The sequence below is a fragment of the Cygnus atratus genome, chromosome 8 (assembly GCF_013377495.2).
Source record: "Cygnus atratus isolate AKBS03 ecotype Queensland, Australia chromosome 8, CAtr_DNAZoo_HiC_assembly, whole genome shotgun sequence".
NCBI classification, from domain to species: Eukaryota; Metazoa; Chordata; class Aves; order Anseriformes; family Anatidae; genus Cygnus; species Cygnus atratus.
This window is the reverse complement of record NC_066369.1, coordinates 12,172,561-12,416,353: the sequence shown is the minus strand read 5'-3', so window position 1 is coordinate 12,416,353 and position 243,793 is coordinate 12,172,561. Positions and strand designations below refer to the sequence as shown.

Here is a 243,793-nt window from a genome sequence, read left to right as displayed (position 1 = left end):
ACGTTCGCGCTGCTCCAGCAGGCGGGTCGCAGCTGAAACCGCCGTATATAAAATGCTTATTACGAGCAGATAGCTTTCTGAAAACATCCAATAAAGCTGTGTTTATAGATCACAGGCAGCACACGAGAAACCAAATGGATTTTTCATTTTGCCTTTGAAGGAAACGACCCAGTGGTGCCGCTGACAGCACGGACACCTGTTGCTCTTTGGGAGAGGCAGCTCTGTAGGAAAAAGAATTTTAAAAAGAGAAAACAAAAAAAAAAGAAAAACAACAAAAAGGATCCAAAAGGGTTCCGGCTTTGGAGAAAAGCCAGCGGGTGGATCTGCGCTCCTGCTGCTTTCAGCACAGCTGCTTTGGCTTTGTGGGCATCTTGTCCCATCTCTGCCAATCTTGCCCCAGACTGGTGCAGCAATTGCGCAGCAGCAGTTGTTACCCTAGCAGGGGCTTCGCCAGGCTGCTCCCACCGCACAGCCTCCGAACGCTACGCATTTGGAAAGCAAATGGTGCTGGACCGAGCCCCAGTGTTGCACTTGGTCATCCTCTGCACTGGCAAAATACAACCCGGCCCCCCGGGCATGATGCTGCGGTGCGCAGCCACGGAGTCCGAGCTCGCCCTGGGGATGCAGCATTGGGAAATCCTGCGGCTTGCGGCGCAGAGCCGGGGCAGACAGAGCGGCTGCAGCAGGAAACAAGTCAGTGCCCAGCAGCAAAGCTCCCCTTGCTCCCGTGTTCAATGGCAGAGACCTGGCACCTTCTCCATGGCTTTTGGGGACGAGGTTGGTGGCATTTCTGCAGGGGCAGATCGAGGCCGTGCCTTCGGCCACCCATCCTCCTCTTTGGTCCTTGTCCCCTTCTGGCTTCCATGCTGTCCCAGGTAAGTGGCGCTGATGTTAACACCTCATCATCAAAACATCGTTGCACTATAAGCCCTCGTTTTCTCATTTGTCCATGCTGAGAGCATCTCCATCGCTGGAATAAATCACTCAAAAAGGAAGGCAAGAGGCTGAGCGATGATGTCCCCAGCCCTCGCGGAGAAGCATGTTTAACGTCGGGATCATTACTGGCTGAGCACCAGGTGGCACCGGGAAGACAACAGCAGCAAGCGTGACGCAGGGGCTCACAGGCACAGAGCTGTCCTTCTGCATGGGCATTTCAGTGCCTCTCTGACTTAAATGAGTCCAGGCAAGCAAGATTATTTATCCTGAAAGAGAATCTCTGGCCACAATGCTGGATGATGTAAAGCAAGGGCAGGCAAGTTTTTTAACCCATCATGTCCAGAAAACGGTATTTTTGGATAATTTCCTCTTTGCAACCTTCTTGTTTCACGGACTTTCCAAAACCTTCTTCCTGGAAAATCTCCTTTACCCAAACCAACCCCCTCCTGCCTGGGCGCCCACACTGCAGCCCCGCCAGCGCTGCAGAAACCGATAGCTTTGCATCAGCGTAACGAGAGGCTTCGCCGGCTTGCAGACAGACAAATAGCTCTGTAAACAGCTACAGGAAAAATAGGCACCCTGGGGACGTTGTTACAAGGACCACACTAAGCACAGGGATTTTAAACCATGATTTTTATGCCAAACAAGCCCGACACGCTCGCAGCGTGGGCGCTCGCACGCTGCATCCGGCTTGTTCGCCGCTGCTGCGCTTCTCCAAACCTCGGGGGCACTGGGTGAGGGCGGCTCGGTCCTTCTGGGCATGGGGACGGTTCGACAGGGTGGGCAGAGGGGTGGCATCAGCTCCAGGGTGGGGGGACCCTCGCCTTCTGCATCTCCATCCCCTTCTCAGCCGTGGGGCAGAGGGGAGCGCAGGGGGAATTTGCAGCAGTGCACAGCAGGCTCCTGGGGTTTTTTAAAATGCAAAATACCCTTCGGTGCTGCTCTTACCGAGACAATTCATTCCGATGTTACAGCACGTTAAGGAGGGTATTAAAGCAATTAGAGTCCACATTCAGGTTTAGTGTCTGGTACTGAAATGAGACTCCAGCAGCCCTGGGTGCCGTGGGGAGGAGGGCTCTGGCAGCAGCCTGTGGCTCTGGGGACAGAAGTGGCCAGAAGGGGACTCGCCCCACGGCTACAGCACCCGCTGCCATACAACAGCCCCTGCCTCCCCACAGCTGCCTGATGGACAAGAGGAAGGAGGGATCCTTGACCCCAGTCCTGTTCTGCTGGATAAGGAGATGCTTGGGCTTTGCATTGCAGTGAATTCATGCCCATTTTACAGCTGGGTAAAACTGAGCCCAGGCAGGGCCATCAGTTGGGATCGCCCAGCTCTGCTAGGTTCCAGCCCTATAACATCTTCACCAACAGACGGGGGCTGGGGGCTCGCCAGGTCCCACCAAGCCAGAGCACAGCATGGGACTTGTTCTGCAAGGACGCAGTACGCAGGTACCGGTGTTGGCATCATGGGGCTGCGCAGGGGTTATTAGGAAAGAAAGATGATAAATAAAGATAAATGGATGAAAGTGGAGCATGCTGGCAACCCTTCTCCATCATTCCTTTTCTTCCCTAAGTAGATCAAATTATGACCTGAAATCACTGAATACATATTTTATTATGTGGATAATTTAAAGGATGAGGGTGAGAGACAGAATTTGTAAGGCACAGTCATGTTAGAAGACAAAGAATTACCATTAATCTCCTATGGCAAAAAAAGAAGAGGAGAAAAGGAAACGTGGAGGGGGAGAGCACGTGGGATGTTGCCTGCTCCTGGGCACCCGAAAGCTCGCAGGTGACCAGTGTGCGTTGCTGTCCCACTCCTCCAAGAGCATCATTTTGTCACCCGTGCTATTCCCGAATAATTTCCGAGCCCCAGTGCTGCCCAGTCCCCAACTCGTCCTCGTGGTCTGCTGGGCTTTGGCTCAACGTCACCCATCCGTGACAGGAGCAGCGATGCTCTCGTGCCTTGGAGGGGTCACCCCGCTTTGCTCCCCCTCTGCCCTCGCTGCAGATCGATGGCAGTGCCTTCAGGATGTTTTTTGTTGAACAAACGCAAACCAGCAGGGCAGTAGTAGTCCCTGAAAGACAGAAAGAAGTAATTCTGTAAAAAAGTGATCCCCTAAACCCATTTACCCATGGGGATGCTCCTGAGCCTGGGGAGTGCTCCAGCAGGAGCATCCCCATGGGTAAATGGGTTTAGGGTCCAGCTCTGGACCCTACATAGGTTTAGCAGGTCCAGCCCTGCTGTGGCATTTGGCCAAAGGGGGTCCTGCAGCCCCAAGGAAGCACCAAAACCACTCCTTACCTGCACATGGACGTTCCTGCGCCCGTCTCCATCTACTGCGAAGGGCCCGGCCCCAAGGTACAAGGTGGGGCAGGGCCCTGTCACCTCGGGGCACCAGCTGGCAGTGTGGGGGGACACACAGGCAAGTGGCTGCCAGCCCCATTTTTGTAAAAGGTGCCACCCCTGCAGCAACACCAGGAAAAGGAGCTGGCGCCCAGCACAGAGCCCCTGGCTGCATGGGCACAGCCAGGGTGGGATTGGCGTTGAGCTTCCACTGCTGGCTTGGTTTCGGCTGTCACTTGCTATTATTCATGCCTCCTAAGGATGGCCTTTACGTTCTTCATATTTGAAAGCCTCCAAATTATTTTCCTTGACTGCCTAGGAGGATTTTGGAGACGAAGTGACAGCGTGCTCCCAGCCCTCTCATGCCATCCAACTCCCAGACCTGAGCGGGCAGGGGCAGAGGAGATTTTTCGGGGGATGCCGGGGCTGGTGCTGCTCATGCAAGTCCCCGAGGAGAGCCCACATCACTCCCTTTCCCAAGGGCTTTTTCCTGCTGCTTGATTTTATAGGGCAAATTTTGATCCTGCGATGGTGAATCATCACCCAGACCCAGATTTAAGGGGTCAAAGTCAAAATGGAAATACTGAAACCCAGTTTTTGAAAAGCCTACTGAAGTGGTTTGCTAAGGTGGAGTAGAGGAGGAAGCCATGCTTTAACCCACCCAACCACTTTATTTCATTAACAAAGACCCTGAAGACGTGGACCAAATACCCTCGTAATGCCCTCTTGAACAGAGAGGACGAGAAGACCCACAATCCAAGAACCCGCTCTGAAAGCGAACCTAAAGCAAAGTATTTGGTGACGATCACCAGAAGGCTGTGGGGATGTCTACAGCCGCTTCTCCGAAGGAAGAAGGGATGTGGGTTCTGGTCCCACATCACAGGTCCTGCTACACCAGGGCTTGCCTTCTTGCTTTCTTCAAGGCACGCATTGTGGTGCTGCTGCACCTCTGACCACTGCCTGTTGGCTATTGCTGGCCTCCGAAAAGGAGAAAGGAAAGAGGACTCATGAACAAGGAAGGAGCTGGATTTGCCTTTCCAATTATCTGCGGGTGTCTTTGCAACCTTCCGTGGTTAAACAGAATCACTCTAAACAAACAAGGATCCAGCACGTGGGTCGAACGCTGGCATTCGCAGCCCGCCTGCGCTCACTGCTGAAGAGCGCTGACATATTGATATTAATTTAAATTTCCCCTTGACCATCATTTTCGATTCCCTCCAGCAATGAACTCCTTTCTAGCACTGAAGCATGTTCCTCCTACTCTTCTATTGAATGCTTTAAAATTAATTAAAGAGAGTGGCTTGCAGTGCAGGATTTCCAATTCCCTTTCTCGAATAAAAGCCTTCCTCGCCCAGCACCTCTCCTAGGGACACAAACACTGGAGGCAAAACCAAAAACCATTCTGGACCAGCGTCCACCACCTGCAATCAACTTTTGCAGTGAGAGCAGTTCAGCACTGGACTGAGTTTCCCAGAGGGACTTACGAATCTCTGTCCTGGCTCGGTCACGCGTTTGAGCATCTCCAAGCCCTGGATGGCTTCTCAAGGCAGTAGACAAGACCTTTTGCAAGGCTGTGCAGTCAGCACATTGCCTTTTTCGCAGGCAGTGTGACTGGGAGGGTGCCCTGTCCTTCCACATTGGTCGCTTTTCTTTAGGGTAACACATAGCAAACCAAGGGCTCGGAGAGCAACAACGAAGTCGGAAGAAATTGAACCAAACGCTGCTAAAAGATTACAGTAAGTAATTATATGCAGCTTAATATACATCAACAGCAAAGAGTTACCTGAAGGAAGGAAAATTAAGGGGATTAAAATAAAGAGCGTATCACTTGTGACAAAAAGACAAAGACAAAAAATGCCATCAACTCGTGTTTATGAGCTGCTGTGTTTCTAATTAGGGCCAGGCACCAAATTTGCATTTTATCTTGATTGAAGCGGAATGAAAACCTAAAAAATAAAGGAGGCTGATGTTAAACTGTTTTCCCTGTTTAATTCAAGGAGTAACCTTGCAGCATTCAAAATAGCTGTTTTCCTTTCTGTTTTGAGCATCTCTGCTTCAGCAGAGCCATCTCGATTTAAAATACAGAGGCCGCTCAACGTGGGGGGCAGAGAAGGAAGGCAGGCGCTTGACAAAAAGTGGCAGCCTGTGGCACGGAGCTGGGGTACAAGGGGAAGCACCCACAGGCTCTCATCAAAACACCAGACGCAACAACAGCAGCTCACAGAATAAATCAATAGGCACCAATAAATGAGAGAGGCTAGGGGAAAGCCGTGATCGAAGCGAGGGAGAGCAGCAGGGGAAAGGGCCGCTGGCAGAGCTCGGGGCGCAGTCACCCACAAGCAGCCTCAGGAAATGGGGCGCTTGGCAGGGAGCATTTGCTGCCCCAACACTGACAGAACCAATTTCGATCCCTTCTGCCACAGTGGCTCTGGTGACTCACGTGGCTGAGACCTGCAGATAGTACCCCAGAGCAGGACAGACACCATCTTGTGATTGTTCTCATTCCCCTGGCATGCCAGCGACCATGGGCAAAGCCGCAAAGCCCAGCGCACACAGGGCACTGCCCACGCAGCTCCTGCAGCTCAGCACCCTCCGCTTCCTCCCCCCAGCCACAACTCTGCAGAAGCCAGCAGCGATGTTCGGGTCCTACACCCACCCTGCTGAGAGCCACGGGTGTTAGCTCAAGGAACACACAAACGGTGAGTCAGGACAGGATCTGTCCCCAGCTTTGCTACAAGGCTTCATCCCTTCTCCTTTGTTTCATACCAAGAGCATCTTTCTTTATTTATTTTCCTTGTGACCAAAGGAGGTCGCAAGACCCCACAACCCTTCTGGGAAGAGCAGCGTCAGGCGTTTAACACGTGGAGGACGTAAGACACCTTTCAGCAGCTCCAGCTGCTTGATGGGTGGCCTGAGTGGAGCAGGACCTCACTCTGCCCATGCAGAGCGCGCAACGCCTGTGCAGCAACCCCAGCCTCAGGGACACAAGGGAGACGGGCACGGCTGTGATTGAATCCCAAGAGTGCCTGGCTGTGAATAGAAACGCTTCCTCCAGGTAGTGCTGCACGCATCGCACCTTTGCCAGACACAACCAGAAAAAAGACACTACACCCACCAACTCCACTTCCCAACCTAACAAGTCCTGGCAGCTCCCCAGGACTGTTACTCCTGAAGTCTGTCTGCACCTTCTTACGCCCCCCCCATATTCTGCCAACAAAGCAACAACACCTCTTAGCTTCACGCTTTATTCCCCCTCTGTATGTACAATTTAAGTGTATGCATGACCATTAAAAATAAGGCTACTTATATCATGGCTCTGAAACACATTACAAACCAACTCCATCCCCTCTCTTATTACAACGTTCACAATGCTCAGCTCCCACGGATGGTTTGCAGAGGGGCAAACGTAATCAGACCACACGGGACAGTAGTGGTGCAGGGCTTTGGTAACTGGATCAAGAAACTTTCTACTCTAGCTGAGATAGTCAAACACAGCCAGATCAGTGGTGGTGAGGTCGTTACTCCATGACGTCTCCGTGAGGTCAGTCCAGGTGCCAGGTTCAGGTCACTTCAGCACAGTTGTTGGCAGGCAGCAGGAAGGGTCAGGCTCACATGGGTGAATGGACGACTTGCTCCTCTCCTTCGGAGCAGCCCCTTTGGGTTGAAGCACGGGCACAAAGAAGAGCAAGGAAGCTGCTCTTCTCTTCTTGATAACCAGAGGTCTTCAGTCTCCAGCAGCGTCAACCTGGGTGACAATTTCTCAACATTTAATGCATCTAAAATAAAAATAAAAAAGTCAAAGGAACAACTCAACCATATCTCAAAATGAATTGCTTGCGTGTCCAGGTACGGCTTGGAGACTTTTTTCCCCAATGGGGATGAACGGTCCAGGCAAAGGTAACTGGAGATGTGCAACTGACAGCAGCCCTGTGTGGTCCTGTAAGTTCCCTTCCCAAGAAAATCTGTTCCCATATGCAACAAGAGAGAATCTTCCAGCTTCAGCTTGTGGCTCAATAAATTTTATTATTCCTTTTTGTTTTTATTTAAAAGAATTTGTTTTCCTATCATAAAAATTAGACAACCATACCACCACCAGCAGCAGCAAAGTCTGTGGAGTTAATGTTGATGGCAGACAGTTCACTGGTGTTCCCAGTGTCTCAAAACGTCCTCGAAAGTCCATAAATGGAAAAAAAAACAAACGTGATGGTTTTGGGGAAGAACATCAAGGTGGTTTCGGTTTCTTGTCCCACTGAGGATCCCAGATGAACACTGTAGCATATCAGCAGGACCAAGTACCTCAAGCCTTGAGAGAAAACCCTTCATACCAGCTCCAGTACCTGATTAACAGGGAAGACAAGATGTTTAGAAAAGGAATTTATGACATTCATTATCTCCTACATCAGCATATAGATCACTAGGACAGGTCTGACCCTTCCTGTCTCCACCCTTTACCCTTTACTCACCAGCATGCAGTCATATCACGCAGATGAGACAAGCACTGTGAGGGGTGTCACCTGCTGAGTGATTTGTACAGCCAGTAATAACCCAGGCTGGTTTTAGCAGGGAGAGCTAAGGGCTTTAGCCTGCGAGTACGGGCTGGCACAGTTGAAGCAGGTTTGTGCCCATGGTGTAGCTGCAAATTCAGCCCTTTCCCAGGCACTGCCAGACCATCACACCGTCCCCCCTGCCTGCTGATAAATTCAAATGGAAATATCACAATTCAAATAACCTTGGCTGTTTACACATTCCTTCCTCCACCTTCTCTCATTAAGAAGCAAAGAGCATGAGCAAAACCTCTCCTGTTGCTGCTTAATTCACTTAAACATATCAAAAGGATCTGTATGCTTTGCCCATTTTACTAAGAAGGAAGTGACTGAAGTAACAAGCAAGCAGTTCCAAAGCCTGATAAATTAGTCACCTACAAACAAAAGGCTACAGCATCACACACTGCAATAACAGGAGTAACCACACCACTTGTGGCCTAAAAAAAGGAAGAAAAAAAATAAATTGTCACACACACGGAGAACACTTGGGTCTCCCCTCATTTCTGCCTTTTCAGTGATTTTTTCTGGATTTTTTTTTCTGATTTTTCCAGGATGGTTCAGACTATCGGCTCTGGTCTGGTTTCACAGAACTGCCAGCACAACAGGGGCACGAGGGAGAATCGGGAGGAACCTCTCAGCTTCACGAGGGTGGCAATCCAGCGTGCAGCTTTGCAGACAGCAAGTAAATTCCTTTATCAGCAGCTACAGAAAGTGTCAGAGCTCTGGGCCACATGCACGCAGCACTAACCACCAAGCCCCAAGAGCACGGTGAGGTGAATGCTGCTGAGCTCTGTTGGAGATGATAGTGGACTCGAGGCTCTCCAGAGTAGCCAGCACTAGGGCTTGGGCACTAATTTTGCCTGGCTATCCATTTGATACACAGACGAATGGGGACAAAGCCTTTTTCATATTACTCGACGCTTCATGGATAGGAATGCATCGAACAGATACTCTGGAAAGACTTTTATCCGAGTGCTGAAAACCTGGCAAAACATTCGCTTCTCTGTGCATGGGGAAGGCTGTTGCTTTCATAAAACCCTACGCTGGCAGCTGCTGTCTGTTAAAGTCAGTCCGTGCGCTTGGAGTAAGCAAGGCAAGGGAGCATCCCTGCTCATTTCAAGCACTGCTCTAGCTGGCTGCACATCAGGAGCTCAGCTTTCAGCTCTACTGCACCCCACATTGGCGGCAGCCAGAGAACGGGGTCTGGCTAATGCCAGCGAGCTAACGCAGAGCCTCCTCTGCTGTCACAAAAATCAACACGAGCGCATGGAGATGTTTGTGCCAGACAGCACTAATTTAAAACCTCCCCATTCAAAGCAACGCCACGCAGCTGCTTTTGAACCAATGCGAAAACCCAGCGGCTGCTGTGGCAACTGAGACATGGCACCTATTATCAGTCAAGAAAAATACTGCATACATAAAACCCAGCGCCGGGCCCAGGTTTAATCTAAGCAGCACATCACTGCCGAGCACCAAGCTCTCCCGATGCAGGCTGGTTTCCCTGTGCACCACCCAGAGCAGCAGAGGTGTGGTGGGTGCTGGGCAGCTGCCAGCAGCTTTTCTCCACCTCGCCTCTACCTCTGTTTCATTGCTCTTGTGCTGTCTGCTCATTCCTCCGTGTGCCAGAGGCAAATACATCATTTAAATTGCAAACTTCCATAGCTGGGATGACCTCCTCTAATGGTTTCTCCTGGCTGTACCATGTCTGTGACCTTGCTCTTCGCTAACAATGGATTCAAGTGCTTAAAGAGAAGATGCATGAAATAACTTACCTTAATTGTACCCTGACTGTTAGCAGCAATCAGCACATTGGACTCCTGCAAAAAAAAAGAAAAAAAAGAGGCACTGTCACAATTCACTATTGTGGTTTTTTTTCCTCCTTTTTCTTTTTGAAGCAGCAGCAGTAGCGAAGTAGTTTGCTTTTTCCTTTAAATATTAGGGGTACATCTAATTGCAAGAGAACTTCCCCATTTCCAGGGTGCTTTGGAAGCTAAAAGTCTTTATAAAAGTTATGTTGCCTTAAAGAATTAGAAAGCAATAATCCTTACTGCTTGTACAGAGCTTTAAATCTCAAAAGCAATTTACAAACATGAATTAATCCTTACAGCCTCCCTGTGAAGTGGGCAAATAACAACAATCATTTTCATCTTTTGGCAGCATATGGACAAAGGTCTCTGGTGCCCTTCCTAACTGAACTGACTCATCAATGTGACAAAACCTCTCCAGCTCTGAGGCCACCCAACCTCCTGCCCAGCCAAGAGGTTTCAGACCAGTAAAACAAAGAAGAGCAGCTTTGTCTTAACCACCATTAGAAAGCAATAGCAAATACACAAAATTTGGAGGAGAAGAAAGGGCTTCAGCCCTGCTATTACTCAGAAAGACAGCATCGATTTACCTCCTGCGAATTGATGGAATTTCCTTTGGAGATATCCTGGTTGTCTGCAAATTAATGCTCTCCCACACCAGCTGGGCAACCCCAGGCTAACAGCAGGTGCCAGCCACAGGAGAGCCTCTGCCCTTCAGACTGAACTCCTGACATGACCAGCAAGTGCAAACACACCCTCCCGAACCAAAACCATTTGGGGAAGGGAAGCCCCAAAGGAACCAGGTGCCAAAAACCCTAACAGAAGCGAGCACTGGGGCAATGGCACCAGTGGTCATAGGAGATGCTGCCAAACCGCCTAGCACAAGCTGCTTTGTCTGAGGGTAGCTGGTATTTTTTTCTCAGGCACATCTTTCAATTTCTCATGCTGCTGCTATCCATCCTCAGACAAACTTGCTGTAATTATCCCGTCACTTAACACCTGCATTTTTAAAGGAAGCTGGTGACTGGAACAGACCCGCTGGCATTTGGGGCTGGAGGTGGAGAGACAGCCCCGGGGGCAGCTGGCACAGAGCTGCCGAGGGCACAAGGGGACAGACAGACTTGCACACTGCCTCGCCACGAGGTTTGGGAGCCTGCACAGCCACCAGCTCTCAAGCAGGGGGAGAGAAATCCTTTCTGACGTGAAAACCCACTGATCAGGTAAGAGCAGCCTTCTGATGGCCCGCTGGGCTAATTGTTATAAATAGATTCGTTCATCCCCAGTACTACCCATTAGGGGATTAGTTACGACTCCTGGTATTATCTCAGCAATGATCCTCCAAAGTCAAAGCTCCCAAGAAGAAAATACATCCTCAAAGGAAGCATATACTCCAATTTCCATTAATTTGGTGGCTAGCAGAGTCTAATCCCATGAACTCCCCAGCTTCTGGTTAACAATTACAATCAGAAAACACCAGGAGGAACGCAGATCTAAGTGTGCTTTGGGAACCAGAGCAGGTACCAGATTGCTCTGGGATGCCTGATAGGATTTTGGAAGAGAGGCATGGGTACCAATCTGTCAAGAAGTGCCAGAGACTTGAATTCCTGGGTACAGACAATCCAGGGTCTGAATGATTCCCGTTTGCACTGCAAGTGATTGGTAATTCATCCTGTGGCTGAAGTCTGCTGGGGTACCACTGTAAACGAACTCTGGCTCAATGAACAGTTTTACCTTCCTAAATAAAATAAAAATGCCAGAGTAATACACTCTCACTCTCTTGTTCTTCAGAGGCACAGTTTTTTTCAGCAGGGTCTGAGCTAATCACTGCTCTGCTGCTTTCATCCACAACCAGGAGACACAAACAGGATCAGACAGCAGCAAAATTAGCACCAAATCTGTCATGGAACAAACAGTGACTCGTGTGTTAAGGTGCTCTAACATTGCTTCTCTGGGAACACAGCTAAGTAAGTTTTTTAATCCTCTGGAGGAACAACTCTGTTCCTTCTGTGTTGCCTGTAAAACAGCCAATACATTAAACGCGTTAAAACCTAAGCAAGTCATGAAAACGCTTAGATAGTAGAAAGAGACCTGCAGGTTTGTAACTTGCAACAGCCATGCGCTGAACCAACCTTTTTGGACAGGACACACGTGAATGGAGTTACCTTAAAAGACAGCCACCACAGCCACCTAGCTGGTGGAATACCTATTTCCCCTGTGGCACCACTACAAGCATCTACAGATCTCAGGCTATCACTGTCAGCTTCAGTTGCATGTCCTGCTTTATCACTACCACTTTGACTCTGTGCAGGGCAGGAAGGACAGAAGGCTGGCCTTCTCCATCTCTCCCTACTGGCTGCAGGAGCCAAAAGCTCCCAAAACAGAGGCAGGGGAATGTGGAAGATCCACCACAACTGAGTACTCCTGCTCTAGAGAAATGGGGTTCTGAAATGACTCTAAGCATGCACCTGCACGGGGTCCTGCTGTAGGTGGTCAGCAGCTGTAGCCCTTCATGGCAGCAGAGGCAGCAGGTGCCAGCTGCCTTTGCTAAAACAAGATTGAAGGGGCAAACAGAAAAGGAACAAGCACAATCAAAATTGAGGGAAGGGTTTACTGCGTGGCAAACAGCAGCATTTTGTTCCATACGGTTGCCAATCTCAAGTATTATTTCATCCCTGTGGAAAGCCATAGTCTGTGCAACCTGATGAGATGTGGCAACCTCTCCTATGCGCATCACGGCAGATAAGGAGTGACGGGTGGAGACGTGACGCAATGTGCTCGGGTCCCCTGCACTGAGATAGCGTGGCATTTCAATAAGCCAGGGACAGCCATAACATTGACAGGAGACTGTTTAAGAGTTTCGGTCCTGTTAAATCAACAGAAAAAAGCAAGGCTCTGGGGAAGTCAGCAGAATGCACTACTGCTCACCTCTTGGAGTCGCAGAGGAATTTAAGAGGATTAACTGCCAAATGTAGGTGCACCTCAAGACTCATCAGGGAGATAAGATATCATTATCAGATATTATGAGAAGTCTAAAGGACAGTTCCCTGACACTGGGAAGGATGAGCCCACCACAACTGTTTTACTTCCTAGAGACTGGATGTATATCCACACAGAGGTAGGCATTATGCAAAATGAAGCTGTAAATCAGTCTTGGGAACAAAGACAGACCAGATGTAAGCACCTCTGTCCTCAGCCTGACATCCCCATCACCTGGAACTAGCACTGGAAGAACGTGATTCATCCACCCACAGCAACTTCAGAGCGTTTACCCTTGGGATTCGAAGGGACTTTCACTGATTGCGCCAAAAGAAGAAATTGCCACGGCACACTCTTGAGAGAAAAAGAAAAACAAAATCAAATTTGGGACCTTCCTGAGTAGATGAGATACCTGCTACATTCATCATTCAAAGGAATTATTCACCTGGTGACAGCTGGGTTTTGAAGTACTCTGATTTGCTCCCCTCCTAGATGAGCCCTGTATGTGGATGGCCCTGGGGAAGCAATTTGTACAGGGAAGGAAGGGTGGGGAAGGAGGGCCTGGCTGACTGCTAGCATTCATGCAACAGTAGTCAGCACTAGGAGAATCATAAATGCTCTGAAAGTTTCATGAAACTTGAGGAAAACTCAGCCAAAAAAACGGAAGCCCTGAAAATTGTCAGAGCTGCTTCAGTGTGGTAGGGAATAAGAGACTCTGCGCAAGAAAACATTGGGTGGGGGGACCTAGATAAAGTCACCCAGACAGACAGTTGTTAAAACTGCAATGAGGGCACATACGTCTACTTGGAACGCACGCTGATATTCAAGCAGACAACTCCACAGAGCAACTGCAAGGGTCATCTCCAGCCATCTCCCTTCATTACCAAAGAGGTGAGCAAGGGATCACTCCATACAACCCACCTGCAGCCTCGGTGCTCCACAAGCCATGCATCCCTCTTACCAGAGGGCTCGTGTGGAATTACAGGCAAGTGTCTTACTGTCTTCCATTCCTGACACAAAATAGAGTCTGTCCCAAAGGGGCTCAAAATAGGCAAGATGAACACAAATGACTCGCATCCTTTTTCCTTTAATATAGTCCTCTTTGTGGGACCATTCACCTGTTGTAGTCCTGCATATATCAATCCTTAAATTCAGATGTTCTCACTCTGATGCAAGTTTCGTAGAATCATTAAGGTTGGAAAAGACCTCCAAGATCATCTGGTCCAACCAGCACTCTATTACCAATGTCACCCACTAAACCATGTCCCTAAGCACCATGTCTGACCTCTCCTTAAACACCCCAGGGACGGTAACTCCACCACCTCCCTGGGCAACCTGTCCCAATGCCTGACTGCTCTGAGAAGAAATGCCTCCTCATTTCCAACCTGAACCTCCACTGCTGCAACTTGAGGCCATTCCCTCTAGTCCTATCACTAGTTACCTGTGAGAAGAGGCCGACCCTCACCTCCCCACACCTTCCTTTCAGGGAGTTGTAGAGAGCAATAAGGTCTCCCCTGAGCCTCCTCTTCTCCAGACCAAACAACCCCGGTTGCCTCAGCCGCCCCTCACAGGACTTGTGTTCCAGGCCCTTCACCAGCTTCATAGCCCTTGTCTGGACATGCTCCAGGGCCTCCATGTCCTTCTTGTAGTGAGGGGCCCAAAGCTGAACACAGCACTCGAGGTGCGGCCTCACCAGAGCAGAGTACAGGGGGATGATCACCTCCCCGGTCCTGCTGGCCACACTATTCCTGATACAAGCCAGGATGCTGTTGGCCTTCTTGGCCACCTGGGCACACTGCTGGCTCATGTTGAGGCAAGCATCCACTGACAAGCCCAGATCTTTTTCCTCTGCACAGCTTTCGAGCCACTCTGCCCCAAGCCTGTAGCACTGCATGGGGTTGTTGTGGCCAAAGTGCAGGACCCAGCACTTAGCCATGTTGAACCTCAACCCATTGGCCTCTGCCCATCCACCCATCCTGTCCAGGTCCCCCTGCAGGGCCTTCCTACCATCCGGTAGATCAACACTTCCCCCCAGCTTGATGTCACTGCACACTTACTGAGGGTGCACTCAATTCCCTTGTCTAAATCATCAATAAAGATATTAAGGAGGATGGGCCCCAACACCGACCCCTGGGGAACATCACTGGTGACAGGTCACCAGCTGGATTTCACTCCATTCACCACCACTCTCTGGGCCTGGCTGTCCAGCCAGTTTTTAACCTGTCCAAGCCATGGGCTACCAGCTTCTCCAGGAGAATGCCATGGGAGACCGTGTCAAAGGCCTTGCTGAAGTCTAGGTAGACTATGTCAACAGGCTTTCCCTCATCCACCAGGCAGGTCACCCAGTCATAGTTGGTCAGGAATGACTTGCTTTTCATGAGCCCATGCTGACTGGGCCTGATGCCCCAGTTGTACTGCATATGCTGCGTAATTGCAGTCAAGATGACCTGTTCCATCACCTTTCCTGGCACCAAGGTCAGGCTGACAGGCCTGTAGTTCCCCAGGTCCTCCTTATGACCCTTCTTATAGATGGATGTCACATTAGCAACTCTCCAGTCATCTGGGAACTCTCTGGATGACTATGGCTGCCAATAGATGATGGAAAGCAGCTCAGCAATCACAACCGCCAACTCCCTCAGCACCCTCAGGTGGATCCCATCTGGGCCCATGGACTTGTGACAGTCCAGGTGGAGCAGCAGATCTCTTTTTCCGCCTGAACTGTGGGGGTTTTCTTCTGCTCCTCATCCCAGACTTCCAGGTCATGCAGCTGAATAACCTGAGAATAAGTGGTCTGGCCAGTAAAGACAGATGTAAAGAGGGCATTAAGAACCTCAGCCTTTTCCTTATCCTCAGAAATCATGTTCCCTCCTACATCCAGTAAAGGAATGAGATTCTCCTTGGCCCTCCTCTTGCTGTTAATATAGTTATAAAAACATTTTTTGTTATCCTTAACCACAGTGGCCAGGTTGAGCTCATACTGGGCTTTGGCGTTCTTGAGTTTTTCTCTGCATATCCTGGCAACTTCCTTGTACTCTCCCCACATTGCCTACCCCTTCTTCCACCGGACATAAACTCTTTTTCTCCCGGACACTCACCAAAAGTTCCCTGTTCAGCCATGCTGGTCTTCTTCCCTGTTGGCCCATCTTATGGCACACAGGGACAGCCTGCTCCTACACCTTGAAGACTTCTGGAGGAGCATCCAGCCTTCCTGGACCCCTCTGCCTTTCAGGACTGACTCCCAAGGGACCCTCCCTAACAGTGTCCTGAGCAATTCAAAGTCTGCCCTCCAGAAGTACAAGGTAGCAGTTTTACTGACCCCCACTCTCCTGACTTCAAGAACAGAGAACTCTACCATTTCACGGCCACTCTGCCCAAGACAGCTCCCTACCACCACATCTCCCACCAGTCCTTCTCTGTTCAGGAACAGCAGGTCTAGTGGGGCACCCCCTCCAGTAGGCTCCCTAACCAGCTGAGTCAGGAAGCTGTCTTCCACGCACTCCAGAAACCTTCTAGACTGCTTCCTCAGGGCTGTATTGTATTTCCAGCATATGTCCCGGATGTTGAAGTCTCCCAGGAGAACAAGCGCTGGCGATTGAGCCACTTCCACCAGCTGCTTATAGAATGCCTCATCTGTCTCTTCATCCTGGTTTGGCGGTCTGTAACAGACCCCCACCAGGATGTCCACCTTGTTGGCCATCCCCCTGATCCTTACCCACAGGGATATTGGGATATTTTTATTCCCAGCCCCGAGCTCAACAGCATCAAAACACTCCCTAATATAGAGCGCCATGCCACGAACCCTCCTGAGTTGCCTGTCCCTTCTGGAGAGCTTGTAGCCATCCATTGCAGCACTCCAGTCGTGGGAGTGGTCCCACCACATTTCAGTGATGGCAACTAGGTCATAGCTTGCCTGACACACCATTGCTTCCAGCTCCTCCTGTCTGCTGCCCATGCTGTGTGCATTGGTGTAGATGCACTTCAGTTGTGTCATTGCCCTCACCCCTAACCCAGAGACTGCTTCTCCAGGCTCACCTCTATGGAGCCTCGTTTCCCCCCCATCCCCTTTCATACCTAGTTTAAAGCCCTCTCGATGAGCCCTGAAAACCTGGAGCATTGTCTACAAAAGAGGAGGAGCATGGATGCAGACTTTAAAACATCTTGGTCCCTCTGCTGGGAGGGAAACTGTAAATCAGAGCATGTGTGTGAACATAACCTACCCTTTTACAGTTTACAAATGGGGCAGTTTTATGAAAGCTGGTCTTACCAGGAACAGAGTCAGAGCTCTTGAAGGGCTGGGAAATACACTGGGTAGCTAACAGCTCTGACCGCGTACGCAAATACATAAAGATGCAGAAGCACTCTTCAGTGCCGTTAGCCAGACAAAGCTATGCTTCAGACTTCTCCAACTGCTTCCCACCAGGACCTCACCGAGGAAGAAGGAAAGCTTGGTTAAAGGAAAAATGATACAATCTGCACTTATTTCCTACATTTGTACTCCCCCCTGCCTTCTACAAACAGCAGCAACAATGCAATGGGATGAAGCAGCTGTTCGTTAGGAGGATTAAGGTACTGATAGTGGAGCAAGATGTTCCTCCAAGTTATATGCGCACACGTTCATGCAATAGACTGAAAATCTTATTTTGGACTTTCACTGTGTCATAAATAATAACAGGCCAAGAAGTTTGTGCCTCTCCCATTCCCACATTTCTGCACAAATAAAGCGCATTCCCTCCAACCTTCCAGCCCCATAGCCATTGAGGTAAGCGTGAATTTTCTGGATTTTCAGCAAGATTTGTTCTATAGATTCACAGCTAGGACTCTTAAAGATCTTATTTTAAATTAGCAACTTCTCACCTTCCCGCCCCAGCAGACGTTTTTGCTAACAAATGCCTGGTTTGTCAGCAATTCCCTTTCAAGCAGACAGACTCACTGCCGACTAACCCCGAACATGCACTCAAAGGAGCTAGAGCCCTAATTAAGTAAAGCTGTTGGAACAATGGGAAAATATAGTGGGTGAGAAAGCTTGCACTCCAATGGCCATTGTTTTATGTTATTTATAGATGGAATAAGAGCACACAGTTGAACTAAATCTAGTGCTGTTTGCACAAAAAGCCATTTCTTCAGCAGTAAAGCTGCTCGGTCCGTACTGAAGATGGCTATTAGTCAGTGCTGGCTTTTAGGACTAAAGCTGCTGACCATCTTCAAGACATTTCACTGTACACTTTCACATCGACATCACACACAGCCTTTTCATATATCAAGATGTGTGAAAGAAGCTCCCCAACAGAACACTGATGCTTGACTGCTCTCCACCTTGTAATTAGCAGATTATAATGGCCCTTCACTCTAAATCCCCCAAGATCCAGTTATTTTCTTGTTGCATGACTCAAGTCAGCTTTCACTTTTGAAAGAAAATTACAAATTCTAACCTGTGAAACAAGATGAACTTCCAACATATGAGTTTTGCTGTGGTTTTTTTTTTGAAGAGTCAAACTAGTAAATGACAATTCCTCCCATCAGGGTAATACGTTGCACACAGAACTATCTTTTTTTCATTGTTGTGATACAATCGTTAATCGATGAACGGGTGCATGGTACAATTGTTGAAGAGCAACGCACAATCCATTATCTCCCTGCGTTCCAGAATTTACTGTATGTGCCATCACAACTGCCTAACATTAATCCCTTCTGAATAAATTTAACAGAATACTATCTCCACTAGGAACATCAGGCCCAAGAAGAATTAATTGCTTCTTTAAACTGAGAAGTTCTTTAAAGAAAGAGGTCTTACGCGCAAACTATGCCATACCAAGACTTTTCAGTAGCAGCAACATCCAGCTCTTCAGGTTTTAAATCTGGAACAGAACACACATGCCTAAATGGTGTTTTTTTTAATCCTTGGAAACTGTATTTTTATCTTTCTGAAGGTAATTCCTTTGTACACAGAGATAAAACCTCCTTAGGCTTATCTGGGGAAAAAAATGTGATGACTAAATAAATCTAAAAAAGGTCTCATCTGTGCTTCTTTCTAGCTCCAGCTGTAGATACTGAGTTTTTTTCCCCCCTGAGTTTATAAATGCTACACAATCACACCTGCATACCAAAATAAAGATACTTTAACACATTAACCTACAGATTTACAGATGACAACACTCCTTCGGCTTGCTTTCTTTGGAAAGAGTTGCCCACAACCATACACACACACATGAAGCTTCTTCTCATGTAGGAATTCATAGGTATTCTATAAAGGGGAAAAAGCATTCAACCAAATTAGTTTTCATCATCCTGCCTCATGCAGAGCTTGAAGCTTCTTCACGAGACAAATCTAGCCTCGCTACGAAGTGAGAATAGGTAGAAATTCAGCATCTCATTGAATCCCTGCCCTCATTTTTCTGCAATTCCATACTTTAACCTCCTTACCATGGACACTTTTATTAAGTTTTCTGACACTTCCACATCTGGTATTTTCCAGCTGCAACTCTCAATACATGAACATATCCTTCTTTCCTGCCCTAAGAAAGCCTCCCCGAAGAAGCAGCCTGCTCATTTTTGGATTTTACACTTAATGTATTTTTCTACTTCTATTCAGACCAAACTCAGCACAAGAAGATACCACACAACTGGAAGCTTATTCGCTACTATATATACCCAGGTTTCTGTATTCACAGCACACGGGTGCTCAGAGGAAAGCAGTCCAAGGCTTGCTCCAATGACACACTCAAATAAGTAGTAAGCTATCTCTCAGCCAAGTGAGAAATCACTTTTTCATAGCATGACCCTTTTTTTCAGTGTGCAGCTCTCAAGAAAACAAGCTCAACGAGGCAACTAAAGACCAGGCTAGAAGAAAACAGACACATGTGGATGGAGCTGCACGCAGCTGGGCACCGATTCGCTCCCTTTTGAATTCAAGATGGAAACAGGGCTAATGAAACTGCTTGGAAGAAGGCAAAGAAATCTGTGCAAAGGCGAGAGCCAACCAGCAAAGCCCACCCCAGGAACTGCTGGCACATTACAGGCAGCCACCTCTGTAATTTAGGCGTTTTGGAACCAAACTGCTTTTGATGAGCACCTTATTTATTTAGAATTCAAGATGAGAATAACTTGTCAGAGGTTTATTACTCTGCATCTACTGCTTGCTGAACTACACAGCTTAAACAGCTGTTGCACATTCGTTGTCAGAGCAGGTAGAGAGACATATGTTAAAACCAAATTATGTTGCTAGTAACATACACACCCAACCCCTCTTCCACCCCAACGGGCAAGTTTTCTCCTCTTCTACATGTGCAAATACTGAGCACCGCTGCGCATCTATCTGTGACAAGATCTCTAAAGCTGCTCGTTTCTATCACCAGCTATTGTGGGATTTCAGCCACTCCCCACAAACAATCAGCTCAAGGCCTCGAACAAAGTGCCAGCAGTATATAAATATAGCTTGCAATAAGCCCACAAAAAACATATACATAAACATGCAACACATTAGCATCAATTCTGCAAAACCACAGGAAATAGTTAGGCATTAGTTTTGTGAAAACAGCTTTTAGCATCTATTCTATTAGTACTAAAGCCCCCAAACATTCATTTGGCAATTCTACATAATGCGATGCAGCGCGGCGCTCGACAACTGCATCGTCCAAGAAGTGCATTCTTACGCCCATACATTTTTCTCCTTCCCTCCCTCCCTCCTTCCTCTTCTGTTTGTTGCACTCAGTCATTACCTCATGCTGGAGGTGATGAATTTAATCTCTTCCCAACCAAGGTCATGCCGCTCTGCCCATCAGTGCTGCATGTGGCAAAAGGAAGCCCTGGGGTGCTGGTATTACTACTGTTATCACTGCTGTGTATGCCTCCCTCCTAAACGCTCATTTTTTAATCAGAGAAAATGTGTGATCCGAGAAATCACCACCAACTCTGCACACAAGTACTCAGAAGTGTGACCTAAATCTGGTGGTTTAGATTTTCATTTTGTGCAGACCAACTGCAAACCATCAGGGATCAAGGGCTGTAAACAGAAGTCACTAGAACGTGAAAAGCCTCTTCAGATCTAGCTACCCTGAATTACACAAGCGGTTTACTCTACAAACACAGCCTACTGTGAGTGCTGCACAGCCCAGTCCCCAAGCACTGCAAGGACCACTGTTCCCAACTGCTGCCCTGGGCTGCTGAGGGGGAAGGAACAGAGAGATGCTGCTGGGAAACCCCTGAGAGATGCCAGAGACATCCTTTGCTATGCTTCCCAGCTCCTTGCTCCTCCGGAACTTGGAGCACTCTCCTTGCCCCACTGCGAAGGGCAGATTCCAATTTGTTTAAGCCCTTCATGTTTAGATAGCTCTCCTACGCATCTCTCTTTCACTCTCAAGATGTGTTTCCCCGTCTCTCTTACCTTCTCATTTTCAAGAAGTCAGTGCTTTCTCTCCCAGCTACACTACATCCAACACTTCTCAGCTGCTCAGTTCGCTCTTTCAAACCTTCACACAGGAAGTGACAATTCCCTGGTTTGTGCAAAAACACTTCCATCTTTCCCAGATCATCTGCCCATATCCTTTGGGGACTTCGTATTTTTGGGACCAGTCCCTCACATGGGCTCTCTCACCACAACCCTACTTTCAGTGCTCTGTTCTCCAGTTTCAGGTGCCCAATCTACAGCACCATGGCACATCTTTGCATCTCCGCTCTCCCTGCCCTTGTGAATCCAGCTTTGTAAATCCTGCTTCCCTTTCTTTCCAACCCTTTTGCCTCCAAGACACTAACACCAGCGTGCGCATTTTGCTTGGGTTCAGAAAGGGAATGGACGAGGGCTGACCCTCCGCTCCAGCCCCAGCATCCAGCTACTTGACCAACCGCATCTACTCCCGCATGCCTTCTCTCCTCCGCTCTGTACTTCCAGACCCCTGACCTCCTTAGCGCACGAGGACGACATACCTCTTTTCCTCTGGTGCCTGCCTTGGCTGTCAGCTACAGCTTATTCCCACATTCACCTCAAACATCTGCCTGGTTAGAGTACAGAAGAACATAAGGAGGCAGAAGCCTCAAGGTTAGAGGCTGAAGCTCCACGTGACTTTGCCGGGTAGATAACCATTGCTGGGCCAGGAGCCATATGCAGGTGATCCATGTCAGCAGCCTGGCACGCGCGTTCCCTCAGACATCCTTTCTTTGGTGCTTTTTTCCTGGAACACAAAGCTAATTTTGCATATCATCTGCTATGTCGAACTGGAGCATGCTCTTCTGAACGCTGACAAATGGTTTCTAAGTTGGTCCAAAAGGAATGGTTCAATGACACCTCCCGTGCCCTCCAAAGCTCAGCGCACCGCTGATACTGCCAATGGTTTCCTCAGGCCAGGCACTGGAGGTGGGGTCCTGAATTAAAATAGTCTCCATATAGAGACACCACAAAATAACTCATTAAAGTGGTCAAGCTCCTGCTTACCTTTCTCTCCCAATGCCATTTACATCCTCTAAATTTCCAGTACCAGTTTAATCCTCTAAATAGGAGGAGTACTGTGGGCTTAAAATTGACCTAACCACCTTGATGTTAATATTTTAAATTATTAAGTCTTAGTTCTCTAATGCCAATAAATCATTTATATGTGCACATTTAATTAACAATCCAATCAGTAAAAACAACTTAGCATTCACATAGCATACTTTACCAGAGGAACCAAAGACACATTACAACATTAATTAAGTGTAACAAATGTCCTGGTGAGGCAGCTAAAGTATTATCCTACTTTGACACGTGGGAAAACCGAGGCAACACCCCCAGTGGATTTGCTCAAGGTTAATCCAGATGTTCACAACGAGACACTGAAGACAAGAAGCAGCAAGTAATACCCCTGAGATTTCACTCTAATAAGCATTCCTTTTCTGAGCTGTGCTATTTACTGATGAGAAACCTGTTCCAGCTGCATTCCTCTCCCAGACAGACTAGGGGCACAAACCCGATCAGGCACACTAAAACACCCCCCCAGCCCACATCAGCCTGCCAGGTGAGGCTGAAGGCACTGGGTCCAACATGCTACCTAGCCAAGGGGTTTGGACAACATGCAATGGCCCTTCAATATTGGGAAATACCAGGAGCCCCACTACCCTCACTCCTCTACAAAGCTGTGTCTTCACCTGTGCATCAGGCCCCGCAGAGCCCATCCTGCCACTGCCCCTTCCCTTCTCACACCCATGCCAGCTGTTTGAGGACACGCTCCTCTGTGTCCTCAGCCTAAACAGTTCTAGATCCAGCACTTTTGTTTGAATCCCCCGTTTGGTACAGAAAAAGCACTGGTTCCTGGGACTGACGCTATAGCTGACAGCCAAATTGATTTGCCCACAGTGCTGTCAGTGATGGCTTTTTTTTTTTGCTAGCGCCTGGCAGCCACCTGGAATTCAGCACAGCAGCCCATCCCAGGCAAGTCCAGCCTTGTGCTTGCTGAAGCTCATTAATTCTGCTCTGTATGTAGTTACTTGCTGTTGTAACGCTTTAGACTTTCCAATTATCACATGGTGAAACATTTCAGACCCAGATGATGCCTACTGTCAGTCCCTTTAATCCAACTGCATGCCTGTAAGCAAAAACTGCTGCATTTTCACAAGTTTTCACTGAAATGCAGAGGAGCTCATCTCCTCAACCTCTTTGGCAACTGGATCTCTGAAATCAAGGGACCTGAGTACTGATGCGAAGCCTTATGATGGCAGGATGCAGAGCCTTCCTTCTCCGAGCACAGTGACGCACAAAGCCTTGCTTAGCCACATGGGACTAAACCCATCACATGGCACCATCCCCTCAAAGCAAAAGTGGAAGAACAATTAATGCATTATTGGCACAGATGGTAAAAATCAACACAGGAGAACAGGTTAATCCTAAAAGATGTCAGGAATGGCAGAGAGCCAAGCTGAGTCAGGCTGGCTGGGTCAGCAAGAGGGGAACATTTGGCAAAAAACCTCACAAAATGGCTGATGGACTTAGGAAATGAATTTATTTAAAACTGATAACAGATTCATACTCCGCTACTGTTCATTTTATATGGCTTGGCTGTCAAGCCTTCAGGGGCAATAAACTGTCACTTGCTGTCTGCTTGGACAATACCTAGCAAATTGGATCTTATACCGATTGCAGCTCCTCCGCACTGCACTAATGAAAGTCACCTCCACCTGCCACACATGCAAAAAAGCTCATGTTCAGACAAGCTGAACCCAGACAGTTCATTTGTAAGCTTTAACTGTAATAATGTCCCCTGAACGTCCCCATCCGTTCTGACGTCAAATCCCGCCGTCAAGCCAAAACAGAACCCTGATAGCACAGCAACGAGGGAGCCGCGGCGGATGCTGCGCGGTGCCTGCAGCAGGCTGCTGGCTGGAGACCACGATCCGTAACCTCTGACTGCTGCTAGGCGAAAGGGCTGAGGCAACAGTGGTTCAGACTGCACAGGTTAATGTCTCCCTCTGCAAGCAAGCCAACTTTGAAGGCTCGGGACATACGTTAAAATCCTGACCAGTTTGTTAATGGGTCTTGGAATGACGCTGCACAGGGACTTGAGCGCTCTGATACCTGCAGAACACACATTAACTATTCTGCATGTTTTGCTCATGCCAGCTGGAAAAGAAACACGATGGTTTCACTGCATCTGCAAGGCTTCTAATTGTGTTTCTGGATGGGCCAGAAGTTTGGCAGCCGTAGAAATCAAAGCCTTCATTTCTCTTTAAGCCAGGGCTGGTATTTCTAACAGCAACTGGAACAAAATCAAGGGTCTAAGTACCAATGCTGAGGATGCTGTTTGTGGGGGGAAAAACGACAGCACACCTAAGATGCTATACCTCCACCACTCACGGCTGCAAACAGGGAAGGTGGGGGTTTAGGTGCCTGCGTGGCCAGCAGAGCTACAGCAAGGGCAGGGGAAGTGAGGCACAGCAGGAGAATCAAAATATCTGACCCCCATCAGGCTGCTTCTACCCTAAGGGCTGCAGCTGCATGGTGGTAAGAACAGAAGAGGAAAGGATACCTGCCTGCAAGACAGCCCAGCTTGTAGCTCTATAAACCACTACAGGAAATGTAGAAATAAATATACACAGAAATATATATCCACACCCACTTTTTTTAAAGCAGGAGAAAATACACAAGCTGCAACTCTGAACACAAGTGTTTTCACAGAACAGTTTTCATCGGACTGGAAGGAGATGTGTCAGGAAAAAAAGCTAGAGGAGATTTCAGGGGGAAGGCACAAGGACAAAGATCCATGACACAGCTTAGAACATGGCATGGCTTGTGTATCACGAGTGAAACCACCAGCACCTGGTGAGAGAAAAGGGACAAATTGTTTCTTGCAGAGGAAGTGTTAATCTTAGTATGTATATAAGCTTCATGAAGTTATCCCTATACTAATGTTATTTATACCATACACCTGTTTTGGAAAGAGGACATTGATTTAATGAATAAAAGTTTAAGGTAAAACAATAGTTTCCATTAATCTTGAAACAATTCACAACCTGCTGCTCTCCTTTAACTTTCAATCCAGCTAATGGTATAAACAGGCTCAACTGCAGCACTACATACCTGAAACCTCCTGCAATGCAGACAAAGCAGTGCTTTACCTAGAAACAGGAAGCCTTCTCTCCCAAAAATAGCATTTCAAAGTGCTCCAAACACAGCAAGCAAATATTTTCACTGGCCAGGGCATCATATGAACACACAGGAAAATTACACAGTAGATAATCTGTTGATAAACTAGAGGTTGCCACTGAAAACCAGCTACAGCCTCTAGTCATTTTCTTCCTCTGCCTGCTATTCTGGTGCAACAGGGTAAGCACGGATAAGGATGGGGCAGCAGAGGCGGGCATCCTTCCCCAGCCAGCAGAGCCATCCCCCTGCTCACCCACAGATGAGAACGAGGTTGGAGGCAGGCTTGCTCGAGTTCAGCATGGTCTCCGTAAATCCTTATCGTCATGAGCACATGCACAAGGGAGCTGAACTGGACCTTGAGCTGGGTCGTGCTTGCAAAGCTGTCAGGCAGGGTGCTGCCTTTCACTTGTAACCTGAAAGAAAGCTTGGCATTGCTGAGGACGCTATGTTGCGGCCCGCCTGACATTTTTGCGAGTCAGCTCTCAAAGGAAGGCCACGCTGCAAAATATCAGCATTGATTACCAAATGGTACTGCTGGTGTTGAAAGACATACAGTAAATTGAATTTTAATAAAGGTATGACTGTACATAAAAGGTGAAGAACTTCATTAAACATAACCGTGCGGCGTACAGATGATACATATGAGGTTGTTTCTCTAATATCCTACTTCTGATGCTTTCTCTACTGCATTTACCTGGGGGAGAAGGGAGCAGGAAGAGACAATGGCTATGCCTTAGCTACTGAGATTGATGAGAGCACAGCTTTATAGCTTTAGTGCAGTAAGTGCCAAGCATGACATCTTCCCTACTTAGTTCTGCAGAATGAACTATTCAAAAGGTAATAATGAACTTCACATCATCTGAAGGACTCAATTGTGCTCTGCTGCCTGCTTCCCTGATCCCATCCATCTAAAACAGCCCAGGATCCAGAAGGACAAGTAAAACCAGCAACAGAAATGCACCTGAGAAATCAGAAATCACTGGGTCATTCAACTGTTGAAAAGCATTTTAGATTTAAAAACTATGAGAATGCAGAAATAATTGCAATCCTTGGTGGGTTGTTAAGTCAGAAGAAAAATGTAGGATGTCTTCAGATAAGTTCACTGATTGTGAGAAGAAAAAAACCAGCCACCCTAACTTGACACACAACCCTTACAGAGAGAGAGAAATTTCCCTATTCTTTCACCTCACCTCCCTGCAACTCTCTCCTCTTGGAGGGATACCAGGAGATGGCCTCCGCATTCTAATTGCATTTGCTACTCTACTGATCGCATCAGTGGGACTCACGTATCAGGTATTCTCCACAATACTGGATGAGAAGTCAACTGAAGCTCTAGATGGGCGTTTTTGTCTACAGCCTTTAAATAATTCAGGGAGAGGAGCTGTCAAGCTGAATCTGCAAAGCCCCCTTGACTTTGTACTTACGCTATTAGCCCGACTGCCTATTGTTTACAAAGACAAAGGGGAAAACATCACAGGTTTATATGTCCGCAGAGGAAGGGAGTCAAGGACTAGAACAACAAGGGCTATCAGTACAGAAGCCAAAAAATGGATGGGAAAGCAAAAGATTCAATAAGTACAGTTGCACCAGCAAAACAGCATAAGAAAGTTCCTGGTTCAGTCGTGCTATAAACGAACAATACCAGTGGTTGCACGCATGTCTTTCTTTAAAGAGGAAAGCCTCAAATGCAAATGGTAACTTCAATTAATTAGCAATTAAAAGCACTACTTTTCAGATACACAGCTGCAGCCACCTCTTCCAGATCTGTCTCACTTCTGCAAAACAGTGACAGGAACCAGGCAGCAGGCCAGTGCTCATCCAAAAAACCTCAGAGAGCAATTCCATCCTCCCTGCTTTTCCTTTCAGTACCTGGGCTTTCTGGGCAGACAAACACGGTGAGGTCTGTTGAAGATTCACTGGATCCTGTCTGAGGACACCAACAGATGACTGCGATGGCCCTTGGCATGCCAGAGAGCTCTCACACTCTGAGGTGCCTTTTAGATACAAATATATGGATATATTTAAATGACTCTGGGACATGAACAGCTTTGATGGGGTTTTGCACAGTCATTTTCAACCAAAACTGTAAAGCTGGCTCACAGCAAATTACTGCCTCTTGAAGCAGCAGGACGAATTGAGAAGGAAGGGGAACCCCAGGACATGCAGACCTGCTCCATCCCATGCACCTCTCCAGCAGAATTTAATCACCTCTCCAGCCAGCTTGCTAAAAACCTAACGAAGACTTGAAAAAATGACATTTTTATACAAAGCACAACAGCTCTGATTATAGTCTTGCTTTACTATGGGGCTGGGCTACCCCTAAGCAATTATGCTTAGCTTTGGGTTGCCAATGCCCCCCTCCGGACCTTCACAGCTGGCAGCAGAACAAGCTGTCGAAGTAGCTGCAGGAGCTGTCTAGGCCCATTTTTGGCTTAAAACATGTATGGAGGGGAACGATCCAGTTTAGTTGGCTCTCCTAAAGCAGACAGAGACCTCCACTTTACTCTAGGAAGACTGCAACAGTGGACAAAACACTCTTCGTTTGCCCACAACTGGGCCCAACTGGTCCCACAGCTTCCAGCCCTCGACAACTTCTTGATTAAAACAGTCTTTGGTACAGTCCTTTATCCACAGCTTCTGCCTGCATCAAATCCTAAATGAAACATGATTTAGTGTATGCAAGTAAACTGAAGAAAAAAGGATTCAAATAACAGAAAAATCATCATTAAGTGGGCAAGTTTAACTCAGAAGGTCAGAGTCACTCTGGCCACAAGAAAGAGGCTGCACAGGACACAGGCACAACAGTGCTCGAGAAGGCACGAAAGGCTCCTTTCTTATTCACCTGGTGACTGCTAGCTAGCAGCAGCGCCTGAAGCTGCAGTGCCTTTAATAAGCCCCTAAATCTCCTGGCCTTGACTACCCTCCTAAACCATAGGGACCAGCGTGCCAGCAGTGTGCTGGCTGCCAGTGTCCTTACAGCAAGGCCATTAAACAACACATACGCTTCTTTTTTTTTGGATCTGGTACATGCATCTATTACCAGCTCCCGAGTGTTACTGATCAAACTGTTTTCTTGTGGGAGTCCTGAAATTATGTGATGGACTATCAAGCTCGCAGGTCACAGCCTGTTAGTCCTCAAATTAGACGCTCCCCTCCACCCCATGCTCTCAACTTGCTCCTCCGAAAGGCAAAAAAAAAGATGAAATCATTATTCTGTGCTGTAACTGGAGATTTAGGACAACCTGCATGCTCTACATGCTTCCTGCTGAAAAACAGGAGATTAAAGAGGCATTAATTCTTAAAAGTTATGTTTTTGTTGTTAGCATCACTGCAGCATAAGCACAAAGTCAGGGCTGGCAGCAGCACTGGGAGCGAGTGGAGGCTGCAGCTCTGCCCTGCAATGCCTGCTGCAGGGTCCTGGAGCTCAACTGGACACACTGCAGGGCTGTCAAAGGGTCTGGGCAGCTGGAGCCTCCATTTGTCTTTCCTTGCTATTTTTTTGTTTTGACAGAATCTGAAACCAGGTTCACAGTCTGGAAATACAGCTGCACTAAGGTACTTGAATTTCTGTCCTGGCAACTGCACAAAATCAGCAGTGGCTCAGTTAGTGGCAGACCTTTAAGCTGTCGGGAGGCTTTTGCAGGTGGAAGGAAACCTTTCTTCTTATTGCAAGACAAAATTCCTAATATGCTACACAGATTTAGCCCACTCCACACAACAGCTTATGACAACTTTAGCTTATGACAACTTCAAAAAAAATCAAAAATATTTCCTTTCTAAAGAGCCAGCAAATAAAGAAAAAGCATCTTTGCGTGGTGCACATTACAAGCAGTTCATATGCTCGTGATTTCTCAGTATTGCAGGACTGAAAAAGGATTTTGATAAAGTGAGATCTGGGTAATGTTCTACATCACTGTTTAAGGACAATTCAATCATCTTCTGGATTAAGTCTTGCTCCCGATTAATCTTAAGAGAGTGATGAATAGAAAATCCACGTCCCCGGAATGAGGAAGATTTTATCTGTAAACCCAATTCACAAGTAAAATCATCTCTTACAATGGATAATTCTAGTACTGTTCAAGTTATTTTCACACAGTGGGTATAAAAATTATCTCTAGATATCTCGAATTGAAATGACTGTTTTTAACCCTCATTCTGAACACATGCACAGATTAACAATACTGTATCAAAAAAGGAGCTCAACAATCAAGAAATCCATTAAGCTACCAATGACACTAACAGCCAAGGGGATGTTTAAAAAGATTCAAGCCCATAATGAAAAAAATCGTGCCATTTACTACTGAAATTACAGGAATGAACAAGCCCCTTGTTTAGAGACACAGTACCTCTGATTTCATATCCTTCAGCTACACAAATATGAGAATACAAACCTGAGCTCTGCTGATGAGGGAAGACAACAAACAATTCCAGCATTTGATTACTTTTTTATTATTAATTTCCAGCTAATCTGCTTCCTCCTTCCTTTTTACTACCATTTAAATGCTCTTTCTGAAGAGATGCTGCTGCTGACTTACTCCTTAATAGACATCATGGCTCTGGAGCTGGAGAACACGGCAGGTACCTGCTGTTTCCTCGCAGGCTCTCAAAGCCTGAGAATATAGGACAAAGCACAGTGAATCTGAGAAGGTAAAAACAACTGGACTAAACAAGACTTATTTCTTGTCGCAGCAAACCTATATACACTGCTACATCAGCGGCAGGAAGACAGCTCCTGTGAGAAGTTCACAATCAACTACCCTAGCTACAGCTTCCAGGCAAGAACTAAATGATGCAATAAGAAAGGGACCCTAAAAAACCACAAAGCACATACACAGTATGTGTTCCTCTCGGTAAGGAGAGGCAGAGACAGCGTGGCTTAGCGTGCATCAGATTCGTTACTTCATTAACTCTTATTTATAGGGAGATGGAGTCAAATTCCTCATTCGTGTGTTACCATTCCAGACGAAGAATACAGAAGCCCCATCCTGGCTGAGAACACATTTGTCTGCATCATAAAACCACCTTAAACCTGCTCAGAAAGGAAAACGGAAACTTTAAAGTCTATATAAAAATGAATTCTCACCCGTTCTGGCGTGGGGAGGGAGCTGTAATTCCCAGGTTCAAAACGGGGATCAAAAGCTAAAGATTTTGAGACTGTAGTTGGCTTACAAGGAGACGGTCCTTGTCCCCACCTGCACGTTCAGACAGCTCTGCTCCTGGGGAAAGCAGGGAGCATTCTTACGGGAACCACAGGGATGACTGCAGAAAGCATCCAAGGGACTTGGAGAGGGTTTGAGTTTGCAATCGAGGGCGCCCTGGGAAGGGTGCTGCCAGTGAAGTGAGCCTCCCTGCCCTGGAATCATACTACTATCCAAACATTTATCTAAAAGAAATCTTTAAAGCAGTATTTTTCTTATACAAACATCTGAGCACCAGCAGAGTGATTTCCAGTGTGACTCTCTGCTTATTCTTCGTAAGGTAAATATATACGCTAACATTTTGGAACAAGGAAAACTTGCGTGTTATGAGCACAGGCTGCTGCTTGCTGCAACACCAGAACCCAAATTTCACAAGCTGCTAACTCCTGTTTTACCTCGCGTTCTCAAACGTTGCCCAACTTCTTCTTTTGCACTGTCAAGTCAAGTGAGAACCTAACGAAAACAGAAAGCCTACAGCAAGATGAATCCTTTTGTACTAAATAAGGACATTTGTATTTCACTTCCAGCTCATTTCTCTTTTTTTTAAACTGCTGCTGGCTCAAATTTATCCTTGCTAATGCTGGAGCTAACATGCAAGCTCTAAACCAAGACACATACAGAAGCACTATTAACCTCCTATTTTAATCAAGGATATTTTGTGCTAAACGAGTCAGGACTTTCCATGAGCACACACTTCCCAGACTAGACAGGCTTTCCATTAGTGGGTGGTCTGGAGAACAAACTTGTCCCGATCAGCCTGCTTTGTAGAAAAGCCTGTCTTGGAAGAGAAAGGCAACAATGGCTCAATTGAATTGATCAACTAAGAAACTAGGAAGAAAAGAAAAATTCATGTATGCTTGCTTTGGAGGCTTGACCAAGGATAAGGATGCTGAGTCTCTGCCAGTGAGGAGGGATGTGGTTGCTCCTGCTGCAATTAATTTATAACACTATCTACAGACTACAGGTAAAAGGAACTTTTTTTTTATGGATCTGAACCAATCTTTCCTCCCAGTATATGTAATACTACTTATCTTCCCTCCAGTACTTCTCATTATTATAAATAAGTGGAAAACAATGCAGTTGTCTCATCTGCCCGCTCCCCTGGCTGCGCCTCTCTGCTCAGCTTAATATTCACTTCAGACATACAAAGTAAATCTAGAAAATCCACTACTGCATCGCACAGCTTACTTTCCTACAGCTTTAGCAACCAGATAAAAGTTCAGGAAGCGATTCTGATATACAACAGCATGAAAGAGGTGTCGCTGTTTGAGGCACTGCTTCCCTCGCAGAGCCTTGTGCAAGGGCAAACCCCACTGTGCAGCTGCACGACCGACACCACCAGCACCACTCCTGACCAGAAGGTACTCATTAAATCGTAAAACATTATTTTTGAGCCGTACCTGATTCCCTTCCTTAGACAGGGCTGCTTGTTATAATTGTAGGTATTCTATAGAAAATAATTACATATCCTAATTACATACCCAGGTAGTTTCGATTCCAGCTGACTGCGTGCAGGTTGCTAGCTCATCTGGCCTTGGTTAGGAGGTTGTGACAACACTGAGAAACCTGGTGGAGTTTAACTAGGTTAGAAAGACAAATCCTTTTTGCTGCTACAAAAGCAGTGTCACAAAAGCTGAACTTCTTGCCTTACTAACAAGCAATGCAATTGGCATTAAACTGGTTACAAGTTATGGGGTTTCAAGATGCTCTGGGGTTTTGCTATTGATAATGGAAGTGCAGAAAGCATAAGGAAGCCTTCAGAAGGATTACTCCAAAGCCAAGAACTGTTAATGTAGAGACCTACATAAAGCAAAGCTTTTGCAGACATGTGCATAAATGCTTCTACTTCCATTTCACCCCAGGTTAAATTATCTGATCAAAATCTTGTGCTGGAAAGAAAAAAATCAGTTCATATTTTTTCCACTTCATTTAGACTCTGTAAAACATTAAATCCTTGCCAGTAAAACTGCTTAATTAGGAGCACCAGAGCACAAGGCTGATGCAGCTCATGAACCGCAACTCCTGAATGGTGGTGGCCTCACAGAACTCGCCGTCAGGAGGTGCACCAGAGAATGAGAAAAAAATATTGAGAGGTTGCTTTGACAGTAATTGAAGCAATCTTTTTTTTTTTTTTAAAGGGGATGAGGTTATAAAACCACCTCCAAGCAGCAGTGACAGCAGAACATCAGCAGTGAGGGTTCCAAATATCCTCGGTGTGGGAATTGTGCTGCTCCACTGAAGATGACTTTTGGGTGATGGTGAGCCTGATGGCAATGGCTTCTCGAAACCTGCATCGCTCTTACTGCTCTGAAACCAGGCTCCTCCTTTAGCACAACATGGTGAGATATATTTTTACCCTTGCAGTTCCATCTTAAATGGCCCCTTTGTCCACTTCATAAACCACGAGCCAAGTACTGCCCAGCTCCCTAAGTAGCTTCACATAGCCAGAGCTCATCTCACTGGCTCCTCTGTTCCAACCAGAGATGTCAGCAGATAGATGGCACTTCAAAAAACCCAAACCACGAACAAACAAAGCCAGATGAACTTAACAGTGGAAGGGATAGCAAAGGCTGCTCATGTAGTCTTCGTGATTAACGCAGAGGAGACAACCTTTTGTTGGAGCTTGAGATCAGGCAACAGAAGCTGGCTCCAGTACCTGCAAACCTTGTCTGTTTCTTGTAAGGACTTACTACTTGCAGTGTCTTGGAGCAAATCCCCCTGTGCAGGGACAAGAAGGGGGCAGCAGCAATATTTGGGGAGGGGGGTGGAAGAAATATTAGAGATAGGCCTTCCTATCCAAGGGCTATGAGTTCTGGGGGAAGAGAGCACAAGCCCGCCCCCTCTAAAGCCTTGTACTACAGAGGATGAAAAAACCACGAGGCTGAGCTCTCACAAAGACACCAAGAACAAACATGGGAAAAGAGGAGCTGACAACTCACAGTAAGCAGGTTTCTAGGCATTATCTGAAAAAAAATCTAAGCCTTATAACAACCTAATCAATTGTTTGATTCAGCATCTTTACAGCCTGGCAGGACATGTATCAGAGTTCAGTCCAAGGGTCCAACAGCAGCGCTGCAGAGGTTTGGTGGGGAAGGAAAAAATCATACCAAAGTTTAATTTGATAAGCAAATGCTCCCTGAATATGAATCTGCTTTTATTTGCCCTCCACAGAATACAGAAGGGTGTCCCTGAGCATTACCATAATACAAGCAATTTTCTATTAACTGGTCCTGTTGGGGATACAAGCTTATGTGAAGGGCCCCACAATACATACTGCTGCTCCTCAGCTTGTACGGTACAACCGGGAACTAAGGATGGAGCTGGGAACAAAGTCGAAGTTCCAGGTGCATTCCTGACTTGGTTTCATCCATTATACAACTCAGACCTTCACAACGAATTGATGCTTACTAAAGCAGCAGAGTCCCAACAGGGGAGAAACACAGCCACTTACAAGTTTAATGACAGCTGCAGAGACTTTGCGCCCCCAGCTCACAGCATGTACCATACCAACACAATTTCTGATTGCGTGGGGGGTGCTGCTATTTTCTTAAAACCTAGGAAACAAGAACCTGTGTGGACCTCTGCTTACACTGGAGTGAACTGCAATCCATTATCCATACAGCTGCACCGCTGGGATCAGCTACTGAACTGTAGTGTCAACAGTACCCAGAGTTATGCTGACCACTGTGTCATTCACTTGCTCTAGGAAGGAGATGACTCCAAGAAGGAAGACGTCAGTCCCATCTGCATCATGCTTCTCCTGGTGCTAGGAGAGATGCATTGTTAAGCAAATATCAGCTACGGAAGTCTGAATGTAAGTACTGCCTTCATTCAAGAGGTACGAGCAACTTTGATCTGTCTGTACTTCAAAAAAACATCACCCCCGTGGCAATTTTGTGATTTATGCAGGAAAAGATACACGCCTCACCTTGCAGGAGGAGAGAGGAATTGAGTTTGTAAATGTAAACTTACAACTAACAAATGAAGAAAAAAAGAGCCACCTACACTTCTTGGAGAGGCTATTTTTAAAATAGAAGCTAGAATGATATCAGACTGCTGCAGTACCACAGGGGACCTGAAGTTCCAGGGCTGAACAAAGGCGACAGCCTCATCCCTTCTGCTTGCACAGCCTGCTCTGCATCTAGAAAAGGAGTTAACGTATGCATTATGTACCAGCTACCTGCTGGCATGCCGTGTCGAGCCCTGAAACAGCAAAACAGGGGAGGCGAGGCATCTTTTTCTGTCCCCAAATGCCCCTCAGCAGACATGAGGAGCATGCAGAAGCCAGTGCTAGGGGCAGTGCCTGACACCCTTCAGCCCTGCCCCTGGTGCTCGCTCCCTGTGCTGGGAGGGAGCTCAGAGGGCACCCTGCAACCGGGGAGAGGTGGTAATGAAAGAGCATTTACCAATATTTGTCTTCTTGTACGAAGGAGTCCAACTTAAACACTTTCTCCTAAAGCCTATAATTTGCATAATCACATTACTAAGATGGTCTTTCACACGGACCAAAGTGTCAAAACGTTGACGTTTCAATATAATGCATGAAACATTAATAATAGAGGATGTTTTTCCCCAAGAAATTCTCTGCAGTTGGACTTCAAGGGTTGTGATGAGGAATAAAACACTGTTAGAGTAACATTTTTTTTTAAAAATTAATTCTCTTTGGCCAAACAAAACAAAGCCCCAAAGTGAGTGTTTGAAGAGATGTGGGTATGAAAGAATGCGGGCACGTTCAAAACCAAGGAGCACGCGTACTGAACTGGTGACTTTTTTAACGTCTAAGGTAGAAATTACTCTGCACACAACAATAGTTTTCAAGCAGCATACAAAACAAAATATACTGTGTATATTGGTGTGCATAAGTAATAAGCTAAGATTTGGAAAAAAAACTCAGGCATGCCTGATGTTATCTTGCAATATTCTAGCTGCCACTGAAGATCTGAGATTCCCAAGCAAAGAAAGGAGGAGAAGACATGAAAAAGATAGATTGTAAATATATTTTATTTCCCTTCTAAGACTGGAAAGTGTGAAGCGGCTAAGTAAAAAAAGTCAAAAACGTCTTGTTTAAAGCACAGCCAAAGGCCAGAGAGAAAAGGGCATTTAGAGAGGAGCAGGAAGCTATCACACAGCTTCCAGCTTCACAGCATGCACGCTATGGGGCTTAGACAAGTTCCACCAGAGGAAGAAAATCTTTGAAGATTTTTAGGAGGCAGAGAGAAAAAAAAAGAATAAATCTGATCAAAGCTACGTCTCCTAGCTTTCTTAAAAGCCAATCATTCTCAGCTTGCCATAAACTGCTGCGTGTATCAGTCACAAGGGGAAACTACTGCATTTCCAGGACACTGCAATGCCACACCAGAGAATAACCTGCAAGAACACCACTTTGGGAGATGCTGCTCAGGAATGCCAGGGGCCAGCTTCCAAGGAACCTAAGCCCAGCCCTGCTTCAGGCAAGAAAGGATGAAGCAGAAAACATCAGGTCCCCTCCACAGACACGCTCCCACCGCTGCCTGCTCCCATGCTACCTGGACCAGAGGGAGGCAAAGGACGGTCTGGGTCTGACCACTTCAGGCAGGCTTTTTTCTCTCCCCACAACACACTTCAGTAATCTGAAGCTTAACTGTCATCTGAACAACTAGCTGAGGGTGCTGTGAAAATAAGCAAACCTGAGCCGAAGTTGTAAGTCAAAATTCTTTGCAGTTTTGAGACTTTAAACTCTTCAGCAGCAAAGAAGCACAAAAATATGAAGTGTTCCTCCTGCTCCCCCCCCCAATCCCATTGAAATCAACATTTCAAGTTACAAGGGATGTAGCTGCACTCAATACAAGTTACTCAGGAATGTCACTGAATAAGCAATTTGGTTATTTGGGAACGACAAAGGAGGTTTCATTTCTAATGTTCATAAGTCATCCAAATTAATTAGTGCTTTAAAATGGCAATGAATCACTTCCTAAAATAATTTGTATTGGCTAAATTAAATCCAGTGAAGGGAGCCAATTTGCTGATTGTAAATTATCAGAATCCACACTAGCTCATGTGTATGCTGCGTACCATTTATTAGGCTACTGGGAAACAAAGGATGGCTACTTTTCACCACTGAACAAGATTACAGCCCTATTAAATGACCAGCTTATTGTGAAATAATTACAGGTTTCTATTTAAAGAATTCAAGCCAGACATCATTAAGAAACAAAGCTGAGTGTTAAGGGGAGTTAAAAAAAAAAAAAACACGGAGGAAAAGCTTGCTTTCCAAAGAGCTGCACCAAAAACCTACCTGAAGGGAGTATTTCCATCTTCAGAGATTAACGAAGATTAGTTTGGAGATGTAAGACTAGTTATGAAGATCTCTGTCACACAAGTGCCTAAAGGCAGCCTAATGCCCCAAAGTCCCACAGCCCGCTTCTCTCACTTGTGGCTGGGCAGTTGTTTCCAGACTCCTCTAAATTGAGCTGACTGTTGTGGAGTGCCAACAAGGTGAGGAAATACGCACCAGCACCTCCCATGTCATGCAAAGGAGATGGCTGCACAGCGCTGCCGTGCCCCTGCTCTTCCTCCTGCCGCAGCCCTCCCGACATGCAGCCCCCGACCCTCTCATTAGAGCCAGGTGCCTTGGATACAGTCTGCAGCACTGCTCTCAATGCATTCCCTTCCTTACCCCTCCAAAAGACAGAATATATGTATATTTTATATATACACACACATAAATAAGGCTTTACCTAAGCTAATTTACACAGCATTTTCCTGCTCTTATCTTTATCTCCTTACTCATATCAAAACCTTGACATTTCATCTTGAGAAATCTTTCCCCAGCTAACCTGCTTATCAGCAGTAATGAATACTCATGCAAACAGGTACAAAATTAAATGGAGTCTTTACAGTGATTATGATAGATTGAGCCATGCTTAATCTACATAATCAAATTGCTTCTTTGTTCACCAGTAATACCTTTTTGCTGTCCTGGGAGCAGGTTCAGCATTGGTTTCTCTTCTGACAGCTTCTTTCTGAAAAATGCTAACCGTGACAGGGAAAGGGGCTACTTGAACTGCAACAATTTAAGAGACGTGCGATTCACATCTTGGACTCTGGAATATGGCAAACCATGTCCAAACAAAAGGTGTCCCCTTTATGGAAGGGGAAAACATCATGTCTTTAGCCTGCTTAGATGCTAACAAAACAGAAGAATGTATGCAGCCATCTCAAGACCAGATTTGGGTTTCAAATCAAGTTAGATAAATCCTGCTGAGGTGCCAGAAATAAGGGATGACAGGTATATTAAAAAAACTTGACTTGTGGAACAGAAAGATTTAGTTCTGGGAGGATTCTGAAATGCGTCTCTGATCCTGCTTCTAACTTACCAACTCATAATATCAGGTCACTTCGGCCAACAATTTCCTGAAGCCTTCTCTACTTTTCAAAGTTGATTGGTTTTTAGAGGAAAACGAAGTGACAAATGGCATTACCCACAAAATACAAATAACTGCCTTAAAAAAAATATAGCCCGTTTACCTTTGTTCAAAATGCAGCATCAAAAGCAGCACAAAGGCTTGCTCCCTGAAGTACATGCTGAAACGTTTCTCTTTGACTAGTCTAACAAATATTACCCTACAAGCTAGTGCTCATTTCTAAAAATTACTTAACTGTAAGAGCTGAAAAATAAATAAGCCTTATGCAAAAAGCTAATAAGCACTTACAGAGAACAGTTTCTCTAACTCAATACAGCTTCAACATGTGGAAAAAACACACTGCCTGGACCTCCGCAGCTGGAGAAGCGACAGCTAGAGTAGAAAGGTCTCTGCATCATCCTAAGCAGGGGAAGACCAAGAGAGGGGGGAACAACAGTGGATTCTGGCAAGGACTGCTGGCACAGCTTGACTTTGGCTCAGGAGAAAGGAAAAGCTTGAATTATACAAAAATAGATTTAAGAAAGAATCAATGACATTTCATCTGAAAGTTCTGGTTTAAGTTTTAATTAGGACCCAAGATTTTGCACTTAAGTGCGTGAAATGGAGCACATGTATTTCTGCTTCCCAAGATAACTGACAGATCTGAAACTTACTCATCTCATCTCAAAAGGTTAATTAAAGAACAGTCCTTGAGAGCAACACCACAGGGAAACAGAAGAGTCTGCTCTGCTGGGGTGTCCTGGGGAAAAGCTGGCACACAGCGCCCGCAGCCCCCCACCTGAAACACTCCCATTTGCGAACCGAAGTTACCGCACAGTGACCACTGCCATGGAGATGAGCAAGATGGTGTTGAACTGGCCCAACAAGGCACAGAGACCAGCACAAAGCTTACCCACAGCATTTGCTACGGCTCTTTGGCAGGTTTCCTAGCCTGTGCTGAGCTCTGCGTTTCGACATAGGTATCCTCCAGCAGAACCAGCACGACCACCCCCAGCAGTAAGAGGTAGGTGTGGTAGCTCTTGTAATGAGGAAACTAAGGCCGGGTGACTCACTCAGGATCAAAGTCTGTAATTAAGCTAGAAATAGGCTGTAAATTCGCCAATTCCCAGACATACTGACAGCACTGCAAGGCGAAGGACTTCTCTCATCCGAGCATCATTAAAAAACACGCCATCTTTTAAGGAGCCTGTACATATGCAGCTCATTTGAGAATCTTGTCAATTTAAGAGACATTATCAAAAAGAATAAAAGTTCCATCATTTGAGCAAGACTTTGCGGATGTAAGTGACCTTTGGCTGTGCGGTAATTTAATTTCCAAAGAACATGAGCAAAGTCTCAATTAGACCTGAGAGGACCACTGCACCCTTACAAGAGGGAGAACAAGTGTGCGGGTGCGTCGCTGAAGAGCACTTCACGTCTTGGGGAGGCTGGAGGGACGGTACAAGGAAACATGAAGGCTTCTTGGCAAAAGCAAGCGTGACTGCTTGCTCAGGATGTAAAGCAGGATGGCACGCGCTGCAGACAGGTAAAACAAAATGCTCAGCCAGTGGTTCTCAGATCACAGGCAGCTTTTTGCTGTTTTCGTTACAAACGGAAGGCAGGTACTGAGTCTGCCATGGGAGAAACACTAATTTGAAAGTAGCCCAGGGAAAAGCAGAGGAGTGATAGGAAAAGAATCAGAGTGGTGATGGATTCTGAATGCCGCTTAACAAGGGAAAGCTTAAACATTATTTGGTGCAATCTTTATGGGCCTGATTTAACTGTTCCTGAATTGTTATGGTTGTAAATCCTTACGTTTTCATTGCACAGATATTTTAGTTCTAGTTATGAAGAATTGTTTGACAGCCCTTGGTCACTGCTCAGAAGTTTCCCAGCAGTTTGAACAGCAGGTTTGTAAAGGACAGTAAGCCTGGTAAGGAGCGGGCAACAACAGAAATAATGCAAGGGGTGAGACCACAATTATCGTGTGGTCTGTAGGAAAGCTGCACAGGAGATCAGCAGGACAACCCAACAGAAAAACACTGTAGTAAAAAAGTTAGAGAAAGAGCATATATGGACCCAGGTTCCCACAGCACATTTTTATCCAGCAGAAACAAAATTACAGAACTTCCAATAGTCACTCTTCATCTGAGATGTGCCATCTGTATATATGAAATCCCCCTAAATCCCCAGCCAGAAAAACATCAGTGACCCTACATCATTTACCCTTGTGCCCACTGCTCAAACTGAAACACCCCACTTTTCAATTTTCAATTGAAAGTGCAATCTATTATTTCAGATGCTTGATCTTTGTTTATTTTTATTTTTTCTCCACTCAGAAGCATTCATCTGACATTCATGACAGTTACAACTGAATCACAGTTGTGGGGGCAGTTTCTTCATACTGAAACAGATTGGTAGATGCTACCCTTCCAAAATGTTATCTTTGTGAATGCAAAGTCTCAGGACATCAATTAGGCAACATTCCATTTTAGCTGCTTGATAAAGCCGTGTTTAGGATGAGCTCCTCTCCTCGTCCTCCCAGCAAACCAGTTAAATATCTGATCTCCAAACACTTACATAGGAGAGAGTCACTTGCTCACAAGGTTTTTTTTTTTTTTTTTACAAAAGGTTTTCAAAGAGACTCAGAATTTACAAGCAGCATTCTCAGCCTCCAAAGCAGCCCCACGCCTAAAGAACACTCTCAAAAGTGGATTCAGGTTTGCTTGCAGCATCAGTACATGCTTTACATATATGAATTGCCTGTCACTGAAGTAACTGCAGCCTGGGCTCACCTTTTACATCTTTACTTATCTAAACACATGGCATGTATTTCAATGAGCAAGCCCATGTGGACAGTGTAACATTTAAATAAAGGTGCACAGTATCTGTAAATGCCTTTGTTAAAGCAACGAAACTGCTGTACAATACACAAACAACTTGCATGTCAGAGAAACAGTTCTCCTTTGGGGATTTCGGATGCAAAAGAAAAGAAATTCAGACACAGCTGGAAGAATTTAGACCACAGCAGTCCCTTGTCCCCCAACCTCCCCCTCCCACGGTCCACAGTGCTTCAGTTACCCTGCAGCTCTTCACTTTCTTACACTGGTCTGTACTATCCACGACCAGGAAAACACCAAATGCAGTCAAACCCTCAGCGGTGTCATTCCCTAAGCGAGCAGGAGGCATCCCTTTAGCACCCAGCCAGCTGACCGAGCAGGAAGCTTACCCCATCTGGAAGCGCCCTCCAGCAGACAGCACTCACAAACTCATTTGTGTCATCTTCCTTCCTGTCCTTGTCCAGGACGCTCTTGACCGTATCAAACTTGAACGTCAGCAGTGTCTTTGAGAGGCCCTTATAGTATAGGTAAAGGGAATTATTTTCGCTTCCTGGAAATAAAAAGTAAGTATGCAAGATTACATTCTGCAAAGAGACACAAAAATAAACAACAAAAGAGCTAAGAAGCCTTAAAGACATGACACTTCCTCCTAGCAGTTATCATTGTGCTCATGGTGCCTTAGCAACTGGGCATGCTCCACAGCAAACTTTCACAATGCTTAAAACAGAGCCAGGCTTTATTACAAGACAACTGTAAAATATCCAGGACCCCAACCTTACTCCAGAACTTCCTTAGGGCCCAGCAATCCAAGCAGTGCATCTACACTAGCACGCGGAACGCCTGCTCGGCGTTACAGCCATGAGGCAGGTAGCACTGTCACAGTTTTGCTTGCAGTAATCAGATATGACAGCTTGGTCTATGGAGGTTTAAGTAAGAGAAACTAGACAGTGTGCAGACTTTGTTTAGAAATCCATCCCAGTTTCTGCCTTGCAAGCCGTGGAGAGATCAGAGAACACACAAGCTAAGGTTCTCCTCCCCGCAGCACTGGAGCAGCCATCCCACAGGGATCAGCATGCCATTGCTCTTCCACCAAGACTTGATTTGCAGGGGTTCAACAGTCCGACGTAAGTGGCAAAGAGACAAGCTACCAAAGGAGTAACTGCTTAAGGGTGATTTAGTTTTCTGAAAGCTGTTCACACGGAGGGAGTCATTGCTTCGCCATGCAGAATGCTGTACTAAGTGACAAGAATGTGATCGCTCGTGTGGTCCAGGCTACTGACCTTTCTTAGAAAGATACAGGAGGATGTGTCAGTTGATAAACTTTAAAGACATACACCGCATCAACAGCAACTACATTAGCAATCAGCTTTTGGTGACAGCAAGCCCAAATCATCATATATAAAGACCTCATCTCTAATGAGAGGAAACTAAGTTCACAACTCCTTAGATCAGGCTCCTTACACCATTCCCTGTGAAGGGAGAGGAGGGTGGAAGCTCAGACCAATCCTCTAATTAAGAGGTCCACACAGTTATTTGGTACCTTGCTGGTATGCTTTGCAAATGGAGAGGCAGGAGCTCCAAGGAGTCACCCTAACACGTATCAGGATGGCTGCTCTACTTACCACAGGCAATGTAGTCTCCGTTGGACGCCAGCCCTACAAAATTCTTCTCGTTGATGTGACCCTTGAAGGAGCGCAAACAGTGAGGTTTCCCTACATTCCAGAGCTTCAGCTGACTGTCTGTTGACCTGAAAACAACACTTAAAGTTACACTGCTGCCATATGGAAGGTAATCCTCACTTGAAACACTGCTCCTTAACACTCTACTTGCAACGGAAGTGTGGGAAGTCTCGGTGCACTCCGTGAGATTTATTTCACTTTCAGTCACATGCAACCCAGCTTGAGCTTGGAAAAGGATCACATCATCTTAAAAGACCATCAAAATGCATTACATGTTTGAATAAAATAATTCCTATTACTCTCCCTTTCTCCAATCAATTGCAGAATCCTCCACTGAATTGTACACAGCCTGTGGTCCTTCACTGCCTCCTCCAAATCCTTGCATATCCAGGACACTTTTTTTTTTTTTTTTTAACATTTATTTAACCTCTACAGAATAGACAAAGGCCGTTCCTTTCTGCCTGCTTGCTCCAACTCTCATTCATGCCTTTACAGGACTCAAGGTAGGAAGCAGTCTCCTCCCCTCCAGCTGCCCTGAAAGCAGGGTGTTCTCCTCCTGCCCAGCATCAGGGGACTGCCTGGATACAAATCTCAAACTCCATTTTCACCTTGACAGCAAAGCTAAATATTACTTTTAAAAATACACAACTCTGTTGGGATAAAAATCAAAATCGATGTTTTACATTGTTCCCCCACATGCACGCATACCTGCCTTCAAAATGTTTTCCTGCTTACCATTAGCAAACACTTCCCTTTTGGCAAAGGAAGAGAGGTGTGGGTAGTCTTCTATGCCTGGCAGAGCTCAACTGAACTAGGAAGACCGCAGGTCTCTGGGATATAGGATTAATTTGTCTCCCCAAATCCAAGGGAACTTGAGTCTCTCACCTCCCAGGAGGTAATTCTCCAGCAAACACCAGCTTTGGATATTCTTGCACTCCCTGACTTAGGGCGATGCAATCCGCAGTACATCAAGAAGTGCTGATGTGGTGGGGACTAGAGCCCAGCTAACCCACCCTTGAGAAAAAGAGAGCTGTTCTAATCTGAAATTTGAAAGGGATTGGGAGTAGGACCTGTCATCCTGCTGAGGTGAAGAGAGGGGAGGCAGGTACAGGTTGTGTTACCCAACCTTTCTGCTTTCCAAATATTAGAAGCTGAAAAAAAAACAACAATATCCATCAAATATTCCTGACATTAGTCCTGCACCAATGTCACATTTGCCTAAAAATATAGCACAAGAGAGATGCACCTTGTGCTCTACTGCAAAAACCTTATCTCAGCCCTCAATGACAGCTGGAATGACAAAGGAGTGATAAGGGAGCTGCAGCAAGATTTGTTAGTCATTTGTAATAATAGCACGAGGTCAGATCACAACAAAGGTATGAACTTTATCTCTAATACTGTGACTCGAGCAGAAGTGCAATCCTGGTCCCAGGTCTTGACTGGGGGCGCCCTAAAACAGAGTATTTGTTTTCTCTGTCTGACTGTTCCACATCCATTGCTGCGCTATGCTGCAGCTCCCTCCCTTCCCTGCTCTTGTACTTACCACCACGGCAAAACATTGAAAGGGAAAAAAGATATATACCACCTTTTTTTTTTTTGCCCAGAGGTAGAGGGACAAGCTTTCTTTGCTATTAGGGTAGCAATATTATTTTTAAAGCGCTGCTTTTTAAAGCTTCAGAGTTGCTTGGAAACTAAACACTTCTGAAAACAGAGTGAAGCAGCGAAAGAAAATCCCTGGTCTACAAGCTGTCAGGTTCCTGTGACAGCTCGTGCTCTCAGCTAACCCATCAAGAAGACCTTATGTATACAGGCACTTAACCTCCATGTTATATTCTAGATCTCCCCGTTAAAATAGAAACACTTAGCCTATTAACTAATGGAATGCTTTTCCTGTTAACAATTTCTCATGAAGCTCTAGCCACGTTTTCATTGCTTAGGACAAGTGCGCCATGTAAGATGACGGTTACCTGCCACTACACCACAAGTACAGGAAAAGGCCGTTGATCCCTCTGCTATTACACTGCTCTTCTGGTTTCATATCCTCTCCAAAAAAACATCATGGATGCGTTGCTCTGTTAAAACTGCCTCTCTGTAAATCAGCACTGCAATCAGCGCGTTGTGCTAAATACCAGGCAGTTCTGAACATTCCTGAGGTCAAAACCTAACTCTACAAAGCACACTAAATCAATGCAATCTATAAAACAGCTTTAGTTAAAAAATCTGGAGAATATGAACATACTTTTTTTCCCCCCCTTAAAAGGGATTAGTGTTTTGTTTTTGTGAGTCACTACTGCCGACTGCCCAGTTTACACAATTAAGACATGAAAAATAATCTACTCTCCCCACCATTTCTTTCTGTTCACACACAAAGATAGGTGAGCCCTGCAGTTAGTTCCCTTGCCCTGGTGTTGCCTGTCCAGGTCTGACAGCCCTTTTTCTATTCCTCCCAGGACTCTGGGATAGCTGTTCTCAAGTGGCCAGCTCAAGCAGGACAGCACTATTCTGTCCTGAAGCATCACACATATGATGCTCCACTTGATCATGGCTGTAAAACGTTCCCAACTTCCTTATGTCTCTATTTAAATGCGTTCTTCTTAGTCAGATTTGGTTCAAAGCATTCAATTTAATTTGCTCTGTGTTCCAGGTATGAATTAACACCCTTACAAAGAGCTATAATGCTAATGGAATTAAGAAGAGAGGAACTGGTAAGCAGCACTAGAAGTCACCAGGGAACCTTCCATCACACCGCTCACATCAGCATAATTTACCAGCAGTCTGAATGCTCACATGAACACCTTAAAAAAAGCTCTGCTTTGGCTCCAGCCTGCTAGAGCAAGCTATGTGCAAACCGAGGACAGAACTGGGGTGGATAACCATCCCCTCAGCACAAGGCAGCAAGCCTACTTTCTGGGACTAGACCTAACCCTGTGATTCAGCCCTGCTGCCCTCTGATGACAATACATTTGTGTGTAACACTTAAGATACATACCCGCTGGCAGCCTACAGACCCCAAAGGTTTCTTGCATTTTCCCCATCATTTAACAGTTATTTTAAACACACATGTAATTTCCCCACATGACCCGACAGACACTCATTCCTACACACAGGAAAACATATCTAGAACTGAGGCAGCCCCGTGGTTTTGGGGCAGTTGTAACCGAGTTGCTTTATGGCCATGGCTAAACACCCTCTTGGGATGTAGCAATACTATTTGATCATTTCTGTCACTCACCAGCTGCCCTGTTACTGCACATCGGTAACATCCCCGGGGCTGCCAGCAGCCTCCTGTACAGCAGAGCTGTGCTCAGGAGCACCCCCAGCACACGAGCTCTTCAGAAGGGGACCATCCACTTGCACCTTCCCAAACTCAGGGCTTGTGGTCAGAAGCTGAATCTGTTTGCCTCAGCGTTCCTCTTAAGCTTTTTAGCTCCACAAGACAGAGCAGAGCCAAGTGACACCAGGAACAAATTTCTATTTTTGTCTTCGAAAAAGCAACAATCTGCTTCCGAAAAGCACAGCAGCTACTGTGCGCACCCACCCACACGGGGGAACTCGCACAAGGGCCCCGACGACTGCCAGAAACCAAGGGCTACAGTTTTTAGCCTACCTAATAGGAAATACTTACGCGGAGACAATTTCTTCCCCACTCACAAATTTTGCATAGGAGACTGCCTTGCGATGCCCTTTGAACACCATGATGGGCTGCTTAGTGTTGCGGAGGTCGTAGTAGTGGACACAGTGATCTGAGGATGAGAAAGAAGAGGTCAAATTCATCCGCTGGGGGAGGACGCATGGGACCTCTCGGAGGGAATCAGCTCACGCTGGAAGCCCTGACAATGGTTTCCACATCTCAGTTCAACCCTCATCTAGGGTAAATAGTCTACACTATCGGAAAGTAGTGTTTAAAAGCAGACTGCTTAAAATGGCCCCAAAATTTAGTTCTGCAAACCCCACTTAGCCCACGTGCAAGGCAGCAGCTAAGAGAACCCTTGCTGCTCCTGCCTCCCTTCTTGGCGCTGTGCCTGGGCAGGCTAATTGCCAGTTCTCATTCCCTGCTCCCCCCCCTTTCCTTCCTCAATCTGTCCCCTCTTGGAAAACTGTTCAAGAACCTTAGGCTACACACTCAGTCTGTCCACCACTTCACAGGAGAGTGGAAAACAGGGCCTAAATTTCTCATGGGTAACCCCTATACTTTTGTTTTTGGCTTTATTACCAAGAGAGAATTAGCATTTCTGCTAATGAGAGAGCAGAGACTAGATTCCAATTCTTCTCAAGATTTAATTCGCAGATGTGCTGCAGTGCCACAGCCACATAAAAGGGATTGCAACAGAATCAGTGGTACACTTTATTTTCTGCACAACTGTGTCAATTCCCAGGAAAACAAAAACAAAGCAAGAATAGCAGCCCCCGTGAGATCCAAGCCCCAAAGACACACAGTACTCCTTCCAGCTCAGCAAGGTTAATAAGCTTCTCCCTCCCTGACTTGCCATCATTAATGTTGGGCTTCATTTAATTATCCCCTGCTGTTCTGGACATTCAGGAAGGGGAGGCCACATGCATGCATGGAGACAGAGCAGGAAGCCTCCCTTCTCAGCAGGCAACTCACAGCACCCAGACATCAGCTGAAAACTGCTCTGACCCTCCTCCCACTGAAACAGCACACCCCCAGTGGCAGATTATCACAGAGATTGCATGGAAATGCATTTAAATGCCAGTAGCTACAGCTATTTTCGTATTTGCACGGAGTTTCAAAGCAGGGCTCTCAGCCATACAAACAGCACCCGGCTGTCTCAAAATCCCATGTGGTTCGAGAGATAACTGGATTCCTATTGATCAGGCTACAGCTACAGAAGCTGCCTTCGGAGCAAGTGTAGCTTTCCACCTGCATTACCGGGCTAATTGCCAGCCACGGCAGGACAGGGGACTACAGGAGGAACCTGCAGTGAAACGTGGCGAGCAGGCAAGTCGTCCTCTTTGCTTTGGGCATCCGCATATCAATCCAGCACCAGTGAGGTCTCCAGCAAGAGCTTCCCAGCTGTCCCCCCTCAAGACTCTTCTCTACATGCCTCAGGCTTCCTCCACAGGGTGCAGCGGAGTTTGGGCAGTGATGGGCTGGAGCTCAGCAGCTCTCAAGCTCGCTCCTATGAGCGCCGAAACACCTGCACATGCCGCACCCCAAGCGTTCCTTCGCATGATGCTCTCATTTCTTCTTCCCCCGAAATGAAAACCCTCAGAACCGCTGCTACTATCGACCAAAATCCCCAGAGCGTCCCTACTATTTGGGCATTTTAATCGTCTTTAGAACAAAATGATGCTATAAAGGGCTTATTCACCAGAGGGGATAATTTTCAAGGGGACTTGAGATTAATCGCTGACATCCCTTCAGTAAGAGCCGGGTATCTCGCTCCCTTCCACCTCTTGGAAAACTCAGCCAAAAGCAGATCCATTTCCTAGCCTGGCCAGCACACCCGATCCTGGAGCTAGAAAACAGTTAAGTGGTGATCGTTATTTTAATGAGCAGAAATGATTCCAGCAGGGCTTTCTATTAGGAGCCAGGTAGCAGATAAGCCTCTCAAGCCTCTTTTTGCTCCCAGTTTCAGCCTCCCCTCCAGCTGGCCTGTCATTAGGAAACCTTCTGAGCACCAGATTTTATCCTTCAGAGGGTGACAAGGAACAGAGGTACCTGCGGAGGGCCTGAACAAGAGCACCTGTCAGCAGCTGGAGCAATGCTGAGCAGGAGAGCTGGAGCAGGAAAAGCCAAGGCCATTTGCTGCGAAGGGCCATGAAGTTGCATTTGCCTTCTGAACATCACCATGAACAGCTGTAAGGCCGCTGGCAGCTGGCCCCAGCACAACGTGCCTCCCCATGCCAGCAGGGCCATCAATCACTGCCTGCTCTCAGCACAGCAAGCACAAGGGAATGGCAAGGCCAGGGGGTTCTAAAATTAGCCACTTAATTATTAATTGATTATTTCAGCAGCCAAAGCACTGGCTCACAATCAGCACTTTTTTTTTTTTAATTCAACCGAAGCAGCTATTTTTAAGTAGACATATGAAGACTTATGCCTGCTGCATTCATTAAAACCCAAACAGGTGGTCGTGTTTTACAGTTAAAGAGATACTCTCTCTTTTAGGCCATATGGGCTTTCCGAAAACAAGATAAAAATGCCATCTGCTGAGGAAGCAGAGCCTGAAAACGAAGCTAATGAGAAAAATACAACTCCCAGGTAGACTGGCAGGAGCCTCGTGGGGCACATTCGGATGAACTGAGGCTGACCACGAGGACAGCATCAGGGGCACAGCGCTCAACATGGCTCCGAGAAGGGGCAGTCCTGCTCCCAGCTGGTAGTCAGCAAAAGAGGGGGGCACCGAGGGGACACAAACAGTTCCCAAACTCTGCAGTAGCTCCTAAACTCCTTAAACGCCATTTGCTCCTGCCCTCAGCGTTTCTAGAAGCCACAAAGTGCATGCGTTTCATTGCTAGCCAGCATGCACAGGCTCATTTGCTTCTCATTCCCCTCCTCAACCACTCAACCATCAGCATTATAATCAACTTTCAGTGTTTTTTTTCAGCTCTACAGTTTCTATCCCTGGCCAGAAAACTCACTTAAAATAATTTCAGCTTGAAAACAATGCTCCCACAGTTAAAAGTCTCACTCCTAACCTTAGGCAGCAACAACTCACTGCTTTACTTTTTCTTTTGTGTTCTGGCTTAATTGAAATATACATAATGGGAAAGAACATGTATACATACCGGAACAAATTAAACACTCCAAAGCAATTCTCATCCAGTTCAATGTCACTGCATAAGCTGAGCAGGACAGAGTCCTGCTGCTGCTCCTCCTGAATCCCAATTCTCTCTGGCAGGCCATATTATGTCTTTTTTTTTTTTAATGGTCTCAAAAGGCAAAAAGAGCAGCTCAACTCTGCTGCTGCTGCTGAGAGGTCACAGACCATGAGTCCGAGTTTTTAAATAGTGCTTTGCCAGATCTGCTTGCTTCCCTGAAGGAGGCTACGCTCTCACCTTCGAGCTGCCTAGTGACGACTAATCACAAATTCGGACTTTTTACCGCAAGTGCTGACAAGTCCAACAAAACTTCCGAAAGATCTCGCAGCCTCTTCAGAAAATATAGCCCATGTCAGCAGAGGCTGGCATCACTCACTGCTTATCAGCTCATAAATTCCCAAGACTCCAGCTGGCAGGAGCAGGGCAGGCAGGAAGGCCACTTCTGCAGCGTGCAAGGCGAGGAGAGGAGCGTCTCCATCTCTGCTTGGTTGCAGGGGAGGGGGTCCAGTGAACAAACCGATGATGTGGTTCCACAATCTTAGGAAATCAGGTTAAAAACTTCTGAAAAGAGCTGGGAATTGCTAATGGAGCCAGCAGCATCTTAGATAATTTTAGGACTGTTCAAAAAAGATGTAATTGCTCTTGGATTTTTCGCTGTTTAAACAAAAGAGGCAAAGTCCATGTTTTGCCAAAAGTGATTTCCCCTTACTCTTCAGGAGATTTGTTACTAAAATTCACAAAGCAGCTGTTACTAGAAGGCTCGAGGCTCACATCACCTAGTGCAAAACTCTTAAAATGTACTGAGGAGCAGCAACTCCAAAGCAAGCTCTCTGCAGGAAGGGCTAGGAGGGAACACCACACAGCAGCACCTTGCTGGGTTGCACCGAGCACCAGTCCCGCAGGGGTGGCGATGCACGCGAACTGTAGCAGAGCAACTCAACTCCACAGGTACCCAGCAATTCTGAGCCACCTTCATCTTCCATGCCATGTACTTCGCTCCCCTTCACCACCACCATTTACCACCCTAGAGCTACTTACAGGCCCTCCAAGGCTTTTTTTTTTTTTTTTTTGCCCAAGAGCCACTTACTAGAAGGAATATCATCAACAATGGGGCAGCAAAACACCAATTTACCTGCAATGCAACAGTTTTATATTCAAGGGATGTAAGACTAGAAAGCCCCAAGAGACGCACGCAAAGGTCCTGTAGCTCTCCTCTGGAAAACGGGATTGCAGAAGAACTAATGACCATTTTTCTTATTTCATACAGAAATGCATATTTCTCAACCGTTCAATATTTCTCTTATTGATCTACTCAAAAAGTAAGTAATTTACATTGCCCCCATTTTTCAAGTGCTTATATGCCTGAGAATGCAAGTGGTGCTCGCTGCTATGTCGCAGATGAACGTTACAGCCAAGAAATGCCCATATCCATAAAAATAAGTCGGAGCAGAGCAAACCAGGTGTTACTAAGGTCTGTTAGAGGTTTTCTGTTACCAAAGCACATTCTGAACTTTTGTTTTCTTTTAAATAATCAAGATCTTCAATAGCAAACTTATGGATCAAATTCATTTTCTATATAAATGTTCCAGCTGCTGCCTGTAGTCCTGCTCGCCTCGTGCTGCCTCTGTTCTACTGCAACAGAAGCCCAGGGTAGGGCACAGCCCTATGTGTTTCCCTCATACTTCTTTGATAGCAGCGACCCTGTTTATCTAGCATCTTGTGTCAGTGGTTGATTATCCCCTCAGTTTTGTCTGTTCGTTTTTCTCCCTGGTATTCAAGTCTCAATCCAAGGCTGCCTGTTTTCACCGTAACGAAAGCCTGCATGTAGGCAGTAAGAAGCAGAGACACCAATACAAGTCTGAGCAAGGGGTGGAGGAGGGTTATTAAATGACTTGTCCAGCAGCATTAAAACTGAAGCCAGGCAAAGTTGGTGCAAGAAGCCTGTGCTCTCCCACAGTTAGGTTATGAAGAAACAAAAGAAAAAATAACCCTTAATAAAATGGTACCAAAAAGCCCACACGGTATCTTCAGAATGAAAGATGAGAGGCATAATTTCGTGGAGTTTGATTCTATTTCTACATTTGATGGTTAAAAAATGGTTTTAGAAATCCTGAAGGAAGCGTCCACTGCTCAATACATATTGAAGGAATTCACTGAAATCCGATTATTTATATTTAAACATCTAACTATAGGAATTGAGCTTCCCTTTCACTTATTTCTCTGTATATGAAGTGTACAAGAATACTTAGCGCACAGAAAGGACAGACTGAAGGCTTTAAGGCTACCCAGAATCATTTCTTGCTGCTGAATAAATTGTCTAGATGAGTTAAACAGAAACACATCCCAAAGCCTTCAAGTGTTCTAAGCCCAGTGGCTCAAACAAAAGCTTGTGTTTCAAGTGTGTGGGTGAAAAGAAAGAGCACACATTATCACTCCCATGAGTGCTACTCCAGAAAGGGAAGGACAAGACACTTTAATGAATTTTTGTTCAATGGACACAAGCAACCGATAGAACAACTGATTTTTAACATCAAGACAAGTTAAACAGAAGTCTTTCTGCTAGGCTGAATGTGATTTCTCCTTACAAAAAGCAAGCTTGCATCCTCAGAGGTAAAGTCTTTGGCTAGACTAAAAAAGGAAACAATCAGGAAGCTTACGTACAACCTCAGTTTTCACTGCTGAAAACTCTTCTGTTAGTACAGAGCAAAAGGAAGGAGATAAAAAGGGACTACATCCCAATTTTAAATCCTGATTTCAAAATAAACTCAAATCAACAGCAGCACACTGAAGTACAACGTGCTGTATTGCAGTACTCGAGAGATAGCTTTGCATATTGGATGCCTTGGTCCTTACAGAAACCTGAACAATGGCCAAATAAACAAGCACTGCTCTTCCTCAAACATCTGAGGAAAGACAGAGCTGCTATCAGAGCTCAAACCTTGAAGCTGAAAACTTAAGAGATCTTTGAGAGGAGACTTACAAAAGCCTCAGTGCTACTCTTGACCTCAAAGCCATCTAACAAGCTGCATACTTAGAGTAACTTGAAAACTATTAAGAAGAAAGTGGAACCTCCCCAGTGGACTTTCTACCTACCTCCACACCAGGAAACAGAGCCTCCCCAACGGCAGTGATTTCCTCAGAGGCTGGTCAAAAAACAACTCAGGATTTAATTATGAAAAAGTCAAAACAAACTTAATCAGAAATTGCACTCTGCATAAGGATTAAAACCCACCTTTGCTCAAGGGCCCTTAAAGTCATAGAACAATGTGAGATGGATTCCAGAGGTCTCTTCCAACCAGATCATCTTCTTGCTCAGAGGAGGGTCACGTGCAAAGTTAGGTTCAACTCAAGTTCAGTAACTGTGCTCAAGTCCTAGTCAGTCAAGCTCTGAGCATCTCCAAAGATGGAGATTCTGCAAACTGTTCCCTGGTCCTGGCTGCCCTGAAGACCGCTCTTATGTCAAAGGATTAGGAAGAATACGTTTTTAATCCGAATTTGCTTAAGCTATTTGTTATTGACATAAGAAAGATAAGGCATTTGTCTTCTCAGATCTTTCGGGTTTTGTCTATCTACTCCCACATGCCGGAGGAAGCATGAAGTACTGCCATGCAACCTTTGTTCTCCTGTAATTAAGTTTATTCTTACTAGTTAAAAAAAAGGAACATGAAGAACTACTGAATTTAAACTTTTGCAGAGTCTGTAATACCAAACAACAGCACTTAAAGACATGCATTCATGTGACTGAGGTGGCTTTGGTCAAAAAAAAGTCATGAATGAAGTGAAGTTTCCCCTACAGCAGAAAGGTAGGAGTGGAGTTTGACCATCCATGTGTTGGTCTTGCTCTGGAGAGAAGACTGTGGACAGAATTGAACACTCCCGCTTTGGGAATAATACAACTCACCAAGACATGTAAAAACAGGTGTTCTCCAGAGCGGAAGAGAGAGTATGGGAAAAAGTGGGTCTTTACTACAGCAACAGAAAGGCAAGATGTTATTTGGGCATTCACGAAAGAACGGCAAGAAAGCCTTCCAGCCAAGGAAGCACTATAAAGAGAGATTTATTTCACTCAGAGTAATACCAGAATGGGCTAGGATCAGTACAGGCTTTGGTTTATCACAAGCATTTTCAGGGAGAGAAGACAACGTGACAGTTTCCACTACATAAAGGACATGGATGCTCTAGGAAAATGAATGAAGACAATGCATTAAACATGGGAAACAATGTGGACTTGAATTCAAGAGAACAAAGCCCTGCAATGAAAATTAATGCAAGAATTTTCTGAAGAAGAAATGAGATAAATATCGACAGTGAGTTGACATCAGTGTCCTCTTTACAAACCATTTCCCTTACTGTAAGTAAAGAGATTAAAAATGGGTTTGATGCAGCTTGATGCAAAGAATCTCTGGCAGACCAAACTGTGCAAAGCATTTTGCTGAAGAACGCACCGTGCTGTTTTCCACTTGCAGCACGACAAATCACATGAGGAGAAAACAAAGAAAACCATCTCACCCTAACATCTCCCTGTTGGAAGATCATCACAGCACGGGCAAAGCCAATTGATATTTATTTTTCCTGCTCACACCTTCCCTTCAAGAGATCCCTTCAAGAGATCCAACAAAAAAAGAAAAATCTACCCCAATACAGTCATTGTTACAGGCACAATTAAAATGTTTCCTGGATATAGCTTTGTATTTATAGTTTTCTGTTACAGAACCAAAGTACTTGTAATTTCTGTAACTAAGTCAAAATTATCCATTTGACGCATTTACTTTACCTCTTATTTTTATCTGAGTTCCCTTAGCAGTAAAAGAACATTTTTTCTCTGAATAGCCATCTTCTTTTGCCCCAGGGGAATCTTGGCAATCTATTCAAGGAGCAACGCTCTGGTCTGCAGCAGTGAACTGGAACAATGTCCTTATTTTGTATTTTGTGTGTGTGCTCAACGTAATTTGGGATGCAGTACTTCATTCATGTTTGCTATCAGAGTTCTGTCTAGACAAGTGGTCTCAAACACACCATTGTTCGAGACTCCCAGGGAGCTCCCACATACCCTGTCTTCATAGGTGTTACAAGTGTTCAACAGCCACACAAAAATGGACCAGAGGTTGGAAAAGCATTCAAGAGATTTTTCCCTGTAAGTCAGAACTCCTCCACGTGCTTTTCCCTTATATCATGCTCTGAGAAGTATACAACATTAAGCAAGGTCTGTATGATTTATTTTGCTGGTGGCGAAATCTGAAAATATATCTTCAGTAAAGAAGCTACAGAACCAGTGATGTTAGCAAGGAGACGAAAGATTTCAAAAGCAAAGGAAGGCACGCAGGTGTTTGGGGATGACTGCATTCTGACAACTCAATCTCATTTTCCCACACTGAGATACAGATGATTTTTGAAGGCAATTGCCCATCATATTTAGGGAACCCAACACAAATCCATCTCAGCTTTCCATGTAAATGAAGGCAAAGCACAGCTTTGAGAAGGAAATGCCTGATGGTGTTCTGTATGACTGATTGGATGATAAAAAAGCAGCATGGGAAACGCTCACCTCCATGAAAGCTGAATTCAAGAGAGCTGCAGTTGTATTCAACACATCTGCTAGCCTCAGCTTCATCCCTGGCAAAACCAACAGCACAATAACCACTCTACCAAGGAAAGGCTCAGGGATGTGATGGCAGGGGGCTACAGGTTAGCATTTGTTATATTTTGCCAGAGCTCTACAGTAAAGACAATGCTTCAGCCAGTGATTTTAATCTCTTACTAACACCAACTGCACTTTTTTTTTTTTAAATGTATATCAACACTAGCATTTCACTGAAGATCTATATCTCCCTCTACTGAACATAAGAAGGGAACAGCAGCCTTGATGGGAACTGCCAACTGGGTTTTTAACCTTCGTATTCAACAGATTCCCTATGGCTTGAAGTTACAGATGACATTTGCAGGGGTATGGATAATGGTCTTTATGCACTGGGGACATTTTTTATTGACTTGTCAAAACCTTTTGACACAGCAGCCCATAAAGCCTCCACTAAGTAACTTGCCTCATATTAAGGAGAGGAGGAGGAGACAAAGCATTAGAGATCTTAATCAGTTGAGAAAAAGGGCTCAGATGGGAAGGGAAGCAAAACAGATTTCTCTAGAACTCCTTTGAAACTTTGACCTTTATGGTTTTGAAGAACTATAGAGACTTCTCACAGGAATAAGGGATAGCTGGTTTGTGTGCAATTCAAAGATTGCTTTCTACCAGATTGCTGGGAAAAAAATCAGTACAGATAAGGCAGAAGTACCATTGTTACAAAACTAATTTAGACAACAGCAATAACAACCTACAGCTTTTAGAAGAATTCATTCTTTAAGACTGATGGAGAAAAAGTGACTATTCAGACTCGTAATCCTACTGTTCTCCTTGACTATGAACATGTTTGACTGTATCCGCTAATGCATGCGTATCAATGGCCAAAAATGAGTTTTATGACACCTAGAATATGTGAAGAGCAGTCATTTTATAGTAAAAGGTACCCCAACCCATGCTGTCTATGCAGACTACCTCTCCAAAGATCTGAAACATCTCACATGAGCACCAGCAGTCTTACTAGTACAGTGACTGCTGGATAGATCCAAAGCCAGCAGCTCCACCTTCTTTGCAGAGCAGCTCTAGATCCTGATTCTAGATACTTCCTGCACGCAATGTTTAGTCTCACTGCAAACCAGAGCTCTGGCTATTGACTGACTCCAAGCACTGCAGGTCATGGAACTGTGATGGAGGGAAGAGACAGCAGTCAGACTCCAAGACCACATGCTTCAAGATGAGTTCATGCAGGTAAGGTAACCTATAATGTTAAAGATAGATATGAAAATAAACGTCCTCCCTAAGATTTTAGGAGTATGTCTATGAAGCAACAGCTTTAGGGTTTTTGTTGTATCATTGAACATCATACAATAACCACTCAACAAGCTTCAGAGCAATCAAACTGGCTCTAGGGAACATGCAGACTGCTGCCATGTGCCTTACAACAAGCAGCTGAGGACACAAGTTGGCCAAACTCTCCAAGCTGATGTTGGCCCAGTACTATATTGTGCTTAACTAGCCTGAGGAGACATAAGCCTCCTGCTACCACGTTCTGGAGATGGCCATTGATTCATCACCTAAACTACTCTCAAAGCAGATTCCACTACTGTTGGAATAACGGATATAACAGATACTGTCCTGACCAGTAACATTGAAGCTTCAGATGAGAATGCTTCAACCAAAGCTCCGCTAAAGATATGGTGGGGTATGCAGATGATGAAATAAGCATGGGAAGACTACATGAGGATACACAGGTATCCAATGTGGGAGAGAGGCAATCTATGATCTAGCCAGTCAATGAAGTAAGCCACGTGAAGGGGTGCTGGGTTTGTACGTGCATCTACAGCCTTACTTTTTGTCATCAGCTTCAGTTACAAACAGCTAACAGTTCCTCTCTAGGGGAACTCTCAACCTAGTCCAAGCATTTAAAAATTCTCTTCTTAAAAACCACGTGTAAGCTTAGATGCTCAGATACTACGAAATGAAGCCTTCTAGATGACAGACCATGCTGCATTTGCAGGTTACATGTTCTCCTATGCAGTGCGACAATTTTCACCAGTTTGTACAGAAAAAGAAGCATATGTTGTAAAGTAATCCTGCACTGTACCCAAATAAAAGACGGAATAGTTCATCTATGCAGCAGCTTGAAAAGGAGGCACCACAGAAGTGTGCTACAGAAGATGCCATTCCAACAAAATTCCTTTCAATTGAGCTACCAGAAAAACTTCACAAACTCCAAGTGTGAAATGGGTTAAACTCCTAGGAACACAGCAACAACTAGTAGCAAGAACAATTTAGCAGTTGGAGGAAAATACAAATCTCAGATTTGCCTATTCTGTTCCTAAATTTCAAAGCTCATTTCAATTTTAATTTGGATTTTGTAATGTTGACTAAATGACTTCTGCACCAGTCATAAGACAAAATGTCAGGAAAAGAATATTTAAGCAAACAATTAGCACGCTCATTTCTGCCACTGATAGATTTATCCTTTTCTCCAGAGAATCAAATGGAGCTTTGAGTTCATTTTATTTGTTCACTTGTTACTGAAGTGTGACAACCTCTAGGATAAAGTTTGGTAACTCCCGGTAGGTCTCTATAATGTGACTCACTCATTATTGCAAGCGCCTTATCCAACAAATCAGAGACAATGTTTTCTGTGTACATAAAGTTATATAAGCTTTTAAATTCTGAAGTTTGCGTGAAATTCATGCACATATCTCCTGGATGCCTGCAAGCAGTTTCAAGTCCCCTCCTGACCTGCTGGGAAGCAGCCTCAGCACTAAGGCACGCTGCGGCATGGCCTGAAGACACAGACTCACCTGGCCTCAGACGGGCACGAACAGGCAAGCTGGTTTCACTGCAAACATCATCGGTTTCGGTAACACCGTGTGGCTGCAGTTCTGTTCTTTGTCATGAAAGAAGCAGCAGCAGACTGATCTACCAAGCAAGTCTGATCCGAGTCACAAAGAGTCTTCAGACATGCATCAGGACAGCAGAAGGCAGGTTGATACTTCACTTTATATTGCATCCCAGCATCATTTTCAAGAGGGATCATTTTAAAATCAAACCTTCATGACCATGTTCTAAACTGAACAATGTCACTAAGCTCAGCACTTCCCCCAACACATGCACTGTCAGTACAGATATGTGATTGCTACCGCTGAAGGAATCTGTGGTTTGGACCAAAGGACCCTCAGCAGATTGAAGAGGTGGCGTAGGTGCTTTCAAAGGCTGCAGTAAATGAAGCACTTGCCATGGTTTCCGGAATGAGTTTAGCCCCCAAGATGTCCAGTGTGCACTTCTGAATCACAGACCTTGTCCCCTTCTTTCTTTGCCAACAACCTCAGAAATCACGGACTAGAGGACACTTGCGGAACACCCACAAAAAAGGTAAGACACCATGCATGTCAAGCCCAGCAGACCTAACAGGAAAGTCCTGGACTGCTGCGTGCTGTGCCAATTTCAGAAAGGCTCAATTTGGAGGCGTTGCTGTGAACTTCAAGCACATGCTTCGAGGAAATGCCTGACCCTTGCTTGTGCATTTGAATACTGAACTCAATTCATGTGCTAAAGATAATCTAGTAGCTTAAGCTCATAGAAGCTGCCCAGCTCCACCCTAAACAGGTCATATATTCACACAAATGGACTCTTTCTGAGTCACTGCAGGTTTTCGATAGAGCAGAGCACTTACCCAGGAGAATCTATTAAGGTAGGACCTTGCTTTCAGCTGAAAAACATTAATTCACCAAAAAGGCATACTGCCTTCTTGGTCATTAATATCACATCATTCTCCTGAGCTGAGTGACAAGGCAGGCAAGTCACCCAGATCTGAGGAAGCATGAAAGGCTCCCAAATATCTCTCTGTAGAAGTAAAGAGAAATCACTGCTCCAGTTACTGCAGAAAAAAAAAAATATATTTCACTGGACAAGGATGGTCTCCAAAGCAGTCCTGCTTAGACACCAAGTATATTAGCAAAATTGAATGATGCTGATAAAGAAGCCACATGTGACCCTAAACTGTAAGTGCATCAGGGCTGTGCAGAGATTTTATTTTGTGAGGGAACAGTTGAAAATCAAAACAAAGCTGTTGACATAGCAACAGGAGCCCTTTTCACGTTGTATGCTGTGAAGCAGAATCATTAGTTTTGTGGCCTTTCAACAACAAATGGAAGGCTACAGCGTTCAAAGCCAGAGTACGAAGCCGTTCTGTAATGCTGTAGATGGTGCAAGATTTTTAAATAGCATGCAAAACCTTCTAGGCAAGGGCAAAACCATCTTGGAAGGCCAACCACATTCTTGGGAAGCGTTCTGGTGCAGCAGCATTGTACAAGTAGGGAAGGGAATGAGGAAGAGACAGAACAGGCAAGAAATGCACGAACAGGAGAAGGGTAAAAGCCTCAGCACTAGGGAGAGACTTCCCCAGCGCAAAGGGTCTTGAACTCTGAGGCTGTAATTTTAGGTAAGCATTAAAGTCAACATAAATCAGCACTGTCCTGTGTTTTCCCAGGTCAGTTCACCTGAACCCACGCTGTCAGTTTATGACAATGCAGTGAGACCTGACCGCGGTTAAAACTCACTCAACAAAACCATTAATCTCTGAGTATGTCATAGCTGTTCTGCTGCACCTCTCTATCTGCCTGTACTGCTTCCACTTGTTTGTGAGAACTTTTGGAGAGCAGGCGGTCTTTGTCTCACATCTGCGCAGCACTGAGGAGCCCCTCTCACCCCCAAACCAACCTACCAGATTTGTGGGTCCTACAGGGAAAAAATAGCATTCAATAAGATACATCTAGTGTAAGAACTTGGGAATCTGAAGTTTTGATGATCTGATCTCTGCATAATATATGGGAAATAAAAGGTCAGTAGTAGCTGCTGACAGTATCACAGCACACCGGGATAAAGCATTGCTACTACCAAGAGCTATGCTTAGCTCATCGAGTTCGCAGACAGTCTGATCTCACCCAGGCTGCACAACTTGGCCATTCAAGCTGCAAACTGCATGTATTTGCAGCCCGCCCCCCCCCCCCCTTTTTTTTTTTAAAAGGAGGGAAACAGTACTGCTAGAAAATATATAGGTTGAGGGCATCAGTGCTGCTGCTGAGGCAGAACAATAACAACTTCAGTCATGATTTATATAGCTAATTTCAGGATAAAGCCCTATCTATTTTTAAAAAGAAAAGACCACAAAATTACCTGATTTTGTATTCGGCAGTGATTACAGTTTATACTGCACAATGTTTCAACTCAGTAAGCATGCAAATAGAATATTTTATTGAAGTAACAGACAAAAAGGATCTTTTCTTCTTTATATGCCCTCTCCACTGCAACAGATTTTATCAAGTTGCAGTCAGATGTGATAGCTTTCTTCTAACCTGAAGTGCCTGTCAAATTTTAGGAGAATTATTTCCTAAACCAAATATTCATTTCTCTCCTTTTTAGGCTCCACTTCCAGTTTATTGCTCATTTGTTCTGTTTTAAGCCACAAAAATGATCTTTTGGTCATCTAAAAGCTTTCAGAGCAAAGAGCCCAAAGAAGAAACATCTATCACCGATATTAGATGGTAATCCTGGGATTTGCTTCTATAGTAGTAACTAAAGCAGCATTTTCCATGCATCGAACTTGAAGCCCAGCCAGTACTTCATGCTAAAGGAGCATTCCCGACATGGCAGCATAGTGTTAACACTTTTGACCGCAGCTGTATCTAAACCAGAGCCCCACAGCAACTAAAGCAGAGGCTTCCACCACGAAACCCACAGTTACAAGATATTTCAGTTCCAACCCACATCAAGCCCTTCTCAGGAGATTTTAAAACTGGCACTTCATCTTCTCCTGCTGCTGCTAATAAAGGGCAGGGACCTGTCCAGGAACTCAGCATGGGGAAATGGATGACCATTTCAACAAGCTGCTGCATCAGCTCACTTAATTGGTACCACATGTTGGTAGACCTTCAGAAATTTTGGGGAAATATGAAGATACTTAAAGGGAATTCTTCCAAAATTGGAAGAAGTCTGGAAGTACAAAGCTACCTCTCTGCATATTTTACCCAAGCACAACAGTATAGCAACACTGGCAGAAGTCAGCCAAGAGTCAGCATTTTACTAACAAATGAGAAGGGATCATCCATAAACTGAGACAAGATAGAAAGGATCTTAAGATAATCATCCTGTTTTTATGGAGAACACAAGAGGGGAACCAGCACAGAGATTCAAGGAGAAAGCTGGTCTAGTTGAAGCATCTGATTACGAAAACTGACTTCAAAGAGGCATCCTGAATAGATGGACACAAGTGGGCATGATGCTTTTGTCAAGGGCAGAGCAGAAAATTTCATTAATCAAGATGTAGAAGAACAAGGCCTTACAAAAAGGGATTGCAGCTGTAGGGAAAGTTGAAGAAAGACCCTCCAAGAAGATAAAAGCAGGAAATGAAAATTGAGAAAAAAAAATCAGGGGCATAGTATGTAAAGATTGATTAACATTGAAAAATTCTAGACTTGCAGTCAAAATCACATTGCTAAAACAAGGTATGCTAACTTGCAACCTATCCTGCATACAGAGAAAGGGGTACTGACGTATGTCCATTTAGTAATTTAATAATGGTGTATTAAGACAAATTTACTTCCCCCTCCTATCTCTGAAATACTAAGTACCAATAATTCCCCACACCAACCATTTCATCAATTGTTTCTCTCAAGTCTTAAGCTACAAGAATTCATACACACAAAGACATAGTGCATACACACACAAATATAGCAGTAAGTTCCATCAAGTCAACAAATAGAACAAGACATATACACAGGAGCAGTATTGCTGCTTAAAGACTGCACAAAACTCTGCTGTGAGTGCAGTGTTAGGAAATCTCGGCTCCTTTATCGCTGGATAAAGCACTGAGAAAGTAGTTGACATTCTCAGAGCTGGAACTTCAATAAGCAAGCCCAGGCAAAGACAAGCCGACTTTCTAAAACTGCCAATTATTGTGGTCAATGAATTAGTGTTTAGTACTGCTCATCTTTATTCCTATAGATGCTAACAGGAACCTCCAAATTCATGTGCCCAAAGTATCTTTTTTTTAATACTGCTTAAAGAAACCAGCTTTTACCCTTCCTTTATGAATGTTAGACCTCACATAACAAATCACACTATTTACAAGTTATATCACTTCTTTCCATAGACTGAACGAAGTTAGTAAACAAGATCATTTGAAACTGATGGAGGAGAAAAAACCTGTCTCTACCATAACACATTAAACAGGACAGTGCCTACTTTCATACTCTACACAGAGCAAAAACTTTTTTGCCCTGAATTTTTTAGTTCAGAAATAAAACCAACTTTTAAGACCCCAGGATTTTTAATTTCACATGCTATTTTTTCACGTGTTTATGGCTGAAAGATCAATTACAATTCCTTTGTGGGAAATCATTCCCATCAGTTCAATTACTTCATGTAATTGTTTCAGCAATCACAGTTAAATATCCATTTTAATTTTTATTTAAGAACTTAATTACCAAGCATCAAGCAGATGTAAACACTTTTTAAAAATTTTATCTGCTGTCTCCCTCCTACATGTTCTTCCCCAGTGCAAGTACCGTTTTTACCATCAGCACTCTCTAAACCTCAAAAACGCACATGTAGTCATCTAAAACTTCCCGCTAACCCGTGGCACTCACTGACGCCTCTTTCCCAAATAACTTGTTGAAGACAAGACCATCGAGGTTCCTCACGCACAAGCATGGCCTGATGGATACAGGCACTCCGCTTTCATCTTATGTGCCCTACAGCTCTGAAAACCTTCACAAATTTATCTGTGCCTTGTCTCCCCCCTCTGCCTTTCAGGTGGGAAGGAATCCCAGTTACTGATTTATCAGGAAGAATTCTGTTGTGTGATGCTATTACATATCTATTTTAATCAGCAGCTGATTCATTTGGAGCTGGTGCTCTCATCTTTCCCTAGAGCCTCTCACAGATAGTCCCTTTCATTCAAATGCTGCTAGTAGCTATTGTAATTCAATTCTATTCTTGCATGTAATTCACTAACCTTCAGCGAGATGCCCGTCAAGCAAGTCAATATTTTACACTCCAACTTGAATCCATTTTTGCAGTGTATCAAAATGCAAATTTATTTTTTCTCTCCTAAAAGTCAAAATTTAAGTAGAACCAGACTGGAAATTGGAACATCTAAATGAAATGGCAAACCAGTGGTTGCAAGAATGTGATCAACATATCTCCCAAGGTCCAGAGATAGCTAGTGCCATCAGAGCATCTAGTTACAAGCACATTAAAACTCCCTGAGGGGAAAGGAAATGCAGAGTTGGTTAAACATTTATAATAGGTACCTCTGAGTTTCGGTTGCTGCATGCATAGCACGACAGTTTCCTCCCAAAGTGATATCTGCTCTGCTTTCAAGTCTTTGTATTATCACCAAAACCTATTTAACCTAAGTGAATAAAAGTCTCATCATGCCTTTCCCATTGACTACTTTAAAAAAAACATTAACAGAGATGCTTTGCCCAACTTAGAAAACATCAGCCCATCCACAGGGACTACAGTTGCAGCTATGGGAAACAAGCACAGCCAATCTTTTACAGTATGCCTCAGGTAAAACCAGTCAAAATTCTCAGTATGGTTTTGTAGCTTTCATAAGCAATGCTATAAATCAGAAAGATCAACTACCACCATGATAACACGTTAACCTAGCTTTAAGACTCACAAAGCTGAGATTTGCCTGGTCACCTTAGTTATCTCAATAAACACACTGACTTGCTTTTGTGAGCTTTTATCTGTGATAGACACCCAAATTAAGAAGTCAGACTGCAGAACAGAGTTGACACTTGAGTATCATCGATGTCTTCCGGGTGACTGCACACTTGAAGTCCTACTCAGAGGCATTTTAACTGCAAAGGCACCTCAGTTCTGCTGGGTACAGCAGCCAACCTCAAGTCTCCCGAAGAAGTAAGAAGCTTAAAGCAAGGAAGAAACGGCATTTCTTTCTCAAAAGACCCTTTTACCTACCTGCACAGCCAAAAGCTAGGTGATACCTAGAAGAGGGGCTGAATTTGACACAGCACACATTCGCCTTGGCCTCGATGCTTGCTACTGAATTGTCCAAGTTGGTAGACCACAGCTTCACTAGAGAAACAAAAAGAGAGAAATGAATAAACAAAAACCAAACTTCATCTGAAAGGTATAAAACCTAGTTTCTTCATATGTAAGATTCTGAACAACCTCAGTTACCAAGATGCTAATGATCAGAAAAGGTCAGATTGTAACCAATGGCTGGAGAGCCTTAGAACACTCAGGTACATACACATCGGCATCTCCTGTGAGTATGGAGAAGGTCCACATCCCACGCAGCTGAGGGCTTCTTCGGAGCAGGTGACTCAATGCATGTTATAATCTTAACATTTAAGACTACAAGACTGCAGATTCATATAACCGAGAGCAGGAAGACTTATGCCCTTTTTGTTCCTTGTTTCCTAGCCTGGATGTACAGAACTCCATGCTCCAAAGCAGAATTGCTTTGCACAGAATAAATACACCTAATTGTATGCTTAAGCACAGCAAGTAAGAACAACTTGTTTTATTCTCAAGGTACTGGCACAGACAGAAAAGAAATCAGTATGCTAGCTTCCTATGATGATATATTTCCTTAGTACAAAGGACTCTACTGTTTTGTGAGACTGCTGTGTGAACATTAATTTAACCACGTTGTACGGAATGAGCTCTTCCCCCACATACTGGCCTCATGGCTTCCCAGGAAGACCAACAGAAAATACTAGAGGCTTTTCAAAATTTAGCTTTCCCCACCCTCTACAAAAATTTTGAGCATCATTTAACCTTAAAGATTAAGACTGTTAGGTGCTCCCCAGATAATGCACCTTATTTTTAAAAGGTGCAGGTGAAACGCTGCCCTCAGTCTGGGCAAAGGGACAGCACACTGGCATCAACAGGGTCTGCTACAAAGCAGACTTCAATCAGACAAACGTTATCCCTTCCCCCTCTTCTTGATGAGGGGGTTGTGTAGCACTTGAGCATCATGAACAGCATGCTGCAGAGTAGGCAGAGCAAGCTAGAGCCAAGGACTGAACATGCAGGAGCTACCCAAAGGCTTAATCTTTTAAACAGCTCCAAGAACTGCTTGGGCTTCTGCAGATCTGTAGCCAACAGGTCCTCTGTCACCTTTTGAGAGAAAGCTCACTTTGGAGGTGAAGGAGTGAGCAAAACCAGCAAAAAAGAGCAGGAATAGTTTCCCCAGTGTTTATAACCTCAATAAATGAATGAGGTAAGTAGCCTGACGGCATGTCCTCCCACCCTCAGAGTGCTCCTCCATGCCTCCTCCTGGCCATTCATTCCCTGGAGCTTTGAAGGAGAAGCAAGGCTTCCACGTGGATTACTCAATCATGTTTTAGACAAGGAAAAGGAGGAACATTGACAGGTTCATTCTAAGGCACCTATTTTTTTTTTTAAAATAGTATTTCCAGCAACAAAACGCAACAAGATTGCGTTATTTCTGACCATACGTAGGAGAATGGCTTCAAGAATGAAGGAAATACACAACTGCTCAGAGTGCACCACTGAATCTTTTTAAAATACAGCCCTGTTGGCATCTGACAGCTGCCTGGAACCATTATAAAGCTGCACACAGATACGAGAAATACAAACACTGATGCATGCTGTATTTGCATATAACTATTACATAAAATTCAATGAAAACAGCCCCCACCCTGTTGTTGAATTTTCAGAAATAAATCCATCCTTATTTACCTGAGCTATAATAATCCACCTCTAGCTACGTTTCTAAATGAAACAAACAGCCTTGCAAGCATGGCTTAAGATGATCTCTTCTCCTACGCGAGATTGGACGATATACCTCCCCAGTGTGTTTTGCGCTGGGGGCGCAACAGAGAAGCACAGAGCCAGGAAAAAGATAATTTGGCACAGTAGTACAATTTTAGTATTTTGCTTTAATGAACAGCTACCAAGAGATGTCCAGTTTAAGTTGCAGTGGCAGTAGAGGACATCACACTTATGAAAGTGACAGTATAGGGAGCAAATAAGGTTGTGATTAAAGGAGGAGGGTGCTGGCAGACAACACTGCCTAAACCTGAGGTGTGCAGGGAGGTTAAACATTCTCACCATTCAGAGCAATGTTCTGCCCAAACCTAGGACTGAAAACACACACTTGCCTTAGAGCCTTCCAACTACTTATCGATATTTAAAGCTCTGTCCAAAATGGCCAAGTCTCTTCTTGACACCACCTCTCCTCTACTAAACGAATAGCCGTTTGGTCTCAGTTTTGTGGCAGAAGCTAATTGAGGGCTACGCTGCAACTTGGCTCATTTTTTGGTTCAAGTCTTCAGGTCATAAGCTCAGCCATTTACCCCGGTGAAGGGACGACCTGTGTGTTCAAAGCCATCATAATATTCGTTACCACTGACAGACACAGATTAGAGTCTGCAGCAATTTCTGTGATCTAACTGCTGTGGGATACGCTAAGCTCCAATTATATCTTAGTCAGTGCCATAAAAAAGGATATATGCGACATCTAACAACACATAATGAAACTTGTCAAGTTTTACCTGGAACTGTCCATTATTTTTTCAAAAAGAACTGACAGGTTAATAAAGCATAATTCATAAGGGTAGAGTTTATTTGCTGTAGCTTTTAGCAATTTCGCTGAGGTCGAGGCAGTAATTATACAACACACAGATGTCTTTAACACTTAGAATTGTGCAGATGAGGCAAACAACCATCTGAGACCGACTATCTCTAAAACGCATGTTCCCAAAGCGTATGTCTCCTAGTACTGCTGTTACTGACAGATACACCTCTGTGGCCAAGTGTCCTCCCCTCACCAAAAAAATAAGATGCTGCCTCTTAAAAAAAAAAAAAACCTCCCCCCCTGCTTTAAAAAGCGATCAATCTTTTCAATGTTCTTTTTTTTGGGTTGGAGCTTTACACCAAACATGTCAGTTTATAAATTCATCTTCCATAGCTCAGTTCTGCGCCCCAACACCAACAGAGAGGTGGAAGCCTGCACTGCAATAGCTGAAGGGGTCAATGTACCCAGCTGGCACACTGATGGTAAGGGCAGGAGCACAGTGTAAACTCAGGACTGTTAACAGGCGATGACTTCGCAGCACCCCTCCTCGTCCACACAAAGCAGAAGACAGTCAGTCAGGTATCTTGGTTGCCACTTTAACTATCAGCATCGTCTTGACCTTTTGAGGCATTCCCTGTTGAATACAACGACCCTCAAATGTCCAGGAAATTATTGAACTGCTATTAGCCAGGAAAACGAACAGAAAGTTCAGCCTGATATTTTAAGAGCAGTTAAAGCAGCAGAAGCTGAAGGAGCTAACTATCTTTGAAAATGAAGCACCAAACCTCTGAACGTCCTCAAAGCTGGGGAGCAGACCCTGACCTACAGCTCTCAGCAATGCTGCACTCTTTCACGAAGCCAGCTCAGCGACCATATTCATGGGTAAATGTGAAAAATAGCTGCAGGACTGGCACCTGTGGTCTCGTTTACCAAGGCTGCACTGAAATAACGTTCTCCTTTTTGCAATGCAATAGATACCTGCGTTCCTCCTTGCCACGAGTCAAGGAAAAGTAACCTCTCACTGCGGCTCTGAGCCCTCGGGTGCTCCTGTTCTGCTCCACCTCTCCATTTTGCCCTGGTAAGAGTGAAGAGACCACAGCTAACAAGTGACATAAAACCAAGACTCTTCCTTCAGTTTCTCAATGTTGCCTGCATTTCCATATGTTTCAGAGAGCTTCAAAGACATCAGAAGAGGGAATAGGTGCTTGATTGCTCCAGAATTGGTCACTACCCTAGGGGGAGAATGAAATTCTACCCACAAGGCATTAGGTAACATCTTGCTCTCACTATCTCGTGTCCTAACTTCACCCTGGCCATCAAGCTGCATTCCTGGTCTGGAATAGAGAGCAGCACTGGATTAAGAAACAGCTGCAAGTCTGCACTAGCTCCAGCACTACCCCAGCCCTTTGATACCGATTGCATGCCTTCACAGAACTAAACCTTCCCTGCTGAAATAGCACAACTTCATCCTTTCCTCCTTATGGGAGGAAATCATAGCTCCTGCCATTACCAGTTACATAAAGGAACTGAAATTAAGGCCACGCACTTTCCCCAAACTGCTCATAGCACAAGTAAACCTTTTAATTTTGCTCACTGCTGTCTAGTGGGCATACGCTTTCGATCTCCAGGGACATACTCGACTACCTTTGCCCCTTTAAAAGGGAAGGGGGTGACAACCATAGATAAGTGAGGTTTTCATACACGCAGTTATTTCAAATACAATAATGCTTCTATGCTCTCATTATCTGCTATTAAAGTAGAAAGATCTTTAACAAATAAACATCCAGGATTATCTTCAACTAATGAGCATGATGCAGGACCCAAGAAGACCCAAGGATGTTGTTTCCAACTATATCAGAAACATTTTATCCCTCATGACACTCCATTCATTAGCACCCCCTTTGCTGTGTATGAGCCCTGACAGAGACTGTTCTGAAGCCCTGATAGAATTATTAATCTAAAAGCTCCTTTCCCAATACATGCCTACTGAGCACACTGAGTGCTTTAAAAATTAGCCTCTAACTTGAAAAGACTGAGAAGAGACAGGCAGATACACAGGCATGCAGGAAGAACTGGCAAGGCTGTCACTTTTTTGCTGGCTTGTCCTGATCACTTGACAAGAAAATTTTATGCCCATGCTTTCCAGGGAAGCGTGGAGAGATCAGCTCCAATTGCTCTGGTCACACCAATATCTATCAACATTGAAATTTCTTGTTAGAAAGCCCAGTGCAGCCTCATACAAGCAGAGAAGTGAAAGAACAGGAAGGGTACACAGCTCTTATACTTCCCACCAGACACTGTACCTGGCCAAACACGTCCTTAATGCATATTCAGAGCTGGCCAGAACAAAATTAAGCACTCATTAAGGTAAGCAAAAAGATAAAAAAAATATAAGTTAGGCAGACTTATAAGTTAAGACAACTTATAAATGTGAGGAAGTAGCAGCACCTAACTCTTTCAGTGTGATGACTGAGATGGAAGTTGGACTCCAGAGTCAGTTTGATTTGGGTGTTTGCTGCTATTGCTCTGTACCTTAAAGACTTAAAAGCTGTGCTTATTTCAAACACTCACAGAACTCCACTCGTCTCCAGTGCGCTTATTATGTATGCAAATCACAGGCAAACCGTGGTAGAAGCAAAGGATAAAATGTTCTAGGCCAAATTCTACTCACCAAAACCCCGGTGTACCTTCAAAAGACCTTCATGGATTGAAACGTGAGTTATGTCGATTTGCAAATGTTACTTCAGTCATTTCTAAGTAAATGCTACACTTTTAGAAACTATTACTGAAAAAGTGAACTGTTAAACTGGAGACAAGAGCTCTGCTTGTAGCTGGCTTTGCGGGACAACTTGTTAACATGCTAATAAGAGTGTGTCTACCTGGAAGATAAGCTTTTTCAAATGCATAGCATGGGGGGGAGCAAAGCAATGGAAAGGCTGATAATTTACAAGGTGAATGTTCACTCACTGCATTTAAGCACAGAGAAAACTCTCCACTTCAACCAGAAGGAAGCAAGTGTATCAAAAACATCTAAAAAAGCACCTTAAATATAAAATAATCATTAAAGCAACATTGTAAATGAAATTACCGATGACATGAAGAATGTCAAATGTATTTGAAGAATACTAATGCAGTTTTCTTTTGAAACAGAATTTAAAAGCGTTCTGCACAGGAAAGGTTTTCAAGGTTTAATGGTTATATAAAATTTATCATTTCAAAGCAGACCATGAACAGCTCTGTCCAGAGCTGTATTAGCCCACCTAGGAGAGCTCATCCCCAAGGACTATGAAAGGGACTCTACAGCTCTTGCTGCTCAATAACTAAATTTGATCTTGTAAACACATTACAGATGAAATCTTGTTCATTAGAGATGAAGAAGATTACATATTCTTCAGTGCTGTCTTCTTTATTAGTTTCCTAGCAGTTTCTTAGGAAAGGAAGATTTTCCTACCACTATGTTGGGAAAGGGCTGCCTTAAAGGCTCTCCAAAAGCCCTTTGACAAATGGGCCCTGGAGCACAGAAGTTGAGAGCCGGTCCCAGCACTCCCATTCAGTCCACAGCCCAGGTCCATTAAACTCAGAAACACCCCACACATCGTGAAAGCAAGAGGCTTCCTATCGTGCACAACCCGTTAACATTGAGAACTACAGGTAAAAAATATGCCTTCTGCTGTTTAACTTCTGATTTTTCACTGAAAACTGAATTTTTGAAATACAAATACACGCTGCTCTTTTGAAAGGCCCCAAGGCTTTAACTCAACAAGCTTAACTAATGTTAAAACACATTTTGCTTTGTTTAGTGATTTGGAAAATGCTAGAGAGCATACAACCTGAAAATTGTGAACATCACACCAAGAAATCTTAATCCAAACAAAGCCTCCCTTTCTCTAAGTTCTGAACAGTTGGGGAATACTTTGACACGTTACCACATCAACTACAATACTGAAGGCAGCTGAGGAATCAGCTACTTGAAATATCACTTTTTATTCCTCAAAGGGAATACACAAAGCATAAGCCTTCTGCACAGAGATGGGAAAAATATACCTTTTGCATCATCAGAGCCTGAAGCCAATAGTTTTGGGTCCATCAAGTTAAAGTCAACACTCCAGCACCTTTTCTCATGTTCCTATTTAGAGAAAAAAAATATTGCAAGGTAGTGAGTTGTAATCTGATAAAATAGTAAAAGAAAAATGCACGTTGTTTGGTATAAATCGTCAGGAGATTCCTGGCCAGAAAACTTTAGTATATTTAGCAGTTTCTCAATAAAAGCCTTTTCTCCCAGACAGACCAATACTTGTATGGCATGCTACACATACCATGAAAGATACCCCCAAAACACAGAAGAGCTGTACTTGCTATGCTGGCATATCCCACGTGGAAGCAAACCACTGCATTGAATAAGCCTTCGTACAGGCCAGCAAGGCAGTAACACGAAAAGCTCACCAGGACAAAGTCACTAAAGGATTTCTAATAGATGTGAAGCAGATGTCACTGCGTATGCCTTTAACTATGTAAATCCAAATACAAAAAATTCCAGTGATCTGATAGGAAGCAAAATTAGTTTGTTTTAACACAAGCAACAGCTGGTCCTATCTAGGCTCATTATTCAGTCTTAAAGAAATGCAAAATGCATTTGTGAGGAAAACAGACAAGATTTTGTCCAGTATAATTTGTTTTTAATTGAGATATGCAGAGGATTAATGAAAACAAGCATTATAAAAGGCTAAAACACAATGAAAAAGTAAACAAAGCCTTAAGTAGGAATTAAAACTTAATTGAACTGTCAAGAAAGGAGAACTGAAGGCTAGCCTGCAGTTCATTGCCACTGACCAGTTTCAATGCAGTATTCTACCTACAGGAGACCCTGCAGCACTTCCAACCTCTCCCTGAATGGGCTATCTTTTCTTCCAGCAGCCTCCTTGGTCTGATCACAAGGCTCTCAGATGCCATTAAAACAGAAACACAGGGTTCAAACCACATGAAAAGAAAATGCCAGGAAGTTCTCATTAAACAGGTCTCACTGCTGAGCTCAGTCCACTTGTGTGCACACTGCTCTGCTGAGCACAGAACTGTATCAGGAAGTCTTCTGCCTACTGGTCCCTTCTGCCAGACTTACCAGTTACACCTGCATCTTGCTCTTCTGCTTTACAAGCGCCTGCAACAGCAAATCACTGCAGGATTTTACAAAAGGCTTTTGACAAAGACATGGAACAGGTATGGAGAGAGAAAAAGAGAGGTTTCTAAAGAAAGGCAAGACAAAAGTTCAAGAAACTCATTTCGCCCTGTACAGATACCCTACCTAGGAGCAGCAGCAAAAAAACATCAACTGCCTCATGCCTGTAACAAGAAGATATAGGTGACTCCCTCAGAGGACTACAGCTCCATAAAGCTGTATGGATGAGCTATTTGCCAAACAGAAACAATCTATTTTGCCTTGTGAAGCTTATAAGCCTACTGCTGAACAAAAAGCTGCGTCTCAGCCCTAACACTGCTCCCCTGACATGGTCTATAGCATGGAAAAGTGTTGCTCACTGGCTGTACATTACCTGGTAGACCTTTGATCTTTGTCCTGTGAACCCATCCCACAGGATGACGGTGCCTTCATAGTCGCTGCTGGCTAGCAGGTTCTTGTGGTAACTACTCCAGCTGATACAGCTAAAAAAAGAGACACAGTCAGTCTTACCTTAAATCATACCTTACAACACAAATCATGCTTGCAATATGTCAGTCAGTCTCTTTGCACAATGTGCAACAGGGGATGATCTTGAAGGTCTTTTCCAGCTTAGATGATTCTATGATCTGGTCAGTCACATCACCGAAACATTTGAGAAGTGCCAAAACCAAAACCCATCGGAAACATAGCAAACCTTCCACCATGAGCTAAAAGAAAAGCTTTACTTGCTTGAGTGATGTCACTTGCTCCAATAGGAAATACTAGGATTTGTGTTTTTTGTTTTTTTTTTTTTTTAAGATATATCCATCTCTAATACTGCTATTGTTCTGCTGCTTGAATTCCACAAAAACTCACAGAGAGCTCAGGGTTTGATGACTTGTCTCTTGCCAAGAGCTACTACTTTTATTATTACCACAAAGATAACTACTTGCCTAACAGAAGCTATATATGCAAAACATACAGCTGCATGGAGGACAAACCAACCCTTCTCCCTGAAACACACTCAATAGTGAACACATACCTACACAGACAATGAAAGCCCGTGACTTCTGACAAAGTACTTCCAGCTACCTGCACACGAGGGGAAGCCCCCTCCCAATCCAGAAAGAAACAGCAGTTTAGGAGATGTTTCTTACCAGGAAGGATATTGCATGGCTTATATTTTAAACTGAATTAAGTGGCTATGTAAAACTAAGTGATAATTCCACTGACAAACTAACTGCTAGCAGACAAAACAAGCGCAACAATACTGCCAAGTCACATTCATACTGTTCTGGCACTATGCCTCCACTCTGCCTCCTGAAAATGTGACAGAGGTAAGCAAATTTGTAACACTTGTTCACCAATTTTTGGACCATCTGGCACAAAAGCACGCCAGTTGGTATCAACTGTGATGCATGTAGCAGAAACTGAACTGACAGAGCCAATTCACGCAGGTCATCAAACAGCTCTGACACAGTTAACTAGATTATGGCAGCCTTAAGGCCAAGTTTTAACCAACAATAAAGCTAGAAGTCCGTGTTCCTGTAACTTTTTAGTAATCCTTCGATTAGTGCAGCCACGCTTTGAAGTGCGATGTAGATACATGGAATCACTAAGGCGCATTTTCACCTTGGCAAATTCTTGGTTCCACTAAACACTTGCATCCTGTTTTCCTTAGGAATCCCTTAGGAACCAGGCACTTGGAGAGGGGAAAGTCCTTTTCCTTTGTTAAAGCAGTTTAAAAATATAAGCACTATTGTTCTTTGATTAGCTGAATAACTACAAGCAGCTCTGGTGTCCTGTTCCTGATCATGCTCTAGCTTACTGGGGCATGAATATAACTTTATAACTACAGGGGGACTATGAATACCAACTGCAGTCACAGCTGATCACTACATTGCTGTGGCACAAACAAGTTTCTTTGATTTTCTGGAGCAGCCAAGTAATGGGAGGCAAGAAACCCAGCTGGTTTCTAAGAGAAATTTGAAGAGATATTTGAAGAGATATGTGAAAAAAACACGCTGTTGGTGCTTGTATCAACAGGAAACTTCACCGAGTAATCCAAAAGACTTCCAGCTCTGACATGCTCTGTCTGTAAACGTTACTCCAACTTAAAACACAAAACCAAGTCATCCGACAGTCCCATTTTTCCACAAATCTCTCGCACCACTGCGTGATGCTTGGAAAATGGTTTCAGGACCTTGCTTCCCCAGTGCATCCCTGGGAGCTTCCTTTATGGAACATGGCCACACTTCTCCCTGTGCCCACACCTCCCTATAGCTCACATACTTGCACACTGCTTTCTCTTAACAGCCTCTGTTTTTCCTAACAGCCTCTATTGCTTTTAAAGCTTTGCTTTCAAAAGTTTGAAAGTTTTACTTACCCAATACAAATCTTTACCTTGTACCACCAGCTGAAGAGAGCTGAGGTGATACAGTTCAGGCAGTGCTTTTCCTGGTTTCACATCTTCCAGAATAAGTCATTAATTAGAAAGCGTTAATGTCATCTCACCTTGCAAGTTCAAGGTTGTCCCCATAGTTATCACTAGGAACCTATCATTATGTTGATGCTACTACCTTTAAGTGCCCACAGAAAAGCAGGTCTTGAGTCTGTGATTTACTGGAAGCCTCGCTCAGATGCTCAGGGGGCTCCCTGAGGACAGGTGCAGCTGGCAGGCACTGCTCGCCAGGACTGGGAGATGAAGGCTGCAGCAGTCCAGAGATAACCACATCTGACATCTGCAGCCTCCGTCCCAGGTGGGACAGCTGACCACCGATGGAAGGAGAAGTGGTTCAGAGCCCTACAGCTACAGCACAAGGCCCTGGGCTGGGAGCAGCCTCCAGGTAATAGCAGGGGGTAGACAATGCACTAGACATTTATCTGCTTAAACCTGTTCCCCTGCCACCTCACCTCCACTCAAGTCGGGTCTTCAAGCAGACAGCTGAAGAAAGAAATACCTAAGTTCAGCCACAGACGAGCAGAAAGAATACAGCACAGGGCCAAATCCCAGAAAATGCACTCCTCTGTCCAGACAGCAGTGAGAGCACGTCAGACAGGCAGCACCAGCAGGTGGAGAGAAGGGCAGATGTGCTGAGGCCTGGCTGGTTAGGGGATCTGTGCTAGGGGAGCATGAGAGCCCCATCTGACCTGCAAAAGAGAGCTAGGAAACGCAAAATAAACTACGCAGAGGGTAATAGTATCGCCGGATCTTGCAAAACAAAAAGTCAGCCCTAATGATGAAAATTCAGAACTACTAAGTGTGCAAAAAAAACCTACAGTGTAACAGTGCTGTTTGAGACATGCTAGATCTAAGGATGTAAGTAATGTCAGGTTTATAGGGAGAAGTAATACGTTATCAGATCAATCGATACCGATGGAGAAAAATGAAGGCTTTCTGTGCCCAAAAGCACATTTATTAGATGTAGCACAGCAAGACCAAGCTGTGCGTTCTGCACCACCTAAGCCTGGTGGTGTTAACAAGGGGTTAATGCTCACTTGGAAAGCATTTGTAGGTAGAGTGAGACAGGGAAAACGGGAACTGACAGGTGAAAAATGTTTGGGGATTTGCAGCAACTAAGTGGTTCAATTAACACCTTTTAAGTCACACACACCATAAATCTTTCATTTTTAAGGAATATGATTAAAGGATCATAATAAGACAAAACCCATCCTGTTCCACCTCTCTGCTTTAATTCTCCCCTCATCACCTGACTCTCTGCAAAGTCTGAAATTAGGAATGTTCTCCCTGACACTGCAGTACTTGAGCTTCTTTATAATTAAAGCCTCAAAAGTAACTTTTTGTAGAGCACAATTCAGGGTTGGATCAGACAGAGGGGGGCTCCCTCTCCAGGTAAAGGGCACTTTTTACCTGATCATTCACTCTATTAAAATAAAGAACACGCTGTTCTGCACACACCTACCCTGACTGCCCTGTGGTTGTATTCTCTGGCATCTGTGATGGTATAGAGCTGAATAAAAGACCCAGCTGTCCTGTGGTTGGGACATTGCAGTGTCTCTCTTTAATGGGGCTTCTCTGGGATGTACAGAGGGCTGGATGGTACTGCAGCGTTCCCATCTGTGGGGGCACAGATCTCACTTCCATGCCCAACGCAGGGGATTTTGGTGAAACTTGCAAAGCCTTTACCTTTTTGGGTTCTAGTAAGATGTTATCACAGGTAACAAATTGGGTAAAACTCAAAAGCGTATAGGTGAGCAGGATGGAGACAGGGAAAGGAAATGGTGAAGGGAGATGGACCACAAATGCAGCTTCCTCAGTCCTCAGATGAGTTAAGCACCAAAACCCCAGAGCATGTAAAAACCACCTTTTGCAGACAACCTTTGGATGGCCTGCAGCCACACACAGGGTTAAAAAATTAAATATGGATGGCGTGAGGTATGATACAAGGGATAGTTACCTAAGGTTGAGACAACGCATAATAAAAAGGGGTTGTTGCATAATAAAAAGGGATTGTGCAAGGTCAGCTTTTATTTTAAACACTAGTAACCATCCTTTTCAGTTTTTGCTTTGTTCTTTAATCCAGAAACAGTGCAACAGCTGCAACCCAGCCATCTACCTTGCTCTAATTTATGACAGCTTTCTTTCCTAGGAGATTAGCTGGGGAAAACACTACAAGCAGGTCTCACTGTTTCAGCAGTGGGTGATTAGCTTTCATTCTCCTAACCTCATCATCGGATCTGGACACACGGAAATGCTGACCCCGGGAAGATTTCTGTTCATCTCGTTCAGTGACACGAGGGGGCTGGCTCAGTGCTGTCAGTCATGCTGCTGTTCCTTCCATGAACCAGTGCTTTTATGGCTGAAAGGTCTCAAATCCAGGATCAAGTTAGCAGGTGTCAACAGCCCCTCTGGCAAGTGAACTAAACAGAGTTAAAGCTTTTAATAAGGCACAAACTGCTGTGGTCTGACGTGCTTCTGGGTGCCAAAGGCTTGGGATCCAGTCTATTACCATGAGTCAACTGATGCCCAGTCATTTTACAACAGAAATGCTTTTAAGGGAATGATCCATTACTGGCAAGGACCATCCATGTAACAATGCTAACCAAGTACTTCAGAGACGTACAGAATTACACCATCACAACAAGTGTTTAAAGACACTTTTTTCCTAATCAATCCAAAGAAAGTCTTCTGTAGGGTTAAGAGAAATAGTTCTACAGAAAGCCTACTTCATTTCACTCCAAAAATGAGGCAGCTACTCTGGAAACTGGAATTAACAGAAGTTGAGAGCAGATTTTTTATAGCCTGTTTAGTGTTATGTTTTCTGCAGTGGAAATTCAGATGTCCAACAACTATTTGTGAAGTTTTTCAGCATAAAGTTCATACCTCTCCAAACAGCAGACCAAGCTGAAAAGCGCCATGCTGAGTTTTTGACTAATTTAAAACTTAATGTTGGGAAGCGGGTGACATTTTAAAAACTTACAGCAATGTGCCCATGAACTGCTATTAGGCTAGAGCAATCACACATTTGATTTACTGACACCAAAAAACGAGAACAATAAAATACTAGCAGCCTGCTAAAAGAGAGACCTTCTGATGCTTTGCTTTTACTGCAGTCGACTAAACAGATGCAGCTGATTTGGGAGGTTTGTGGTAACATCTATCACTGAAGTACAGGTACTGCAAACACACACAGCAGTGAACATGCAGAATATTAAACACTTATTTCAAAGGCGTGTTTACCTAACCGCACTTGCACACCACCTATTGTAGATTAACAAGGCCTAAAGCTTATTTCTTTTACCTGAATGCTAGCTTTCCTGTTTTTTTTTTTTCCCCCTCCTGCAACCTATGGCAAAGCAACAATTCTGCTTCTTGAATAAATCCCAGGAGAGCAGCCGCTCGCTGTTCACCCTGTCCCTCTTTTCTCCTACCACCCCCTACTCTGGGGGGAGCTGCAGATTATCGTCTGCCACAGCCAGGGACGCCACAAATCACAATTAGCTCACAGGGTGCTGTTTATAGCTCCTACACAATGCCAGGATTTGCTTCTTGCGCCGACGCTATGAATCTGTAAAGGGGATTTTTATGAGGATTTGTGTGTCAGCTTGTGTTTTTCCTGGAAGCTTCTGCCTCTGTCATCCCCGGGGGATGCGGCGCGCATTTACCAGAACACTGACACACCAACTTCCTCCCCATTCTTAAAAATGAAGATCAGAAAGCTCAGCAGATGATGAAAAAGGAAGGTATTTAAGAAGCTGGTGGGTGTAGAGAGGGGGCTAGAAAAGAGGAAGAAAGGCTCGGATACAGCTCCAGGCAAGCCTGCAGCCCAGCACCACCCGTGCAAAAACAGAGCCTGCAGCAGGCTCCGTGCTGGGCTGGTGCCAGCAGTGGCCAGGCATGGGCTTCCCCGCAGCTGCGTCAGGACAGCAGGCTCGCTCCCAGCCCTCCAGTGCTCTCACAGACACCCATCAGCGCTGCTGCTCCCTCGAAAAGCAGAGCCACCGACATAAGCGCTAGCGCTTTGTGCTCCAGCATCACCGCCTCAAACGAGGTCAACCAGGATCCACACAGGGTGAGCTTTCCGATGCCTGTCAGGAAAGCAAAGCCACCTGCAGAGAGGGAAGGGACCCTACAAGCCGTGCCAGTGTCACGTGCCAGCTATGATAGAGCATGTCACCAGATCCCAGATGTGCGCTGTCCCCACGTCTCCGCCGCAGCTTGGTCCCACCGGAGCAGGACATGCCTGGGACAGGTTGAGCATCCTCGGCTGTCTATAAAGCACCACACTAGTGGCTAACACTGTCTTGAGCAAGCCCATTTTATTTGTTTTTTAAATGTCCTCCTAAAAAAGAGCCAAAACATGCAGCTTTCCACAAGGCAATCCTACAACAAATGGGTTTTTATATGGCAGCATGCTGGGGCCCCAAAAATCCAACCGAGATCTTTAGCAGAATCCCCAAGAGATAGCGGGCAAGAGATGTACCACCCATGTACCACTGCAAAAATACACCTGTCCCTGGCATCAGAAAGGGCATTAGCAAGTAGTCAGAATAAGCCTTTGGAAGATCCTGTACCACCCAAATTAAGATCAAACAGCTTTAAGCCAAGGCTTTCTATAAGCAGGCTCCACTTGTCCAGTTTTTACTACAACCCAGGCACATTTTCAGCATACTGCAATATTCTCTAACACAATTACTGTCTTCCTATATAACTTTTCCCTCAAGCTACACCACCGCAGAATAGCAAATTATTACACTGTTTTACACTGTCACAGCGAGCCACAGGACCACTGACTGGCAGCACAGCTAATGGATATAGCAAGGATGCATTTGAGTGACAGCCTCACTTTATTTGTCAAAACCAAAAGCACCCACATGCAGAAGGAAGGTTGATATAATGTGAAGGTGCCAATGGAAAAAAAAAAAAGCATTTCCTGGGAGGAATGAGAGAAACTAGAGCAAGGAAACAAAGAGGACCTTGTCCACCTCCGCTGAGGCAGACTGTCAGAGGACAATACCTGTAGCATCATATATATGCATGAAATTTGAGAAAGAAGAAGCATTGAACGCAAGCAGTGTCTTGTCTGGAGTGCAAAGCTGACAGGAGTAACATCACTGGATGTGGTGATGCAGCTCTGCACACCAGCGGCTGCTGGAGAAGGCAGAACAAACAATTACCTAACGCCTGGCAGGGCTGTCGGGGCAGATTCCTATCAAATGCAAAGCAGCAAGTTCGGAAGTAGACTCGGACGGAAATACGAAGTTCACGTTATTTTCCCTTTTTAATTAAGGCCAGAGGTATTAATCGACTGCTAGATTGTTCTATTATTCTGCTCTTCTCTTCAGAAGAATGAAGCTGAACAGCATGAACTCTGACTATATTTGCTCAAAAAAAAGTAGAGTGTTTCACGAGTCCAGCAAAACACAAGCTCCATCAGCAGCATGGCTTATCAATACAAGTTCCTCTCATAGTGTTTATGTCCATCTCCTTACAGGCAACAAGTCAGAGTGGGAAATGACAGTTCAAAGAGACTGGCATAAATACCAACATCGTGAGAAGAGAGCAGGTAAGAATGAAGAAATCCAGTAGTTGATTAGAAAAGGCTCATTCTAAGCAAAAGGGTGCATTTAAATAAACAAACAGTATACAAACATGCAGGTGCACAGGGAGAGAGCCTATTACATTTGTATGCTGCCTAATCCATAACAAACACCTTCACTCAAAAGAAGAAATCTGGAAAGCTAGTCCCCAGGTAGTTGCATTTACATCTTTTCCTCCATAAAATATACACGTATACAATAATCAACATAACCAACACAAGCGTGACTGATCTATCGTACGGAATGTATCAACTACAAAACTGTTCTTTTATGCTATAAAGCACACTTGCAAACATTATTCTTGTTGTACACCATTTTATTTTAGTAGAAGCTGGACTTACATAAATCTGTTGCCTACACTTTTGCAGGTGCTTTACTGTTTTAAAAATGTGGAGCACTGAGTAAAAAAAAAACAACTTCAGGAGTGCTGAAAACTTCTATTATAGCAGCGAATTGGTTTGATTGCCTATATTATTCAGCTTTGAACTTCAATTGAATTTTTGAATTAGAATTTTTTTTAAGTTACATTAGTTGGATTCTTTCAATGGAAGTTCTGAGATGTCTATGATTTCTTTGACTTAAGTCATCTGAAAAGATTAGAAAACTGGTTGATAATAACGATAGGAGCATAAAGCCAAAAATCAAGCAAGGTCTCTTCCCAAAAGCTCAATATGATGAGGTTCAAACAGTACTTCAAGCAGATATAAATTCATAGGCAGAAGATACACATGAAGCACATTTCTTGAGGACTAGCAGCTTCTTGGCACAATGGAAAGGATCCGGTCAACAAAGAACAGAGCATGAAAGAACTGGTGGCTCTTACAAAGAACTGGGGACAAAAGCTACCTTTAGATAAGCTCAGTCATTACCTGTAGCAGATCCACTACTCCAGTTTTACTCTGCTTTTAACCAAGTGGGTATCCAAAAGCATTTACAAGGAACATGAAGACAGTTCACTACCATATGCCCCTTTTACTGCCTGAACACCTAGGCCCGCTGTTCCCTTGGATGAACCTGGCATACCCAAGTAACAATCCTTTGTGCCACTGCCACCTTGTCCCACTCAGAACTCAAAGCAAGTTCTCTACAGGCTCCTGCTTTCCACCCTTCCCTTCCAAACATGACTGCAGTGGATGAAGAAAGCAAAACAGCCACTAGACAAAATAGAAAAGGCAATTTGAGTGTAAATGTGAATTCAACACATACCTGATTTTGGAATTACAGGTCATTTCATTCTCAGGGTAGTGAATATCCACTGCATCCTGAATGACTGTACCATACTCATAGACTTTAATCTTCTTTGTTACCCCAGCGATGGCAAAGTAGTCACAGTCCCGGTCAAACTCAATACTAGGAAAAAAAAGCACAGATTGAGAACCATGCCACACAAGACATGCACTTACCAGCAGGGTATTTTACCATCTGAACCCTCGGTTTGGCAGAATTGACGATCACGACCCTTCTGAAGAGTGCAGTTAGCAAAGACCCCATTCAGAGCACCTTGGAAAGGTCTGGCAAGCACATCCACCAGAGTTCTTGCTCTCAGGCACCATCTTCTAATCCCCTCGAAGTGCACGTACATTTTGATTTACAAAATTAACTTTTGTTCAGGTGCTCTATAAGTTTTTAGAGTTAACTACATCAGCTACATTATACAGCACCTGAACATCAAAGCTGACAGCTCACCCTGGAACCATGCTTAAAATTCAGCTGTATGGTCTTTGAAAACAAGATGCTATGGGATAACTGCCAATTAATTTCTTCTGGTTGCATTGCTCCATCCCTTAGCTCTTGTATACAGCAGCTTAGTGAACTGTAAGTGTCAATGCAGAGTAAATCAGTAGTTGTAGAAAAAGGCACTCTAAATTCCCTAAGCAACAACAAAGTGCTAAAATGCATATCACCGATACTGTAAAACACATGCACACTATGACTTCCACTTAGGGTTGCTCTTGGAAACAGAGGCACTTACTTTCTTGAACTGCAGGGCAAGTTTGTAATAGGTATCAATGAAGTTGCAAGTAAAAGCAGTCACCTTATAACAAAGTTAAGCTGCAAATGAGAAAAGCCTGAGGTTGTACATGACACATCTGAGAGAGACGCAGGCAGCAGGTTATACAGAGAGCTTGCCTCATTGCTACTTTCACAGTTTGCAAGGGCTCAAGAGAAATCCATTAAACATCCAGTAGCCAGAGAAGTAAACCTGTTTTCTAGAAGTAGCTCCTTATTCTGAAGGAGCCTGCCCGTAGCCCATGTAACCTGAGGTTCAGCAGGAGGGATGCCTGCAGGCACCTATCAAAAATTTGGTGCTACTCCTAGAAAGTGTTTGGGTGTAGCACTTGCCCTCAGTCCCCAGGTTGCTATGATGGGGTGCCAGATCTCAAGTCTCTTGACTAAGCATTCTTCTTCCACAGGTCTCTTTTGGGCCTCACCCACTCAGTAATTAAAATTTCAATCTCACCGGTCCCTATCACAACTTTTTCAAGAAGCCATGGCATTTGCACACCAGACAGCAAATTCTGAATGACAGCGGAGAACGCCTAGCTCTGGCTGATCAGATTTCATGTTCATACAGCTTGTAAATCCTGAGTTGAGACATTTAAGGTAACTTCCTACAGTCAGGAAGCAACAGACCAGTTAAAAGAGAGGGATCTTTAGGCTGCCCTCACAGCTTCAACAGCTCACATTCTCCCACCCCTCACGATAGCTGAGAAGCTGAAGGCACTGCAATGCTTTCAAGGGAAGATAAATTCAAATGCCAGAGTTCTCAAATCCTTATAAAGGATCAAGTTATCAAGTTATTTTTAAACCATGGAGAAGGAGGACTGTTGATATGCAGTCTGATGATATAAAATAATTCAATGAAGCAGCTTGCAATTTGACCTTTCAACTTCAGAGCCTAAGATTCACCAGAGCAGCAGCAGGAGACAGTCCCACCATGACTGGGTTTGCTGGAGAAGTGAGTTAGGCAGGCCAAGCCTGCCAAATCACAAGCCCAGAAAAGGGTAAAGAAAATGAACATGCTTATGGCTGGGGATTAAAGTAGGCAAGAATGCATCTGTTTATATAAAACGGGAGAGGCAAAGCAAGCAGTAAAGCAGCAAGTTCCTTTCACCCCTCCCCAGATCTCTGTCAGCCCCATCACTTTTTATACAGGCAGGACAAAAGCACCTTTCAGGCCTGTCTTGTCTTGCCAGCTCACTCTGCTCTATGGAAGAATTCTATGGAAGAATTTTATAATCGAAAGCCCATATACCAAAAGAATGGATTTACTTGTACCACAATCTTAATTGAACTGCTGTCTCGGCTCCTGTTTGCTGCCCCGTAGATTCAGGTAGAGCACAACTGAACCGATAGCGGCGATTCATCTACTTGGATTCAATTTATACCTTCAGCCTTCTGCTGCTGAAGAAAAATAATATATTACCATGTCTTGCAAAAAGCCAAGTTATTAGAACAGAACACTGTCTCACCTGGGGTAGGTTTGCTTCTCTAAATAAGAAATTTGAATTAATGCTAAAGACATACTGTAGACATAACAAATGAGTATTTCAATATGTCAGTAAAGTTAGCATACCATTAAAAAATTAATAAAAAGAGTCAGCCAATGAAACTGATTGCCAGACCTGCGACCTTCAAACAGTATCAAAGACACTGCAGGGAGAAAACCGATGCACAAATAAACCACCACCTGCTCAGATGTTCGTCGGCCATGAGAAAGGCAGGCAAACCCAGCACAGCAACCTAACACAGCATTGCACCCTGCCCTCTGCAAATGATGCGTAGTACACAGGACTCATACAAAACATTTCTACTTCTCTGCCAGTCAGCCTTTAGGAAGTGGTTTACAAAGAGAAATAGGAACAATTTAAACAACTAATGGAGCGGATTATTTACCATACAAAACCACTCCTAATATCTGCAAAGCTCTGCTTCCCCCTGGACTAGGCTGGATTAGGACAAACAGCCCACTTGCATAGTAACAGTTATTTCCATGCTTTTTCCTAAAAGTCTTCTAAATGCGTTTAGTATTAAGCAATGCTCATTTGCATTTAACTAGCTTGATGGAATTCCTGTCACTTACTGTCTGAAGTCTTTTTGTTTCAATATGAACACTTGCTTACGCGCAGGTTTATCTGTATGAAAATTCAGAAGAGAACTTGGTTTTATTTGTTGCCAAAAGACACAATGGGGCTAACTCTCAAGACCTGGTTTTCAGGTGACACATTTATATAGTCAAAGCATACAAGGGAGCAGGTGGACTATAAACCCACCTCAACCCCAGCCTGAAGCAACCACCTCTAGAGACTGGACGTTGTCCTCTGCACCGAGGGCTAAGACGGCTCATCACCAGAAATACCCAAACTGGCCAAGAACATGGCTGCTTCCTGCAGCTCATGAACTGGCTTACCCTGAGAAAAAAGTACAACTGCCTGACAGAAAAGGAAGGAAGCACAAGATGCCACAGCAGGGCAGTGAAACATGGGCCACAGGTAGAAGAGAAGACAGGGCACGTCACTGTCACAAGCTAGTCATCAACGGCTGCAACAACATTTGTTTAATGAACTTGATCGTTTCTTCATTTGTCCTTCCTAAGAAGGAAAATCCCATAGTTTGATTTTTTTTAAATGAGCTAGGGGGATACTTCAAAAAAAACTTCAAAAACTATTAGAAGGAAGGCACAAAGAACACGAAAAACTAAGACGACTAAGAAACTGCCATAGTATTTTCTGTTATTTCCAACATTTAAGGAAGCGCTGGAGGTAAGCCGTACTTCAAGCGTTTGAACATCCACTGAAGTTCCCTTTCAGACTAGCAGTGACCCTTGCTCCTCAAATCTGTGTGCATTAGAAGCAATTAACAATTGGGTTTTCCTCCTCCCACGTTTTTAAAGCCAACACTTTTAAATTCAATTTCTGACAAACTATCTGAACTTTTATAAGGAATCTTTTTGGGACACAAGAACTGCTGAGCTTTTCAAAAAGATTTATCAATGCGCTACAGAATTTACCTGTAGAGATCAAATTGAAAGGAACCAATTGTCCTGTTTTAGGGAAAACAGGAGAGACACCTCCAATTCCCAAGCCTCTGCTTTATTTTTCCTAAGAAGTCAAGCGACCAGCCTCATATGGAAAGCAAAGGCACTCTCAAGAGTTCTGGTTTCTCTGCTGCTTTTCCTTATTCTCAATCTGAGATTATAAATCAACTTTTTCATTTTAATTCTAAAACCCATGACCTTGGAGAGCACTTGTAGCTAACAAATGGAATTAGGAAATAAATTGCTTCTGAAACATGTCTGGAAGCTCAGCTTGGCATTGAGGGCAGACCTGTGGGGAACCAGTGAAGAACGAGTATTTCCCATTTTTAACCACAGTATAAAGCCTTGCTACATTTGCATCCCGATGGTGCACACAGTTGTGTTTGCCACGTGCCCAGAGGACACACTGGAGCTGGAGAACGCATACAGATGGGCGACCAGAATAATTAAAGGAATGGAGCAGCTGCCTTCCAAGGCGAGCACCAGAAAGGCTGAACTCTTGGCTTTGGCTAACAGAAGGCTGAGGGGGGCGATAAGCAAGGCTGACAAAGCCGTAGTGTTTACAAACAAGGTGACAGCACAACTGGTGTTGAACCACTTCATACTAGAAGTGGAAAGCAGTCACCAGAAGACTCACTTGGCACAGACAAAGGTTTGTTTTGTCCCACCACCATCACCCAATCCTTGCTGCTGCACAGCACTATGGTGGTGGCAGAGAGAACCTGACAGTGGTAATCCCTGAACACTGTTTCCGCTATACACACACACTACAATCACTACTAGTCATAAATCCTGACTTGATAACAAAACCAGGGGCAGCAGAAGGTGCCATTTCCACAGAGTATACAATTCAGTCCCTCCCATAGGACTATATATGATTTCTGACTGAATACACCAAATCCTGTCAATTCTACTTCTAGCTAATACCGGGCTGCTTTTATTTCTACGTCTCCAGTCCCATTTGCCATCTTACCTTGGCCCCATATTCAATGGCAATGTGGACAGATTGCTCTCTTTAAATTGGGGGAAACATTAACTGGTGGGAGAAAGGTGGGGTGACAGCAGCAGTGCTTGTTCTTTGCTTACATTTCCTGAAAGTCTCTCACTGCATGCTCCCACTCCTCAGCCTCTCAGGGATGTTCTGTCACTTCAACAATCCCCAATCCTATTTCTTGGAGCCTGTTCGCCTGCTTCCAACATCCGTTTAGAAACATCGAAGTCAAAAGATTAGAAATACAGGTAACAGTCCAACATCGTGACCACCACTGCAGACTGTTCGGCACCTGGGACCAATACAGAAATTCGTATTAACATCACATGCCTGAGAGACTGTTTTTACAGCAGCCTTTTATTTTAAGGCAATGCAATTAGTGTCACTAAGTGTGCACTAGCATACTAATTTGTGGTTTTAAAAACAAAGCTATGTTCAGGCATAGGAAGCTGCTCTAACAATACTCATTTTGTGCTTCATCACCTCAAAGACAAAATTTTGTCACATATAAAGCAAAGGTTACCGAGACAAAGCATATGAAGTTTCAGTACCAAAAGACTTATGCTAAAGCTGTACATGGCTAAAATACTGTTTTTCTTTTTAAATTATAAAGCAACAGTTGCATCAGTTCCTCCTTACTGCAGAACACCATCTAAATGAAGTCTGTCGCTGGGCTAAGTCCTGAGCCAGTGTCACAACACGTGTAGAGCGCCGTCAGTCGATGTCCCATCCCATTCCAACTGCTGTGCTGCGCGGCAGGTTTTCTAAAACATCAGCTGTGCCAGCACACCACAACCCCAGCCAGGCTGCTGTAGTCCCTAAATCTGAGGAAGTCCCCCTTAAAGAAAAACCCTTCAGATCTGCAGAGGGCTGTGCGGGCAGACAAGTTAGCTATCCAAACAAGACGCCACTTACTGGATTCCCTCACAGAGCAAACATTTTCATCCTTACAAACTGCACCAACCTGGGTTAGACACGACCCCAGATCATCAGAAAATTAGCTTGATTAGAGGACAAATCTGACAGAGATGTCTCAGCTACCATAATTATGGCCTCTTAATGGATCAGATTCAAGACTAATTTAGGTCTGATGAAGAACTTATTTTGGTGGATGAGACATCCCAGAAGACGACCTGTGGAGCACAAAGCACTCGAAACACAGTAACAGCGCAGGACTATTTCACCAGTTGCAGAGCTTAGATTTACTGTCTGTACATTCGTTTGCTTCAAGCGGTGATTTGGATGCATCCTCTTCACCTAACCCCATGTTTGGCCAGGGGATTCTGCAGGCTGCCCGGTGTGTTCCTTACCAGGCCATAGAGAAACCTGTGCAGAAGACATTGCAGGAACCTCCACCTCCCAACAGGCAACAGGACACAAAGATGCCTGAACACGGGGAAGAGCTATCAAGTATAAAATGAGGTCATCTTTCACAAACATCTGCCACTTTTTGTGAAATAGGAAATCCCCACATCCCCTATGCCACAGGTCAAGACAATTTTTTAAATCAAAGTAGCTGGGAGATGGAATCAGTTTTGAGCTTTCACCATTTCTACTGCTTTCATTTTGATCTCTTTTCGAAAAGGAACACAAGTTCTGTGCAAAGTTCAAGTGAAAAAGACAAATTCAGTAATATCAGCTGCGTAACTGACCCAGCAGAAACAAAACTGGGGTGGGAAGAGGAGAGACGGGAAGGAGAACATACAACTGAGCTAACTGAACACAAGTCTGTCAGCCCCAAATGGCCGCTGGTCCTAACAGCCCAAAGGGAGAAACTTCCTGCCACTTGTAAAGAGACACATAAAAGTGAACAACCCAGTCACTTGGGAAGGACTTCCTATTCCCTGAGCACACCTGCAGTTCCCACTTACTTCCCACCCCCAAGAGCTCCCTCACCCCCAGCAGTGCTGAAGCTCACTCAGTACCTGCAGTTATTTCTGTTCTGCCCACAGCAAGCCTGCAAGGAGAACTGGCAGAAATACCCGACTTCTGGGTCCCTTTGATACTGTGCACCCTGCTTTTCAAGAAAAAAAGCTGAACATCCCTTTGAACTGTTGTTCAGAGATCTCAGTCTTAACCTAGGTCTCCTCTAGCAAAGGAAAATTGCTTTAGGAAGTAAGCATTCCTGCCCAAAATTAAGTATATCACTTTCCATGATGAAATACAATTAGATGTTTCCCTCTGACCAAAGCAAGGGTCTCTGTCCATGAATTGGAGTAGCACCAAGGGGGGGGGGGGGGGCGGGGAAGTGCTTGGGAGCTCCAGGACAGCAGGCAGACAGCCAGGGGAAGTCTCATGCAGTGCAGAACATGAGGGCTGTGAGCTGCACGCCTGAGAGCTCCCAATTTTTTTTTTCCCCGTTAAGCACTCACCATTAACTTACCACACAGAGTATGAAGTAGGTCTGGATCTGAACCAGGGCAGTAGATGGAGTATACACCCAAGCTTCGGTTTTACCTCTGCTGGAGCCAAGAGAATCTCTTCCCATCCATCCGCAGCAAGGAACAGAGTGCAAGATCATGGGAAAAAGTCTGCTGACACCCCAGGAGCAGAACCGGGCAAGCCAGTAGCCCTCCCACAGTGGTATCACTCTTCACCATCCCACAACAAGGTATGGTGCTGGCCAACAGCCCAGACTCCTGTGTTGCTGATTACAGCACATCTACCCATCAACAGCCCAGAGGATCCTGAGTTATTTTAGTTTGATCCCATTTCTTGGAGCTGTTTAGGATACTCTAGCTGTAGGTTCAGCAGCACCAGCTGCTCTTTGAATGGACCTCAGGTACCCACACCTGCCACTGCACCTCCTCCAGGCTTCAAGCAGCTGATGGAAACAGAGGCTTGCTTAGCAGCAGCCTCTTTGTAGCATGAAAATAAGCCAGCAGAACATCAGCTGTGTGTGTGTTGATTATAACCTTTTACTCATAACCGCTCCTATCAGCTGGGAAACAAATAAGGAAAGACTTCACTGTTTATTGAAGTCTGCACTGCACAGAGAAGGTGAGTCCTCAGCTCTGGGCTCTTGTGAAGACATTATTGCACCAATCATGCTGCAGTCACACTTCCAGCATCTTTCTCACAGCCACCGTAGCCTAGAGTTTTATTCTGCTCTGTTTGAAGAAAGGTATAAAAAGGTACCAAGTTGACTAAGTAATGTCATTAGACTAGTTCTAAGCCCATTTCATGCTTACAAAAACCCTTTTGTGTGTAATGAAATGCCATCGGTTCTAACAGAGACAACTTCACAATACTTCCAATCCACTCAGAGTATATTTAAAGGAGAATATTAAACTGAAACTGAGGTTTGGTAGGTTTAGTTCCATCTCTCAGTTCTGAAGTCAAAACCAACATAGCTACTTCCATGCTTTTTCAATCACTAGATTTTTCAATCACTAGATAAAACACAATCATTCCTTTTTTAAACCCAATGAGAGAGTGAATGCACTATGCTATGAAAAAGACTGTTTCCAGCAATAGCTCAGCTTTCAAAACCAAGATCCCCTCTGTTTTGGGGGGAAGCAACCCTGAAACTAATCTCCTCTTAATCTCCTCTAAATACAACCCCAAAACCTCTTCTAACTTTATGAGACTATGTAGCTAGGGACATTCTATTCTACTAGATAAGTTTTATTCATATAAGTATTCAGGGGAACCTAGCTTAATTAGCACTAATGATGAAAAAACCTATAGGGAACTACTGAGTTTTGCAAGCAACTGAACATAAAGCGTATTGATAAAAAGCCACTTTACTGCCAGGCGATGCTCTTCTGCATGCTGAAGAGATGATGACGATAGTCCCAGGGTTTATGCGCCAGATACACAGAAGTACAGTAAGGCAAAGTCACTGCAGACAACTACCGTGCAAGTTAATGAGGATTAGATTCAGTTGTTTCAAAAACACCATTTTTAAATAAGCTAGAGTAGACAAATGTTAACTAAAAATTGCCAACAGTTAAATGCAGAATGTTTCTTATGATGTCATTTTTTCTTATGATGCCATTTAACATTTGAGCCAAATTGTCAGTCTGCCTGCTGTAATATTTCAGGTAACCTATTCCTATTTGAAGAACAGGATCCTCCATTTCCCCCAGCTTTGCTGATATTAACAGCTTATTAACAGCTCTGACAGTAGCACAAGCACAGCTTGAACATCATAAAATATTAAGGTGGAAGAGGTTTTAGGTCTCCAAACATACTCACCTGTTCTGAAAGTTTCTCAAGCTTGAAAGCAGAAAGGAAGCTGGCAGCCTCTTCCCATGCTGCGTACGAAGCAGGTTTGAGGGAGTAAAACTTATTCCACACCAAAGCCTAACACAGACCAGTTGAAAGGTTGTCTGTACAGCAGTACCATCCTAGCAGGATCGTGCCATTAAGTGGGCATAAACTCAATCACTTCTGATAGATATTCAAGTTCCCTCTAAGTATATAGCCACTCAAAAGCTTGCAAGCTTGTTTCCAAGCCACCACATTTATTACGCTGCCAACAAAGGTTTTGTTTCTCCAAACCAGAGCACCGCAGCTGCAAACAGAGCCGAAGAGGCAGTAGAACAAACGTATCCAAAATAGAGCTCAGCATACGAAACATCCATCAGCCCTGGGACTGTAAAACACAGTCCCTCCACAGGCCCCAATGTCCTTCGTTTCTGTTTCATGCAGAGAAACTCAACCTGACTTCCACCATCATTTACACAAATACGTACATACATGCCTGTTTGTATGATTACAAGATCATATCCATCAGTATCACTTCATAACTTACTCTACAACACACTTAGGCAACACATGAATCCAAAGCATCTTTGTCTCACCCTGTATTTATTACTAGAGCCAACATTAATAACCATTTAACATTAATAATCATTTCAAATTACCATTTGCTCAAGCCTCTTCTCCAGGCTGAGCTGCTGGTAGGGTTTTTCTCTGAGCTGTTTAAGACCACCCCACACATCTCCGCGTGCCAAGCTGTCATTTAACAAACTAACTCCCCTAATCAAGGAAGGAAAATAAAAAAATCTAAAGGTGCGTTAATTATTTCAGGTAATGACCTGCTACCAAAGCAAGCCATTTCCAACAGATACAGCTAGAAATTAAAGAGACCCCAATAAACTACCTGCACTGTTAACAATGGGCTTTGTTTCCTCGAGCAGCCAGCCATGAGACTCTCTGCATCCAACTCAACAATTACAGGAAGCTGTAAAATTCAGAAGGGGGTAGGCAAGTTTGTGGAATTCAGGAGAATCTGTCCTTGACTTTATCAAGGCCGTTTTCCACACAGAAGATGCTGCAAAACCACCGCTTCCACGGCTGCAAGTCCCATTTCTGAGGTCAGATCACAGCCATCGCCTGCCAGCAGTGCTGCCTGTTAGACAGGAGCAGGAGGGCAGCTGCCTGCAGCCTCGCAGAAAAGCCTGTTGGACCAAGCACTCAGGAAGGGGGGATACAGCGATGCGACATGCCTTCCACGTGCTAGCAGCCTCCATCCCGGATATCCACCTCTCAGGGGACGTTTCTGCACTACAGCATCCGCTGTCAATCCCTGCGCTTTTACAGAGCCAGTCCCTGAAGAGCCCGGTCTCATTCGAATAAATGGTCCTCTGCCAGTTAACACCCTTTCTCAAGCGGGGCATCCCAAAGTACAAAGAAGCAAACCTCACTTTGCATGGTGGCAGAGCCACAGGAGGACACTGCTTCGCCTTCAAAGAGAAGGCCTCCAGAGGAAGATGCTCAGCAGGAAGCCACAAACACAACAAGCTGACCACGTGCCTTTAGCGCAAGCCCACAGTCCACGGGCTTGGAATTGATTTATAAGCCTTGACAAATGGCATTTAGCTACAAGTTGCTTTACCTAATGACACAACAGAAGATATCCAGGCTGGAAGGGACCCTGGAAGGTCTGCAGTCCTACGCCACCTCTTCAGGAGGTTTGCTCCAGTGCTCAGCAGCGCAGGGCTGCAGCCAGGGGGCACCACACAGCATTTCCCAGGAACCGCTCGCATCAGCTGCAGGAAATTGCTCCACATTATAGAAAAGATCATGAGGAACAATCATTCTGTTTAATACATTTGGTTTAAAAGTTGATTCCCACATTGATCAAGGACTCTTCAATACTTTTTCAGACTATTCATAAAAATTCATAAAATTTGATTTAAATTAAAAACCCGTCTAATTATCTGCAGATGGAGACAGCTTTGAAGCACTAAAAGCTTAATGGGAAAAAGATCATCTTACTACCAGATAGTCTGAAATTACTAGAGAAAAAAAATAACATCCCACTGGTGGCTATGAAACTTTCATTCATTAGCTTCCCAATTTAAAATTATGTAAATTTTATCCCTAAAAGTAAATGCAAATGTAGATGTAAGAACAGACTTCTGACTCTCTGCAATGTCAACACAAGCACCAGAAAGTTTATTTTTTCCATTAAGGACTGGAGATATGAGCTGACAAGTTCACTTTGAGTTTCACAGTCCCTTCTGGGATACAGGCCTGTCCTCAGGACTAGGAGGGTTACATTGCTGAGCTGAGATTGCCCCAAAGTCAGAGCTGGGAGCTGACACCTGTGTAACCCTCCTGCTGGTTACACATTGCATTCAGCTTCTGCTCATGGGATCCAGACCGTAGCTCTGTACTAGGAAATGTATGAGTTCTGTGCTCAAGAGAAAGAGGAGAGAAAGTAATAGAAAGGCTGTTTTTGTTTTTCCCAGCTCAAATTAAACACAATTCCACTTCAACCCCAGACAACCTCTGGTCTTGAAGCCAAAACTTCATGTGAGTCAAAGTAACAGAGCCACAGGAAGGGCACAAACACTGAAGAGGTTCAGGTATTACACTGCACATATCCTCTGCCACTCTGCAGTTAAAGTTGCTTTATCTGAGCATTTCTCTTCTCTCCAGTTCAGAAGAACAAGCCAAGACAGATCCATCCACAGTTTAGAACTGCCACCTTTAAATAAGGGTCCATTTCAAAAAATGATTGACTTACAAAAGGCCGCAAGAAAAATTCAGCCCTCCTCATTTCTCACCTTCTCAGCATCTATTGCACTCAGACATGATCCTGTGAAGGATAAACCCACTTGCACATTTCTTTCATTCATCTTTAGCACCAAGATAGAGGCATCACTGGTCACAAACTTTAAAAAAGCACTCATCTAATCCCAGCCAGCCGGGCGCATTAAAAGAAAGAGGCAAAAAAGACTTGTTATGGTTGACACAGAACTAAAAGGCACCTTATTAAGTACAGATCTCAGAATTTGTATGGACAAGCAAGTAAGCTGAAGTAAAAAGGGGAACGAAAGAATAGAGTGGTTCAGTGAATAGATGGAAAACGTCCTCCTAATGGGTTTTTTTCTTTTAATCTCACCTTTGAAGAAAGGACTTCAGGTCATGTTACTGAAAGGGTCACCACAAACAAAAGTACAACCTTGAAACTGTGGCTTAATTGTACTGTTTGAATGCTCAGAAAGGTCTCTTCAGATCTGCTACACTGCTTACAGGCAACAGAGTAAGTAATAAAACAATAAATCAAAAAAACAGCAGACCCCAAAGGTAAAAGCCGTATCTTGAGTGAAATTTCAGCAGCCACATATTTTATTTTTTCTTTAATGAGGTAAATAACTAACTAAGTCTCTAGGCAAATATAGCTTTGGCTGTACTTTGACTGTATCCAAAGAGCTTTGTATACAAAGCCCTTTGGATGTCATTTTAAGACCTTCTGGAGAAGTGGTAAACTAGCCCAGAAGCATTTGAAGTATAAGCAATTATAAAAACTCACATAACATTTGCCCCAAAATCTTCAGGGCTTCTGGGACAGAAGCACCCCCATTTCCACCAGATGTGGGGACTCCCAGTAGGGACAACCCCCAGCAGGGACAACCAGCTTGCTGATAACCAGATTTCAGACAGACATCTTGCTGTAGCCTTTCTGGTATTTTTCTGTTCAGTTTTTTTTGAAATATGAAAGACTGCCACATTATTCTCTGAAGGCCTCTGACAGCGCTAAAGCAATTTTCTACATAAATCATTGTAATGCTAACGCTGCAGTTTACAGTCTCATCTTTAAAAGAAAGCCTTCTACTATTTACTGCCTCAGTAAGTGGAAAGAAGAAAAGTTAAGCTCTGACAACTGTTCTGTCTGGGGGCATAATAAATGCAAAATTTATTCCTTGGCCCAATTCTAGCAAAACTTCACATATTCAGGAAAGCCATGTAAACACTTTGTGCTTGGAGAACTGGGTGTAGAAAAGACATTTAGCATATTGAGCTATACACACACACATTCGTACTGCAAAGCATGCTTAAAGTCACCCTAATGTTAATAAAAGCAAAACCAAACAACTAGCCACTGCAAATCTCCCCACCTATTTCCACTGCTCATCCTCCTCTCTTGGTCTCTCCTGAAGCGAATAAGGGTTAAAGAGGAGGGTTACAATTTTCATCCATGTGCCCTGCTTCTAAGCAAAGCAAGAACGCCTGGCCAGGCTTCCCATCTTGCAGCACGCACCTTATTAAATAAAATGGCAAATCCCAGATGGAAGATGCAGCTTAGGGACCGGCCGCTGCCCACCTCCCGCACCACAACCGGAGGCTGCCACCGTGTGGATGCTGCCCGGGGAGCGCCAGCACTGGAGCCCTGGCTCCCAGTCAGCCTGAAAGGCACCAGCAGCTTTCCTCGTACTTCACCGGGATGTTTCCAGGTAACACAACGTGCAGGGGGGTTGTTGATCATCTTTTATTAGTCCTCAGGAAGTCCAGGCATTCATAAATATGCTTGTGGCAAGTGGCTCGGGAGAGTACTCCTGCTGCTCAGCTTGGGGGCTTTTTCAGCCTGCTTATATACAGTCTTTAATTACACTTTTCATCCCTTTCCCATAAATCCAGTTTTATTTCCCTTATAAATAAACAAACCAGGTTTTGCAGATAAGGAACATGTTTCCATCAACTTCCTTCACACACAGAGCTAATATCTTAAAAACTTCAAGCCAGCGGAGTTTTCAGAGTCTGGTACATGAACTTCATGTAGGGGTAAAGCAATGCAAACCATGCACCCTTGTATTCTGTCAGTTTATAACATCCATTTATTTGATATATTAAAAAATAGCTAAATCACATACAAGGAAGTTTAACTTCAGGTAAATTCCACTTGGACTCCTAAATATAGTTAAAACATCCCCTTAAAGTACAGGTGATTGGTTTTTGGTTGTGTTTTTGTTGTTGTTGTATTTTTTAATCGATGATGATTCCTTATTTATAAGTCTTCTTTGCTATGTATAGATGGATTTTTGTCAACAGCAACAGCTAACCAGTAAGACTCATCTTTTTGAGATTTATTTCAAGGTTCCTATAGCATGCCCAGAAGCACATTTAGGAATCAGTGTATATATTATTGTTTATCTGCTCCCCTAAACAATAAAACTTTTCACAACATTTCACTCAGTGAGAAATCTTTTTAAAGCACCCTGGTAATTAATTCACCACATCCTTGGCTACCTGTGAGTTATTATCCTAAGCTGCCCTCACCAAGACACACAAACACCTCATTTATTACTTTCAGAGTTTCTTTGAACTTGAGCCTACTAATTAGGACGAAGAACAATGGTGAACAGCAGAACGTGTTGGACAGCACACATTATATACAAATTCTTGATTAACAAATTCAAACTTTAAAGGAACTGTTTGGCTAGCCAGAAGCTAACTAGAGTTACAGCAGCAGAACATTCGGCAGCATTTCTTTACCAAAGCACTTAAGGACACACTCAAATGTGAACTCTTACTCAGCCCACATACTAAGAAAACTAAAAAATTATAAAATGCTTCTAATAAAAAGCACAAGCCGGGGAGGAACATTAAGTTGGAATCCAAGCTTTTTGGAGTTAAATGCACTGAACATTAAATAACTACTGATTCTAGCACTGGCTTGGAGAGAGGCCCTGCAGTATCTTCATTTTTAACAACAATAAAACACATACTTTTCAAACCTATATTTCACCCAAGAATTATAATACCTTCAAAACCAGAGTAAGATTTACTGCCCTTCCAGCATTTTCTAACCAAATACCACAAAAATGCTGTTCTTGCAGAATGTCAAGGAGAAGAAAGGGCAAAGGAGCAAAATCCAATCCACGCTCAAGTTGGTAGCTAAGGAAGTTTGTCTACATTGCAGTGAGATTCCCACCTGCATTTCATTGCAGCTAGCGTGAACCCAATCAGTGTGGGCTAAATATACGTCAGATCAGTGATTATTGTGTTCTGACCTCTGTGAGCAAGTCGGACATTATACATTCCTGCTACATATTGCAGTAGTTAAGGGATCAATGCTGCTTTAAAAAATATATATATTTTATGCTACACATGCTTCAATTTTTTCATGTAATGCATATTTCTTGTAGTCTTTCAAGAAATATTCAAGCTGTTCTGTCACTGTCTGAATGGCCCTGGTGAAAGGTATTAGATCAAGACTCAGAAAGCCCAAGCTCAATTCATCATATTATTGTAATGTTTCTTTCAAGACCTCAGGTATGGCCACTCCAGATCCCATGCTCCCTAACTATAAAATACGGATGATACTACTACTCCTCATAAGGTTGCTGCGAACAAATGCGTTTCATTTTGTGAAATGTGCCTGGGAAAAGCTAATGGGTCCTGAATATGCGCTATATAGAAAAAAATCCCAATTAATATGTTGCATCATCTTTTCTGACACTACCAACAGCTCTAAACAGGCTACCACAGACTAATTAAATCCCCCAGGGTATGCTTCCACAGCTGCTGAAACCAGTTGAAGGTAAGGGCTGCTGGCAGGTCCCAGCCTCTCCCCATCCCATGTGCTCTCTCAGGCTTGATCCTTAAGGGAGCTGGTTCATGGTGTTAAACTAGAAGAAACTAACCCCGTTAAAAAACATTTCACCAGCTTGGTGTCTCAACAGGTCCACTGCAGGCTCAGATGAACCTGAGTGGTGCACAGGACGTCACCATCCCACATGGCAGAGGGTGCAGAGTTGTTGTTGGCAAGAGCAGTTATCAAGTTGGCTTTACCACAACCACCCCCTCACTAGTTTGAGCATGGTAAACAGCTTTCAACACTTAGCAGAGGTCAAGCAATCACAGCTACAAACAACTCAGCTATTTACTACCTGCCATTACGACTGGCTCCACCAACACCATTTAACACCACCACGGATTCTTAAAGTTACCAATACCAAGAAGAAAGGGTGTTTCTTAAAATCCTAGACTTGTATCACTTATAATGCAACCGCACTAACATGAAGAGCACTGAGCCCACAATAGGCTTCATGTCTTACCAAAGAGGCTGCAGATGCTCATGAGCATCTTAAAGGTTCTGCACTTGGTCTTGAATACAAACTGGAAGAAAATAGTACTGTGGTACTTGAGTGCCTTCACAGATCAGTGATAACTATACATCTTCAAAACTATTTCAGGGAAGCCACAGTCAAGTGTTGTACGTGTACAGACCATAACTTGTTTAATACAAGTTATTAACTCGGCCTCAGCAGCCTGTATCACCATGAAACGCACTGTTAGAGGCACAGTATTTCTTACCTGGAGACTATGCTGGAGCCATTGTAGAGGTCACTAGCGTAGGACAGTGTTGCCAGGGGGCGGACAGAATTGTAGCGTGTGAACTTGGATAGACACTCCTGAAACTCATCCAGCTGGCTTGTGGTTCTGCTGTCATCTAGGGAGGGGTACCAGAGTTGGGGGAGGATGAAGAATAAGAAGGTGAATAAACACAGCAGTAAGCAGACACAGACAGATTTCTAGGTTGGAAGAGACCTCAAGATCATCGAGTCCAACCTCCGACCTAACACTAAGTACTCCACTAAACCATATCGCTAAGCTCTACATCTAAACGTCTTTTAAAGACCTCCAGGGATGGTGACTCCACCACCTCCCTGGGCAGCCTGTTCCAATGCTTAATAACCCTTTCGGTAAAGAAGTACTTCCTAACATCCAACCTAAAACTCCCCTGTCGCAACTTTCACCCATTCCCCCTCGTCCTGTCACCAGGCACGTGGGAGAACAGACCAACCCCCACCTCGCTACAGCCTCCTTTAAGGTAACTGTAGGGAGCGATAAGGTCGCCCCTGAGCCTCCTCTTCTCCAGGCTGAACAAGCCCAGCTCCCTCAGCCGCTCCTCGTAAGACTTGTTCTCCAGACCCCTCACCAGCTTGGTCGCCCTTCTCTGGACTCGCTCGAGCACGTCCATGTCCTTCCTGTAGCGAGGGGCCCAAAACTGAACACAGTACTCGAGGTGCGGCCTCACCAGAGCCGAGTACAGGGGCACAATCACTTCCCTAGACCTGCTGGCCACACTGCTTCTTATACAGGCCAGGATGCTGTTGGCCTTCTTGGCCACCTGAGCACACTGCTGGCTCATATTCAGCCGACTATCAACCAATACTCCCAGGTCCTTCTCGGCCAGGCAGCTTTCCAACCACTCATCTCCCAGCCTGTAGCTCTGCTTGGGGTTGTTGCGCCCCAGGTGCAGGACCTGGCACTTGGCCTTGTTGAACTTCATACAGTTGACCTCAGCCCATCGCTCCAGCCTATCCAGATCCTCCTGCAGAGCCTTCCTGCCCTCGAGCAGATCGACACACGCACTTAGCTTGGTGTCATCTGCAAACTTACTGAGGGTGCACTGGACGCCCTCATCCAGATCATCGATAAAGATATTAAAGAGGACCGGCCCCAGTACCGAGCCCTGGGGGACACCACTTGTGACCAGCCTCCAACCAGATTTGACTCCATTCACCACAACTCTCTGGGCCCGGCTATCCAGCCAGTTTCTAACCCAGCGAAGCGTACGCCAGTCCAAGCCCCGAGCAGCCAGTTTCTTGAGGAGAATGTTGTGGGGAACGGTGTCAAAAGCCTTACTGAGGTCAAGGTAAACCACATCCACAGCCCTTCCCTCATCCACCAAGCGCGTCACTTTGTCATAGAAGGAGATCAGGTTCGTCAAGCAGGACCTGCCTTTCATAAACCCATGCTGACTGGGCCTGATCGCCTGCTTGCCCTGCAAGTGCCGCGTGACGACCCTCAAGATAATCTGCTCCATGAGCTTCCCTGGCACTGAGGTCAAACTGACAGGCCTATAGTTCCCCGAAGCAAAATCATCAAAATGCATATCTTCATGTGACACCACATCTGCCCATTATTTGGGAAGGATTCTTGGTCAAAAACAGGTTTTATCTCCCACCTCTAGCATTCCCTGAAGGCAGCAGGATTTTCAGAGCGTAAATTAAGTCTTTCCAGTGAACCTGCTGCATTGAGAATCTGCCTGTGATCACAAATACAGCTTTCATGGTAGATGAGCTCACTTATTTTAGTCAAATTCAAAGCCCATAGGCCACAAAGATTATTAACAGAAAATCCTTAAGCACATCAACATGCAGTGTAAAGAATATGTCTAGCATTCAATGGAAGTGAAAATATATTCCCTTTCCCCTGAATTGTACTTCAGTTACAATATGCCTACATTTGGTGTCAATTACATTCCAAATACTTCTAGCAGAAAATATTTCTCTTGTTACTCCAAAAGCAACAGAGCTAGGGGAGAGCTGTTTCATGGCTGGAGAAGGGAGACAAGCATGAAACCAGAAGACTCCCTGAGCTGTAAGTTTTGTGAAATTATGACCTTCAGCAGACAAGGTGAAATTGAGCCAGCTTGAATAATGATGATAAACATTCTGTGGAAAATGGAAGTTTGCTACAAAAGTTAGAGCTAAATTGCAGTATAGATAACTAAAAATTATTCCCTGCAACCTCAAGTCCTAACTTTCCTCAGTACAAATGGAATTTTGTTTAAACCATTTTAAAATTTAGAATTTCCTAAATAAGGAAAAATTCCTAGCTTACAGCAATGCCCCGTGGACAAGCCAGCTTTCCTAAAAGTGATCATGCATCTGCAGTCAAACACCAGACAGAGCCCTCAGGCTTTGTAACTACCCCCAGAATTTGCAGCAGTTCCCCCTTTCTTCCTCTAACACTACATATGCTTTGTCTTTTTGCACGATACAGTGTAAGAGACCAAGCTGAGAGCAGGGACTGCTCTAACACACAGCACCTCAGTTTACAGGCAGTCCAGCATGCAAGTCACATCACTGCACACCTCGCCTTCTGTTAGGCCACTGCAGCAGCAGCACAATGCACACTGCTCACTTGTGCCTCTGAAGTCATGAATTCATGCTCTAGTTATCCTTATCAGTTCCCTTATCAATAGCATAAGGAAGTGACAAAGCTCAACTCGCTAGAAGTCTTTGGAAATAGCGGGGTGAAAAAAAAGCAAGGTTTCAACAGTAAAATTCAGCTATGATTTCTGGTGGGAAAACAAAGAACAATCACTTTCTGCACCTTGGTAATTCCCTGTCATCAGAAATAATTATACTGCTCCACAGTCATAAGGCATTTTGAAGCCTCCCTTACACAGTTTAATGTTTGACTGTATAAAGGAACAGGGGAGGCCAGTAATTAGCATGTTTAAGGGTACTACCCATAGGTACGTTACCCATATCAGACGGATCAAAATAGGCAAAATGAACAAAGTACTGCTCTTAATTTAATCATCTGCACCTGACCGCTACAGGAAACTGCTTGAGAAGAAGTATGTAAACATCAGTCAGTATTTTTCAAAGACTCCTTCCTCCTCTTTTGACACTTTAATAGAAGCAAATAGCTGCTACTCTTCCATTTCCCATATTTTGAGATCAAGCACACAGTCCTCCTATAATTTATTCTGTATCTATGCCTGGAAAACAGAGTGTTATTTCTCAAGACATTTTCCCTGTCAAAGTGCAAGGCCATTTCATAATTACAGTTATATTACTTCTCCACTCCTTACTAGAAGGCTCTCAGGCATCTCTTGCAAAAACATATATCTTGCAAAAAGCATATAGCCACATTAAATCCTATTTAAAATGTGTCAAAAAGCAGGAATGACTCCAAATAGAAGAAAACCTAATTAAGTATTACAGGTTATCCCTTATTTAGGAAAAAACTCGCACTTGCAAATCCTCCACTCTTGGTGTAGCTGACACACACAAATAAAACAGTTTCATTGCATTCATATTTATAGCCCCAATTATGGAGAAGGATGTCTTCCACAAGGGAATGCCGGGAAAAGTCCAATTTGTTATCCTCGGTTAATAAAGGTATTATTTTAACATGAACACAGTTATGCATCACCCAGATAACACTGCATGAAAGCATCTCAGTGTGATCTGTGAAGTACTGTAGTCTGCAAAGCATTGCTAGCACTTCACAACAGACAGGCTGGTCATACACAAGCAGCTTCTCCAATCTTCCAGCTCCTGAAGCACTCTCCCAACCTGTCACATACTGTTAAAGTTATGCTGCTTTGCACAACAAGACCTGAGTCAGGCACCACCCTGAAATAGATATGCCCAGGTCTTTCGCCCAAGCATGAGCTCCCGTAAAATGCCTGGCAGCCTTTAAAAATAAAAGCTATTTTTTTAAAAAATTGAAAAAAGAGCTTGATGATTTTTAAGTGGATAAAACTCAAACTAAATCCACAGAGGAGAAAAGCAGGGATTTCTACCCCAGCTTGCTTGCTGATCTGTGTCCTCTGGAGGTTGATCCTTGCCTTCCAAGGCTATAAAGGAAGATATTCTGCCACAGCAACCTCTGCCTGGTTCCCTCTTATGCCTCTGAGGTTTCTCTCATCCCTGGTGGCTCCCCACTTGTCCCTGCACTCTGTCACTCTTTGTATAAGCTGCAGCTCAGAGCCTGGTGCTGCAGATCTCTTGCCTGCCACAGCTCATTGCACACGACTTCCCCCCAAAGCTTGCTTCTTCCCCAGGGGAGCCAGAGAACAACCCTCCTCTCCCTCGAGAGGCATTCATTTGACCCATTCGTTTCTGGGGAGAATCTTCTTATGTAATTAAGAACCATCCATCCACTATGTAACAATTACTCTAGCTGCTGGCACACTGTTACTCAATTATGAATGAAGCAATGTAGGCAACTGTGAAAACAGCTAATTCTACAAAACAAGTATTAAATCTAAGGTGTGCCCCATGGGATAATGACACTACTGCACACTCAGCTTGTATACTTCAAGCCATTTGTTAACCAAGACTCACGATCTAGACAACATAAAGGATAACAAAGGATAACATGCAAGTGTCATATTGCCCATTAAACATGCAAGCATTTATCAGTTCGTTTTTACTTCTGCAGTATTTTGATAATAGCATTTTAACCACGCCTAGTAGAAAGGCTACCCAGCCACTGCTTTCAAGCATTCACATCTTCAGGACAAGCATCAGTGAAGTTGTTTATTATGCATTATGCCCTTCACAGTACAGCATTACAGCACAATATATACCTCCGTTCCCCTCCTAAATGATGAGATCATTTCATAACCTTAAAAACCTCGAAGATCAGTCAAAAAAACCTAGGTGGGATGATTTGAGTTATACACAAATACGTAGAGCAACATTCCCAGACAGGGAAAAGGTAAAGGCTGCTCTCTCTTTTCTGCAGAGTAGGACTGTAGAAGTTAACTAATGTCAGGAGCTGAACACTGAGCAAGAACTCACCTGAGACACGTGTCATCCTTGTGGAAAAATAGCACTGCTCTAGGTCCTCAAAGTGAGCCGTGAGCCGCTTCCGTCGTGAGGCTAGCGTGCTGTTATACCAGGGCTGCTTTTTGGTCTGAATGGAGGAGAGAACATTCTTCTTCAGAAAGGTAAAGCCAGGCCTGGTTGCTATTTCAATAGATTTTAATAAATTGCAAACAGTTTATAGATTTTATCTGGCTAGTTAAAAAGTTTACAGTGACAATAAAGATCTTATTACTATCAACAGTTATGCTTAGGGTCTCATATTGCCAAGTTACAGGGTGCAGACGAGCAGCTGCTTTTAGACAGTTCTTGTTTTCTGAATCTTTGCAAATTCAGCTTCATACACAGAACAGCAGCAACCCCTGGGGCTTCCAGTTCTCACACCACATGGACTGTGCAAGAAATACTTGCTAGAGCTCTGACAAACTGCCTGAAAAGAGGGGTTGTTTATTTTAAGGAGGTAGTTACTAAATTATTTCTTTTAAAGTAACTCAGTAACTATAAAAGTAAGCACATAAAGAAGCCGGAGTACACTAAGACACCATCAAGTTCAAACGTTAGTTGAAAAGAAGTCCTTGGAAATATTACAAAAATCATTTCCCGACCTACACAAGCAGCAGTAGTGAGAGACACAAGCAAGGGATTGAAACTGCATCAACAACCTCTCCCCCAAAAGGAACCAGAAAACAAAGTACTTGCTTTAATCACTAGCGAAAGGAACAAATTCCTCTATTACAGAAGAGGCATGAAGAGCACCTTGCTTTTAAGTTACATTTAAAGTCTACACATCACACTTGCTCAGAGCTAATGAGGAAACACTAAGAGATCCAAGAACCAACAAGCTCCATAAAGACTTCCCAGTGAGCACCCCTGAACACGCACAAGGTCTGTAGTGCCACTCCCCAGCACTAACAAAACCCATCCAGCACGCACCAGGAAGGACTTAACTCCCCCTCAGTCCATGCAGGAGGGCAGGCTGCGTGCATTACAACCATCCAGAAAGCTACCAAGAATTAACTAAGTTTAGAACCTAGTCTGAAGTTCTTACAGCTGTATGAACAGTATCCTAACTTTTAAGGAGGAAAGCAAACCCCAAGCCACAAAATCTCCAAGTGCCAGCTCCTGTGCGAGGCCCCTGGCTATGTGCTGGCATCGTGACTCACAACCAAACGCTGACTGCGCCTCTGCTCGACAGCTTCTTTCTTCTTGAAAATAGCTCCAATCTCAAAACACATCTCCAACGCTGGAAAGTACTCCTACCTCAACACCTTTTAACTGCAATTTTCTAAAGCTTCAACAGCTTTAAGAGAGATTTAATGGAACACTTTTACGGCCTCTCTCTTAATTTAGAGCACCAGCCTGCGAGGGCTCCAGCCTCTCTCAGCACACCAGAAGCGAGAAGGGCTCAAGACAACTCCAAGTACTGACGAGCAAGCACTTCAGTCTCGTTAAGACAAACTGCCTGCGACATGATGAGCGATATAACCCAAGCCTAAATCTGATCTGCTAGATGGGTCCGGTACACACCGAGGTGGCCCCCATGCTTTGGAGCAGCTTGCCTGCCATTTCACACACCTGCTTGGTCTCCAGAGGAAAATCCCCCTGGAGCAGGTCTCCAGTGATCCAGCTGTGCTGGGAACCCATCTGCATTAAGCCATCTTGACATGATGCTCAGCAGCTAAGGATTTTAAGCGACTCCTTTTTACCAAACCACGTGATGAGCTTCTAAGCAAAGAAGTCTGTTTCACAGCTACTTGTTAAGCAATGCCAGGAAACAGGAGTGAAGAAATAAGGGGAAATGAGTGAAAACTGCTCACTGTGTTATGGAAACTAAGAAACCTGTTATGGTTGTTCCAGCTGAGAACATTAGTTAAGATTACTCTTATCAAGAGTTATTCTTCTGCCTGAACTTCAGTAGGCACCCTAAAGAGTCCTCTTAAACAACAGGAAGAGCTTCACAGCTGTATACAAGCTCCTTATTGACAGCAAAAACAAGAGGTACTGCAACTAACTATTACCTGCAGGATTCCCCAGGACCTATGCGACTCATCCACTGTTTACTTCCAAAACTCAGCCTCTGGAAGAAAATTGTCCTGTAGCTCAGCGATATATAAATTCTTCTTTAAGAACACATTTGCAAGCAATGCCAAGAGTCATCATATCAGGAAAGCAAGTTATGCTGTCCATTCCAGCACAGCTCTGTACTGCAGCTGTGCTGAATCTAAGATTTTTGGCATGACTGACAGTTTAAAGTACACAACTGAATTTACATTCTTAGAACTGTTTTTACTGTAAATAACTTTTTGCTGTAAACTCTTGTTGAAATGAGACTACCTTTGAATGAAAGGCTTAACAGTTCTCTCTCAACTCCCCATCCAAACATACATTAAAGTTTGATTAGCAAATTTGCACTAGAGAATACAGGCTTTGCACTGTCAAGGACAAAAAAAATTGCATTTGAGGACAAAAAATTACTCTCACAAATAAGACTGTCACAGGAATAACTAGAAAAATCTAGGTTGTTTGTTCTGTGCAGTACAGCTATGCCATTCCTTTCCACTTCAAAGGAAAAATTAAAGCACCGAGGCAAGCAGTGTCAGCTATATCATATCACACACTATACCGTATCAGTCCTGAACATAAAACCCCCACCGAGAATTTACATGCCCTTTAGAGCATGGTGGAGCTGCAATCTTTCATTCAAGCAAAAACCTCACAGACCACAGTATCAGGAACTACGAACTTTCTTCCACAGGCTAATAGAAGAAAGTTTCTCATGACCAATTAGTTACACAGCTGCAAACAAAAACCTGCACACACACACGCGCGTGCGCCCTAAATTCAGGTCTATCAGTTACAGTTAAACAGGATCCAGCAGCACTTCCACCTGTTAATTTGCCAGTTGCTTCATATTTGTGTGCCCACCAACAGAGCACCAGAGACATGAGTTAGCATATAACCAACAACCGGCCTAAGAAAGAACTCCTCTCTATAATCAAACCCCTTTTGAAGCAGTGATCTGGATACCAGTGTGATCTTCACAGCCCAGCTGATCCGCTCCCAAGTGACAGCACTGCCATGGTTTTGGAGCTAAGCCACGCAGGTCGGACTGAGTTTGGAGGCCGCCTGCCAAACTGCTTCATTATGTACTCAACTTTTTGCCCTTTGCAATATGAAGTCTTAGTACAGTTTGTAAGGCCCTAACAATGACAAACTACAGGGCAACTGTATGTTTGGAGAACAACTGTTGCTGTTTTAGAAGTCAGAGTTGATCCAAAATTATTTAAGTCAATGCAAAGGGTGAGGAATTTACATCCCTTCTAAAATACTGCTGACTTGAAGAGATGGAGAGCAAAACATGTCCCCTCTGCCTCGGTAGAGTCAGCTTTGGGAATTAAGTCACATGTCTAAATAAACCACATTAATTTTCTTTGTCTGCATTATTATGAACATAACCATGAACAGTCATTTCTGAGGCTATAATCACAGAATGTCTTGGGTTGGAAGGGACCTCAAGGATCATCCAGTTCCAACCCCCTGCCATAGACAGGGACACCACCCACTAGATCAGGTTGCCCAGGGCCTCATCCAACCTGGTCTTGAATACCTCCAGGAATAGGACAGCCACAACTTCTCCGGGCAACCTGTTCTAGTGTCTCACCACCCTCTGAGTGAAGAATTTCCTCCTAACCTCAAATCTAAATCTCCCCTCTTTTAGTTTATAAACCATTCCCCCTTGTCATTATCTGATGGAGTAAAGAGTCGCTTTTTTTTTTTTAAATAAGTCCCCTTCAAGTACTGAAAAGTTGCAGTAAGGTCTCCCTGTAGCCTTCTCTTCTGTAGCATGAACAGCCCCAGATCTCTCAGCCTCTCTTTGTGGAGAGGTGCTCCAGCCCCTTGAGCATCTTTGTGCCCTCCTCTGGACCCGCTCTAACAACCCCACATCCTTCTGGTGCTGGGGGCCCCAGACCTGGGGACGCAGCACTGCAGGTGGGGCCTCACCAGGGCAGAGCAGAGGGGGATAATCCCCTCCAGTTTGCCCACATAACCAGTTAAAGCAAGAGGCCAGCTGACTGGCACCCTGAAACGTGTTATGTTTTTCTTAATCTTTCCCCAACCTCCACATCTGCTTTTCCTTTCCCCCTGTGCGCAGACACATGTATTACCTTACCTGAGAACTGCCACTGAAGCCTGGAGGCTGGCTGTACTCCGTGGAGTCAATAATACTACTGCAAAACCAAAAGAAATAGTCTGCTTAAATCACTGTACAATCATCCTTTATCATTTCCAACCCATTCTGCTCTCCCCCATCCCCTTACATCCTGTAGCACCACTTGCCTTTGAAATCCATCTTACAGACAGGGAACACAAGGTTGTTTTTTGTTTGGGGGGCTGGGAGGGGGAGGGTGGGTTGTTTTTTTTTTTTTTTTTAAACACAGGATGTCTACAACAGAATGTTGATCATCTCTGTATATACAAGAAATTTGTTTACTGTCACACACAATTAAGTGTAGCGCAATCTAATAATTTTTAATTAGAATGCGAAGTCATATCTTCTGTACAAAATATGCAGGATAAGGCATTCTGAAAACAACATGCCACCACTGGTTTTCACTTCCTTTGAAAAAAGAGAAGTTTAATGCTGTGACATTTGAAACAGCACCATGAACAAGAAGATAGAGGAACCAACTTCAGACAAGTGTTCCAGGCATTTCAGAATCAATACAGGATACCAGCAACGAAACAGAATTAAACCCAATACCGACAGCCAGGATTATTACTAGAAACCACTACCATGAATAATCAGTATTTATGACAGCATACCTTAAATCACTGTTTTCAAATACATATGCTAACTCCAGAAATTTAACTTCCAAAGAATGCAAAAGCATCTGATACAGTCAGAAAACAGGTGGTTCAGTATTCTTATACGTATGGGCAAAATATTTAGCCACCAAAATGCAACACCAGAGCCAGTTTAAAACTCTTATTCAAAAATTTAAAATGCAGGTTAACATAAAAGAACACCATTTTAATAGTTACAGAGAACACATTGCAAGTAATTACCATGGCTTGTTTCTGAAAATCTTTATTCTGTAACTCACTTCTGCTATGTCATTTGGTTTGGGCAGAAAAGACGCTATGGTCATTATTCTCAGTTTTACTTATAAGGTAACCCTGGGTTTAAGCACTGCTTGAGAAAGTTGAAGGTTTCTTTAAAAAGCTGCCAGAACATTCATATGTCCTGGTTTTGTAAGAGACAGTTGTACCTCTTGATGTTTATGTAATGGCTGCCAGAACTGATGCGTACACTTGATATCCTTGGTCATAAAAAAAGTGGTCTGGCTGAAATGCCAGTCAGGGTACTTGCAAGTCTAGAAGGATGAAATAGTGGTACCAGTGCTTAAATATTTCTCTGAATGTTTTAAAGCTCCCCTGGATGTAGAAGGAAGTAGAAACAGATGATGAGAGATGATTTTAAAGTATCGCTAGCGGCTAACTAGCAAGATGAGATTGATTGGAGTTCTGTTACAAGCAAGACAAAAGCTACAAACAAAGAAAATCTACGGGATAAAAATCATTATCTGCTGCTAGCTATTGCAGGGGAGAAAACAGCAAAGCTTTTTCAAGCACGGTCAGGGACAATGAACTTTAAATTAGAATGTGGCCACAAGAAATAATGAAACACGTACAGCAGATCCTGCCAGGAACAGCATGAGTAAGACACTTGGCTGGAAAGCAATGAAAAAGTACTCCACTCCGAGACAGGTATAGTGGCAATTAACAGCAAAACACAGAGACTTAGAGCGTCTAGTCTCGTTCTGCTGCAGGTTGTCTGGTGATGTAGAGCCTTCAAGAGTGCAGACGTCATTTCCCTAACCAGAATACAAATTCAAAGTCATTTCTGTGCAGTGCCTGTAGCGGAGTTAGCTGACATAAGCTTGTATGTTTTCCTTTTAAAAAACAGGAAGCAAATAATCAGAAAAATGCAAGTTTCCTCTAAACTCTTAAGAAGCTGCAGCAGCAGGCTCAGTTAAAAGATCCAGCTACACTAAAATGACACATTTTAAAACCTGGAACAAGAAGAACAGCAACACAGCAACCTGCGGTCTATAAACCACATTTGTTGGAGTCTTACGGGTACGAAGAGTAATTAGAACAAATGGAGAGGAAGGAGATCAGGATTTTGATAACTGAACCTGAGTTACCAGGCAACTAATTTTTAGATCAGAATCTTTCCTGAGAAATGCCTATTACAGTGATAGTTTGTTACTGCTATTACTGCCTGAATAGCTAGTCACAGAAGTTGCTTACTTGTGTATCTTGTTTGCACCATTTACTGATAGCAAAAATAGCACATGCGCCTGTTCAGAAAAACCCTACCCAGAACTATTTGTTCTTTTCCCTATTCTTCCCATCTTGTTCTCTATTAGTATACAAACCCAGCAATCTGCAATCCTGTAAACAAGTGCCATGCTATTACCCAATTGAGTATTTCATCATACCTGGAACAAGCATAAAGGGGAAAATGTTTGTTTCTTGAAGCAGAGAGTGTATTGAACGTGATAGCATTTGTTTTTTTGCTAAAGGACTTAAAAAGGAAGATGGGGGGAGGCACTGTAATTTCACATTTTCAAGATGTTTGGGATAGGAAAAAAGCTATTAAGGATGAAAAGAAACAGAATTAATGGAGCAAGCTTGTAATTCAGAGGAAGCAGATGAATAAGGGCAAGTCACCAGAGACCAGATAAAACTTTGAATTCCAGAGAACTATATTCTTGAGCTTTAAATTCAAAGGCTAAAGAGACTTTTTTTAAATCTCATCTTGGATCCAGAATGGCCTTGCGCTATTTATGACACAAAATAGTAAGTTTATACGGCTATTTAATTTCAGTGTGTTAAGCATGTTAACAAGTTATATTCTTTATTAAATACACATACTATTTTAATTCTGTTAGAAGTTTAAGGAGTCTCTGCAAGTTTAGTATTTTAACTGAAGTTAAATGAAAGAAATGAAGCTATCTCAAAAACATTTGTATTTCATTCTTACTGGTTCACAGCATCAAAATGCACTTTGAAGATTAAATACATCAGTTAACATAGAACTGGAAAAAACAGCAGATTAAAGCTCCGATCAGTTGTTCTGCACTATTCTTTCCAATGAGGAATAACAGTTAATTCATGAAATACTCTCCAGAACTTAAATTTAATGATGACTTAAATTTAATGATGAAAAGAAAATGAATTTCAAGGGGTAGAAATTTCTGGAATCAGAGGTTGGGTAATTTAAGCCAATTCAATTACTTGAAATATATAAAAAATACAACTTCTGAATAGAACAGGGATAGAAGCTGCAACAGCCAGGCAAAAAGTGATACCTGTTCAAACACCACCTTGACCTACTATTTTCTTTGACCACTCACAATTATGTCTTAATGCAGCAGTGTCATTAAGAAATAGAAAAGCAGGTCTTACACAGAGAGAAGGCAACCCCAAACACTACAGAAAAACCCTAAACACTTTGTTTTACCACACTCTTGGTACTGTTTTACAACAGAGGGGAAAACAACCCATAAAGGTTCAAGACCCAGCCAAGATGGAACTGGACAAGCGTAAGAAGATCTGGCAAGAAGACAAACCCATGGTCTCTGTACCTGCCATGGTCTGATCCACACCACCATCTCCCAGCAGACCTTAGCTGAAACTCCCTGAAATATTTGAGACATTATCTTACATCTTCAAAAGCAAGAACCGAGAATGACTGACCCTAGCACACAAAATAAGCAGGCATAAAGAAATGGTAAGAGCTCTCAGTAGACTGAAACCAGTGTAGGTCATACACAGCAGATTTGTAAACCCTTTCACAAAAACTCCTGGGCTTAAAATATTTTCTCAGGTGTCAACAGGTTTCAACAGAAAGTTCTTTGGGAGCTTGTTTGTTAACTTGCCCCAAGTAACACACGTCTACTCAAACACAATCTTCCTAGAAAAAAGGTTTCTAGGCCTGAAGCCATTCAACATACAAGTAACAAGTTCAGCCCAACCCATGCTGAAGTTTTCCCCAAGTAGCAGTAACATGAAACAAACCACAAGCAAAACTGTTTAATAGCCAATAACCAGAGAACTGGTAGAACCTGACAAGAATCTCATCAGCTTCACAAAACTGCTCCTTAGCAGAGCAGCAGTAACCCACATGAAGATGCACCTGCATCCAAAAACTGGGCAAGCAGCAAAGGGCAGAGTAACAAACACTGCTCCCATCCATCTTGGCCATATTCCTGTCCTTTCCCTCAGGGCCAACTAGAATTTCCTAGAAATGAGAGATAATTGTCTCTATGTCCAGAAACAGCATCTCAGTAAAAGCCCCAGCTACTACTGCGATGCTCCATAACAAAGCACTATATCGAAATGTCTCCAGGAGAGGAAACCTGATCGTTTTTCTCACTTCTGTACTACCAGGTTTAAAACTCCTAATTGCAGAAAAGGTACTGATAAAGTTTTATAAAAGTCAACCACAAAGAACTCTACTATTAGGAAAATACACTTGGGACAGGTAGGAGAGATGTTCATTTAATAACATAACTTGGCCCTGTAAAACCTGAACTTTCCTACAGCCAAAAAAATGGGGCTATAAAGAAGTAGAACACTACAAACCCTAGCACGTGCAACTTGGACATAAGAAGCATCTGCAATTTTGTCATCAAGAAACCAGACTATGCAATATTTCAGACAAAAATCCACATTGGAAGTATGTTATTAGAAATATATTTCATTAAATCAAATCAGACAGATTAAAATATGCATGCTCTTGATTCTGTTTAAATCTGATTCTGTGAGCCTACACCTTTAGCCACTCATGCTGAGTGGAAAAGCTATAGGACAACGTTATCATACAAGATTTAGACTTTTAATATGCGAAGCAAAACTGCATAATGTTCAGGAAAGGTAGCATGTATGTACGTTTCATACCATAGCAAACGGCTACAATTCAAGTTAACTAACCCATTCTACATTTAAAACCATCAGCTTTCCACAGTATCTGGGTAAGAGATGCTGTTTTTCATCCAACCGCAGTCTCAGATGGTGTTTGCTTTCTTTGCTTTCACTACTTTCTTCTACAAAAGTTTGTATCAATCAAAAACAGAACAGGTAAATACTGTACGGTACTCAAAGTCTAGTTTTACTTGTGTTTTGTGCATCGCATGGAAAAGACTAACAAGTAGAGTGCAATATGTACAGTCTCAAATCCGAGTTCTGAGTTGCAAGCTCCATACCTGTGCGAAGGTGAAGGAGCTTCGAACTGCGGCACTGTACTGTCCTCACTGACTGGGGAATACAAGCCACTCATTTCCTGAAACAGAAAGCCATGTTACAGCAAAACTGACAATACATGAATAGAAAGCATATTTCGATATATGGTATTTACAGAGGTGTCCCCCCCCCCCCCCCCAAGCAAATAACCAACTGTATCTGCATTTCTTCAGCTTCCACCTAGAAGTCCTTACACTTTTTTTTTTCCCCTTTCAGTTTTGCTCCAACTGTGTTTATGAAACTCCACAGCCAGTGATTCCTCCCCCCAAAAGAGCAGTTATGAAGCTTATACTCAAACAAAAAGAAAAAAATGATTCAGTTAACATCCAATGGCCTCTAACCCAGTACCTCCCTTAAATGTAGCAGAACAAGCAAGCTCTAACCACACTTTTGACATAGATGCAAGCTTTTATCTATAGCCTTCACAGCTATAAAGTCATGTTGGATGTGGGTCAGGGCAAGAACAGCCAAAAGAAGGCAAAGCAAAGGTGGTATTGTGCCCTAGACTTGAAAGAGGATATATCAACCTTCTGCAGGACAGGTACACAACAGAAACTTTGCACATGAACTTGGCTTTGTCACTTGAAGACTAAATCACTGCAGTGCACCCAGTAGGAGATTCTATCTTTAACCCCTTTGAGAAATGGAAGCTATGAAGGATGCTGCAGCTCATTAGTTATGGGGGCAAGGTGGTCCAGGACAACATTACTGGAGCTTTTTAAATTCCCGCTAGATGCCCATTAGTTGTTAGGTAGAAAGTAAGATATTTGTGACAAAAGACATCCCAGACTTTAGAGGTCAGTCCCAAGGTCACTGTCACGCACTGGATGCATACTCCAGCTGCAGTCCAGTGAAGGGCTTGATTAAAGAGCAGAAAAGCAGGTAGCTAGATATTCTTCAAGGGATCCAACAGCTTTGGGAATAGCTTCTCCTAAATCTAAAGGCCTATTTTACCGGTCTAACAAGCAAACGTATATTTATTTCCCAAGAATGGGAAGATTCAGGAAAGCCAGCTTGTTACCTACCAAGCTATAATTTGTGTAGCTATCATCTGAAGGGAAGTTCCTGCAGTTGTCACTTATTTATATTTTGATTATTCATCAGCATTTGTATGAATTGGAAATAAATGAAGAAATCTAATAGGCTTTTGGGCAGTGCATGGAAGCTGGCACTGAAGCAGCAGACATGCAAATTGATTTCCAAGAAGCTCTAAGGGAACTCTGTTCTTGAAAGGTGGCAGAATTTGATGCATTCCTGAAAGTTTCCTACTTCAAAAAACACTAAAATGATTAGAGGGAAGGACCAAACAGAAACCTAAACAACTAAATAAGTACAGAAAGATTAAGCTGATAGGTTTACAAATACTTAAAGAATAATTCTTAAAGTCTAAAGAGATCCCTACCAAAATTAGAATTACATCAGGAAGTAGCAGATTCTTTCTCCTTTGAAATGAGAGGAGCTGGTTGTGTTCCTACCCTGCCTCTGCATTACAGCTCTCTTGTGCACCCCAGTACATCTCCATTCTAAGACTGGCACACTTAAGATTTAAACATCCTGTGCAAACAGCCAGAATAGGGCAACAAACAAAAATCATAAGTTACGATCAATAAACCAGCTGTTGATTTCTGGCAATTATTCTAAAATACTTACTACTCGTACAAAGAAATTGAAAGATATGATTATATAAGAGCTAGGTTTCCATAAAGCATCCTCTTACCAACCTGCAGCTTGCACACATCAACTATATGAGCAAATTAAAGAAAGAGCATCATCTGTTCGTTTTCTCATTACTGAACCCAATACCATAAATTTAACACAGCAGCCCCACAGCAAGGCAGACAGCTTGAAGGAAATGAAAAATTGCCAGAGTTGGAACATTGGGGCACCTCACCTCTACTCGTTTAATATCTTCTTCCAGAACACTTAGCTCCTTCTGGATCTGCTCCAATTGCTGTGGATAAGAGAATGAGAGAAATCTAAATCAATCTGCACTGCATCACCACCATGATAAATAAAGATCTCTTTAGAGAGAAACCTTAACTATTTTAATTAACATACTACATGATTCAAAAGTCAATAGGCAGAAGTTCATATGCACAGATTAACATAAGCAAGCATGCAGACTACATTCAAGACAAAGTTTCTATCATGTAACAGTAAAAAAGAAACAAGAGCATGAGGTCCTTTGATTTTAATCACAAGGAGACCCACATTATGCAAAGTAACACTTCTGCAGTCCTCTGTGCAAGATATTTACCTTCCATGCAAGGTATTTACAACTAGTTTACAAGCACTGAACATGATCTGGGAAAACCACCATGAACAAGACAGCAATCATTTTACCCTTCAATATGAAATACTTTACTAGAAGTATTAAGAGTGTTTCTCTCGCTGGCAGTTAACCTGCCAATCAACAATTTAACATTACTGGCAAGATTTTCAGATAGGCAAAAAATACCTGTTATGACCAGGGAAAAATTTGCTCCTGGCACCAACCGTCACACGGTGTTTCTTTCAAGGTGAAGTACTTACCTCAGTTACATCACAGACAGTGGTCAACCTAACCAAGGGCCGTCTTTGAAAGGGTCAGACAGGAACTTCTTACACACACAGTCACCGTTCTCTTTCCCTTCTATGGATCACACTGGTTTGGGGGAATACTTTTCAGTCAATATCCTGGCTTCGTTCGTTTCTCATAACTGAGAGGCCACGGACTTGAAGATTACTGTTTATTCCGAGGCAAGAGCATCCTCTGCTTACCAGCTCAAATCCCCACCCTCCTTCAGCAAACCTCTCTCATCCAAACACCCGCACAGGCTATGCCCAGCCTTGCAAGACTCTAACAGATGCACTTCTCTAGGCGGGAGCTCCAAGTCCAGGCCTACCCAGACCAATCCCAGCTCCAGTGTAAGCCTGGTTCACCAAGACACACAGCCCTAATGAAGAAATTGAGAACTGGAAGCCCAGCTGACTTGCCTCAACTCACAATAAAAAGCTGCAGACAGCTAGCACTGTGGCATTTGACCAGAAGCTATTACTAAGTTGGCAAGTCCACTGAAAGCGCACTGAGCACAACACATTTTTTGAAGGCTTGACAAATTTTTTGCTTTCAGAATTTATAAGGCAACATCAAATAGTCCAAACCCAAAATTATTAGTATTGCATTACATAGTACTCTTAGTATGACATATTCCCAAGAACATTTGGCAGACTACTTCCAAAGACTTACTCCCTCAAGTGCTAAGGCCTGATTTTAAAATGACAGCCTTTTGTTTTTCAGCAAACAAACCCCATCGCTAACATTCCCACTGTTGATCAGCATTGTTAATACTCATGTGTAACCCACTACTCATGATACCCCACTATTTTAATTTACCTTTTCAACATTAAGAATGCTTCTGTCCTTGAAGACAGGAGAGGACTGCTGGGTCTATGTCTGTTTCTAAGATGGCCGATTTCTCCTTGGAACAACATGACATTGTACCTGTATCCTAGTCTTTCTACTCTGAAGTTTTCAGTTCATACTTAATTTTAGTCACAGACAGCACAAGTTTAATGGTTTAAACCTAGACTGCCACAGATAATTTACAAACCACTACACCATAACAGATAATTCCATTTTCACTTGCAAAACCTACAGCAAGAATAGCAGGTGGTGCTATAGCTCCAAGATTAGTGGTAAAGCTAAGTGACACTCGCACAGCATGGGTCCTGCCTGTACTCAGCTCTAGCAGTCAAATACCATTAGTCCCCCACTTTCATAAACTTCATTTAAAAATGAAGTTACAAAAACACACTGAGAAGTTCCAAAATTACAGCAAGGAAATCAGCTATTCTACAATGCACTGGCTCACAGCCAAACGAGAAGACTGAAAAATAACTGATGGTGGTTGTCACCACGTAAACAGGAGAACTTTTTATAGGCACCAGAGCAGAGGCATTTTATCAGCCAGCTTTTATTAAATATTGCAGAGAACCAAAAGTACCAGATTTAGAATTTACTGTTGCTAAAGCTTCCTTCTAGTTACACTGGGGCAATTTGAACCTATCAAGCTTCGCAGATAGCAGCAAGCCTAAAAATAAGGCAAGTGCATTGCATGGTTACCATAGGAAGAGACTTCTCACCCCCATCAGCAAATGAGTTACTAATGCCCACACTGAGACCTTTCTTCTGGTAGGTCACCTCAAGTGTTTCATGGTTTTGCTTTAGTCTGTCAAAGCCCTTAAATCTTAATCATTCCAATTAAACTCTGAAAAATGAGACTGATTTATAAATTGCCAGTCATTGAGGAACATTTAGGGAAAGCTAAATGAATTATAGTCCTTGTAATATATCCAGACTTATAGGCCCTTAATTTGATTTTCAATCTTGTTGGGCACAAAAAAAATCAAGGCAAGTCCTGTCCCAGTGACAAACAGAATCATGCCTGTCAAGCTCTAGATTAAGTCAGCATAACACCTAGAATGAATGCTTAAATAAATGCTAAAATAGAAGCACATAGTATAAACTCTCCCCAGACACAGATGCTTTCCCAGAACTGAAAGGGCCAATGTGGACAAGCAGAAGGCTTCACTTCAGTACTTATAACACACCTAGTTGTTTCCACATCACTGTGAATAAACTACAAGAAGTAGGTATATAATGTTCTGGTCCCAAATTACACAAATGCATGTGTACAAAAGGAAAAGGATGATCTCAAAATAGGTTGTTCTTATAACCTCTGGAAAACAAGTTTCAGAACATGCAAGTCATGAACTAATGGCCTGGAAAAATAGGATGTCAAAGAGCTGCATGTCAGTTACAAAAAACAAGCTAAAGGCACAACTCAGAGCTAGTCTCAGCTGAGCATAACTACAAGGACAGACAAGCTCACACAGTGAACTAGCTGCACAGTTCTACAGTGTGAGTACACAACTTGACTCCCACCCCACAACCACCAGTCATAAATGCTTCCAGTACAGGCAGAATACAGCCCCCTTCCAAGTGCAGACTCTTCAAAGGTTGCTGAAGAGTTAAAGAATAAAAGCATGACTACTGGCAACCTGCTTGCTCAAATAACCTAGCAGTAATAGGCAAAAAAAAGTGAAAGCAATGGCCAACGAAAGAAACTTAGGCTCAGCAGTTAGAAAAAAGGAGCTACCATAGTAGGGAACATAGGCTCTCGTAGCTTTCTTATTAGATAACCTTTCAGATCCAAACCGTTCAGACCACTAAGCAGTCCCCAAGAACCCTCTGGTTTGAGTCCGAAACGGTCTAGATACACATACAGAGATCCCTAAAGACAACTCTCAGCCCAGGACTACATGCAGTGACATCGTCTCAGCGCAGTTATGCGCAGATACAGCTCTCACCACCAAAACACTCGACTTTGTGTACAAGAATCTAGGTTGGGAATACTAACTTGGGTTTACACAGCACTAAAGGCCAGGACATGGTCAGAACAGGATTTCAGTCAGCTATCTGCCAACAAGCATAGCTGGGCACAGAGCTGTTTTCCATCCTCGTGCTTCCTGTTTTTCCTGGATTGAAGGCCCACGAGGCAGTGACTTCATTTGTTGTGTTTGTACAGCACAGACAAAAAAGGAGTCCTGATTGGGTCTCCTGGTCCAGTTTTAAGTACTTACTAAAAAAAAGCTGTCATTACATCGGAGTTGTTCACAGTAAACCTGGCATTTTTCTTAACTTTGTTCATTCACTGATGAATTCAGGATGCTACCATCTAGACCAGGGCTCAGCAGAATTTCCCAGTGCCAAGGAGATGGCCTGTAAAGAAACAGCCTAGAAAAATGCATGAGGGAAAGAGCCATACACCCTTCAGCAACTCTGTTTCAAACTCTAGAAAAGGCACAAAAGAATAGCAGAATTTATTTTCGATGGAAATACTGTGAAATCACTAATGCAACTCCCACCGAGCAGCTTTAATAGGATTTCTGGATTCATGTTTTTAGAAAAAAGTCACATTATATTCTGCCACACACCCTCGATGCTCTGATCTAAAAGTTTCACCATCCTATGTACAATAGATCAAGACAAAAAGAAACTTCATCCAACATTATCTCTTTCTACTTCTTGTCTTTCCATCAACTCATCTTCTAACAAAGTCAAGTATAAACTTCAGTATATTAACAGCTGAACCTCAGTTCAGACCCCCAGTTAGATCACTTTCTTACCATAAAACTCAATACCTCAACTGCAGCTCTTCAATGAATTAGATCAATTTCTCTGGAAACCAGCTGGAAGTCTCATCTGTCTCAGGGTTTTCCTTCCATTATTACTTCTAACAGAGCCTGTTATAACATACAGGGCAAGTACAGCAAGGAAGTAATCTTCAGAGTTGAAAGAGATTTTAGCCTTTTAAATTAACTGCAAATTTTGACATCAAATTCCATTTGCTGAAAGCTTAGATGTTATGAAGTCTTTGCACAAATGGAAAATGATGCAATGTCTTTTGGTATGAAGACATGAAGAATGCACGAGTCTCTGAATGTTGTTTTCGTTGGTCAAATGTGGAATCCAAGCCTTCTAGGCATATAGGCAGGCCATCCATAGCAGACTTGCCTGCAGGGAATATTTCTTCTGTGGTCAATACTTCCTCCAAATGGCACACGTTTCCTCTTGACTGGGGAAGAGAACAGAAGTCTGAAGACTGCATCCTTGTTGGATTAACGCACAAAATTCCTGCAAGCAGGAGGGTGGAGATGCATGGCTGACAAAAAGCATTTCATACTTTTAATTTCTGCCCAGCTCCCCACTATAAATCCTCCAGTTTGGGTTGCGGGAGCAAGGCTTTGAATGCTTACTAATACCGTCTGATGGAAGGGTATCACAAGAGAAGGACTGCTAGGGCAAGAAACAAAGCTATCTAAACATGTAGATTAATTCAGAATTTAATACATCCCAGCACAATGCCAGTTAGCTCTTAAGGTTAAGATGCCCCCCTCTTTCTTTGGAAAGACCTCTCCACTGAAGAAAGGACAATCAGCTAATATATACACTGATATTTTTATGGTAATCCATAGCCTGCTGCTCATACATTAACTGCATCCTTGGCTTATCACTGCAGTCAGAACTCATGCCTCTAATTGAGCAGCTTAGAAATGCAAATAGATTTAAAATCCCAGTTATTTAAGTGCAACCCATAGGAAAGAGTACTATAGCTATAAATTCACCTCAGGAGTCCTGGAATGTAATCAAGACTATATGACAACATAAGAGCATAACAGATTTCTTGTTCTGTCACCTCCTCTTGCTTATTCATTAGTTCATCCATGTGTGTATGCACAGAACAATAAGATCTGACAGGTGAGGTGATTAACAAGCTAATGACATCCCTGGAGAATTCATGCTTGTAACTCCCTGCAATTATACCACAAAAACTAATAACTCCTCTTATTTTTAGTATTTAACATGCTCACAATATGGAGTAAGTGGAGATGCTTGGGTAGATGTGTATCTGAGGCTGAAAAGGGTGATGATTCTGAAATGCTGAGCAGGCATTCAGCACAGAAAGCCTGAGAACACAGCAGGATTACTCTTCTGCCCCACGATACTTAAGAGCTGCAAACAGACCCCTTGCATTAGCACATACGAAAGAGGTCTTGTTTGTTAGACATGAGAGATGTAATGTGACATTATTAGAAACAAAAGGCCCATGAAACGTAAAGATGAAGTGACGGCCATCAAAAGAAGGATGAATGCATCTAGGGAATATCACCTGCACATTGCAGAACTTGATTTGTGATACCGATCATTAAGCTAAATATCCTCCTTCAGTAAGCAAGTGTTCTACTTCACGGAAATGCATAACAGACTCTCCATCAAGTAGCTGTGCTAAAAATGTTTTAGGACAAATTATACGTAACATATATGCATACATATGCATAGATATGCATGTGTGGTGGTATCTAGCTTTATGTGGTAAGATTAAAATCATGACAAGGCAATTAGTAAAGTCTCCTTAATGATGAATATAAAACTGAGCAGAATTCTGTATTACCTAGTATTATCAGCTCTTACAAAGCATTCAAGATGAAAACATGATCATTTAGAAGTATTTCAAGTTTAACTTTCATTAAGTATTTATGCAACACAACCAAGCTAACAGCATTAAAATTCTGGCATTAAAATACAAATTTAAAAACGTCACAGGTTGTTGCATTTGGTTTCCCTTCAAAATAATAAGAAACAAAGTCAAGTATTTTGTTATTAAACTTGACCTTCTAGAGTCCTTGGATCTTTGATTTCAACAGAAGAGAATGCTGGATGAAAGAAAATGGAAAGTGTGCATTCAATTAACTTTGCACACATATGGAAAGGCATGCAGCCACGCTATGTTTGCCTTTAAGACAACCAACTATTGTGGATGATCAATACATTCCTCCCCTCTAAAACGTATTTTGTTGAAAAAGTATTTAAGCTTTAGCCGTTTGTTTTCAATCTTTTACAAAGTCAGATTTTTTTTCCTATTAGTATTGCCAAGAATTTGTTTTTTACCACATTGCCATAGGTCAGAAAGAAAACAAAATATAAACTTAAAAGAAAAAGGACTTGCAAATACCTTTGTGCAAAATGCATGCAGTAAATTTCAACTTGAAAGATCAATGTTTTGGAAAGGTATGAACACATCAAAACAGGATTTCTAATGGAAACTTCTGCAGGTGCTGAACCTCACATTTATCTTCTAGAAAAATGATGAAAGCGTAAGGAAGAGGCATTTGTCAAAAGACTTTACTACAGCAATATTCTGAATTCTTAAGTATAAGTCCATAGAGTTTTCTTCTAGATATAAACACCCCTCCAATATGCTCAGAAGTCACCATTTCTGGAAGACAGGAGGGAAAAAACTTCTTAGTGAAGTAAGCAAGGAGGGTTACAGGTGGTTAATTTTATGCTCTGAACATGTTATGAAATAGTATGCAAGTACACTAACCCTAGAGTAATATCTGTATTAGCAAACACTGTACCTAGTCTCTACATAAGAAACTAGAGTCTGATAAGTAAAACCTGTTAATAAAATCATGCAATAAATAATATTCAAAGAAGCACACCAGAAAACAAAGTTAACAAGGATATTGTACATTTCTTTAAACATTTAAGACAGATTTGAAACAGGCACTCTCAACCTACACAAAAGCAACTTTCCTTTTTAAAAAATAAAACCAGAAAACCCATGGTACAGCTATAGCTTACTGAGTGAAATTGCAATTGCTCTGTGGTCTTTACTAGAACCAGGATTGAATCGGTAAAAAAACAAGTAGTGTTCCTTCACATTGCCTCCACAAAATAAAGCCTGCTGACATGACTCTTACCTATGGTGAACACATTGCAGAAGCACTCCAAGGTCCTTGCATGCTGAGTTCCATCTTTACTTCTTAAGAAGTCACCTTCTACAGCATCAAAAGAATACGTACATGTCCCCCATAACCTTCCTCTGCTTTACTTCATTAAGATCATCTAAAGCCCTCTTCTGAACTAGCACCTCAGGTTTCCACGGACATTTCCATGCAGGTTACACCCAGATATACCTTCACCACAGGCATAAGTCATGTCCTTCCCCAAACAGTAGTTCTTCTGTTATCCAAATAAAAAAAGTTTTTTTCCAGAAAGTAGTATGTGTAACAAACTCTGCTGCCTACAGGGAGGAGCTTAGGATTTACTATAGCAGAAGTACCAGCTGGATTGATTTAGTCTAGGGGTACAGCTGGAGTCTTGATCACTGAAGACAGGTTTTGATATCTTCCTAAAACCATCTTATTGACTGCTTCGTATTTTCCATGCTTCTGTCCATTGTTTCTTATCAAGCAAAGAGAAAGATTGCCAGTGCAAGTCTGACAAGGCTTCATTTCCTTTAAGATGAATGGCAAGGCTAGATGCTAACACTACGGCAAACTCTGAAGTGACAGGCCCACACAGAGGTCTTTTGAGATGTGACAGTCTGCATTTCATGTTGGGATACAAAGGGCAGGGGGGAGAGGAGGGTAAAAGAAATTACACCAGAAGAAGTCTTGACAACAGAGGGAACACAAGCAGGGACAAAGGATCTGAAATAGATCCTGTCCCAGTAGGCTTTAGGATGTTCCCAAGGCCACATTCTTAGCCTTAAAAATGATGGGGTCCCTGTCCATTACTACTAAAGCCAAGGGCACACACAGATGATAGAAAAGGTACCCCAGGTGCCGAACATCATAGTCAGTGGAAGAACACCACACATGTTAAATGTTAAAAAAAGTGAAGCTATGCCATTTCCCTTCATCCATCCCACTCAACACGTGACCTAAAGCAGGCATCAACAGCACTTCCTTCTGCAAGACTTGTTGCAACTCAGTTTCAGCTGCAGGAAAGCTAAGCCAAGCCATCATTGTTTTTTATTCTTGGTATTGCCCCAAACACCTTGCACTTGAACCATTACTAAAAAAAGAATGCCCCGGCTAAGCTGTGTATGAGCCTCCTGCTGCACCAGCTTCACAGTTCACCTCCCAGACAAACACGGTTCCTGTGAAACTTGGGAAATCTCCCAACAGTCCTTCAAGCTGCACCAAGTCTTCAGAGAAGGTATTTAATGAGTACACGTGGACAATGGCCAGAGTCTGCATTAGTTCTGCTACAAAGATGAGTCAAGTTTCTTAAATTCACTGGATAATCCTAAACATTACAAATAGGAGAAAAATGAAAGTAGATATTCTGAAGATTGAGGGGTGCCATAAAGTAACTTCCTACCACTTTAAAAAAAAATAGAAGCTGAGATGCCTCGGTGGTTTCAAACAGTGCTCCTGCTTTTGCTGTTTAAGCAAAACCAACAGCAGTATAGACTTTCTTTTTAACCTTGAAGGCTTAAACAAATAGTCTGCTTCATGCTTTGGGATGACTCTGCAACCAGACCCTCAAACCATTCTGAAGGTCTCTCACGCGCGCTGCCTTTACATGGTTCAAGTTTGCAGCACTTTGCATTCACACTGTTGGGTCTTATGTTCCACATATCTTTCATCCAAAAAGTGCCTCCTGAAAGCTTTTCCTCTTACGGTTTTCATCATCATTTCTGTAGGTTTCTGGGATATTTCTGGTACCAGGGTTTATGCCATTTGCATGACAGTTATAAATGAGAAGTCCCAAACCATGAAAGACAATATATTTGATTATGGAACCCTCTCTCATTCCTTGGGAGGCTCACTTTGAGACAAATAAGAGCGCAGACTACTCATTCTTTTGTGACACAGCATTAGTCATGGCATTTGATACGCTAAAAAGAAAAAAAAGAGACAGACCAGTTTCACTCCTTCTCAGGCTTTCAACTTTTCTATCACAGAAAATATCTTGTTTCAAGAATTTGGTAAAGCATGTGGGAAGAAGAGAACTAGAGGACAGATTCCAAATTGAATTTACATCAGTGTGAGACAAAAAGGCAAGAGATTAAAAACTGAAGGTGTCACTCGTAAACAGATTAATTTCCCTTGAATCCCATATGTCCTCTGCATGAGACTTCCCCAAACAGGCCTTGCCTTTCTCTTTGCAGAGGTAACACTAGGCTAACAGATCACTTAAATAGAAACAAAATGACAGAAGGCCACAGACAACACCTCACCAGCTGAAAACCAAAGCAAGTTACCTCTCGTTTATTTCTTCTGGCAACTTTGAGAAACTCCATGAGGATCTGCAATTGGGCAGCATGGGACTCCTGTAACACAGTAAATAAGAGTGTTTCTCTTAATATCTATGGAATGGTTACACAAACATTCATTTTCTACACAGAAACAGCTTTCAGAGATGAGGAGAAAATAGCTTAATGCGGTTTTAAGAACAGTAGTTTTCCTTTGCCTTACAGGTGTTAAAGTTTTGTTTGGATCACAAGTTTTCACATGAAGGCAGAAATCCTTGTAGCAGTTCTTGTTTGTGTATTTCTGAAGACTTACTAATAATAGGAAATGCTTTTCTTTATTGTCTACTGCACCTGAAATTGCTTTTGGAATACAGATTCTTTGAAGACTAATCTTCTGTCCTGGAAGATCATTAGTGTCCACTTCTATGCTTTTCATACTTTAGTATGCTTTTATATAAAAGACACCTCCTGCCAAAATTAACATTTCAGATTATGTAAAGAGATGACTGCTGACGGCTTTTCCTGAATGGAAGACAAAAATCACTGGTGAAACTGAGAACATCCATTTGCAATCTTTCCCTAATAGGTTGTTTGCCTCAACAATTGGTTTAATATTTTCACCTAAATCAGCCAAAAACTTAATGGAGCAATTTTAGCACAACAAGAAAGAAAAATTGAATTTCAGCATTAATATAGCCCTAATCCTATCCCAGCATTCTAAAGCTTGTTTTCACAACCTACAGAAATATTTACCATTAAAGGACTGTGAATATACACTCAAAAAGGTTCAAGACATTATCACATACAAGCCATTAAAGGCAGAGGGGACAGGAAAAGTAGAGAGATCAGGAGGCAAGAAAACTATTTTTCACAAGATGTTCTTATTCTTCCTCCCCACCCCTGTGACTATAATTAAAAAGTGAAACAAGTAGAAATAAAAATGTTTAGTGTTCTTTGAGTGTCAGGTGGGGTTTTTTGTGTTTTTTTTTGTTGTTTTGTTTTTTTAAGACTTAGTATCCTTAAAAGATATGCCTGCTGAGAAGCACCTATACATTAAATTCTGTTTCTTTGTTTTACATGTCACAAGTGTGAAACAGCCTTGAGTACGATGTGGTTTTACATTGAAGTTAGAAGCTTTACTCCCACTTCATTTTCACTGAACCACACTGAAAGAGCTATATACAAGCCCCCATGCAAGACAGTAACAATTTTGCTCAAAGTGAGTAAAAGTTTTTGGGTTAGCCTGTGGTTCTGATAGAAGGAGAGTAAGTAAATATTAATTCTGCAAGAGCGAATAAGATAAGCAGTTTCTAATACAACTTTTCCTCACCTGTTTTAAAGTATCATCGACATTCTACTCAAACTTCACTTGACCAAAATTATAATTCAGTTGAATTTAGAAGGTCTGGTTCTTTTAACTGGAAAATGGTCATCTGAGACTAATAGCATGGAACGACCAAATACATAACTATCCCAACCCAGCCACATTGCAGTTAAATCATAGAAATAGTTTGTTTCACATTGCCTAAGTCTTCAAACTGACTTAATATGAGACATCTGAACTTTTATTACAGTTTTTCTTTAAGAGGACAGTGATGTAAAAAGAAAAAGCTACTAACTAAAAGTGTTCATTTAAAAAGGACACAAGAAATTTCTTACTGCTTCCAACTGCTTCTTTTTTTGCACCAGCAGCTCCAGCATCAGGTTGACATTAGCCAAGTCAAGATTGTCTTGATCAGTTCCCAACAAATCTTGAATTATCTGCCACCTATGGCCATTCTAGAAACATGAGGAGAGACATTAAATTCAAGACACCCAGGGCTATATCCAGCAATAGATATTAAAGGCAAAAATGCAATATTTCATCCCTTTGTAAAAACCTCAAAGCATTTTTCAGGAATCACAACTCCCAACCCTCCCACATGTACAGGACATAGCTCTTCTGTCCTACTGCTCTGTGTAACTGCTTATCTTGTTCGGAAGATATTTTGAGAAGCTGTACTTTATGAGAGCACAGCTACTGCTAGGAAGAGATTATTACACAGCCACAATTTTATCCGATTTGTGCCCTAGTTTCTAAGAACATATTTCTATGGGGAGAAAAATGGTGTTGTTTATTGAAGCTCAGTTGAGTTACATCCATCTGAAATATTGTTAAATGGCAATACCTTTTAATCTTTTAACCAAGTAATAGGTAAAGCCTTCATACTAAATTCAAATGGAAGAAAGTAGTATTGGTCTGTTTCTTCAATTCCCACCTCCCACACTATTCCTCTTAAGAGTATTTTCATAGGAAATGCAAGAGCAAGAAAGACGACAAAGCTCATCAGGGTGATCTTTTCATTCAACCTGTTAGAACTGAAAAGTACTCCTTGGAGAACAAGCACATTACCATGAAGCCCATTCTCCCTTCTCTACAGGTTGTTTGCCCTTCTCATCATCAGTAAAGTTCACAAAAAAAGTATCTTTTAGAAAAGGAAACGCTGAATAATACATTAACACTAGGCATAACTTTGCATTAGGAAACCTCAGGATGCAGCTGAAAGGTCTTAAGGCCTTCTAAAAAAATGAGAAAAAACAAAGCTGAAACAAAACACCCTGTCCTCTAAAGCTATGACACTAAATCAAGATATTTAAGTTTGCAAGCAACTAGAAATGCCACCCAATCTAAAGCAGACAATTTCTAAGAGGTTATAACCTATTTGTATTGGCTAGATTAAGACAAAGAATGTAACATTCATACAGAACATTATTATTTTTTTTACACAACACTTGGAACCTGTGGAAACCACAGACAAAAAAACCAGCTCAATTTCAACCTGGAACAACTAGAAAAAAATAGGTAACTTTAAATCAAGTCAACATGCGATTTAAGACAAAATTTTAAATAGCACAACTTAACTTTCAGGGCATACTTTCATTTTCATAAGAATGAAATGAGAGAATAAGCATCAGATTTATGAAAAAGGAACATTTCTCTTTTGATTTGGGAGATGGACTGCTCCACAAGGAGTTTGTTTTGGACATAAATACAGAATTAAAAGCTAAACTTGTTGAACATCATTTTAAAAGGAAAATAAGAGGCAAAATATTAACCTTGAAAAAAATTCTTCCAGAAATGGAAAGCAATTGGAATACTGTTTACATGTTTGTCAGGCTCAATAGACAAGGTTGAAGAGAAAAATGTCTGAATAAATTGAGAAGTGTATAGAAAAAGACTCAAATATCTGTAACAGCTCAGATTCTATAATGACACTTGCAGTACAGACAAGACTACTATACATTTGTTTGATATACAGTGTGAATCTTGCCCTTGCCATCACTGAAGAGACCAAAAAACAATCTTTACTGACTAGCACTATTATTTTATTAATCTACTGCACTATTCAGAAAGCTTCAGAGATGCCTTAACGTGATTTCTTAATTAACGAGACATATCCTTTGCCAAGAAATGGTGCTTAACACAGGATTCATTTGCTGTAACATGTCTTTAATAATTTCACTTAACATCAGAAGTAGTACAAGAGGAAAGCATGCATATTAAGGAGCTCGTACAGCAGCAAAGCTGCTCTTTTTAGAAGATGTTGGTATTTTTATTTCTTGCCAAGAGATGGCCCAAGTTTTTGGAATAAGGTCACAGTAGATTTCCATTTGCTTGCAGTTATCTAACTTCGATGCATCTACAGGCACAGTTTTTAAAGGTGCACTCTGAGGAAGTGGAACCAAATTCCAAAAAGTTATTGTACATGCCTTCAGGTTAGCTGCATGCATTTTAAATGAGATACTAAATCCTTTACATTTTATCTTGAATATAGAACTGACTGCAAGTAAACGAATGAATCTTTAAAGAGTGCTCTTTTCTAAAGCATACAACTACTGAAAGCATAGTTTTCTGCAATGCAGTCCTTAAATTAATAACACTTCAATAGAGCTATATTTTTTAAACTGAGAAAAACAGGCGCTCTGTGATTTTCAGTATTACCTTGCATCCTTATTTATGACTTACATAGAAGCCCAGGAAGGAAACCAGACATAGGAAGACAATTATTATGCAAGTTTCCTGGTTAATGTCATATACTCCTTTTGATCTTAATGTACAGGAGCATCCACTGCTGCAGTACAGGGTTCTCCTCAACCAGGAATGCAGCTCAGGCTAATTCGCACTCTGATTCCGTGACACAAAGTTTAGAAGAGAACCAGGCAGTTTTATCTGGGATCAGAGCCAGAACACCGGTACTCCAAACACATCCTTCTCCCTCTTGTGGTTGGTATTATCCTTCCATTTCTCTGTAGAACGTAACTTCTCACACATGATCAGACAAGCGTGTAGCACTTACGATCATTTATTAGACTTATTGTAGCTGTAATTTCCAACACTGAATGAAGATTATTACCTTTAAACAAGTGTGCTTCTAAGGGTAGTTTCCCAGGTTATATTCAATATATTGCATGACATTTAGTTAAACTAACACAACTTGCCTTTACCTGTAAAACGGCTGGCAGGAAGAAGTGGAATTAACGAGGTTGAATGGATACAGTGCCACCGATATTGGTATTATTCCCCCGTAAAGCAAATTCATGCAACAGCTCAATGATACAATTTCTAAATTAAGCCACATAATAACAATCGCTGTATAAAACCATTAAATAAATATAAAGTAAGAAAGTTGGAACATACGGTGCTACTCACTGAATGGTCCAGTTTGAATCTTTTCTCCTCAGATCTCTGTTTTTGTTTAAGAATCAGTTCATTGACTGAAAAAAAACAGATGTAAAAAGAGACTGAATTAGAGCTCTCAAAATAAGTATGAGAAATCCACCCCTATTTTTAATTTTTATTACAAATTCCACAGTAAGTTTACTAGCAGTTAAAACAGTAGGAAGTTTTGTCCATTCTTCTCTAACCAATTTCTTCTTTGGCCAATTTGTGAAGGATAGAGATTTAAAAAAAACAGTAAATATAATGCCTACACATTCCCAAAATTGCTTCAGTTCATTTATTTATTTTTAAGTACCACGGTTTTCTAGCTCTAAGGCAGATGTACATCACAGAGGAGTATGAAGGAGATGAAACATTAACAGACTTACTACAGGCTGAGAACAAGTGCAGCCAAATAGAACAACTTGCTCCTTTAAATCACTACATTCATTGCTTAAGTTATTTTTGCTACAGTTATTTCACACCAGTTTAACAAACTGTAAAGAGACCGGGATAAGCTCACCCCTTCATATGTATTCCTCTTTTTTTTTTTTAATACATCCTCCAAGACTTGCCTCAGCACCATCTTCTGCACAACATGCTTGGGTCTAAATCAGGATGACTGTTTCTGAAGCATTCATTGGCTACCATAGCTTTTAATCTATTATTAAATGGATATCCCAGCACATGAAATCAAGATTAATTTTGGTATTTCACATTCCAATGCATTTTCTTTGATGTTTTCTCCCCATAACCCAGTATTTAACTATTTCCAGTGAAGATCATTTCCCTTCTTTGCTTATGCAGCAATTAATTAGGATAGCATATGTGTATGAATATTTTATGTAATTTACACACATACATCACTTGGACCACACTGTAGTCACCAAAGCAGTACCGTAAGTAATTCAGCCTCCCCCTTTCAGTGTTCATACTTTGAAAACAGTACAAGTTCCTGATTATTAAACAGACAATGCAGGGGAAAAAAAATGTAAACAGATTCAAATCTCAAGCCGCCATAAAACATCTTCATTTTGCTTTTTATAGCATGCATAAAGCAGCAAGTCAGTCTCACTACTGTAACTCAGCATATATAAAACTGCTAGAGACAATGGAGTGTAACAACCTATACTACTATCCACTTTCTTTTTTGAAAACAGTTGACCAAAGGGATGATGCTTGGACTTTATCTTCAATATCCACAAGCAGGTTATTTATAGGATGAATTTACAAATACATGCCTTCCATCACAACAAAGATGTTTCTTATGAAAACACGCCTAAAGCTCACCTAAGAAGTTGGGATAAAGATGATCTATGTTGTCCACAACATAGTTACATTTGGGACATCTGTTATTGTCTTCCAAGCTCTGGTGAATACATTTATAGCTGTTTAAAAAACACAAGATAAAGTACATAAACATGAAGAAAAAAACATAAGGACAAAGGAAATAGCATCAACCTTAGATAATGTGTACTTGACTTGCACTGCTAGCTAACAGCTGTGTTGTCGAGATCTTAGTGGAGTCAAAGCATTCCAATATTGACTAGGAGCATGCTACAGCAAAAAACTGAAGCTTCTTGGCAAGGATTACAAAAAGGTATTTAAGTACTTTACTCATTTATTTCACTGAGGATTATGGCAACTTGGATACTTCAGTCATGCTTGAATCTTGAATTCGTGCCCCGCTTCCACACGCAGAGCTACCAGACAGACTGTTATTCAGAAGCAACTTTTCCAGGTTAGCCAAATACTTTGCAAGTGACATTAAAAACTACCGTGCGCTTCAGGTAATCGAGCACTGCCAAAGTATCTTCACCAGCATCTCATGTTTCCCCCCTGCCTCTCAGCAGCTATTAATACGAGTCACTCCGGAGTCAATGTTAAGCTGTTGGTTATTTGAGGGACAGAGTAACTCCAAGATGCACTTTAGCATTAAGTTTAAGCACCTTGCTCCCTAAGAGCCCAGTTTGATGTCAATTTCTAAAAGATATGACAACATTGCTCTGCTCTTCCTAAATAAAGTTATTTGAATGCTTCTTATCTTGGACTTTTTAAAAAGTGTTACAGATCAACAGCATAAAATGTTACACATAGGGCATAAAATCGGATGTTATCTTACCTGTATACATATAGAGGTCAAAACATTCTGAAAGTTAACTGAATCTGTTGCTCAAGGTGTTTTATGCTACTAAAATATTACTTCTTGAAAAAGTTGGGAGATTTGTTTTTGCTTAACAGACACCATAAGAGTATGGTATACACCAAACATTAAAGCCTCACGGTTCAACATTTATTCCAACCCCTAGCTGAGATCAAGAGGAGCAGATAACTGTACACCTGCCCCAGAGGGTTCTTGTATGTTTCCATGAAACATTTTTGCTCCTTGTGACAACCAGAGATAACATACTGAAAAAATGTGAACCTTGAGCCAATTTGATACAACAGCTGCCTAGTAAACATTTTGCAAAGAGAAAAATATCAAGGGGGAGAAGAAGGAAACAAGCCTAAAGCATATCCTCTCTGAAGTTTAATAGAATCGCCCTAGACAACGTACAAGCCACTTCAAACCGTATGGTCTTGCACGAAGGAAGAGAAGACCTCCCAACAGCAGCACTGGCTCCCATGACCTCTGTAACAGCAGGACCCACTGCTTCAGGTGGTAACAGAAAGCTTCCATTTCCCAGAGAAATAAGCTGGCAAACTGCTCTGACTCTGAGCACAGAATGCTACCAACAGTTTATGACCATTTTATTGCTTTACAGACGAAATAATATGGTGGCACAAAGTTTTGGTTTTAACACTTCATAGACTTTTAGTCTAACTCGTAACCACCTTTTAAATTTTGATTTCAATTTCTTCAGTGCAGGGACAGAAAACAGAAGTAGCAGAAAACTCAAGGAAAGGGTTTCACAATGATGTCAGGTCACCAGCACTGTGTGATACAAAGATCTTACCAGAAGCTGTGTCCACATTTCGTCATGTAGGCTTCTTCAATCATATCAAAACAGATGGGGCTGAAAACAAAATCAAAGACATCTTTTTAAGTTAAAAAAAAGTATTAATTCAAAACAGCTACCCAATCACTCATAGGTAATCTTTTCTGTTTGTAAAGCAGAAGAGGACAAAAGAAGTGCAACAGCAGCTAGGCAGGATAAAGATCAAAAGGGCAATCAAGGGCACTTTGGCCTCGGAACGATACTGCAGTTTGCTACAACTGGAAACCAGGTGAGCCTTCACTGGTGAAGCTTTCAACAGCTGCAAACCACCCAAAGCCAGAGCACCTCTGACAAGCAAAGGACCTCCTATCTATCTGTACTATGTCTCAAACTGACCATAAAAATTTGTTTTTATTGTGAACAGACACAAGGTGTTTATAAGTGATGCCAAAATCAGTTTATTCTCCCATTTTTCAGCCAATAGCCATTCATAACCAACTGCCTTCATAACTGCCAAGGACCAGGCAGGGAGCTGATGGGAGAAGGACGTGCAGCTGTTACAGGACTGCTAACAGCTTTTGCAAAGCATCCATCTTCTCCAAAGTTAAGTTCAAGACACCTGACCTCGGACCACATCACTGGCTGGGCAGGTGCGATTTCACCTCAGTTTCTCCCCTACAGACTGAGAGGCCCATCACCAACACTCCTGAGAAGTCACTCCCACATCTCATCGCTCTTTTGAGAGAATACTAATATTTGTGAGACCCCATTAGGCATTTAGACATAGGAAGGAGGAGGAGACACCTCTACAGGCTTAAAAAAAAAAGTATTTGGAGATGAAGCTGCGGCCTCTCCTGACTCAATCCCCATCATAGTGACCAAACTGGGAAACATGGATGCCGCAAAGAGTTTGCCCACCCCGACACACAAATCAGGTTGTCTTCGACATCCCAGCACAACTACATAAACACGGCTTAGAAGCAAACAAATCAAACCGGAACATTATTCTTTGAACCAACCAAGCTACCGCACACCAATTGCTCCCCAAAAGAAGGCACAAAAATAATTAACGACCACCTGCCCCTCTCTTCCCCAGCAGGTCCTTTTCTGCAAATCCTTTGTCTTGAGTAGCCCCAACATAAGGGGTTCAAGTCACTGTTTCTGAAATGAAATTCTATTTCAAGGCACTTTTTCATTAGAATAAGTTCTCAACAGCTTGGCCCACAAGGACACATCAGTAAGAGGAAGACTTGTGGTTGTGAACATCTGAGGCTGGTTTCTCCCCCACTGGTGACAAAGAGCTAAACTTCTCTGCCTTCTTCTAATCATGCCACATAACACAGCCCCACTCCCTGGAGATGCTAAAAACTGCTGCTTCCTATGGGGTCAGGTGTGTTTTTTCCAGTACACTTCTGCATTTCTTGCAGGCAGTGCACTAAGGACCAACAAGACTGTAATGCTGTTCTGGCTGCAGTCGAACGTGGCACATCAGAGCTAAACAAGGAAGATGTCCTCCTGACACCACAGCTACCCAAGACCCGTTTCCAAACTTATTCTTCTCCATACCAGCTTGACTGGAGAAGTGACAGAGTCGAAACAGCTGAGAAAAAGCAATCAGAGCCCACAAAAATAGCCACTCAGCACCAGGGTCATTCAACAGAGCCTGAAGTTTCCATTAAGAACAGTTTCACCTCAAAACGCTGACTGATTTACAAACGGAAACAAGACTGATGTCTCAATACCTATCAAAGCCAAGCTGGCTATTACACGAGTTGCTGTGTGCCATTTGTTTTGAGTCTAGCAGAGGGAAGGTTAAGAACAGATGAGAGGCCAGAGGCAGGAACTTGAGCCATACTGCAGCCTGCAGCATGTGCCGAAGCTGAGCAGCACAGCTATGGTGACATCAAGGCTCCTATGCACGAGGTAGCTCTTATTCTCTACCTGAGAGCCTTAAGCAGCAGAGCCGTGTAAAAAGATGCAAAGTACTTCAGCAAGCCATAGATTTCACTGTGCCTTACCAGATACCAATACCTTATTTACTCAACAGTTACTTGTCCATCACTCTCTAAACTGCTAAGGCTTATCAGGTATTTTCTTTCTCCATGGTTGAGACGTCAGGGCAGATATCATACATTTTTGTTTTAACCAATTACTTGCCTCTCCATTTTGCCAGCTGTTCTCAGAGTACTTCGAGAGTGCTTTTGTCAACCTCAGCTACCTGAACATCTGGTGGAAGTGGTCACTATGAAATTCAAGCAATTTCATACTTCCTTCTGTTCCACACCAAACAGGACCTGCTTACAGCTTCTCCCTCCTGTTCTGTTCTTCTTGGGTCTAAGAAGAGAGCAGGACTGACTCCAAGCTCTGTCATTTCCTCAGAGTGTGACCAGTTAAAAGAGCACTGCCACTGCCATCTGATCAGTACGAAGCTCTAACACAACAATAGATTATGGAGTTATCATTGTTTCAGATTATAAAACTGTCATGAACAGCTGTTTAGGATAACATTGTTTTAGTTTGTGACCTCCACAGTCAGTTTGAAGCAGTCCTTATTAAAGGAACTTACCAGATCACAAACATACAAACCGTACTCTGTCCATGTCTGGCATCACCATTAACAAGTAAGCACCTAAAAAAAGACCTGGTTTTAAAGACTCACGAGTCTACCTTTAAGTATAGCAAACAGTGCTTCCCACACCCAGGTAAGTTGGCTGTACCTCTCCAGGTCTGTATGCCACATACTCTTTCCCACATGTTCTTATTTATGAAAGAGCTCAGAAACAAGCACTGATACGAAACAGCCTCTGACAAGTCAGCCTGCAGTATGATCCCCTCCATCTGGGAAGCAAAGCAGATCGTAACTGGTTTTAGAAAGGTTTAGTGAACCATTAATTGGGAGGGTTAAGGTAAGGCTTGGGAAAACCGTAGGCAATTACACTGCTGGAGAGGAGGAAATCCTCCAATTAGAGGATTCCCTTTCAGACAGGCACTCTCCAGGCAACTGCCTGGCTGCAGAAGCAGCACAAAGTCTACCTTCAACCTCCACAGCCTACATGAAGGGGCACAAAAAGTTTCCCTTACCACCATGCAGTTGCCAAGTAAGTCAGACACACACTTTCCTGGTCGGGCATGCCACGCTTCCAGGCAGATGCTGAAACGTACTACAAACAGCACCCGTGTACAAACTCCTGAGCGTACACTTGCTAAACATTTCACAACCCAGCCTAGCAAGGTATGCCAACGTTTGGGTTAAAGCCTCAGCCTCACAGTGCTGAGAGGGCATTTTCGGATGACAGGCAGGCAGGTTGCGCACACTATTTACAGTATTTCCACATGCCCCTTCGCACACACAACTCACCCAAACTTCTCTTTTCTTTCCCAACTTCAGCCTGGTACAGGCAGGATCTGCCGCTGACTTTACAGCTGCAGCTAGCAGTAACTCACAGCCCGTGTGCAGAAAAATCATCAAACGCTCCCCTCCCTGCAGCTGGCAGTGGCTTGACAGCATCCTTATGGAAAAATGGCACACAGAAAGCTTCTGCCTCTCAGACCGAGACAGCCAAAGCTTGTTTAAATCAATTATTTAAACCCTCACACATGCACCCATCTTACTGGACATTGCTCAGAACTCCACAGTTGCCAGCTGAGCTTTTATTTCTGTACTACGTAACTGTATTGCTACCTGAAAAAAAGATAAGTACTATAATTTGAATCTACTGTTAATATAAACAAGAACAAGCCCTACAGCCCACAGAAACACACGGCAGTGAGGAACCCAGGTAAGTTAACTATAATTATCACTTGCTCTTAAAGGTTCTGACCTGCACTTAAGTACACCCAGCATGGCTCTCCTATAAATACCAAGAGGGGGACAGGAAAAGACATTTTGCCTTGATTACTACTCAACTGATTTTTCCTTCTCACTTAGTTCAGCCAGCAGTACTCCTGGATGAGGAGAAAACAACTCATTACACACTCTCATTGAAGCATTTACCTGTACAAAAAACAGTAAGAAACTCTGCTTTTTGAACCAATGCAAAATATTTCAACTGTCCAACAAGCTTACTGACATGGACTTGACTTCACTTCCCTTCCCTTCAAACACGTTCACGTCTACAACAGACAACAAAGAGCAAAAGCTAACTAGAAAGGGACAGGGAGTGATGGCTGCAGACCGGCCCTGCTGGAGCATTACAGCAGCGGGAACGAAGGAGCAAGAACACAACCAGAAAATCCATGAGCAACAGCAACACAGCCATCTCCCATAACAAGTGCCTTTTAACACACCCAACACGGCCTGGCACTCAGAGCAGGACCCCAGCTGATCAGGGACATGCACTCACCCCAACTCTGCTACAGAGCAAACCACTACCCATAGTGAGAAGTATGGATCAGAAATTACTCCTTATTACTAGCCAGTAGTTGCTGGTTTTCCTGCCACTAACTTTTCAGCAGCTTCAGGTTCTCACTTTAGTAACAGCGATATTTCCTATCTACCTTGCCAGATCGCTTACAAAGCCATAGGATTATGTCTGCAGGATTTTGCTACAATGCCTGTCCTGCAGAGATGCCAAACATCTGACCCTCACCTGGAAGTCAGCACATCCAGAGAAGGCCACCCTGCCAGCTGTGGTCCGTTTCTTTTCCTCTTGTTTTACGGGTTCCTTCAGATGCACGACTTTCCTCTAACCCACGCTTGTCTCCAGTATCTCATCATCACGGTTCACCTCTCAGCTGTGAACACTTACCCCAACTTTCTGTTCTCACATTTTAGTACATCCAGCCAGCTATAAAAGCCAAACCTACTCCTTATGTAGGAAGATTTGAAAGCCATTAGCAATAGGCCCTCTTTAAAACCCAGCATTACCAACTAGTTCTCAAAGCAGAGCCTGCGGCAAGCCTCGCTCCCCCACACCTGCCAAAGGGGCATTTCCAATTAAGACCTGCAGCTTGGGCCAAACGTTAGAAGGACAACACATGAAGGGATGCGAGACAAACCTGTATCTCATCATTGCAGAACTTTCCTACCCATCTGGTTTTAGGTGCGAGGCTGACACAAACACTACTGTTATGTCACGCCAGCCGACCTTTCCCAGCAAAGCCCATGCAGGTTTTGCTGGCTCTGTCAGGATCAACAGCCATGAACTTCACATCCCACCTGGATGGGCACAACCCCTAAACGGGGCAGCAGGAGCCCTGTGCTTACCTCCAGAAGGGCCACCTCGCCTCGGGGAGGTGACAGCTGCTCTTACCCCCATGCTACCTTGGAAAAGAAGGCACCTGACGGGACAGCAGTGAGCATGGCGGGGCCCTGCTGGGGCACCCCACGAGCTGTGCAGCCACGGGGCCCTTCTGGGGGCGGCCTGGCTTTGTTCCTAGGCAGGGAGAGCCTTTTCTGGGGGCACAGCCGAGCCGGGGAGCAACCCTTGCCCCTCAGCGAGCCGGGTGCCAGCGGGGCTCCCCCTACTACCGCCGCGCGCCCCGCGCTGTCGCGATATCCCCCCCCCCCCCCCCAACCCGCTCACCACACGAAATCGTTGCTCTTGTCCTCGTAGGAGTTGATGAGCCCGTTGCAGAGCGGGGTGAGCAGCGGCCTCTTCCTGCTGCCGCCGCTCGCCGAGGAGCCTCCTCCTCCTCCTCCTCCGGGCCGCGCCGCCGCCGCCAGCCGGGCCAGCCCCGCGCCCGCCGCCACCGCCGCGCCCGAGCCCGACACGGCAGCCGCCACCAGCACAGGCCGCGGCGCCGAGCCGCCCGAGGAGGACGAGCCGGGCGCCATGGCCGCGGAGGAAGAGGAGGAGGAGGAGGAGGAGGCGGCGGCGGCGGGCGGCGCGGCGGGGTGCGGCGGCTGGCGGCTGCCCGACATGCCGAGGCCGGGCCGGGCGGAGCGGGGCCGAGCGCGGCGGCGGCCTCAGCGCATCGCCGGGCGAGCGGGCGGCGCCAGCGGAACGATAAAGTTCGTTCAAAAAAAAAAAAAAATAAAAAAAATAAAGGAGGAAAAAAAAATAACCCCCCCGACAAAACACGCCCGCCCGAGCGCCCCTGGCCCGGCGCTTGTTCAAGCTTTATTGACAGGCGGACACACGGCGCCGCGCATGCGCCGCCCGCGGCGGGGCGGGCTCCGGCTGCCCTCAGGGCGGAGCGGGCCCGGGGCTGGCGGCGGAGTCTCCCCGCGGAGCCGCCCCGCGCTCGGCGCTGCCCCCGGGCGGTGTCTGCGGAGCCCTCCCCCCCCACCCCTGCCGAGCCGCGGCTCTGCCGGGACGGGCAGCGGGGTTCAGAGTCCCCCCTCCGCCGTGGAGGCGGGCGGGGGTCTCCTGCCCTCCGCCATTTCGGCTCGTGCTCCGTTGCTTGTCCTCAGCCCGTGGTGGTCGATGCTTGACACCCACACCACTCGGGGCAGTCCATAGAACCATAGAATCATTAAGGTTGGAAAAGACCTCCAAGGTCACCAGCTCCAACCACCATGCTACCAGCAATGTCACCCACTAAACCATGTCCCTAAGCACCACGTCCAACCTCTCCTTAATCATTCCCAGTGATGGTGACTCCACCACCTCCCTGGGGAACCTGTCCCAATGCCTGACTGCTCTTTCCGAGAAGAAATGTCTCGTCATTTCCAACCTGAACCTCCACTGCTGCAACTTGAGGGCATTCCCTCTAGTCCTATCCCTGGTTACCTGTGAGAAGAGGCTGACCCCCAGCTCCCCACACCTTTCTTTCAGGTAGGTGCAGAGAGCAATAAGGTCTCCCCTGAGCCTCTTCTTCTCCAGACCAAACAACCCCAGTTCCCTCAGCCGCTCCTCACAGGACTCATGTTCGAGGCCCTTCACCAGCTTTGTAGCCCTTCTCTGGACATGCTCCAGGGCCTAAAATGTCCTTCTTATAGTAAGGGGCCCAAAACTGAACACAGCACTCAAGGTGCGGTGTCACCTACTTCTCTCTATCTGTTACACCATCAAAAAAGATCGCAGTACGCAAAGCTCTCCGAGCCATGTGATTTATTTTTTGCCTCACAAAATGCTACCTTTCTGGATTATTCATTGCCTCTCTGATAACCATTTAAGAATGACCTTTAAATTTGCAGACCATATCCTGTGGGTGGGTTCCCCCAGTTCGCGAGTGGCCCCCCACGGCCTGGGTCCATCCCGTTGTCCCCCTCCCTGGGTGCAGCGAAAGCCCCATGGGGCAGGAGGCTGGCCCTGGCTGTGGGGAAGGGGACACATCATGGAGGTGCAGCTGGGAAACAGGGAGCGCTGGCAAGGAAAGTGTGGGGTGAAAGCAGCCGCCCCTCTGGCTTTTTGTGGGGGAGAGGTTGGAAAGCGCAGAGGATGGCTGAAAAAAGCAATGAGGTGTTCCCAGCTACCATGTCTTTGTTACAGTGCTGAGGAGCAAGGTTGTCATGTTGTCCCTTGAGGACGCTCCCTGTCCACCCCAAGCATCCATCACTGGAGAAGCTTCAAGGACGAGGAAGGAGCCACCTGTATCTCATGGGATGCTATCACTCACAGTTCTCTGCTCTGCTGAGGTTTTCTACAACAACTGAATGTTGTCCAGCCCCACAGAAAGGCATTGTGCCTGGTAATGAGTTAGCAGTTTATGCTGGGCTTGAGCCTACTTTCTGCCCAGGAGATTGATAATCCCACTGACCAGGCCCAGGGGATGTGCCAGTTTCCCTACGAGAAGCTGGTAGCCCCTGGTTTTACGGAAGCAAGGGCAGACCGCTTCCATAAAGTTCCAGAAAGTTAATGCATAAAGCAATAATGAATGATGCCCCAAAGACGCTTTGTGTGTCAAGGGAAACGTCTCCTTCAGACCCAGGATTCCATGAGACAAACAGAAGGCAGAGGGCTTCATGAAACAGCACTTGCCTGCTTCTCAGCTTGGCCAGACGTACTGCAGAAAGATACCAGTTGTTTCATTTCTCTTCAAACGACCTGTAGAGGTGTATTGCCTGCTTTGCATTGAGTAACTGTATTGTCTGCCATCAGCTTTCCCTGTCCAGGGTTAAAGAGATTTTGAGGCAGCTGGAGAAACTCAAGGGCATTCCCCGAGGATGGTAATCCTAAACCCAGGTATGGGAAAACGCCCAGAGAGATCAGCTCTGCAGCACTCCTCCCAGTGCAGGCAGCAGAGTGCACCTTCAGTTGTCTGCAAAACCAGTATGAGAGCTGGTAAAACTGGTCTGAGAGAAAAAGGTGGCTTCAGGTAGGCAGTGTTGGTCAGATGTCTCTGGTGTGTGTGGCAGGGCTGGCCAGATTCTGCATCTCCCAAAGGGAGTGCAGTGAAACCCAGCTCTTGTTTTGCCAGGGGAGTGCTGATGTGCAGGGACAGCTGTGGAGTGCAATCGCTGATCTCCCCAAATGCAGCTGGGCATTTGCTTTTGTGTTTACTGCTAATGTTGAGGGAAGAAAAAAAAAAAAAAAAGAGTCTGGGAAGTCAGAGCAACTTTTCTTTAAGATCTGGGTCAGCAGTCTCACCTTTACAAGATGACATCTGCCATTACAGTCACTCCCATGATTTTTAACCCTTTGTTGCTACTATTGAAGTTTCCTTTTTATAGTTATTGTGGGTTTTGTTTGTTTGTTTTTGGGTGGGTGAGCCAAAGATTGTCCCCTTGTTTCTATAAATAGCCTTCTGACTGGCAAGTCTCAGGACTAATCCCACAAAGACACTGAAACACATCAATTCCCACTGATTTCAGTGGAGGCTAAAGACAAGTGCCAAAATATCTTTCTTTGAGCCTGACTAGACATCTGTGTGCATCACATTTCCTTTTGCTAAAAGAAAGGAAAGCAACAATTCCTTGTCTTCCAGAGTGACCAGAAGCTTTATGGATGAGTATCTGCAGTGGACTATTAAATTTTCCAGGGAAAAACAAAGTTTTAGTAAGCACTAGGATAGGCAATAGTTTGTCTACGCGCTTCATGCATACTGAAATACTGGCTGGTCCTTTAAAAGCCATGCAATTTTTTGATACTTAATATTATTGGCTGTGCTCCAGGGAGGAAAAAGCGGCCCAGGTAAAAGCTTTTAAGGGTCAGATATTTCCCCTCCGAGGCCTCTGTATAACTGGCCTTCCCTGCACCACCTCCACCTGCAGGCCTAGTGGTGAGTGTGGCACTCAGCACCTTCGGCATCGAAAGACCAACTCCCTAATACCTGAGCTTCAGGATATCATTATGAACTCCCAGAGGCCCCTGAAGCAAAGACCTTTTCTGCACTGCCCAGATGAATACTGAACAGCCTCTGGCTTCTGCTAACCACCAGAGACCTTTCCTTCCCAGGGTTACCTTGCATTACCAGTTTCAAGCTCAATGTATGCAGCCTAAGGGAAGATTACATGCTACTTCTTAGAGATACCTGTGCGTTGTAGCAGGATAAAGGACACAGTTTTAATGTTCACAGCTTTAAAGCTCACCACAGCTGGAACAGTGGCATGCCAGCTATCCTCAAGTCCCTGTTAGCACAAAATGAGCACTAAATTAATTTGCTACAGTCCAAATATTGACAACAGTTATTAGGCTCAGTGGCAGGGGTACAGGAGTGAACAATAGATCAGCTGTAAGAGATTTTTCTGTTCCCTGCAGCAAGCTGCATGCCCATTGCTTACATTGCCCAGTGGCTGGGATCCCATTTGGGAGCAAAACTTGTGCTGGGTTCAGTGCAGAGGAGAGTGGGGATCTCTGCACCCCGTGTACTACGTTCTTCCTGGGGTCCTGTTCAAACCTGTCCCAAAGAATCACTCTGTTTCCTCACTTAACCTGGGTGTTACGTTTGTATCTCCTCTTAAAGGAGATAAACGTGTCTGTACCTTCAAAGGTGTGTGAAGCACAGCAAGGCAAGTGCCTCGTACCCAGCCCATCACTCAGTGCCCTGAAACCTAGACTGAAAACAGCTCGGTTACCCCAGGATAAGCTGCCTCTATCTGCCTTAGTGATTACTTTGCACAACAAAACTGGTGTTTCTAATGGGCGTACATTTTGGAAAACTGGCTGTAGGAACATGCTCTTATTTTACCACATTGTCCACCCTCCAAAGGCGATCACTGACCATGTCCTGAACAGCAACGTTCTGGTTCTTATCCTGCGCGGGCAGGGGTGACGCACTAGCCCTGACATAGGAAGGAGCAGAAAAGTTGTGTCTATAGGTGAGTGAACCTTAATAGCAATGTAGGTTCTGCTCTTCTGGGTACATAAATCCCGCTCATTATAAGCCCCACTTTGTGACTTTTATATCTGCAGATCTATTTCCCTGTGCAACAGGCTGCTGCAGCCATGATACCCACTGCTGGCACGGCTGCAGGAATCATGAAGGACACCAGGGAGCCTGCAACTCCTTCCGTGCAGAGCAACGCTGGCCAGGTGTTTGGGGAAGCAACGTTCAAGTCCCCGGCTCTGCTCCTGACTGCCGGTGACTCATTAGGAAAATTACTTCTGCTCCCGTTGCAGAGCCTGTGACTGCCGCCTAATTTCCACCAGGGCCGTTACCCTGTTCAGGTGCACTGCAGCCCCTGCTAGGAGCTGCCATCAGGCTTGGGAATTGCTGCTCCAGAGGTCATTAGAGAGCCTTATTAATAATCATTGCATTAACCTCCCAGCTAGCCAGTGACAGAAATGCCATTTCTCTCATTTTCTGGCTGAAAAAAATGAAGCATGGACAGATTCATCACCTGGTTACAGAGTCAATGGCAACCCTTACTGCTCCATAAATCTGAAAATTAGGCTGTCAGCAACTTCTCCTAAAGCAAACCTGCAGCACGGCTGTCCAAGAGACCCAGTTCCTACCCGTTAGGCACACTCCCTCCTCTGCTTACCGGGAGAAACCAGGACACACATCTCCAAACTTTAATTCCTGAAGCCAGCCACAGAGGAGTAGGGATCTGGAGGGCACGGTGGACGGGCAGTATTGGCTTTTTTCTTTTAAATTTCCTTTCTGTTTTAAAAGTGCAGAATCAAATATTGCTGGGAGGGAGGGTGCTTAGTGACGTCTGTTATAGTTAGGATTATACAGTGTTATTTAAAAATAGGGTTTTTTCAATGCTTTATAACAACACCTTTGCCACTCCCAGGAGAAATTTGTGCATTAGCCTCAACCTAACTCCAAGCTAGTGCAGACATTTTGAGCAAAAGCGGTTTAAGCATCATTTTCAGAAATAAAGAACCAGCAAAGTAAAATATTAACATTTACTGCTGCATTTGAACAGCTCTGATTGTTTAAAGAAAATAAAAGTGGTTATCTGGGAAAGGTGTCATCTCTTGGCTGCCAGCTGGACTGTTCAGGTCTTCTGAAGTGGGGTTTGATTTGGCTGAGCTAAAATGAGGTTAAAAACACTTGGTGGTTCTCCTGTGATACTGAAATGCTGTCTCCAAGGTTCCTGGGCGCTGCGGAGACCTGACCAGCAATGCACGTGCGACTCTGCTTCCACGTGTGCGGGCTGAGGCGAAGCTGCAGGGGAGCCTGACTTCATTTCTGACCTACCCGAGCAGAAACACTCAATTCACTGCTCAGAATTTTGAAATCTCTTTTACGAGGGGAAAAACAAACAGATAGTATCTTATTACTAAACACCGCGTTAAAATGCGCGTGCCCAGGGGTAGGGTGAAGGTTGCCTTATGGGACGTACCTTTGCTGAGAGTCTTTGACCTTGCATTCAACGAGTGGGCTTTCCAGGAAACATTAACTAAGCCTCTGCCCACCGCTCAGTGTAAGCAGGGCTGCTGCAGGTTTCTCTCTCACACAGGCTTGGCCCGTCCTCGAGTTGAGCAGCCCTGGGTCTGTCTTGGGATGGTGCAGCCCTGCCGGAGCGTGCTGGTCCTCGAGCAGCGTGAGGATTCCTTATCCATCGTGCCTGCTCCCAACTGAGCCCCCCGAATCTGGCCCAGTGCAGCCCCTGCTATCGCTCCAACTCTCAGCTAGCACACCGTGCCTAAATACATCCATGACCAAATGCATTCCCTCTGTAACTGTACTAATTGTTTTAATAAAAACGAATTTGACATCTCTGCCCAGGTTGATTTCTTTCCCACAAAATATAATCGACAATGATGTAGTTTGTATGCCCTTATGATGTAGAACAGGTCAATTTAGTGGCTTGCAATTGTTTTTTGAGCATTACTGTGTGCTGCTATCTCCTGTGAACCTTCTCCGTTATGTTATGGACAGCAAAATCATCTGCCTTTCCTGTTACCTCCTGTGAGGACTTACTTCATGGTTTGAAGTTGACATCTCCGCGTGGTCCCAGCTGCCAAGGTCTGGTGCTTGCCTAAGCCACGGGGCTCAGTGGTGTTTTTAAAGAATTGTGTGCGTGGCTTAAGTTGCTGTAAGTTTTCAAAAAATCAGGAACTGAAACTCATATGCAGAAATCTATTTCAAAACTTGGCATTTTGGAGCCTGTCGAATGACCGTGCCAGGGCTGACCGGGCTGAATATGTTCCAGTCCACTGTCATTCACCAGGATCGATCCTCCTGGTACAGACCAACAGGTTACGAAAAGTTTCCCCTTCTACGGAAGGCAGCTGCCACCAAGGGCATGTCAGGGGGTGACGCACCGACCTGCTGAAGGTTTCCAGCCTGGGAAATTTCACGCTGCCCAGTTGCCAAACTGAGCTTTTCCCTCTGTCAGTGTGCTATTCTTCATCACCCAAAGCCAGTGATGGGCGCAAGGCAATCCCTGGCGCATCTCCTCCTTGAAGTAGGAAGCAAAGTGATGTATGTGGTGAGAAAAATTGTCCTAAGAGCTCTGCAGTTTTCACCACCCTAGCACTTTTCTTCTCTGACCCCGGAGTGCCCAGGCACATGCACATGGCACTTCATTCTGAAAAGGGGGGAGAAAGATGGGCAGCAGTGAGTCCCCTACATCTCTTCCCAAGTATGTGCATGGAGGGGAGCTCTACCCTTGTGCAGTGCCTGCTTTACAAGTGGATTTCCTTGAAGCTGGAGCATCCCAGAGCTTTGTCATTGCGGGGGTGCATCCCTGGGGGCTGACATTCAGCAGAGAAATAGGGGGGAGGTTCAGCTCTGCCTCTTGTGTCATGCTAGGAACCCGAGGGCACCAAAAAGCCTCAATTGCCCTGAACAGCCCCACCTAGAACCTGCACCCATGCACCCACGCACCCACTGGCTGGGGATGTATTTAGGGTCGGGTCTGGGCCTCTCCTCCTGCTCTGAGCTGTGCTTGCGTCCACCACTTCTCCTGTCTTCTGGCTGGGTGTGGGGTCTGCTCCCCAGCCCTGCCTCCATCTTCTGCTGCTCCCGGGTGGGCTGGGGGCCTGACCCATGGCTGGGGTGCCCGATGGACCCTCCTAGCAGCACCCAGTGCAGCCGGGGCAATGGCAGAGCTCGTGTGAGCCAGCAGCTGCTGGCTTTGGGCAGGCTGGCAGGTGGCTGGTGAAAACTGCTGCCTTCCCCCTGCTCCCTGGGTGAGCTCCGACACCGAGGATGCCCGCGCAGCAGCAGCACTGGGGGGGCTCCTTGGCGATGGGAAGGCTCCCCCCGAGCCTAGGGGTGCGGGTGGGTGCCGAAGGACCGGCTTGCTCTCACTACCGGGCTTTGCCATCAGAGGGCAAGCTCAGCCCGGGCAAAAGAGCTGCCAGGGCTCCTGCCTCGGGTACCAGCACAGCCAGCAAGCCCTTCCCTGCCCGGGACTGGAGACCCAGCAGAAATTGCATCCATGCAACGGACGTGGAGCTGGAAAAAAAGGCAGTGCTGTTTGGTGTTTGCTTCCTATCCAGCATCCTGCTGCTCCCCAGAGTGGCTGCGCAGCCCCAGCGAAAACGGTGGTGTGAAAAAATCACCCCAAGGGGGGCAGGAGGCTGAGCAGCTCCGGGTGCTGGAGCTGTGCTCCCCTGGTGCTGAGCTGGCCGCGACGTGGAGCACAGCACTCCCCGGGGTGGGCTTGCTGCTGCCCACCACGCTCAGTTGGGATTATTTCCCAGCAGGGGAAATGCTCCCTGCACCCAGGGTCCGATCGGCTCACACAAAGGCAGCCTCTGTGGGAGCGGTTCCCCCAAAGCCTTCATGCTGTAGAGGAAGGCAAAAGGCCTTTTTCTGGGACTTTTTTGAGCCGCCCGCACTGGCACGCGGTCACCGCTGCCAGCCCCTGTCTGAGACTCTCCCGGGGCATTTGGCGAGGGTCCGCATCTCGCCAGCCCCACCGCCACACGCTTCCCCCCTCTCCTTGCCTCTTCCAATGAGTTTCAGCCCTAATCCACACCCCCCTCCTTGCCCAGAGTCTTCCTTCAAAAAGCCTGACGCTGGAGAGCTTTTCAGAGAGGAATAATGAACCAGACGCTTTCCCGGTGTCTCTCTTTGTTTTTTTCCAGCCGTGGGTCTCCCCTGAGGACAGAGGGCCCTTTGTGCTCCATGGGGTCCCCTTACAAAAGGGGGCTTGTGAACAGAGCATCCTCCCCTCGGGTACCACATCAAACCGAGTTTTTTCCACCTGCCCTCCTAGGCACGGCCAGGGTAAAAGCCCTTTCTGTGAGCCGATAGCTTTAGCCTCGGCACCACACCATGCGAACGTGCAGGATCGCTCGGTGCCATCCCGCTGCCCACCCTCTTCCAGCCAGAGGGAAAACGAAGGGTTAACCTGGCTGTCATCTTCTCCCCTGCCCGTTCGGTATTTGGACTGAAGCCACGTTTCGTTCTCTAGATGGCTGATAATTGAATAAACTCTGCATTTCGAGCGAATTTAAAACCAGAGAGCTCTCCCCACCAGAAGTCGATGCGTTCCCCTTGCAGGGATTTCTGTCTGGAGCGAACTCCTCAGCTGGAGCAGCAGCCACCTCTTTCGGGGGACAAGGGCATGCCCACGAGCGGTCGGTTCTGCCTCATGGGGCTTTAAATTTAGTTCTGTACGTGCATAAAGGAGATCTCTGTCTGTTCCCTGCTGAAATATAAGGCTGCAGCCTCAAAAATGGCCTTAAAGCTGCTTAGCCATAAGTAACTCGCCTGTGGCTTGGTGATGTCCAGGATCCTTGCCCCATAGCACAGGGAGAGAAAGACAGAGGCTTCACATGCTACTGAAGTGGGTCTTGGTGTGGCTGGAGGAAGGGGATTATGATGTAGCTGATTAACATCACGCTAATTAAATATTGGGTACTTCTTATATACCCTCGCCATAAATCACCCTTAGTTTCAGGTGGCAAATTCCCACTGTAACTTAATGTGTGGGCGCACGGTGAACCTTAGGAAAGCTGTCTCCTGCAAAACCAAGACCAATGATTTATTGAGCTATTTAAAATATATTAGCTTCGGTCCTTCTTTGTATTCCCTTTTCACAGATATTCACACAAATGCCTTTGAGTCTGGGAACCAGCAGCTTTTTGGCACGTGTTCACTTTGCAAACAGGGGCATTCACACCAGAAATGCAGTTCTAGGCTTCCGTATCCACGCGGCCGGCAGGCAGAGATGCTCCGTGCAATCTGTGCCCCAGCAGAAATACCTGGCACGGCTCATGTTTCCAACCTCACCCAGCAAAATAATTGCACAGAGCTGCTTACTGTCAATCTGCTGACTGCGTGTTATTAATAGGAGAGACGGATTGAATAATTAGGACTAATGATTAAATTAGAGAAAGTTGCCATCTACTCACGAATAGTTTGGGGAGAGAGGCAGCATTCAACAATTAAACGGATAGGCAAAAATGATTTGTTCCTCGTTGCAAGCATGCTCCTCTCCCACCGTCTGGCTTTCATCCCTCCTCGAGCAGCCACCCCGAGACTGGGGTGTTCGGGCGGCGTGAGAGATTCGTGAAGTTGCAGGATGCCCTTTAACTAGCTTTGACCATCCCAAAACTAGTTGTGGCAGCAAAAGCTGTCATCTGAGAGATCCCTCAATTGCCAAAGGGATGATCAAGCAGATGTCTGAGAGTGATTCGTGCTGTCTTAGCCAGTTTCCTCAAATACCTGGGATAAATTAACCTCTGAACTCCTTCTCATCTCTTCACTGACCAAAGACAGAGCCTGGATGTTTTGCTCGGTTTAGACAACCAACCTGCCAGATACCTCGTGTGAGGTGAGATGAATTCATCCCGGGTGTTGTAGAGATTTTCCATAGAGTAGTCCAGGGAAGATCGGATACCCAAGGGTCTGGTGAATGTGTAAAAGTCTTCCCTAGACCACCCTGGGCTCACTGCTGTCCACAGACAGCCCTCGTAAACACTTTCTGCTCAGCCACCCCCTGCCCATGAGCACATTTTGGTTGAGACTGGTTTTCAGCAAAGGTGGGGAAGCTCTGAAAAAGGTCATCCCATAAAAGTTCACTTCAAGTGTTGAAATCCCTTTGTTCCCAAGCGGGAACAGTTCTCGGGGTGGTTGCTCTCCCAAGAACTGTTGAGCCAACTCATTTTCTGGTAGGAAAGGTGCCAGCGTGTTGAAAGCTGAGGGAATTCTGTGGAACACGTTCAGAAAGCAAATGATTGATTCACGATCATCTGTGGTGGAAAACTGATTCCAGGAATTGCGTGCGTGCCAAGCTGAAGCCCATCAAAGCCAGGGAAAAGGCATCTCTGAATTCAGGTCATCAGTCAGCGATGGGAAATGTCCCGAGGCCCCGATACAGGAAAGCTGAAACATCTAGCGTGCGCTTAAGTTTAACCAACCTCCGTTAACGTCAACGGTGATAAAATTAAACATGAGGTCAAGATTTTGGATAAGGATGCTTTATGGCCCGGAGGCTTACGTGGCCAAGAAGGTCAGGCCGAAGAGCCGGGGCGTTCAATATTGAGGAATCTAATCAAGGAGCTCCTGCGTAAGCTGCCGCGTGAATCAGTGAATAATTTGGAATAACAGACACATCTGAGTAATTCTTGACCTACTGGCAGACAATTCACGCAGACAGGCAACATCCATCAGCAGTGTTATCCCTCACAGAGGTCCTCTTTGGAGGCTCACTGGCCTCCACCCAGATGATGGAAGGAGAAGCTGGGGGCAGCTGGGGGACGAGGGGGAGCAGAGCCGGCCCTCCACCAGCTGCTGTCCCAGGCACCACTGGAACAACAGGAATTTAGGGCAAAGGGAGACCCCCAGGTGTTTCAGGCTGTCCTTGAGAAGGATGGGGTCAAGGCAAAGTGTAGGGCACTGTGATGGAGACACAATGCCCCGTCCTTGCTCAGCCTCCCCCGTGGCCCCGTTTAGCCATGGCTTATAACCCGTTCTCCAAAGTGAAGCTTCGGTACACGTCTCTGCCCTCAGCCCCCAGCATGCTCAGTGGGACCCAGCTGCTGTCAAAGACACCCTGATGTATGTGTGAAACGGGAAACACCACAGGTATGGAAAAAGCCTAGCCTGGAGCTCTGACCGAAACAGGGAAGCGGAGATTCGAAATCTGGAGAAATCCAAACTCAGTCCTGTTCACCCCAAAGCAACTTTTTTTCTGATGGATAAAGAGCCGCCTCCGGAGAGAGGCAGGGTAAAACCCCTGCCTTACCCCCCAGCCCCGACACGCATAGTGCTGTGGCATGGCGTGTTTATTTATATTCACGGTGGGGCTGTGGTCTGCTGTTCCTTGTGGTTCGCCGTGCTGTATCTGAGACACGGGGCTCTCCGGAAGAATGCTGCTGTAAAGAGCAAATCTAAGGGGATTTGTAAATTGTAGTAGGAGCTAAACAGAGCTGCTCAGGAGAAGCAGCCAAACAGCACAGCCTGCTGTGAGCTTCCCCGGGGGTCCCCATGGACCAGGGGGCTCCAGGCTGTACCGGGCATTTTGGGAGCAGGAGGACCCCATGTCCTGTGGGGACATGGCCCAGCCATCGGCCTGGCTCCCAGCCGCGGAGAGGAGAGGGGTGCTGGGGTGGGAAGGGGGCATCGCAGCACGATGGGACTGGGAGCACCCAGAGCACCCAGCAGGGATGGGGAGAGCTCCCTGGGACCCCACGCGGAGATCTGCACCTGCTCCAAGCAGACAGGGAGATCTGCTCCAAGCCGTCATCTGTGGGACTGACAATTTGCCAGAAAGTCTTAAAAAAATAGAATAAAACCCAAACACAGCCAGAACAAGAGTCTATAAAATATCAACAGGGGGAAAGAGCATCTTCAATGCGTTTGCTTGATCAAGGTCAGGCCTGGAGATGCCAGAGTAAGGGACAAAAAAGATTTTATTTATTTTATTTTATTTTTCAATATATTCTTTCCAGTGGAAAGTGAAGCAGCTTGTACATCTCTTGTTTTCCCAGAGTGCTCCCACCGTGTCTCAGGGGTGGGCAGCACCTCGGAGCCGTGCTCAGCCCCCTACCCTCCCATTTCTCCCCCGGTTTCTGTGCACCCTTTGTATCGGTGGTGCTGTGCCAGTCTTCAGTGGGGGGACAAGGCGCTGCCCCCGCCAGCTGGCATCTGCGTGCGTGGCAGATAGCCATCGAGCTGCTGCTGCTGAGCTTTGAGAGCGACTATAAAAAGAGGTTGACAAGATCAAATGCTAATAGCGAGGTTTTCTGAAGGTCGAAATCGATCTTCTCGAGGGCATTCGTGACAGGGAGATGCCAGAAGAAACCAAATAACCAGTGCATCGTGGAGTAAATCATTTAATTTTAAATGCTCTCTGGGAAGGACCCTATGAGGGAAAAAAAAAAAAAAAAAAAAAAAAGAAAGAACTTAAAAACCCAGCCCTAAGTGCTTGGAAAGCTGCTGCTCTTCTATACCTCCCCTTCACTGCAACACCTATAGGGCATCACAGTCCTGAGCTAGAGGTGACAAGCTGGTTGCTGCTCCATGCTGCCCTGCAGGTGGTCAGTCCCTGCTTGTCTTCTCATTTCAGCTCACAGATCCACCTCTGTCCCCGTGGGCAGCAGGACAGGGCCCGTGGTTAGCCCTGCCTACCAAGGACATGTTCCCAGCCTTCAAAAACGCACGGCTCAGGGCACCCCGAGCGCCCCACTGGTGTGTTAACAGCCCCTGGAGGACTTTCCTGGCTCAGCCCTGAGCACAGGTTTGGGTCCGGCCCCAAAGCCAACGCAGACATGCTTTTAGGGAGGGCTGGCCCAGGCCATCCAGCAAAGCACCATGAGGCAGCTCGGAGACCCAGAGGTCCTGCGTGCAGTCCCCATCCTTGCCTTTCCCCTCCTTCTCCCCCCATTCCTCCTCTCCGCTGCTCTCTGCTAATGGATCCAGCGTGCAGAAGGGAGGTTTCTGAAAAGATCTCTGAACCCAAAGAGACAGCCGGGAGATGGAGAGAGAAAGAGGCTTTCTGAATATTGAATTAAGGCTGTCTCCAGTATTATTGAATTCCCATAAGAAGGCAGCCAGTGAGCCCACTGCTTTAGTGTCCTATGAATATTTCATTGCTTGACTCCAGCTCTGTGCAAACAGTTCCACTGCACAAAAGCACCTTTTTGGCTGGTGGGCTCCTTTCCGAGCAAGCGGCGAGTGCCACCAGGCTTGCACCAGCTACCAAGTCACCACGGCTTGCAGATGCAGCCGTCTGACACCAAACCAAGCTAAATTTGTCAAAGCTGGGAGATCCTCTTGCACAACCCAGCCAGCACTTTCCAGAAGACAGCAGGTCGGGGCTCAAAATGAGTCGAGAAGGGGAAAGAAAAGGGGAGCAGAAGCGATAAAGAGCTGGGATGTGGCAACTGCTCTGCTGGCAGCCCTGTGCCTGGTGCTGATGGCAGTGGGGCTCGGTGCCTCCGTCTCCATTAAAATTTTGTTTGCTCCTGCTTTCAGATGGGCAGTAAACCCTATTCACCAATGCTACAGAGGATTCTGGTGCAAGAGCATCGCTTGCCTACATTGCAAAAATGAAAAGGGGGCCTCGGGTGCTGCAAGAAGAGGTTTTCTTTTCCCCCAGCATTGTTTCTGCCTGTCTCTTGCCTGAATTCAAAGCCACACAGGGGGAAAGACAGAAAAAGAAAAATCAATCAAACCACTCCAAAACTTGTAAATGGCCGAGTGTGATTTGGGACTGAAGCTCTTCCTGGGTCTGCTGTTGACTGGCTCACCTCAACCTTGTTTTCTTCCCCCTCTCAGGACGGTGTTTTTCAGTAGGGTCAGTGCCCTCCTTGTGCCACCCTCTGCTTCTCCTCTGGGAGCTTCCCCTGAAATCACTCTGCCATCGGTGATCCCGTGCGGAGGCGGCCGTGGCCAAAACCCCTCTCTGTTTGTCGGTGAGCTTGGAGCTCTCCCAGGCTCGGCACTTCACACCTCCCCATGCTCTGCCAGATGCTGCTGTGCAGATCTGGAGTGATCCAAGTCCGGAGGGGGCTGGCTAATTCCATTGCTTTCTTCTTGTCTTGTTTTTTTTTTTTTTCTTTCAGTCTGGAAGCGCTCTTCAAAGGGCAACTTAATGAGAATTAATTATTTTATTGTAGGCAGGGCAGATGATGCTGCTTGTTGCTGAGGTTACCCAATACTTCCCATTATAGGGCTGTGTTTCCCATTGCTTAGAACAGCGCCCAAGGCACAACCGTTTAGGCAGAAATCATCTGCCAGAGGTTTGCCTCAGCCTGAACTCTGGAAAATTTCAGCCACATTGGGTCAGCTATTTCCAAGAAAGGCCGAAGGGATGACATTTGCTTTGCCTGTGCCCAAACAGCCTTCCTGAACCTCTTTGGAAAGCTGTAACGCCCTGCGCTTCATCAGGGGATGGGGAATTTTGGCAACAGCCCTTAATGAGCCCTTGAAGAGTGCCCTTAATGCCACCCCAAGCAGAAGCCCCATGAAAAGGCTCCTGATGGGACCATGCTTGCAACCTCCTCCAGGTGTGCACCGCTCCCTGGTTCCTGGGGGGAGCACGATGCCCTTGCAGCTTGTTTGAGCTGGTGGAGGTGACTCTCTTGGCTGGACCTGCCCACCAGAGTGCTGTAAGCGTACCTGTCCTCCCTGCGCCCTGTCCCTGGGTCTGGGCACCCTCCATGCCCCCACAGGACCGAGCATAGGGGTGGTCCCATCCACGGCTGCATCCCTCACCAGCCCATCAAGCCCAGGATGGGGAAGGGGCACAGGGACCCCATTTCTCCTGCTGGGCATCTGCCTGGTGCAAGCAGGGGGCCTCCAGGCACCTTCAGCCTGTCTCAGCCACTTGCCCCCAGCAGAAGGTGACAAGAGAGGTGGCACAGTACTTTCTGAGCATCCCACCTTCCTCTCCTCTGGGGCGAGAGGGAGCAAGGAGCTGCCTCTCCTGTGTGCCAGTGTGGCCCCGGAGCAGCCTGTTCTTTCAATAATGAATGAGAACACGCCGCTCCGGCACCGCGCCGCTTTTGCAATTCAATGAGGAGAAAGAAGCCTGGGTTAAACGGGGCGGCGCGGCTCCGCCATGCACATGCGCTCCTCACGCATGCGTGGGGTCCGCACGGGTGGGCTCCTCCGAGGCACCCATCGCATGCCACCGTGAGCTCCTGGCCCGGTTATGGCTGCAGACGGCTTAAAGCCCAGCCTCGGATCCCGAATCCTAATCCTCCGGGAGGGTGATGGTGGGCATCCAGCTCGGGCCGGCGTCATCGCAGCTGGGTTTGTGCCGTGGGGAGCCGTGCCCGCACCGTCTGCCCCGGCGGAGCCCGCGCGGTGCAGAGTCGTTTGGCGTGCATTAGGGCGGGCAAGATGGATTGCTCGGCTCCTAACTAGGACAGGGAGATAAGCATAATGGATGGACGGTCAAAGAGCAACCGTGCTTTAGACAGATGAATAAATCACTTTGATTGTTCATACGTAAACAGGAGATGCCAGTGGGACTTAGCTCTCCAAGCGGGGCGCATCTAAATTAAGCCCTATGATTGCTTTTGAGGATCTAAAAGATGTCTGAAATGCCCCTTGTTAATTGAGGAACCCCCCTGGCCACATACCTGCAGCACAACCAGTGTCGCTCAGCACTCGGCTACGAACCTGCATCCCTCCGGCCCCTTGGGGACCGCTACGCCACGTCCCCCTGCCATCATTTCTGGAGAAGAAGAAGGCAAGGGAGAAGGGCAGCGTCCTTTGCCAAGGGAGGTGACTGCACAACCTTGCCTTCCAGCACCCCTCCGACCGGCACAGGCCATGGCCACCAGCCCAGGACATTGGCCACCCCTGGCAGCAGGATAGGTCTTTGGCAGGCTTTGCAGCAGGCGCGGTGCCCTTAAGTCCAGAAGAAGCTCTGCTCCAGCATCTCCGGCACCTAGAGATGGGGCGATGGGGTTGGGCAAAGCCAGCACTGGGACACGTCCCTGGTCTCCTCTTGCTCCCAGCAGCCCACGTGCTCTGCACGACAGTGCCCACCACGCTCCCGGCCCGGAGCACAGGGATGTATTTCTCACCCCAAGTGTTGGAGAGCGCATGCCTGGTTTCAGCCCAAAACAGGGCTGGAACAGGGATGCTGGCCTGCAGCTGCCGGGCAGAGGGGCACGCTCCCGGTGCCCACCCGGAGCAAGGGGACTGCATGGTCTGCGTCTCCACGACGAGCCCCAGGAGCCAGCAAGGCAGAGCTACCTCCATTAAGTCTCCCTCACACCACCAGCTGCTGGTCTGTCCTCTGCACCCTGGCTCCAGAGATGCTTCTCACCTTCCCCCAGGGCTGAGCAAGCCCTGTGGTACCCCAGGGGTCTGTCTCCCATCGTTTCCCCCAGCTCCAGCCACGATGGGCCCTTGGGTGCCATCCTGCTCCCTTACCCAGCCCTCGTCCTGCCAGCCTCCCCCTCCTTCCCTGCCTGCTCGTTGCCTTAATCACCCTGTGATCAGTCTCAGGGGGAACCAGCAATGCGGGAATGGCAGATGGGGAACAGAGCATGAATATTAATTAGCACCGAATTCCAAACAGAGGACTTTAATTACATTAAAAGCGCAGGCTCGGAGGCAGTGACTTACTTCCTGCCGTAAATCTGTTAACAGGCCATTTGCCTCCGTGGTGTCAGTGCTCCCTAACGAACGAATATATACATTTAGAGGGCTCGTGCATGTGGGGAAATCGGTTCTTGTTTCCTAAAATGCAAAAGCAAGCCGGCGCGCCGGCGAGAGGGCTTCGCTCTCCGGGAGGATTCGGGGAAATAATTATTAGTATAATTACCTGGTAACAATACGCCTGTTCTGGGAGCTCTGCTCCTCGGGCTGGAAAACTCCAGCGCACGGGTAAGACCTGCTGCTTTGTTATTTGTGGTCTGGTCACTGGGGGGAGACCAAGAACCGCAGCGTCCTCACCGGGGTCTGGGTGATGTGGTCCCCACCGAGACGCCACGCACCCGGGAGTCTCACCGTCCGTCCTCTGTCCTCCTTGGGGGGCTTCGCTGGGGTGGCCCTGCCAAAGCTCAGGGGGGGTGAACGGGAGCCAACGGGGTCACACCTGAGCCTAGGGGCAGGAGGGGGCATGAGCACACGGTTGGGTGGCTGGTGATGAGCTTCTGCCACCGCAGCTGCTGGCTGCAGGGGATGGATGCCTCTGGAGATGCCTCCAGAGCAGCCTCCCCCCGAGCCACACCGGGGCAGCTTGCCATGCACAAAAAGCGAACCCCACAGGCACGTTGCCCACATTTGCCCTTTTTCTGCATGGATCTGAAGCTGGAGCCTCCAAGCCATGATGGGCATGGAGGGTGCCCAACGAGCTCGCCACCCCTCTGCCCCTCCTGCCCCCACGCGCAAAGGTGGAGGTGCCAAGGTGCAAGGCGAGGTGTGAGCTTTATATTCCTCCAGCCCAGCCACTTCTCCTCCATGAAGCGCCACGTTTCCCAGCGGAGGTATGGGTGCATCCAGCGAGGTGATCGCTGGGTGATGGGGTTGTGCTGGGTGATGCTCCAAGGCCTGCTGAATCCTTGGAGCTCCCCCAGCTTGGCTTGGGGTCCCCAGCTTCATGGAGGCCTCACGGGAAGGACCTGCCAGCAGACAGCTTCTTGCCTCCCTAAAAAGAGGAACAACGCTGTGCGGTGGGCACCCACCTCCAAGTAACCCCCAGCACCCCGGGGACCATTTGTGCAGCTCCAAAAGAAGCCGCAAAAAAAGAAGTTGAGGGGAGAGAAAGGGAAAATCCTGACCTAGGAAGGTTAGAGGAGACTCAAGGGCTTATGTGGGCTTTGCCAACCAACAGAGAAACCATGACACGGCACAGCGTTTCCTTGCCATGGTGCACTCAACTAGAAGAAGCCAGGATGGCAGCGTGTTTTGGAGCAGCAGTCAGGACGCACCTCTGAGTGCCAGATGTAAATGCATAGAGAAATGCAGGGGGCAGAGCAAAAGCTGTCTGGAGACGGCGAGGCTTGTTTGCACAAGGGATTGCTCTGACACATGGGGAGAGCCGCCCCAACTCAAGGCAGAGATGCTATCATGCAAGCAGCACATCCAAGGGGCACCAGCAAGCAGATGTTGGTGCTGGCACGGGGAGGTTGGAGATGCAGCAAGGACATGTCCCTGTCCCACCTGGACCCGCCTGCTGCGAGCGTGGTGCTCTCCTGGAGCTCCTGCCAGCAGACAGGGGCTCTGCGGGGAGGGATTTTGGAAGCAAACTCTGCTCCGTGCCGTCTGTATCAAGATGCTCCTCCTGCAGGTGGCTGTGAGCTGGTGTCCTCCAGGAGCACGCCTCTGCTGCTGGCACGGGGACCACAGCATCCTGCCTCTTCCATCTCCTCCCCTAAGCAGATGCCAGGGACACAGAAATACGCTTACAAAACCCTGACTTAATGGGGCTGAAACTCCTGACCGACAGCGGCCCGCAGAGCCGCGGGACAGCCCCAGCCTTGCTCCTCGCTTTTTCATGCACGCTGGAGGAGCTGTGTGATGTAAAGGCAGCTACGTCCCTGCCCTGTGGGAGTCACTGGAATAATTTTCAATATCTGAGACACCCCATCTGGCAAAGGTCGTGCTCTGTTCTCTAGACGGTCTTAATTTAGCGCCCGCAAGTTCTTGGTGATGTGCAAAATGCCGGGGCACAGACATTCCCTGCAGAGATGTGAACGTCTGCAGCATCCTCACGTCCTGGCTGGGAGCAAGTGGTCTGTACTGGGGGCTCGTCGAGGCTCACTGGGTTCACCCAGGGCTCCCACTACCCCTGCCGCAGACCCAGGGATGTGGGAGTAGACGGATCCTGCTGGGCTGCTCCTCGCTGTTATTTAAAGCTCGTTCTGCAGCTCTGTATCCAAAGGAGCTGAGGTCATGTACATCGCTTTTCAAATGCTTGAGCTGGTTTTAGACAAATCCAGCTTGGAGAAAGTATTGTCACATGGGAGTGAGTGGCATGGAGAGGGCTGCGGGAGCTGAGCCTTCCTATCAGACCTTGGAGAATCCCATCCAGAGAGCCCGCGGGAGGGCTCTGGCAGAGACATAGAGCAGTTACCCCTGGCCCCGTTATGAGAGATGTGAGCTCGGCCATGAGGCACACAGGAGAGGGGGCTCGGGGTGTTTCACAGCTGGATTTTTGGTGCTGCTGGCACTGGCACCGGCCATGCACGGGGACTTCTCTGCAGTGCAGCCCGAGGCAGGAACTCAGCGAGTTCCCAAGCAAACCTCCAGCATGCGAGGCCAGAGCCTGACCTCAGGAGTCCTGGCCGTCTGAACGGGCTCCTAATCTGCTTGGGAAAAGATGCGGCGGCCGGGGGTAGGCCGGGCTGTGCCCCCAGCCGCTTTGATTGCTCAGGCTTGCTGCCTTGGCCCGCAGGGTTTGGCTGCCCTGTGGTGAACAAAAAAGCCAGATTCTCCCCGTGTCTTTATTCCTACGTCGGGCTCTTCGGTGGTTTCCTACAGAGGAGCAGAGGGTGAGGAAGGCTTTTGCTGATGGCTCTTGACAGGCGTGGGGAAAGGCAGGGCTCGGCCCTGGCTCCTGCTGAAATGCTGCTGCTCGCCTCCCCCCAGCACGGGCAGCGTCAGGTCAGGCACAGCCCTGCCCCTGCCCCAGCTGTGCCACTTCGGGGGGCACCTGGGGCCCAGAGGGAGCGGGGGGCACCCGGCAGGGACCTGCAGCCTCTTCTCCTCCCTCCCCTCCTGCACTGGGCTCCCCAGTGCAAGCATCTCCCTCCCGGTGCTGCGTGCAGGGCTGGCACCCAGATGGGACCTCCAGCAGATGTCCTCCCCTCGGACATCCCCGAGGGAGCCCACGGGGCTGCATCGCCCCATGGCACCGCCGGGCTGGGGCAGGTGGAGGCCGGGGGCTGGAGCATCTTCTGCCACCTGCAAGCAGCAGGGGAACAAGGCTTGGCAACAGCTCGCGGTGGCAAAGAGTAACAGGGGTGGCTCTGCTCTGTACTCCCGTCAACCCGGGGAGATTTCACCCAGAGATTTTGCCCCGATGCTCCTGCCCGCCTTGTCCTCCTGCGGAGCCTGCACGGGTGCATTTCTGCATTTCGGGTTTTGTTTCTGCGGTGCTGGATCCACCCAGACAGGCCATCTCTTGGGTGCGGGCACACACATTTGGGGCTCTCCTGGCTCCTTGGGGTGCAGGCTCCTGGTCTGGTGGCCGGGTAGCACAGTGGGGTGTGTGGCAAGATGACGAACAACTGCTTAACATCAGGTCACCACCATTCAAAACGGGCCGTCCTGTGGGATCCGCCGTTATCAGGCCCTGGTAGACGGGGCTATCGGGAGCTCGGCTCATTCCTGAATGAGTACGCACTGTAAGCAACGCCTGCTGGCGTTTGCCCCAGGACAACACGCCGCCGGGGCCGCCCCAGCCGTGCCAAGCGCTGGGTTATCTTGCTCAGTGCTCCCGCGCTGCCCGGGGAGCCCCAAACCTCCCCGCATCCCTGGGTGCTGGACCCCGCTCACGCCCTGGGGCAGGCAGCTCCTTCCCTCCCCTCCTCCTGGGAGGGCTCTCCTGGGACTCCTGCTCTGGCTCTGATGTCCTCGCGTGCCCTACGTGTGTCCTCTCCCCTCCACGCGTGTCCTCCCCGTGCCCTTACCTCTCCCCGTGCTCGCACCTCCCTCCCCGCTTCCCAGGGGCTCGGCGGTTCTCCGTGCCACCCCTCTTGGCCCTCCGTTTTTCCCAGCCCTACTGTTTTTTGTGCCCCCTCCCAGCTCCCTGGGAAGAAAACAAGCCCCCCGCGGCCAGCTCCTGCTGCTTGTTATTAAATCCCTTCCCTCCTGCCTCGCTGCTTCGAAAGCCGGTACCCTGGAAGGGGCCTCCCAGCTCTCGCTGGCAACCCTGCTTCGGACTGACCGCCACAGATAGTGTTTTGGAGAGAAATAAAAAAAAAAGAAAAATAAAATAAGAAGAAAAAGAAAAGCCTTGCTGAGGTTTGCGGGTGTACCTGCCTTGCCGAGCTTGTCTGAGGGTTTTGGGGGGGGGAGCTCTGGGAGCTGCCGTGCCCACCCGTGGGCTCGGGGCACCCCTTGTGGGGTGGGTGCCCCCCCGACCGGGTGGGGGCCACGCAAGGTGGGTCTGGGGGGCTTTGCTCTTTCCCTCTCGCCTGGCCGAGGTGCCTCCAGCCCACCTTGCTGCACGTGGCCAACAGATGGGATCATTGTTCGGGGAAGGGAGATGGAAAGAAAAAAAAACACCAAAAAACAAGAAGGAGGGAAAAAAGAAGGGCAGGCCAGCCGGGGGGCACCCCGGGGCTCTCTCCGGGCAGATTTCCCGCACGGAGCCCCCCGGCTCAGCCCTCGGGGGGGGGCTGGGGGTGCCCCCTCCTCTCGCCCACCCCCAGGCGAGGAGCGGGATGGAGGCGACGGCACGGCCGGAGCCAGAACCGGAGCGCAGCGCGGGCTTGGTTCAACTTGGGAAGGAAATAATAATAATAATGGTCATAATAAATAAATAGAAAGAAAAGCAGAGGAGCCCCGCGCCGGACTGCCAGGCTGGAGAGCGGTGAGCGGAGGAAGAGGCGAGGACGGGGAAGGCTGCGGGGAGCGTGGGAGCAGCGGGGGCAGCCGGGGCTGTGTCCGCAGGTGCTGCCCCTGCTCCTGCTGCGGCCCCGGCTCCGCTCCGCATCCCGTCCCCGGGCCGTGCCGAGCCGGGGAGCAGGTCCCGGCGGGGTGCAGCGGCCGGGAGGGCGGAGGGAGGGAGGGGAGGGCGATGCGTCGCTCGGGGTTTATTAGATTGGACATAATCATCTTTAAATAAGGCAGCCCCCCCCCTCCAACCCCTCCCCGGCGGGGGGAGCGGAGCGCCTCGGGGCTTTCTAGATAAGGGCGCCCGGCGCATCCCTCCCGGTGCCGGCGGGCAGCGGCGGCGCGGCGAGAGCGGGAGCCCCGGCCCCGCCGCAGGCACAGGGGGTCCCCGCGGCGGTGCCCTCGCCCTCCCCCTCCTCCTCCTCCTCCTTCTCCTCCTCCTCCTCCTCCTCCCGGGCCCGCAGGAGCGGACAGAGGAGAGCGGCGCCGGGGAAAAGTTGGGGGCAGCGGCAGCGGCGGGGACCCGGGGAGGATGCCCCGGAGCTGCCCCGGCTGCCGCCCGCCGCCCCCCTGAGCGCCCCCCACCGTCCCCCCTCCCCAAAACCCCGGGGTCTCCACCCCCGTTCCCCCCCCCCGCCTCCCCCGGCGCCCCTCTCCGTCCCCCGGGGCCATGCCGAGCCTCGGGGCTCCCCCGGCCGCGCTGCTGCTGCTGCTGGCGGCGCTGAGCCTGGCCCGCGGGGTCCCCCGGCCCCCCCTCCCCGGCCCCCCGGAGCTTTGCGGCTTGGAGGCTCCGAGCCGCCGGGCCTCCCCCCCGCACCACCCCTACGGGCTGTACCCGGGCCGGGCCGCCCAGGGGGTGCTCGGCGCTGCCGCCCCCGGGAGGCCGCGGGGTCGGAGGCCGCGGGGAGCCGGGGGTGGAGGCGAGGAGGAGCGGGGCGAGGCGGAGGGGAGGCCGCGGGGCCGGGCGCCGCAGGTGCCGAGCCCCCCCCGGGCCCGGCCGCTGCCCGCCCTGTACTTCTCCGGAGGCCGGGAGACGCTGGCGGCGAGGCCGGAGGCGCTGCCCGAAGTCCCGCGGGAGCGTTTCACCCTGGAGCTGTGGGTGAAGGCGGAGGGAGGACAGAGCAACCCGGCCGTCATCGCAGGTAACGCCCGGCCCGACGGGGGCACGGCGGGGCGCGTCCGGGGGCGCTGGGGGCTCGGCGGGCCCGAGACGGGAGGAGGGACCCGGCCGGGGGGCGCGGGGGGGCTGCTCGGGCACGGGGACACCGCCGAGCGCCGGGTGCTGCTCACCTGCGGCAGGTGACATCCCCGCCCCGCTCCCCTGACCCCGAAACGTCCCCTCCCCGTCCCAATCCCCCCGCCGTCGCGGGACCCCAAACCGGCGCCCGAGCTGCGGGGCTCGGCCCCTGCGCGCCCCGGGGCTGAGGCACGGAGCCCCCCCGCTCCTTCCTCCACCCCCCCCTCTCCTCCTCCTCCTCCTCCTCCTCCCCGCCGGCGGAGCCCCGGGACCCTGCGGCCGCACGGTGGCAGCCGCGCCGCACGCACGGCCCCGGCCCCATTCCCGGCCGGGCTCCCCGGTGCCCCCCCGGCAGGCTGCGGGCTCTGCACACCCCCCCCCCGGGCTCTCCTCTTCGGCTTTGGGGGGCGCTTGGCGCTGGGAGCGAGCCCGCAGCATCCCCAGCCGAGCCAGCGGGCAGGTGATGGAGAGCTGCGGGCAGAGGGCACTGGCACACGGCGGCCCCTCGGGAGAGCTGGGGGGCTGCTGCATCCCCGTGCCGAGCCGGATCGGAGGGCTGGGTGGAGAAACCCTCCCGTTATCCTAACTCCCTTCCCAATTGCCATCCTCCCCCGGGCGCGTTGCTTAAATTCCTCTCCCCTTTTGCTGGGCGATGGCTGCATCCCCGTCCCCCAGCCTCACCGCATCCGCAGTACAGCTGTTTGCACCTGGAGCTCGGCCCCGCAGGTGTTAGGCTTAACTTTTCCCAGCTAGTTTTCTTTCTTTTCTTTTTACCAAGACTTTTTTTTTTCTTTTTCCTTGCCGGGGGTGGGCCAGTCGTTACGCAGCGACCACTGGCACCCGCTCGGGCAGGCAGTATCTCCCGCTCTGCGCTCAGGCTCCGGAGGCTTGAGTCAGCCTCCGGCTCTCTGAGTCACTCGCCGCTTCCCACCCTCGCCCTGCAGCTGGGAACGCGGGGCCGGCCGCGGGCAGTGGAGGGGGACAGGCGGCGGGGACGTCTTTGGTGCAGGCAGGTGACACAGAGAGCTGCTGGCCAAGGGCTCATGCCCTGCAGGGACTGAGCCCTGGGGCCACCTGCAGCCGTGGGGCCACCTGCAGCCGTGGAGGAGCTGGAGATGCTCCAGGTCCCCTGTGCACATGTGAGGGAAGGTGGGAGGAGAGCGGGGCAGAGCTGAGCATCTCCAAGCTTCCCCACCTTCCACCGGGCTGGGATTTGGCATTGCTCAGATCAAAGGCGGTCTTGTTGGGTCAGGAGATCCCTCACCAGGAGCAGCCCCAGACTTGTTCGCAGGTGTCTTCCTGGGGCTGCAGCTCCGCTGCTGCTCGGTCCCCAGGGGCGACCAGGAGGTGACACTTGGGGACCTGGGTGTCCCGAGCGGGCAGCAGAGCACCTGGACCGATGGAGAAGGTGCTGTGAATGTGCTCCTTACAACGTGGGGCACTTCACCTCTTTGGACACTTCTCCATCGGACATTTTTCCTGACAGCTTTTGTGCAATCGCAAGCTGCAGCAGAACCAACGGGGTTTATTATTTCTTGGCTGTCTCAGCTTCCCCAGCCTTACACTCTGATGCTTTGGGGGGCATTTTTGCAGCCAGTTTTTTCACATATCAGTGCTCAAACAGCACTGCTTCTCTTCACTTTTTGCACTGCTGCCAGCAGCCCTTGTTTTAAAACCCGGCGTTATCGCTCTAATCACTGACGAACGTCACAGACCAGGTTCCGTTCCCCCTTCCCCATCCTCCGGACAAGATCCAGGTCCAAACACCTTCCAGCCAGCCTTTTGTCCACGAGCACACTCTGCTTTGCCTTCCCATGGCTGCCAGGCTCCTTCTCCTGCCTCCTGCTTTTTGGCTTTGCTCTTTATCCCGGGGAGGTTTGTTGGGTTGGGAGCTCGGCAGAGTGGAGGGGATGGTGCTGATGGGTTTATCCCGAAGCCTTGCTCTGGGGTGGGATGCTGAGGTACAGGGTTCGGGGGGCTTGAGCTCTGCTTGCTGGCAGGATTTTCAAGATGGTTCAAATTCCAGCCCATCGCTGCTGACTGAAGGGAGATTCAGGATGGGGCCAAGATTTTTTTTCAAAGCAAAGCAGCCCAGCTTCATGCCTGAGAAAGGCATCTTCAAGTGCTTGGCTCTTGCCTTCTGAAAAACCTGACCTGTCAACAGCCAGAGTGTCAAAACACACAGGGAAATGGGGCCAGCCCTGTCCCCATGCCAAGATGCCACTGGTGGGGCTCGGCAGTGATGCTGAGCTCACCAACCCCAGGTGACAACTCCACAGATGTCCCAGCTGTGGTGGCAGCCACCAGGCAATGGCAGTGCCGGAGCCGTGGTGGCCCCAGGTGCTTCCAGCCACCCATGGCAGCGCCACAGCCATTAATCCAAGAGGATGGAGGGAGACAGGGAGTGAGTCTGGGTGACAGGACACTGAGCTGCCTCGGAGATGGAGGAGCCCAGAACCACTTTGTTCAAGCAGCGGGTCCATTGCCCCTTGCTGGGTCGTGCACAGCCCAAAGCTCGGGTTGGCAACGCGCCTGGGTTCACAGTGAGATGCACTCTCCTTCCTCGCTCTTTGGCCTCTCCTCCCCTCCTGGCTGTGCTCTCCCTCCCCTCTCCATCCGGCCTCTCTGGCTGCGGACACCTCCTGGCTCACCCAAATGGTGCCCAGCGCCCGCTGCCCAGCCTCTGGCCACCTGCATTTTTCTGCGTCTTTCCCAACATGTCCCAAACCTCCCCCCACCCTGTCTCCCCCAAGCAGAAGCCCGGCGGTGTGGATTTTGCATCCTTGCTGCTGCCGGTGCTCAGCTGCCCAGAGAGCTCCTCACCAGAGCATCCCAGCAGGTGCAAGAGACCCTGGGATGCCACGAGGATGCTCGTGGAGCTCCGTGGAGGAGCGGCGCTGCCCTCCAGCCCTCACCGCCTCTCCTTTCTCTCCATCCCCATCCCCTCTGCAGGCGTCTTCGACAACTGCTCGCACACGGCCAGTGATAAGGGCTGGGCGCTGGGCATCCGCGCCCTGCGGCTGGGCGGCAAGAAGGACGCCCGCTTCTTCTTCTCCCTCCGCACCGACCGGGCAGCCGCCGCCACCGAGGTGACCGGGTCCCACCGCTACCGCCCGGACGCCTGGACCCACCTGGCCGCCAGCTACGACGGGCACTGGATGTCCCTATACGTGGACGGGGCGCGGGTGGGCCGCGCTGGCGGGCAGCGGGGTCCCCTGCACAGCACCTTCATGGCCTCCTGCCGCACCCTGCTGCTGGGAGGGGACGCCTGGGGGGACGCCCACGCTTTTCGGGGACACCTGGCTGGGCTGGCCCTGTGGCGGGGAGCCCTGCCCCAGACCTGGCTCCAGCGGCCCTTCCTGGAGGGGGCGGCTGGGGGGGTGGAACCGGCGCTGGCCGCCGGCTTGGACGCCCCGGAGCAGCGCTGGGCGCCTTTCCGCGAGGGCTCCTTCCCCCGGCGCCAGGCGCTGCCACCTCCCGCGCCCCCCATCCTTCGCCCGCTGGGTCCCCCGGCCTGCGGGCAGACAGCGTGCGACAACGTGGAGCTGGTCTCCCACTACAACCAGCACTGGCCACTGCGGGGGGCCAAGGCGGTGCGGTACCGCGTGGTGAGCCTGGCCGAGGACGGCGGCGGGCGGCCGACGGTGAGCCGCGAGCAGGTCTGGCGGCAGCACCGGGCGCTGAGCGACGCTTTCCGCCCCTACAACATCTCCTGGCAGCTCAGCCTGCTGGAGGTGCGCAACTCCTCCCTGCGCCGCCGCGCCGTGCTGCTGGGCTGCGAGCCCAGCAAGGTGGGCAACGAGCGCTGCGACCCCGAGTGCGAGCACCCCCTGACTGGCTACGACGGCGGGGACTGCCGCCGGCCCGGCCGCTGCTTCTCCTGGAAGCGTCGTGACGGCATCTGCCACATGGAGTGCAACAACATGCTGGACGACTTCGACGACGGCGACTGCTGCGACCCGCGTGCCGCCGACGTGGCCAGGACCTGCTTCGACCCCGACTCGCCCCAGCGGTAGGTGGGGGGGGCTCGGGGCTGCGGTGCCCCTGGAGCCGCCCCTTGCGCAGTCGGTTCTTGTGCCAGATGCAGCAGCTTCGTGGCGTGGGGTCTGGCCGCTGGTGTGTGTGTGTGGGTGTGAGGTGCCCATGGGGCATCCGTGCGTGGTGTGGTGCCCCCGGACACCCACCGTGCTGGGGGGGCTGCCCTCGGTGCGCTCTGTTCGCCGCCCTCCTCCCCCGGTGCAGGCTGCCGGAGCCTCTGAAGTGCCGGCGCTGACGGCTTCCAGCGCTCGTGGCGCTGCCAGATGTGCTCTCTGCCAGAGACAGGGAAAAAAAAAAAAGACATGGCTTTTCCTTCTTTTTTTTTTTTTTTTTTTTTTAAGTCATTTCTATCTCAGTGACAGAGAGAGCTGCGTGTTCCCCATGGCTGTGGGGCTCCCCCCTGCCCATCCCCACCGTGGGCAGCACTGCCCCCCGGGGAACAAATGCTCAAGGGAGGGTTTAGGGAGGCATAGCTCCTTTGGTCTCCTCTCTCCATCACTTTTACTCTCTGGGCTGTGGGAGCAGGTAGGCTGTGGCCATAAATACTTTCTTCTTCCCGAGCCAGCCTCTTATCTCCGCCAGCTCCCAGGTGGGGACCGCAGGGCAGAGGGAAGCAGGTGCCTGAGGGCTGGGCACTGGCGCTGGGGCCCTTCCCTCATTCTCAAGTTTTTCTCACACTCCGGGGGAGGATGAGGAGCCTTTCTCCCAGTGCTTCCCTCCAGCCACAGAGCCACACACGATGGCTCTGCCCAAGCACCCCCAGCAGATGTTTCCCCACCCCTGGAAGTCTCTTTGGTGACAGCCACCATCACCACCCCCTCTCTGCCTGTCCTCCTGCTTGCCACCGTGGTGAGCGAGCTCTTTCCTAAGCACTGGGGGACGAGCGGTCCTCCTACCTGCCCCACCGCTCTCCGCGTGTGGTGGCCACCCATGGCCACTTGGCCACCAGGCAGGGCTTTGCTTCTTCATAGGAGCATGGCCAAGGCTTGGTCCTTGCCCTGTGTGCGCAGCAAGAGGAATGTTTTCATCCTCAGACAAGAAGGGCTCCACCTTAAATTAAAAAAGGCCAAATTTTTGCTGGTATGAATCAGGGCTTCCATTTGTCAGGATTTTCCCCTGAAAGTTGGGAAAGAAAAAAAAAAAACACAACACACACACAAAGCAAAACAAAACAAAAACCTTGCTTCTGTGGGAAAGGAATGGGAAAATGGGAACACTAGGGAAATAACAAATCTTTTGCAATTTTTCTTTCCGCAGACCTCGTTGGTCTGCATATAAGACAAGATTGATTGTAGGCTAAGCTCCGAAGGAGAAATCCAGTGTGCCCAGAGTTTGGGAAACGTGGGGGCACGAATTGAACCCTGCTGCTGCCGAGCTCCCCCAGGCTGCCGTTCCCTGCCCTCGGGGAGCGCTGGCACAGCCCTTGCCTCGGGCATCCCAGCAGCTGTGGTAGGCGTATGGAGAAATTGCACCCTGTTGTTTTTCTGGGAAAAACATTGGGAAATTGGTAGCAGGGGTCTGGGAAATGGTGAGGTGATCCAGAGCTGCCTGCACGGCTGGGTCAGTGCCGTTCCCTGCAGGTCGGTGGGCAAATCCCCAACTACACAAGCTCAAGGCATTTTGCTCAGGGAAAGCTCCCGCAGAGCCAGTACGTTTGGCTTTGGCCATAATTAGGCCAAATGAAGGTTTGTGAGGAGTGGGGCAGCTGGGGAGCTTGCGGGAGGACTTTCAGGGCAGAAGCCAAAATGAGGGAAATAACCCAAAATAAAACCAAACCAACCAAGGAAGGGCAGCACGGGAGGAGCCCGGTGCTGGGAGGTGAGCGGTGGCAGGCAGCAGGATGCCCCCGGCACCGCTCTCCAGCTGCCGACATCTCCTTTCAGAGCAAGGTGGCACAACAAAGCCCCAGGATTTTTCGCGCCGTGAATCATCCCCATCGTATTTCACTTTGAGGCAGCGGTTTGGGTGTGAATGCTTCTCAGTACTGCCAAAAATCATCCAAAGGAGAAAGCTGGAGTGAGGCACCAGGCGATTTCTTACCAGGGCTGTCGACAGATGCAGTTTTGGTGAAGGGTCTTGGTACCTTGGCTCGCATGACCTTAAGCACTTGTAAAAGCCTTTAACATCTTGGCAGATCCCTCACCTCCCTGGGGCTGCAGCTTGGAGGAGGACAAATGATGTTTCTGGAGGGAGCCGTGCTTTGTAGCTGGCGGAGGTCTCAGTGTGCTTCCCTTCTGTGGTCGCGTGGCCCCTTGGCCGTGCTGAGCACGGGAGGGAGAGGGGGGTCTGAAGGAGGGGTGGCAAGGCTGCAGGGCAGGGAACGAAACTGACCAGTGCTGTGCCAGGACACCGTGCCCAGACCTCGGGGCACCTCCTCTCAGCCACCTGGGCTGGGACACGGCAAGTCCCACAGCACCCCCATGGCACCCCCAGGCATGGCTCAGCCAGGGGCCGGGTGCTGGCGGCTGGCTCCAGCGCAGAGCCAGCCCAGAAGGCAGCACGTCGAGGACGTCCCAGCCACCCTGACTCACCATGGGAAGAGGGAGGGGATGGACGACGACAGGAGGGCTGTCTGCTGTCATCCTTTGCCCAGTCTCACCCGGGTTTAAAGCATTTTCCAGGAGCTGCTGGCAGCGCGGTGCCAGGGGCCAGAGTAAAATCCACGCTGACTTGCTGCAGACACGCATCTCCTTGCAGCGCCTGAGTGCTGTGGTAATTGGTGTTCTTGGAAGGAAAGCAGCAACAGCTCATTAGCAGCAATTAACACTCAGCGAGGGTCCCCCTCGGGCAGCTAGTCAATGAGTCTGGTGTGTGACACAGCGAGCCTGAAAAGGAAAACCAGAGGGCTGCCCGGGTAAAGGCAGAGCTGCTGGGCCTCTCGTCTCAGCACCCCAGAACCCAGCAGAAACACCACAGGTAACAGCAGGAGGTGGAAAACCACCGGGCTCTGCCAGCCCCACCAGAAGCACAGGTGGTGGAGGAGATGGTCCCTAAAGGGACAGCCACAGGGGACAAAGGGGCTGTGGCACCTCCCCACTCAGCCTCTGCCATGGCCCCGAAGGCCATGTGGGAGAAGGAGACTTGGGGCAGCGTCTGAGCACAGCTGGGCTCTCCCTGCCCCACACTTCCCCTTTCCCTCCTGTATATACATCCTCAGAGCGAGGCATTCAGCTCTGCCTCCCCTGGGACGGCCACAGCTGCGGTATGAAGCTCTATCTGATCAGCCGGGCGCCTGATGAGCCTTAATGCAGGCGTAGCTGGGCTCCCTCCTAAGGGAGGGATGCTTAATTGGGTTAAGGTCGTGCAGGAGCCTCCCGCTTTCTAAGCAGTGCCTTCAGAAACTAACCCAGATTAATCTCAGAGAACGTCTCCTGTGGACACCCCAGGAGGACTCATGGCTCTGAGCTGCTCCCCGCCCTTGTGTCACTGTCAGGAAATTCGGCTAACTGCCTGATGGACACTAAAAGTGTCCAGGGGAGAGCAGGTGAGGCAAGGATGGCCTCCTGTTGCTTCTCCTCTCTGGCAGAGGTGCTGGAGAGGAGCATTGATTAACAGGGCTTTTTTTGGAGTCTGATGGATTTCTTGGTGGAGGCGTTAATGTTTCATGAGAGCCCTTGGACTGAGCCCATAAAAATCTTCGTCTTTCCTTGTGGGAAAGCCCACTCTCTCTGGGCTCTTCCCATTGATTACTGATTTCAAAACTTGGCAAAGATAGATGGAACTGTCCTGGATAGAGCCCCTGATATCACGAGGACAGGCTGCCTGCCAAGGTGCTGGCGATGTGACCGAGAGCCCATGTCCTTGCGAACGTGCTTCTGGGTGCCTGAGCTCCCCCCGAGCCCGAGGCTGGGGCAAAGCTCCCAGATTTGCTTTTGACCGGCTGGGTCCCCCCAGGGTGCCATGCAGGAGGAGGACAACCCAAATCGCCTGTGAGCAGCGGGAGCGGGTCCCTGCCCAGGGCTGCAGGCAGTCTGGGCGCTTTTGGGGGAAAGCAGCCTGCCCAGATGTGAGCTATTGTTCCAGGAGCTCCCACCATCCTGGGGCACGGCTGTATCAAGAGGACAATTGGGAAGGAACAGCGTGTCTGGGGGCTGGGACTGGGGGGTCTTGCTCTTTGTCCCGGCTTTCAGCACTCCCCGTGTTCCTCCTCACCCCGCCGTGCTCGTATCTGCGGCTGCGAACCCAGGAAATGCCGCAGCGGGGTGGCCTGGTGGCACCATCAGCTCCATGTCGGGGGGATCCTGGGGGTGATTTATCCACGTTTGGGTTGGCAGGCTGGGCTGCAGACACGGGAGTCTAGTTTTCCTTGGCCCGACCAGCCCCATTATTTAGGAAATCAGATTGTCCCTCTGCAGAGGGGACAGGACCACCCGGAGCTCGGCACGGCTGAGCCCCCCAAAACAGCCCAAGGCTCTGCTGGGGGGCTCTGGATGCTGAGCGCTGGTGACTGTCGCCTGCCAAGGGCTGTATTTGGGACCAGAGGCAGCCCCGGGGTTGGCTTTTTGTGTTGTTTGTTTGTGGTTAACATAGAATTGTTACATTACAAAGCTTCCCCAATAAATTATCCCGTGTCCTTTTTATATCTGCGAGGGAGGCATTTTTAGAGTGCTGGCTGCTCTGGAGTGCCGCGCTCTGGCTGGGACACCCAATTGCCTGGACCTAAAAATAAGTTGGAGGCTGGGGATTTGTTTTTTCCCCTCTCCTATTTTTTTTTTTAATTTATTTATTTTTTCTTTAAGAAGAGGCAGAGATGTTTGGGCTGAACAGATTCCTTTTCCTCTCTTTGTCCATATTGATCCCCATCCCAACCAATGTCAAGGCTACAAACGTTTGCCCTTCAGTGAGAAGCTCGGGGTAAATGCAGTAATGTCTCAGGTCTCTCCGCAGCCCTGCCTTCTTCCTGCCAACAATCTGAGGCACTTCCCACAGAGGAGGATGCTGCAGGAGGTGGAGGCACCTGGTGAAAAGCTGGACCCCTGCCTTCCATTGAACAGCAGTGGGATGTAGGTGCCTACTTTCTTTAATGCCTTTGAAAGCCCTGCACAGCAAAGGCTGTGTGTTCTGCGGTGTTTTTAAGCATGGGCCCACCTGCCTGTGCTGTAGGGAAGGGTAATACCAGCTGGGGAAACCAAGGCACAGAACTCCCTGCCACCATGTCTCCTGGCTGTGCAGCAGCGCAGTGCTGGGGCTCTGTCTCCTGTCCCTCAGTTCCTAGAGGGGTAAAAGAGGCATTTAACGTGAGGAGATGAAGCTGTTCAGTCCTGACTAACTGCAAGGCAAAAATTTGCACTGGTGTCTGCACAGTCCTCCCCTGCCTGGGTTGCTTGGAGTCTCCTGGCCTCGTGCAGCCCGTGCAGTGGCAGCAGAGGACAGGAGCCTTGCACCCACCTGTGTTGTCCCTGCTTTGGGCTCCGGGGGACACTCACTTGTTTGCAGAGACCCCTTTATCCCCCTGGGCTGCTACTTCATTTATTCTGATGTGAGCAAAAAGTGAGAGAGAGCTGATTTACAGCAGATCCCCTCCCACGGTCTGAATGGGGACTGGGCTTATCTGCACAGCCTGAGGCAGGGGAAGAGTGCCGCAAGGCTCAGCCCTGGCCCGGGAAGTTTTTTATTTTCCTTTGAAACAAACAATCCAGGCGGAAACTGAACCATACCTGGCTTTGTTTAGCTTGGAGCCTGCTCTAGAATAACTTGCCACTGTTGAGTTCAGCCTGGTGAAACCGCAAGGGGCTGCGAGCATATTCCTGCGCTCCCCCCGCGTGCACACATGTTCTGTGTAACGCAGCCTCTCAGCTGCCAGCATCAACAGCAGGAAGAGCAGGCGAGCGCTTATCCTGCCCTGGGGACGGCCAGGCTCTCCAAGGCGTGCTGGTGGGCGCTGGAGCCGTGCTGCTGCTGCTGCCTGTGCTGGGTTTTGGAGCCAAGCCGTGTGGAGAAGGGCTGCGGGGCTCCCTGCCCCAGGTCAAAGCTGGGTCTGGAGCTCTTCTCCTTGCAAATTCTTTGTTAGCTCCCCCAGTCCAGTGCTCTTCTCCTGTTCTCGGAGGTGATGACGCCTCATGCCGACAGCTCCCCTAGAATCATAATCACAGAATGGCTTGGGTTGGAAGGGACCTCAAGGATCACCCAGTCCCAACCCTCTGCCATAGGCAGGGATGCCACCCACTCGGTCAGGTTGCTCAGGGCCTCATCCAGCCTCCCCTCTTCTTCCCAAGGGCCAGCCTCTCAGATAACCCTCGTGCAGCCCCATAGATGTGCAGGAGCTTCCCCACTTGCTAGGTCCGTGCCCTTGGGGTGGCCAGGCTTGTGCTTTGGGGTATGAAGGGGGGCGTTCAGAAGTCACAGTGATGGTCTGAGCATCCTTTGTGCCCAATGTGTATGAAGAGGCGACGGTGTTCTCCTCTTTGCAAAGCCCCCAGGCTGGTTTCAGACAAAAATCTCATATCTCTGTCCCTGCGGGCTCCTGAAAATGGGCAGCCAGAAGAGGGATGTTGGGCCCAAGGTGGGGAGGAACAGCAGCTTGTGCTGAGCCCTTGGAGACCTCAGAGAGCTGCTGGGTTTGGGGGGAAATAACCTTAAATCTGTGTCTCAGTTTGGGGATTTGGGCTTCCTTTGGAATTTGTTCCTATTTATGGTTTTGGTCCACGTTAACCCCCAGATAAACCAAGTTTTCTGCCTGGGACTTTGAGTGTAGGATCATCAGCTGGGAGCCTGTAGGTTGAGCTTAATCTCAGGGGTCTCAGAGGTGTGTTTGGCTTTTGAGCTCTCCCTGGGAGCAATGGGCAGCCCTCGGGGCCACAGAGGATGAGATGCTCTGTGTCCTCTGCTCCCCGCACGAGAGCCCAGCCCTTCTGAAAGCCCGGCTCTCCATCGCCACCCACCCTGATGAAAGATGTCCTCCTACCTTTGTGGGTCGCGTGTTTTCAGATGATCTCACCCGTGAGGAAATTGCAGGTCTCTTTGAGGAAGAGATGGCCATGATTCATGCCGATAGAAATAGAAAGGCCAAACAAGCAAATGGAAACTCCCTATTGACCATGTCCCTGCAATTTAAAAGGGTTTTTACTACCTATTCCAGTACGCATTTGAAAATCATATGCATTTACTCTTACATACTACAATCGGATGGTTTTTAAGCCATTAAGGCCCATTGGGTCAATAACTACCATTTTCAAAAATCTATTAAATACCCATTTCCGTGGAAATAGAGCTTCTGCAATTGATCACTGCTACCAACTCCCATTAAAATAAACCCCAAATGCTATCAACTCCCCCAAGATGTAGAGCACTAAAACACAGATTGCTGGGACAAATTTATCCCAGGGGAAAGTTGATGGCCCATTATGCTTAAGCAACACAAGAATTGTCACATAAGCCAGGAAGTTTATGGGACTTGCATGGGCTTGTCTTCCCCGAGGGGTTGAAAAGGAAGGTTCATACGGTGAATCAGTAGTACTAACACAAGCTCAAAGCCAGCCTCCCCGGGGATCTTTTTGGGAAACATCTGGAGTATTTTGTATTAACTTTCAAGTGAGTGTAGCCTTTGGTTGTTTGGCAGAATGAAATGATGCTCTAGGGCTGAGGAGCTGTAAGAAATGATGAATTTGTGGATCTGTTCTTGGTGTCACAGGGTTCTCCAAGCAGAATTATACAAGGTGTGTGTGGGTGTGGTTGACACACACCTCTGAGGCTGTAAGAGGGAAATCTGTGAGGAAGGTCACCTTACAGAAACGAGGATGTCCTTCTTCCAGTCCTTGTCTCTCTGCTCTGGGAGGGAAGCCCTTTGGGGCTGCTGGTGTTGTGATGGACCCTAAAGAGGGCTGTGGAGGTGTGAGTGTGGTGGGATTGTAGGAGATCCCTGCAGGTTGTCCCTCGGTGAGTTGTGGCTTGAGGTGGAAGGATGGTGCCCAGGGGCTTGGAAACGTGGGGGAGAAAGAGTTGTGGTGGGGACACCCACTCTCCCACATGGCTGGTAGCTCTTCCCACACGTGGGAGATGAGAGCTGTGCAAGTCCCAAAAGCCACTGTGTAGCAGAGACTCGGTGTCCCTGCTCATCACTGGAGGGCGACAGCTCGGGCAGGTACCCACCAGGAGGCGGCCCAAAGAGCTAGGCCCATTGCCCCAGGCTCCCACTGCAAATACCTGACACCCACCAAGTTTTGTTTATCCATGAACACTTTCATTCCTGCACTTTAATCTCAATTACATCGAGCTTCAGCCCCCTTTCCTGCTCAGAGAGCTCCTCGTTCCTTCTGTTGCTGCTCTTATTTCTCAAAGGTTTTTTTACTTTTTGCTTTCAGCCTGGCTTCAGGGAGTTCTCGTTTCCCCCTGCTCTCCCCAGCCTCTCAGATGCAGCCTGTCTGCTGTTCAGTCCTGTTTTTCCATTATTAGGTCAAGACCTGTCTTTATCCCTCTATTTAAGTTAATCTCAATCAATCCACCATTAGTTCAGGACAAGTTTTCTTTCTTTCATCGGCTCTTTCATAATTCTTACACTGCTTACCAAAACCAGGTCTAAAATAGCATTGGCTTTTTCTGGTGCAATGATTATTTAGTAAAGAATTTTGTTAGCAAACACTTCCAGGAATAGCTGGATCATGCCAACGTTAGCAGCATTTACTCTTCAGCCTATCTCAGGGCAAAATGCCCTGCACGGCTTTCTAGTCTGACACTAACGTTATTGTTCTTTCTTACCCAAATCTGACCTCAAGAAGCTGCACGCTCCCCTCTGATGTAACAGCTGCTGTGTGCTAACAGGCTGCAGCCTTCTTGGTCTCTTTCCCCAGTAAATCTACACAGAAGGGTCACAGCCTTGAACCACAGCCCCTTTCTGATCCTGTCCGCAGCTTTGCCAGTGCAGCTCTCCGACCCTGCAGCATCAGCGGCTGCTTCAGTCCCAAAGCCAAATCCACCTCCCACGTGGAGACCGAGGGTTTCCTCTGAATGCAGCAGGAATTGCTCTTGTGTAAGGGAAACCCCAGATCCTGAAGGGATGAGATAGGGGTGTTTTGGACTGTCACCCTTTTTTACATCTTGATACTCAGCCCCTCGTGCTAATAGTAAACTGTCTCCTACACTGCTGTTAGTGGTGGCTGCTTCCTCCTTCCTATTGTTCTTTCACTGACGGTGAGGTGTATGTGATGTTCTCATCCCCTGTGCACCCAAATGGCTTTGGGCTCCTTGCCTGGGCTTGGTTTTGAGGACCACCATCAGTCTAGTCTGGAGGCAGACCAGACAACCCATCCTGGCTTGCACTCTGTGCCCAGCTGGTAGCATGTCCAGAAGGAAGGCAAGGTTGAGCATCACCTGGGAATTCCCATGATGGGAACAGGGATGAGGATTCACAAATTCTAGTAAGGAGGATTCATGCATGCAAACAGAGCCTGAGTCTGGAAGACTCTTTAGAGGAAGAGTCCTTTGGTGGGGTGAACATGAAGATGTTCATTTTGGCTCGCAATCTGGAAGAGCATCTCTTCACTGATGAAATGGAGAGCTGAGAGAGTCTGTCCTCAGAAATATTCATGCCACTTGATCTAGCACCTGTCTTCATGGATTGAGTTGTGACTCTTCCGGTTTCAGCTGATTTTTCAGAAGAAAGGTTGCTGCTGTGCATTATCTTAACCCTTTGCAACCTTGGGGGCACATGTCAGCACACCAAAAATGTTACTGGTGCTTGTTCCTGGGAAGTCTGAGGGATTCCTCATTTGTCAAGCAGAGGTTTGGGTTGAAAAAAGGAGCCTCCCTGCTTGGCAGGAGCAGGAAGAGGAATTTCCTTGTGGTGGGTGATGGACATGAAAGCAGAATCCCCTGTGACTTCATTAGGCTGAATGGTTAGCTAGGAGCTGGCTGGGTATCAAGTATTTTCCAGCTGTCCATGGAGGGCACTTGGACAACTTCCATCCAACCCCACTCCCACATCCCCTCTGAAATGTCTACAGGGAGAAGACTCCTATTTTTGCATTGCAGTGGAATTCCTGTGGCATTACGCACTGCATCCTTTGCAATACCCAGAGAATTGGGTTTGATTTATGGTGCTGCATGGGGTACATGCTGGCCTTGCTTTTCGTTCAGAAGTGCCATCTTTTGTCTTTTGCTGGTAATGGTCATTTTTATGGCTCCAAGTCTTCCTGTTGTGATAAGGCTATCACTAAAACCTGCTGTTCTTGCTTCTCTTCTGCCACCTTAAACCAAATCAGGCTTATATTACAGTTTGCCCATTCTACTGCTGCTTGGAGAAACACTTTGTTTGCTCTGTTGGCCAAGCCAGTCCAGAGCTTTATGTACAAACACGAGAAGAAAGATGCTGTCTTCACTGTGGGCTAGAAAAAATATGTGCAGGCAAACACATGAGAAGGGAGGTGAGGGTTTCCTGTGAGGCACAGTCTTCCTATTGTGACTGGGTGGCACAGAGGAGAAAGAGGTTGGCTCTGAGAAGAGCCGCATGGTGAGAGAACAGAAAGTGATGGACACAAGTCAGAACGTGAGAAGTTTGTATTAGGCATTAGGAATCTTTATTTCCATCAGGATATCTAAATGTTGGCAAGAGAGGGAGTGAACCCTCTGTCCTTGGAGAAGTTCAGGTCTCAGCTGGACATGGCCCTGAGCAATTTGGTGTAATTAGACCTGCTCTGAACAAAAAAGGGTCAGACCAGTTGGCCTGAGGAGGTCCTCTTCATCTGCAGCTATGAGTCTTGGATTCCACAGTTCTTTGGTGATGGTCACCGAAGCTGCTTGACTTGCCTTCCTTCCCTTCCTTCAGTGGCCTGAAATGTCACACAGTGACAGCACGTTGTCATTGCCCATGCAGAGCTGTGTGCTCCTGACCCATTACCAGGACTGCAGAAGCATTGGTGCTGCTTCACTGTGCTGCTGTGGAGCAACACAAGGTCCAGGCTCTTCCCCATCCTGCTTCTTTCCAGCAGCCACGAGTCCTGCAGTTATGCATGGGGTACCTAAGCCTGCCTTTGATTCAGATGGTCAGGTAACGTCAATCAGCAGAACTTTAAGGCAACACTATCACAGGTTAGCACCAGCCATGACGGCAGCCCTCATATCTGTACTAATTCCTCCAAATACCATCATTTCAGCTGGTGTTCATGCCCAGGCTCATTTCTAATAATGGCAGTCTGCCATCCTTCCTTCTTTAATCTCTATCTACTGTTGCATGTACTCTTCTCACAAGCTGTACTCTCCCAGGGATGCAGCTACTCCTTAGGCTGAGGTGGTCTTGCCATGCAGGTAGCTGCTCACCAGTGAGGTTTTTATGTTCTTGGAAAAATGTTTGTTCTGAATCTGGCAAACCTGATCACCTTTCTCTGCCTATCTTCTGTCTTCTGCTTTATTCTTTGGGTTGTGAGGTGGGTTTTTTGGTGTTTTGGCTTTTTTTCTGCTCAGCTGAAATCTATGTCTCCATGTGTCCTTCTGGCTTTCCCTGTGTATGTGTGCTGGTTTGCAGCACTCACCGTGCCATAAATACCATCTAGTTTGGAATACTCAGTCTTGAAGGAGTTGGGAAGCTATCTGGGGAGCAGAGGAGAGGGCTGTCGTTTGGTCCATTTGTGGAGACCAAAGGCTGCTCTGCTTCCCCCCAGGGAAAATCACAGAAGCGCCAAAGAGGAGGGAGAGCATGACCTTGGCAGTAAGTGACAGACAAAGACGCCAGTTGCATGCTCCTTGTCTCAGCTGAGGATGCCAGTGGGAAATATGGACTGAGGGGAATCAGAGTTGCCCATTCTAGAGTTGTTTTGGTCTTGCTCGTGTCTTTGGGGACACCAGCAGGATGATGTTTGTGCTTTCCCTGTCATAGCGGGTGAAATCGGAGTCCTTTTGTCTCCTTCTCCACCCAACCCGTGAGCATCTCAGTGCTGAAACTGCTCCCCCTACCCTTGACACAGCCCCGAGCCATCCAAATCTCTCAATGGAGGAAATTAGTTATTTATAATTAAGGGTTGACAAAAAATGTTGCTAGTGTCAAGGGAACAGCAGGCGACAGCCAGAAAAACATCATGTCTCCAGAAGAGAGGCGGCGGGAATATCCCTCTGAATAGGGCTGACGTCAGCCTTCGGAATTTGGACAGCCTGGAAGGCTTTGGGGCTATTTTTCCAAGATATCATAGGTCAGGAATCAACGTTATTTTTAATTCTGTGTCCCCCGAGCAGCTCTGGTGCATGAGGGAGACTTTTTCTCCCTGTTCCCCCTCCTTACGCTCTATTTCTATGAAATTTTTGCTTCTCTTCCTTCCAACTCATGCCACAAATATGTCCTTCAGGTTTATTTATTCTTCTCCCTATCTATTCCTCCCGGCCTGCTCCCGTCTTGGTTGGGTTGAAGAGATGGCGTCAGCGTGGCGCGTGTCTGGGATGCTCAGGCGAGACATCACAGAGAAGAGATCATGTTATCCTAATTTGCCGTTTCCGGTTGGGAGAGTTTTTCTCTCCGCAAGCTGATGTGGCTGGGGAAAGTGTTCTGGGAATGCTGCTTTGTGGTGGGAGATCTCAGGGCCTGGTGAAGACAAGCTGGTCATCTCATCCCATCATTAAATGCTGCCATACGCATCAGCCAAGATTTTCTAAAGTAGGTGCAGTTTTGGAGCTCCTTTGCCCCTGGGATGGTGGGGAGATGCCCAGGCCAGGATGGCCCCTCAGGGCTGACTGGTAGGGGCGAGGTGGTGAGCAGCTCCCAGTTACCTGCAGGGAGAGGCAGTCAGCAGATCCCAGTTACCTGATACTTCCCGAGGCAGTAATGGCTTTAGAAAATCTTTGCTATTTCAGATGCAGGGAAATGGTCACCCTTGGGTTTAACGCACTCCTTTCCACATGTCATCCTGCTTTAGTATGCTTCTGAAATCTTGTTCCTTTTTTTTTTTTATTTATTCAATTTTTCCTCCTCCTCTTCCCTTTGCTGTAGCAACCTCTCTCTTTCTAAACATGTTGGTAAAATAACTTCACTAGGGATCTTGCCATTTCAAACAGTGTATTTGCACATTTCTCACTGCTTTCCCTGCTCGTTTCACATATTGGATGAGAACATGCCTTTTTCCTCTTAGTCCATGTTTAACTTTTTGTCCTTTCTTCCATAATTCAACGCGGTAAAGAATGTGCTAATGGATGCCACTTTTACAGAAGCTGCTCGCTCACATACAGCCAGTGTGCCTTCACGGCTAGTCCAGCGTAAAGAAACTCTTGTGTTCCCTTCGTGATCTCTCCATGCAGCTCGAAGATGCCAATTGCTCCTGGAAGCATGGGAATAAGTGAAATGCTTTCCACCACCTTAATGTTGCTATTGGCTTTATGCTGCAGATTTAGTCATTCTTATGACATATTTCCACAATGGTGCATTTCCATCATCATTCCACAGTGATGTACTTGAAGCCTTTCCATGCGTTTTTTTTCCACTTAGGACCTCTGAAATTAATGCAGTCTTCCCTTTGGCTTCGTAAACTGTGGGGTCAGACTCCTCAGACTTGAAGACCTGGAGACAAGTCTTCTAGGACTACCTGTCCCAGAGCTGTCTCAGACCATGAGGGTCATGGCACTGACAGTGGAAACAGTAGTACTTAATTTAAGAGAGTATCTGGCACTTGCAGCACAGCCCAAGGCCCTGCAGTCCCACTACTATTATTATTGGAATTGTTGTTATTATTAAGTTAGATCCTGATCCTTTTACACTGCTGAGGACATGAACTCTGTAAAGACCAATGCTGTTGGTGTACTGGTGAAGGCAGTGTAGACCTCCGACCTGTGCAGAAAGCACCACACAGGGGAGAATAAAACCTAAATCTCCCAACTACCACTTTTCTCCAAGCACGGGGACATGCCAGACCTGCAGGTGTAGTGAGGATCGTTGTCATGATGCCCAGGTGCCCATGGTGTTACTGCTCTGCTGTTCGCTGTAGGACAGGCGCAAAGTGCCCTTTAGAAATGGATGTATTGCATATCCTCACTCCAGTATTTTATTTTATTTTTTTTAACTCCTACAACTGTTTATCCTCAGCTCTGGAGACTGGAGGAGAGACAGCCAGCAGTGTCATTAGGAGGCTTCCCCTTCTAGGCATGTCCTTTGGTGGAGCTGTCTCCAGACCTGTTCCCCTCTCCTCATTAAGCTTATTTTGGAGTTTAGTTGGTACTTCTCCATCCTCCTGAAGCCATCCCAGACCACCCCCTCTCAGAGGGAGCTCTCTTCAAGGTCAGGCCATGCGCCGTTTTGAGCAGAACTGGAAGAGAGATGTCTCAGAGTGAAGTTGGAGGAACCTTTTGCTCATGTTCTTCTTCCCTATGCAACGTGCAGGCGCGGGGGAGAGGTGGCACCCCGTGGCACACGCCTGTGTCCTGCAGGGACTCCTTGTTCTTACCACCCGCTGCCACCTCCCACCAGACCGCTCGTACCGAGGAAGCGGGCAGAGAGGAAAGCCATGGCTGTGAAATCCTCCAGATTAGAAAAGCTGCGGAAATGTCTTCATATTTGCGTGACTGCATCCCACCTAACCATGTCGCTAACAGTCCCTGCTCCTCCTGCACTTTACCAATTTGGTCCCAGGCAGTTGAGGATGGAGTCTCCAGGCCTGCTGCCCCCTTGCCCCCTATCTACAGGCAGCTCTTGCTTTTCCTCTTTGCCCCACCGATATGTTTGCTGACTGTTTCCTCTCCCTCGTCCTTGCAGGGTGTACATGAGCGTGAAGGAGCTGAAGGAGGCCCTGCAGCTGAACAGCACCCACTTCCTCAACGTTTACTTTGCCAGCTCGGTGAGGGAAGAGTTGGCTGGTGCTGCCACTTGGCCATGGGATAAAGAGGCTCTTAGTCACCTCGGTAAGCAAGTGAACCTACCTGTGGGGTCTTGGGGGCGTTGGCTTCTCTCTCTTGGTGGGCTTGGCCAGAAGAGGCACTAGACATCGCTCTCAGGTAGAGTGGGAGAAAAAGTAAGCTCATGTTTTGAGACAAAGCCTTTTGCCTTCAATTACAGGTTGCTTAGGGAGGTTTTGGGGTTGTTGCCTCAGTTTAGCCCTTCTGTGGCAGGAGCTGGTGTTTTGGCACTGAATTGTGTTCAGTTCAGCCCAGCCTTTTGGGATGGGGGCAGCTGGGAAAGCGAGCACAGACTTCCACAACCATGGCTTGGCTCAACACTGAGGACGTGTAATGAACGTCAAAGGTCACGGTAACAGGCTCTCTGCTGCTGTAAGGAAAGGAGTCATCTGTTCCTAATGTCTATATGGATGGGGCTTTCAGGTAGTCACAAGCTCTGTTAGTGGTGAGGGCAGGGAAACACTGGGGCAGGGAGTGTGGGGAAAGCTGCAGGTTCGCCGTCCGTGCTGGCTCTGGAGGGGGAATAAGAGTCGCAATTGTCCGATTGGTTTAGGTGAGGAGGATTCTCCGAGACCTTCCTGACCTATCCACCAGGGTTCTGGAAACGGTGAACTTCACTCTGCAGTGCTTAATGACAAACATATAGACCAGGAGTCTCGGTGACCTCAGAGGCAAGGCTCCTGAGCTGAACAGGCAGCGAGCTTTAGCCACTTCCAAATCCAGCTGCAAATGTGAGGATGACTATGAAATTAAACCTCATTTTTATAACTTGGCTTGCTACCTGCTGAAGGCAAGGTACTCTTTGGCTTCAGTGAATTCAAGGCAAACCATTAAGGTCATCAATCCTGGCAGACTGTGAAATTGCAGCTGCTTCACTAGAATGTAAATGTACCGTGTGTTTTCTCCTATTTCTGTTGTCTCTTTTTTTTCCTGCCTCTCCCTCCACCTCTTCAATGTCAGAATTTTCTGGCAAAGCCCTTTACACTTTGTAGTCAAAACATCTAAAGTGTTTCTCAATAAGTAACTGGAAATAATTACTCGTGACACCTGCGCAGCAGATCCAGACCTTCTGCTTTTACAAGTGCGTGATGTTCAACCCTTAAAGTTTTACGCTGCTCTTAAAGACCTGTTTTAAAGTTCTTTTGTGCCAGTTTCCCTCCCTCAATGAGTTTCAGGACTGGTTTTTCAATAGCATATTGCTACAATTGCTTGTCGAGGAAGGCAAACCTCCATGAAATTTATTCCTTCGGCTTCCAGAAATCACTTCCAAGGCTCAGCTGGACAATCATCTTACTACAGCAAGTGCTTCAGCCACACATGTTCTTGTCAGACCCCTCCCGATGGCTTGCAAAGAGGTGTACGGAAGGGTAATCAGGGTAACTGGTTTAATCAAAAGCTTACATTTAACTCTGGTCTTGGAGTTCATGTCCAGCCAGAGTCCTTAAGCAGGGGTGGCACCATCTGGAAATGTTGGATCAGGGCTTTACCAGGGAGGTTCAGGGGAAAAGGGGTGTTGTCCTGGCTCCGGTGCCAGAGCTGTGAAGTGTGAAGCTGGATCTGAACTTCTCTGAGGCTCTGGCACAGACCAAAGACTTTGATTCAAGACAGTCCTTGGTTTTAGATTTAATGAGCTGGGGAGGGAAGGTGACAGATTCTGTTCTCTGTAAACAGTAGGCTCCAGCACATCATCAAGTGTTTTGTACCAGGCACAGTGTATACCAGTGTCAGTGCAGACGAAATTTAGGACTGAGCAGGAGGTTACCTGCTCTGAGTAAATCTGAGTAAATCTGAAGGTACAGCAGGGAGGAAAGAGCAAAGAAAACCTTGGGAGGAGTGAATAGTAGCTTGAGAAAATTTCCTGAGCTTTAAGGTCCTAGCAGTGACCAGGGATGCCAACAGGCCTTTACAGAAGAGAGGAATCAGTCTCCAGGAAGACACTGTCCTTCCCATCTTGCGCTGATTCTTGCAGGTCTCCTGCCTCTCCTGATGTTAATGGCTTAGGTCAGCCCACAGGTTTTGCTCCCCCTGTGCCACTGTCTCCTCCTGTGGAGCAGAAATGCCACCCTGCAAACATGGACCCTGCCACATTTGTTCTCTTTTATTTTGATTCTCCAGCTGAATCAGGTTGATTCCTTGAGTATCACTTGACTTCCCTAAGAAGCTAACTTGCCTCTTGGCCAGACTTTCCTCCCCACTTTTCTCCATTTGTCTCTCTGAAATGGACTTTCTTAGATGTTTTCAAGAGAAGTACCATAAGACTTCTCTCCAACTGCGTTTCCTTATTCTGTTTCAACCCCTTCTCTCATCCCAAAGCTCACTAAACGTATTGTTTCCAAATTATCCTTCGCTTCTTCTCTAGATGGTTTTAATCTGCCCTCTGGACTTTGAACTCTGTAGAAACTGGTCTCTTTCATGACCTCTGAGTGTGTCCATGAAGAAGGTCCTCTTCGCCTTCCTGTTGGCATCGTCACCTTCTGGAAGTTTCAGAAAACTTTGTTCTTTCTTCCCTTTTGTTCACCTATGATTGTTTTTGGAGTATCAGAAATTACATGAACATTCCAATGCTGATGACCTGCAGATCTATTGCTCTCCACCAGGTTGTTTTCCTGAATAAATTTGAATTTCATGCAGTTTCTGCAGACTTACTGTCTTAGCCCAGTAGCAATACCAACAAACAGCAGCTATGTTCATTGAGGCGTAAAGGGTAATGACCAACTTGGAGAGGGTGAACTGGTCTGTGACATCCCTATAGGCAATATTTCAGCTGCTTTACAGCTTCCAGACAGAGACAGCTTGTACCCAGCCAGCAGCAGAGGCAAAATCTCAAGTCTGTTTGCAGCACTCCATCTAACCATACTTTGTCTCAGTGTTTCCACCATAATCACAGTCAGTTCTTCTCAAATTCAGTGTTCTTGCTAGGAGTCCAGAACTAATTTTCTGAGAACTTGCAAGTAAATCTCTTTAACTGCAAAACACAGAGATGAAGAACTCCTGTCCTATATAAAATTCATCTCTCCGCAACGGAAAGCCTTGCCTCAAAAATCCCAGCAATGCAATAATGTAGACACTTCAAACTTTGTCTAGTTGCATGTGAACGGTATTTGCATAAACATGGTTGAAAGGCAATGGAAGCATGAATATTTGATGTTATAAACATTTTCTGTAGTTATATAAGCTGAGGCCAGCTCATATATCTGCTGAGGTCATTGGATCCTGACGAAGGGCCAGTCGTTCCACCAGAGGTACCTCTAGCAGTGGCCATCTTGCTGCCTGACTAACCACCGTGCGTTTGTTCCACCAGAAGCCATTCTCCAGTTGCCCTGCCTTGGTTTGGCAGGCACGTCCAAAGACGTCTGGTTCACCTGCCCTTGATGCCACGGGGACATGACATTGACATTTTTAGTTTGGCTGTGCAAATGCTGATCCTGGGGGGGTTCCTTGGTCTTGTCCTCAGGCATGAGAGGAGGAAGTCGCTTAACGCCTGGTTTAGTACATCTCCCGGAGCAGAAGGAGGTAAAGGTGGAAAGAAAGATCTGATGTGGAAGAGGAAGGAGGGGGGACACTGGTCTTGTTGCAACAGGATGTTATGAACACCTCCATATCTTGCCTTCATAGCAGAGACCCTCCAAGAGGGGAAATACAACTCCCAGGTCTAAAGCCGGACTTCTAGAGCCCTTTGCTCACCAGGGAGCTGTGGGGAGAATGGAGGGACGGGGAAGGTCTGGAAGAGAGGCACTGTTCTCATGCTGTTTCTAATCCTGCCATCTAATTAGCTGTAAGAAGTACTAAAAATACAACTGTCCTTGTGGAGTGTGGGGGAGGAATGGGATAGGGGAAGCCATCAGAGAGGAGGGAGTGACAGGGTATCCCAGCCTTGGCATCCCTCCCCTGCGACAGTTTTCTCCCTCCCTATGTTGGAATCCCATTTTTTCCCCTGTTTGGGAAGAGCATCGGGTTTCTGGTGGAAGGAGGATGGTTTGGTCGCAGGGCCTCCGGTGCCCCTCAGGCCCGTCTTTGTGGTTAGTGCTGCAGGATTTGTGCAGGGCTTTCACATCTCACTCATCTTGTTTATGAACATTATTTTCTTTCCGCATGCACATTCCTCCTTTCAGACCTTTGGGCAGGCAGCCCCCTGCCTTGTTCAGACTTGGGTTTGGCTGCAGAGTTGCCTTTTCTTTCTGTTTTCTCTGTTTTGTTTAAAAAGAGAAGTAGCTTTCTATATGCCCGCTGGGTTCCCGTCGATGGGGTGCCCTCTGCTATCTACAGTATTTGCCAGCCTGATAGCTGGGAGAGGGGCAGTGTGCAAAAACCTTCTGAACGACAGGACACAATCGAACATGAAGGTCCTGAAAGGATTTTCAAGCTCTGTAGCTTCTTGAGGCTTATAACCAGTCAGATCTATAGGACCAAGGTACAAGGTCCTTTACTCCAGTGCTCTGGTGCAAAGGATCAGGGCACCAGAGCTGGGGAGAAAGGGCATGCAGTCACTTTGTGCCCCATCCTTTGCCTTGGGCCAACAAAATGCCTGGGTTTAGCCTCCACACCGGGGACAAAGCATGAGGAAGAACAACCACCGCGAGTTTTCTGCTAGGAAGTGGTGCCGTTTCACATCGCTGCTCCCTCCCAGCCCCTCCATGAGCCACACGTGCAGGGCGCTGCATGGAAGGTGCCACCCTTACTTCCTCACCCTTTCAACCTGTTGGGCTTGGAAGAATTGCTCGGGGCATCTCGGAAGGCCCTTTCCAGCCCCAGCCCCGTGTTCACTAAACACGGCTCCACCAGAGGAGTCGCAGCCCTGCTGGTCCCCTGCCAGGGACACTGTGATCTGAAGAAAGCCCTCGCTTGGAGGGAATGCCCTGTACTTGAGGACAGGAGGTAGGCCAGTAGCGCACGGAGCTGATTCAGGAGCAGATTTCAAGCTGTCTATGCTGTGGCTGGAGACAGGATCGCACGGTGGCCCTGTGCCAGTTTTAACTTTGCTGGCAGGGGCAGAGATCAGCAGCAGAGATGCAGTAGCAGAGGCTTTGCTGTGAGATAGCTGGCACAGTAAATTCTCCAGGGCCTTGCAAAGGAGGGAGCAAGCTGTACCGGAGCCAACTATTCACTGCACTGCCATCCGAGCTGTCTAGGTTAACAGTAGTTGGGTATAAACAGCCTGCCATGCCATGGAGGTATTGCCTGGAGTTGGACTGGGCACGTGCTGGGAGCTGCTTTTTTCCCTCTTGTCTTGCTGATATTTCCCAGCCCTTGCTCCTGCACCGCAGGGCAGCATGGAGAAGTGAGTGGAACAAGGAGAAGGGGGTGAGGAAGGAGATGGCCACTTAAAAGCCTCAAAACAGGGAGAAGAGGAGCAGTTTCCAAAGAAGTTTTGGTTTGGGCAGAACACAGAAAAGAAAAGGAAGAGAGGAGATGAGGGGCAAATTTTGTTCTTGAGCATCCTCCACAGAGAGCTGCCCAGCAGGTGTGGTGCACGTCTGTCATTACAGGACATGCATCCTGCCTTGGCAGCCAGACCTGGTGGCGAGCAAAGGGAAGGCTCTGCTCCTCTTGGCTTTCCTCGACATCATTGCTCCTTCCCCTTTTCATCACGGGCAGGTGGGCAGGAGAGGAGAAACACCTTGTCCTGCAGGCTGCTCGGGGTAAGGTGAGCGTGGGACCTACCCAATGCTTTTGGATCTTCTGGACTCTTGCTGAAGGTGGCTCCCAGCTGGCAAAGCCAAGCGTGTCAAGACTTTGCTAGGCAATTTGTTCTCATCTGCTGTAGGAGCTGGCATGCTTTAGCCACCAGGGCCTGTAGGTGAGCTGTCTAATCTGTCCTCTGGTTCAAAAGATTGTCCCTGTAAGCCCAGGTCTCAGTTTGGTGCCCCGGCTCCAGACTTCATTTGGAGTTTTAAGTGTGAACCAAAGTAGACAATGACTTATAAAAACAGAGGGAAATGGTAGCTGAAACAACTGAAGACTTTTTGGGGAGCAATATGGTCAGAAGGGGGAAGAGAAACCAGCCACCCTACTCTGAAGCACGGGAGCCTTCTTCCAACCCTGCAAGGCCAATACTGGCCTCCACCTGGCACCTCCTTTGTGACCTGCAAGCTCAGTGAGAAGAATTTTAGCCAGCACAAGTGAGTAAGGGCAGCTGCTCGCTGTTACTTTCTTACGATGATTTCCCTGTGCTTGCAATTCCAGGTGGTGTTGTCCTCAACCCTGCTTATTATGGTATGCATGGCCACACGAACACCATGATCCACGAAGTGGGACATGTCCTGGGGCTGTACCATGTCTTTAAGGGAGTGAGCGAGCGGGAATCTTGTGACGATCCCTGCAGGGAGACAACTCCGTCTATGGAGACAGGAGACCTCTGTGCTGACACCGCCCCTGCCCCAAAGAGTAAGCTCTGTCGGGACCCAGACCCTACAAATGACACCTGTGGCCAGATGCTTTTCACGGGGACGCCCTTCAACAACTACATGAGCTACACAGGTGAGGAGCAGTCATTGTTAGAAATGGGAAGGGGCGACCTTTGCGAGAAACTTGGGTTTCTCTCCCTTCCACCTTGCTCCCCAGCTAACGTGCTCCCTCCTGGTGCGCGAGGATGCGCTTGCAGGAACCTCATAGCCCCTCTCTTGCTGTGGTTTCCATCCCTACCTGCCTGCCTGCCCATGGCTTGCTGGAAGTGCACTGAGGCTGCTCTGCCTTCCTGTTGGCATATGCTCGTTCTCCTGTCCTGGAGCAGCGTTATTATTATTATTAATTTATTTATGGTTACTTATTACGACCAGAGCCACCGTGGCAAGTGCCGGGTTGTGGAACTGCTGAGGCAGTGCCATCTTGTGGCCTTGGGGACACACGACACCAGCCATCCCTGGCAGGAGAGCCACCAGGCGCTGGTGTCTCCCAGGTCTCCCTAGGGTTCTCCGAAAGAGGATTCGGGGATCAGGGAGAGTGCCAGCTGATCCCTGCCACCCTCATCCTGACCGCTGTTCCCCCAGATGATGACTGCACCAACACCTTCACCCCCAACCAAGTAGCCCGGATGCATTGCTACCTGGACCTGGTGTACCAGCGCTGGAGCCAGAGCAAGAAGCCTGCGCCCATCCCAATCCCACCCATGGTCACGGGGCAGACTCAGGACTCCCTCAGCATCTACTGGCTGCCTCCCATCAGCGGTGTCATCCATGAGAGGTGAGAGAGCAATGTCCTCCTCACACTGGTTTACTTGAGCAGGGATCTGCTGGCAAAGCTGCTCAGCACAGTGCTGGGGGCAGAGAGCCGGGGATGGGGGGAGCCTTTTGGGAGTCAGCAAAGGCACCAGGGAGGGCTGGTGCACCCCTCATGCCCCCTGCCAGCTGGCAAGTCTCACCCCAGCCTTAGCAAGCAGCCATTCCTGCAACTGTCCTGGTGATGGGGGGTGCAGATGTGGTCCTGGTACCTTCTTCCCCATGACCGGCTCCAGCAGAGCTGGGCTGTGTGCTGGGCTCTCCCACCAGCCTCTGCCGTCAGGGTGCCGGGAGGCGATGCCAAGGAGCATCAGGAGGTGATGCCAATTCTTAAACCCAAGAGTGCAATCACGGAATGAAAAACGAGCTTCATTTAGCACTTATTGTATAAAATAGCCATTTACCAGGAGGAAATGCAGCCTTGTGGTTAAGGCAGGGAGCTGGAACCGCAAGAGCTGGGTTTCGTTCCCAGCGCTGTCGCAGACTGGCGGTGTAACTAACTGGGGGTAACCTGGGGAACGTTTCAAGCAGGAGAAATGGAATCAGAGTCATTTGGCCTCCTCCCCAGGCAGCTGTCTTCCTTTTATCTTGCTAATGCTAGGGAGTTACTGAGACCTGGACAAGAAGCCGGTGCCTCTGTTCAGCAGCCCCACTAACTAAAGCAGTTCAGTTTCCACCAATTTTCAGGTCTATGCTTTTATTATTGGACCTTAAGCACATCTTAGAGATTTCAAGCTCGTTTTAAAGCTGCTTCACAAAGCTGTCTTTTGCAATTTAAATGAAGTGTTTTAGGTCCATTGACACAAGCATGGTTCCATGGTTGCTGTCTTTTCAAAGAATTAATGTTCTCCGTGATGGGCCTTTCAACCTGGGGGTGGCAAGAGCCTGTTACCCACCCAGGGATGAGAGCCTCCTGGTGCTGGGTGTTGTGAGCCATTCAGACAAGAACAATGTGCCATGGGGCTTCCTGAGAAGTTGGGTTCGTTGGTTTTCTAGCTTTCTATCTGATCCTGCTTGGGTAAATTTGTATGGAAATGTAACTGGTCATGATTATACACGCGATTCCTTTGTGTCTGTGGTCTGTAGGGAGCTGGACACTCTCTGTGATGACTGTGCTGAGGACGGCACTTTCCGTCAATACGTGCATGAGGCCTCATCCCCTCGGGTCTGTGACTCCTCTGGCTACTGGACCCCAGAAGAGGCAGAAGGTACTCTCCTCCTCTCTCTCCTTGTCCGTGAATCCTCTGGGTGGAGATGAGGTCTTGCCGGGAGAAGGAAAAGGAGCTTTTCTTTGAGAGAGTGAACCCTCTCCTCTTTGGGGAGGCTTGCTAGTGCAGGAGGTGCCCAGAAGGTACCTGGGGACTGCCAGCTGGTTTGGGACAAACAAACTGATGCTACACAAGTAACACCAATTGCTCCCCTGAATGGTATTAACAAGAGACGTTGGGAAATGGAGCCAAGTTTCATTGAAATAAAAGGCTTACAATATAGATACTGGGGGCTCGTCCAAAACCGTGGAGACGTTCCCAGGCTTTGAGACCACTCTGTCCGAAGGGAGCAGGAGAAGCCCCTTGCCCAGTCCCACGCATCCTGTACCAAGTCCTGGCTGATCGGGGTCGGATGCTATTCTTGCTGGTTTGCAGAGCCACCTCATGAGCTGCCTGGGCATGCTGGCTCACAAGGTCATGCAGCTGCTGCAGGAGTTGTTGGGCTTTCCATGCTGCAGAAGGGGCAGGAGACCAGGTGAAACAATCCCATGGGCTGTCTGTAGTGTGCATGTTGCTGTCGAAACTTGTGGAGCCAGAGGATCTGCTAGTACTGTGCGTCTGCATGTGTTTGAGCCACTAAGGCTGGCTGAAAATGCACTGGTGACTGCTGAGAAAGTACAGTTGGGACTTCGTTTCCCCCTTGGGACGAAGCCCATGCTTTGAGAACAGAAGTGTCAGCATGTAGCTGGGGTTCAGTGCCTGAAAACTCATCTCTAGATTTGGCATATCATGGGATTATCTCTTGCTAGCATTGCAAATCACACACACATGCGCGCACACACAGGCAAGTTAAAGGAATAATCAAATTTGTGCTTATTCAGTGATACCAAACAAATCAAAGCTTGGCTCATTTATCTTCAGTAGTTCCTGTTTCCCCTGCCTGTCTGATTCACTGGCAAATTAAAACTGCAGCTGGAAGCATTGGATGTTATTTTCTCCTTTGCATGAGCCTGTAATTATCACAAGCGCATGTTGGCTCTGGTGAAAAAGAGACAGGTTTTAAGGTTTTTAGAAGAGGAAAGTTAAACGGATGCAGGCTTTGAACTGCTGCTCCCTAAGGAACGCTTGCAGTGGTTCATGGAGATGAGAGTGTTTCACTACAGGATGATGAAATCTGGTGATGCTTTCTGAGACTGAAAGCCCAGTGCTACATCTCTCTTGCTGAGTGCTAATCCTTCACCAGGGGAGGAAAGCCGGACAGCTGGGGCCAGCCTGGCGTCCTGGTGGCCCTCAGCAAGCCTTCTGCACCCATGAGACTGCACAGCAAGCTTTGTGTCCCCCAGCCGTGTTCAGGCAGGTGCTAGAGCTACTGGTGGCACCGAGACCTGATGCAGTGCGGGTACCAATATCCTGTCTGTCAGAGGGCTTGGCAGATCTGATGCTACCAGGAGATGGGAGACCAGTGGTGCTTGTTGCTTTCTGGGATGTCCACAACTTCTGGAACCTGCAGCTATAGCACAGATGCATAAGCTCCTATGGGGACCCTGTGGGGAGGATGGCCCCTTTGGGTCCCCTGTAAGGTCAGCTGTAGCCTGGTTCTCATCCTCTTCTTTGTCTTTCCTGCCTAGGGCCCCCAGACGTGGATCAGCCCTGCGAGCCCAGCCTGCAGGCCTGGAGCCCGGAGCTCCACCTGTACCACATGAACATGACCGTGCCTTGCCCCCAGCCAGATGGCTGCATCCTGGAGCTGCGCTTCCTGCACCCCGTCTACCCCGATTCCCTCACCCTCTGGACCACGTACCTCTCCACTGACTCACCCAAGGCACTGTCTGACATTGAAATCCTGACAGAGCAGGGGGAGTCCATCCATTTGGGCCCCCTGGACACCTTCTGTGATGTCCCTTTTACCGTGAAGCTCAACATCCACAAGAAGGTGTCTGGAGTCAAAATCTATACCTTTGATGAGAGGATGGAGATAGACACGGCCCTGCTGACCTCCATGCCCCACAGCTCCCTCTGCTCCTCCTGCAAGCTGATCCAATACCGTGTCCTCCGTGAGCCCCCCTTCGCAGACGGATCCCCTGCCACGGCAACACAGGCGCACCGCGAGTTCATCGACACGTGAGTGCCACCCGCGGGCCCCCAAGTGGGTTTGTGTCTGGGGGGGCTACCAGGCCCGGTGCTGTGAGCAGACTCCATGCTTGAGTTCACGGGCTTACCAGGCCTGGTGCTGCGAGCAGTTCCCTGCTTGAGCTCACGGGGTTACCAGGCCCAGTCACCGTGCCCTGCTGTGAGCAGCCTCCCCGCCCGCCATCGAGGAAGCTTGTTGCTGCCCCGTCGCGCTAGCGCAGGCCTTGCCAAGGAGCTGAGGCTAGCGAGAAGGAACTCATTAAACCCAGAAACGTGGCTAGTAAAATGATTGTTAGAGTTCATGCAGCTTCTCCCCAGCTCAGTCCCTCGGGGAAGGAATGGCAGGCCCCTCTGCATGACCTGGCAGCAGCTCTCTTCCCATAGCAGCTGCCTCTGGCAGTTTAGGGTATGAAGACAAATGTCCAGCCACAGCACTGCCTTGGCACAGACGTGTGATTCCTATAACTGGGGCGATCAAATTTATTGCAGGTTGCGTGGGTTGTTCTCTCCTGCTCCTTGCTCACATCCTCTGTGTTCCTGCAGGGAAGTGACGCCTGGGCAGGTGTACCGCTACCAGGTGCAGGCAGTCTCTGGGACAACCTTGGGAGAAGCTTCCCCACCGCTTGTCCACGTCCACGGAGCACCCTACTGTGGGGATGGGAAGGTGACCGCGTAAGTCAAGAAACCCATGCTCTCAGCTGAGGTACTTTAAGCTGGCGGGTCATCCTGCCCCAAAGGGAAGTGCAGGGTTGGTCCTCCACCCAGGGGTACCGGCCTGAAGATAGCTGTGCTCCCAGCATAGGAGATGGAGATGGTCTTTGTGAGGAGCAGGGTCTGGATGAGGGGTCCAACCTGAACTTTGTCCCCGTTTTCATCCCCTGGGCAAGATGCAGTGTCTTTTCTCCTCCCTCTTACCCCATGTGGTGTTCTTCCTCTTCTCCCTCCTTCTGTGGAAATGGACCTGAGACATGGAGTCCTCACTTGTTATGAGGCAGAAGCACACAGGGAGTGTGAGTCAAGGGTGGTGTTAACACATCCGGGTGCTGTCCTCTTAGGAGCCTGGAGGAAGAATGCGATGATGGGGACTTGCTGGATGGAGATGGCTGCTCCAGGAAGTGTAAGAAGGAAAAAGGCTTCAACTGTGTCGGTGAGTCTGAGTAGATTTGAGATATCCTTGCTAGGCAGAAATCAAAACAGTGAACTGCTCTCACTTCCCTCATAACAGTCCTTAGAGCACATGGTGGTGCACGTCACTGTAATAAAATGTGGATCTGCAGCTGGAGTGATCTACAGGGTTTGTCAGGCCCTTGTGATGGGAAATCCCAGGGCCAAACGACCAGCACACCTCCTGGGAGAGAAGCTGTGTGTGCCTGCAGCCTGGTTTGCAAGCAGGGCATTCTCCATCTCCTTGCAGGAGAGCCGAGTCTGTGCTACGTGCACGATGGAGATGGCGTGTGTGAGCCCTTCGAGAAAACAAGCAGCGTCCTGGACTGCGGTCCCTACACGCCCGATGGATACGTGGACCTGTGGGCAGCAAAAGCCTATGCCTCCCATCAGGATGAGAAGTCCTGCCCTGCTTCCTTGGCCACTGGAGAGCCTGTTGCAAAGGTAAGTGAAGGTGTGATTAAAAAAAAGACTTTTCTAGCAATAAATCCCCACCCCCTCCTCAGTAAAGCTGGGGGATTTGCTGTCTGAGCAGGATTTTACTGAGGCAAAAATCAAAGCTTCAGAGCACCTCTGGAAGTGTTCACTGACTACTGTGCTCCCATGCAGAGAGCCAGCAGAGGACCAGAGCATTTCCTACACCCCTCTTGCAGTAGTTTCTAGGGCCAGGAAGTGCAGTCCATGGAGGGGTTTCTCATCAAAATGGGGGGCACCTCCCCTCTATGCAGTTTAGGGACCACCCCTGTCCCACCAGCTAAGTACACATGAGCAGTGGACCCACAAAAAAAAAAAAAAGTAATACCTTATAAAATTGGTGCCTGAAAGGATAAAATCACATGTACATCAACATCTGTGCTGCTCTCAGGCTGTCTGATCTGAAGCCAAAGAAAAAATCAATGGGAGAATCATCTTTCATATAGGCTTTGGAGCAGGGCCCTGGAGGTCCTAGGATGGGTTTCACCTGATCAGTGTTAACATGGTGTAACATGGTGTGTGTGTGTGTGTGTGTATTCTTTCCTAGCAAGCTGAAGAAGAGGATTGTGTGTAGACAGGGCACATTTTTAGCCATTTGTATGAGCACTTCAGCTGACCTAACAATCTGAGTATCATGAAGATGGTTCCTTACTTAGTTAAATTGTCCGTATGTATGTGATTAGTGGGATGCCTTGGGCTTGGGTGTCTAATCCTCTAGAAGGGCACACTTATCTCCCAGGCTTTGTCCCCCAGGCCTAGAGGGAGACCTGGCACACCATAGGGCACCAAATGGTGCTGAAACCTGGTATTCAGGCAAAAAAATCTCATCTTTAGATCTTGTTGGCCCAGTCACAATCCAGAGACTATGGTCTTTCTGCCATTCTACAGCCTGGCTCAGGCCCACAGGCAGCATGAGGTACTTCAACAGCATATTTACACCACCACAAAAGGACAAAGGCCTTCTGCACACATGTATGAGGAACACCTCAGGGTCCTTACCTCTGCTTCACACTGTGTTGAGCCTCCCCTTAGGTTCTGTAGGTGCTCTTTAATTCTTTCTCTTGCTTCCCTCTCTTCTTTCTGGGTTGAAAAAAAAAATACAAACCTCTCTTCTTTCAGGCATGTAAATCCTACCTTCACGCTGTGCCAAAGGACCTTTCCCAGGCTGCTTGGTTCCCATGTTCTCGCAGCCAAGACAATGCTCAGGATCCAAATGAGGAGAGGATGCCCTTGGGCGGTGAGAGAGTTTGGCTCAAGGTAAGTGAGGGCGTGTGGTCAGGCACAGAAAGATATGCTTGCCTTTATCCCAACACTTTGGTGACCAAGGCCAGTCCTCTTCTGCCCTTCAGTGGGAGCTATGGCAGTCTGAAAAGCTGCTTGGATGGGACTGTATACCTTACCAAGCTCTTTGCAAACCCTGGATGCCTGTGGCTGGGTCTTAGGTAGTTGCCCCATTCCCACTGTGAACAGCAAACCCATCCTGCAGCGGACTGCCAGGAGGAGGGCTGTGCCAGAAACCAGAAGCCCACAGAAATGTTTTGAGGCTGAGAAACAACTTGCTCCTGACTACTCCCTGCAGTCGAGCTGTGCTGTTACACCCGCAAAAGGGTGGGCACAAGCTGGCTGAGCTGTGCTAAAGGCCCATGTTGTTGTTGTTGCTCCCCATGGCTGGGAAAAGCATCAGCGGGTGCTTCAGAAGCTGTGAGGGTTATAGGAAGAGCAGCATCTTTGGGGATGCTGGGTCACCTGCTGCCTGAGCCTCCAAGAGAGGCTGCTCTCGACACACAAGGATAAAGATCAGAACATCTGCTCTTCAGCCTCATGAAAATCCCACTTCCAGTTGGCTTCATCTGGAGATGTACTGTCCTCCTGCCACGGTGACTGCACCTAAGGAGATGCTTTTCTGTGCCCAAGCTGCTGGTCCCCAGCCTGCGCTGGTCTTGGGAGGGTGACTGGCACATCAGCCTCTCCATCCCAGCAGGCAGGGCAGGGGAGAGCTGAGGGCTGGGCCAAGGTGGTTTTTACAGTGTTGATTTTCTGACTGCAGCCACAGTTTGGAGGTTTCGTGGCTGCTGCCTCGTGTTACTGGCAAGATGGGTTGTGGCTTGCTGCTTCCTCAGCAGCCTGAGGGACACCTTGCCCTGCTTGGCTGAAGGCTGTCTAGAGAGAACCTCATCCTGGGACTCTCAGAGCCTCAGGGAATCACCAAACCCAAGTCAATAAACTTTGGTCTTACCTCTCCATCCTCTCTGAGGACCTCTCCAAAGAACTTCCTTTAACTGATTTTTTTCCCCCTCTGTCTGTGCTCACAACCTACTTTCCAGCTTCAGTCTCTGGTGTAGGCCATGACAGACGTACCTCCTTTCTTCCTTTGCTAGCGAGAAGGCAGAAATCTCCCTCTCTGCCCTACCTAGATGAAAGCTTGCTCTCCACTTCTCACCGGGGGTTAAAGCACGTTCCAGTTTTATTGGAGCTTGTGGTCAGTTCTCTTCCTCTATGGATGTTTATATTAAAGACTTTCATTACTGGTTCTCCATGCTCTCTTTAGGAGTGCTATTATTTTCCGCCCATAAAATTATTTATGGACTAGTAATAAATATGCCCTTTTCTTTCTTTTTTTTTTCTTTCTTTCTTTTTTTTTTTTAATAGTTTGCCTGATTGGTAACATATTGGGTTGGGAAAGACAGATTCTTGTTGACAATTTGCCTAGCACGCCCGCCTGTGCGGACAGGAATGGTGCTGCTCGTACATGCATGCACATGTAATTTCGCGGCTACCACCCCCCTTGGCCATTTTAGAGCTGCACCTGTGTCACCTGGGTTAAAACCATGCCACAAGCCTCAGCACAGCGTAGGAATTGCTTCCTACCTTCTCAAGAGCTAGCACCAATGAGCGAGGAAAAGGTTGGATCGTGTTGTAGGGGGGCAAGAGGTGCACGTGGCTGTACCACCTAATGAAGCATCGACTGTGCAGATGGGAATAATTACCACTTGCAGATCTGCGGCCATGCTTTGTTCTCTGTTTGCAACACATCCGATGCAGGGAGGAATCAAAATTACTTGGAGGCAAGTCACGATGCAACACACAGGAAATTAAATGTGAAGGGGGGGAGGGAGGGAGAAGAAAAATTAAACAGATAGCCTGCTGTGGTCAAGCACAAAATATGTAAAAATAAATTAAGAACTATTTTTTTTTTAAAGTAGATTGGGACGTTAGGTAATCCAGCTGCCCTGGCTCTAACTTGGGGCCACTCAGTGCACTCCTGCAGGCTGGGAGACCTGAGCTGGCACCCAAGGCTTGCTCCTGTCCGTGGCTGTGCCACTTTGGCTGCCTAGGTGGGATAGGGAGTGGTGGGGCAGGTGCCGTCCTCACCCCATGCTGGCACCGGTCGAGAGCTGAACTTTGTGGTGTGCACGGGCAATGCCCAGCATGGCTGGGCTGAAATGCCGCTTGGTGGCTGCTCTCCGGGCTGTGCCTGGCCAGCCGGGACTTGTCCTCCTCCCAAATGCAGCTTCGCCTTGAATTTCTGGACTCCATCTATGCCTGCATTCAACAAAAACACTCCATAGGGTGGATCTGGATTGAAACACATCTTGGCGCTGGGTGTGGGGTGGTCTGGGGTGGGGGAGAAAAACATTTCTATCCTCTTACTTCCCAGGAACGTCTGCCCCGCCGTGATTGATGCCATCCATTTCCCGGCTGCCTCCTGTAGCCTTCAGGGCTGCAGACAAGTGGGGAGCTGTCAGCTCTCCGAGCAGGCAGGACTTCCTGCCACAAATCTTTCCACGTGTTGGCTGACGGACAGCTCGCGCTCACTCCGGCTTCTGGGGCTGTGTCTTGTTTTTAATGGAAATAGCGTGGCAGCAGAGCCTCGCTCATGTAGAAGGGGGAGCCTGGCAAGGAAGGGCAGAGAAAGGGGGATCCAGGTCTTGGTCAAATAGGGCTTCGTTTCAACAGCAGCAAATGGGGAAGCTGGGGAGGTGCCATAGATGTATGGCAAGGCAGGACTGGTGCACGTGGGAAATACTAGTGAAGGGAAAGGAGGGGGGGGAGGACTGTGTTTCTGCACCCTCCCTTCCCTCCCCCTGCCCATTCACTGACCCCACGCAGTGTGTGAACCCCAACCCTCCTCTCCCCACGTGCTCCCTCCTTGCCTTCCTCTGGTGCGACCAGGAGGGTTGCATCAGGTGTGCATGCACCGACTCTCTCACCAGGTGTGCTTCGAGCGACCCGCAGTGCCCACCTCCATCCTGGTCTTCCTGGCCTCTGACGGCACAGCCCCGAGCGACCAGCACAAGCCGAGGGTGACCATCCAGCTGAGCGACGTGGACGGGCTGAACCGCTCCTTGGGTGAGCACCGGGTGCAGCGCTTCTCCTTCCCAAACTGCTCTGAGCTTGTCTGCTGAGACACGTGGGCAAGCAGGGGTGGTGGTGGAGCACTGAAATGAGACACAATGCTACCAGCGCTGAGCTAGTGCCTTCTTTCCTCCTCTTCACCTCGCAGGGACGCACGAGCTGTCATGTCAGCACAACCCGCTCGTCATCGATGCGACCCGTGGCCAGCAGGACCCGTCCTACCGGGCTGGGTCGGTGCTGCTCAACTTCTCCTCCCCACTCGTGGGTGTCGCAGCCGTGGCCCTGCGGACGCCAGCTCTGCCGAGCTCCGCTGACCCCACCACCTGCCTGCTGCCGCACAAGGAGGGACACGGCCATCAGCGATACAGGTATCGCCGCCTCGGGCACCTTTCCAGGGGCTCTGGGCTTGGTTTTTGTGGGTTTGGCTCCATGTGCTCACACAGGGAGTGCCTGAGCTTGAATGGGGGGGAAGGGGGTGGACCAGGTGGCCCCTTCCAACCCGGGCTGTTCCGTGACCCACTCTCTGAGTTGCTTTGTGACTGTTCTCAGGTGGGATTTGAGATGTTACTGGAAAGTCAGGTGTAATTAGACTTGATTTGCTTATCTTGCTGCATGGGAGAGGGGGCAGGAAAGCAGACTTTGTGCATGGCCTGTGCATATGCACAAAAGTGCATGAAGGCAGTGTTTCCTGATGGGAAAACCAAGCTTTCTCTGCTGAGCAGCTATTACTGAGGGTGAAATGTAGGTTTCTTCTGTGTGCGCTTTGCCAACATCATCCCACCCAGTCCCTTCCTTCCCTGCACTATGGGGAACACGGATGAAGCTCCCCCTGCCATGGCTGGCAGCCTCCCTTTGTTGGCTTGGGCTGCCTTGCTGATAAAGATGATAGCTGCCATACTGCTTTGATGCCAGGCACTCAGCAGTGCCCGAGTGTCTTTGTAAAGCTGTGAACAAGAGCAGGTGTTTACAGAATGGGATGCTGCCTTCCAGGCAGGTTGAGCTAGCAAAGGCACAGGTAAGGACCATCACCCAAGATAGATTAAGTCGACAAGGCAGCAAGAGCATGCGGACATGAGGAGGGACAAGGGGATGATGCTCAGCTTTGTCCTGGATCAGTAGTGGGGCTGGCAACCCCTGGTTGCTAAAATCATGCAACTGGGAATGCTGAGTTTGGGTCTGAGCTATTGTGGAGGCACTAAGAGCAAAGGGCTCTGGCTAGGGTCATCGCATTGCTACTCCTGTCTTTACTTTTCTGCTGATGATGGCCCTGGATGGATGAACATCGCTGATAATGAATGAGCGTGCGTGTGTTTGTCTAAAAGCTTGTGGGATCACGGTGTGATTGATTTATGTAGAGTTCTGGAAGCTGTGAATATCCAGCAGTTGCTTTTTACTTTTTTTTTTTTTTTTTAAGTGCATGTGTGATTTATACAGAAACATAAATCTTAGTGAGTCAGCATATAAATATTATTCTCAGCCTTACATTAAAGGATCAGTGTCCACCTGAAATGCAGTCCGTTTCCTCCTGGTAGCTGTTACAGCTATGCACACACATGCTTCCAAGCCCCTAGCCAACTGATGTGGTTTTTCAATTACATTTTCTCATCCTTTAAAATAATTTTGTGCTCTCATTGCTTAAGAGCTTCCCCCTCCCCCTCAGAAGTGGCTGGAAGGATGAACAGACTGACCAGACATAGCTCAGCATCGCTTATGCATGGGCAGAAGTACATAAAGGGACAAATAGAGGAAAGTAAATGTTTCTCTCTTAAAAGTTTCATAAAAACATATAGCTGGTGAGAGAGGAGAAGGTTCAAGGAGAGAGAAGAAGGTTCAAGGAGAGACCCTGTCAGCTCATTTTCAGTTAGGCACCAGTGGATCCACATCAGTAAAGATCCAATCCCACCTTCAGGAAAAGCACCCTAATTTACCACTTCCAGTGTCGGGAAAGAGGAAGTCAGCAAAGTCAGGCATGGGGCTGGCCTTTGGAGAAGAGATTTCTGGAGCAGTTTCCTCTGGCCAGAGGCATCATGAGGTTCCAGCCATTAACAGGATGGACACAGGGCTGAAATCAGCCTCGTTACAGTGTCTTAAAAATCTTCTGCTCATCAGCCAGGCAGGAAGAATGGCCAAGTGATTAGCTTTAGCCCTTCCTTATCATGAAGCAGCACCCCAAACCCAGGCTGCTGGCCTCCCTGCAGTGACCTTCCCTGCTCAGCTGCGAGGGGGCAGGATGTTAAACTGCAGGTTATGCACATGCCCTTAGCAAACACACTAAGCAAATCAGATCTCCAGAGTCTCAGGAGTAGGAAATGCTATTTATAGTGTTGCTTTTCTGGACGAGAGGCTTGAATATTTAGAGGGGGTAAGGCTTTGATTTACAATCTCCAGTAGTCTCACTAATAATAAAGGATCTGCCTTTGCTAAGTCAGGAAAGGTCCAAGTATTTTTTTTCCCCTTTATTGTATTTATAAAATCTATTTCATATCCAAAACATATGTTCAGCAGTATTGTTATTTTTCAGGGCTAATAATTGGTTTCACATAAGGGCAGGTGGAATCTGGGGAAAAGTATCCTTATTTAAAAAACAAAACAAAACAAAACAAAAAAACAGGAAGGTAAAATCTTTATAGGTTTAGAGATATTCAACTGTAAAAGATCATAGAAGATCTGTGTTATTCCAATAAAAAGTTGAATTGACCATTCGTGTGCACCCAGCCTCACATACACAGTACGTGCATGTAAGTGCTTTCCTAAAATAACCCAAGAAAGGGACAGTAACAAAAGCAAGAAAGAAACGAGGTTTCCTGACTTCAGCCTAGAAACGCTCATTGCCAAAATAATAAATATGACTGCTTGGTATTTCTGCAACATCTTTCATCTTGAAGGATCTCAAAGTGCTTTGCAGGCTTAGGAAAACAAAGAGATCACGTTTCTGCTGATGAAATGCAGCCATCTCCAGGTCAGGATGCAGCAGGCGATTGTCGCTAGAAAAACACATCCTTGTTTTGAAGAAAGTGTTGCCTTCTCCCTTCAAACCCACCTCAGGCATAACAGGTGGGAAGAGCATTGGCAGACCAAAGTGTCATGGACCTTGCCCCTCGCTACCAGCACCACCACCCCCTCTCCACTGCCTCTGCCAGCACCCAGGGCTCTTTTTCGCATTCTGCACCGAATCGCAACCACATGAGGTTGAGCAGAAACCAGACTTTTAATAAGTTTCCTGAAAATTCCCATCTGCAGAGATAAATGTGCCTGGTATGAAACTGGATGCAGGGCACTCTCCCGTGGGTCTGTCCCTTCCAAACCAAGCTGCACCTAGAGCAGGGAGCGCTGCCCCTCAACAGGACTGCCATCCCACCAGGCTCAGGCTCTCCACCTTTCATGCTTTTCTTTTTAAAACTGAGCCACAATCCCTCCTGTTTTCCTTGGTACAGACTATATATTGAACCAGGGGAACATTGTTCATTTCCTCTGTTATTTTTATTTTTAGCTCAGTTTTATTTTTAGCGTGTTTTATTTTATGTTAGCATATGCTGGGAAATGCCTTGGCAAGTTAACAGGCAAGGTGCTACAAAATGCAGGCTGCATTGTGTTTCTATTTCCTGTGTGCCTGCCCTCCTCTGTGCCCTCAGAACTTCATTTCATGCACTCACGGGGAGCCTGGCCAGGCTTCCTCCTTTATGGAAGGGGGCTGTCAGGGAAGGAAAGTCAGAGGGAGGAGGGGAATTGTATCTTTTAGTGTTAAACTGCTGCCCATCAGAGCAAGCTGTGTCTGTGCGGCTCTGTGCGCATCTTCTCTCCTTCGCCTGCAGGACAAAACTTCTCAAGAACCAAGTGGTCCCAACCACCACCTTTCCCAGGGCATGAGCTCACCTCAGCCTTTGGCCCTGCCCTTAAACCTCTCAAGGTGCCTCTCCTCTGGCAGCAGAGGTGACGATGCAAACCCTCGGTGGTGCTAGGACCATCTCCAGGGGCTGCTCCATACCCTTTGCTCTCTGCAGCCCAGCTTGCTCCTTGGCTTTAATGTTTCTTATATGGGCTTTTTTAGGATGCTCAAGGCCTCTTCTACCTTTCCCTGGGGTTAGCCAGTCTCACCTAGGGAAAACAAATCTCTCAGCACAATTTATTTTCACCAGTTTGATCCTGAGAGTTGAACACAGCAGCTGAACAGCTCAGAAACAGGCTGCTTGGTGTCACCTTAGAGGAAGGGCTGCCTGGTCCCAAAAATGTTCCTTAAATGTGGCCAGCCCCTGATACGCAGCAGGAAGGTGAGCTGCCATGGACATGCTGTGTGTGATGCAAGGGATGTTTCCTTCCTGGCTCAGGCACATCTCCTGGTGAGACCCTTGAACCTCGGTCTCGATTCCTTCACTCTCTTACCAGTAGGGACATTACGTGAATCACACAAAGCCTTCTGTCCTCCCTGTGTCCCATGAAGAAGGGAAGGAGCTCTGGGAGACCCGGGTTTGCTGCTGGAGCCCCTCAGTGTACCGCTGCAGCCAGCCTGCCCCATTCTGTACTGCCTTCCCCAGTGTTGCACAGAGGCAGTGACATTTTCCCCAGAAGCTGGATTAAACACATCCTTCAGAAAGCTTTCCTATCTCCTATTACAGGCTGCAGGAGGTGATGAGTTCAACATCTCCCCTGCTGAGCTATTCTTGCATCCAGTAACCCTCTGTGATGAGAAGCAGTCCCTTTCATGATTTCAGGATGAAATCTGTCCATCTCCAGCTCCAGTCACTGCCTTTTTTTCCATCCTCCCCAGCAAGGGATTGTCCCCCTCTACTCCACCCTTGTAAGGCCCCACCTGGAGTGATGCCTCCAGGTCTGGGGCCCCTGGCACCAGAAAGATGTGGGGCTGTTAGAGGGGGTCCAGAGGAGGCCACGAGGATGATCAAGGACTGGAGCACCTCTCCTACAAAGAAAAGCTGAGAGAGCTGGGGATGTTCAGCCTACAGAAGAGAAGGCTCCAAGGAGACCTCATTGCAACCTTTCAATACCTGAAGGGGACTTATAAAAAAAGATGGGGAGTGACTCTTTATTCCATCAGATAATGACAGGACAAGGGGGGAGTGGTTTTAAACTTAACGAGGGGAGATTTAGATCTGAGGTCAGGAAGAAATTCTTCACTGTAAGGGTGGTGAGGCACTGGAACAGGTTGCCCAGAGAGGTTGTGGATGCCCCATCTCTGGAGGTGTTCAAGCCCAGGTTGTACGAGGCCCTGAGCAACCTGATCTAGTGGGTGGTGTCCCTGCCCATGGCAGGGGGTTGGAACTGGGTGGTCTTTGAGGTCCCTTCCAACCCAAGCCATTCTATGATTCTGTGATTCTTTCTGTCATGACAAGAAGTTTTTTCCCCTTAAGCCTCCTAGCATAAGTCTTGTAGTTGAGCTGTGGCTTCTGGTTGCAGTTCCCTTTAGAAATCCCTCCAGTATTCCTACAGCCTTCTTGGTGCTAGTGTCATTACCACTGCTGCATTTATTGCAAGACCACCTCCTTCCTTCTGGAAGGCATACTTTATATACCCCCAGGAACCCAGCTACACGTGCAAAGCTTATGAGTGAACAACCTAGTGAGAAAGAGCTTTTCAGAGGATGAACCTAGGTGGCTCGCCGACACCTTCACACAGCCCAGAGCCACTGGGCTTAGCCCAGCTGTCACAGGAGGGCCAAAAACAGGATCACTCTAGAGATCAGGTAATAACTAATTAGGAGTCTAGCTCGATGTCTGTAAGAGAAAGCTGGCTGGAGGTGTGACTGGTTTTCAGGACCAACTGGCATGATGGAGATCGCTGTAGTGGGTCAGCCCTGGGTTTGTCCAGCCGGCACCGTGCTGTGCCGAGGCTCGAGCTGCCCCTTGCCCAGGCTCGATCCCACCTCCAGACAAGACAGGAGGAGGCAGAAGCAAGGTGCAGCGTGTTGTGTGAGGATCGGATGTGGGTAAAGGTGATCTCGGGGACAGCTGAGTGTCCATCACTGAGAGATACGGGGGGTGTTTGTCAGCTGTACCTACCATAGGAAGATGTGCGGTGGTGGGTGTGTGGTGTTGGTTCAGCAGGTTGGTGGGCAGAGAAGTGAGTGTGTATGGCCGTGGTGGGTGACTGGATAAACAGATGAACCTATATGGTGTAGATGCACTCATGTAAATGATAATGGCTATCCGGTGCCGTGACAAAGGCCTGAAGAATTGTACTGAAGTGGCCACCTCTCAGTGGTAGGCCCGAGGCTCTGTGTCAGGTGCAGGCAGAGGAAGCCACCGCTTCCACCTGGGGCAGCTCAGACCAGAGTGGGTTTTCTCCATCTCCCCTGTGCTGGCAGAGGCATCGTAAGGGCTCTGGGCTCTGGTCACAACAAGGCATGCGGCCCGGCAGACACATCCTGCCCACGTGCTGTGTTCAGGAAGGAGTCAGGCCAGCTCCACACAGCAGGATGAAGGTACAGCCCATCCTGCCTCAGGCTGGGAAGCACAACAGCCCAAACCCTGCGTCCTGTTCAGCCCTGCTTTCTGAGCTTCTGTAAACCCAGTTCAGTGCATTCGACATCTCACTGGTACCTCCTCTCTATCTGTGAGGTGGATGACAGCAGATGACTCATAGGGATGTTATTCTTTTGGCAAGTTTCTCTGGGAGTCGCATACAGAAGCAAACATCTTTTCTTGAGGTGGCAGCCTCAATGAAGATCTTAATCAAGAAGTATCACCACCGTTGGGTCTGTACATGCAGCCTGCTCCCACAAGGACGGTTGCCATCAGGTTTACTGTAATAATGTGAGACCTTTCCCCTTCATGAGAAACATGCCTGAAGGGAGTAGAAATTTCCAAGTATTTCCAAAACACCTTTTCTCATTTCCCAGCTATCCTCGTTTGCTAGACCACATTGGGGTAAACATCTTTTATCTCACTGATGTTCAGTGCTGCAATCCAGACTCCATTGGAGTGTATGCAGTAACTACTTTCAACCTGGGGAGATTTGGCTGAAGCCTTTGTCTTTCCATCAACGCCTCCTATAGCCCCCTCTCCCCCAGATTTGCACTATGAGATGAACTTCATATAATAATAATTTTCCCCTGTTAAAGTTGGAGCTTGATGTTAAGGGCTGTTTTAGGAGCAATGTTTGGGTTGAAAGCTTGGGTAGATACTACAGCAATTTATGGATGATTTATTGTACTTTAGGCAGCTGCACTGTATTTGGCTTGGCTTTGCTTGACTTGGGTAAATCCATCAGTATTTTCTGGGTTCCGTGAAATAATTGCTGTAAAATGCAAAACTTCAGCTTTTCAGAATTTGGGTTTCATTACAACAAAACGATCCCTTCTTACCAGCATTGTCACCACTGGTTCAACATGTTCCCTTGGTGGTGGTTGCCTCACACATTTATTGAAGAATGATGAAGAATCCCAAAGGAAAATCTTTACCCTAAGTGTATAGAATTGGTCCCATTTCATAAGAAAGCTCTTATCATTCCAGAGCACTTAAAGCCATCACTAGGCAGAATTTCACAAATTTCCAGGTCTGAAATTCTCTTTCATGTATGAGTTATGGAACTTGATGAGCCCAGAAAGTCATGCAGCCTGGTGCTGATGTGGAATAAGTTAGGAGAAAAAGCTTCGTATTTTGTAAAAATGTTGTTGACAAATCATTAGTTTGAGCTTCAAAGGGTGCTGGGATAAAAATGGAATTTTTTTTTAGATGTTTCACATAGAAAAAAAAATTGTATTGGCTCGCCATACATCTTAAATGGTCTGAACCAGAAATGGCCAAATGTCAGGAGTTTGCAGCTGTGATACAGGAATTTCATTTATCATCAAAAGGAGAAAGAGCTCCTTCATGCTGAGATCAGAACTGGGCTAACTACACCGTTTCCTTGTCCAGCCTTCGTTGGGGTGTTCCAGCAGCTGGGAGCAATGATTTATTCCATTGCGTTACCCGAGCCATAGTAAGGCACGATGGAGCCAGGCCACATGGCTTTTCTCGTCCTGCACTTGTATGGCATCAGGCTCAAAAGTGTCCTGACCCAGAATAATGCAAAGACACTCACAGTGGTGTTGGCAATGATAAAGGAAGTGATCAAGGCAAAGTGTGTAGATTGAATGACTTTTTATTTTGTTTTTAATTGAGCTTACTGATGTATTTGAGAATAGCAGCCAGCTTTCAGTGATGAGAGCCCCTCTTCAGGTCTGGAATAGCAGCATCAGACTTCCAAGTACAGGCTGAGAGCTCAGAGCTACTCAGGACTTGAGAACATGCCTCAGATCATGTCCAAACTAAAATGTAGTGTGCTTTTTTTTGTGGGATGTGGGCATTGGTAGTCACACAGAGAGAACAGTGACAGGGTAGTCACCTTCTGGGGCTAAGAGAGAAAGCTAAAAGATATCTCTATGCACATATAGAACATGTGCAAGATAATGCATGTGTGGTGTATATAAAAAGGAACATTTCAACCTCACATTATAATACAGTTATAAATCTCCCCATACACCTACCTCTACAGATCGTGGTGCATTTGTAACATAGTCATAAACATGCACGTTTCTTGGTCTGCTTTCTACCAGCACTGCCAGTTGTGTGTCCAAACTGGTGGAAAGCAGAGCTGAAAACAATGCGTGCTGGGTTAGTGCTGTCACCAGACAGCAAACGTCCCAAGGGCCAGGGCTGTGTCACTGTTCCACCAGCACCCGTGGAGCTGCTCGAGCTGAGCCCTTGGCCCGGCTGGATGCATTTGGAGGTGCCACCACAATGAGCATGGCCTCACGAGCAGATGAATATGGGTCAGGATGGTGGCTGCATCCCGGGGAGGTGCAGCAAGGGCAGGGACCGCGTGTGTGTGCGCAGGGGGTGCGGACAGGGAGCAAAGCAGCTGCCCGGAGAAGGTAGCTGCAGGAGGGGATAGGGCCACAATTGGTACCAGATGCCCTCAGAAGCTAATGACCTGACAAACGCTCTGCTCATAAAACAAATTCTTTAAAAAGGAAGCAAATGGAAATATAAGCTAGTGAAAGAATTTGCAGCAGCTGCCCTGAAACCATTTCTCACTTCATAAACAGGTCTGCATTGAAAAAACAGCCCCTTTTTTCTTGTTCTCCTTCGTGGTCCCCTCCCGTGCCGTTCCTCCCCTCTGCCTGTGCCCACCAGCTCTTGCAGGGCTGTGGCCCCCAGGTTTCCACCGTGCCTTTGGCTCGGCAGACTTGTCCAGACTCAGCGGCACATTGCGTTCCCTTAATATCCATGTCAGCACCGGGTTTTTTGTCATTTGAGGAATTTCTAGCCATGTGTCCTCAGCTGGAGGGCTTGAGCAAATGCAGGAAGCAAAGGCAGCACAACATAGGCTTCCTGTGGGCCAAACAACAAAATGTAGTGCACAAAATTGGGGCAGCCCTGTGCAAAGTGGGGCTTGGCCAGGGAGCAGGGGAGCATCAAGGGGCATCTTCTGCCCCCTGCTATTGCCTGGAGCTGCAGCACCTCTGCCCCGCTCCAGGAGGGCTGATGTCAACCTTAGCACCACTTGCAAAAGGATAAAAACAAAGAAACAAGCAAAAAACAAGAGTCCTAGCCACCAAATGTCTTAGGTATTCCCCAGCTGAGCCTATAGAGCTGGACAGATGCACGTGGAGGTGTTCTTGTTCCTGAAGAGCTTGACATCACCGCAGCTTAGCACAGCCATGTGGACATGAAGCTCTGGACTCTGCTGCCGGGTCTGGGGGGTCTGCACGTAGTTTGAAGAACACCTCATGGATGGCGTGGATCTGCAGGGGTTCCTTCTCCAGCTAAACCTTTTTTTTGCAGTTGGAGCATCCCCCGTGGGTTCTCCGATGTCCAATGCAGTGCTTGATGTGCCCGTTGCCCTTCTAGGAGTAGAGGTTTTAAAAGGCTTCTTCATCTTTTCTTCCTGACCACTTGTTGACGCTAATCTTGTCATTAAATAGTAGCACAGGGAACTCTTATTTCACGCTAAAGCCGACTGAAATTGAGGCGTGGGTTCAAAAGTTACTGGGAAGGAGGAACACCCAGTGTTGCTGTCTGGGCTTTGTTGCCTCTGGAAAGCCAAGCCTGGAAGAAGCAGGGGCTGAGGGATAGGCACGCATCTCTGTACCCATCCGTGGTCTGCTGGGCATCCCATGCAGGTGCCACCTGGAGAGCCGTCCCTCTGCTGCACAATGCCAGGGGCCTGCTGGCTGACCCCATCCCTCTTCTTCTCCGTAGCTGTGCCCACGGTGCCTGTGCAGGGCCAGGAAGCTGCACGAAGCCCCCTATTGCTCACACCGCCAGCATGAACTGCACCTCTGATGGCCTGAGGCACATGGAGTGCTCCGTCACCTGCGAAAAGGGCTTCGTGCTCCGCTCCAGCAGTGGGAAGAGCCTGGGCTCCACACAGGTGAGTGGGCACCAGGGTGGGGGTGAGTGACCGCTGGGCCAGTTGAGAAAGGCTTAAGCACCCCAGGGTGGTTGGTGTGGCCCCAGGACACGTTGTCCTTCCAAACCTAGGCTTTTTCAATGAACCTCAGTCTGATGGTGGCCCTGGCACTGGACTTCAGTGCTGGTGGCCCTGCTCTGGACCCTCTCCTTCCTCTGCTGCCATCCCCCCAGGCCCCCAAGCCCCGTGCTGCCACAGCTCTGCCAGCCTAAATGCCACTGCAGGGGACATCCCAGGCCGGGGTGGTGCACTCCCACAGCGGGAGAGGTAGGCATTTCTCTTCTCTGGATGGGCACTGCTGGGAGGGCTAACCATCCCAGGGACGTTTTCTCTTTTAAAGTTGAAGTTAGTGGCTCGGGGAAAAAATGACGTCCTTGCAGAGCGACTATATTTAGAGGGCTGCAGAGGAGAGCAGCCTTCAGGAGCTTTTCTTCCTTTGTGCTGCACTGCTATACTGCTGCCCAGCCGCTGGGGCAGTGCAGAAGTCAGCACGAAAGAGCTCGTCCAGCTCTCCAGAGGGCCAGGGGCTGCCTTGTAAAAGCCACAAGCCAGCTCCGCTCTCAGTCGGTGACCGAGGAGACTCAGGGCTGACAGGTCCTTGGGAGCTGAGTCGCCTTGGCCGGGTCATGGGCACAGCGTGTCCCATGCTTCTCCTGTTCCTGGGGAGGGAACAGAAGTCTCAGGGCTGTGCTGGCCACCATGCAGGCCTGAAGGGAAGAGCAGAGCCAGGCTGTGGAAGCAGGGTGGACCTTTCTGCCCTCAGGAGACCTGCAGGTGCTCGCCCCTGGCAGGCACGTGTCCTGTGAGAGGTGCTAGAGATTCCTTTCCTGGTCTGTGGGGAGGATGGAGGAGAGCATGGTGTGGCCAGCAGCTTGGTTTCCATGCCTGCAGCTCGCCACGTTTCCCTAGTCTCCAATAGTTTGCCTGTATGACCCTGCATGCCTGTATACATCTCCTGGCATTTTAAGGAAAAATGCACAACTCTCCACTGGGTGTCCTCTCCACCTGGCTCAGTTTCACCACAATCCTGCCATGCGCCAGAGAGTACCAGGCTAAAATTTAGCGACATCCCTCAGGGCCACCACGTCCAGGTTCCATCAGAATGTGCTGTCTGGGAGGACAGACCACAGGCAGTGTGGTTGTGCTCAGTCAACGAAAGGGCAACAGGAAGAGTTGAAATAAACGTCTTTTTATTTTTATTATTATTTTTATTTTATTTTATTTTATTTATTTTATTTTATTTTATTTATTTTATTTTATTTTATTTATTTTATTTTTCTGCAGACCCTCTCTGAGGAGTGCTGGATTTGGGTTAGTGGTCTGGAGATAGCAATTGTGGCCCGCCATCGTGTTTTGGCAAGGTCCGTGGCACTTACTGACCACATCTAGGCCTGGCACCCCCGGTAGTTGGGACTCAGGTTCTCATGCAGTCCCCCAGATTCATAATTACAACTTATAAATGCTGTTATACAAACCTCGGATTTCAGTGGGCTCCGTGGGCATGACAGGACCAGGACATTTGGGGAAAACCAGTCAACAGGAGAGGTGTCCATCAACAGCTGTGTTAAGACTTGGTCTTGTAGGGGAGAAAATAGCAGTGCACAGAGCTGGGAATTTGACCTGTAGTTCAGGAAATTTTTGTGTATTTTGAAGGGATTTTTTTTGGCCCTTAATGTGCTCTAGCACCACTTAGATAATGTCACACTTGGAGGCAAGCAGTTGCAGACCAGTTGCAGAAGGCCTCTAGGGGTGACCTGCGTGTCACCCCAGGGACCAGTCACTGCTTTCACACCCCCAGCATCATGACTTGAACCCCAAGAACGCCACACTGTGCCACACAAAGTCCCTGAAACCTGGGCCAGCCCGTTTGCCTGCAGTACTAAAATGTGCTGTTAGAGCTTGGTTTCGGGGGTCTGATGGAGCCTCGCTTTCTCCGCAGCAGGATGTGGTTCTGACGTGCAGCTCAGGGCGGTGGGACCGATCTGTGACTTGTGACCCTGTTGACTGTGGTGTCCCTGACCAGTCGCATGTCTACTACGCCAAGTTCTCCTGCCCCAAAGGGACCACCTACCTGAGGCGATGCTCCTTCTCCTGCATCCACCCGGCCAAGCTTCAAGGTACGGTCTGGAGTGCCAGGGGATTTGACCCTCCCTTTTTGGTGCCACCTCTCCATGCCTGTCCCTAGGTGTTTCGAAGTGACCATTGCTACTTTGAATTTCCTGGTTGTCCTCGCCTCTGCCAGCCAGGTGAGATCTTGGGAGACCTCCCTACACGGTGGGCATCCATCCCTCTTGAGCAGGGACACCATGGTGTGGGGATGCTCCCTCTGATGCTCACCCCCTGGCTGGCGACCCATATCCATCCCCCTCAGGGTGTTGGGATGTCTTCTTCTGAGAGCTGGTGAGGTCTGGCAGGCTCCGGTGTTATGGGGATGAGGGAGGCGAGAAGTGTAGGGATCCAGTGCAGACAAACAGGGAGGACTTCAGAGAGCCAAAAATGGGCTGGTGGCTGTGGGAAAGCATATGGTTCAGGAAGCCTGGGGCCTTATAAAGCCGTAGAGACTGATGCCCACAGCTGCAGAGCAGTCTCGGAGATGTGCACCACCCAGACACACAGCAGTCCTCCAGACACGCCATGGCCTGGCTTTCATTCTGCCGACTCCATCAATACCCACAGGAATGTTTTTAAGCCAAGTCGGAGAAAGAGAGCTACTGTTCCTGTCTATACAAGGCTGAGCTGGATGGGATTTCGTGGGTAATTGCCTTGACAGCTTCAAGCATTGGGACTTTATGTGAGTTTCCACCAGCGCCTTTGCTCCAAACAATAACATACAACAAATCATTTTAATGGGTGCCCTATTTTATGGCGACATTTATAGCAGAAACGTATGAAAATCATTTACTGTTTTTTTAGTTAAATCTACGAAGCAAAAACTGCAGGGAATTAAGGTCTCATTTCATGACAGGGGGGACGCCGGCAGATCCCAGCGTGAGCTGATCAAAGGGTAGCGCACAAACGACAATTCGACAGACCAAATTCTGTGCAAACTCATGCCATTGCCTTTGGTGGGTCAACTGAGGGCAGGGCTTGAAGCTGATATTTCCCTAACAGCCTCCTCTTGTCCCCATTGAAGTCAACGGGAGGTTTGCCACGGGCTCCCTTGGCGTCCCATCCGTGGAGTGCCCTGGGTGGCTTCCAGCAGCTGACACAAGTCCTGGTGGTGCTCAGCCAAGGCTGTCGAGGCGCGCGAGTAGACTTGGAGAGGTCCAGCTGTCTCTGCCGAGCTGTCGAGGCAGGAACGTGTCTGCTGCTTGTACTCCCCGAAGGCTGGCGTCCTTACGGGCAGCCTCTCAGTGCTAATAAATGCTAAGAACAGGCAGGGAAGGGATCGCATGGCTGCATGGCTCCTGCCACGGCACTTGGAGGTGGGGACAACCCATACGCCTCGCCGCCGGGAGCACCGGCCCATCGGGAACACAAGCGCTGAGCGGAGCCACGGTCTTGCCCTTGTCCAAGACCAGCTGTAGGCAGAGCGGTGATCCTATAAAAAGAAAGTGATGCTCAGTTCCCTGTCAACTCTGAGGTCAGAATTCCCAGTTACACGAGGTAGGGCTCCTGCGTCTGTCCTGCTGGCACTTCCCATCTTGTGCTGTACACGTGGCATGGGGCGAGATGGCTTGTAAGGGCAGGTGTTGGACAAGCTGCAGAAAGCACCCAGGGAGACTGAAGGTGAGCTGAAATAAATATGAGAGAGAGGCTGTCATACACAAAGCCCCCAGTCCACTGACGGCTCTCCTGAGGTATCACCAGAGAGGGGAATTTAAGGGAGAGTTGGGGGAAGATGTGCAGAACCAAAATCACTTCTCCAGCCCCTAGCTGTCCAGCTAACCCATGGTCTTCCAATTTATTGCTTCCATTCGTGTCCATACCCACTCTAACAAGAGGAATTTTTGAACCCAAACGCGCTGCTTCTCTCTTGGTGCCAGGAATGAACCAGTGGCTGACCTGCCTGGAGGATGGTCTCTGGTCGCTCCCTGAAGCCTACTGCAAGCTGGAGTGTGATGCGCCTCCCGCGGTGGCCAACGCCAAGCTCCTGGTCCCGCGGTGCCTGCAGGGTAACCACGACGTGGGCTCTGTCTGCCGCTACAAGTGCAAACCTGGATACCACGTGGCCGAGAACGCAGCAGGCAAACCGAAAAAGTAAGTCTGTGGTGGGTCTGCCACCACTCTTCCCTGCCTCCCCTCTTTCCAGCTTGGAGGAGGAGGACAGGCCATGGTACACTGCCTGTATTGAAGCCCTGCTTTGGCTGCTGGGATAGACACGAGGCAGAGCAGCTCGCTCTGGTCATGCTTATTTCCTCAAATGTGAGAGGCATTCCCCTAATGTAGGTCACAGCAGATGGGAATGAGATGTAAGCTGCCGTTGAGCATGCGTACGTTAAGTGCCTTAACCTAAAGCACGTGAGTTGTCCCACACACCTCAAAGCACTTGTCACTTGCTGAAAATGAAGCACGTGCAGAAGTGTGTGCAGGCTCCCAGGTAATTAGCTAATGACGTACCAAGATGCTAGAAGACTCCTGGAGCTGCTGCCTTTCCTCAAAGCGACAATCCCAGCGCCGTGACCTGTTTTAGTTGCAACAAATGACAGCCTTCTGTCAGGGTTAACATTTTACCCCCTGCATGTCTTGGCTAAATTTAATCTCAAACATTTGTATTTCAGTTGGAGAAGATTTTCCCAGTGCTTCAGGGAAAAATTCCTGGTGATTCACTAGCACTGTGCTGGGCCAATAACATGATTCTGGTGGGTAGAGCAGCATTTTGTCTGCGACACCTCCAGCTGAAGTCCCTGTTGGGTCTGGTCACTACAGATTCCCTGGCACAGGCGGGGTCCTCCCCAGAGTCTTGGTGCTAGCCCAAATCGAGTAATTACGTGCTAATTGTTTAATGCCCCCTTCCAGTTTTAATTGGATGCAGACTTCAGCTCTACTTAGCTCTGGGGTAGGGTTGTTGTGCACTGGGAAGCAGTTGCCAAATTTCTTGCCTAGTAATGAAGGAAGTGGTTTCTGTAAACAGCTTTTCACAGTGTTAGGAGGATTTCTTGGGCCAGGGGGAGCTGAGCAAATTACGATTATGGCTACGGTCACATGGACTGCTTTGCAAACCGTGGAGCAGCTTGGATGCCTGTGGCATTCAGGCACTGGACGTGCAATCAGATCAACACAGCTTGCACAGTTAGGCTGTCTCACCCATGCTGCCACAAGCACTGGGGAAAACAATGCCCTCTGGGAGACCCCAACGCTCCTCTGATGTATGGGACTTCCCTACAGGCCTGAACAGCCTGTAAGTCAAGTCAAGGAAAATCACATGAAATAGTTTGTTTTCATAGCAAAGGATGTCGAGATAGCGCTTTCACATTTGCTATTATCATTACTACTAACTCACCCGATATCTTTGACGGTAGGGCACGATCCTATTACAGCAAGCAAAAAAAAAGAAAAAATTAAAAAATTAACAGAAGAAAATCTGTTGCTTTCTCATGTAGATTAACTGCTCTGTGAGTGGCCTGAGTCAAAGCAAAAACCTCTCCCTGGAAGTGTCTGCGCACTGTTTCATCTGGAGCTCTATGCATGCACTCAGCTTTAGTGCAAGCCCCTTGGCACGTGCAGTGAGCAGCAGCTACTAGTCAGTACGTGGGCCAGTACTAGGTTGCTGGAAATCCTTCTGGTGTTTCAGGCCTGGCAGGCAGACCATCAGAGCTGCCAGAGGGGTTGCTCTCTGAGAAGGGAGTTGTTAGAGAAGGCGATGGGGAGCTCTGGAAGGGGTTGGCACTGGTGGGGTGCAAGCTCCTGATGTGCTGGTGAGGGAGTAGGGTTTCAGCTGATGACTCAGACATCAGGTTTTGGGGTGTCCTGAGATCTCTCTGGGCTCTTTCTGGGTTCAGCAAGCTGAGTTCATGGGCTGTTGTCTCCCCATCATCCATCAACCCAGCAAGAACCAGCCTCGTAAAAGATTTGGTGCTGTACAGGTGTTGGTGGGCACAAGAAAGCATGACTGCAGCTTCTAACCAGCCTTCTGCAGTGCCTTTCCCTTCCACACACCGTGCAGAACACCACGGCTGCTACACCTGGACTGGGGCTCCAAGCCCTGAGCCTTGCCCCTAAGATTGTAGGGCGATGGTCCCCACCTTCCTGAGCCTGGCTGGGATCCAGCTGTCTCTGTCCCAGTTGAGATGCTCTTGGACACAGATGCTCGTGTGATTTCCTCACTTCTGTTTTGTTAGTTGAATGTTACTGCAGGGGCAGGCACTCACACAAGGATGCTTAGAAGGCTTCCGCAATCTTTTGAAGTTCATTTCCCATAGCATAGGTGGAAGAGAAAGAGGATAAAGAAATACGTAGGCTCAGAGAAGATGCTCTTATCTGTTAACTTGGGTGAGGAAAAGCCCTTCACAAATCAGTGCTCAATCAACAAGGGATCCCTGAGGAAACACTGACTGTGTAAGCAAAATCCTGCCAGAGATTTGCTGCCTTTCTGCTGGAAGGATTGTTTAACTGATGGGACTGACACAAAGGGTGGAAGCTTCTTCAGCTCTTTCTAAAGGAGATCTGCTTTCAGGCTGGAGAGCCCAGGTGACAGCCTGGTTTCCAGCACGCTGATTTCTCTTTCACACTTAACCCCCAAATAACAGAAGTAGGGGAACTTTACATGTGCAGCGATGCTTTGTGATGGGAGGTCTCTGTTTTCAGGCAGTGTCTGTCCAATGGCAGCACCACCACACCTGGTGGTTCATCTCCTGCTCCTGCTTGCTCCCTCCCTCGCTGTTACCCCTTCCTGGGACTACTCCTGAAAGGGCAGAGGCGAGAGGCTGGCCAGCGTGACCAGGAGATGTGTCAGTGAGTAAGGAACGAACGGCTCCTCACCGGAGATCACGGGAGCCATGAGACAGTCCAGCCCCCTGATGAGCTCCCGCAGGGATGTCAGCCCCTCCACCCCCCCTGCCCTGTTCAAAGGCCACGGCAGGCTGATGGAGAGGAAGAGGAGGCAGAGGAGAACACGGCCTGGAAGAAGTTAGCAGCCTGAGGGCTGGAAGCGCATCAGAAGGACCTCAGCGGGCAGAGCAGGACAGCCCAGCCCTGGAGCATCACAGCTTAGCAGGGCACGGGGCCATTGCACACCTGTGGTGGGTACAAAGGCGTGGGGCTCCTGCTTCCCCTGCCCACATCTGGCCCCTTCCAGATAAAAGGCAAACACGCAGGCAGTGGAGAGAGCCAAAAAGCCAGGTAAAGAAAACACAGGCTGTCAACTGGGCTCCCATGTCATTTCCACCTCTCAGGCCTCTGATGAAGATTTACAGCCCGGGTTGCCCAGGCTGTTTGGAGCGAGGGGTGGAAAGCAGCACAGGTCCTACAGGACGGCATTGCTTTCTTTTAATTTACCGGCAAATCTCCCTCCTTCCTCCCCTCTCCTTTTTGAAGCCATCGGTCTCCTGCCCTGGAAGATGAGGTGGGCTTTGGGCTCATTTATCACCGCTCCTGCGTGGTGGACCCCAGCCCAGGGCTGGATTCTGGCCAGGCCCCTGTGCTCTCAGCTCCTGGAGCTTGACGAAGCTCATGCCTTCACGTCAGGCACAGCCCTCGCTGGCCTCAGGCCTCTCCCCTGCCTCCTTTCCCCATCAGACATTGGATTGCCCAGTTGGAGGGGGAAGCGTTGACTCCGATTTTCCTGGCTTCCTCGTTAATCCTCGAGAAATGCTGCTAACCCAGATCAGAAGAAGTCAGGGGGTCTGGAAACTTCAAGCTGCTACAAGTTTTTTTTTTTTTTACAATTTTATTTATTTTTTAAAGCCTCTCCCTTTCCTTCTCCGTGCCTGAATACAAACTGCCCACTTCACACGCCCGGCAGTGGTCCCCACACCACCTTCTGCCCTGGGGTCAGCCCAGGCCACCCAGTTTTGAAGTTTGTGGCGCGGAGGCTCGTGGTGGGGCGAGCCTCCAGAGCAAGGCAGGCTCTTGGCCCAGGTCTGGAGGGGATGCAGGGGGGGGACAGGGAGAAGCTGGGACCAGCACCACATCAAGATCAGGAGCCCCAGAGAAGGCAATGGGGCTGCAAACCACAGCGCGTAGCCACGTGAGGTGCCATGGGGTGCCTTCTCCCCAGCCCTTCCCCAGGTCCTCGCTGAAGGGCCTCCACTGCGATGTGGAAGATGTGATTCAGAAGAGCAACAGTGACGTGCAGTGGCTGCATCAGTTATATATCAGGTGGCCGGGTGTGCTTCTGCTTTGTGAAGGTTTTTTTGCTCGGTGCCAGAGGCTTTGCACCACCAGTTTGCAGCTCTTGCCCCGAAGCCATCACTTTGACCTCCTGCGTGGCTGTGGTGCAGCCGTGCATGAAAAGCCTCCTCTGCTCGGATTTACCCCCTGGCTGCTGGGCAATGCAAGAAGGGGAAACAGCTGCGTGAGGAGCCAACCCTCCGATGCACATCAGTGCCTCGCAGTATGTGCCTTCGCTGGCCTTCAAAGGTGGGCAAAGTGTTCAGAGGAGCAGGACTGATGGGGACGTCTTTGAAAGGCAGTAAGCATCATCCTAGGGGAAAGGGCAGCAACTGGGAATATGAAATTACCAGTGGGCTGAAGCTGCAGATGTCCGCGATGGGATCTAGAGATGTTTCTCCCCATCACCCTTCCAAAATCTGATGCGGTTTCAGTTTCCTTCTGTCAATTCGATGCTATTGGTCTCAGGAGGGCTTTGCAGGACCACTCACTGCTGGGATGCTCACGCCGTGGCAGCCCATGTTCCCGGCATGGTCTGGTGGGGAGATTTTGGGCAGAGCTCTGGGGGCCCTGCCGTGTCCCATCCCCTCCTGTGCCTTCTCCTTGTTACTGGTTGGAGCCTGTGTTTGTCAGAGCAGGAAACGTCTATCACTTGTATGAAATCCCTAGGAAAACAAAACAAAACAAACAAAAAAAAAACAGGTCTCTGATTCCTGAAGGGACAAGGGGATCCTCTGAAAGCTTGGGATTGCAGAAATGTGCACACCTCCTTTGGGGTCAACCAGACATGCTCTGGGGCTAGAGAGCACATTTCTCTGTCCACAGCATGGTCCTGCCTGGGGTCCTGGGGTGCTCATAGCATACTCTGAAGGGTGCTTGCATGGATGTGTGAAGGGCAGGTTGACCCCCCTCTGCTCCGTGGGCTCACAGGGACATCACCAAGCCCATTGCCTCCCGCTCTGGTGGCAGGGCATGGGCACTGTCCCCTCGCCGCTCCAGGCTGTGTGAGCCTGCACTGTGCAGCGGGGGCACCCAGGTGGTGAACAAGGGGCAATTTAGTGCCTCCCCTGGGGGTTTCTCCAGCCCAGCACCGGGCAGCAGAGGAGACACCAAATCCCCTCTGCGTACCTGCGGTGCGCTACAAACACCTGGAACCCTGCCTGCTGGCACCCACAGGGGGAGCAAGCAGAGGCTAGCAGCCGGAGCAGGCATCTGGTGGAAAGTGATGGGAGCCTGTTACAGAGGGGGAAGAGTCTCATTAAGGACCTGCAGTCAGCTCAGGGTGAAGCTCATCAGCGCTGTCAAAAGCCACGTGTCATTGTTGGGCAGCGGCAATGTGTCCCCAGCTCGCCCAAAGCCTCCCGGGGGGTTTTCATGTCCCTCTGCAGACAATGCGACATCTGTATTGCTGCCAAGGAGAGGAGACGGAGAAGTGGGTGGGCTCCGCTTCTGGCCTTTTGCTCCTTTTCTTTTTCATCATCTTTTTGGCAAGATGTTCTCGCTGGGGCTGTTTCAGCAGCACAAGATGGTGTTGGTCCGCTCCGGTGTGGCAGCTCCTCGGCGAGAGCGGGATTGACAGCTCTGGCCGGCGTACAAAGAGGAGCCTCAGGAGGAGCTGGGCACGGGCCAGCAGGATTTACTGGGGGAGGCTTGCTCCTCCGAGCAAAATATGCAGCTACTGGCGGCAGGACAAGGCAACGCGGCGCACGTACCCGCAGGGGCTGCGGGGCAGGGAGAGAGCATTTAGAGGTGCTGCAAAAGATGGTGGGGAGCATGAGAAGAAGTGTCTGGGACTCCTAAACCAGTGCGAGGGGAAGGGAAGGTCCTGGCTGAGCATGGGTTGTGCTGGGGAATGGCATGGCAAAGCCCCACGCTCGGGGGTTTGAGAACCAAGGAGGGGCATCCAGGCTGCTCTTGCCTCTGCGGGATGCCCAGCGTGGCTGAGAGAGAAGGGATGCGTTTTGGGAGGCTGCAGCCCAGCTTCCCATCTGTGTCTCCCCAGGAAGTTCCTGAAGATCCAGTGCCTGGAAAGCGGGCAGTGGGAAGAGGGGCACTGCGTCCCCGTGGTGTGCGAGCCACCCCCGCCAGTCTTTGAGGGCATGTACAACTGCACCCAGGGCTTCGAGCTGGACAGCCAGTGCGTGCTGAACTGCGAGCCGCCGGGCATGCGGGTGAGTGACGGGGGCAGGGGGAGATCGTACACGCGTTGGGCTTCAGAGCACCTCAGAACAGCAGGGCTCGGCGCTTGGGTGCCACCAAAGGGCCGCTGCCCCTCTGCTTTCCAGGTTCCCATCGTCTGCACCAAGGAGGGCTCGTGGACGGAGGAGTTCACGCTGTGTGAGAGCCTGCAGGGCACCTGCCCGCCGCCCTCGGAGCTGAACCTGGTGGAGTACAAGTGCGAGCAGGGGCATGGCATAGGTGAGAGCAGGCAAAAGTTAAGCATAAACTCAACCCCCATGTCGATTCAGCCCTCCCGGAGAGCTAGCTGGAAGGTCACAGTGACTCCTCGTTGTGTGCCAATCCCCACTAAATCCATGGAAATGTTTTCTCTTCTGTCCCCTTTCTGAACGCAGAGGCTGTGGGTGGCTTTAACCCTGTGCATAGCCTGGTTGTGTTCATGGGCAAGACTGAAGCTAAAACTGTGTAAGCGTTTCTTCAGAAGGAGCAAGGACTCGTCCCTAGGGCAAGCCCAGCCCTCTGCAGTGTTTTTCCCACCCTCCAGCCCTTCACTCCCCACGTGGTCTCTGCCCTTGTTACGACTGCTGACATTTGCAGGGTTAATGAGGCAGGCCCTAGATAAAAGCTGGAGTGACAATTGTGTGTAACAGGGCACTTTCACCAGACGAGGGACCACATCATCCATTTCTTCCTCCAAGACTCGGTCGCTTTTCAGCTGCAATGCTCAGTCACAGTCGTTACATCCCATCTAGCATCCTGCTGGATAGGACATTTGGGCACAACCGGGGTCTGAGCAACATTGGCTGAGGCAGGGCTGAAGCTGAGCTTCGGACAGACCTGATGTGAAGCTGGGAATAGGGCTGGGACCCACCTGGTTTTCTAGGGTGGCTTTTTTACAGTTTTTGTTTCTTTTCTTTTCCTCCTGGGTCATAGGAAGTTATGGTAGAAAAACTATGAGAGGTGCTTCTTGACATGTGAACAAACATCCCATAACATCCAGGCCAGTTGTGTTTTCCTGCTGGATCCCATGTCCTGCCATCAGGGCTTGGATCTGTCTCTTAGGGCACGTTCAATTTTTATCTCATTCAGGAGAGGTAAATCAGCCATCAAAAAACTCCAGTAGGCTCTTGTATAAGTCAGGATTTGGGGAAGGAATTGTCAAGTGCTAGGGGGCTAAGGGTCACTTTCACACCCACAGTGCAGGAGCCTGCAGGTTCGGACCTGGTGCCCGCCTGTAACACACCATTGCCTGGTTCCTGCTGGAAGCCCTCAAGGCTGTCTCTCCTTCCACAGGTGCTGTGTGCACACCCTCCTGTATTATACCCCCCAGCGACCCCGTCATACTGCCTGAAAATGTAACTGCTGAGACTATGGATCACCGTCTGCAGCCCACCAGAGTCCAGGTACATGGGGAGGTGGCATCCCTGTAGCAGGGGATTCACTAGCCACGTAGGTGGGGCCCTCAAAATATTTATCGTGTGGCCAAATCTGTCCTCCCTCCTCTGCATCTGGTGCTTTTCCATACCAGCGCTTTCCTTTGCCCGTCTTGAGCCCTTCTGGGTAAATTGGTGTGGCAGTGGAGGAGCAGCTGGGCGATGAATGCGTGTGGCTATTCAGGCTCACCCGTGCCCAGGCTGAGGATGCTACTGCACAGCCTCTTGCTCTCCGAAACCAAAGCTCAGCGTAAGCCATCAGCTCTCGAGTGAGCTTTCCAGGACTTGCAGGATGCCTCTGCGAAGGAAGCTAAAGGCAGGAATCCCGCTGACTTTTGGGACACACCGCATGCCTGAATCTGGCTGTTACTGTCAGCCAAGGCGCGGGGAGGATAAAGCACGGAGCAAAAGCCGGCCCTGGCACTGGGCAGGGTGCAAGCCCCGGTCCCCGCTCACCTGGCAGCGGCGAAGCAGCCCCGGGAAGGCGTCTCCATGCCGGGGAGGAGGCATCGCTGTCAGCTGGAAGGTGGCTCCTGCTGCCAGGACCCGCTGGCCGCCCGCTCCCCTCTCCCTCCCCAGCCCTTACTCATTCTGTAGGCAAAACAGCTCAAATAGCTTGCATAGTTTGGATCTCGACGGCACGACTTTCCCAAAAAGCAGCTCCACCGGGGTAATATTTCTTAAAATAAAACCGAGATGCAGAAGGAAGGAGGTGGAACAAAGAAAAGCAAACAGCCTTCCCCGGAGCCGGCGCCCCCATGCAGGCGCTGCGCCCTCCTCCTGGGGGCCCAGCATCATCCCTGCTCCGTGCCTGCGGGCGCTGCCCTGCCTCGCCTCGAAGCAGCAGACCCGCAGCACGTCGCTGCCGGGGGCGAGGACGCCCGTGGCGTGTGGGACTGTGGAGCACGAGCCTTGGAAGGAGGCACCGGGTGGCTTGGCCGCTGGTTCTCGTGCAAGGGAGGCAGTTTGGAGCAGGGAAGAAAGGCGTTATTTTAAGCAGCGGCGCTGCCCCTTGCCAGCAGCCTTGTTTTCCTCTCTGCCTTGTTCCCCTTTACACCTCCCAGCCCTCCTGCCGGGCTTGTGTTCCTGGGGGCTGCCAGGCTCCCCAGGTGACGGGGACGATGCAACAACCCACACGAGGGGCGGCACCGGTGGTTTTCAGCACTGATCCCTCGCATCCCACTGCCAAGCAGGTTTGGGGATTTGTTCAAGGCGTGCAGCAACCACGTATCAAATGTCCCAGTGCGGCTGGGATTCAAGCATCTTTTGGGATGAGCAAGAATTGGCCATCCTGGGCCTCTCTGCCCAATCTGATTGCAGCTACTTCTGAGTCTGCCTTCTCTGCACTGGCTGAGGACCCTGAGGACACTGGAACTCTGGACCTCTGGACCAGCTTTGTTCCTGGCAACACATCAGATTGGACTGGAGGCTTCCTGGTGCAGGATGGAGCTGAGAAACACAACAGAAGCCCAGGATGGTACATGAAGCAGATAGAAATGCCACCAGGCAGTCTGCAGATACCTCGCCCTTCCCCAGCCACATCCAAACCTGCTGCTAAAGCACAGACCCGGGCAGAGGTGCCCCATCCCATGCTGCCGTGCATCCTGCAGATGCCGGAGCCAGGCTGGGGGAAGACATACGTGCCCATCCGTGCAGCTCCTGTGCTATGGAGGGCATCCTAGGACACTTTCACAGGCCAGCTCTCGTTTTATGGGGCCTCAGATTTCAAAGCCTGCCTGAGCTTTACAAGGAGGAAATTGTCTGTGTGGTGGGGCTTTTCTTCCCCCATATAATCATGTGTGCTCCCAACAACCCCCTTCTGAATTACGGGGATGGAGCGTTCCAGTTAGATGAAACCGAGACCTCTGCATCTTGCTCTTGTGTTCAGTTGGCTGCAGCAGCTAACTTCAAGCCTCGTAAATACCAGCAATGACCTCAACGGCGGGGGTGAACGTGAGCCTGGTGTACCCAGACCCAGCCAAGTTCGGGGAGGTGGGTCCTCAGGTGTCCCCCCCCGCCCCCCACCGCCCCGGGGACATAGCTCTTGGAGCCTGAGCAGGACTCAATGGGCGAATTGATGCCGGCATCCAGCAACCGCTGGCTGGGTGAGAAGCTGCTAAATCCAGCTCGGTGCAATGAGATGAACGGAGGGCTCCTGTCTGTGGTGGCCACGCCTGGCTTCTTCCCAGCTTGGCTGGTGGCCACCGTGGCATAGTGCTGCCAGCCAAACCCGGTTCCCTGGAGATTCCCGCCATCTCCCCTCGTCCTCTCCCTGTTGGGCATATATGTATATACATATACCCACATACCTATTTATCTAGCCTCTGTTTTGAGCAACGTGCCCTGCTCTGTGGGTGAAGCTGGTGCTACCTTGGGTTTGCTGGGCTTCAAGAGGTGAAGGGAGGGCTCAGGGATAATGCTGCTGCCCTGCCTGTGATGTCGAGGGAACCCCTACGCCCCCAGGAGGCGGTCGTGGTGGCTGCCCTGCCTCTGCCACCTCCTCTAACTGCTGTTTTCTCCTCTCCTCCTCAGCACATTGTATGCACGGGCAGGCTGCGATGGTACCCAGACCCCTCTGGCATTCACTGCATCCAGTCGTGTGAGGTGAGTCGCGGCCGGGACCCTTCACCACGCGCTTGCTCCACATGGGGCCAGGGCTTGCAGGCCAAGCAGGAGACCAGAGCAAGCACACTTGGGAGCGCGTGGTGGAAGCACGCTGGGTTTTCAGAGCTACCACGGACACCAGAGAGGGTGGAGGAAACTCCCCAGGCACACTGAGCATTAGTGGGAAACCAGCCAGAAGTTTTCAGATACCACAGGCTCTCAGGTGTGACTCCTGGCTCTCCGGGCTCTGCCAGCGCACAGCCAGGTTTGGGCCAGCAGGGTGGATTCCTGGAGATGAAGGGACCAGAGGTGAGAGGCCTTTCCCCATCTGCAGGACCTGCAGGGACGAGGTGGGGTCTGCAACGAGCTGGCACGGGGCATAGTGATGTCCTGGCGTTTCAGCAGCTGGGGCGATGCTGGGGTGAGCCTGCAGCGTGCCGCTCAGCTGCAGAGCGGGGCCAGGGCTTCAGACTGCGTTTCCTTCCTCACGGTCTTCTTGGCCAGCCCGGGAAGAAAATTCTAGCAAAAGGATTTCACTGGCAAGGGGTATCCCCAAAATGTGCACGCTGACTTCAAGCCTGAATATTTCCTTAACCAGAACTGCAGTTCTGGAGTAATATGGGTCCAGAAAAGCCCGGTGTGACTCACGCGTCCAACCAAAACAAGGAGGATTTCCAATGTCGTGTGTGCAAAACAAACCGCTCCCCAAGAATCTGCAGACAAAGAATTCCTTGCAGAAATTGGTTAGCCGCTCATTTCGTTTTGAATAATTACCAGGCAGGAGAAAATCATAGGCAGCCTGGAGTCAGTTCGCAGAGGAAATGAAAAATAGGCAGTCTTTGTCGAGCACTATTTGTTATTATGATTGAGGGCAAAAAAAAAAGGGGGGGGGGGCAGATTTGGAATGTTGTATGCTGAAAATTTGGGATTTTTACCAAAAAGGAAAATGTAAATGAAGTCTGCACACCAAAAATAGCTTTGGGTTTTGCTGATTTTTTTTTTTTTGGATGCATTCATTTCAATGCAAATGATCGGTTTTGCTCACTGATTCTGCCTAGCTCAGCTCTTTGTCGGCTGAACTACAGGAGAAGGGGCAGCATATACGACCATGTGTGACCATACAGCCTCAGTGCTGCAGGGGGCACGTCCCTAGGGAGGAAATGTTGTGCTCAACAGGACATGCAGTAGTTATTTCCCAAACCTGATTGTTGTGCTGTGTCTCTCCTGTAACCCATGGGCTACTAGCTTAGGGGAATAGGCTGCTGTGTGCTAGAGAGGCATTGGATGGTCGAGTACCATGGCTTGGTGGTGGATCCGGTGTCTTGGGAGCTCCATGTCTTTCTATAGCATGCCTTTCAGCTTGGCTCTGGGGCAATGTATTTGAAGCAGGATGGTTCTGCACCTCACCTTTGGTCTGTGTCTTCAGCAAGAGGTCCCATAAAGGATGATGGAAAAATGCCAGCCTGTTTGTGTGTGTGTGAGAGAGAGGGACCGACTACCTGAATCTCACACCAGGTCTCTGTCTTCTCGTTAGCCACCTAAACATGCTTGTGGCCAACACAAGCTCTTTCTGTTCCTGGATGCTTGTCATCCCCATTTACTTTTAGAAAGCAATCCCAGACAAAAGTTATAGCCTACAGCTATAACAAGCAAGCCAAAAACTTGCAGTGTCCTAAGAGCAAAAAGAGTCCACTCTCATCTTTCCAATTGTATACTTTTCTACACCTTCTCTGTTTTCAATTATTCTTTTAACAGGAATGACCAAGCAGTACATACTCTTCCCGCTGAGATCTCACCAAAGCCCTGCAAGAAAGCCTTTGTGTGCAGGAAATCTCTTGTTTGATAGGACCCAGGAACATAGCTGTCATTTCTGCAGTTGCATCAGTCTGGCAGCTCAGAGAGATCCTGAGGTCAGCAAGTACACCCAGATCTTTCTCTGCATCCTTTGTTTCCAACTGATGAGCTCCAAGCTAACAGCAGATGTTTTACTATCAGTATAAGAGCTTGCCTTTCAATTTTACACAAGCGAATGTCATCCTGTTTCTCTCCCTAGTTCTCCAGGTCATCTAACTATTTGTCAGATAACCTGATCCTCCTCTGTGGAACAATGTCTTCTTCCTTGTTAGCAATTTCATCAGCCCAGGACTATTTTTAAGGTCACAGTCACTCACTGCAATACTAATGAAGATTCATCCTTCAGATTGTTTCTTTTGCCCTCGTGCTTTCCTTTTAGAAACAGCTCACAGTCGCCTCGTCCCTGTTCTTCTCCTCCCTTCTCATGTCTCTGATTACTCTTTTCATTGGGTTTTCTTCCACAATCTTGCAGGTCATTAAGTCTTGCTAGACAACTCTCTTTTATTTTATTTTTTAACATGGGATTTATAGTAGTCATTACATTGCCACAAAGCACAACTATTACCAAAACTGTCTCATTCAAAGTATTTCTCTGGGGTCTATTTGGCACTGGGGAGAAGAGAGGTGTTACCAGTCCCCTCATTTGACCAGGGGAAATGACCTGAACATCATTCCCACCTCATCTGTGCTTGCTTGCATCCACATTGCCTCACTGCTCTTTTTCTCCTGCCTCGATCTTTGTGACCAAAAGCCCTGCAGATCTTGGAGGTCATTTCACTTGGGGCCAAATTCTTGTGGGATGTGGGGACATCAGATGGCAAGAGTAGGGTAGAGATGGAATACAACCCATTAATCTGGCTTTGCTGCATGACACCTCCCTCCCCATCCCTTATTTTTGTGTCTGCTTCATTTGCCTGCACAAGAAATGTTCTGCTTTTTTAGCTTCTCTTGGGTCTGACATGGTTCAGCTTTGACTTGCCAGCTGTGCAGGCCACCTTAGTCCCAGATTCCTCCTCATTTCACAGCAATCCTTCACCAGGGGTACCTCCTTTAGGAGCCCAGCCTCTGCTCTCCACTGAGCAGCCAACTGCTGTTCCAGTGGCCTGTGCAGGTCCCCTCAGGTCCAGGTCACCCCTCGGAGATGTCATTTTCTCTCCATTGACGGCAGAGAGCGCGTTGGGTGAGGAAGCATTCTCATCCGGCCATCTCAGCTAGGGGAGCAGCCCTACCTGGGAGGAATGCAGGCCTCCTGCCTGCTGTTCAGCCTCTCCCTGGAGGACTCACTTCAGGCTGGGGCATGGCAGCAGCCACCAAGCCCAGCCTCAACCCACCTGGCCCCACTTCACCCATCTCCTGCTGGAAATTTCAAGTCACCGCACAGTGGCATCAGAGGGATGCTCGCTCATCATTCTCAAACTCTGTCAGCGAGACCAGCCTGCCTGCTCATCCCTCTCGCTCCTCTCCCCACATCCTTTCTCTTTCCATTAATCTGGTCTTCCATCTGCCTCCCGGTCTCTTGCTGCACCTTGCCAAGTTCCCCATCCCCGCGGCACGGAGGCACATAGTTCGGGATGCAAAGCCTTCCAGGAGCTCGTCAGGAATACAAGTTAGCGCTGAGCGCACTTCGCCTCTCGAGGGCCAGTGGAACATCTCATCCCCTGCCATCAGTAGAAAAACAGATGGCAGCACTGGGGGGAGAGAGGAGGGGGCTTGTGGCTGGGTGGAGGAGGAGGAGAGAAGGCTCTCCTCCCCACCCTGGGCCTGGTGCTGTGCTTGGTCCATGCATGAGTGTGGCCAGTATTTGCCACATCTCTGAGAGGAGAGCATCTTCCAGTCCACGCTACTCACCATCTCTGCACCCCGATTTCTCCCACCGTAGGGACTCCCCTCTTTTCATACTGCAGTTCCGGTAGAAAAGGTCACTTATTTTATCATCACCGTGTTTACTCAGAATTACTCACTGGATGGAGCCACCGCCACCATCCTGCTCAGAGGAACATGGGCTGCTCTCGCGGTGATCGAGCAGACACAGACAGCCAAGACCTCCTGGAACATGCTGACCTCACCCCCGGCTCCGTTTCACCATTGCGTGAGGGCAGCAAAGGGTTAATTGTAGTTTTAATTGCAGTAGGTGCCCTTTGGGGGAAAGGCAGAGGGTGACGGCCAAGGGGAAGGCTGGGGGGCTCTGCCTGAGGCTGGCTTGGCTAGGGCATGGCTGGAGGCTTGGCCACAAGATGGCCATCTGGTGCGATGGGTGCCGGCAGGCCGAGCTGCTGGGGCCTTCTCAGGTCTTCGCCACACGAGGACAAGGTCTCGCTGCCCTTGTGCATGCTGCCGACCATGTTATCACGATCGTAAAATGCTAAGCTGTTCTCTCTTTCATGGTTTTCCTGAGTAATTGCAGTGGCAATTAGGAGTTAGGGATCGAAGCATGGTTCTGGCTGAAAGCTGTTACCGTGGCTTGTGACCCAACAGGTAGCCGAGGACCCTGAAGGATCCTTGGCCCTTCTCACCGCTATGCATAAAACCCTCCCTTGGCATGTCCGTGGCCTGTGGCCAGCATTTGTCAGCCACAATTAACCCCTTTGAGAATGCATTCAATAGGGACGTTGGGAAGTCTCATCTAAAATCAGGGTCCCACCGTGCATTAAAGCGATGGCAGATGGGGTGTGGCACCCTGCTGGGGTGTCCTCACCATCAACGGGACCCCCTGTGTTCTCAGACCCCCAGGACTCTGATTTTATGCCATGGCAAAGCTCAGCTCAGGAAACCAGGCAGGAGCATGATGCTGGTGGGATGCTGTGCTCCGAGAGAGACCTGCTTCTGCTCTCCTGGTGCTTAGGACAGTGAGGACTGCAGGTGACCCAGCTTCTGCAAGGAGACTCTCTGGAGCAACCAGGTGCTTCAGCGGGGCCAGAATTTAAAGTCACCCTCTCATCCTGCTCATATCACCACTACCTCATTTCCCATCCCCATGGGAGCATTTTGTGACTCTTTTATCCAGTCTGCACTCTTCCTCTGCCTGCCACCTGGCTTTGAAAATGGGGAGAGGATCCTACTGCTCTTTTTGTAAGCAAACAAGAGGCTGTGTGACTGCTGTTCCCTCAGGGGTCTTGCCAAAGCCTACAAGCCCTTGTGGTCCAGGTGATCAGAAAGGACTCTGTGAGTTGCCCAAGACTCTGGTACATTCGTGTATCGGTTGGTGTGTGCCATGTTGGCCTCCACATCTCCAGAGGATGCAGTGAAGCAATCAAAGTGATTAAAGGGATGCCACAGCTAGGCATCCTGAAAAGACTGGGACTCTCCAGCTTGGAGACCAGGAGGCTGCTGGAGGTTTGCCAAGTCACAGAAGTGCTGGGTAAGATGGATGCAGAACTAGGGAGCACTGCCAGAGGCTGGCAAGGGGGTTTCAAACAGGTGAAAGAAAATATCTTGTACACAGTGAGCCCTGAACTCTGAACCTGGCTGGCAGGTGAGGCTGCAGAGGTGGGCAGTAGCTTTAAGTTCAGAAAGGGATTTAAAATATTGGTGGGCATAGGATCCTTATTAAAGAGATACAAAAAGGACCAGGCAGGGCTGTATGAGCAGGAGAGAACCTTTGTCCCCTGCACACATGTGGAGTGTGATTACAGAGATCACATTTTCTTAAGAGACAAAGCAACCAGAGGGAAGCAAAGCAATCACACAGGAGCATGGTGAAAGGGACAGGTTGCAGAGCCCCCCGTCCCACTCTCCCCACTCTCTGCAGTGCCTTTGTGCAGCCAGGGGCACAGACAGAGGAGTGGAAAGCCACTGAAAGCACCCGCTGAAATAAAAATCAGCCAGTTGCATTGGATAATAAACAAACATCCCCAAGCATAGCCCAGCCAACTGCTCTTCCAACACGAATATTCCCCTTCAGCTCCTTCATCCCTCGTACATTGTTTTTCTTTCTGTTTAAGATCTGTAACAAGAACTTGGCAGAAACCAGATACAAGTGGGTCAGGAGGCCCTTGTGGTTTTCAGGGCTTGTTTTCCATAACCCGTTCTATCCTGCAACATATTTTGCACGAACGGCTTGGCAGGAGATCCCCTGCTGGGCAGCAGGCGAGGTGCTGGGGCAGGACGGCAGGCTGGTGCTCGTGGCAGGGGAAGCCCAGGCTTCCTGCATGTGGGGGCCCACCTCGGGGAGCCCTGGGCTTGCCAGGAGCACTGTCTCCGTGCAGCATCTCCCTGTGCTCCCCCTTGCCTGCTCTCTGCTGCTTCTGGGTGCTTCCTCCCCTCATCTTCTGTGAGCACTGAGATCAGGGTGTAGAAAGGATAAGGCTAAGGGGAGCCCACCATGACCAGATCATGGACACAGATGCTTTTATTCAGGCAAAGATCTGCTCTCATGTGGTGTTCACCTACACCTACACCACCTTTCCATCCCCTCCTTCCCTCTTGCCCCCGTAGGCTGTGCAGAGCCCTTTCCAGATTGCCATCTGCTGAGATGCGGGCTCTCTGAGGAGCGAGGGTCAGGGCTGAAGAAACATCCCTGGGCCCAGATGTTTGCAGGAAACCCAATGTCCACGGGACCCTCTTTGCCTGCAGCACCTCCAAATTACCAAGGCTGCTGGGAGCCAAGCAGTTACTTGCTTGCCTTGGGCACCACAGTCCAAGTGATGGCACATAGGCTGAAACCGGACAGCAGGTTGCCTCCTTTCAGCCCATCCCTTCTTCCTTCAAGTATTCCTTCGAGTACGTGGAGTGCTCTTTCTCAAGCAGCCAGCCTCTGTTTTCTTTATGAGGCGTGGGCCATAGGATGCCAGAACTGGAGCAGATTTTCCTGAAGACCTGAGAAGGTGATGAAAGCAGCCTGCACATTGTGCTGATAAGGAATGGTTCAGAGACACCAGCAAACTCAGAAACAACTGGTGTTTCTCTGTTTTGCTTTCTGGCTGTGTCAGAGGTGTTGGGGCGGGTCTGTGAATTCTCCAAGCAAGCCGTTCTGTGGGCACGTGGCTCCAAGGGACAGCTGTGACTGTTCAAAAGCAGCACAGAAACTAGGTAGTGCAGAAATATTGGGTCAAGCGCTGGATCTGCAGGAATTTCTCTTTCCTCTTCCTCGAGCCACTCGTCCCAGGTGCTTCTTCCCAAATTTCTCGATCTCTCCTCTCTAGAGTTCTCTTTCCCTGCGTGAAGTCGGCCAGGTAGCACTTGCTTGCTGTTTGAAGTGGCCCAGGGCAGCGAGGCATCCCAAAAAAACTTTTGAGCAGAAGCCAGCTCTGTTCCCTCTCTGTCCCTCCCTGTGTTTTTCGGAGCTGATTTCCTCCTTGCGTGCTGGAGAGCCTCAGGAAAGAGAGAGGGAAAGTCAGCGTGCTTGGGGTGTCGGGGAGTGGGGAGAAAAAATAATGAAATAAAAGACACGCTGCAACAGAGAGAGGGCCAAGAAAAATATTTAATCCAAACAATGAACATTGTCATTTCCTCCCACAGTCTGCATTCCCCGTCAACTTCCCTGGGCAAGCCAGGGGAGCCAAGAATTGCCGGGCTCTCTGCCCCACCAGTGTCAGTGTGTGCAAGGAAGGGATGTGTCCTGGGGACACTGTGCTGGAGCATCCCTTTAGCTGTGGCTGTGGCTGGAGGGACTGAAAGCAGCCTGTGTTTTCTGTAAGGGAACAGCGGTTTGGAGTGATGCTGAAGGGATGGAGACAGGGATTTTTCCACAGGGGAATTTTTAGGGACCCAAGTAAAGACTGTGGGGTGGTGGATGCACAGCAGGGTTGAGTGAACCAGCTTTTTAACAAGGCTTTGGGCACCCTTCACGTCCTCCAAGAGACATCCTGAAATAGCAGAGCTCTCTGAAGCACCTTGCCTGGGGACTATGGTGGCCCAGGTCTTGTGCAGACTTCTTGTGCTCACCATCCTCCTCCCTGCAGCAGCTTTCTCATACATGCTGTGAGATCTGCAGCTGTCTCCTAGGGGAGCAAGCGCCTGGTGGAGGTTTATCACTTAGTCACATCCCTGTCTCCCTTGTTGCACCATCTCCCTTCGGTCTTCTCCAGTCTTCCCACCCAAGCCTTGGGAGACACTCATGCCACAAGAGCAGAAGCAGCAGCGACGAAGCCGATGCACAAGATGTGGGGCTGAGAGCAGCAGCAGCTTTTCCAGGGCTGGTCCCCGTGCCAAAATGATGCTCCTCCGGGGCTGCTTTGAAAGCTACAGCTTTCCAGAGAGGCACCTGTGGGGTGGCAGGTGGCCATCCCAGCATGTACATTGTCTGAAGCCTTCCACATCAAAGCCCAAAATACTGATGCCCAAAGTGAAGGACGTGAGGACCTGCGTGTCCTCTTTGGATGGGATCACCATGGCTGCAAAGCCCAGGACCTGCACAGCCTCCTGGAGGCTGGGGGAAAACATTTGCTTATTGAGGCTGGATTTAATCCCCCAAAATGGGGATCTGGGCTTTTTCTAGCTAGGGGCAGACTGAAATCACAAGCATTTTCCACAGCAGTGCAGGAGAGCTGTGCAGTACATAATTGGCCAGGTGCAAGCTGCATTTTTTTTTTCTTTTTTCAACCTTCCTCTGAAGCATCTGGAATGGGTCATTGCCAAAAGCAAGGTACTGGGGCTTCAGGTCTGCTCAACCAGAGCAAAACCTGCATTCCTGAGAAATACTGTTGACCAACTGCCCGTGACACAGCACCAAAATATGTGCAGTACTGATGGCATCTGTGGTTTATCCATCGTGCTTCGCTGCCTTCCCCAAACCCAGCCTCTCCGGCTGTCTTGCTCACCACCATTCCTGTCACACCCTTCCAGGCTCTTTTGCAGTGAATCAACTCACTTATAAGGCGGTTTGAAGAAAGCATCTGGACCCTGTCCACCTCACCGATGACACTGGGGCAAAAGCCAAGGAGGTGGCCCTGGGGCTCCCTGAACAGTCAGATTTGGATCAGCCAGCTGTGGGGACAGAGCCAGTGAGTTCAGCCCCAGCCCTGGGGGCTCTGCAGGGTTGGAGGAAAAAGCTGTGAGCAAAACACTGGATGCGTGGTTACTCTTTTTATTAGGGCAGCGCATCGCCCGGGCCCTGCAGTGCCAGATGCTGATCTCCACGTGCTAACACATGTCCTGGCGATGCTCCTGTCTGAACAAAGAAGATGGATGACATAGCCCAGCTCACGGTGGCACGCAGCCTGGCTGAGTAGCTCCCTGTCACATCCTAAAACACTTACAGGTCCTTCTGGGAGTCACCGGCATGCTCCAACCTCCCTTCACCCCATGCTGGCATTGCTTCCTGCAGAGCTGCATGGCTCAAAGACAGGCTGCAAGTGTCTGTAGGTGATTTTCTCTCTCACATCACCTGTTTGTAGCTGGTTGCACTGCCCATGTCTTCCCTGGCCATGACTCGTGCAAGACCTCAATGAGACTGATGCAAGTATGGACAGAGGAAAGCCAAAGCCCACGGATGTGCCCCCATAAATGAAGGGCATCCAGCAGCGCCATAGTTTTCTCTTTCTGCTTGCAAAGACTGAAACCAGCTGGAGGCTCTCTGGGCAAAGTGACAGGATTTGTGGTGTCTCCCCTGGGGATCTGCTGAGAGGTGCAGCATCTCCTCGCCAGCCCGTCCCTGGTAGCTCACCTTGACCTGCTGCAGCCCTGTAAGTACTGAGACTGTCCCAGCCCATCCCGGGGCTGCGAGGAGCAGGGCTGGCGGTCCCCAACCCATGCTTCTGGCTCTCTGGAGCCTCTGGTCCAATTAGTCATTTCTTATTTTCCCCTCATATGTTTTTCCAATGTAATTCGGAGCATGAGCTGTTAAGTTTCCCCAACAAGTGTTGCCATAGGAGCCTGTATTTGTTTAGGGTGGGGTACGGGCTCCGGCGGGTTGAGGGGAGGGGGGCAATTAGCCCTAATAGGTGTAGGGAGAAAGCAAGAGCCTCTTCCTGCTCATCCTGTCCCTGCCTCTGTCCTCCCCCACCTTGCACACAAGACACAATCTGGAAATCATTTCAGACCTGTGCAGCAGGGACCAGCAATCCTCTGCAGTAATTAGATGGAAACTGCAGGAGCAGCAGGTGTTGTTTTGCCAGTGAGTCATGACACATGGAGCAAAGCTCAAGGAAAAACTCCGCCGCGAAAGCAAATCGCATCCAGAGCGCGTCCCCGCCAGCAGCCAGCCCCCAGCCTGCGTCCCCACACCTGCCAGCCCCAGCATCGTCACCCAAGCCCACCACGTCTCGGCCCAGAGACATTTGCTCGCTGTCCTTTGAGAGCCACCGGAGCTTTTCTTTGGAAGAAGACGAGGAGTGTGTGCCCTATTGCACTGGTGAAATCGCACCCCAAGGCCCTCTGGGCTGCAAACAGAGGTGGATGTCCCCATGGAGAACCAATGTGGGGCTCAGCTGGCCAAAACCAGCAACCACCCTGCCTCTCTTCCTCAGTTTCCTCATGGGAGAAATGCCAGCAGTCCTCCTTAGCTTCCCAAGGGGCTGGGAGTGCTGGTGACTTCTGCAAGGCACAAGTTGAGAGCCATCATGCAGAGCCCCCTTTCCCTGGGCTTATGCCAGCACCAGGGCAAGCTTTGCAGAGGGCTTGGCTTCAGGGCTTCGTGCATCTTCTGGCAGCTGTGCTGTTTGCCCACATTCCCTGGGAAGTCAGGTGCAGTGGTTCCTGGGGTGGAAAGAGGCTTGGATGAGCAGCTGGGGGCACGAAAAGAAAACCCCTCTTCAACTGCCCGGGTTAGCCCCAGGGGCTGTAGGTGGCTGCAGCAGTGCAAGCGCCAGCGGGCTCAGCAGCTCACCATAACCCCTGTGCCTGTTCCCTGCACTGGGGGAAGCAGAAGGGCTGTGTTGGGCCCCAGTCTAGGGCTGACAAAAAGACAAATTGGTTTCCTGGTTTGGGCTCGTCTGGTGTGAATCGGTGGCGTTATCACCGTGCTGGCCTCAGCACGGTCGATGCGGGGCGGTCCCAGTGCGGTGACATTTCTCTGCAGGCTGCTATGGGGTTCAGCAGCACTGTAGGTGAGTGGCCACCAAAGGCTGCCGTCGGTTATGTTTCCCTAAGCCCTGTTGTCAACTGGGGCCTCCAGACCCAGTGAAATGGGCTGGCTGCTTTCATGAGCAAAGGGATGGCCAGGTTTCCACCAGGAGCCTCTCTGATGACAGCAGTCCTCCTGGAGGATGGCCACGGTTGCTGGGCCAGTAGCTACCAGCGCAGAGCGGGAGAATTATTTCATTAATAATCACCCAGCTAATGAATGGCCTCTCCGTTCTGTTAGCACATTCGGTTGTTGCTTGGCGGGGCTGATGTGGATCTGCGATAAATAAACCTCAGCTGCAGATCGTTTCTGACAGTTTTTTGCAAGTGCTCCACATGCACTCAGTTTGGTTGCACCCGTCGCACGGCCTCGTTTCGCAGCCCCACTTGGCTGCTGCTCAGCTCCAGTTGCTTGTTTCTCTTCTCTGATCAGATGACTCATGTAACTAAACATAAAAAAAAAAAAGAAAGAAAGAAAGAAAAAGAAAATAAAGTGGATTTCTGAATGGCTGTTTGTGCCATTTAATATTTCTGGTCAGAAAGCTATTCTCTTGGAATAGCTTTCTGTTTCCACATTACAGCTGAAAGTACAGGAGGTTGCTAATGATGGGGCATTTGTCTGGGCTGCACAAGGGCAAGCTGGGCACTGTTACCCCCAGGGGACCAGGTGGGGCCCCCACTGATTCATCAGTAGGCTGATGCCAGAGTTGGATTTTGCCTACAGGGAGCTAGTGATCAAAGATCCCTTCTCTTCTTCCCACCCAGACACCAGATAATAGCCTTGCAGTCCAACCTGGCAAGGTTTGGCAGAGCCGTGCACTGTGGACTGGGCTAGAGCCTCCACTGGAGAGCCTAGAGGAATCTGAGGGCATGTCCCCTGGGGTAGGGCCATACCAGGAGCATTCTGGAAAAGGCTTAGAACTTGCAACCAGCACTTGCCAGTGTTGGCTTGGCTTGGGCACAAGTGCTTCTGGGAGACTCCTGACCTTGCCAAACCTCTCTCATAGTCCAAGGGATGCTCCATTGCTCCTCATAACAGCCTCTCTGTTCTTAGCTGCCCAAGCCAGGTCACCAGGCTCAACCTCAGAGCCAAGCTCTTTGGGAAGAGGGGTGATGGAGGGAAGAGCTGGGCCGGCCTCTCACCGAGCCCTGCCCTGGCAGTGAGCACGCAGAGAGCAGGATTACGGGGGCATTGCATGAGGACGGTGTTAGAAGGTGGACGAGCAGATGAGGTGGTGAACTCACTCCTAGGTGGGTTGCGCTGGGCTCTGTGGAGAAGTGCTGCATGGGATGGGGTCTTGTGGCACTCAGTCTGGGGCACTCTCGAGCAGTGTGGATTTGCCTTCTTGTTTCCTGGCACAATTCCCTTGGGCAGAGGAAGCCCATCCCAGAGCTACTGCCCCACGAGCACCATCTTCTGGTGGCCCTTGGCTTGAGGTGGGTTGTGCATCCTGGAACAAGGCCCTGCCTCATCAGGGGTGCATGGTGGCCTTGCTGAGGACCAAGGATCTCTGCTTTTGAGGGGAACCTTCCCCTTTTGAATAACCCTTTCATCTACGGCTCCTTTCTCTAGCCCTTCCAAGCAGACGGCTGGTGTGACACCATCAACAACCGGGCATACTGCCAGTATGATGGGGGTGACTGCTGCTCCTCCACACTGTCCTCCAGGAAGGTGAGTGCAGGCCTGGGTTTAGGATAAAGTGGTCACTGCTAGCCATGTTGTTCAGCTTTCCTGGCTGCAGAAACTGGCCTGCAAGGCAATTCTCCCATCAATAAACCCATGATTTTAAACCAAAGCCAGCTGAAGCTGATAGACATCGGTTCCACTGATTACAGTGAGGTTTGGACCCACGCCAGTGGGACCGAGAGCTCAACCCAGCTCCCGCTGAAGCTCACAGGATTCCCTCTCATTTTGGGAAATAAGTCCCAAAGAAATGATTTCCATCATAGTGCTAGTCATGGTGAGTCAGAAGTCACCTTGTTGTATAACAGAGCAATCTCAAGGGACTTTGGCATTTGGCATGGTCCGTTGGCATCTGCTGTGGGTTGTGTTTCCCTCCCAGTACTCGGGGGAATGAAGGAGGAATAGCACAGAGGGAGCAACTCAGCGAAAGAGTTGCGCAGACCCTTCTTTGTCTCCCACCACAACCACCCCTCCCATCTAACTCGCTATCCAGTACTCACAGCCCATCCTTCCTAAACATATCCAACAGCAAAACAAACCATAGGGCATGAGATAATTTCTCACTGCAAAAATATGTGAATTTGGATCTTCTCGTCTTTGTTGTGGAGCTTGAATCATTTTTCCTTTCATCACACACACATACAGAGAGAAAGGGAAAAATGAAATCCTGGGAAGATCCAGTTGAGATAGGAGAGAAAAGGCTTTACACCCAAGTGATGAGTGAAACCTGTGTACCGATATCACATCTCAGAGCCAGGCATGGCTCTCAAGGGTTTGAGACATCTGCATTTTTGGCCAAAATAAAGGATGGGTTTGCAGTGGAAGGCAGGGGGATTCAGTCCCATGGCTCTCAGGAGACCCAGCCCCAGTTCGTGTCCCCCCCAGGTCCCAGCTCTCCAGCAGCACGAGCTCCTCCAAGGAGTGCAAAAGACGAGGCTGTGCTACCTCCGTGCTATGGCTGAGCCGGGAAGAGCCAGCAGTAGGTTGAAGGACAGCACCACGGGCTCAGGCATGGACACAGGGGGCTTTCCACCATGGGTCAAAGTAAAACCGAAATCTAGACGTGCCTCACCTAGTCCAAATGGTTAACACCCACCAGGGGACAGTTCTCCCAGGGGTTTGACTTTCGGAGCACAAGACTCAAGCTGACCCCGATGGCAAAATTTGAAATGCAAGTTACTGAAGAGGAAAACGCTAAGAACAAACCTCAGCTGTGGGTTGCAGCTACCACTGGGGACACCCCATGGTGGAGCTGTTTTCTGGTGAGCGTAGAGCCTAGCAGTCACCACCACACCAACATCAGCCCAGAGTCTGTCCGTACCGAGGTGGAGAGGGTTGGTGGGGCTGCTGGCAGGCCAGGGACCTCGAAACGGAGGCTTGGTCTGGGCTTACCTCTCCCTTGTGTCCCTCCAGGTGATCCCATTTGCTGCTGACTGTGACCAGGACGAATGCACGTGCCGCGACCCGGCGGCGGAGGAGAACCAGTAGCGGGGCCGTGGAGGACCTCTGTCGGTCAGGCGAGCGCCTGAGGAGCGAAGGGGCACCAACGGGTGGTGGCAGGGTGCCGGGGGCAGGAGGCCTGAGGACGAGCCGTGCAGGAGGATGGCAGTGGAAGCCACCGAGCAGGTGGTGGCTGTGGAACAGGAGGCCAGGCGGTCCCATCCCCATCACCGCACCCTGCCCCACAGGCTCCTGCCCGGGACTTCAGGGTCTGGCCCGAGGGGCTCAGCGCAGGGTCCAGCACCAAGAGCCCAGACGCTGCCACGGACGTGTGTCCTGGACCGGCGTCTGAGCGTTTGTCTTTGCTCTGGATTTTGTCACTATTCACCCCCCTCCCTCTGCTGTACAGGCTTCTTTTAGCAAGGTCGAGGTAGTTGTGATCTCCGCAAATATTTAAACTTAATTATATATATATATACATATATATATATAATATATAAAAATATATATTATATTTTCTTTGCTCTTGATGAACCTGAGAAAGGATACCCTTTGTCACACACCCATGCTGCTGTGAAGTACAAACCATTGGCAAAAGGGCAGGTCCGGGCGGGAAGAGCAGGGAATTCCCCCTCGTTTGCTGAGAGGGAGCTGGAAGGAGGACAGAGAGAGAAGCCAAACATCCCAGCCAAGCCAGGAGAGAGCTCCCAGGTGGGAGGCATGGAGACCAGGGCCTCGAGGTATTCTCGGTATCCGCTGAAGGCAAGTTTTGGCCTTGGGGTTTGCCTGCTGCTGGTCCTGCAACAGGATTTTGAGGTTGAGAAGTGTTGCTGTGCCCTGGACTTACCACAGCTGGTGAGATCCAGCTAGACGAGGGATGTGACGGGCAAGCTGGAATAACTGTGATGCTCTGAGATGAAGGAAGCTGAAGTGGCCCTTCTTTCCTTTCCCCACATCTCCAAGCATGAGCTTTAGTCAGCAGCTCTTGGGGGAGACCAGGCCCTGTAGAACAGGGAGGGACAGGACCCAGATGACCTGTCAGGACACCTTGAGCATCATCTTCTCCTGCTGAGCTTTTCCTTATTGCTATCTTCGTGGCCCAGCCCATTGCGCTGCACATCCAGTCCATGAGTTTCTTCCTCCTGTAGATACCAAGTGAGAATCTTCAGATTCTCTCCTCACCCCGAAAAGGCCCAGCTGGAAACTTTGCCCCCCCAGAAGCTTGGCTTGGGAGCCCGGGCCAGCCCCATAATGTGGCAGGCTGGGAAGGGCCCAGCTCCAGCTGGGGCTGTCACTGATGGTTTTGTGCTGCAAAGAGAAAAGGAATGGAAGGAGGAGAGCTGAGAAGGGACCCCAGAGCAGGAGCACGGAAACCCATCGATGTCCAGGAGGCTCTGCAGCCCCAGGCTTGGGCTGGGAGGCCGAAGGCTGCTCAGCTGCATCCTCGGTGCCTGGCCTGGGCCGGTGGAGTCAGGCTCCAAGCCAGGGTTTGTCTGGTGCAGGAGCGATGGAGAGAGGGTGACACGGTGTGGAGAGACCAGGGATTTTCAAGGCATCCTTTGGCTTTTGCTAGCATCCTCCTCACAGCCCTTTTTGTCAGGCATCTCCCAAAGTTATATTTGGCTAGAGGAGAGGAGCAGGGGGCAGAGGCACCTGGACATCACACCAGCACCCAGGCAGGAGATGCCGTGTCCTTCTCCAAGCCCTTTCCCTATCCTGAGTGCTCCAATTACCCGGGGCTGGTCACATCCTGTCCTGCCCTCGCTGCCTGCCCTGGCCCAGGCAGGGATGCTCAAGGGGGTGCTGGGACCCATCTCCTCTTGACATTTCTGGTCCTGTCATGCACAAGCAAAAACACCACATCTTTTCACCCAAATGTACCATCAGTTTGGCAGAGCTGCATTTTTTTGGCTTCAAGCAACTTTTCAATCCAAAAAAAAAAAAAAAGTAAATGGAAAAAAAAAAAGCCCTCTGTGAGTCTGATGCCCCATGGAAGGTGCAGCTCAGGGGTCCCATCCCACTCCATCACAGGGAAGGGAACCCCCAGGGCCCCCCAGACACAGGCACAGCGGGAGTGGGGGACACCATGGGGACCTGGTGGCCATGGGGTTGTGGTGGCCACACATACACAGGATGAGGGTGACACGCAGAGGGAGATGGGAGAATTTCAAGCCTTGGCATCTTGTCACCTGCCTGATGTCAGCGTTACCTGGGCACCTATGTGTTTAGATGCTGAAATTGTACACTTTTTGCATGAAAATCCTGGTCTCAGTTATGGCTTGTCCCTGATTACCAAGGGCAGGAAGGGACGGGGGGGCTGGAGGTGCTGGGTTGGCTGGTAGAGATCTGTGCTTCTCATGGCTGAATAGCTTCTACATACCGAAATATTGTTCTTCTATAGCGACACTGAGCGGTTTTTGTCCCCTTTAGGGTTTTATTCACAACGGAGGCTGCTGCTATTTTTATTTTTTTGTATTTGATAATTATTTTTTATAAAAATCTATGAAAAATAAATAATCTTCTCATCCACCACCTCTCCTGCCTCTTTGCTTCAGCTGATGGGGTTCGGGCTAGGGACAGAGGTGGTCCGGTGGCTCCTGCCCCCCCTGACCCACAGCCCTCCTCTGCCCCAAACCACAGACTCCCCCAGCACTGTCCCAGCCCACCAGGAGAAGGCTTTTTGGGTCTGGGGGGACCTCAATGCCCTCCACATTTAAGGCTACCACCCAGGCAGCTGTGCTGTGCCACCAGATGCAAGGACAATTTTGCAGCCAGGCAAGAAGGGTGACCATCACCTCTGTCTCTTTGTGCCAAGTGGCCTTTCACTGCTTATGCCACAAACTGGCCCACAGCAGGTGTCTTTTGGTAATTAACTCACCATAAAAGTAGGAAATTTGTGTGTTTGTGTATTTCATGTGCCACCTCCCTGGGGACAGGGAGCACGGGATGGCTCACATCAGTGCCCAACACGCCAAGTGGCACCCTGGCAAGAGAGTTAAAACCAAAAACAGTAAGAAAGGTGCTTAATAATTTTAGAAAGCCTTTTATTAATTTAATTTTTAACAACCACATATTCTTTGCACATACAGACAAAAAACCCTGCATGAGGTGGGTGGCACCATGGTGCTGGGCTCCAGTTCTGCCATCAGATGGTGGTGAGCCCAAGGGATGCCAGTGACTTCAGCACCCACCATCGTGGAGTGTAATGGGGACCAGGACAAGCTAATGCCACAGTATCAGCTGAGCCCGGTCCCATGGATGTCCCCAAATCCCGCAAACATCCTATGTCCCCAAGACAGGGGACATCCACAGATGGTGGCCACATCCCGACCGGGACCAGCCCACTGTTTGGTCATGTCCTTGGGGCTCCAGGATGGTTTGTTCAGAGGAAATACTCTTTTTTGTAGACTTTGGGGAAAAGAGCTTCCAGGGCTTCTCTTTCCTGTTGCCAATGAGACTATTCCAAGCCTCTCCCCCCGTCAGACCACGGCTGTAGCCCATGAGCCAATGTCCCCCTGTCGGGACACTGGCTCTCAGCGCTCACCTGCCCCAGTGCAGGGTGGTCCCCAGGGAGCCTCTGCACCCTCTGGCAGCTCCACGGCAGGGTTTGAGCAGCCCAAACCTGAGCTAGGAGCTGTTTGTCTTTCCTCCACCGCACGCCTCCCTTGCAGATGCTGGAGAAGGTGAGTCACGGCCGAGTGAGCGGAAAGGTTGGGAAGGACTGGAAAACACAAGCGACGGCAGGGGGCTGGGGGGCTGATGGATGCCGTGGGGCAGCGCTGAGGCTACAGAAGGCAGTAAGATCCCAAATTTCCTCCTGGCATGAGCATGTCACTGGCCCCAGCCCCAGAGAGGGGCGATGGGAAGAGAACATGCGAGGAAGAGCCCTTCGCACTGGCTGTGTGCTGGGTGAGCCCTGCTCCATCACCAGACACCTGGGGCGGGGGGGAGCGAGGGCGGCTCGGTGCTGTTGAACACCCGTCCCCTTGTCACCGCGGCCTGGGCGTGTGGGGCCGTTCCTTCTGCCAGCAATTGGAGCCAGATGTGCTGATGGAAACAAGCTGAGCCGCCCGGGCTCATGCTGCTGCTGGAAGGCAGGCAGGCCACGGCAAGCCCTGGGGATGCCGGGTGTGGGGGCACAGCAGGGCTGCCTCCATCACTGCCCTTCACAGCATGCCCGGGGGGGTCTGGGGTGCTCCTGCTGGGGATGCTCAACCCATCCCAAGCCTCCCTCTGCATTATCTTCCATCTGCCACGTCCCTTGTCCTGCCTTTACACCCTGCTCCCTCTCCTCCTCCAGCAGCCACACACCTCCCCCTGGTGAGCACCAGCCCCTCCTTTGCTCCTGGTCTTTGCAGGAAGCCTCTCGCCACTCCCCAGAGGAGGAACAGCAGTTCCCAGTGATACCCAATGTCCCCAGAGCACAGATTCCCACCAGGACCAGATTTTCATGGAGGACAATTCATTAAGAGGCCCCACAGCCTCAAGCATGGGAGGGAGCCACCAAGCAACCAGCACTCCAGCTGTGGGGTTTGCACTTAAAACAAAACAGGGCTGATGTCTAGGGCAGTAGCCAAGTGAAGAGGAGTTTTTCCATCCCATCCCCTCCTTCCCACCAACCACCCAGCCTTGAAGCAAGAGAGGCCGGCCCCTGCATCCCCAAGACAAGGGGGACATGCAGTCGAGCAGGGTGGTGGCTCTTCCAGACGCACAGACTGGGTTTTGGGAAGCTTTGGCAGCAGTTAGGATGCCCAAGAAGTCCATGCCAAATTACAAAATGAGGTGGCTACTGGCACCATGGGGACATGGTGTCTTGCGTGAGGGCTGCAATGCTGAGATGTCATTCACGCCTGCTCTAAAATGAAGAAATCCCTGCAAGCACCTCCTTGTAGAGGGTAAATAAAGTCTGCTGGCCAACAGCAGCCCTTCCAACACACACACACTTAAACCAGCAGATTTTCTTAATTTTAGAACGCCAAAATCAGGGAATCACACCTGCTTGCTTCTGGGGAGCTGGGAGACACTGGTGGGAGCAAGGCTGGGCTGTGTCTACCCCCTCTCCAGGGCCTAACGCTGCCTTTCCTTTCAGCTGGTGGTGCATCCTTTACAGCCCACTTTGCCCTGTTGGGGGTGACCTTCTCCCGTGGCTTTCACATCAGGGTTTTCTGACACAGCAGCTCATGCCTGTGACCCCATCTCACTGCCATGCAGCATCTCTCCTCTTCCTCCTCCTCCTCCTTCTCTTTCTCTTCCTCCTCCTTCACAGGTCATTGTGCAACAAGCTGGTGGCAGCCACAGCAGTGAGCTGCATGGAAAATAGTAGAAGGAAAGTATTGTGTGTAGTTTTAACTTATTTTCCTGCAATTCAGCAGTGGCGAGAGAAAAAAAAAGTCAATTTGTTCCATGAAGCGGAATGAAGTCTGGTTTCCTATGGATTTGTGCTCCATAGCCCCTAAATCCACCCTCTCCCATATCCTGCCAGGCATCCTGTCTGCGCACACAGCAATCCCCAGCTGCCCCCGGGTCTCCCACCTCCTGGCAGGGCTGGTGGCAACATGCAGCAGGCTTGGGGAAGGACCCTGCCGCCATGAGTGTGCTGCCTCTGGATGCTCAATTGCATTGTAAGTGAATTTTAAGGCATCCTTTATGTCTCCCACAGCTGCTCAGGCACAGCTTTTTGCATCACTTGTAGGAAGCTGATGTTCTCGATGCTGCTGGTCCTCTGCCAGGGGTCTGCCAAGTGGAGCAGGGGGTGGTGGACCACCAGACCGCATGATCCTATCCACTTTGTATCTGAGTACAATCAGGCTAAAAGGCATTTTTTTGGAATCCACTCCCAAATTCCCAGCATCCATGAAGGTTTGTGAAGCAAAGCCCCTTTCTGAGGGTGTGTTAACACTGTCCTTCCCCCAAATCCAAAGGGATCTGGACCTTCCTGTGCCGGTGGAGCAGGTAAGGGTAACCGAGGCAAGGGTCCTTCCATGCTTTGGGACTTGGCTAACCTGGTGGGCAGACGGGCTAATGCTAAACTTGTGTGAAGAGGCGAAGAGTTCAAAGCCTGGGAGCTTTTCATCCGCTCCCAAGAGATGACATCAGCTGGACCAAAACTGCAAACAAACATCCCAGATTGCCAGAGCCACGGATTACTAACAGCTCCGTTTAATAGTTGGTTAAATTATCATCTGGAGTTGTACATAGTGCTAGTGACCTTTTTGTTGTTGTTGTTCTTTAAAACCTTTTTTTTTTAAAGTAATCCGGAAGGGTTTTGCATTTCTTGCCGTGTGGCTATCCAACCCTAGAGCACCCTACTTTCAATCTACAGTAGTAAAATGTCACATTAGAGTTTTAATATAACATCAAGGAACATGAATTGTAGCCATCTTTTTAAAGAACAGGACCAAGCCATCTTTATATGTTAAATAACGGCACGACAAGTAAAAGGTAGTAATGCTATTACAGGGGAACGGGTGCAGCAAAGAAAAGTTAATGACCCAGAGGTTCATCTCAGGTGAATGGTCATTCGTTAATTCGGAAATAAAACTAGGAGAGAGGGCAGGAGGGTGAGGGAGGTTGGGAAAAGGACAAAACACGTTGTCTTCTCCTGTGGTTGGCAGCATGGAAAGAGGCAGGAGTCCACAAGAGGAAATACTGTGCAGAGCCAGGGGTGGCTGTTTGGGGCAGGAGCCTTCGGCAGATGAAGTCCTCCAGCTCTGCAGGGAAGGGAACGCCTCAGGGCTGTCTGAGCAGCTGTCTGAGATGAGCATATGTGCTATAACTCAGGGATTCTGGAAAAAAAAAAAAAACAAACTACAAGTTTGGGCAAATTTCTGAGCTGCAAAGCCAGAGAGAGAAACCAAGCAGAAAGGCTGAACAAGGCAAGGGCTGCCACGAAAATGGGCATGTGCTGCATCAAGACAGGTATGTGGCAACTCCGCAACGGTCACCCAGGTGCCTCAGAGTGGTGCCTGTCATGGGCTGGTGACACTGAATCCCACCCCGTGCAAGGGTCTTGGTGTCCGATCTTGTGTGGGTCACCTCGCCCTCACCCTTGGGGTGTCCCTCTCCCAGCCGACGGAGCCCTCACCCAACCACAGGGCTCAAAGGAGAGCTCCGGGTGGGGATTTCCAGCAGGAGAGACCCGTCGTGGCTAGAGCACGATGGCAACACCCAAGGAAGAGCCCAGCCTGGCTCTGCAGGGTTTCAAGTGACCGTGCAAGGGCTTAGAAATAGTGGAGTGGGAGCAGAACGGAAACATCCGCAGGGCCCCATGGTAAGTTCTGTGTCCGGGTGAAAAAGCCACTGAGCGCGCGGGGTTTTCCTGGCAGAGTCAGGGTGCACGGCTGGCAGGCTGCGCCCCTGCCCCTGCTGCTGCACCTCGTAAGCAACACAAGGGAGGAGGCTGCTCCCAAAAGGAAAACTGTCTGCATTTCCTATAAAGGCCACGTAAGCGGTATTACATGGCCAGCTACCAAGTCGCATCCGGGCCAGAGCAGCCTCCGTCCAAGCATCCCTCCGAGGCGCTGCACGGAAGTGCCCTTTGCTCACCGCTGGCCGGCTGCCTGGATGGAAGTTAAAGGATGTCTCAGCATCAGCTGGAAGGAGAAAGAGACTGAACCAAAGCGTCTTAGCCAAGATTCCCCGTGGCTGAAAGGAAACGGAGCACCTGCCCACGTGTACCTGAGCATGGAGACGGTGCTGGGCTTGCTCCAAGCACCAAGCCCTTGGCAGCGTTTAGCACATCAAAATAGAAGGAAACACATGTCAAGGGAAGCCTGAAGACTCTGGTAGACTTCTTTCTTGCAAAAATCAGGTGTTTGCCCGCTGAGCCCTGCCAGATGAATTCCTTACACAAATGACACTCGGATGCCCAGGTAATACTGACTGCTGGTGGCTGCGCCCAGCAGCTCTCCCACCCAGCCTAGCTGCCCCCACGTGAGAGCTCTGCCCATGGGGAGGAAAAGGCAAAATGCAGCGTGGTCCTGCAGGGGGATGCTCATGTGCTCTGATCGGCTGCTGTGTGACTTATACGGCGCGGTGCCGGTGGCTGTGACCGGCTGCAGGCCACGGCATCCTCCCCTCCGGTGCTGCACAAATACTGAAGCCGTGTCCTCAGCAGGTACCGCGAGGAACGAGGTGGAAAATCAAAAGAGACATGGCTGAAGATTGCTCCTGCCAAGACTGAAAAATGAAAAGGAAATTTTGTTCTGAAGAAGCATCGTAAAAAATCTCTCTGCGGGACTCCTGGCTTGTCCAGATCAAAGGCGCACAGCTGGCAAGTCCAGAGGTGCCTCCTCTGCAAACCAGGCTGGTAGCTGAGGCTAAAATGAAGCTGTTTGCTGCCTCCAACAGCATCAGTGGTAACGGGGTTTTGGGGAACGGTTTGCTCTGAACGGAGCCCAGCCTCCGTTTTTTAGCGTTTGACAAACGCTAGCTTGTCATTGCTTCTAAGTCTTTATTATGGTGGGTTAAAAAATAAAAAATAAATAATAAAAAAAAGGAAGGGGTTTTTGAGTCGACTTCCTAGGAGTTTGGTCCCACGAGAAAAAAGATCACAATGTCCAGCTGACCGCTGGCCCTGCGGCCAGGCTGCCTCTGCCCCAGAGCACCCTGTGTCTCTGAGCCAACAGGGATCTGGCCATGGCAGAGGAGCCCCAAGGAGATGGGCTCACTGCTGCCCCTGTCTCCTCCCCTCACCTGGGCCAATGACACCACAGCTGAGCCAAGTCTCATCCAGACCTCATGCTTTACAATTGTAAAAATAAACCAAAAAAAAAACCCACACCCCAAACACCCTCTTGGCTGCCTGGTGGCTGTTTTGCTCAGCTATAACCAATAGCATCTCAGCCCGACCTGCGTGCCCCGTCTCCGTCTCACCAGTTCTCCCTTCCCACCTGTGTCACCGTGCTTCTCCCGTGACCAGTGGCCCCTTGCGGCTGGGGCAGGGACACGGGGTGGTGCAGAGGGCCATGCCCCCCAGCCTGCTGTCTCCGCGCCCCCATGCCCACCATAAGGAACCTCTTGGCAACATGAACAGAACAAACCAAGAAAACAGGGTCCCACAAGACTCCTAACTAGAAAGACTTTTGGCCAAGCCGAAGAAGAAACTAATACTGAGGCAGAACTGCGCAGAGCAGCCATTTTGCTCCCCGGTCCCAATTTTTGTCTCCAGAGACACCCCCCCCTCCCCGCTGTGGGTCCGTATATAAAACCCTCCCCGCCGCCCCGGGAGGGCCGGCGTGCAGGTGGGTGCCTGCATCCCTCAGTAGTCCTTGTCCCCGTAGTCGTTGTAGAGGACGCTCAGCGTCTGCTCCTCGCACGTCTTCTTGAGGTCCCGGCTGAGCTCCGACCAGTCGAGCCCGTAGGGTTTGATCTCGCTGTAGCGGCAGGCAAGGTACTTGAGGGACGAGCGCTGGAGGCTGATCTTGGGCTCCTGCAGGAGGCTGTGGCACCAGCTGCTGAGGTCTGCCAGCTGCGAGAGGATGAGACCAGCCTTCCTGCGGCGGGGGCGATGGAAACACCACAGGGAGCGGTGGGGAGGGCAGGACGAGAGCGTGGGGAGAGAAAAGTAAAGGTGGTTAAAGGGTGCCCGAGTCCCAAGAGCATCTCAAGTGGCATCACCTGCCACCGCTGCAGCTCCGGGACCCCACATCACAGGGTGGGAGAGTGGGAGCAAAGAGGCAGTGGGGAGAAATGCTAGGAGTCATCAGGCACACGCGGGGAGCATCGCTCCCTTGCCACCACGTGGCTGAGGGAGATGTGGTGGAGGAGAAATGCACAGCGTTGGGAACCAGCCTGCTGGGACGTCACTGAACATGAAGGAGATTTAGGGAGAAAAAAAATAACACACTCAAAATATCACGCCTGTCATCTGTATTAGGCTGGCTTGTGGGGTTTTATTATGAGCCCCATAAGATGCGATGTCATAAAATGTAAGTACAGTCAATGACACTC

The 243,793-nt window shown here is 48.1% G+C and overlaps 2 protein-coding genes and 1 non-coding gene across 3 annotated transcripts; 1 reads left to right on the top strand and 2 right to left on the bottom strand.

Moving 5' to 3' along the window:
• Positions 1-6,514: 6,514 nt before the first annotated feature.
• On the bottom strand, positions 6,515-136,509 carry COP1 (COP1 E3 ubiquitin ligase). Its single transcript, XM_035537932.1, has 20 exons — positions 136,172-136,509; positions 130,665-130,724; positions 128,998-129,095; positions 127,687-127,763; positions 124,668-124,787; positions 123,018-123,086; positions 113,306-113,365; positions 111,378-111,454; positions 106,274-106,331; positions 102,079-102,193; positions 97,061-97,196; positions 80,682-80,825; positions 71,809-71,917; positions 70,307-70,388; positions 63,673-63,789; positions 45,937-46,054; positions 42,255-42,379; positions 41,022-41,182; positions 9,600-9,644; positions 6,515-7,620 (listed from the first exon to the last, which is right to left on the bottom strand). The coding sequence occupies exons 1-20, from the start codon at positions 136,507-136,509 to the stop codon at positions 7,603-7,605; spliced, it is 2,127 nt and encodes a 708-aa protein (XP_035393825.1). The 3' UTR covers positions 6,515-7,602.
• Positions 27,651-27,785, bottom strand: LOC118243818 (small Cajal body-specific RNA 3). Its single transcript, XR_004777345.1, has one exon. It is a non-coding gene; the product is annotated as a small Cajal body-specific RNA 3 (non-coding RNA).
• A 22,512-nt stretch (positions 136,510-159,021) lies between the features above and the next one.
• On the top strand, positions 159,022-233,929 carry PAPPA2 (pappalysin 2). Its single transcript, XM_035537442.2, has 22 exons — positions 159,022-159,493; positions 162,541-163,600; positions 178,286-178,431; positions 184,609-184,902; positions 185,412-185,604; positions 186,726-186,847; positions 188,476-188,968; positions 189,521-189,649; positions 190,033-190,124; positions 190,392-190,585; positions 191,735-191,872; positions 194,830-194,965; positions 195,120-195,339; positions 205,168-205,339; positions 207,318-207,495; positions 209,365-209,578; positions 215,652-215,820; positions 215,935-216,067; positions 217,121-217,230; positions 219,793-219,864; positions 232,292-232,390; positions 233,816-233,929. Exons 1-22 carry the CDS (start codon positions 159,022-159,024, stop codon positions 233,888-233,890), a joined length of 4,911 nt encoding a protein of 1,636 aa, XP_035393335.2. The 3' UTR covers positions 233,891-233,929.
• Positions 233,930-243,793: the final 9,864 nt, after the last annotated feature.

Excerpts from the sequence above, each read along its gene's own strand:
- PAPPA2 (XM_035537442.2), top strand. The coding sequence starts at position 159,022 with ATGCCGAGCCTCGGGGCTCCCCCGGCCGCGCTGCTGCTGCTGCTGGCG. Across the intron at positions 195,340-205,167 it reads CACGGCCATCAGCGATACAG|CTGTGCCCACGGTGCCTGTG; the intron begins GTATCGCCGCCT and ends TCTTCTCCGTAG. Across the intron at positions 207,496-209,364 it reads CCACCCGGCCAAGCTTCAAG|GAATGAACCAGTGGCTGACC; the intron begins GTACGGTCTGGA and ends TCTTGGTGCCAG.
- COP1 (XM_035537932.1), bottom strand. The coding sequence starts at position 136,509 with ATGTCGGGCAGCCGCCAGCCGCCGCACCCCGCCGCGCCGCCCGCCGCC. Across the intron at positions 127,764-128,997 it reads TCTTTATCCCAACTTCTTAG|TCAATGAACTGATTCTTAAA; the intron begins GTGAGCTTTAGG and ends GTTTTTTTTCAG. Across the intron at positions 41,183-42,254 it reads CGGAGACTACATTGCCTGTG|GAAGCGAAAATAATTCCCTT; the intron begins GTAAGTAGAGCA and ends TTTTATTTCCAG.